General features: G+C 41.5%; 3 protein-coding genes and 2 pseudogenes across 9 annotated transcripts; 2 read left to right on the forward strand and 3 right to left on the reverse strand.

Annotated features, from left to right (window-relative positions):
• Positions 1 to 2,698: 2,698 nt before the first annotated feature.
• Positions 2,699 to 50,887, forward strand: ZNF570 (zinc finger protein 570). The gene is made up of 5 exons (XM_080644816.1): positions 2,699 to 2,730; positions 4,215 to 4,298; positions 7,241 to 7,367; positions 17,685 to 17,780; positions 48,466 to 50,887. The coding sequence occupies exons 2-5, from the start codon at positions 4,266 to 4,268 to the stop codon at positions 49,794 to 49,796; spliced, it is 1,587 nt and encodes a 528-aa protein (XP_080500942.1). The 5' UTR covers positions 2,699 to 2,730; positions 4,215 to 4,265; the 3' UTR covers positions 49,797 to 50,887.
• A 61,665-nt stretch (positions 50,888 to 112,552) lies between these two features.
• Positions 112,553 to 231,701, reverse strand: ZNF571 (zinc finger protein 571). 5 transcript variants are annotated; one of them, XM_080644809.1, is made up of 5 exons: positions 231,551 to 231,701; positions 199,670 to 199,758; positions 179,159 to 179,285; positions 117,265 to 117,310; positions 112,553 to 116,244 (listed from the first exon to the last, which is right to left on the reverse strand). In XM_080644809.1, the coding sequence occupies exon 5, from the start codon at positions 116,165 to 116,167 to the stop codon at positions 114,329 to 114,331; it is 1,839 nt and encodes a 612-aa protein (XP_080500935.1). In that variant the 5' UTR covers positions 116,168 to 116,244; positions 117,265 to 117,310; positions 179,159 to 179,285; positions 199,670 to 199,758; positions 231,551 to 231,701; the 3' UTR covers positions 112,553 to 114,328. The 5 variants fall into 5 exon arrangements, with proteins under 5 accessions (XP_080500935.1, XP_080500933.1, XP_080500937.1 ...); XM_080644807.1 differs by lacking the exon at positions 117,265 to 117,310 and having other exon boundaries at positions 231,551 to 231,691; XM_080644811.1 differs by lacking the exon at positions 199,670 to 199,758 and having other exon boundaries at positions 112,559 to 116,244; positions 231,551 to 231,647.
• LOC308235661 (ATP-dependent DNA/RNA helicase DHX36-like) lies at positions 180,127 to 183,128 on the forward strand (annotated as a pseudogene). The gene has a single exon. The product of its transcript is annotated as an ATP-dependent DNA/RNA helicase DHX36-like (transcript).
• A 24,452-nt stretch (positions 231,702 to 256,153) lies between the features above and the next one.
• Positions 256,154 to 257,390, reverse strand: LOC308236382 (heterogeneous nuclear ribonucleoprotein A1-like; annotated as a pseudogene). Its single transcript has one exon. The product of its transcript is annotated as a heterogeneous nuclear ribonucleoprotein A1-like (transcript).
• Positions 257,391 to 266,022: 8,632 nt separating this feature from the next.
• Positions 266,023 to 277,856, reverse strand: WDR87 (WD repeat domain 87; the record flags this gene model as incomplete). The annotated part of the gene is made up of 6 exons (XM_080645206.1): positions 266,023 to 267,945; positions 267,994 to 271,493; positions 271,801 to 272,072; positions 272,478 to 275,347; positions 275,766 to 275,933; positions 277,785 to 277,856. 6 exons carry the CDS (start codon positions 277,854 to 277,856, stop codon positions 266,023 to 266,025), a joined length of 8,805 nt encoding a protein of 2,934 aa, XP_080501332.1.
• Positions 277,857 to 288,358: the final 10,502 nt, after the last annotated feature.

Below are 288,358 nucleotides of genomic sequence, written 5' to 3' on the forward strand. Positions count from 1 at the left end.
GACACTCAGTGCCTCTTAATTGGGATGTTCAAATCATTTATATTTGATATGTTGAGTAATATAAACCTTGCTTCCTGTAATTTGTTTCTCATTTGTTATTTGTTCACTTCTCTTTCCAATTGAATATTTTTATGATTTTATTTTATCTCCCTTGTTAGATTATTAACTATAACCTTTTGTTAATTTAGTGGTTGCTTTAGGGCTTTGAATTTGAGTATTTCATTTATCACAGTATTTGTTCAAGTGACATTATATTACTTCACATAGGATATAAGAACTTACAATAGTTTATTTCCATTTACTTCTCCTCTCCTGGCCTTTCTGCTATTTTGTTTTTTTCATACAATTTGCTTCCATATGTGATATATCCTAACAATAGATTTCCAGGTGCTAATTTTGTATAAAAAATAAAAAATAAAAAAAGTCTTACATGTTTACCCTATAGTTCCTGTCTCTGGTACTCTTCATTCTTTTCTATGGATTGAGATTTCTATTTGTTATCCAATTACACATATATTAATATGCCTCTTGAGGTTGCACTTCCACTCATTAATAGTCTATTTGCAAATTATTAGTTTGTTTTCTCTGTGTCTGTCTGAGCACCTCAAAGAGCATCAGGCACACTGTGGGTGCTTTCTTATCAGATGCCACCGGGAAGAAGTCCACACACAGACAGACATCTATTCACCTAACCTCATGGTCTCTCACACACCATCACATCACACTCCTGCTCCACTCTCAACCAGTATGTCTGTTTCTATTACAGCAGATTCTCAAATCTCAAACACATTATCACATGGTCACAGAAACACAGCATGCTCACCTCAACACATAGAGTTTTATATAGTTTCTTTCATAGAAACACACACATACACACACAATGACAGAATCAAAGGTTCATGCACCAACTCACAAAATCACAGTCTGGTGACAGAAACTCGTGGGTAGACAATCATATATAATAATTCTATATAATAAAGAGGTAATATGCAAATTGACCCTCACACAAGATGGCTACCCCCATGTGGTCAAAGATGGCTGCCACAAGATGGCCGGCAGGGGAGGGTAGCTGTGGGCAACCAGGCCTGCAGGGGAGGGCAGTTGGGGGTGACCAAGCCTGCAGGGGAGGGAGGGCAGTTGGGGTGGACCAGGCCTGCAGGGGAGGGCAGTTAGGGGTGACCAGGCCAGCTGGGAAGGACAGTTGGGGGCAACCAGGCCTGCAGGGAAGGGCAGTTGGGGGTGACCAGGTCAACAGGGGAGGACAGTTGGGGGGCACCAGGCCTGCAGGGGAGGGCAGTTGGGAGCAACCAGGCCTGCAGGGGAAGGCAGTTCGGGGCGACTGGGCCAGCAGGGGAGGGCAGTTTGGGGTAATCAGGCTGGCAGGGGAGAGTTAGGCGTCGATCAGGCTTGCAGGGGAGTGGTTAGGGGCAATCAGGCTGGCAGGCAGGCAGGCGGTTGGGAGCCAGCAATCCTGGATTGTGAGAGGGATGTCCGACTGCCAGTTTAGGCCCTATCCCACAGGGGCAGTCGGACATCCCCCGAGGGGTTCCAGATTGGAGAGGGTGCAGGCTGGGCTGAGGGACACCTCCTCCCCCCAGTACACGAATTTGGTGCACCCAGCCTCTAGTAAACAAATAAAAAACTTAAAATAGAAACACTATTGTTCTAAGGGGGTATACAGTTAGTTACATTAAGGAGTCATGAAGTGCCAGGGGAGAGCTGTGATCAGGTAACGCCTCTTTAGAAATGTGACATTTTTATCTGAATGTAGGGAGTAAGGGAAATTTGAAGATACCTGGCAGAAGGCCCATGTAAGAAGAGGGGTCACATTCACTCGCATCGTCACTAAATCACAAATAGCAGAACCATATGCAAACGGTTATGCTTTCTACTCTCGCCGCCCCCGCCCCTCGCCCCCCATCTGCAAGGTAAGTTGTTCCCTGAACTAGAATCCCCTAGGGACTGGGAAGACGTATAATACGCTTGCACACTCTAGTCCCTGCGCTTCCCGCCCCCCCCCCCCCCGCCCCGCCCCACACACACACCTACTTTTGGGGGGTTCCCTTACGGAATTCTAGGAACTCTCCCTTTTCCCACTTTGTGTAAACGCGTGCACTAGAGCCAGCCCACACAAACCCCCTTCGGCTAATCTTGGGCTCTAAATTCTTCAGCCGGTGTTGCTAAGGGTTGGGGACCTGGCTCCCGCGCACTTTAGTCTTAGGCCATCTAGTGTGAAATTTGGCTCAGTCCCTGTTGCGTACCCAGGCCCAGAGCTAAGAGGAATAGGGACTTTGGGGCTTCTTTTGGGAGATTTGGAAGAGGCCCGCGTGGGAGGACCTGGGGGTGGCATTTGGAACCCTAAGTGCGGCGCAGTTGGACTCCGCGGCGTCTGCTGCGGGCTTTTTCCTGGTCTGGACTACATTTCCCAGTGGACACCGCGTGCATTAGTCGGTGGCCTCTTTGTCCCTTCTTTCCGGGGCCGCAGGGGCTGGGTTCCATCAGGCACTCAAGGCTGTAGGTGGGCCCTAATAGAAATTGCCGGAGCCTTGGGGGCGAGGACGTTCAGTTCTGCAGGTAGGGAGTGGGCTGAGGAGTGGCCTGTGAGTCATCGGGCCGTGGGGTCCGGGCTCCTCCGTGTGACATGGTAGTTGCTATGGTGCCGTGTGAGACTGTCACTCGATGTGCGGCACACATCGTATTTGTGTGACTGTGGGTGCGAGTAAGTCCGAGGTTAGTGTCACGGAGAGTGAGACTGTGAGCAAGGGTGGAGAGTGTTCTCTGCCCCTCGTTCCCATACCCTCGGCTCCGTGAGGGCTGTGAGCGAGACCACGGGTTGTAACACCCTAGTATTTGAGGTTGGGGGCATGGGAGAGAGGGCGGAGACTGTGTCCATACCCGTGGCCTCTGACTGTGATGTCTGTAAAATGGTGGTCGACGCTGTCGTTTTTTAAGAATCAGTGAGTATTTGTGGAGGTTGAGACTGTGTGCCACCACTGATCTATTGAAGAGGACTGTGGAGTCAGGAAGATCTTTAGTTGATCTTGGTGTTGTTATTTATTAGTTGTGTTGTCTTTTATAAATGATTATATTACTCGGAGTTTTTATTTATAAAGTCTAGAAAATCTATTGTTAAAAAAATAAATTAGGAAGTGATTTAGGCATGGATTAAATGGTTATGCAAATAAATCCCCAGGTATCCATTATGTTCCTCTCTCTCTTTAAATTTAAATTTAAATTCTTTATTGTTCAAAGTATTACATATGTCTCCTTTTCCCCTCCATTGACCTCTCCCCAGCCGCTCCCACCCTTCCCCCCGCCCCCCCAGCACGTGCCCTCACCCCCCTTTTGTCTGTGTCCATTGGTTAGGCTTATATGCATGCATATAAGTCCTTTGGTTGATCTCTCCCCCTGACCCCCACACTCCCCTACCTTCCCTCTGAGGTTTGACGGTCTGATCGATGCTTCTCTATCTCTGGGTCTGTTTTTGTTCATCAGTTTATGTTGTTCATCATATTCCACAAGTGAGTGAGATCATGTGATATCTATCTTTCTCTGACCTGCTTATTTCCCTTAGCATAATGCTCTCCAGATCCATTCATGCTGTTGCAAATGGTAGGAGTTCCTTCCTTTTTACTGCAGCATAGTATTCTATTGTGTAGATGTACCACAGTTTTCTAATCCATTCATCTGCTGATGGGCGCTTAGGCTGTTTCCAAGTCTTAGCTATGGTGAATTGTGCTGCTATGAACATAAGGGTGCATATATCCTTTCTGATTGGTGTTTCTAGTTTCTTGGGATATATTCCTAGAAGTGGGGTCACTGGGTCAAATGGGAGTTCCATTTTTAATTTTTTGAGGACCTTCCATACTGCTTTCCACAGTGGCTGCATGTGCTCCTCTCTTAAAAATATATATATTTTTTTATTGATTTCAGAGAGGAAGGAAGGGGGAGAGAGAGAAACATCAATGATGAGAGAATCATCGATTGGCTGCCCTCTGCATGCCCCATACCAGGTATCCAGCCCACAATCTAGGCATGTGCCCTGACCCTGAATCAAACTGTGATTTCCTGGTTCATAGGTTCATGCTTAACCACTGAGCCATGCTAGCAGGAGCTCCTCTCTTTATAGGAAGAGAGAAGCAGCAAACCTTTAGGCTGGTGATTCTGGATGCTGCAAGAAAACCTAGTTTCTCATGTTCTCTTTTCCATCTTAGTCATCTAAGAACACTGCCATTTTCCAACAGAAGAGCCAAGAAAAGGATAGAATGGCAGTTGACCTTCTTAAAACCGTGTACCAGGTGAGTTGGTGTTTTTTCCTGAAATATTTTTCTGCTGTTTGAAACAAGCAAACCTTAATTTTTCTTCTGCTGAAGGTTTTTCTGTGTAATCAATTACGTTACTTCTTAAAACTCTCCAATGGATTCTCACCCATTCAGGATAAATGCTGAAGTATTTCCCTTGGCTAACAAGGCCCTACATAATCTGGCCCTCTGACTTCATCTAATTTTTCTCACCCTGTCTATAACTTACTTGATTCCAGTGACACTAGCTTCCTTGTAGTGAGTTGGATATATTCTTAACTCATGGCCTTACACTTGCTATTCCCTCTGCCTGGAATGCTGTTCCCTCAGATACAGACCAACTTCTTTATTCTAGTCTCTGCCCAAACATTCATTCAACAAATTTTTAATAAGCACCTATTAACTAAGAGGGTTTAGCCCTTGGTCCTCCTCTGTGCTCTGTCTATAGTCACTCTTTTGTTGATCTTATCCTGTCTCACAGCTTTAAATACCATTTATATGCCAATAATTTCCAAACTGTATACCAGACCTCTTTCCTATAATCAAGACTTGTATATCCAACTACTTACTCAGTATCTTCATTTTTTTATATACTAGATACCTCAAACTCAGACATCTCAACTGAGTGAAATGAGCCTTTGGATGTTTTAGAGTAGTGGTTGCCAACCTTTTGGACCTCACGGACCACCGGTTGCGGACCACCGGTTGGTGACTGCTGTTTTAGAGCACAGGAATTAATGATCTGATTCTCATTTTAATAGGATCAATCTCACTGGTACTAAACCTAATGTGACAAAGATAGAGGCTGGGAAACTCTTACATATTCCTTATTTCAAGTGCTGAAGCTAGAAGCCTTCCACTTTCAAAAGATATCTAGAATCTGACCACCTTTTTTAATATATTTCATTGATATTTTACAGAGAAGAAGGGAGAGGGATAGAGAGTTAGAAACATCAATCAGCTGCCTCCTGCACACCCCCTACTGAGGATGTGCCTGCAACCAAGGTACATGCTCTTGACCAGAATCGAACCTGGGACCCTTGAATCCATAGGCCGACGCTCTATCCACTGAGCCAGACCGGTTAGGCCTGACCACTTTTTAATACCAACACTTTCTTGTTCCTGGTCAAATCATCATCTCTCAACTAGATCATTGCTATACTCTCCTAACTTACTCTCTTCTAGTCTGTTCTCAACAGAACAACTGAAGTGATCCGGTTATATTATGTCATTCCTCTTCATGGTGGGGATAGAAATAATTGAAAGTATAGACAACTTTATAAAATAGTTTAGCTGTAAGCAAAAAAAGAGAAATGGGTGGTGATTGAAGGAGAAACTGGTGGACAAAGTTTTTTAAAGATGAGTATATATCTTAGGCTGATGTTGATTCCATAGAAATGGAAACTTGAAGGTATGCAGGGATGAAGAGCAGTGAAAACATGGCAAGGTCAATGATCTGTAGGATCTGTTGGGGTGAGAGATTATCCTAATTGGGATACCATAGAGCACAAGTTAGAATATAGAAGATGGGAAGTCAGAGTTGAAGAGTTGAGATTATGGAGGGTTTGGTAATGACAAGGTCTGGGGCATTATGATGGAAGCTTGATTTTAGAAGTGTGGAGAACAACATTATTGAAGGAGAGGGGGTTGGAGAACTGAGAGGCCAGGCTGTTGTGAGGATTATTTTATGGATATTGAAATGACCAAAGATTATAACAGGAATAGCATTGGGAAGAGTGACAGTGAGCCATATGTTCAAGGAATGACAGAAACTTGGTATCTACCAGGAATTGGTAGATAACTGAAATGAGGGATAGTGTGATTGATATAGTCTGACTTCATGAGGCATAAAACTAGGTGTCTTTCTGTTGCATAAATAACAAATAAAATGATTCATATGTTTGTAATTCCATTGCTTCATGTTATCAGCAGTGCCTGGACCAGAACAGCTATCAGTTTCAAAACAGGCATAGGACAAAAAATTATTCATTTCTGTAGATTCTTTTAAATTTTGAAAATGATTTTATAATCATTCAAAGTGTGTATACATTGTTTTGGGATATCCTGTATTTATATAAACTAAAAAAGACATTTTTGAAAGCATATATACAATATGAACCAAACTCTTAACAGGAATGTTTCTGCAACATATGAGATATGTTATTGACAGAACAGAGAGGGCAAAATTCACAAACTACTTCATATAATTAAGAATAAAAGTTTTTGTAAAAAATATATATATTTTACACACACACACACACACACACACACACACACTGTATGTTAATTTCATCAGCAAGTGGTCACATTATAGAAATCTGGAATCCAACTGAATCACAGCATGACTTGCAAGTTTATAAGAACTTTGCCCAACCTATTTAGGCAGAAGTAGTATTATGAGTGGAACACCTATTCTTTTACATAAAATTTAAGGTTCTCTTGATTGAAGTATTGAATTTTAATGTGGTCTACCACATTTTTTAGAGATATAGTAAATACTTTCTGGTCCCACTTTTAATCCTCTTACAGGTTCTTGAACTTTTCAAACCATTCATTTATTAATTCTGTTTATTCAGTGCATGTTTGAATACCTCACCTGTGCCAGATACTGTTCTATACCTGGGAATATAGCAGTGGCTGAAACAAAAACATGTTTTGCCCTCCTGGAGCTTATATTTTAGTGAAGGTGGGGGACAGACAATAAATAACAAAAAAATTAAGTGCCATTGAGAAAAATAGGGTTTGTGAATAGAGAACTAGGGCATGAGCATTGATATTTTTATACAGAATGATCTGAGAAGTGCAAAAGCCCTGAAGGGGATCATGCTTTACATATTTAAGGTTGTAATATCAGGGAGACCCCATTGTGGCTGGGCAAAATGAATGAGTTAAATGTGGTAAGAGATGAGGTTATTTTACTTTCACTTATTTCACTTCAGGAGTTGGTGACCTTTGGGGATGTGGCTGTAGACTTCTCCAAAGAGGAGTGGGATTGTCTAAATTCTTCTCAAAGGCATCTGTACAGTAATGTGATGTTGGAGAACTACAGGATCTTGGTATCACTGGGTAAGAATTAAGCTTCTCTTCATAAGGGGCTCTTTGCTACCACCATTATGATTTTTTTCTTTTTTTTAAATTTCTTTATTGATTAAGGTATTACATATGTGTCCTCATCCCTCCATTAACCCCCCAGCCCCGCCCCCCCACTCATGCCCTCACCTCCCTGGTGTTCGTGTCCATTGGTTAGGCTTATATGCATGCATACAAGTCCTTTGGTTGATCTCTCCCCCTTACACCCACACTCCCCTACCTTCCCTCTGAGGTTTGACAGTCTGATCGATGCTTCTCTGTCTCTGGATCTCTTTTTGTTCATCAGTTTATGTTGAAACATTTATGTTGAAACTCATTTATTCCATAAATGAGTGAGATCATGTGATATTTATCTTTGACTGGCTTATTTCACTTAGCATAATGCTATCCAGTTCCATCCATGCTGTTGCAAATAGTAAGAATTCCTTCTTTTTTACTGCAGCCTAGTATTCTATTGTGTAGATGTACCACAGTTTTTTAATCCACTCATCTGCTGATGGGCACTTAGGCTGTTTCCAAATCTTAGCTATGGTGAATTGTGCTGCTATGAACATAGGGGTGCATATATCCTTTCTGATTGGTATTTCTAGCTTCTTGGGGTATATTCCACAAAGTGGGATCGCAGGGTCAAATGGGAGTTCCATTTTTAGTTTTTTGAAGAAACTCCATACTGTTCTCCACAGTGGCTGCACCAGTCTGCATTCCCACCAACAGTGCACGAGGGTTCCTTTTTCTCCACATCCTCTCCAGCACTTGTCATTTGTTGATTTGTTGATGACAGCCATTCTGACAGGTGGGAGAAGGTACCGCATTGTCGTTTTGATTTTCATCTCTCGGATAATTAGTGACTTTGAGCATGTTTTCATATGTCTCTTGGCCTTCCTTCTGTCTTCTTTCAAAAAGATTCTATTTAGGTCTGTTGCCCATTTTTTGGTTTGATTGTTTATCTTCCTTTTGTTAAGTTGTATGAGTTGCCTGTAAATGTTGGAGATTAAACCCTTATTGGTGGTAACATTGGCAAATATGTTCTCCCATACAGTGGGCTTTCTTGTTGTTTTGTTGATGGTTTCTTTTGCTGTGCAGAAGCTTTTTATTTTGATGTAGTCCCATTTGTTTATTTTCTCTTTAGTTTCCATTGCCCTACGAGCAACATCAGTGAAGAAATTGCTTCGGCATATGTCTGAGATTTCCCTGCCTATGGATTCCTCTAGTATTTTTATGGTTTCCCATCTTATGTTTAAGTCCTGTATCCATTTTGAGTTTATTTTTGTGTATGGTGTAAGTTGGTGATCTAGTTTCATTTTTTTGCATGTATCTGTCCAATTTTCCCAACACCATTTATTGAAGAAACTGTCTTGACTCCATTTTATGTTCATGCCTCCTTTGTCAAATATTAATTAGGCATAGTGGTTTGGGTCGATTTCTGGGTTCTCTATTCTATTCCATTGATCGATATGTCTGTTCTTGTGCCGGTACCAGGCTGTTTTAAGAACAGTGGCTTTGTAATATAGCTTGATATCCAGTATTGAGATTCCCACCTACTTTGTTCTTCTTTCTCAGGATTGCTGTGGCTATTCGGGGTCTTTTTTTATTCCAGATGAATTTTTGGAAAGTTCATTCTAGGTCTGTGATATATGCCGTTGGTATTTTAATGGGAATTGCATTGAATCTATAGCTTGCTTTGGGTAGTATAGACATTTTAATGATGTTGAGTCTACCAATCCACAAACATGTATGTTCTTCCATCTGTTTATGTCTTCCTCTATCTCTTTTTTCATTGACCTTTTTTTTTTTTTTTTTTTTGCATATAGGTCTTTTATCTCCTTAGTTAAGTTTATTCCTAGGTATCTTAATTTTTTTGGTGTGATGGTAAATGGGATTGCTGTTTTAGTCTCTCTTTCTGTAAGTTCACTACTGCTGTAAAGAAATGCCATAGATTTCTTAGCATTAATTTTGTATGCTGCTACATTGCCGAATTCATTTATTAAGTCTAATAATTTTTTGATGGAGTCTTTAGGGTTTTCTATGTACAGTATCATGTCATCTGCAAATAAGGACAGTTTTACTTCTTCTTTTCCAATTTGGATGCCTTTTATTTCTTCTTCTTGTCTGATAGCAATGGCTAGTACTTCCAGTACTATGTCGAACAGGAGTGGCGAGAGTGGGCATCCCAGTCTTGTTCCTGTTCTTAGGGGAAATGGTTTTAGTTTTTTTTGTGTGTTTTTTTTTTTCTAAAATATATTTTATTGATTTTCTACAGAGAGGAAGGGAGAGGGATAGAGAGTTAGAAACATCAATGAGAGGGATACATCGATCAGCTGCCTCCTGCACACTCCCTACTGGGTATGTGCCCGCAACCAAGGTACATGCCCTTGACCCGAATCTAACCTGGGACCCTTGAGTCTGCAGGCCGACGCTCCATCCACTGAGCTAAACCGGTTAAGGCGAAATGGTTTTAGTTTTTTGTCCATTGAGTATGATGTTGGTTGTGGGTTTGTCATATATAGCTTTTATGATGTTGAGATATGATCCTTCTATTTCCACCTTGCTGTGAGTTTTTATTAAGAAGGGGTGTTGGATTTTGTCAAATGCTTTTTCTGTGTCAATTGATATGACTATGTGATTTTTATCTCTCAATTTGTTTATGTGATGTATCACGTTTATTGATTTGTGGACATTGTACCATCCTTGCATCCCCGGGATGAATCCTACTTGGTCATGGTGTATGATCTTTCTGATGTATTGCTGGATCTGATTTGTTAGAATTTTGTTGAGGATTTTGGCATCTATGTTCATGAGGGATATTGGCCTATAATTCTCTTTCATTGGTTTTGGTATTAGGGTAATGCTGGCTTCATAGAATGAGCTTGTAAGTGTTCCTTCCTCTTGAATTTTTTGGAATAATCTGAGGAGGTTAGGTTTGAGTTCTTCCTTAAGTGTTTGGTATAACTGCCCTGTGAAGCCATCTGACGCAGCTTTTGTTTGCTGGGAGCTTTTTGATGACTGCTTCAATTTCTCCATAGTTATCAGCCTATTCAGATTTTTAGAATCTTTCTGATTGAGTTTTGGAAGGTTGTATTTTTCTAGGAATATGTCCATTTCCTCCAGGTTGTCTAGTTTCTTGGAATAGAGTTGTTCATAGTATTTTTTTTTAACAACCCTTTGTATTTCTGTGGGATCTGTTGTTATTTCGCCTCTCTCATTTCTGATTTTGTTTGAGTCCTCTCTCTTTGCTTCTTGGTGAGCCTGGCTAGAGGTTCATCAATCTTGTTTATCCTTTCAAAGAACCAGCTCTTGGTTTCATTGATCCTTTGTATTGTTTTTTTGGTCTCTATGCCATTTATTTCTGCTCTGATCTTTATTATCTCCTTCCTTCTCACTCTGGGCTTTTCTTTTTGCTCTCTTTCTGATTCTTTGAGTTGTAGCGTTAGATGATTTATTACCATTTTTTCTTGTGTTTTGCGATAGGCCTGTAGAGCTATAAACTTCCCTCTCAGGACTGCTTTCATTGTGTCCCATAGGTTTTGGATTGTTGTGTTTTTATTGTCATTAGTTTACAGGATGTTTTTAATTTCCTCTTTGATCTCATTGGTAATCCAATCTTTATTTAATAGCATGCTATTCAGCTTCCAAGTGTTTAAATTTTTGGATTGTTTTTGTTATAGTTTATTTCTAATATTATGCCATTTTGGTCTGAGAAGATGCTTGGTATGATTTCAATCTTTGAATTTGGGGAGACTTTGCTTGTGACCCAATATGTGGTCTATTTTTGAAAATGTCCCATGCGCACTTGAGAAGAACGTATATTCCGTGGCTTTAGGGTGAAATGTTCTGAAGATGTCAGTTAAGTCCATCTGATCTAGTGAGTTACTTAGGATTGCTGTTTCTTTGCTGATTTTCTGTCTATTAGATTTATCCAATGATGTCAGTGGTGTATTAACGTCCCCTACTATGTTTGTATTGTTGTAGATCTCTCCCTTGAAATCTTCCAGGAGTTTTTTTATGTATCTGGGTGCTCCTGCATTGGGTGCATAAAAGGTTATCCTGTTTTTGTACTGATCCCTTTAATATTATGAAGTGGCCTTCTTTATCTCTTGTTAGGCCTTCACTTTGAGGTCTATTTTGTCAGATATAAGTATTGCTACCCCAGCTTCTTTTCATTTCCATTTGCCTGAAAGATATTTTTCCATCCCTTCACTTTCAGTTTGTGTGAGTCCCTTGTTCTGAGGTGGGTCTCTTGTAGACAGCATATATTTGGGTCATGTTTTTTTATCCATTCAGCCACTCAGTGTCTTTTGAATGGAGCATTTAGTCCGTTTACATTTAAAGTTATTACTGAAAGGTACTTGTTTGTAGTCATTTCTATTTTTGTGCCTGTGTTCCTTCTCACCTTTTGGTTTCTTCTTTTTACAGCATTCCCTTTAGCATTTCTTGCACTGCTGGCTTGGTGGTGATAAACTCCCTTAGCCTTTTTTTGTCTGAGAAGCTCCTGAATTCCCCTTTGATTTTGATTGATAGTCTTGCTGGATAGAGTATTCTTGGATTCAGTCCTTTGCTTTGCAACACTTTGTATAGATCCTTCCATTCCTTTCTAGCTTGATGTGTTTCTATTGAGAAATCATTTAATAATCTGATAGGGGATCCTTTGTAGGTAACTCTCTATCTCTCTCTTTCAGCCTTTAAGATTCTCTCTATGTCGTTAATATTTCCCATTGAAATTATGACGTGTCTTGATGTGAGTCTTTTGGATTGATCTTGCTTGGGACTCTCTGTACTTTTTATTTTTTAAAATAAATCTTTATTGTTCAGATTATTACAGTTGTTCCTCTTTCCCCCCCCCCCCCATAGCTCCCCTCCACCCGGTTCCCACCCAACCCCATGCCCTTACCCCCCCGCCAACTGTCCTCATCCATAGGTCTATGATTTTTGTCCAGTCTCTTCCAGCAACCCTCACACCGCTTTCCCCCCGAGGATTGTCAGTCCACTCCCTTTCTATGCCACTGATTCTATTATATTCACCAGTTTATTCTGTTCATCAGATTTTTTTATTCACTTGATTTTTAGATTCACTTGTTGATAGATATGTATTTGTTGTTCATAATTTTTATGTTTATTTTTTTCTTCTTCTTCCTCTCTTAAAGAATACCTTTCAGCATTTCATATAATACTGGTTTGGTGGTGATGAACTCCTTTAGCTTTTTCTTATCTGTGAAGCTCTTTATCTGACCATCAATTCAGAATGATAGCTTTGCTGGGTAGAATAATCTTGGTTGTAGCTTCTTGCTATTCATCATTTTGAAAATTTCTTGCCACTCCCTTCTGGCCTGCATAGTTTCTGTTGAGAAATCAGCTGACAATCGTATGGGTACTCCCTTGTAGGTAACTAACTTTTTCTCTTGCTGCTTTTAATATTCTCTCTTTGTCTTTTGCTCTTGGCATTTTAATTATGATGTGTCTTGGTGTGGTCCTCTTTGGATTCCTTTTGTTTGAGGTTCTCTGTGCTACCTGGACTTGTAAGTCTATTTCTTTCTCCAGGTGGGGGAGTTTTCTGTCATTATTTCTTCAAATAGGTCTTCAATATCTTGCTCTCTCTCTTCTTCTGGCACCACCATAATTCGGATGTTGGTACTCTTGAAGTTGTCCCAGAGGCTCCTTACACTATCTTCATATTTTTGGATTCTTTTTTCTTTTTGCTTTTCCAGTTGGTGTTTTTTGCATCTTTGTATTTCAAATCTTTCACTTGATTCTTGTGATCCTCTAGTCTGCTGTTGGATCTCTGTATATTATTTTTTATATCAGTCAGTGTATGCTTAATTTCTAGTTGGTCCTTTTTCATATCCTCGAGGGTCTCACTAAATTTAACGGCCTTTTCTATGAAATACTTGAGTAACGTTATAACCGTGGTTTTGAACTCTATATCCAGTAGTTTGCTTTCCTCCATTTCTTTTATTTGTGACCTGTTTCTTTGTCTCCGCATTTTGGCAGCTTCCCTGAGTTGATAGAGTGGCTTTGTGTGCTAGGTGTCCTATAGGGCCCAGTGGCACAGCCTCCCCAGTTACCTGAGGTGGACACCCTTGGTGCACCCCTTTGTGGGCTGTGTGCACAGTCTTGTTGTAGTTAAGCCTTGATTGTTGTTGGTATCACTGGGAGGAATTGACCTCCAGGCCAATTGGCTGTGAGGATCAGTTGTGTCTATGATGGGAGAACTTCTGTGCTGAAGACACACTTATGGGGCAAGACTTGCTTCAGTGGGGCTTTGGTGCTCACTGAGTCTGTCCCCTAATTGTGTCCTTTAAGGATCTGAGGAGTTGTAATCTGGATGGTCCCACTCTGACCACTGGGTACACTGGCTCTTGGATCTCCAAGGAGGTGCTAATTTAGCCTCTGCCTGAGGCCACTCAGCAGGAGCTATGGAGAGATCTTCAGATTCCTCTTCTTTGTTTGGGTTTTGGAGGTGCCTAGATGAGGCCCAGCTGTGAAGCAATGCAAGCTGCTGTGGGGTCTTGGGCCTTCTTTTGCATGTTCTGGGTCTCTCTGACTCAGCTGCAGTTTGTTAGGTAAGTTTAGATTTCAAAGGACCAGGCCATTCATATGCAAAAGCCTCTGCGCACAGCTTGTGGGGGGGCGGGGTCTCACAGTGGTTCAAACAGCAATGGCTTCCTGTCAGCCTTGCCCTAAGTGGCTCCCGGGTCTCAGTATTCCTTGTAATCGCTGCAAGCACCTTTGTGAGAAAGCCGCTCTCACGTTCCACCCGCTGCCAGACAGTCCAGTTTCTCCCCGTATGAGTCTGGGTCCCCAGAGTCTCATCCGGAACTGGATTTCAGAGCAGTCGGAAGCTTGTGTCTCCGTCCCGATTGAACAAGATAGCTGCCTACTCAGTTAACAGCCCTTTCCGCATGCGTCCGCCTTTGTACCTCTGCACTTTACTTCCACAGCTGCTTTTCTCTTTCCTTTTAGTTGTAGAATTTCCACTCAGCCAGCCTTCCTGTGGTTCTGGATGATCTCCGTTTTGTCTTTTAGTTGTAGTTTTGAAGTGGTTGTGCGAGGCAGCAAGTTCAGGTGTTTACCTATGCTGCCATCTTGGTTTCTCAGGACTCTCTATACTTGTGTAACTTTTTTCTTCCCCATATCTGGGAAGCTTTCTGTCATTATTTCTTCAAATAGGTTTTCTAATCCTTGCTGCTCTTCTTGTCCTTCTGGCAGCCCTATTATATGTATGTTACTTCATTTCATGTTTTTCCAAAGCTCCCTTAAGCTCTCCTCCTGCTTATTAATTTTTTTCTCCAGTTGCTGTTCAGAATGAGCTTATTTCTCTACCTTATTCTCTAACTCACTAATTTGGTCCTCTGCTTCTTCTAGTCTACTGTTGAAACTTTCCATGGTGTTTTTGATTGTAGCTATATCATTTTTCATTTCTTTCTGCTTCTTGGATAGGTTGTTGATTTTCTCATTTATCTGATGTATGAATTGCACTACCATTACTTTGAATTCTTTTTTGGTCATGTTGCATGCTTCAATTTTACTGATTTCCTTTCTTGGCGACTCCTCATTTTTTTTCCTCTGGGGATTGTTTCGTCTCCCCATTCTGACTATCACCAGAAGGTTCAAACTTTGGGTTGCATGGACCTGGGCTGTGTGCAGTGGGAGCTTTGCACCACCCAATTGTCACTGAAGTGCTCCAACACTAAGACGTGTGGCTGCCATGGGTTGGTGGGAACCAGGCTCTCCCAGGTTCAGTCTTACCAGCGCTCAGTGTGGTCTAGTGTGTGCACCTAGAATCAGGGGTCCCGCCTGCACCACGCTGTTGGCGTGTGCTAAAAATCGGAGTCCCCTAGCGCGTGCCAGGAGTCAGAGTTCCTCTGTGTCTGCACCAAGAATCGAGTATCAGAGTCTCTGTTGCTTCGTGCAACCTCTCACTGAGAGTCAGGGTTCCTGTGTGTGCATGCACCTAGAATTGGAGTCACTGGCTCTTAGTATGAATGTGCTGTGAGTCAGGGATCCCAGGTGCACACTATAAGAAACAGAGTCAAGTCAGTGGTGCTCAATGCTGCCTCCCACCCGGAGAATCGGGGTCCTGGTCAGCTTGCACAGTAGCACTGTGTCGGCCAGAGGTCTGCTCTTATGCTGTGGAAAACAGACTTCCGTGTGCGCTTGCCCAGAATCGAAGTTAGGTGGCACTGCCACCCTGCTTGGGCTTTGGGTTTGGTCACCCAATTGCGTTGCAAGGAGCAGATTCACAGGCTCTGTGCGTGCACAGGCTCAAATTTCTGTAGCGGCACTACGCCCGTATCATTTACTATGGTTCTGCCCACGAGCCTGTGGGGAGGGGGATAGGCTCCTTGACTCACAGAAATCTGCGGCCGCGATGTCTGGATTCTTGTTGTCTGTTGGTTTGCAGCTGTGGTCACAGGTCTTTGTCCCCAGTGGCTGCAGGGTCCTGGTTTGCATCTGATACCAGACTGGGTGGTACTGAGGCCAGGATCCTAGTCTCAAGCAGCTCTGTTTCTCAAGATAGCGTGGTCTCTGTGCCTGCACTGGCCGCCCAGAAGTGTCCGTGTTGTGCACGGGTCTCCGCTGTCTAAGATTGCCCGGTTTGGCAGCCCCTTGGAAGACCTGCAGAATCTAACTGTCCCTAGCTCATACACACACACACCACACAAGTCCACACACTCCTCTATTGCTCCCTCACTCTCTCACACTCTCTCCTTCCCTACCTTCCTGCCAGTCACCATCTTCCAGCACTTTTCCATTATGATTTTTTGGATAGCATCTGCAGTGCTTGGTTGAATGTGTGATGCTTGTACCAAATAATCTATATATATAAAGAGCCAGGGTCATAACATCCACAACAACCAGAGGCTCGACTGAAGGCCAGGCTATGCACACAGCAGGCGAGCGGGCTGAACTGCTGACCTCTCAGAGAGAGAGAGAGGCAGGACTGATCAGCAACAGCAGTGGCTGCTGGCAAGGCCCAGAGAGAAGCAGGGTGATCAGACCCTGCTTCTCTCTTCGGGCCTCGCCAGCAGCCAAGCCTCTCTATCTCTCCCAGAGGTCAGCAGTTCAGCCCACTGGCTAGCAGCCTGGGGCGGCTGCTGATTAATTCCGCCTGTATGATCAGGCCCGGAGATAGTCCCAGAGATGCTGACTGGCATAAAAAACAACCAATCAGAACCAAATCTGGGTGAAGTGCAAGGAGCCAATGGCTGTCTAGGAGGTGGAGCTTTTGACGCTGACTGGCATAGGAACTGACCAATCAGAACCAAATCTGGGTCAACTGTGAAGGCAGAACCTACGGTGGGGACTGAGGAGGGGTTTTTAAGGGCAACAGCTGTTTGGTGTAAGGTGTAAGAAAGTGATTCAATTTTTTAATGACCAGTTGGCAGTATAGTGCATATGGCTGGCTATCAGTTCAGATATAGGGATTATGTGTTTTTGTCCACCAGAGCATCTCCTCCTGTTGAAAAAGGCTCCCCCCCCCCCCACCATTTAAGCAATCCTATCCTATATAATCTATACCAATAAAAGGGTAATATGTTAATTAGACCGGGTCAACCGCCATCTTCCAGACGTCCGATTTCCTCTGGACAAAGCCATGGTGGTGGAGGCAGAGGCAGTTAGGGATGATCAGGCCAGCAGGGGAGGGCATTTGGGGGTGAGATCAGGCTGTCAGGGAAGGGCAGTTGGGAGTGAGATCAGGCCGGCCCGGGAGGGCAGTTAGGGACAATCAGGCAGGCAGAGGCAATTAGAAGTGATCAGGCAGGCAGAGAGGTTAGGGGCGAACAGGAAGGCAGGGGGCAAGGTAGGGTCGATCAGGCCAGCAGGGGGGCAAGGTAGGGGCGATCAGGCCAGAAGGGGGGCAAGGTAGGGGCGAACAGTCCGGCAGGCAGATTGGGTTAGGGACGATCACGCAGGCAGGCAGAGGGGTTCAGGGTGATCAGGCAGGGAGGCAGGCAAGTGGTTAGGAGCCAGTCATCCCAGATTGTGAGAGGGATGTTCGACTGCCAGTTTAGGCCCTATCCCACAGGCAGTCAGACATCCCCCGAGGGGTCCCAGATTGAAGAGGGTGCAGGCCGGGCTGAAGAACACCCCCTCTGTGCACAAATTTCATGCACCGGGCCTCTAGTGATTTAATATTTGTGGAGTTGGCATGGACAGGTCTATTATTAACCTATGTTGGAAGCTTCATTTTCCCTATGCTTTGAATACATGTCTCTTCCCTGATGAACAAAAGATTGGATGTGAGTCTGGGATATCGATAGCATGACCAAATTCTGTTTTTATTTATATACGCAGGACTTTGTTTCTCTAAGCCAAGTGTGATATTATTGTTGGAACAAGGAAAAGAGCCCTGGATGGTGAAGAAACAGCTGGCAAAAGACTTGTGCTCAGGTGGGTGAAGAAGAATTAGCAGGCAAAACCTTTGCAGGGTACAGCTCTTCTTGTGTCACCCCTTCACTTTTCTTTGTTGGCATGTTCTCAAATGCTCTAGGTCTCAGTAGAAGTTCAGGGTCTTTTAGGGTGTTCTCCCAATTTGTTATTCATAACTGTCTCTCCTTTAACATTTTGCCCCCATCTTTCTGATAACTCACTTATCTATTCTCTGAGTCCAGTTTCTTCCCAGTTTCATAAGCCTCTCTCAGTCTTTTAAAAAATATTTCCCTAATCTGATAGTATTAGAATAAAAAAACTATAAACCTACTTCTTAATATAAGAATTAGAAAATTGTCAGTGCCATTTTAGGCCCTTAAAGGCCTCTGCCCAATGATATACCACTTCATACCCGTGGTTCATTCTTACCCCTCATTGGAGAATCAATTTTGCTGATAATTTACTAGAGGCCCAGTGCACGAAATTTGTGCATGGGGGGAGGGGGAGGTGTGTGTGTCCCTCAGCCCAGCCTGCACTTTCCAATCTGGGACCCCTCGAGGGCAGTCGGACATCCCTCTCACAATCCAGGACTGCTGGCTCCTAATGGCTCACCTACCTGCCTGCCTGATTGCCCCTAACCACTTCTGCCTGCCAGCCTGATCAACCCCTAACCACTCCCCTGCTGGCCCGATAGCCCCTAACTGCACTCCCCTGCCAGCCTGGTCACCCCTAACTGCCCTCCCTTGCCAGCCTGGTCGCCCCTAACTGCCCTCCCTTGCAGGCCTGGGCCCCCCCCCCCAACTGTCTTCCCCTGCCTTATAACTCCCAACTGCCCTCCCCTGCAGGCCTGATTGTGTCCACAAGGGGGTGGCCATCTTTGACTACATGGGGGCAGCCATCTTGTGTGCTGGAGTGATGGTCAATTTGCATATTATCTCTTTATTATATAGGATTGGTTTTTCTTTATAGTTGTATCATATATCCCTATTTTCAACTTTTTATGCACAGAATTGTGTATGTAATTCTGACTTTTTAAAACTCAAAATTGTATTGAGATTCATCCTGCTGATTTTAGTTTCTGTGGTTCACTGAATATTTTTTTCTTCTGAAATGTAATGTTTTCCATTTAAATTTGGTCCATTTAAGGTCATTGGAATTGTTTCAATTTTATGTTAGTGCTATGAACCTTATTAAATGTGACTTCTAGTACACATATGCTGGAGTTCATTTAGAGAATACAGCCAGGAATTTACTAGATAATGCTATTTTACTTTCTAAAGTATTTGTACTAATTTATATTTCTAACACTTGTGTGTGAGATTGGTTCCACACTTGGAATAGACAAATAAAATTTTTTTTTGCTAACCTTCTGAGTATAAAATATTATTTCTTTATATTTGTAATCTGAATTCTCTTGATTATTAAAGAAATTGAGCATATTTTTATATTTATAATGGCCATTTGGATTTCCTTTATAGTCTTTGGCCCATTTTTAGGAAGGTCGTTACTTATACATATATTTGTAGTTTATATTTTTGATATTTTGTTTTAAGAAACCTTTCTATATTCCAAAATCATATAGATACTCTCAAATTGTGTTCTAAAGATTTTCCTTTTATATTTAGGGCCATAATATAATTGAACTTGATTTTTGAGATTGAAGTAAATTTAATTTTAGTACTTATGGAAAAGCAGGTGTCATAGATATTTATTAAATAAATGAGCCATCTTTGCTCATTGTTCTGAATGTTATATACTATATCAGATTATAGTATATTTATGGTTCTGATTTTTTTCAAACTATAAGAGAACATTTATTTGGAATATAAGAGATAGAAGAAGTAATTTGTAGAAGAAATGGGCTTATAAAACAAGTTATAGAGGTAAAGGAAGGGCCCTTGGAGCTTAGGAGTGAGGAAGGTAATAGTGAGAAGAGGTGTGGCAGGAAGGGAAAGGCACAGGCTTGCTCCAGGAGGGAGAGCCTAGGGTCTAATTTTGAGCTCTATTCCATCAATCTCTGTTTCTTATGCCCAGCCTATTTTTAATTAAAATACTTTATTATAACACTGAATATCTGTTAGGGCAGGTATCTATGTCTTACGTTCTTTCGAATCTTTTATTTGCCCTTTGGCCATCCAAATAAAGTTTAGGGTCAGCTTGTCAATTTCTACCAGAAAACAACAGAGCTATTGGCTTTTGATTTGTTCATTTGTTTATTTTATATACCAACTAGAGGCCCGGTGCATGAAATTCGTGCACTAGGGAGGGTGTCCCTCAGCCTAGCCTGCACCCTCTCCAATCTGGGACATCCCTCTCACAATCCAGGACCGCTGGCTCCTAACCGCTCACCTGCCTGCCTGATTGCCCCCTAACTGCTCCCTTGCTGGCCTGATTGACACCTTACTGCTCCTCTGCCGGCCTGATTGCCCCCAACTACCCTCCTCTGCTGGCCTGATCACCCCCAAGGCTTTTATTAATATAGTTATGACCCTTCACAGAAAATTTTACTAACCCTGCTTTACAATAAGGGCTTGACTATTGAATCATTGGGACCAGACACCAAGATTTCCTTTCTTTGAATAGTGGAGGGAATAATTATCTTGTCTTTAAGTTGCCCTAAAATTAAAATGAGATAATGACTTAGAGAAGTATAAAAGCACCATATAAAGACAACTGTCTTTTCCATGTACTGAAAAGACAATAAAGTGGTAAAATGAAAAACACTATTTTTATTCTCCCCCTTTATTCCTTTACAGCTTTTATTTAAACTTTGAAATTTATAAAAATTTCACTCCAATTTTCATTCAATATTATTTTGTATGGTTTCAGGTTTTATATTAGTTATAGAATAGTGGTTAGACAATCATATACTTTACAAAGTGTTCCCCGATATTTCCAGTACCCACCTGGCAACATACCATCATTACAACACTATTGACTATACTCCCTATTTAAGTGACAATGGGTTTACAGGTTCCTTCCAGTCTTTCTTTTGTGTTGTTTGCCTTTCCTTTTCTTTCTCACTTCTTCCCTCATTTTCCTTATATAGTATCTCAATTGGCCATCAAAGCTCAGTGAAGGCACTGGGACACACTTAATCCATTTTACAGACCAGGAAACTGAGGCCAATTCCAGTTGGCTGTGGAACTTGACTCAGTGCACAGGGAGCCCTCAGAGCCATGCTCTCTGTCCTTCCTAAGGGACAGCTGCTGGGCAAACAGAACAAACCTTCCTGTCAGGCTTCCAAGCCTCCTCGTTCTCAAGCACCTCTTCATTGCAGACGCTCCACATTCTTTCCTCTCCCCCGCCCCCTGCTCCCATTCTTTACTGCCCCCACTTCTCAGGAGCAGGTGGAAGGCTTCACACTCACCGCCTAGACATGCTCTGCCTTGGGGCAGGGCAGCACGGGCTTGCTTTTGGGTCAAGGCGGGAGCAGGAGTCGCTGCCTCTGAAGTGCAAAGGCCCCCTGGGTGAGGCCGATTAGCACTGGGAGCATCTCTGAATCACATAAGTCAGTCCGGTACCCTGCAGTGCGGCACCCCTCCACTGAGGTGGCACTGCCCCTCAACCCCCGCCTCAGGGCTGTGGGTCCTTGCCCCTCCCCCTGGACATCCTTCCATGCCCCTTGATCCCTGGCCGGGCCCACCCGCGTCTTAGGGCCACTGCCTGCAGGTCCCCTGCCCTAGCCCGAGCCTCCTCTGGTGCACCCTACCTCGCCAGGTTTTTGCCTTTGATCTATGGCATTGGTATCAGCACACTCCTAGCAAGCCTGGTACCCAGAGGGGCACAGGGTCAGTTCTTTGCCCAGAAAGTTAGAGGTTGCAGTAGCATTTGCAGATGTCGCCTAGAGCCTGCTGGCGAAGGCAGCGCCTGTGTGGGGTGTCCTCATAGAGGAATGGTGAGGCGCTGCTCAGGGCCCCTTGAAAAGCCCACCTCCTGGCCAGCCACTTTGCCAAAGCTGTGGCACTCGCCCTGGAGCCGCCCCTCAGGCAGCCCCGCAGTCACGTTTACGGGCCCCACTGGAGTGGCTAAGCAGGCTCAGCCTCGCCTTGCCGGGACAGTGATGTTCCTGGGGCCCCATGGGAGTGGCTAGGTGGGCCCACTGCCCCTCCCAGGGCCTGCGATGGACCCGGACCCCGTGGGTGGAGTCTGGCGCTGCCCTACCAGCATCCCCCGGCCCACGATGGACCTGGACCCCCAGGGGCGGGCCATGGCGCTGCCTGCCCCTCCTGCATATGCAAATTTACCTGCAATCTTTGATGGGTTAATTTGCATACTCACTCCTGATTGGCTGGTGGGCATAGCGGAGGCACAGTCAATTTGCATGTTTCTCTTTTATTAATGTAGATTTTTTTTCTTTGTAAATATGATTTATCTCCATTTATTTAGGTTTTAAAATTAATCCTCACCTGTGGATATTTTTTCCATTACTTTCTAGAGAGAGTGGAAGGGAGGGTAGAGGAGGAGAGAGAAAGATTAAGACTTCAACGACTGAGAGAGACACATCAATTGGTTGCCTCCCGCTTGTGCCCCTACCAGGGCTGGGAAACTTGCAACTAAGGTATGTGCCCTTGACTAGGGCATGTGCCCTTTGGTCTGCAGGCAGATGCTCTAACCACTGAGTCCAACTGGCCAGGTGTCGTTCAATATGTTTTATAATTTTCTCCTTAAAAGCCTTGCACATCTTCTGTTAGATAAATTCCTAGGCATGTTGATTTTGTTACTATGTTAAATGTTGTCTATATTTTCTTTTTGTTGTTTGTATGTAAAAATGAAGTTAAGTTGTATGCATTGACTTTATATCCAGCAAGGTTTCTAAGCTGTCCTGCTAATAATAATACATTTTAGATTTGTTTGGATTTTATTCTGTGAGTAGGTAAATCTGTGAATAATGGCAATTTCTTCATTTTAAATTTTTATGCCCTTAATTTCTTTTTGTTGTTGTTAACCTGTCTTCAATATTCAGTATGGTATGAACTGAAGTAGTGATAGCAGGTATACTAGTACTTGCCAACTTCTGGTATCAATGAGAATGCTTTAATGTTTTGTATTAACCTGATGTTTATAGGTTTTTAGCAAATACCCTTTCAATTCTACTTACTAAAATTTTGAATTTTAAGGCATGTTTTTCAGTTTTTCATGTGTTAATGTGGTAAATTACGTATTACATTTTTCAATGTTGAACCAACCTTGTATTCCTGATACAAACCCATTTTTATATCTTTTCTGTTCACTGTTAGTTGCTATTCAGCAATATTATCTTTAGGTTTTTTACATCTATGTGTATTGCTGAGGTTGTTCTTCAATTTTCCCTTCACATACTCTTGTCATAGTTTGGATTTAAGATTGCCCTAGTCTCATAAAATTTGTCTGTGAGTATTCCTCTTTTTCTTCCTTACAAGAATTTGTGTAAATCATTGTGTTTTCAAAGTTTGGTAGAACTTTTCTCATCTTGACCTGTGATGTGTGTGTGTGTGTGTGTGTGTGTGTGTGTGTGTGTACATAATTGAAATTGATAATTCAGTTTCTGTTTTGTTCTAAGATTCTATGTTTTCTGTTTCTCCTATAGTCATGGAGTTATGGTATTTTTTCTAAGAACTTATACTTTTCATGTAAATTTTTAATTTATTAGGTAAAGTTGTCTATTATTTTCTAAAGTTGGTAGCATATGTATTTATGGCTTATTTTTCCTTCCAAAAATGGAGACAAATCTTTACAGGAAGTTATCAATTTATATTTTTTCTTTCTCTTTTTTAATTTAACGTTATTGTTGAAAATATGACAGATCCCCATTTTCCCCCATTGACTCCCTCCCCAGGACTTCACCACACTATTAGTTGTGTCCATGTGTTATGCATATCCTATATAATAAAAGCCTAATATGATAAGTGCCTGGTCACCAAAGTGTAATATGCTAATTATATGCTAAGGCCACTCAACCGCTCCCTATGATGTGCACTAACCACCAGTGGCAGACAGTCAATCTGTCAACCAGTCGCCATGATGCACATTGACCATCATGGGGCAGATGCTCCGACCGGTAGGTTAGCTTGCTGCTGGGGTCTGGCCGATTGGGACTGAGCAAGATGGGCAGGAAATGCCCTGGAGCCCTCCTGCAGTCTCTCTCCAACTGGCCAACCTCCCACGTCCTTCTCCAGCCCCAATTGTGCACTGGTGGGGTCCCTCAGCCTTGCCTGAGCCCTCTCACAATCCAGGACCCCTCGGGGGATGTCAGAGAGTCGGTTTTGGCCTGATCCCACAGGCCAGGCCGAGGGACCCCACTGGTTCATGAATTCATGCACTGGGCCTCTAGTATGCATATAAGTTCTTTGGTTAATCTCTTCCCGCCCCCCGCCCCCCACACCCACCTCATTCCCTCTGGTATACATCAGTCTATTGCATACTTCAATGTCTCTGGCTCTATTTTGTTTGTCCGTTTATTTTGTTCATTAGATTCCACACATAAGTGAGATCATGTGATACTTGTCTTTCTCTGAATAGCTTATTTCACTTAGTATAATACTCTCTTCGTTCATGTTGTTTCTAAGGGTAAGACATTCTTTTTTTTTTTTTTTTTTTTTTTTAATATAGCTACACAGTATTTCATTGTGTAAATGCACCACAGTTTTTTTTATCCATTCATCTACTGGTGGGCAATTGGGCTGTTTCCAGATCTTAGCTATTGTAAATGTTGCTGTTATGAACATAGGGGTTCACATATTCTTTCTGATTAGTGTTTCTGGCTTCTTAGGACATATACCTAGAAGTGGGATCACTGGGTCAAATGGCAGTTCCATATTTAATTTTGAGGAAACCACATACTGTTTTCCATAGTGGTTGTACCAGTCTGCATTCCTATCAATAGTGTACTAGGGTCCCTTTCTTTCCATATCCTCATCAGCATTTGTTTATTTATTGATAATAACCATTCTGGAAGGTGTGATATGGTAGTTTTAATTTGCATCTCTCTGATGATTAGTGACATTGAACATTTTTCCATGTGTCTCCTGGCCACTTGTATGTCCTCTTTGGAGACGTGTCTATTCAGGTAGTCTTCCCATTTTTTATTTGGATTTTTTGTGTTCCTATTGTTGAGTTGTAAATAGTAGTACATATGTCTCCTTTTTTGTTCCCCATTGACATTTCCCTGGTCTCCCTTACCCCCTGGCACATGCCCTCACCACCTCTCCCAGTGTCCTGTGACCATTGATTATGCTTATATGCATGCATACAAGTCCATTGGTTGATCTCTTACCCCCGCTCCAATACTCCCCAACCTTCCCACTGTAATTTGACAGTCTGTTCAATGTTTCTCTGCCTCCGTACCTATCTTTTTGTTCATCAGGTTATAATGTGCTTTATTATCCATAAATGAGTGAGATCATGTGGAATTTTTCTTTCACTGCCTGGCTTATTTCACTTAGCATAATGCTCTTCAGTTCCATCCATGCTGCTGCAAATGGTAAGAATTCCTTCTTTTTTATAGCAGTGTAGTATTCCATTGTGTAGATGTACCATAGTTTTCTAATCCACTCATCTGCTGATGGGCATTTAGGCTGTTTCCAAATCTTAGCAATTGTAAATTGTGCTGCTATGAACATAGATAGGGGTGCATATATCCTTTCTGATTGGTGTTTCTGTTTTCTTGGGATATATTCCTAGAAGTGGTATTACTGGGACAAATGGCAGCTCTATTTTTAAATTTTTGAGGAAACGCCATACTGTTTTCCACAATGGCTGTACCAGTCTGCATTCCCACAAACAGTAAAGGAGAGTTCCTTTTTCTCTCCATCCTCTCCAGCACTTGTCATTTGTTGATTTGTTGATGATAGCCATTCTGAGAGGTGTGAGATGGTACCTCATTGTTGTTTTGATTTGCATCTCTCAGATGATTAGTGACTTTGAGCATGTTTTCATGTGTCTCTTGGCTTTCTGAATGTCTTCTTTTGAAAAGTGTATATTTAGGTCTTTTGCCCATTTTGTGATTGGGTTATCTTCCTTTTGTTAAGTTGTATGAGTTCTCTGTAAATATTGGAGATTAAACCCTTATCGGAGATAACATTAGCAAATATGTTCTCCCATGCAATGGGCTTTCTTGTTGTTTTGTTGATGGTTTCTCTTGCTGTGCAGAAGCTTTTTATTTTGATGTAGTCCCATTTGTTTATTTTCTCCTTAGTCTCTCTTGCCCTAGGATCTGTGTCTGTAAAGATATTGTTACGACGTATGTCTGAAATTTTGCTGCCTATGGAGTCTTGTAGGATTTTTATGGTTTCCCGTCTTACATTCATGTCCTTTAGCCATTTTGAGTTTGTTTTTGTATATGGTGTAAGTTGGGGGTCTAGTTTCATTTTTTTTTTTTGCATGTATCTGACCAAATTTCCCAGCACCATTTATTGATTTGCGGATATTGTACCATCCTTGCATCCCCAGTATAAATCCCACTTGGTCATGGTGTATGACCTTTCTAATGTATTGCTGAATCCGATTTGCTAGAATTTTGTTGAGGATTTTAGCATCTATGTTCATCAAGGATATTGGCCTGTAGTTCTCTTTTTTTGTGGTGTCTTTATCTGGTTTTGAGATTAGAGTAATGCTGGCTTCATAGAAAGAGCTTGGAAGTGTGCCTTCCTCTTGAATTTTTTGGAATAGTCTGAGGAGGATAGGTTTTAGTTCTTCTTTAAATGCTTGGTAGAACTCCCCTGTAAAGCCGTCTGGACCAGGGCTTTTGTTTGCTGGAAGATTTTTTTATCGCTGTTTCAATTTCTTCGGTAGTTATCGGCCTATTCAGGTTTTTTCATTCTCCTTGGTTGAGTTTTGGGAGCTTGTATTTTTCTAAAAATATGTCCATTTCATCTAGGTTGTCCATTTTGTTGGAATAGAGTTGTTCATAGTATTTTTTCATAATCGTTTGTATTTCTGTGTGATCAGTTGTTATTTCTCTTCTTTCTTTTCTGATTTTGTTTATTTGGGTCCTCTCTCTTTGCTTCTTAGTGAGCCTGGCAAGAGGTTCACCAATCTTATTTTTCCTTTCAAAGAATCAGCTCTTGGTTTTGTTGATCTTATGTATTATTTTTGTTTGTTTGTTTTGTTTTATGGTCTCTATGTCGTTTATCTCTGCTCTGATCTTTATTATTTCCTTCCTTCTGCTTACACTGGGCTTTTCTTCTTTTTTTATTTTTTATTTTTAAATATATTTTATTGATATTTTACAGAGAGGAAGGAAGAGGAATAGAGAGTTAGAAACATCGATGAGAGAGAAACATCGATCAGCTGCCTCCTGCACACCTCCTACTGGGGATGTGCCCGCAACCAAGGTACATGCCCTTGACTGGAATCGAACCCGGGACCCTTCAGTCCGCAGGCCGATGCTCTATCTCCTGAGCCAAACCGGTTTTGGCCACTGGGCTTTTCTTGTTGCTCTCTTTTTAACTCTTTGAGTTGTAGGGTTAGGTAATATATAACCATTGTTTCTTGTTTTTTGTGGTAGGCTTGTAGAGCTATGAACTTCCCTCTCAAGACTGCTTTCATTGTGTCCCATAGATTTTGGGTTGTTGTGTTTTCATTGTCGTTTGTTGCAATGATGCTTTTTATTCTGTCATCTCTCTGGTAACCCAGTCATTGTTTAATAGCATGCTGTTTAGTCTCCATGTGTTTGATTTCTTTTGATTGTTTTTATTGTAGTTGGTTTCTAGTTTATGCCATTGTGATCTGAGATGATGCTTGATATGATTTCTATCTTCTTGAATTTGAAGAGACTTTGCCTGTACCCCAATATATGGTCTATCTTTGAAAATTACCCATGTGCACTTGAGAAGAATGTATATTCTGTGGCTTTGGGGTGAAATGTTCTGAAGATGTCAATTAATTCCATCTGGTCTAGTGAGTCATTTAGGATTGATGTTTCTTTGATTTTTTGTTTAGAGGATTTGTCCAATGGTCATAGTGGAGTGTTAAAATCCCCTACTATGACTGTATTACTGTCAATCTCTCCCTTGATATCCTCCAGAAGTTTTTTAATGTATTTGGGTGCTCCGGTATTGGGTGTGTATATGTCTACCAGTGTTATTTCTTCTTGTTGGATTTCTTCCTTTAGTATTATGAAATAGCCTTCCTTATCTCTTGTTATGTCCTTTACTTTGAGATCTAATTTGTCAGATATAAGTATTGCTACCCCAGCTTTTTTTTCATTTCCATTCGCCTGAAAAACCTTTTCCCATCCCTTCACCATCAGTCTCTGGGAGTTCTTTTTTCTGACGTGGGTTTCTTGTAGACCCCAGATATATGGTTCATGTTTTCTTATCCACTCAGCTACCCTATGTACTTTAATTGGGGCATTTAATCCATTCACATTTAAAGTTATTATTGATAGGTACTAGTTTGTCGCCATTTTTATTCTTTACAACTGTGTTCCTTCTTCACTTCCTATTTCTTTTTTTTACAGCAGACCCTTTATCATTTACTACATTGCTTGTTTGGTGGTGATAAACTCCCTTAGTCCGTTTTTGTCTGTGAAGCTCCTGATTTCACCCTTGATTTTGATTGATAGCCTAGCTGGGTATAGTATTCTTGGATTCAGACCCTTCCTTTGCATGACTTTTTATATTTAATTCCATTTCCTTTTGGCCTGATGTATTTCTGTTGAGAAATCAGTCACTAGTTTGATGGGGGATCCTTTGTAGATAACTTTCTGTCTCTTTCTGGCCACTTTTAATATTCTTACTTTGTCGTTGGTGTTTGCCAATTTAATTATAATGTGCCTTGGCGTCAGTCTTTTAGGGCCCATTTTGTTTGGGACTCTGTGAGCTTCTTGGATTTGTGTGAGTTTTTTCATTCCTATATCAGGGAAGTTTTCTGTCATTATTTCTTCAAACAGGTTTTCTATTTCTTGCTCAGTTTCCTCTCCTTCTGGCACCCCTATTATGCAGCTGTTGTTTCATTTCGTGTTGTCCCTATAGGCTCTCCTCCTGCTCTGCTTGAGTATTTTTCTACCTTGTCTTCTAGTTCACTGATGCAGTCCTCTGCTTCTTCTAGTCTACTGTTGATGCTTTCTATTGAGTTCTTTATAGCAGCGATGTCATTTTTCATTTCTTCTTGGTTCTTCTTCATTTCCTCTTGGTTCTTACACATATTGTTGAATTTGTCTTCCATTCTTTTCAGTGACCTTATGACCATTTCTCTGAATTCTTTCTCTGTCATATTGCTTGCCTCCATTTGATTTACTTCCTTTTCGGGTGTTGCCTCCTTTTCTTTCATAAGTGGGCTGTTTCTTTGTCTCCCCATGATCTCTCTTCTCCGATTACCTGGTTATGTAGTTCTCTCTCTCCTGTGTTGATTTAAAGGCACAAAATACAACACAACAAGGCACAACACACATGGCCCTGAACACCAATGTATTCATGATACTAATAACCCCAAATAAAGGTGGCCACCAGAGAAAAGAGAATTAGAGGATAAGAAAAAAAAGGAGTGCTAAAATGATATTGAGAAAAGGGGGAAGTAAGAGAGAAAAGAAGGGGAATAAAAAAGAGAAAGGAAACTATTTATATAGGGGGGAAACTCCAATGGAACAACCACTAATTCCAAAAAATGCAAACAACAAACACCCAGAGATGAATGCAAACTACAGACAACAACTAATAATAAGCGAGGAGAGGGAAAACAGAGCAAAAATCAAACAAAAAAAAAAGAGTAATCTCACCAATAAGCACAACAATAACCAATCTAATCGACTATCAAGCAAACAACAATAGGACAGAGAAAGCAAGACAAAATAAAACAAAAAAATAGAACAAAAAAACAATACAGACAGAAAAACAATAACAACAGCAAAAAACAGACACACAAAAAAAGGCAGAGAGAAATAATATTTTGGATAGTGAAGCAAGAGGAGAGAGAGGTGTTAATGGATTTAGAGCAGGGGATCAGGAATTAGATATATAAACAGGGTGAATTTTTAATGGGGTAAAAAGTAGGAATAGGGAAAATCTAAAGCAGGAATAGGGTAAGAAAAACAGGACAACAAAAGGACAAAAGTGAGGAAGAGAGTCTTGGCATAAAGGTAAAGTTGAGATAGAGTAAAATGATGCTAAAGGAAAAATTAAAATAAAATGTAGAACACTAATCCCAAAATAAAATAAAATAAAGAGAAAATAAAATGACACATTTTAGAGAAAAAAAGGTAAAATAGTAGTAGTAATAATACTGATTAAAAATAAAAGTATAATAATTAAAAAGGTAAAATCAAGTGAGGAAAAATGATATAAAATTTAGTTTCTTAAGTAAAAGATGAAAAAATAAAAATGTGCAGTAGTGAGGTCATTCACTTCCTCTACTGTTCTGTTGGGTACACTTGTTTCCTGTCTGGTAGTCAGGACAGTATTGAAGTTTCCTGAGTTCCACTGCTCCTCTGTGTGGTAAACCACAGTCCTGATTTTCCAGCAGGTAGTATTTCTTTGTTTCTTAGACTTCTTTATTTGTATTTACACAAGAGTCAATTTGTGATTCAACCCCTGGATGGCAGTGTTTCTGGATTGACCTCCGGAGCTATAAGTCCTCTCTAGCCCATATTTAGATTTTGTTTTCCCTGTCCCACTTAATACTGGTTTGGGAGTATAGACTGCCCAGAGCTGGTTCTCTGATCATTACTCCCCGCTCTGATCCACAGGTTTCACAAAAACTACTTTCCCTTCTAGTATGTGAGAGTGTCCCCAATTGGGTGATCCTATTTACTGGGCTTAGCAATCAAAAGCAAGGATTTAAAGAGAGAGAGAAAAAGAGCCAGAGTAAGTGCACAAACTTGCAACTTTTATCCTCTGGCGCTGCCTGCAATTCTGTGCAGTGGTTTTTCCTCTAGCTCTAAGCAGCCAGCACACTGTTAAAATTTTTAGGCTTCCCTTTTGAGCCCAGTTCAGCTATGGGTTGCTTTTTAGAGTTCCCTTCTGTTACCAGCCCTGTGGATCCCCTTCCACATTGGCAGATCATGCTAGCCCCAAAGGGTGTGGAATTTGGGAGGCATAGACTTCCCTGGAACCTCTAGCTCCCATTGTGCGCATTTCTCTCTCCTGCCTGTATCACAGACCTCACCTTTTTCTAGTCGAAATCTGAGCTTTCTGTGAGAAGGTGCAGAGCTCCTATGAGCCCATGTATTTGCGCTGCTTGGGGTTTGGTGTTCCTGGGTTCACAGCTGTTCCCTGGGTGTTGTTGTAGATTCCCAGGATTTTTAAACTTTTGATAACAGCCACTCTCCCCTTCAAGATGACGTGGTTTCTGTATCAGAGCTGGTTGCTCTGGGAGGTATTTCAGCAGCAGTGGAGGCTGCCCAGTCAGTGGAACCCGGTTTGCAATCCCCAACAATCCCTTGGAGTATAGTTTTCCCTCAACACACAAATATACACTCCCCATTTGACCACACACTCTCCTTTCATTCTCTCACTCACACTATTGCTGCCCCTCCTTTTTTTTCAATTTGCATGGAATTTTTTCCATCCCTTCACTTTCATCCTGTGGGAGTCTTTTGTTCATTGGTTGGTATCTTGTAGAGAGCGTATATATGGGTCATGTTTTCTTATCCATTCAGTCACCCTATATCTTTTGATTGGAGCATTTGATCCACTTACATTTATGTTTATTATTGACTAGAGGCCCGGTGCCCAAAATTCATGCACTGGGGGTGGGTGGGACTCCCTCAGCCCAGCCTTTGCCCTCTCGCAGTCTGGGACCCCTCGCTCCTTACTGCCTGCCTGCTCGCTGCTCCTTACCGCTCAGCTTGCTGCTCCTTAGAGCTACTGTGGAGGCAGGAGAGGCTCCCACCACCGCTACTGTGCTCGCCAGCTGTGAGACCGGCTTCTGGCTGAGCAGCACTCCCCCTGTGAGAGCACACTGACCACCAGGGGGCAGCTCCTGTGTTAGGTGTCTGCCCCTTGGTGGTCCATGCATATCATAGTGACTGGTCATTCTGCCATTCGGTCAATTTGCATATTAGGCTTTTATTATATAGGATAGGTACTATTTTTCTTTGTTTTAATGTTCTTTTTCTCTCTGTTTCTTCTTAAAGCAGTCTCTTTAGCTTTTCTTGCTATGCTGATTTCATGGTACTGAACTCATTTAACCCTTTTTGTGGTTTTTCTGAGAAGCTGTTAATTTTACCTTCAATTTTGAATGGTAGCCTTGTTGGGAAGAGCAGTCTTGGATGCAGGTTATTGCTTTTAGTTACTTTAAATACTTAATGCCATTCCCTTATGGCATGAAGTGTTTCTATTGAGAAATCAGCAGACAGTCTAATGGGATCTCCTTTAAAGGTAACATTCTGTCTCTCTCCCTTGCTGCCTTTAAGATTATTTCTTTATCTTTAACATTTGCCATTTTAATTATGATGTGTCTTGGAATGGGTTTCTTTGGGTTCATCTTTATAGGGACATTCTGTGCTTCCTGGACTTGTGTGACTTTTTTCTTTACCAGGTTAGGGAAGTTTTCTGTCATTATTTCTTCAAACAGGTTCTCTATACGCTGCTCGCTTTCTTCTCCTTCTGAAACCTATATGATGTGTATGTTGTCCAAGAGTTCCCTTAAACTATCCTCATTCTTTTTTATTCTTTTTTCTTCTTATTGGTCTGACTGGGTGGTGTTGTTTCTTTCTACCTTGTCTTTCAAATTGCTGATTTGATCCTCCACTTTGTCCAGCCTGATTTTTATTTCTTTGAAGGTAATCTTGATGCTAGATATGGTATTCTTCATTTCTGACTGATTTTTATTTATGGTTATTATGTTCTCTTTCATGATGATGTAGTTCACACTGAGTTTCTTGTAGTTCCCATGAAGATTCTTGTAGTTCTCACTAAGTTCCTTGAGCATCCTTATATCCATTACTCTGAACTCTATGTCTGATAAACACCTTGCTTCCACTTCACTTCATTCTTTTTCTGAAGAATTTTTCTTTTCCTTCATTTGGGGATTATTAGTTTGTATACCCATTTTAGCTGTCTCTTTGTGTTTGCTTATATGTCTTAGATACTAGGGCTATGACTCCCACACTTCATGGGTGGCCTTATGGAGTATGTGTTCTGTAGGATGCAGTGGTGCAGTCTCCTTGCTCTCCTGAGCTTGCTGCACTTGGAATGTCCCTTGTGTAGGTTATGTGGACCCTTCTGTTGTAATTGGGTCTTGATTGCTGTTTGCCCATTTGTGAGTGGGGTCAACTTTTAGGCTGGCTGCCTTAGGTTCAACCTGACCACTGTGAGCAAGCTCCTCTGCAGGTGCAGTCTTGAAGTGTCTTGCTAGGCTCAGTGGCACAATTTTCCTGATCCCTATGCTCCACACTTAGGAATGTTTTTCTGTGGATTATGTATACCCTCTATTGTCATTGTGTCTTGATGTATGCTCTTGAATCTTTCATGGGTGGAATTAACCCTTCAAGCTGGGTGGCAATAAGGATGAACCTCGATCAGGATGTATGAGATGTTGTTCAGGGCCTGCTCTCAAGGCAGAATTGTTTATAGAAGAGTCTGGTACCTTCTGGATTATTCCTTTGTATGTGTCATTTGTGTGGCTGATGGGGTCACACTCTGGTGTTGTCTGAAGCCCACCATTGGTTGCGTTGGTTCTGGTTCTACTTGGGTGGGTTTGAGTTGCAGCTCACTTTCAGAAGTTGTGCATAATGGTTTGGGGCTACATGTCTGGAGCTTCTACACTGTTCACTACTTGTGTCTGCATTTACTGGACCTGGCAGTGCATGGAAGGGGCCAATCTGTGTAGACTGGTTGTGTTCCTGGAGCTCTGAACTGGGGTCACATCTATAAAAGACCAAGGTACCCTATTGATGTTGCCTGGAATTCCCCCAGAGTCTTACACAGGAAGACTGTAGAGTGGGCCCAAGCTGACCATGCCCCACTGACCCATCCACAGGGCTCAGACTGGGTGTGTCAGGGTGACTAGGTTGGGCACACAGAGTTAATGGCTCCCCTTGCTTGAGGCAGCATGGTCTGGTACTCAATGGAGAGAATGTGGCCCCTATTCCCAAGCAATACCATACAGACTCCACCTGAGTCTCCAACTCTATCTTCCCCAGGAAGAGTGCACCACAGGTTTAGTTTTGGTGTAGTCTGCTGTCCTCACTGCAGGAGAAAGTTCAACAGGACAGGATAGATTCACTGGGACTTAGTGAAATAGATGGAGAAAGCCTTCTTTTGGGGATGGCACCAACTGTGCCACGGGAAGGGGGTGATATGCATTCCTTTTAGTTTTGTAGCCATTCCTGCTCAAGCCCTGGACTAGAACCTCTAAGGTAGGTAAGCTCTGAATGTCCTAGCTCTGAGTAGAGCTTCCTTCTCCCTCAAAACTGAGCCTACCTGTATGGGACCAGCTGGGCTTTCCCTGCTCTCTTTCCCCCTGCAGGACTTGCAGGAACAGATCAGGGCAGCCTTCCACTTAGGATGACACCAGCCCTTTTGAGGAGAGAGAGCTGCAGCACACTATCAAAGAGCCTAATGGAGGGCTCTGAGTAGGTTGCATCAAATGTCCCAATTCTGAATTGTGCCCCATTCTCTCTGCAGATATGAGTTTAGCAGGATGGGGCCAGCAGTATTTGGGAGTGCAAATCCAGTCTATCCTTGCTTGACCAGCTTGGCTCAGTGGTTGAGTATCAACCTATGAACCAGGAGGCCACAGTTCATTTCCCAATCAGGGCATATACCAAGATTGCAGGCTTGATCCCCAGTGGGGCTGTACAAGAGGCAACCGATCAATGATTCTCTCTCATCATTGATGTTTCTATCTCTGTCTCCCTCTTCCTTCCTCTCTGAAATCAATAAAAATATTTTTTAAATGGGAAATAATCCAATCCATCCATTGATTGGGGTGGCACCAGTCCTTGGCCCTTGGGAGTGGAGGTAGCTGCTTGCCTTCTAGCTTGGCATCACCCCATCAGAAACCTTGCAGGGAGGTTCTGAGGAGGCTGTGCGCCAGATGTCCCAGTTCTGAGTTGTGCCCCATTTGCCCTGCAAGGCTGCACCAGCAGGAAGGTACCAGAGGGGCTTGGAGGAAAAGATCAAAGCTGCTCCCTCTGCTTGGGGTTGTGCCAGCTCTTGGGATGAGAAAGATGCTTGCCCCTTTTCTACCTCTGCAGTGCTCTGACAGATGTTTGAGGGTGTCACATCAAACATCCAAGCTCTGAGTTGTGCTGTAAGAATAGACATGCTGGACCCTGGGAGATGGCAACTCAGGGCTCAGGACCAGGACCATAAAAAACAAACTATCTTTCAGATTTCCATAGCTATGCCACCCAGATCTTCTCTTTATGGCTTCTGTATGCCCTGAGTCTCCTTCCCTCTACAAGAGCCATGGGTGAGTGCCCAAGGGTGATTCTGATTGTTAGCCCTTAAAGAGATTATCTGGGATTCAAACAGACTCCCTCCTCTTTCCAGTGGACAAAGTCCCTGCTGCCAAATACTATGCAGACTTTTCTTGTTCTGATCTGCGGACCCCTCTGTGGAAGCTTTTGCAGCTTCAATATTTCTCCAGCTTCACCACCACTGCTCCTGCCTGGGTGCAGGGACCAGTCCTCTCTGGGTCTTCACCCTTCTTACCAGTCTCAGTGTAGCTTAATTTTTTCAGTCCTTTGTTGTAATACTCCTGTTCAGGTGTCCTTCTATTGTTTATTCAGGTTGATTATTCTAAATTTTAGCTGTTATTCAGGGTTGTTGCTGGGAGGAGGTGTGTATTGCTTTCATGTACTCCACTTTCAAGTACAACCAACCACTTTGGAATAGATCTGGAAACACTACTTATTGGAGATTCCCAACTTCCACTATTTTCATTAATCAATTATTAGATATTACCCCTCTATTCATCATGTGGCTATTCATCTGCTCAGAGTAAAAGCCAAATTCTTTAGGATGCCTGTAATGCCTAACTAATCTGCTTATCCTTTACCTCCTATCTTCTACTACTCCCTCACACTGACTTTCTTGTTATTCCTGAAATATACCCAATATACTTCTAATTTTAGGATATTTCTTCAGCCAGATATCTAAGTAACGTTCTCTATCTAATTAATGTCTTCACTTCCTTCAAATACTTGTTAAATGTTAACTTAATAATTCCTAAATTTGACATCACCAACGGTCCTGAACTGTCCTACCTGCTTTTTCTCCTGTAGCACTTGGTATCTTCTAATTTACAATAAAATTTACTTAATTACACTTGCTTTCTGTCTCCCCAAGAAAATAAGGCCCATGAAGGTAAGGATCTTTGCTTTGTTTACTATGATATCAAAAGCTTTTAGGACAGTACCTGTCACAATGTTAAGTGAATTCCTTAAAAGAAGTAACTATAAGAAGTAATTATAAGTTATTTCAGTACCTGTATTCATATACTAGAGGCCCGGTGCACAAAATTTGTGCATGGAGTGGGGGTTCCCTCAGCCCAGCCTGCACCCTCTCCAATCGGACATCCCTTTTGCAATCTGGGACCACTGGCTCCTAAACTGCTCACTGGCCTGCCTGCCTGATCGCCCCTAACCCCTCTGCCTGCCTGCCTGACTGCCCCTAACCACCTCTGCCTGCCTGCCTGATTGCCCCTAACTGCTCCCCTGCTGGCCTGATTACTCCTAACTGCCTCTGCCTCACCCTGCACCCGGGACATGGGCTTCCCTCCCTCTGGCCAGCCATAAGCACCTAGGACCCGGGCCGGCTTCACCCAGGTCAGCCGCAGCAACAGGGGACCGTGAGCGGGCGACTTTTCCCAGGCTGCAGCTGCTGGTGCCCGGGACCACAGGGCAGGTGGCTTGTTCCTCTCCTGGGCCAGAGGCACAGGCACAGTTGCTGGCACCCAGGACCCTGGAGCGGGTGGCTTGTCCCTCTCCCGGGCTACAGCCTGGCTAGTCCCCATTCCTCTCTCCCCAGTGTTGAGTGTCTGAGCTGTTATGGCATGATGGCATGAGGGCGTGATGACTATTTGCATATTAGCCCTTTATTATATAGGATTTTAACTTGTCAGGGTCTGTCTTCAAGTGGATATTATACCACTTCACATCTTGCATAGAAACTTCACTGTAACAAAATTTCATTTTTACTGGGCAATCTTTGTGCTATTGTTGTCATGTATTTTACTTTCACAGATGTTATAAAACTGACATTACATTATTATTTGTTTAAATAGTTAATTATCTTTAGATATATTTAAATAATAAGAAACTTCTATTATATCTTTTCCTATGCATTTACTGTCTTTGGTGTTTTTCATTTCTTGGTATAGATCACTATTTGTATCTGGCAAAATTTTATTTCTGCTTGCAGGACTTCTTTTAACATTTCTTACACTACAAATCTGCTGGTGATAAAAAAAAAGTTCAATCTTTGATACATGAAAAATATATTTTAACTATTTTAAAAAATATTTCCACTCAGTCTAGAATTATAAATTGAGAGGATTTCCCCCCTTGTGAGTACTTTAATGATGTTGCTCTACTATCTCTTCCCTTATACTGTTTCTGATGAGAAATCTTTTGTAATCCTTATGTTTATTCCTGTGTATAGTGTGTCTCTTTTCTTCTGACTACTTAAAAGATTTTTCTTTTCTTTTTTAAAATTTAATAAATCTTTATTGTTCAGATTATTGCAATTGTTCCCCTTTTTTCCCCCATAGCTCCCTTCCACCCAGTTCCCACCCCACCCTCTGCCCTTATCCACCCCCTCCACTGTCCTCATCCATAGGTGTACGATTTCTGTCCATCCTCTTCCCACACCCCCCACACCCCTTTCCCCTGAGAATTGTCAGTCCACTCACTCTCTGTGCCCCTGATTCTATTGTATTCACCAGTTTATTCTGTTCATCAGATTTTTTTATTCACTTGATTTTTAGATTCACTTGTTGATAGATATGTATTTGTTGTTCATACTATTTATCTTTACCCTTTTCTTCTTCTTCCTCTTCTTAAAGAATACCTTTCAGCATTTCATATAATACTGGTTTGGTGGTGATGAACTCCTTTAGCTTTTTCTTATCTGTGAAGCTCTTTATCTGCCCTTCAATTCTGAATGATAGCTTTGCTGGGTAGAGTAATCTTGGTTGTAGGTTCTTGCTCCTCATCACTTTGAATATTTCTTGCCATTCCCATCTGGCCTGCATAGTTTTTGTTGAGAAATCAGCTGACAGTCGTATGGGTGCTCCCTTGTAGGTAGCTATCTGTTTTTGTCTTGCTGCTTTTAATATTCTCTCTTTGTCTTTTGCTCTTGGCATTTTAGTTATGATGTGTCTTGGTGTGGTCCTCTTTGGATTCCTTTTGTTTGGGGTTCTGTGCGCTTCCTGGACTTGTAAGTCTATTTCTTTCACCAGGTGGGGAAAATATTCAGTCATTATTCCTTCAAATAGGTCTTCAATATCTTGCTCTCTCTCTTCTTCTGGCACCCCCATAATTCGGATGTTGGTATGCTTGAAGTTGTCCCAGAGGCTCTTACACTATCTTCATATTTTTGGATTCTTTTTTCTTTTTGCTTTTCCGGTTGAGTGTTTTTTGCTTCTTTGTATTTCAAATCTTTGACTTGATTCTTGCGATCCTCTAGGGTGCTGTTAGATCTCTGTATAATATTTTTTATTTCAGTCAGGGTATGCTTAATTTCTAGTTGGTCCTTTTTCATATCCTCAAGGGTCTCGCTAAATTTATCGGCCTTTTCTAGGAAATTCTTGAGTAACGTTATAACCGTGGTTTTGAACTCTATATCCAGTCGTTTGCTTTTCTCCATTTCTTTCATTTGTGACCTGTTTCTTTGTGTCCACATTTTTACTACTTCCCTGTGTTGATAGCATGGCTTTGTGTGCTAGGTGTCCTATAGGGCCCAGTGGCTCAGCCTCCCCAGTTACCTGAGGTGGACATGCTTGGTGCACCCCTTTGTGGGCTGTGTGCACAGTCTTGTTGTAGTTAAGCCTTGATTGTTGTTGGTATCACTGGGAGGAATTGACCTCCAGGCCAATTGGCTGTGAGGATCAGCTGTGTCTATGCTGGGAGAACTTCTGTGCTGGAGACACCCTTATGAGACAAGACTTGCAAAAGCCTCTGTGCTCAGCTTGGATGGGGCGGAGTCTCAGGGCAGAGCAGACAGCATTGGTTTCCTGTCAGCCCTGCCCTAATAGGCCCCTGTGTCTCAGTGTCCTGTGGTAATCGCTGCAAGCACCTCTGAGAGAAAGCCGCCCTCAGGTTCTGCCCGCTGCCAGACAGTCCAATTTCTCCCCGAATGAGTCTGGGTCCCCAGAGTCTCACCGAGAACTGGAGTTCAGTGCAGTCGGAGCTTTTCTCTCCCTCCTGCTTGACAAAGCCAGCCGCGTACTCAGTTGCCCACCCTTTCCTTGCGAGCGCCTCAGTACCTCTGCCTTCTGCAGGTCCTCTGAGTCTCAGTGTGCTTTTCTCTTTCCTGACAGTCCAGTTTCACCCCGTATGAGTCTGGGTCCCCAGAGTCTCGCCTGGAACTGGAGTTCGGCGCAGTTGGGAGGTTTTGTATCCCTCCCACTTGAGAAAGCCAGCCGTGCACTCAGTTGCCAGTTCTCTCTGCATGCGCGTCTCAGTAACTCTGCCTCCTGCAGCTCCTCTGAGTCTTGGTGTGCTTTTCTCTTTCCTTCTAGTTGTAGAATTTCCACTCAGCCTTCCTTCCTGTGGTTCTGGATGATGTCCGTTTTGTCTTTTAGTTGTAGTTTTGAAATTGTTGTGCGAGGCAGCAGTTTAGATGTTTCTCTATGCCACCATCTTGGTTTCTCTCAAAAGATTTTTCTTTTCATCATTGGTGTTGAGCAATGTGATTTTATGTGTCTTGATGTAGCTTTCTTTATGTCCTGTGCTTGCTATTCTCTGAGCTTCTTTGATCTGTGGGTTTATATTTTTTACTATATTCTGCTAAATTTGGAAATTTTTGAATCATTCTTTCTTCAGATGATTATACATATACAATTTTGGGTCTCTAGAGGGAGCTGGGGAGGAAGTGGAGTGGACCAAACTGTAGGGTAAGGACTTCGCCAGGCAATTGAGTGTGGGGACGGCCTGCAGGGCCATCCCTGCAGTGGCCAGTTAATGACCAGCTTCCTGAGACTGGCTCATTCCTGGGCTGGGGGATTTCATGCATCTGCTCTGTGCTGCCCAGCAGTGCAGTGCCTGTCCGGGTTGTGGGAAGCTTATGGGGAAGGCACGGCCTAGGGAGTTGGAGCCTTGATCCTGCGCAGTCACCAGGTCTGGGCATTGGGAATGAGGCCAGTTCTCTGCACCCTGAGTTGCTCCACTGTTGCTTCCCCGGAGCAGTCATGGTGCCTTCTTCCATCACAGTCCCCTAAGTTCGCAGCGATGGAGGTGTGCTGTCATAGGTTTGGGTGAACGGAACATGGAAGACCCATGGGTTATAGCAGGTGCCAGTTGCTGGCTGGTCGTGTAGGTTTGCGTGAAGTGCTCACAGTCACAGCTTTGGAAGCCTCTTTCTTAGTTTCTCAGAGAACTCGATGATGAGGAAATGCAGGTCTTGTCCTGTGTTGCGGTTTCCCTGGGAAACCTCGCTGTTGGGGGTGTTAGAGGGGTTGGCCGGGAGCACCTGTAGCAGGGAGACACTCTTCTCCCATAACCTTTTCGCAGGCAGACTGGTCGCCGGATGCCTGAGAACTGCTCAGCAGATCCCTGCTGTTCCACAGAGTTCTCTGAGCAACCGTCCATCTTCTACAGGAAGAAAGGTGTGTGCTTGTGCACAGTCACTGCCCTGTCCCGAGCCAGCGGGGGCACCCTAGCCCCAGACGTGTTCTGCTGGGTTCACAGAGGTCGGACAATCATTGTCCAGAATTCCCTTGTTTAACAAAGAAAATTAAGTTCCCAGTGAGCCCCCTGGTTAGAAAGGGAGGGGATTGGAGAGAGGAGGAGGACCCAAGCTGCCTCCTCTCTGCCTGCTGGAAGGCGCGAAGCCTGAGGCATGACCTCCAGCCCGCTCACCTGCCCCGGGAGGCTGCTTCCAGAGAGACCGTGAAGGCCGGGCTCTGCTCCTGTGTCCTGGTGGGTCTGAAAATCAGGAGGCAGAGACGTGCTCTCACCTGGGCCTCCGGGAAGCAGCTTCCTGGTTTCTGGCAGAGACGGTGGCCCTGGGGTCTGACCACTCCTATATGGTTGGAACTGCTTGTAGGAGCCACCGGTGCAGGTGCACCCCTTGGAGGCAGATACAGTGGGTAAATCATTAGACCTCATTGCCCGGGTGATGATGCCAGCATCCCGCCCCACACCCAGCCGCTTGTTGCCTGCGCACATGTGCACTGCCCACAGGCCTGGCATCTTTGTCAGGTTAATTTGCATACTCACTCCTGATTGGCTGTGGGCATTGCGAATGTACGGTCAATTGGCATATTTGCCTATTGCCAGTAAGATGTATGAATTCACAACAGTCCAACCATCTTCATAATTTCTTCTTCTTTAAATTATCATTTTCACCCTAGCTGGTTTGGCTCAATGGATAGAATGTCGTCCCAAGGACTGAAGAGGCACAGGTTTGATTCTGGTCAAGGTCATGTACCTTGGTTGCAGACTCTATCTCAGCCCCAGTCTGTGCATGTACAGGAGGCAACCAATCGATGTGTCTCTCTCACATCGATGTTTCTGTCTCTGTGTCTCTCCCCCTCCCTTCCACTCTCTCTAAAAATCAATGGAAAAATATCCTCAGGTGTGTTTTAACAGCAAAAAAAAATATTTTTCAATTACAGCTGATATGCAATATCATATTAATTTCAGGTATAAAATCTATTAAATTAGACATTTACTATATACCTTATGAAGTGATCACCACAATAAGTCTAATACCCATATGACACCATACATAGTTGTTACAAAATTATTGACTATATTCCCTATGCTGTATTTGATATTTTTATAACTATTTTTATTTTTTACCCTTACTTGAGGAAACATATAAAAAACAGTATTGCTAAAAGCAATGTCAGAAAGTTTACCACCTATGTATTTTTCTAGGATTTTTATGATTTCAAGTCTTACATTTATGTCTTTAATCCATTTTGAGTTCATTTTTATATATTGCAAAGAAGGTGTTCTTGTTTTATGTTTTGCATATATCTGTCCAGTTTTCCCAATACCAATTATTAAAGAGACTATCTTTACCACATTGTATATTATTGCCTCTTTTTTTTTTACCTTTTTTACTGTTTAAAATATTACGTGTAGTACTACATATATCTCCTTTTTTTCACCATTGACCTTCCCCAAGTCTCCTCTACCCCCTGTCACATGCCCCCATCTCACACCCCCCCCCCCAGTGTCTTGTGTCCATTTGTTGTGCTTATATACATGCATACAAGTCCTTTGGTTGATCTCTTTCCCCCACTCCCCAATACTCCCCTGCCTTCCTGCTGTAATTTGATAGTCTGTTCAGTACTTTACTGCCTCTGTATCTATGTTTTTGTTCATCAGGTTATAATGTTCTTTATTTTCCATAAATGAGTGAGATCATTTGGTATTTTTCTTTCATTGCCTGCCTTATTTCACTTAACATAATGCTCTCCAGGTCCATCCATGCTGCTGCAAATGGTAAGAATTCCTTCTTTTTTATAGCGGCGTAGTATTCCATTGTGTAGATGTACCATAGTTTTCTAATCCACTCATCTGCTAATGGGCATTTAGGCTGTTTCCAAATCTTAGCTATGGTGAATTGTGCTGCTATGAACATAGGGGAGCATATATCCTTTCTGATTGGTGTTTCTGATTTCTTGGGATATATTCCTAGAAGAGGGATTACTGGGTCAAATGGGAGTTCCATTTTTAGTTTTTTGAGGAAACTCCATATGTTCTCCACAGTGGCTGCACCAGTCTGAATTCCCACCAGCAGTGCACAAGGGTTCCTTTTTCTCTGCATCCTCGCCAGCACTTGTCGTTTGTTGACTTGTTCATGATTACTATTCTGACAGGTGTGAGATGGTACCTCATTGTCATTTTGATTTGCATCTCTTGGATAATTAGTGACTTTGAGCATGTTTTCATATGTCTCTAGGCCTTCCTTCTGTCTTCTTTTGAAAAGATTCTATTTAGGTCCATTGCCCATTTTTTTTTTATTGGATCATTTATCTTCCCTTTATTAAGTTATATAAGTTTCCTGTAGATGTTGGAGATTAAACCTTTATCAGTGATAACATTTGCAAATATGTTCTCCCATACAGTAGGCATTCTTGTTGTTTTGTTGATGGTTTCTTTTGCTGTAAAAAAGCTTTTTATTTTAATGTAGTCCCATTTGTTTATTTTCTTTTTATTTCCATTGCCCTAGGAGCAGTATTGGTGAAGAAATTGCTTCGGCATATGTCTGAGATTTCCCTGCCTGTGGATTCCTCTATTATTTTTAAGGTTTCCATCTCATGTTTAAGTCTTTTATCCATTTTGAGTTTATTTTTGTGTATGGTGTAAGTTGGTGGTCTAGTTTCATTTTTTTTTACATATATCTGTCCAATTACCCAACACCATTTATTGAAGAGACTGTCTTGACTCCATTGTATGTTCATGCCTCCTTTGTCAAATATTAATTGGGCATAGTGGTTTGGGTGGATTTCTGGGTTCTCTATTCTATTCTATTGATCTATGTGTCTGTTCTTGTGCCAGTACCAGGCTGTTTTGAGAACAGTGGCTTTGTAATACAGCTTGAAATCTGGTATTGAGATCCCACCTACTTTGTTCTTCTTTCTCAGGATTGCTGAGGATATTCGGGGTCTTTTTTTATTCCAGGTGAGTTTTTGGAGAGTTTGTTCTAGGTCTGCGAAATATGCCATTGGTATTTTAATGGGGATTGCATTGAATCTATAGATTGCTTTGGGTAGTATGGACATTTTAATGATGTTGATTCTACATATCCATGAAAATGGTATGTTCTTCCATTTGTTCATGTCTTCCTCTATCTTTTTTTCAGTGTCCTGTAGTTTTCCATGTATAGCTCTTTTACCTCCTTAGTTAAGTTTATTCCTAGATATCTTAATTTTTTTGGTGCGATGGCAAATGGGATTGCTTTTTTAGTCTCTCTTTCTGTAAGTTCTCTATTGGTGTATATAAATGCCATAGATTTCTTGGCGTTAAATTTGTATCCTGCTACATTGCCGAATTCATTTATTAAGTCTGTTAGTTTTTTGATAGAGTCTTTCGGGTTTTTTATGTACAATATCATGAAATCTGCAAATAAGGACAGCTTTACTTCTTCTTTTCCAATTTGGATGCCTTTTATTTCTTCTTCTTGTCTAATTGCAATGGCTAGTACTTCCAGTACTATGTCGAACAGGAGTGGTGAGAGTGGGCATCCCTGTCTTGTTCCTGTTCTTACAGGAAATGGTTTCAGTTTTTGCCCATTGAGTATGATGTTAGCTGTGGGTTTATCATATATGGCTTTTATTATGTTGAGGTATGATCCTTCTATTCCCACCTTGAGAGTTTTTATCAAGAAAGGGTGTTGGATTTTGTCAAATGCATTTTCTGCATCAATTGATATGACTATGTGATTTTTATCTCTCAATTTGTTTATGTGATGTATCACGTTTATTGATTTGCGGATATTGTACCATCCTTGCATCCCTGGGATAAATCCTACTTGATCATGGTGTATGATCTTTCTGATGTACTGCTGGATACAATTTGCTAGAATTTTGTTGAGGATTTTGGCATCTATGTTCATGAGGGATATTGGCCTGTAATTCTCTTTCATTGTGTTGTCTTTATCTGGTTTTGGTATTAGGGTGATGCTGGCTTCATAGAATGAGCTTTGATGTGTTCCTTCCTCTTGAAATTTTTGGAATATTCTGAGGAGGATAGGTTTTAGTTCTTCCTTGAATGATTGGTAAAACTCCCCTGTAAAGCCGTCTGTCCCCGGGCTTAAGTTTGGTGGAAGCTTTTTGATGACTGCTTCAATTTCTTCCATAGTATTGGCCTATTATGATGTTTAGATTCTTCCTGATTGAGTTTTGGAAGATTGTATTTTTCTAGGAATATGTCCATTTTCTCCAGGTTGTCCAGTTTGTTGTAATAGTATTTTTTAACAATCCTTTGTATTTCAGTGGGGTCTGTTATTATTTGTCCTCTTTCATTACTGATTTTGTTTATTTGGGTCCTCTCTCTTTGCTTCTTGGTGAGCCTGGCTAGAGGTTCATCAATCTTGTTTATCCTTTCAAAGAACCAGTTCTTGGTTTTGTTGATCTTTTGTATAGTTTTTTGTTGTTTTTTGTTGTTGTTGTTGTTGTTTGTTTGTTTTTTTTTGGTCTCTATGTCGTTTATCTCCACTCTGATCTTTATTATTTCATTCCTTCTGCTTACACTGGGCTTTTCTTGTTGCTTTCTTTCTAACTATTTGAGTTGGAAAGTTAGGTAATTTATTACCATTGTTTCTTGTTTTTTGGAGTAGACTTGTAGAGCTATGAACTTCCCTCTCAAGACTGCTTTAGTTGTGTCCCATAGATTTTGGATTGTTGTGTTTTCATTGTTGTTTTTTGCAATGATGTGTTTTATTTCTTCTTTGGTCTCTCTCGTAACCCAGTCATTGTTTAATAGCATGCTCTTTAGTCCCCATGTGTTTGATTTCTTTGGATTGTTTTTATTGTAGTTGATTTCCAGTTTTATGCCACTGTGATCTGAGAAGATGCTTGATATCATTTCTATCTTCCTGAATTTGAAGAGCATGCCTGTGACCCAATATATGGTCTATCTTTGAAAATGACCCATGTGCACTTGAAAAGAATGTATATTCTGTGGCTTTGGGGTGAAATGTTCTGAATATGTCAATTAATTCCATCTGGTCTAGTGAGTCATTTAGGATTTATGTTTCTTTGCTGATTTTTTGTTTAGACGATTTGTCCAATGGTGATAGTGGGGTATTAAAGTCTCCTACTATGATTGTATTGCTGTCAATCTCTCCCTTGATATCCTCTAGGAGATTTTTTATGTATTTGGGCGCTCCTGTATTGGGTGCATATATGTTTACCAAAGTTATTTCTTCTTGTTAGATTGCTCCATTTAGTATTATGAAGTGGCCTTCCTTATCTCTTGTTATGTCCTTCACTTTGAGATCTAATTTGTCAGATAGAAGTATTGCTACCCCAGCTTTTTTTTCATTTCCATTCACCTGAAAAACCTTTTGTGTGTCTTTTTTCCTGAGGTGGGTTTCTTGCAGACAACAGATATATGGGTCATGTTTTTTTACCCATTCTGCTACCCCATGTCTTTTGAATGGGGCATTTAATACATTTACATTTAATGTTATTATTGATAGGTACTTGTTTGTTGCTATTTTTATTCTTTACTCCTATGTTCCTTCTTCGCTTTTTATTTATTTTTTTTTACAGAAGACCCTTTAGCATTTCTTGCATTGCTGGTTTGGTGGTAATAAACTCCCTTTTTTGTCTGTGAAGCTCCTGATTTCACCCTTGATTTTGATTGATAGTCTTGCTGGGTACAGTATTCTTGGATTCACACCCTTCCTTTGCATGACTTTGTATATTTCATTCCATTCCCTTCCGGCCTGATGAGTTTCTGTTGAGAATTCTGTTGCTAGTCTGATGGGGGTTCCTTTGTATGTAACTTTCTGTCCATCTCTGGCTGCTTTTAAGATTCTTACTTCGTCATTGGTGTTTTCCAATTTAATTATAATGTGCCTTGGCATCGGTCTTTTGGGGTTCATTTTGCTTGGGACTCTGTGAGCTTCTTGGATTTGTGTGGGTTTTTTCTTCCCTATATCAGGGAAGTTTTCTGTCATTATTTCTTCAAACAGGTTTTCTATTCCTTGCTCAGTTTCCTCTCTTTCTGGAACCCCTATTATGCGGATATTGTTTTGTTTTGTGTTGTCCCAAAGTTCCCTTAGGCTCTCCTCCTCCTTTTTAATTTTTTTTTCTAGAAGCTGCTCTACTTGTGTATTTTTTCCCACCTTGTCTTCTAGCTCACTGATGTGGTCCTCTGCTTCTTCTAGTCTACTTTTGATGCTTTCTATTGAGTTCTTTACAGCAGCGATGTAATTTTTCATTTCTTCTTGGTTCTTCATCCTTTCCTCTTGGTTCTTACACATATTGTTGAATTTTTCTTCCATTCTTTTCATCCACCTTATGACCATTTCTCTGAATGCTTTCTCTGACAGGTTGCTTGCCTCCATTTCGTTTACTTTCTTTTCTGGTGAGACCTGCTTTTCTTTCATATGTGGGCTGTTTCTTTGTCTCCCCATGATCTCTCTTCTCTTGGTGCCTGTTTATGTAGTTCTCTCTCTCCTTATCCCAGGCGAAATCTGACCTTTCTGTGATGGAGTGTATAGCTCCTCTGAATCCGTTTGCTTGTGCCAATTGAGGACCGGTGTTCTCGGGTTCGCAGCTGTTCAGGGTGGTGCTGTAGTTGTAGATTCCCTAGGCTTTTCAGGGGTCCGATAACATCCACTTTCCCCTTCAAGATGGTGTGGTCTCCGCAACCGAGCCTGTCGCTCCGGGAAGTAACCCAGCATCAGTGGGGGCTACCCTGTCAGGGACCCCCGTCCAGCAGTCCCCCACAGTCTTCTGCGGTATAGCTGTCCCTCAACTCACCAACAAACATTCACCGTGTGACCACACACTCTCCCTTCATTTTCTCACACACTATCTTGCAGTCTGCCTTCCCATCGGCAGCCATCTTCTAGCCTCCCTGCCTCTTTTGTTAATTGACCATATAGGCATGGGTTTATTTCTGGGCTCTATTATGTTTCATTGATCTTTGTGTCTTTTTTTATACCAATTCAGTCTGTTCTGATTACTAACACCTTGTAGTATAGCTTGAAGTCAAGTAGCATGACACTGCCAACTTTGTTCTTTCTCAAGATTGCTATGGCTATTCAGGGTCTTTTGTGGTTTTGTGTACATTTTAGGATTATCTGTTCTAGTTATGTGAAAAATTCCATTGGTATTTTTGATAGGGATTTCATTGAGTATGTGAATTACTTTGGGTACTAACCATGCTTTTTTTTTTTTTAATCCATGATCATAGTATATCTTTTTAGTTACTTGTATCTTAATTTCTTACGCTTTTTCAAGTATAGTTTTTTTTACTTCCTTGTTTAAATTGTATTCCTAAATATTTTATTCATTTTGATGTAATTGTAAATTGGATTGTTTTCTTAATTTCCTTTTCTGATATTTAATTAATGGTATATAAAAATGCAACTCATTTCTGATATTAATTTGTATCCTGCTACTTTGCTGAATTTATTAGTTCTAAAAAAATTTTTTGTGTGTAGAAGCAAATGGTAACAGCTTTACTTCTTTCCAATTTAGATACCTTTCACTTTTTTTCTTGACTGATTGCTGTGGCTAGATCTTGCAATACTATGTTTAATAAAAATGGTGAAAGTGGGGATCTTGTCTTGTTCTTGATCTTAAAGAAAAAGTTTTCAGCTTGTTACCATTGAGTGTGAGCTTAGCTGTGGGTTTTTGATATGTAGTCTTTATATTGACGTAGTCCCACTTTATTGAGTTTTTATTCTATATTTCTCCTTGAGTTGAGATTTACCTGCTAATTTTTCTATAATTCTAAACAATCCTCCCAAAGTTTCTATATAACCTATTTTTAGTTTTTATTTCTCCACACTTTAGAACTATGAAAGCCAGTGTTCTGGTTGGTTTTATTTGCTATTAAACTCACATAGTATACTTTATGTACTTTCCTTGAAGTACCTCCTGGTACATAAAGAGGAAACATGTTTTTCTTATTATTTTTCAGGTTGGGAATCTGTGTGTGAGAGTGAAGAATTAACCCCAAAGCAGGACATTTGTGAAGCACAGTCATCCCAGAAGATAAAAGTAAAATTTAAAAGCTGCGGTCTTGAGTACTCCAATTTGAGAGAAGAATGGAAGTGTGAGGGCCATTCTGAGAGGCAACTAGTGAATCAGAAGTCATATTTCAAAGAAGAGACCATTATTAATGAAGGAGCCCTTGTTTATGAAAGAGGACAAGAATATAACAAATCTTGGCAAAGTTTCCATCTGAACACACTGCTTCATACACAACAGATAGCTTCAAAAGAGGAGAAAGTACATAAATATGACACACATAAGAAAAGCTTTAAAAATAACTTAATGATTATTAAACTCAAGAATATCTATACACAGAAGAAACTTTTGAAATGTAATGACTGCGAAAAAGTTTTCAGCCAAAGTTCATCCCTTATTCTTCATCAAAGAATTCATACTGGAGAGAAACCCTATAAATGTGTAGATTGTGGGAAAGCCTTTAGCCAGAGATCAAATCTTGTTCAACATCAAAGAATTCATACTGGAGAGAAACCCTATGAATGTAAGGAATGCAGGAAAGCATTCAGTCAGAATGCACACCTTGTTCAACATCTGAGAGTTCATACTGGAGAAAAACCTTATGAATGTAAGGTGTGTAGAAAAGCCTTCAGCCAGTTTGCCTATCTTGCTCAACATCAGAGAGTTCATACTGGAGAGAAACCCTATGAATGTATTGAATGTGGGAAAGCATTTAGTAATAGATCATCCATTGCTCAACACCAGAGAGTTCATACTGGTGAGAAACCTTATGAATGTAATGTGTGTGCGAAAGCATTTAGCCTTCGTGCATACCTTACTGTACATCAGAGGATACATACTGGAGAGAGACCCTATGAATGTAAGGAATGTGGGAAGGCCTTCAGTCAGAATTCACACCTTGCTCAACATCAGAGAATTCATACTGGAGAAAAACCTTATAAATGTCACGAATGTAGTAAAGCATTCAGCCAGATTGCCTACCTTGCTCAACATCAAAGAATTCATACTGGAGAGAAACCCTATGAATGTATTAAATGTGGGAAGGCTTTTAGCAATGATTCATCCCTTACCCAACATCAGAGAGTTCATACTGGAGAGAAACCTTATGAATGTAATGTCTGTGGAAAGGCTTTTAGTTACTGTGGATCCCTTGCCCAACATCAGAGAATTCATACTGGAGAGAGACCCTATGAATGTATGGAATGCAAGAAAACTTTTAGACAGCATGCACATCTTGCTCATCATCAGAGAATCCATCTTGGTTTGTCAATTACCACCTAATTCTGTCAATCACCAAGTCCTATAGATCTATTATAAATATTTCAGGAATTTATACATTTTTCTCTATCTTTAATGATACCCTAGTCCATTTCACCTGGATCACTGTTGTAGCTTTTCCAACAGGCTTTCCTGTATCAATTTTGGTTGCCTTAAATTTATTTCTCACCATGCACCCAAAATTATATTTTTGAATACATACATTACTGCCTCTAATTAAAATTTTTTGGCTTATTATTCTTAAGCTAACATCCACAGTCTTTAAAATTGTCAATGAGGTACTTTATTATCTGGTTCTTATGTACCTCTCAGCCTTATTTTATTTTACTTTTCCTCTCTGGGCACTAAGCACTTCCCAGGATGGAAAGCTTAGAGTCTAGAAAATTATAGCTCTACCGCTACTGTGCGATTGTGTGGCTTTGAGTAATTTGCTTGACTTACCTAAACCTCAGGGTTGTTTGTTTTTTTTAATTTTTAAAATAAGGATAAAAAAGGATACTGTATTTTAGAAATGTATTAAATAGTGTATGTTGTAAATTGATACATATTAAGTAAGAATTTTGCATGTAAAGTACTTCATACATTAAATATAGCCCACATTCAATAAATGATAGCTAATATTTATGCATCAGGCATTGTTCTACATAGTTAACATATATTAACTCACCCCTCATATCTGAAACAAGTAGAACATCCCTAGAAAGCAACAGGTCAGAATTGGGAAACCTAAAAATTTTAGAACACAAGTGAAGCCTTCATACTCTAGGTGAGAAATCAATAGATACACACACAAGTAGTAAAAATATAACACATAACCAGTTTTAGGGAGTTTCCAGAGAGAATGAATTGGATAAATTTAATTAAAATAAAATAAGGATTTACTGAGAATACAGAGCTTACATTTAGGTAAAGAAAAGAATAGAGGATCACAACTCCAAGCAATAATAAAACAAAATCCATAAACCTAGAAATTCATACTGTCCCATAAAAAGGTACCAGGCCCAGGTAGTTGTATGGTTGAATCTAATTAATTTCAAAGCTTTAAACTTTGATGCTGTAGTAAACAAGCATAATATTTAGAAGTATTTTTATCCAGCAATTATAAAATCAAATTTAAAAGAGGACTTAGAGACAAAAACCATATACATATATAAAGGTATATGTATGTGTGTGTGTGTGTGTGTGTGTGTGTATATATATATATGTGTGTGTGTATATATATGTATATGTATATATATATGTATATGTATGTATTTCATTCATTCAGTGAATATTGAGTAGCTACTATTTGCTAGGTACTTTCACTATTATAGGCATGAGGAGACAATGAAGATCAAAACAAAGACCATGTTCACATAGAGTAAAATTCCAGAGGCTGGAAGTGTTAGTACTTAAATATAAGCATAGATTTCCACACTCAGAAGGTGGGAGAATAATGATTGAGAAGTACTATATAGTTTAGACTGAAGAGACTGAATATAACAAAGTTACCAGTTTTTCCTACTTCACAAATTCACTACATTTTAAACTAAAATTTATGAACAGGTATTTTTTCCATTTATTTTCACAACTTAATTCTGAAATTCATCTATTTTGTATGAATTATAAAGAATAGGAAGAAAATTCTTGAGTTTGATCTGTTTGTAGAAATGTTGCATATGATAAAAATGGTTCACACCAGTAAAGAAAGAATACATTCTGGGATCTATATATATAAAGAGCCAGGGTTCGTAAAGACCAAAGGCTCGATCTAATACCACAAGTCAGTGCTGGATTGCTGTGGCGGTCCAGCACTGACTACAGCCAGTGCCGGGGAAGTGACCCAGCACTGACTGCAGATGGGACTGCAGATTAGGCCTGGAGAGAAGCCTGCAGAGAGAGAGGCAGGGTCTGATCTGCAGCCTCAGTGGCAGCTGTTGATCAGCCGTTGCCTCTCTCTTTTTCTCCAAGCTTCACCAGCAGCCACATCTCTGTTTCTCTCTGGGCCTCCACAGGGCTGCTGATCAGCCCCGCCTCTTTGATCAAGCCCAGAGATAGGCCCCGAGATGCTGATTGGCATAGAAACCGACCAATCAGAACCAAATCTGGGTGAACTACAAAGGCAAAACCTAAGGTGGGGGCTGAGGAGGGGTTTTAAGGGCAACAGCAGTTTGGTGTAAGGCAGCCATGGGCAAACTACAGCCCGCGGGCCGGATACGGCCCATTCGGCTGTTCTATCCGGCCCGCGGAGCCGAAAGACTGGAGGGTTCTCTTGCTCTCCCATCCGCTCCTTTACTTTGAATTTATATTACTTCACACAAACACTCCATCCATGCTTTTGTTCCAACCCTCCGGTCCAGTTTAAGAACCCATTGTGGCCTTCGAGTCAAAAAGTTTGCCCACCCCTGGTGTAAGGTGTAAGAAATCAGTTCAATTTTTTAATGACCGCTTTGGCAGGATAGTGCATATGGCTGGCTATCATTTTAGATAATGGGATTATGTGCTTTTGTCTGCCAAGAGCATCTCGTGCTGAAAAAGACTTTTCTCCCCCATTTAAGCAATCATATCCTATATAATCTATACTAATAAAAGGGTAATATGCTAATTAGTTCTGGTCAACTGGTCATCTTCTGGACATCTGACTTCCTTCCGGACAAAGCCATGGTAGTGAGGTCTGAGGCAGAGGCAATTAGGGGTGATCAGGCCAGGAGGGGAGAGGAGTTGGCGAGATCACGCCAGCAGGGGAGGGCAGTTGGGGTGAGATCAGGCCGGCAGGGGAGGGCCGTTAGGGGATATCAGGCAGGCAGAGGCAGCTAGGGGCAATCATGCAGGCAGGCAGAAAGGTTAGGGGTGATCCAGCAGGCAGATAGAGGGGTTAGGGGCAATCAGGCAGGCAGGCAGGTGAGCACTTGGAAGCCAGCAGTCCCAGATTGCAGTTGGACATCCCCCAAGGGGTCCCCAATTGGAGAGGGTACAGAATGGGATGAGGGAACTCCCTCTCCCCGTGCACAAATTTCATGCACTGAGCCACTAGTAGTATTATGATTGACTATATGCATCACTAGTGGTAAGGGAAAAGTAAAACTACAATGAACTATTTCAAGATCATCACATTAGCAACAGCATTACATTCCTAATGATTAAAAATATGTACAACATTGGAATGTGAATACAGTGTATTTGGAAGTAATTTAGAATAATTAGGCAATATCTAATAAATTTGAGGATGTGGATATTCTGACCCAGAAAATCCACTTAAATCTCTACAGCAAGCATGTCAAACTCAAAGGCTAACATGGGCCAAATAAACAAGGTTTAAGTTTATGTGGGCCATAAAAAAACAAAAGCTTCAATTTTCATAGAAACATAGGTTTATTTCAATAGAGACATGCTGAATACAAAGGGCTGAAATAAATGAGTAATTGTTAACATAAAATAATAGAAGATTTTAATTAAAATATTTTATTAATATTAATATTTTATTTAATTTTTTTGAACATTAACTTACCAGACACCTAATAACTGCACAAGTTAATAAATGTAATGCAAATAAACCTATTTTTCTTGTTATCTGAAAGCAAAATATTTCTTGTTGCACACACCAAACAAGTCAGTACAAGACTAATGGCATGGCAATCAGCTGCTAAAATATTCGCTGCTAGTATTAGTGGGGAGAAATGGTGCGCCTGCATGTAAGGTGATTAAGGGAAATGAATGCAACACGATTATAGGAATTGGTCATTAGTGAACTTTGTAGTTCATTATTAATAACTAGAGGCCCAGTGCACGAAATTTGTGCACAGGGGCGGAGGTGTCCCTTAGCCCAACCTGCACCCTCTTCAATCTGGGACCTCTCAAGGGATGTCTGACTGGATCGGGCCTAAACAGGCAGTCGGACATCCCTCTCACAATCCAGGACTGCTGGCTCCCAACTACTCACCTGCCTGCCTTCCTGATTGCCCCTAACTGCTTCTGCCTGCCAGCCTGATCAGCCCCTAACCACTCCCCTGCCAGCCTGATTGATGCCTAACTGCTCCCGTGCCAGCCTGTTTGCCCCTAACTGCCCTCCCCTGCAGGCCTGGTCACCCTTAACTGCCCTCCCCTGCAGGCCTGGTCCTTCCCAACTGCCCTCCCTTGCTGGCCATCTTGTGGTGGCCATCTTGTGTCCACATGGGGGCAGGATCTTTGACCACATGAGGGCAGCCATCTTGTGTGTTGGAGTGATGGTCAATCTGCATATTACTCTTTTATTAGATAGGATAGAGGTCTGGTGCACAGGTCGGGGCCAGCGGTTTGCCCTGAATGGTGTCCTGGATCTGGGTGGGGGTTCCCTTGGGGTGTGGGGCGGCCTGGGCAAGGGGCCTGTGGTAGTTTGCAGGCCAGCCATGCCCCCCGGCGACCCACGTGGAGGCCCTGGTATCTGGGATTTATTTATCTTCTCCAATTGAAACTTTGTAGCCTGGAGCGGAGCCAAGCCTTCTGCTCGCTTCGTGGCAGCAGCCATTTCTGTTGGGATTTATTTATCTTCTATAATTGAAACTTTGTAGCCTGGAGTGGAGGCCTGGGCCTGCCAGGGTGTGCGGAAAGCTTGGCTTCCTCCATTTCCGGGAAAACCCAAGCCTCCCTCCTGCTATCTGTGGCCACAGCCATCTTGGTTGGGTTTATTTTCATATTTGCTCCTGATTGGCTGGAGGGCGTGGCTTGTGGGCATGGCTTGTGGGTATAGTGGAGGTACGGTCAATTTGCATATTACTCTTTTATTAGATAGATAATGTATAGCAGGACATTGTAAAAATTAAATTACAAATTTTTTACTAAAATGTTTCTTTTTTTTATTCTTTTTTATTTTTTTATTTTTTTAAATAAATCTTTATTCAGATTATTACAATTGTTTCTCCTTTTTCCCCCCCATAGCTCCCCTTGACCCGGTTCCCACCCCACCTTCTGCCCTTACCTCCCCCCCCCCCACTGTCCTCATCCATAGGTGTATGATTTTTGTCCAGTCTCTTCCTGAACCCCCCATACCCCTTTCCCCCTGAGAATTATCAGTCCACTCCCTTTCTATGCCCCTGATTCTATTATATTCACCAGATTATTCTGTTCCTCAGGTTTTTAATTCACTTGATTTTTAGGTTCACTTGTTGATAGATATGTATTTGTTATTCATAATTTTTATCTTTACTTTTTTCTTCTTCCTCTTCTGTAAGACTACCTTTCAGCATTTCATATAATTCTGGTTTGGTGATGAACTCCTTTAGCTTTTTCTTATCTGTGAAGCTCTTTATCTGCCCTTCAATTCTGAATGATAGCTTTGCTGGGTAGAGTAATCTTGGTTGTAGGTTCTTGCTCCTCATCACTTTGAAAATTTCTTGCCACTCCCGTCTGGCCTGCTAGTTTCTGTTGAGAAATCAGCTGACAGTCGTATGGGTGCTCCCTTGTAGGTAGCTATCTGTTTTTCTCTTGCTGCTTTTAAGATTCTCTCTTTGTCTTTTGCTCTTGGCATTTTAATTATGATGTGTCTTGGTGTGGTCCTCTTTGGATTCCTTTTGTTTGGGGTTCTGTGTCCTTCCTGGACTTGTAAGTCTATTTCTTTCACCAGGTGGGGGAAGTTTTCGGTCATTATTTCTTCAAATAGGTTTTCAGTATCTTGCTCTCTCTCTTCTTCTGGCACCCCCATAATTCTGATGTTGGTACACTTGAAGTTGTCCCAGAGGCTTCTTACACTATCTTCAACTTTTTGGATTTTTTTTTTTCTTTTTGCTTTTTCGGTAGAGTGTTTTTTCTTCTGTGTATTTCAATTCTTTGACTTGATTCTTGTGTTCCTCTAGTCTTTTGTTGGGTCTCTGTATAATATATTTTATTTCAGTCAGTGTATGTTTAATTTCTAGTTGGTCCTTTTTCATTTCCTCGAGGGTCTCGTTATATTTATCAGCCTTTTCTAGGATATTCTTGAAAAGCCTTATAACCTTGTTTTTGAATTCTATATCCAGTCCTTTGTTTTCCTCCATTTCTTTCATTTGTGATCTGTTTCTTTGACGCCGCATTTCACTGCTTTTCTGAGTTGGTAGGGTAGATTTGTGTGCTAGGTTTCCTATATGGCCCAGTGGGTCGGCCTCCCCAGTTAACCTGCGGTGGATACTCTTGTTGCACCCCTTTGTTGACTGTGTGTACAGCCTTGTTGTAGTTAAGTCTTGATTTTTGTTGGTATCACTGGGAGGAATTGACCTCCAGGCCAGTTGGTTGTGAGGATCAGCTGTGTCTACACTGGGAGAAGTTCAGTGCTGGAGACAGCCTTATAGGATTAGACTTGCCAAATTGCAAAAGCCTCTGTGATCAGCTTGGATGGGGTGGAGTCTCAGGGCGGAGCAGACAGTCTTGGCTTCCAGTCAGCCTTGCCCTAGTGCGCGCGCGCCTCCACACCTCTGCCTTCCCCAGCTCCCGAGTCTCCGCCCGAGAGTCCAGATTCCCCCCACAAGAGCGTGGGTTTCCAGGGGCTCACCTGGAACTGGGGTTCAGTGCAGTCAGGAGCTTCTGACTCCCTTCTGCTAGGGAAAGCCTGTGGCAACCTCCGCAGCCTTTGTGCACACTGGCACGCGCACCTCCAGACCCCTGCCCGCCGGGGCTCCCCCGGGTCTCCCCTGGGTCTCCGAGTCTGCGGGTGCCTTTCTCTCTACCTGACAGTCCAGACTCCCCCTGTATGAGCCTGGGTCCATGGGGTTTTGCCCGGGACTGGGGTTCAGTGCAGTCAGAACTGTGGTTCACTGCAGTCGGGGGCTTCCTTCCCCCTTCCACCAGAGAAAGTCAGCCAGGCTCTCAGCCGCCCTTCCTCTCTGCGCGCACAAAGACCCTTTGTTGTACCTCCAATTCTCCGTGAGCTTTTCTCTTTCCTTCTAGTTGTAGAATTTCCCCTCAGCCAGCTTTCCTGTGGTTCTGGATGGTGTCCGTTCTGTCTTTTAGTTGTAGTTTTGAAATTGTTGTGCAAGGCAGCAGTTTAGGTGCTTACCTATGCCGCCATCTTGGTTTCTCCCCTAAAATGTTTCTTACATACCATTATATTGGCTCGGCCCCAAAAATATTCATGTGGGCCACATGCGGCCCGCAGGCCACAAGTTTGACATGCTTGTTCTACAGAATCTGTCCTCAGGTGTTCAGGGAAATGTACTTGAAAAATCCATTTCAGCATTGCTTGTGAAAATGGAAGTTGAAAGTAATAAAATAACCCAAGTTAAAGTGAATGAACTTATACTTCTATCAACATGTACAAATCTGAAAAACAATGAAATTGAATCGGAGCATTTTGTATAGCATGGTACCACTTATTTATGTAATGTGCAAATCAACACTATTTTTTCCAGTGCTAAATACCATATAGAAATAGTGTAATAGCATTTATGGAAATTATCATCGAATTCAACACAGTGGTGACCTCTGGGGAGGGTGAATAATGATATTAAGGAAAGGATGCAAATAATAATTTCTTCAAAATATAAGCAAGTATGACTAATTATAATTTGATAAACCTGGTCATGGGTTTATAGATAGGTTTTTACTCTCTGTACCTTTTGTATATTTAAACTATTTCATAATAAAAATATTTAAATTATGTTTGCTTTTTTCAATTATTTACTTGCTAAACCCCAGGTTTGCAGATGGTGTTCCCATTGATATTCACCTTCTCTTTAGAAAGAAGCTCATATATAATTGACTTCCATATGCATTCACTATTAACAATTTATTGACTATCCTATAATTTTGAGAGTGACTATATTTTTACACTGAGCATTTTATAGCCTACTTATTACATGATTTCTCCATCATCCTCCCCTCCCCCAACTTTCTTGAAGTATGACTGACAAAATTGGATGTATTTAAGGTATACAACATGATGTTTTCATTTATACATTGTGAAATGTTTACCACAATCAGTCCATCACTTCATAGTTACTATTGTGTGTGTGTAGTGAGAACACTGGAGAGCTACTCTTTTAGCAAATTTAAAGTATACAATACATTATCATTAACCATGCTGTACATTATGTATTCACATTTACTCATTTTGTATCTGAAAGTTTGTACCCTTTGATCAATATCTCCCCTTTATCCACCCCTAACCTGTTGGAAACTACCATTCTCTACTCTTTACTGAGTTCAATTTTCTTTTCTTTCTTTCTTTTTAAAGAGTAAATGTAAGTGAGATTATGTGGTATTTGTCTTTCTGTCTCACTTATTTTACTTAGCATAATATCCGTCAGGTTCATCCATGTTGTTGAAAATGACAGGATTTCCTCTTTTTTAAGGCTGAATAATATTCCATAGTGTGTGTGTACACACACAATTTTTTTTATCTATAGACATGGAGGTTGTTACATTTCCTTTGTTTTTTATTTCATTTTCTTTGCATTTATACTCAGAAATAGGATTGCTGGACCATATGGCAGTTCTGTTCTTAATTTTTTAGGAACCTTTATACTGTTTTTCATAATGGATGTACCAATTTACATTTCCACCAACAGTGTAAAAGGTTTCCATTTCTTCACATCCTCTTCAATGCTTTTTATCTTTTGACATTTTAAAAATAACTATCCTAATAGGGGCAAAGTGATAACTCTTTGACATATTTGTGATTTTGGTTTACATTTCTCTGATAATTAATGATGTTGAGCATCTTTTAACATACTTGTAGGCCATTTGTCTTCTTTTGTAAAATGTCTATTCAGGCCCTTTGCCCATTTTAAATTAGTTTTTTTTATTGAGTTGTAATAGTTTCTTATATAATTTGGATATTAAGTCCTTATCCGACTAATGACTTTCAAGTATTTTCTCCCATTTCATAGGTTGCCTTTTTATTTCTTATTGATTCACTTGCTATGCAGCAGTATTTTATTTGGATGTAGTCCTAATTATTTATTTTTGCTTCTGATGCCTGTTTATGGAGCCAAATAAAAAAAAATTATTGTCAAGACAAATGTCAGGGAACATTTCCCAGTTTTCCTATATGAGTTTCATGGTTTTAGGCCTTACATTTAAATCTTTACTATATTTTGCATTACTTTTCATGTAAGATAAGGGTCTAATTTCATTCTCTTGCATGTGGATATCTAGTTCCCAGCACCATTTATTGAAAATACTGGCCTTTCACCATCACTTGTTCTTGGTTCCTTTGTCAAAAATTAGTTGACTATATATGTGAAAATTGATCCATAATCACTCATTCTTTTTTACTTTTTTTATTCTTTATTGATTAAAGTATTACATATGTCTTCTTTTTCCCCCACTGATCTCTCCCCGGACACTCCCATCCCCCAACACATGCCCTCAGCCCTCTAGCGTCTGTGTGTCCATTGGTTATGCTTATATGCATGCATACAAGTCCTTTAGTTGACCTTTTACTCCCTCCCCGCCCCCAACCCACCTGGCTGTCCTTCAGAGGTTTGATGATATGTTTGATGCTTTGTTGTCTGGGGATCTATTTTTGTTCATTATTTTATGTTGTTCATTATATTCCACAAATGAGTGAGATCCTGTGATATTTATCTTTCTCTAACTGGCTTATTTCACTTAGCATAATGCTCTCCATGTCCATTCATGCTGTTGCAAATGGTTAGAGTTTCTTTATTGTTTTTACAGCAGCATAGTATTCGATTGTGTAAACGTACCACAGTTTTTTAATCCACCCATCTGTTGATGGGCACTTAGGCTGTTTCCAAATCTTAGCTACTAGAGGCCCGGTGCACGATATTCTGCACTCGGGGGTGAGTGTTCCTCAGCCTGGCCTGCATCCTCTCACAGTCCAGGAGCCCTCAGGGGATGTCCAACTGACAGCTTAGGCCCGCTCTCCATGGGGAGCAGACCTAAGCTGTCAGTCGAACATTCTTAGTGCTGCCATAGAGGCGGGAGAGGCACCCGCCACCACACAGGCTTCTGTCTGAGCAGTGCTCCCGCTGTGGGAGCGCACTGACCACCAGGAGACAGCTCCTGTGTTGAGCATCTGCCCCCTGGTGGTCAGTGCATGTCATAGTGACCGGTCATTCTGCTGTTTGGTCGATTTGCATACTAGCCTTTTATTATATAGGATATAGTGCTGCTATGAACATAGAGGTGCATATATCCTTTCTAATCCGTGTTTCTGATTTCTTAGGATATATTCCGAGAATTCAGTTTACTGGGTCAAATGGGAGTTCCATTTTTAGTTTTTTGAGGAAACTCCATACTGTTCTCCACAGTGGCTGCACCAGTCTGCATTCCCACCAGCAGTGCACAAGGGGTCCTTTTTCTCCCCATCCTCATCAGCACTTGTCATTTGTTGATTTGTTGACAATAGCCATTCTGACAGGTATGAGATGGTACCTCATTGTCATTTTGATTTACATCTCTCAGATGATTATTGACTTTGAGCATGTTTTAATATGTCCTGGCCTTCTGTATGTCCACTTTTGAAAAGTGTCTGTTTAGGTCCATTGCCCATTTTTTTATTGTATTGTTCATCTTCCTTTTGTTAAGTTGTATTAGTTCCCTTTAAATTTTGGAGATTAAACCCTTATCAGAGATAACATTGGCAAATATGTTCTCTCATGCAGGGGGCTTTCTTGTTGTTTTGTTGATGGTTTCTTTTGCTGTGTAGATGCTTTTCATTTGGATGTAGTCCCATTTGTTTATTTTCTCCTTAGTTTCCATTGACCTAGGAGCTGTATCAGTTAAGATATTGCTATAACATATGTCTGCTATTTTGCTGCCTATGAACTCTTCTAAGATTTTTATGGTTTCCCGTCTCACATTTAAGTCCTTTCCGTTTTGAGTTTATTCTTGTGTACATTGTAAATTGGTGGTCTAGTTTCTTTCTTTTTTCTTTTCTTTCTTTTTTTTTTTTTTTTTTTTTTTTTTTTTTTTTTTTTTTTGCATGTATCTGTTCAATTTTCCCAACACCATTTATTGAAAACACTGTCATAATTCCATTCTGTGTTCTTGCTTCCTTTGTCAAATATTATTTGAGCATAATGGCTTGGGACTACTTCTGGGTTCTTTGTTCTGTTCCATTGCTCTATATGTCTGTTCTTGTGCCAGTATCAGGGAGTTTTGAGAACAAGGGCTTTGTAATATAGCTTGATATCTGATATTGTGATCCCTCCAACTTTGTTCTTCTTTCTCAGGATTGCTGTGGCTATTCAGGGTCTTTTTTTTTTCCATATGAATTTTTGAAGAGTTTGTCCTATATCTATGAACTATTCCATTGGTATTTCAATGGGGATTGCATTGAATCTATAGATTGCTTTGGGTAGTATGGATATTTTAATGATGCTGATTCTACCAATCCATGACCTGTAGTTCTCTGTTTACAAGTTTTTTTTTTATTTCAATGGTAAATGGGATTGTTTTTTTTTTTAATTTCTCATTCTGTGAGTTCATTATGTGTATAAAAAAAAAAGCCATAGATTTCAGGTTGTTTATTTTGTATCCTGCTACATTACCAAATTCATTTATTAAGTCTAGTACTTTCTTGATGGAGTCTTTAGGGTTTTCTATGTACAATACCATGTCATCTGCTAATAACAACAGTTTTACTTCTTCTTTTCCAATTTGGATGCCTTTTATTTCTTCTTCTTGTCTAATTGCTATGGCTAGCACTTCCAGTACTATGTCAAACAGGAGTGGTGAGAGTGGGTATCCCTGTTTTGTTGCTGTTCTTAGGGGAAATGGATTTAGTTTTTGCCCATTGAGTATGATGTTGGCTGTAGGTTTGTCATATATGCCTTTTATTATATTGAGTTATCATCGCTCTATTCCCACTTGGCGAGAGTTTTTATCAAGAAAGGGTGATGGATTTTGTCAAATGCTTTTTCTGCTTCAATTGATAATTTGTTTAAATTATGTATTAGGTTTATTGATTTGCGGATATTGTACCATCCTTGCATCCCCAGAATAAATCCCAGTTGGTCTTGGTGTATGATCTTTTTAATGTAATGCTGGGTCCAATTTGCTAGGATTTTGTTGAGGATTTTAGCATCTATGTTCATCAGAGATATTGGCCTGTAGTTCTCTTTCTTTGTGGTGTCTCTCTGGTTTTGGGGTTAGGGTAATGCTGGCTTCATAGAAGGAACTTGGAAGTGTTCCTTACTCTTGAATTTTTTGGAATAATCTGAGGAGGATAAGTTTTTGTTCTTCTTTGAATGTTTGGTAAAACTCCCCTGTACAACTATCTGGCCCAGGGCTTTTGTTTGATGGAAATTTTTTGATTACTGCTTCAATTTCCTTCATAATAATTGGCCTATTCAGATATTTTTTATTCTTCCTAATTGAGTTTTGGAAGGTTGTATTTTTCTAGTAATATGTACATTTCTTCTAGGTTGACAAGTTTATTGGAATAGAGTTGTTCATTGTATTTTTTTTTTAACAATCCTTTGTATTTCTGTCAGGTCTGTTGTTATTTCACCTCTTTCATTTCTGATTTTTTTATTAGGGTCCCCTCTCTTTGCTTCTTGGAGAGCCTGGCTAGAGGTTCATCAATCTTATTTATCCTTTCAAAGAACCAGCTCTTGGTTTCATTGATCTTTGGTCATTTTTTTTGTCTCTATGTAATTTGTTTGCAATCTGATCTTAATTATTTTCTTCCTTCTGCTCACTCTGGATTTTTCTTGTTGCTCTTTTTCTAATTCTTTAAGTTGTAGAGTTAGATAATTTATTACCAGTTTTTCTTTACTTTCTTTTTTTTTTTTTTAAGTAGACCTGTAATGCTATAAAGTTCCTTTTCAGGACTGCTTTCACTGTGTCCCATAGATTTTGGATTGTTATGTTTTCATTGTCATTTGTTTCCAGGATATATTTAATTTCTTCTTTGATCTCTTCGGTAAGATATCATTGTTTAATAACATGCTATTTAGCCTCCAAGTGTTTGAATTTTTTATTGTTTTTATTGTAGTTCATTTCTAATATTATGTCATTGTGATCTGAGAAGATGCTTGATATGATTTCTATCTTCTTGAATTTGAAGAGACTTTGCCTATGTCCCAATATGTGGTCTATCTTTGACTATGTCCCATGTGCTCTTGAGAAGAATGTATATTCTGTATCTTTGGGGTGAAATGTTCTGAAGATGTTAAGTCCATCTGATGCAGTGAGTTGTTTAGGACTACTGTTTCTTTGATGACTTTTTGTCTGCAGGATTTATCCAGTGATGTCAATGGGGTATTAAAGTCTCCTACTATGACTGTATTGCTGTTGATCTCTCCCTTGATATCTTCCAGGAGTTTTCTTATGTTTTTGAGTGCTCCTGCATTGGATGCTTATATGTTTACCAGTTATTTCTTCTTGTTGTATCGATCCCTTTAGTATTATGAAGTGGCTTTCCTTATCACTTATTATGGCCTTCACTTTGCGGTCTATTTTGTCAGATATAGGTATTGGAACCCCAGCTTTTTTAAAAAAAAAAATTTCCATTTGCCTGAAAAATATTTTTCCATCCTTTTACTTTCATTATGTGTGAATCCCTTGTTGGTGGGTCTCTTATAGACAGCTTATATATGGGTCATGTTTTCTTATCCATTCAGCCACTCTATATCTTTTGATTGGAGCATATAGTCCATTTATGTTTAAGGTTATTATTGATAGGTACTTGTTTGTAGCCATTTTTATTCTTTGTGCCTGTATTCCTTCTTGCCTTTCTATTTCTTTTCTTTACAACCATCCCTTTAGCATTTCTTGTATTGCTGGTTTGGTAGTGATAAACTCCCTTAGCATTTCTTTTGTCTGTGAAGCCCCTGATTTCCCCTGTAATTTTGAATGATGGCCTTGCTGGATAGAGTATTCTTGGATTCAGTCACTTGCTTCGCATCACTTTGTATACTTTATTCCATTCCCTTCTGGCCTTATGTGTTTCTGTTGAGAAATAATTTGATAATATACTGGGAGATCCTTTGTAGGTAACTCTGTTTCTCTCTTGCAGCCTTACAATTCTCTCTTTGTCATTAATGTTTGCCATGTAATTACAACATGTCTTGGTGTGGGTCTTTTGGGTTCATCTTGTTTGAGACTCTCTGTGTTTATGTGACTTTGCCCCCCCAAAATCAGGGAAGTTTTCTGTCATTATTTCTTCAGATAAGTTTTCTATTTCTTGTTCCTCCTCTTGTCCTTCTGGCACCCCTATTATACATATGGTACTTCATTTCATTTTGTTCAAAGCTCCCCATCTGCTTTCTATTCCCCCACCCCAATATCTGTTCAGATTGGGTGTGTTTCTCTGCCCTATTTTCTAACTCATTAATTTGGTCCTCCACTTCTTCTAGTCTACTGTTGAAACCTTCCATTGTGTTTTTTTATTGTAGCTATACCAGTCTTTATTTGTTCTTGATTCTTACATAAGTTGTTGATTTTCTCATCCAGCTTGCTCTGAATTCTTTTTTTTTTTTTTTTTGCATGCCTCCATTTCCTTTAGTTCCTTTCTGGCGATTCTTCCTTTTCTTTTCCTTGGGGGGTTGTTTCTTTGTCTCCCCATTTTTGCTGTCTCTTTCTGGCTCTGGGCACCCTGCTTGTGGTTTGAGAGGTTGGTGACCCTATAAGGGCAATGGTCTGGAAATTGTTAGCCCAGAGGCTAGGCCTTGAGTCTCATGCCTTTATTGTCTCTGCTCTGAGTTGTATCCCCTTCCCCCATTGATATTATCCCTCAGTTGTCTGCTTCAGATCCTTGGGGTGGTGGGAATGTGTTCACAGTTCCTCTAATGTGCAACTACCTGTGATGACCCAGAGCCCTCAGGCATGCAGTTCGCTGTGCAGCCTGGCACCCATGGCAGGGTAGCACCCTAGGTCCCACTGGCAGCACACTTGTGCAGTGTGGTCCTGTGGCCCCTGGCTGGGTACATTGGCTTGCTTCAGGTTCCCCATAAGTGCTTTCCTATGGCCTGGAGTGAGGTGTGCTGGGTTGCTCTGGGTTGCACTGGCAGCATGTCCTGGTGCTGGGGGTGGAGTGGGTGCCAAGTGGCTTTGAGTCAGGCTAGCAGCACAGTTCTGTGGTCCAGGGTGGGAGTGGAGCACAGGGTTCCCCTGGTTTACACTCACTGTGGGGTCTTGGAGCTGGATTCTAGGACACTGGGTCCCAGCATGCTGGTGAGGAGGCCTGGTGCAGGAGTTCACTCTGGTTGTGTGCACTCCCTGTAGACATCTGGGAGCTTGCCAGTAGGTACTGTGCCACTCACTGCCAGGGCCTGATGGTGGTTCCACATGGGATATGGCTGGCAAGCGGCATTCTCTAGGCATCCTCTGCCCTTCCATATTGAAAATTGTCTCCTCAGTTGTGTCTAATTTCTTAATTCAAGGTGGATGTCCTCCAATTTAGTTGCTTTCCTGGCCTGGGCCTAGGAGGAAATGCATGACACTGCTGCCTATTTGGCTGCCATTTTTCTCCCCCTCTACTCTTTTTTAAATTGGATTGTTTGCCTTTTTAGTGTTGATTAGTATGAGTTCTTTATACATTTTTATGTTAATCCATTATCAATATTTGACTTTATATTATCCTATCTAATAAAGATGTAATATGCAAATTGACCATCACTTCGCAACAAAGATGGCGGCACCCATAGCTAGTAAGAAGGGAATATGCAACTTGACACAACAAAGATGGTGTTCCACCCCGCCCTGGCTGCTCTGGGCCTCTAGGCAGTGCAGGAAGGCAGAAGGCGGCTCCAGGCCAGAGCGAATGTGGAAGGGGGCTCCGGGCCAGAGCAAAGGTGGAAGGCAGCAGCCAAAACGAAGGCCTGGGTCCTTGGTGCTGGCAGCCAGGGGAAGAAAGGCCTATTCTTACACAAACCTTCATGCATTGGGCCTCTATTATATTATATTTATATGTAACATAATATATTGATAATATACATTATATTTTATATTAACCCATTATCAATATTTTATATTAACCCAGTATCATCGGTGAATGTTTTTTCATTCAATATATTGTCTTTTTGTTTTTTTTGAAACTTTTCTTTGCTGTGTAAATCTTTTCATTTGATGTACAAGTCTTTTCATTTGATGTACTTTCATTAGTTGCTTTTTGTTGTTGTTGTTAGTTTCCATTGGCTGAAGAGATATAAGAAAAATATTGCTAAGAGAAATGTCAGAGATTATACTTCTATGTTTTCTTTTCTTTTCTTTTCTTTTCTTTTCTTTATGGTTTCGAGTCTTACATTTAAGTCTTTAATCCATTTTGACCTTATTCTTGTATATAGTGTAAGAAAGTGGTCATTTTTGCATGAATCTAAACACAATTTATTGAATATATTGTCTTTATCCTGTTTTATGTTCTTGTCACCTTTGGTAAATATTAATTGGCCATATAGGTGTGGGTTTATTTCTGTACTCTCTATTATGTTCCATTGATTTGCATGTCTGTTTTTAATGCCAGTATCATGCTGTTTTGATTACTATGACTATATAATATATTTTGATATTAAGTAACATGACACCTCTAATAGGTTTCATATATGTTCTAGTTTGATGAAATACATCATTGGTGTTTTTATAAAAATTGCATTGAATCTATAGATTGCTTTGAGTATTATGGACACTTAATAATGTTGCTTCATCTTATCCATAAGCACAGTATATATTTCCATTTATTTGTATCTCTTTCCATTTTTTCCTAACATATCTTACAGTTTTTCTAGTATAGGTCTTTTATCGTTTTGTTTTAAATTATTCTTACATATTTTGATGCAATTGTAAATGAGATTATTTACTTTCCCTTTCTTATATTTCATTATTGGTGTATAAAAATGCAGCAAGTGATGTCAGAGGGATGGCAGCACAAGAGGTCCCTTTGGTCTCTCTCCTTGAAGTTACAACAATTTGAACACCTATAAATCATCAAAAGATTTCCTGCTCAACACACAAACACATCTGACAGTACAGCCATTCATTGAAACATTTGAAGGTGGGTAAGTGGAAGTAAACTGGAGTGGAAGGAAGGGAGAAGAACTGAGACAGTGCCACATATACAGCCTGAAGCTCATTGCATGTCTTGGAAGGGGGAAGGAATCAGTTTGCTGCTGTCACTTTCTTTAGCTGCAGGAGCAGAGAGATACAGGGAGCACTCCTCCAGCTGAACCCAGTGACTTGGAGAGGGACAAAGCACAGAGGTGTGGCAATGTTTGCCTGGTAATCGCAATTGCCAGGAAAAAAAAACAACAACACAGAGTCTGGCTGCTTCCCCTTATCTTCCCAGAGTTCTCCTCTACTCACTCTCCTGGGGCTAGCAGAAAGCCCCAGAAGAAGCTGTAGTGGTGAGTGTTGGGTTGCAGAGCAAATTATATGCAAATCCAACAACTGGAACCACAGAAACATTATTTTCCCTGAGTAACAGGTGCACTCTATGGCTAATACCAGTGATGGGTGGAGATATAGACTTCTGAAGTAAGCCAGTCAATATTACTGGCAAAGCAAAGCCACGAAGGCACCAGACAACCTCTCTCAGCCCACCACACCCCCACCCATAGTGGCTATATTGTCAGCAGACACTGACTGCAAAGTACAGTGCTGAGATTTCACACATTTGGAACCACCTCTCCTATAACATTTTCCCATGGTGTTGGTGTCCTGAGACGGTTGCAGAGTTATCAGAGATAAGACACCCAGCTCCCCAGGAAATACAGGACATTTTTCTCTGCCTTGTAAAGATTGGAAAAGCCAAAGTGGTACAAGATAAATGAAAGAACTTGTGCTTCAGTGCCACCTATTGGAAAACAATGAATAGACTTCTTATCAATCTACTAGAAAAGTGACACTCATACATACATAGATTAAAGAGATTGAAACTTTAAAAATGAATCAAATAGAAATTTTGGAGATAAGAAATGCAGTAAAAGAAATAATGAATGAGCTAGCAAGTATAGGAAATAGAGGCAACCAAATGAAAGAATTAGTAAGATTGGGATTCTAAGAAGGCTGCATAGTAACTGGAAGCTGTGTCTACTTGCTCCCAGCTATGTATCAGATGTGCAACTAAATTATAGAGCAATCAGCTTGAAAAACAAATTGATATATACCTGATCTGAAATATTATAACCAAGGAGCACAGAAGAAGACACATAGAAACTGGTAAAGGGGCAGAGCTTGGAAATGGAGAGCAGGGATAGCTGAGAAGCTTGAGGGATATCAAGTTGCATAACTCCCTCCCCCTAGGATCAAGGGGCCTCAAACTCATGCAGGAACCCCCAACCAAGAGCAACCAAGATTGGAGGCGGAGCCTGCATAGCACTGGGTGATGGGAATCAGTGGAGATTCTCTCTGCCTGGGAGAAACAGACCACATCATTCCAGAGAAGGAGCACACTCCCATTGTTGTAGTAGCAGCCTGGATAATTTGCTCTGATCACTGACAGCTGGAGAGGGCATGCTGTTGCACTCCGGTCTTGTGGGGGGGTCTGCTGGCTACACTTAACAATGATTTTGAGAGGCCTGCTGTTATGTGGAAAGGCTTTGGACAGAAACCCAGTCAGTGACTACACTGTGTGGCTTGGTGGAAGGAAACATCTTTTCCACACTGAGTGTACAGTTAGAGCCCTCTCCTCACCTGTCGAAATGGTTGTCCTGCCTTGTCCTGCTGGGTTTGGCAGAACAGGAGAATGGTGCATGACTGGAACCTTTGGCCGATACAGCTGGGTTTGATGGCACAGTGAAGACACAATTTTGGTCCATCCTGCCAAGTTAGGAGCCAGAGTGAGGCTAGGAATTTTGGTCTTGCCTTACTGAAACCAGCCATGCAGAGAGATCAGAATGCCACACAGGGCTGATTTTTGCTCTACCCACCCCTCCCCACCCTGCTGTTTGGTTTGATGGTGTAGGGGCTGCTGTGAAGCTGCAAACTGTGTCTCCCAGGGACAATTCCATGTGGGAGCCACATGAGAGAATGCTGGGCTCTGTGACTGCATTGTGGGGAAGGGGATCTGAACTCCCCTGTGAGTTCAGACCAGGGGTGGGCAAACTTTTTGACTCGAGGGCCACAATGGGTTCTTAAACTGGACCAGAGGGCCGGAACAAAAGCATGGATGGAGTGTTTGTGTGAACTAATATAAATTCAAAGTAAACATCATTACATAAAAGGGTACGGTCTTTTTTTTTATTTCAATAGTTTTATTCATTTCAAACATTTTAACAAGAAGAATGTAAACACTAATTATTATAATTTGAAACTTCAAAAAATGGAGGAATCATAGCACAATAACATACCTTATATTGAAGATGGCAAAGGCAAAATAAAATTGCCTAACAAAGGAAAGGTACAAAAGCCTTTCAAATTAAACTTAAATATAATAAAATAATTTAAAACTAAAACAAATAGAAAAGAACAAAATGTGTAAACTGTAAATTAAACATTTTCTTTAGTGCAACTTCCAAATTATGCCCGGGACGTAGATGTAGATGGCAATGTAGACTGGGTTGAAAGGTTTTTGGTCTTTAAAACATCAACTTCAGTGGGAACAGTGTTGTTGGTCTCCTTTTTAGCTAATGCTCTGATACTGTGCTCTCCAGGGGCGTGTCTCCCTACATCACCACGAAAACGTGTCTACGCATTCCCAGGGTGATGTCGGGGACGCATCCACAGGCATTACAAGGAGCCTCTGGAAGATTGAGAGGTTGTTCCTTCTACTGAATGGGCGGATATAAATCCGCCCACTCAGAAGAAGGAGCTTCGGCCGTGTTTCCCGACGTTGCCATATTAACACTGCTGCTGGTGAAGGAGCAGAGGGGAGAGCAAGAGAACCCTCTGCTCTTTCGGCTCCACGGGCCGGATAGAACAGCCGAACGGGCCGGATCCAGCCCGTGGGCCATAGTTTGCCCACGGCTGGTTCAGACCATAGTGCTCTAAGAAGAATAGAAAGTACCTACCCACCCTCCTACTGGTTACAGGCACCACTCCCAATCAGAGACTGTTTAGATTAGCCTTTCCAAGTACTGGAAACCCCTGGAAACTGCAGTTCTATTGGGGGAAGGGAAAATGACTCAGGAGAGACATTTAAATTGTGACACCCTCTGAGGCTATTGTATTAGACCAGGTGAAAGTGCTTAGCTCACTCCTGAAGACTAAGCCAGCATCACCCCCAATGGGAGACTCTTTTGATCTATCCCCTTGAACCCAAGAGATAGTGGTCTATCCCCTTGAGCTGACCACTCCTACAGAAGAGATGGCTGACTATACCCAACCTGAACCTATAGCGAGGCTCAGCTGGGGGAACTGAAGTTAGAGACACTGGCAGAGACAGGGGTTTGGCTTTAATGCAGAGACTAATTTCCCCTTATTGAGTGCAACCTCAGGAGTAGGCAGAGTAGGTGACAAGTGGAGGTGGCAGAGAGCCTCAGTCCTATTACAGATCTACCCCCAGCTCTAAGCAGGATGAAACCAACCCTTTTACCCAGATTAGCCCCTCTCACACACATGCAGGTCTAGTAGATGCAGACACAGTGACTAACAGCAACCTGCACCTGAAACCCACCCAGTGGACTTAGAACCAACACAACCAGGGGCGGGCTTTAAACCACAGCAGAACTCATCTCAACTAGCCACACAATCACTAAAAGGCAGAATACAGCAGGCACCAGACCCTGCTGGGAACAGCCTCATCTCCAGGGGATAGCCCCTGCACAGCATCTCATTCACACAGATATTTACCCCAATAGTCACCCAGTCTGAATGGTTTACTCTAACCACAAAAGGGCCAACAGCAATCAAGCAATCAAGCATCAACTACCACAGGGGGTCCACATAACCCATAAGACACATTCTTGGAACACATAGTACAGGTGACCTGAAAGACTGTACTACTGAGCTAATCAAAACACCCTGAGACTGCACCTAGATGGCAGCATGCATGCTGTGTTCATGGTTGAGCCTCAAGTCAGTAAGCCTGAGGATAGATCCACCCACAAATGGGCTAACAGCAATCAAGACCCAATTACAACAGGAGGGCCCACATAATCCACACAAGGGACATTCCTAGAAAATCCAGCTCAGGCGATCTAGAAGACTGCACCACTGGGGCCCACAAGACACCTACTACATAAGGCCAATACATGAAGACAGGGAGTCATAGCACTTCTATCTAATATATAAAAACAAACACAAAGGGACATCAAAAAATGGGGAGACAAAGAAACAGGCCTCAAATCAAAGAACAGGAGGAACTTCCAGAAAAAGAGCTAAATGAAATGTAGCCAAGCAAATAATCAGATACAGAATTCAAATTAATGGTTTATAAGGACCCTCAAAACAGATACTGCGAACTACAACAGCATAAAGAAGGACATAGAAATCATAAAAACGAACCAGTCAGAAAGGACATCAAGAATACAGTGGAAGGAATAAAAGTTAGATGAAGCAGAGGATCAAATAAGCAATTTGGAAGACAAGGTAGAAAAAACACACTGAATCAGGGCTGCAAAGAGAAAAAAAATGATTAAAAATCATGAGAATAGCTTAAGAGAACTTTGGGACAACATGAAATGTAACAGCATCCACATCATAGGGGTGCCAGAAGGAGAAGAAAGTGAGCAAGAGACAGAAAACTTATTAAGAAATAATGGCAGAAAACTTCCCTAACCTGATAAAGGAAAAAGTCACACAAGTTTAGAAAGCACACAGAGTCAAAATCAAGATGAACCCAAAGAGACCCACACTAAGACACTTCCTAGAAAAAGAAAAGGGTAAAAATGTTCGTTACCACCAAACCAGCACTGCAAGAAATGTTAAAGGGTCTGCTTTAAGAAGAAAAGAGAGATAGATGAACTTTATATATGCTGTTTACAAAAGACACACCTCAGAACAGTGGTTCTCAACCTTTCTAATGCTGCGACCCTTTAATACAGTTCCTCATGTTGTGGTGACCCCCAACCATAAAATTATTTTAGCTGCTACTTCATAACTGTAATTTTGCTACTGTTAATGAATCGTAATGTAAATATCTGTGTTTTCCGATGGTCTTAGGGGACACTGCTAGCGGTTCTCAACCTGTGGGTCCTGACCCACAGGTTGAGAACTGCTGCTGTAGAGCCTAAGACAAAATATTTACAAAGATTGAAAGTGAAGGGATGGAGAAAACTAGTCCATGAAAATGAAAACAAAGCTGTGGTAGCAATAATTATAGCTAACAAAATAGACTTCAAAACAAAGGACATAAAAGATACAAAAAAGGTCACTACTTAATACAAAAGAGATCAATCAAAAAGGACATAACTGTTGTAAACATATATGCACTCAATATAGGAGAACTAAATATATATATTAAAAAAAACTTTTGGTGGAGAGCAATAGAGTCATATTAGGGTACTTTAACACCCCACTGTCATCAATGGACAGGCCTTCCAAACACACACACAAAAAATCAACCTTAAATGAGACTCTAGATTAGATGGATTTAACTGATATTTATAGAACATTTCATCCCAAAGCAGCAGAATATACATTCCCTGCTAGTGCACATGGAACATTCTCAAAGATAGATGACATGTTAGGACACAAAATAAGTCTTAACAAATTCAAGAAGATTGATATCAAGCATCTTCTGGAATCAAAATGGCATTAAAGTAGAAATTGACTACTAAAAAAAACTAAAAAAATTCAAACACATGGAGGTTAAATAGCATGTGATTAAACAATTAATGGGTAATTAGTGAGATCAAAAAAGAAATAAAAAATTACCTAGAAACAAATGAAAATGAACACACAAAACCCAAAATTTTGGGGACACAGCAAAAGAAGTTCTGTGATGAAAGTTCATAGTATTATGCTAGTAGGCCTACCTCAAGAAACAAGAAAAATCTCAAATAAAAAATCTACCTATGCACCTAAAAGAATTACAAAAAGAACAGAAAAAAAAAAGCCCAGAATAAATAGAAGGAGGGGGGGGGTGATAGAGATCAAAATGGAAATAAATGACATAGAGACTAAAGAAACAATACAAAAGATCAATGAAACAAAGAGCTGGTTCTTTAAAAAGATAAACAAGCCCTGACTGGTTTGGTTAAGTGGCTGGTTAGAGCATTGGCCTGCGGACAAAAGGGCCATGGGTTTGATTCCAACTCAAGGGTACATACCTGGGTGGCAGGTTCACTCCCCACCCCAAGTGGGGGGAGGGTAGGCATGCATGAGGCAACCAGTCGATGTGTCTCTCATCTCTCTCTCTCTCTCTCTCTCTCTCTCTCTCTCTTTCTCTCTCTCTCTCTCTCTCCCCTCCCTCTCTCCCTTCCACTCTGAAAAAGCAATGGAAAAAATATCCCTTGGCGATGATTAACAACAAAGATAAAACAAAATTGATAAACCTTTAACCAGATTCATCTGAGAATAACAAGAGAAAGCACAAATAAATAAAATCAGAAATGAAAGAGAAGTAACAACTGACATCACAGAAATGCAAACAATTATAAAAGAATACTTTGAACCACAAATTGGACAACCTGAGTAAAATGGGCAAATTTCTAGAAATATACAATATGGACAAATTCCTAGAAACATACAATCTTCCAAAACTCAATCAGAAAGAATCAGAAAACCCAACAGACTGATAACTACTAATAAAATTAAAGCATCAATAAAAGACTCCCAGTAAACAAAAGTCCTGGAACAGATGGCTTCATGGGCAAATTTTAGCACACATTCAAAGAGGAAGTAAAACCTATTCTCCTCAAATTATTAAAAAAAAATCTAGAAGAAGGTACACTTTTAAACTCTTTCTATGAGGCAACTTATATCCTAATTCCAAAATCAGATAAAGATGCTACAAAGAAAGAAAATTATAGGCCAATATCCCTGATGAATATAGATACTAAAATCCTCAACAAAATATTAGCAAATTGAATCCAACAATATATTAAAAACACCATTCACCATAATCCTGTGGGATTTATTCTAAGAATGCATGTTTGGCACAATATTTGAAAATAAATATAAATATGATACATCACATAAATAAAATAAAAGATAAAAACACATGATCTTCCTGGCTAGCATGGCTCAGTGGTTGAGCATCAACCTATGAACCAGGAGGTCACGATTCAATTCCCAGTCAGGGCACATGCCTGGGTTGCAGACTTTATCCCCAGTGTGGGGCATGCAGGAGGCAGCCTATCAGTGATTCTTTCTCATCATTTATGTTTCTATCTCTCTCTCTCCCTTCCTCTCTGAAATCAATAAATATATATTTTTTAAAAATCACATGATCATATCAATAGATGCAGAAAAACATTCAATAAAATCCAATACCTGTTTATGAAAAAAACAACTCTCTGCAAAGTGGGAATAGAGGGACCATACCTCAACATAATAAAGAAAAGGCCACACATGAAAACCCTATAGCCAACATCGTATTCAATGAACAAAAACTAAAAGCATTTTCCTTAAGAGCAGGAACAAGACAGGAATATCAGCTTTCACCACTTTTATTCAACATAGTACTGGAAATCCTAACCACAGTGATCAAACAAGAAGAAGAAATTATAATCATCCAAATTGGAAAGGAGGAAGTAAAACTCATTATTTGCATATGACATGATATTGTATAGAGAAAACCCTAAAGATTCCACAAAAAAACTACTAGAGCTAATAAGTTATATTGGCAAGGGAGCAGGATGCAAAATTAATATCCAGATATGGGTGGCATTTTTATACACCAATAATGAACTGTCAGAAGTAGAAACTGGCAAACAATCCAATTTACTATTGCAACAAAAAAGGTACCTAGAAATAAATTTAACCAAGGAGGTAAAAGGCCTTCACATAGGTAATTATAGGAGAGTGAATAAAATTAACAAGTGAGATACAAATGAAAGGAAGCATATACTGTGGTTCATGGATTGGAAGAATTAACATCATTAAAATGCCCACACTACCCAAAGAAACCTGTAGATTCACACAATTCCTATTGAAATACAAATGGCATATTTCACAGATCTAGATTAAATATTCTAAAAATATATATGGAACCAAAAAGACCACGAATAGCCTCAGCAGCCTTGAGAAAGAAGAACAGAGTTGGAGGTATCACAATAGTGGATATCAAACTATACTACAAGGCCATTGTAATCAATACAGCTTGGTACTGGCACAAGAACAGACATATAGATCAATGGAACAGAACAGAGAGCCTAAAAAATCAACCCATGTCTCTATGGTCAATTAATATTTTACAAAGGAAGCAAGGACATACAATGGAATGAAGTCAGACACTTAAATAAATTGTCTGGAAAACTGGACAGGTACATGTAAAAAATGAAACTAGACCACCAACTTACACAATAATCCATAATAGAGATAAAATGTATAAAAGACATAAATATAAGTCATGAAACTATAAGTATCCTAGAATAAAACATAGGCAGTATAATCTCAGATATCTCATGTAGCAATATCTTCACTGATATATCTCCTAGAGCAAGAAAAACAAAGAAAAAAAATGTGACTACATCAAACTATATGTTTCTGTACAGCAAACGAAACTATCAACAAAATGAAAGGGAACCCACTGTATGGGAGAACATATTTCCCAATAATACATCTGATAAGGCATTAATTTCCAAAATATATAAAGAACTTATACAACTCAACACCATAAAAACAAAAAATACAACTTAAAATGGGCAATGGACCTGAATAGACACTCCTCCAAAGAGGACATACAGATGGCCAATAGACATATGAAAAAATGTTCAACATCACTAATCATCAGAAAGATGCAAATTAAAACTACAATGAGATATCATTTCACACCTGCCAGAATGGCTACCATCAATAAATCAACAAACAACAAGTGCTGGTGATGATGTGGAGAAAAGGGAACTCTAGTTCACTGCTAGTAGGAATGCAGACTGGTGGAGCCATTATGGAAAAATAGTATAGAGTTTACTCAAAAAATTAAAAATGGAACTGCTGTTTGACCCAGTGATCCCACTTTTGGTAATATATCCTAAGAATCCCAAAACACCAATAAGAAAAAATATATGCATCTCTATGTTCATAGTAGTGCTATTTACATTAGCCAACATCTGCAAACAGCCCAAGTGCCCATCAGTAGATGAGTGGATAAAAAAAAAAGCTGTGGTACATTTGCACTATGGAATACTACATGGCTGTAAAAGAAGGAACTCTTACCCTTTGCGACAGCATGGATGGACCTGGAGAGTATTATGATAAGTAAAATAAGGCAGACAGAGATACCATATGATCTCACTTATATATGAAAATTAATTAACAAAATAAACTGATGAACAAAATACAGCTAGAAGAATCAATACATGGAACAGACTGACAGCCATCAGAGGGGAGGGGGATTGGTGGGACCGGATGAATTAAGGTGAAGAGATTAGTCAAAGAACATATATGCATAGCACCGGACACAGACAAGAGGGTGGTGATGGCCATAGAAAGGGGGTGGAACTAGGTGGAGGGGAATAAAGAGGGGGAGATTGGGGGCATCTGTAATAGTGTCAAAATTAATAATAAAAATACATGTAGTAAAACCCCAAACAGTAAATGATAAAATAAAGAAGAATTGGAGATATCAAGGATTCAAATCTAGAAATAATGCAAATGGAAGGAGAGATTTGACAGGAGGTGGGGCGGAGAGGAATAAAAGAACTCTACAAGAACCGTCTAACTCCATCAGAAAGATTAATATAAGAATAACAGGCATACAGAAGAAAAATAGAGGGATAAGGCAACAGAGAGCCTATTTCAAACAAAGAGTTGATGGCAACTTCCCAAACCTATGGAAAGAGCTAGATTCAAATCCAATAAACAAACAGAACATCTTGTTATCTAAATTCAAAAAGGTCTTCTCCAAAGCACATTGCATTAAAATTTTCAAAATTAATGACAAAAAGAATTTTCAAGGCAGCCATGGAAGACACTAACCTATAAAGGAAATCCCATTAGATCAGTATCAGATTTCTCAGCAAAACCCTACAAGATAATAAAGAGTGGAATCAAATATTCAAATTACTAAAACAAAGAAATTATCAGTCAAAAATAATATATTCAGCAAAGTTATTCTTTAGATTTGAAAAAGAAATAAAGGCTTTTTCAGACACACTGAAGCAGAAGGAATTTACCACTTTCTTACAGGAAATACTCAAGGGAGTTAGTCTACATGAAACAAAGGACAAAGGGACACAAAACTACCAGTAAGACCACCAATAGGCAAACAGAAGTGGAATATTACAACTCTTCTTTAGAATAGGGTACTATTAACTTAAATATTATATAGAGGTTAAAGAAATTAAAAACATTTTAAAAGAGAGAAGATAAGACAATAGCTACTTAAATTTGAAATTAAAATCACAAGCATAAATTGGGGTAATTTGTGACAAGAAAAACAAAAAGAGATTAGTTAAAAGTCTGAATTTGCAAAAGGAAATGGGATTAAGGTGCATCCAGAAGGAAAAGAAAAACTTACTGTGTGTATGAAACTTTCTTTTGCATAAACCTAATGGTGCACAGAAAACAACAACAGACTCACATAGCTTTAAAAAAGAAGAAATAAGAAAAAAATATGAAATACTACCTAATACAACAGACAGAAACACAAAAGAAACAATAGAGACACAGAGCTACAAAACAAGAGAGAGAGAGGGAGAGAGGAAGGAAGGAAGAAAGGAAGAAAGGAAGAAAGGAAGAAAGGAAGAAAGGAAGAAAGAAAGAAAGAAAGAAAAAAAGAAAGAAAGAAAGAAAGAAAGAAAGAAAGAAAGAAAGAAAGGGAAGAAAGAAAGAAAGAAAGAAAGAAAGAAAGAAAGAAAGAAAGAAAGAAAGAAAGAAAGAAAGAAAGAAAGAAAAGGAAGGAAGGAAGGAAGGAAGGAAGGAAGGAAGGAAGGAAGGAAGGAAGGAAGAAAAGGAAGAAAAAGAAAGAAAGAAAGAAAGAAAGAAAGAAAGAAAGAAAGAAAGAAAGAAAGAAAGAAAAGGAAGGAAGGAAGGAAGGAAGGAAGGAAGGAAGGAAGGAAGGAAGGAAGGAAGAAAGAAAGAAAAGGAAGAGAAAGAAAGAAAGAAAGAAAGAAAGAAAGAAAGAAAGAAAGAAGAGAAGTTTCATACCTGCAAAGACAAATATAGACTCAAAGTGAAAGAATGGGAAATTATCCTAAAGCAAATTTAATCCAGAGAAAAGCAGATCTAGACATATATCTGACAAAATAGATTTCAAGATGAAAAAGGTAACAAGAGACAAAGGTGTACATTTTATAATGATAAAGGGGACACCACATCCAGAAAACATACCACTTCTCAATGAGGGCACATCCTATCTAATAAAGAGGGAATGTGCTAATTGACCTTCACACCCTCACAAAGATGGTAGCCCCCAGAGCCAATAAAGAGGAAATATGCTAATTGACTGCCATGCCCTCAAAGATGGTGGCGCCCAAAGCCACAAGATGGCAGCGCCCAGTCCCCTCAGCCCCGCCGGGGCAGCAGGCGTGCAGCACAGTTGGGCCCACCCCTAGGGGGGTCCGGCCACTCTGTGCTTCTGCCTCTAGAGTCCCCCAGTCCCCTCAGCCCCCCAGCCAGCCAGGGCCAGCCCAAGGCGCAGGCAAGCCTCAAATGGCGGCTGCCCAGCCACCCAGGGCTGCTTGAGGCTCAGGTAATCAGGGCCAGTTGAGGCCTGTGCTGCAGGCAGTCGCAGCAGCAGAGGTGTGATGGGGGCATCACCTTCCACTGATCGCTGGGTCACCTCCTGACCCTGAGGACTCCTGGACTATGAGAGGGGGCAGACCGGGCTGAGGGACCCCCCTCCAGTGCATGAATTTTCATGCACCAGGCCTCTAGTCATATATATAAAGCAGCTACTAGCAAAATTAAAGGGAGAAATTAACAAACAAACAAAATCATAGTATGGGACCTAAATACCCTATTTACAGGTATGAATAGATAATCTAAACAGAAAATGAATCAACTACAATAAAAATAATCAAACACTTGGAGGTTAAAAAGCATGTCATTAAAAATGATTATGTTACCAAAGAGATCAAAGAAATTAAAAACATCCTGGAAACAAATGACAATGAAAACACAACATTCCAAAATCTATGGGACACAGAAGACTGAGTGGATGGCGACAGGCAGGAAGGTAGGGAGGGAGAGTGTGTGAAAGAGTGAGGGAGTGATAGAGCAGTGTGTGGACCTGAGTGGGTGTGTGTGTGAGTGAAATAGGGGCAGTTAGACCCTGCAGGTCCTCCAAGGGGCTGCCAATCCAGACAGTCTTAGACGGCAAAACCCCGCTGCCACCACAAACACTCTGGGGAGAACACGGGCGGCACAGAGACCACGCCATCTTGAAAACCAGAACTGCTTGAGACTAGGATCATAGCCTCGCCATCACCAAGTCTGGTCTTGGTAGCAAACTGGGACCTTACAGCTGCTCTGGTAGAAGACCCATGACCGCAGCTGCAGACACCAAGACTCCAGGCACCCCACCTGCAGATTTCTGTAAGTCACAAAGCCAATCCCCCTCCCCCACTGCCCCTACGGCAGCGGATAGGAACTGCCAGACCCTGGCTGCACAATAGGGCTTTCTGCACACACACAGCAGTGGCAGCTTTACCCGACTTTAAGCCTTGGTGTCCGACATGGGAAGTTTGTTTCCTGTAAGCAGGCTCCACGCCAAGGCAGGGAGACTGCTGAATTTGACCCTAAGTGCACATCTTTGGGGAGATTGTTTGCTGCAACCAGATCCTGCGCCCACGCAGGGCAGGGAAACAGCACTGAATTTGAGCCTGGACGTGCGAACTAGGGGAAGTTTGTTTCCCACGAACAGGCTCTGCGCCAAGGCAGGGAGACTGCTGAATTTGACCCTAGGTGCACATCCTTGGGTAGACTGTTTTCTGTGACCAGATCCTGCGCCCATGCAGGGCAGGGAGACAGCGCTGAATTTGAGCCTGGATGCGCGAAATAGGGAAATTTGTCTCCCAAAACTAGGCTCCACACCCAGCCAGGGAGACCATGCTGAATTTGACCCTAAGCGTGCATCCTTGGGGAGACTGTTTTCTGCGACCAGATTCCATGCCCACACAGGGCAGGGAGACAGCGCTGAATAAGAACCTGGATGTGCAAACTAGGGGAATTTGTTTCCTGCAACTAGGCTCCGTGCCCAGGCAGGAAGGCTGTGCCGAATTTGAGCATAGGTGCGCAACCTTGGGGAGATTGTTTTCCGCAACCAGATCCTGCACCCATGCAGGGAGACAGCACTGAATTTGAGCCTGGGGGTGAAAACCCGGGGAGTTTGTTTCCCATGACCAGACCCTGCACCCTAGCAGAGGGGCTGCACTGAATTTGAACCGGGATGTGCGAACCCAGAGAGTTTGTTTCCCTCACCCAGGCTCCACACCCAGGCAGGGAGGATGTGCTGAATTTGAGCCGAGGTACACAAACTTGGAGAGATTGTTTTCCTCGACCATATCCCACACCCATGCAGGGAGACAGCACTGAATTTCAGCCTGGGGATGAGAACCTGGGGAGTTTGTTTCCCAAGACCAGACCCTGCACCCAAGCAGGGAGGCTGCGCTGAATTTGAACCTGCACGTGAGAACTCGGGGAGTTTGTTTTCCAAGTCCAGACCCCATGCACATACAAGGGGGCAGTGCTGAATTTGAGTCTGGGTGCATGGACACAGGGAGTTTGTTCCATAGAGTGCACACCCGTGGGAACAGACCCCACACCCACACTGAGTGGCAGTGCCACCTGACTTTGATTCAGAGCAAGCGCACACTGAAGGCTGTTTTCCACAGGGCAAGAGGGAACCTGCTGCCAACACAGTGCAACTGTGCAACCCGGTCTCCCAAGCAGATTGGGGACCCTGAATCTCCACACAAGAGGCAGCAATGAGCACCAGTGACTAGGCTCTGTTTCTCATTGCATGTACCTCGGATCCCTGATTCCCAGTACATTCACACTAAGAGCCAGTGACTCCCATTCTTGGTGCATGCACACACAGGGAACCTGATTCTCAGTGTGTGGTAGCACCAAGCTACAGAGACTCTGATACTCGATTCTCGGCATGGACAGAGGGACCATCTGACTCCTGACACGCACTAGGGGACTTTGATTTTTGGCACACCTCAGCAGGTTCTCTGTTTCAACGTGATGCAGGCAGGGCCCCGGAATCTAGGTGCAGACACAAGGCCACATTAAGCATCTGTGACTCTAACCTGGGGCGAGCGAGGCTCCCACGATCCCATAGCAGCTGCATGTCGTGGTGTCAGACCTCTTCAGTGGCACTTGGGGGGTGCAAAAGTCCCACTGCACACTGCCCAGCCCCCCCCCCAACTCTACATTTGAACCCTCTGGTGATAGTCAGAATGGGGAGACAATGAAACAATCCCCAGAGGAATGAAAAGGAAGAATCGCCAAGAAAGGAAATAAGTGAAATGGAAGCATGCAACATGACAGAAAAAGAATTCAAAGTAATGGTCATACAGTTCATGCACCAAATGGAAGAGAAAATCAACAACCTATGAAAAAATCAAGAAGAAATAAAAATGATAGAGCTACAATCAAAAACACCATGGAAGGCTTCAACAGTATACTGGAAGAAGCAGAAGACTGAATTAGTGAATTAGAAGATAAAGTACAAAAACAAGCCCAATCTGAACAGCAACTAGAGAAAAAAATTAAAAAGCAGGAGGAGAGCCTAAGGGAGCTGTGGGACAATGCAAAACAAAATAACATACATATAATAGGGCTGCCAGAAGTACAAGATGAGAAGCAAGGATTAGAAAATTTATTTGAAGAAATAATGACAGAAAACTTCCCTGATACGGGGAAGAAAAAAGTTACACAAGTACAGAGAGTGCCAAGCAAGATGAATCCCAAAAGACCCACACCAAAACACACCATAATTACAATGGCAAATGTTAATGACAAAGAGAGAATCTTAAAGGCCGCAAAGAGAGACAGAGCGTTACCTACAAAGGATCCCCCATCGGATTATCAAATGATTTCTCAACAGAAACACATCAAGCTAGAAGGGAATGAAAGGACATATACAAAGTGATGCAAAGCAAGGGTCTGAATCCAAGAATACTCTGTCCAGCAAGACTATCAATTAAAATTGGAGGGGAAATCACAGCTTCGCAGACAAAAAAAAAAAAAGGCTAAGGGAGTTTATCACTACCAAGCCAGCAATGCAAGAAATGCTAAAGGGAATTCTGTAAAAAGAAGAAATAAAAAGGTAAGAAGAAACACAGGCTAAAAAATAATAATGGCTACAAACAAGTACCTTTCAATAACAACTTTAAACATAAATGGACTAAATGCTTCAATCAAAAGACATCGAGTGGCTGAATGGATAAAAAAAACAACATGACCCATACATATGCTGTCTACAAGAGACCCACCTCAAAACAAGGGACTCACACAGACTGAAAGTGAAGGGATAGAAAAATATCTTTCAGGAAAATGGATATGAAAAAAAAGCTGGGGTAGCAATACTTATTTCAGACAAAATAGACCTCAAAGTGAAGGCCATAACAAGAGATAAGGAAGGCCACTTCATAATACTAAAGGGATTGATACAACAAGAGAATATAAACCTGGTAAACATATATGCACCCAACGCAGGAGCACCCAAATACATAAAATCTCCTGGACTATATCAAGGGAGAGATCGACAATAAAACAATAATGATAGGGGACTTTAATATACCACTGACTTCACTGGATAAATCCTCTAGACAAAAAAATCAGCAAAGAAACAGCATTCCCAAATGATTCACTAGATCAGATGGACTTAACTGACATCTTCAGAACATTTCACCCCTAAGCTGCAGAATATATGTTCTACTCAAGTGCACATGAGATATTTTCAAAAATAGACCACATATTAGGTCACAAGCAAATTCTCCCCAAATTCAAAAAGATTGAAATCATACCAAGCATCTTCTCAGACCACAATGGCACCATATTAGAAATAAACTACAATAAAAACAATCCAAAACACTCAAACACTTGGAAGTTGAATAGCATGTTATTAAATATTGATTGGGTCACCAATTGGATCAAAGAAGAAATTAAAAACATCCTGTAAACTAGTGACAATAAAAACAAAACAAGCCAAAACTTATGGGACACAATGAAAGCAGTCCAGAGAGGGGAGTTTATGGCTCCACAGGCCTACCTCAAAAAACAAGAAAAAAATGGTAATAAATAATCTAAATCTACAACTCAAAGAATTAGAAAGAGAGCAACAAGAAAAGCCCAGTGAGCAGAAGGGAGGAGATAATAAAGATTAGAGCAGAAATAAATGCCATAGAGACCAAAAAACAATACAAAAGATCAATGAAACCAAGAACTGGTTCTTTGAAAGGATATACAAGATTGATGAACCTCTAGCCAGGCTCACCAAGAAGCAAAGAGAGAGGACCCAAATAAACAAAATCAGAAATGATAGAGGCAAAATAACAACAGATGCCACAGAAATACAAAGCATTGTTAAAATATACTATGAACTACTCTATTCCAACAAACTAGACAACCTGGAGGAAATGGACATATTCCTAGAAAAATACAACCTTCCAAAAGTCAATCAGGAAGAATCTAAAAATCTCAATAGGCTGATAACTATGGAAGAAATTGAAGCAGTCATCAAAAAGCTTCCAGCAAACAAAAGCCCAGGGACAGATGGCTTTACAGGGGAGTTTTACCAAACATTCAAGGAAGAACTAAAACCTATCCTCCTCAGACTATTCAAAAAAATTCAAGAGGAAGGACCATGTCCAAGTTCATTTTATGAAGCCAGCATCACCCTAATATCAAAACCAGATAAAGACAACACAATGAAAGAGAATTACAGGCCAATATCCCTCATGAACATAGATGCCAAAGCCTCAACAAAATTCTAGCAAATCGGATCCAGCAGTACATCAGAAAGATCATACACTATGACCAAGTAGGATTTATCCCAGGGATGCAAGGATGGTACAATATCCGCAAATCAATAAATGTGATACATCACATAAACAAATTGAGAGATAAAAATCACATAGTCATATCAATTGATGCAGAAAAAGCATTTGACAAAATCCAACACCCTTTCTTGATAAAAACTCTCAGCAAGGTGGGAATAGAAGGACCATACCTCAACATAATAAAAGCCATATATGTTAAACCTACAGCCAACATCATACTCAATGGGCACATCTAAAACCATTTCCCCTAAGAACAGGAACAAGACAGGGATGCACACTCTCACCACTCCTGTTCAGCATAGTACTGGAAGTACTAGCCATTGCTATCAGACAAGAAGAAGAAATAAAAGGCATCCAATGCCCTACCCGGTTTGGCTCAGTGGATAGAGCGTCGGCCTGCGGACTGAAAGGTCCCAGGTTCGATTCCGGTCAAGGGCATGTACCTTGGTTGCGGGCACATCCCCAGTAGGGGCTGTGCAGGAGGCAGCTGATCGATGTTTCTCTCGCATCGATGTTTCTAACCTTCTATCCCTCTCCCTTCCTCTCTGTGAAAAATCAATAAAATATATTAAAAAAAAAAAAAGGCATCCAAATTGGAAAAGAAGAAGTAAAACTGTCCTTATTAGCAAATGACATGATACTGTACATAGAAAACCCTAAAGACTCCATCAAAAAAATATTAGACTTAATAAAAAATTGGGCAATGTAGCAGGATACAAAATTAACGCCAAGAAATCTATAGCATTTCTATATATCAATAGTGAATTTACAGAAAGAGAGACTAAAAAAGCAATCCCATTTGCCATCACACCAAAAAAATTAAGATACCTAGGAATAAACTTAACTAAGAAGGTAAAAGACCTATATGCAAAAAAAAAAAAAAAACAATAAAAAAAAAAACAGGACACTGAAAAAAGAGATAGAGGAAGACATAAACAAATGAAAGAACATACCGTGCTCATGGATTGGTAGAATCAACATCATCAAAATGTCCATACTACCCAAAGCAATCTATAGGTTCAATGCAATCCCCATTAAAATACCAACAGCATATTTCACAGACCTAGAACAAACTCTCCAAAAATTCATCTGGAATAAAAAAGACCCCCAATAGCCACAGCAATCCTGAGAAAGAAGAACAAATTAGGTGGGATCTCAATACCAGATATCAAGCTGTATTACAAAGCCACTGCTCTTAAAACAGCCTGGTACTGGCACAAGAACAGACATATCGATCAATGGAATAGAATAGAGAACCCAGAAATCAACCCAAACCACTATGCTCAATTAATATTTGACAACGGAGGCATGAACATACAATGGAGTCAAGACAGTCTCTTCAATAATAGTGTTGGGAAAATTGGACAGATACATGCAAAAAAAAACAAAAAAACAAAAAAAACAAAAAACAAAAAACAAAAACAAATGAAACTAAACCATCAACTTGCACCATACACAAAAATAAACTCAAAATGGATAAAAGACTTAAACATAAGACGGGAAACCATAAAAATACTAGAGGAATCCACAGGCAGGGAAATCTCAGACATATGCCCAAGGAACTTCTTCACTGATACTGCTCCTAAGGCAATGGAAACTAAAGAGAAAATAAACAAATAGGACGGCATCAAAATAAAAAAGCTTTTGCACAGCAAAATAAACCATCAACAAAACAACAAGAAAGCCCACTGTATGGGAGAATATATTTGCCAGTGTTATCACCGATAAGGGTTTAATCTCCAACATTTACAGGGAACTCATACAGCTTAACAAAAGGAAGATAAACAATCCAGTTAAAAAATAGGCAACGGACCTAAATAGAATCTTTTCAAAAGAAGACAGAAGGAAGGCCAAGAAACATATGAAAACATGCTCAAAGTCACTAATTATCTGAGAGATGCAAATCGAAATGACAATGCGGTACCATCTCACACCTGTCAGAATGGCTATTATCAACAAATCAACAAACGACAAGTGTTGGCAAGGATGCGGAGAAAAAGGAATCCTCATGCACTGCTGGTGGGAATGCAGACTGGTGCAGCCACTGTGGAGAACAGTATGGAGTTTCCTCAAAAAACTAAAAATGGAACTCCCATTTGACCCAGTGATCTCATTTCTAGGAATATATCCCAAGAAGCTAGAAACATCAATCTGAAAGGATATATGCACCCCTATGTTCATAGCAGCACAATTTACCGTAGCTAAGATTTGGAAACAGCCTAAGTGCCCATCAGCAGATGAGTGGATTAAAAAACTGTGGTACCTCTTCACAATGGAATACTATGTTGCGCTAAAAAAGAACAAATTCCTACCATTTGCAACAACATGGATGGAACTGGAGAGCATTATGCTAAGTGAAATAAGTCAGTCAGAGAAAGATAAATATCACATGATCTCACTCATCTATGGGAAATAATAAACGACATAAACTGATGAACAAAAACAGACCTGGAGACAGGGAAGCATCGATCAGACTGTCAAACCTCAGAGGGAAGGTAGGGGAGGGTGGGGGTAAGGGGGAGAGATCAACCAAAGGACTTGTATGCATGCATATAAGCCTATCCAGTGTTCACAGACAACAGGGGTGTGTAGTCATGAGTGGGGGGGGGTGTTGGGAAGGTAATGGGGGAATGAGGACAAATATGTAATACCTTAATCAATAAAGAAATTTTAAAAAATCTATGGGACACAGTGAAAGCAGTACTGCGAGGGAAGTTCATAGCATTACAGGCCTACCTAAAAAAAACAAACAAGAAAAACTGGTAATAAATTATCTAATCTACAACTTAAAGAATTAGAAAGAGAGCAATGATATAGGAAGATGACTGCCGACAGGAAGGCAGGTTGCAAGATAGTGTGTGAGTGAGAGAACGAAAGGAGAATGTTTGGGCATATGGGGAATGTCTATTTGGAGTGAGGGATAACTATATTCCAAGGGACTGTTGGGGACTGCCGAACCGGGTTCCCCTGATCAGGCAGCCTCCACTGCTGCTGAAATCTCTCCTGGAGCGACCAGCTCTGCCACAGAGACCACACCATCTTGAAGGGGAGAGTGCCTAGCCTTACCTTCAATAGGGAAGAATCAGATACCTCCCAGGACCCTACAACCAAAACACCCAGAGACCAGCAGCGAACCCACAAACACTGGGTCTCAAGCAGCACAAATACACAGACTCAGACAAGCTCTGCACCTTTTCACGGAAAGGTCAGATTTCGCCCAGAGAAAGGTGAGGTCTGTGATCCAGGCTGAAGGGAGAAACACGCACGGCAGGATCTAGAGGCTCAGAGGAAGTCTGTGTTCCACAAAATCCGCAGACGTTGGGGCCAGCGTAGTCCACAAATGTAGAAGAGGGTCCACAGGGATGCTGACAGAAGGGAACTCTAGAAATCAACCCATAGCTGCGCTGGGCACAAAAAGGCAACCTGAAACTTTATCAGTAAACTGACTGCACTGTGCCAAGGGAAAAAGACATGCACAGAGATGTGAGCAGAGTTGCACACAGTGCCGGGGTGAAAAAGTCACAAGTTTGCGCACTTACTCTGGCTCTTTTTTGTTCTCTTTAAATCCTTGCTTTTGATTACTAAGCCCAGTACATAGGATCACCCAATAAAAAACACTCTCAGAGACTGCAGGGGAAAGTTCTTTTTGTGGAATCTGGGGATCAGAGCAGGGAGAAACAATCAGAAAACCAGCTCTGGGGCAGTCCCATTCCCCCAAACCAGTATTAAGTGCAGCAGGGAAAACAAATTCTAAATAATGGGTAGAGAGGACTTATAGCCCTGGATGTCAATACAGAAACACTGCCACCCAGGGGTTGAATCACAGACTGCCTCTTGAGTAAATACAACCACAGGCAGGCTGAGTAACAAAGAAATACTGCCTGCTTGAAAACAAGATTGTGGCTTATGACACAGAGGAGCTGTGGGATGCAGGGAACTTCAATACTGTCCTGACTACCTGATAAGAAAAAGGCATGCCAAACAGAACAGTACAGGAAGTGAATGACCTTCACTACTGTACATTTTTATTTTTTATCTTTTACTTAAGAAACTAAATTTTTTCTCACTTGATTTTACCATTTTAATTATTATACTTTTATTTTTAATCAGTATTATTGCTACTAGGGTTTTACCTTTTTTTAAAGTTTCATTTTATTTTCTCTTTATTTTATTTTATTTTATTCTATTTTATTTTGGGATTAGTGTTATACATTCTATTTTCATTTTTTCTTTAGCATCATTTTACTCTATATCATCTTTACCTTTATGCCAACACTCTCTTCTTCATTTTTCCTTTTTAATGTCCTGTTTCTCTTACCCTATTCCTGCTTTAGATTTCTTCTATTCCTTCTTTTTACCCCCTGTTAAAAATTCATCCTATTTATATATCTATTTTCCGATCCTCTGCTTCAGTTCCATACGAACTTCTCTCTTCTCTTTCTTCACTATCCAATATTTTTCTCTTTTTCCTTTTTTTTGTTTTTGTTGTTGTTTTTATTTGTGTTCTTTGTTTTATTTTGTTTTGCCCTTCTTTGTCTCTGTCCTATTGTTCTTGTTAGTTTGATTGTTGATTAGATTGTTTTGTTTGTTTGTTTGTTTGTGAGATTGTTTCTCTCTCTCTTTTTTTTGCTTCTGTTTCTTCTCTCCTCGCTTGCTATTAGTTATTGTTTGTAGTTTGCATTCATATGTGGTTGTTAATTGTTAGCATTTTTTTAGTAGTAGTTGTTCTATTGGAGTTTTCTCCCCATATAAATAGTTTTCCCCTTCTTTTTTAGCCTCTTTTTTTTCCTCTCTTACTTTTTTTTCCTTTTCTCAATATCATTTTTGCACTCTTTTTTTATACCCTAATTCTCTTTTCTCTGATGGTCACCTTTATTTGGGTTTATTAGTACCATGAATACATTTGTGTTCAGTACCGTGTGCATTGTGCCTTGTTGTGTTGTATTTTGTGCCTTTAAGTCAATGCAAGAGAGAGAGAGAGAGCTACATAACCAGACACCCGGAGAGAAGAGATCATGGGGAGACAAAGAAACAGCCCACATACGAAAGAAAAAGAGGCATCACCAGAAAAGGAAGCAAACAAAATGGAGGCAAGCAATATGTCAGAGAAAGAATTAAGAGAAATGGTCATAAGGTCATTGATAAGGTTGGAAGACAAATCCAACAATATGTGTAAGAAAAAAGAGGAAATGAAGAAGAACCAAGAAGAAATGAAAAATGACATCACTGCAATAAAGAACTCAATAGAAAGCATCAACAGTAGACTAGAAAAAGCATAGGACCGCATCAGTGAGCTAGAAAACAAGGTAGAAAAAAATACCCAAGCAGAACAGCATCTAGAAAAAAAGCTTAAAAAACAATAGGAGAGCCTAAGGGAACTTTGGGACAACATGAAACAAAATATCATCCACATAATAGGGGTGCCAAAAGGAGAAGAAACTGAGCAAGGAATAGAAAACCTGTTTGAAGAAATAATGACAGAAAACTTCCCTGATATAGGGAAGAAAAACTCACACAAATCCAAGAAGCCCACAGAGTCCCAAACAAAATGAACCCCCAAAGACCAATGCCAAGGCACATTATAATTAAACTAGAGGCCTGGTGCACAAATTCGTGCATGGGTGGGGTGCGGCTGGCCGGCCAGTGGGGAGGGGCCACGGGCAGTTGGCTGGCTGGCCCCGCCCCTGATCGGGGTGGAAGGGGGCCAATCAGGGGCGGGGCTGGCCAGGGGGAGGGGCTATGGGCAGTTGGCCAGCTGACACCACCCTCAATCAGGGTAGGGGAGGCCAATCAGGGGCAGTTGGCCAGCCAGCCCCGCCCCCTGGCTGAACTCCTGGTTGAACTCCTGGTTGAGGGGACAATTTGCACATTAGCCTTTTATTATATAGGATTGGCAAACACCAATGACAAAGTAAGAATCTTAAAAGTGGCCAAAGAGAGACAGAAAGTAACCTACAAAGGATCCCCCATCAGACTAGAGACTGATTTCTCAACAGAAACACATCAGGCCAGAAGGAAATGGAATGAAATATACAAAGTCATGCAAAAGAAGGGTCTGAATCCAAGGATACTGTACCCAGCAAGGCTATCAATCAAAATTTATGGTGAAATCAGGAACTTCACAGACAAAAAAGGTTAAAGGAATTTATCACCACCAAACCAGCAATGTAAGAAATGCTAAAGGGTTTGCTATAAAAAGAAGAAATAGGAAGTGAAGAAGGAATACCGGCATAAAGATTAAAAATGGCGACAAACAAGTACCTATCAATAATATCTTTTTTTATTAATTTCTTTATTGATTAAGGTATCACATATTTGTCCTCATCCCCCCATTCCCATCCCAAACCCCTCCCCATGCATGCCCCCACCCCCTGTTGTCCATGACCACTGGTTAAGCTTATATGCATGCATACAAGTCCTTTGGTTGATCTCTCCCCCTTACCCCCACCCTCCCCTACCTTCCCTCTGAGGTTTGACAGTCTGATCGATGCTTCCCTGTCTCCAGGTCTGTTTTTGTTCATCAGTTTATGTTGTTCATTATTTCCCCTAGATGAGTGAGATCATGTGATACTAGAAATACAATTATAATAACCGAAAATGAGACAAGCAATAATGGTTATGCTGAGAGGTAAATGAATCAGTCTGTAGTGAGTTTCTTTCTAGGCCAACAGTTCTTTTGAGTCCCAATTTCAATGTCAAACAGTTCCTTTTGTGTACATGTCAGCAATGATATTTCAGTTCTGGATGGTGGACAAATGGTGGTAATGCAGATCCGACCCTCTCTGGTTTGGTCCTGGGCAACCTGCCATGACGCACAGCTGCTGACTGCTAGTATGGCAAGGCGTCGTAAGCGTCTTCCATCTCTGGACTGTTTCTCTTCTGTCTTCATGGCTGGAGCAGTCCTGTCAATTCCTCTCTGTTGCAGGAATCCACATGGTCTTGGAGTTGTTTTCTGAAAATATACAAACATATTCTCGACCAAAAGTTAATAAAGGAATCTTTTCTATAAATTTGACTTGGGATCCTTTTTCATTTTTTTTGCCCAAACGATTTTCCTTTGGCTTGTTTTGACACCATGTGTGTTTTTCATGGGTGTCTTGCTGTTAGCATTAAAAATGAAAGTTAATTTTCTAAAGTAAAAATTTTCTAGATGTAATTTACTTACAGGATATATTTCCTTCCATGATATTCTTCTATTATCCCCCCTTTTTTGATTTAAATATTAGGAGGCTTTTGGAAATTTTATAATGTAGTCTTGATAGCTTTTAAATTTTATTTTTTTTGCACTAAAATATAACTGCTTTAGGTTCATTACATGTTATGCAATTTTACCATGAGATGAACTACCTATAAAAATTTTAGTTAACACTTTAGGAACAGCTTTTTGTCCAGTATCATTAATTTCTCTAGAATATTCGCTTATTTCACTTAGCCAATTTAAATTAGTCTGAGAACTTGACTACTATTTTACTGTCAAATTTAATATTCTAACAAGAATCTTATTTTACCTTGTAAATATTAGTGGAAAGGATTATTTGCCTTCTTGAGTAGGCCCTGAGCATTCCTGGTGCTAGGTTGGATTTAGATATCAAAAACCCACTTCCCCACACCATGGGTACAAGACAACTCAAACAAGTCTTGTTGCAGTGAGAGGGCAGCTGCTGTCGGCCAAGTCTCTGTCTGTTACCTGGGTCCCAATTTGAGCTGGGCATGGGAAGTGAAGCAGCCGTGGGGGCAGGAGACCTCCCTCAGAAGGGGTGAGGGTTCAGGCCCCTGCAAAGTTGGGGGGGGTGAGGGTCTGTGCCCCACCTCTGTTGACCCCCAAGTTCTCTCCTGATGGCCCCTCTGTGACTGTTCCTGTCTTAGGTTGTTCCTTCCCTGAGGAATCTTACCCGTCTCTGGCTAACCAGCCATCCTCCGGGCCAAGCAGGGTGATGTGAGGTTCAGTTCTGTCTCCTTGGTAGCCTATGCCCCTGTGGCCTCCACGCCCAGCACCTGCCTTTGGATCCCCTCACCTGCTGGCCGGGCCCTGGCACTAATCACATACCTTGGGGAACCCAGGTTTCTTCTCCAGGGAGGGCCCAGCTCACACCACTGAGCGAGAGACAGATCCATGGTTCCAGCCACCACGAGGCTTCAACCTCAGCATGAACAGAAAGCACAGGCAACAGCTGTGGGCAATTGGATTGTGAGAAGAGGGTCCCTCTTGGCCAAAAGGGCAAGAGGGGCCAATATAGAATGCTCAGGTGCCTTCCCAGGGGGCCCTCTACACAGTGGAAGGGATTAAATCCTTTCATGCCCTTTTTAAATTGCTGCCAGACATTCAAAGAATTAGTTTGTAAGTTTGTTTGGGATAATTGTACATTATGCTGTTGTAATTCTAAAATATCAAGAGATGTGTTACCTTTGTCTCCAAGCACCAAAAAGATGATTTTTTATTGATTCCCAAGGGTGCGAGGTACTATTATAGGTAATGGGGGTAAATAGCATTGTGTATGTGAGCTGTTGCAAATTCGTACCTGCTATCAGTATAAATTGTTACTGATTTGTCTTTTGCCCACTGGAGAGCCTGAATAAGGGCAATTAATTAGGCCTTTTTGTGCTGACGTCCCGTGGGTGAGTGCCTGAGACCAGATGGTTCGGTCTAAGCCCCTTATCTCATAAAAGTACAGGTGTAAAGACTTAGTTACATCTCATAGTGCCAGTTGGCCCATCATCCTTGCTCTGCTTATGTCTGCCTTACTGCCTAATATATTACCTAAAGTATCCTGGCTCTGAATTTTTTCAGGGAAAATTGATGTCGGTGGGCTCCTCTGGCTACTTCCATGCTGAAGAGGGGCAGAGTTTTCTTTCAGAGTCAAGAGATCCTTGCTGTCTGTCAAAGGGACAATGAGGCCTGGGCACAGAAGGAGGTGGGCTTGTGACCTGGCGGAGACAAACTGTATTATAAAATTTAGTATTATTGCATGATTAGAATAGCAAGAGTTATAACAAATGGTCTGGCAGAAGGAAAAGAAAACATTTTAGTGCTAATAACTTCTATTGAAATATAATTTTTCTCCTTAAAATTACCCCTCTGTTTATTAAAAAAGCCAAATCAAGACTAATTTATCTATTGTATTTAATTTGGCCTGATTGTTTGCATAAACATAACAAGAATAGTAACTGACCACCTTTGCCAGAATTTCATGATTGAATCTTAGTGTGTCCCCGTAGGGCCAGGAAGCCAAGCCATCAGGCCTGCCTGCAGTATCTGCTGAGTTAGGTGAATTCCTCACCTGCAACAACTCCACCCGGCCCGTGCCCTAGGCTTTAAGGTCCATCTCAGTAGCCCTCCTACTCCTTGCGGCCTAGAATGCATGTGGGTTCTGCAGGGACGCAGAGGCGCCCTTATTGCTTCCCTTCTACTCTGACCAACCGCCAGTGATGGTAGGGTGTGGGCCTGATGCTCCAGTGCCATCTATTTTCAGGGCTATCAAGCAGGATACCAGGCTTTCTCCGTGGCACTGTCATTGGCTTCAAGTCTTCAGAGTTCAGACAGGACTCTTTAAAACATGATACTTCAGTCAAAGTTTTTGGTCAATAAAACCACTATTGGAAACCGGTGTTATTGAATTTATGCAAATAAATGCATTGCCATGATTCATTTATTAAGTATTGCCAAATTTTGGAGTAATTCTATAAGGAGAAAAATGTACTGTCCTGCTTTAAGATCTTCTGATTTTCCTTATCCATTTGGGCACCTGCCCTTTTGGCAGCTAGGTACCCTTCACTTCTTTTGGGATTCAACCCTATATAACCCTCTTCCAGAACAGCTAACATAGGGCCATAACAATGATGCTTAGTGTGGGGAAACTGGACATTTGCCAGTTATTCCCAAAGGTTACTGAAGCCTGTAGACCTACATAGGTCTATAGTAATTGGTGGCAGCTATATTCAGATCTGTAAGAGAATCAAAGGTTAATATAACATATTGACATAATGAAATACAATATTGCCACTGTGGCCATGTTAGGCAGCCAAATTTTATGCTACTAAACATGACACATGGTAGGGCTATATAAACATTTCAAGAAGGTGACTAAAGTCCATTTTGACCTTCCTATACAAAGCAAAATTGTCCTTGTCTCTCTGGAGTCATGTCCATGAAGGCATTATCTAAGTCCATTATACAGTTTTCTGCAGGCCACTGTCAGGGCTGTGCATGGCGGCCGGTTCTTCTTTCTAGCCACAAAGACAGTCTGTCTAATTTCCCTAAAATGCATTCTGGCACGGGAGAAAGTTGTTTGCTGCACACAGGCAGCTTAACCCCTATACAACCAGGCTTGCACCTCTGCCCAGAAAACTGCAGTCTAGGAGTTCAACATGCAGCGGCAGGTCCTCCCAACCCAATGGGGTTTCGGCCAGTCCCTCATTCAGACTCCTCCTCTCTAGGAGGTCTGAAAGTCCTGAAGGCTCTCCGGTCTATAGAGAGTGCCTTTCCTTTACCCTTTCCTGTTAACCCTGTTATAGAGCCTTGCCATCCCTTTGGTTCTAAGCAGTAAGCTAAACTCAGCCTGGGCTGCAGGGAGAGATGAGTTTGTACATTGCAAAGCACTCCTGCAGTGGTGGGTTGGGCTTCAGGCCCTACTATGCCACCTGTCCTCCTTCCTGGCAGCGACTGCAGCCTCTCCTGCGGTCCCTTGTAGGAATGTGGCATCTAGCCCCTCCCCCACCAGGTGTCCTGGCCCACCCCTTGGTCTAAGAGGTTAACTCTCTCCACTTCTTCGGGAGAGTTTAAAGTCCTGAGCCCTCCAATTTAAAGGAGTGTCTTTTCTCCCATTAACGCCTTGCAGTACCAGAAGCTGCTGCTGAAGTCTTAACCCCTTCAATATATTTGCAACCAGGAAACTTTTACTAGCTCTATTGCCGGCTGCTTTCACAGATTCCAGGGCCCATTGTTTGTCATTTCTGTTTTTAACCAGTAAGTCAAATGTTTAAGTTTTTTATTGTGTGTTGTAAAACACTCATAATTCATTGGGCAGCAGCTCGGGTGTCAGGTCACTGCCTGGCATCCCCCACTTTCTCGCTGCTGCTGCTTCTTTTGGTGACTGCAGGTGACTCAGGCATCTAGCCCTCCGCCTTTCACCTGGCTCTCAGTGGCTGAGTCTTTGGTCTGCCTAGCAACCAGCTTTAAATAACCAGGGCGGCTGCAGACTTCAGCTCCATCTCTCCTCCACTTGGCTCCTGGGAGTTTAGTTTTGTTTTTTCCCAAGTCACACCTGCCCCTGTTCTGACTGCTTTTTTTCCTCTTGCTACTAAAACCTTACTCTGTTTTTTATTACAAATATAATTTTCACAGATTTTTATATTTTTAAATTAGCCTTTAAGCCTTTTTTCTATATCCTTTAAAAATGCATAATTATGCCTTAGACCAGTGGACGGCAAACTCATTAGTCAACAGAGCGGCAAACCACAGCTCGCGAGCCAGTTTGCCGACCACTGCCTTAGACCTTCTATTAAGTATTTTTACTTTTCTTTTTTTTTTAAATGTATTAGAATTCCTTATTTTTAGAAACCTTAATCCTTCAATGATTACCAAAAAGTAAACAGTCAGCATTTCTTAGATTAATATTCATGAATACACTTTAAATATACTTTTGCTTTTAAGAAAATGTACTTTAATAACCTTGAGATTTGGTCTTCACTATAGAATTATTATTTTTTTCTCTTTACTCTAAGCCCCTAGGATCTCAAATCCTCCTCCTTACTACTTCTGATCTCTCTGACCATCCCCCGGTTCCCTAGCCTAGGGCTTCTCTATCTCAGCAGGCTAAGAGTCTACTACCCTATCTCACACCCACTCCAGAGCAGTTTTTGGCTCTCTTCCTCCCCTACTCCAGCACTAGCCTTAAAATGCCCCCTTTGGGAGATTGCTGGCACCAAATCTGGCTTCATGCCCAGGGCCATGCAGATAACCTCCACTGGTGGCCTCCCCTCTAGTCAGAGCAGGTGCTGTCCCTGACAGAGACCCACTGTAAATCTATCAGGAAGGGCAGGCAGGTCTTAGGTCTTGGGACCACATGATTTTCTGCTTGCTAGAAGGGCTGAAAAAAGCAGCTCACAAAGCAGTTAATTATGATAAATCTGGCAGTTTTTTTCTCTCGCCTGACATAGGCCATGAGACGCTGTAATAATTTTAACCCAACAAGCCTTAGCAGGGGAGAAAAGGGTAGTGGTCTAGCCTTTGTTTAAACTTTTTTGGGGTTGTAACCTTTACAAATTTATAACTTTAAATTAATCCTAAAATTCCAAAATTTTAACCTAACAAAGCAAAATCACAAATCAGGGAAGAGCAAACCAAAGCCCCTACTACACAAACATAGACAGAAATTTTATAAGTTAAGTGGACCGATTCCCTTCCTGACAGAGAGCAAAAGACTCTGAGAAAAATAAATCTCAGCAGCTGCTAGAGACTTTTGCAGTTTGTCACAGTGTTCAGCCTTAAATAAATCAAACATTTTCACCAGACGAGTCAACAGAGGTACAGAATAGATCAAAGTAGCTTTTGCTTTTATGCAGGCTCTTACACTTACATTTATATACCAGTCAATGAACAGATGCCTAGACAGACAAACATCCACACTCACACTTTTTCAGCAGACAAGCACTCTTGGGAGTTAAGCAGATAATTGAAACACTGCCCAACTCCCCCAATGGACATGGGGGCACTCCTGGCTCCCATACCCCAAAACAATATTCTCGACTAACGTCTCGGTGAGACCCTACCGGAGAAGTTAGGACTGCGTTCAGTCCTCCCCTCAGTAGCAAGATGACTAGTCCCAAGGAAACAAAAAGTGAACTCAAAATTCCTTAATCGAATTTGAATTCCCTTACCTCCAGAGGCTTTTTCTGATGACTCCAAAAGAATCCAGGGGCATGTCAGGTGTCCCTTGTCTGGCTGTCACAACCACTGAGAAGTATCTCTGGGGCCCTGGAACTTCATCATGTGCTACCTTCCCTCCTAGAGATTCTCAGGGCTTGGCATCCAGGCAGGGGAGGCCATCTGTCCCAGGTGTCTGAGACCAGGTGCTGGTAGGCACCTGTATCTTATCTCATGGGGGTCTCCAAATGTTGTGTTGTCAATCAGCAATCTAGATACAAGATGCCTTAACAAGCCAATTAATTAGGAGTCGTTTATTGTGCGCAGGTTCAGAGCAAAATACCTCTGTCAAATTCTGAACAAACACAGGAAGGAGTATTCCCTTTTTATATCCTTCTAGGTCTTTGTGTAAGTTATTTTTACAGACAGCTTGTACATATCATATGTACATATCATATCTAACAAACACCTGTCATATCTATACAGACAACTTGTAACCTTGAGTACATATCATATCTATACAGACACCAGTAACCTTGATTATCATATCTATACAGACACCTGGCATCAGTATCAGCGTATCAGCCCCTTATGTTAGATGGCTAGCTTGCAAGGTCAGACAGTTAAGTTTATCTTTTCTATTATTCAAGCTAAAAAACAAAGTTATATTTTACAGAATAAGAGATTATCTAAAAATAACAGAGTTGAACTACAGAATAAGAGACTAAGAATAACATAGTAGTTCAAACAACAGTTTCAAACAGTTTTCCAAAGGAGGCACCACCGTGCTTTACCAGCAGGGTCTTGGGCCTGCCAAGATCCTGCTTTGGGTGTTCCTTTATTTTTTGTCTCGTTGGATTGAGTTCTGGTATCATCTGAGGCCCACAATTCATTGTGATAATCCTGGGCCCTTTTGGTTCCTTTTGGATGGGTTTCAGATGTAGGTTGCTATTAGACATTGTGCGTAATTACTCTTGGGATGCTTGTGTGTAGTTACCACTCTCTTCATGGTTTGTGTCTACATCTGCTAGACCTGTGTTCAATCTGTGTAAATGGGTTGGCTTCTTTTAGCTTAGAGCAGCAGGAAGGTCTGTGGTCAGACTGAGGCTCCCTGATGTCCACTTCCACCTCTCAGCTACTCTGCCGCCCCCCCCCCTCCATCAGTGCCATCTGAAGAGAGTCTTTAGGATGGAACCAGGCTAGCCTTGCTCAGGCTAGTGGCCCTCTGTTTAGAGATTACATAGTCAGGCATTCAACATTGGGTAAAGAGTCTCTGCTTCAAAGCCAAATTCCTCAATCCCTACCAGAGATTCCAACTCATTTCCCCTAAGGTGGTCTGTGGCAGGTTCAGGTTGGGTACAGTCTGCAATCTTCCCTGGAGAACCAGTTTCAGCTGCCTGGGTCTCAGGAGGATTGATCAAGAGTATCAGGTTGAGAATGTTGCCAGCTCATCCTATAAGAGGAGGCTAAGCACTTCCTTATGGTCTTAGACAATAGCCTCTGAGGGCCTCATACTTGGAATGTCTTTCTCTGAGTTGCTCTCCTGCCCCATCCCCTTAACTGTACCCAGCAGAGCTATCTGGGACTTCACAGAGCTGAACCATACAGCTTCCTGCTTGGAGGGTGATGTTCACAGCCTGCAGGAGTGGGAGATGGGCTCTACCTCTCCTTCCAGGGGCTACCTGGCTGAACTCACCAGGAGCTTGGATCAGCCTACCCACAGTGCAGTCACAAAACTCAGCACTAACTCATCTATCTCCCTGATAGAAGCCTTCTCAAGGGACACAGCCCAAAAATCCCTTCTCTGCACAGAACCAGCATCCTCACACCACAGGTCCAAGTAGGAGATATTACAGAATCAGCCCCACACAGGATTTCAATCTATCCATGAGGCTGGTCTCAGCAAAGTGGGGGCTGAAATTCCAAGATTCTTTCATGCTTCAAACTCTACACAATGCAAGCCAAAAATCTCCAACCTTTCTTAATGTTCTGTGCTGCTAATCCCACAGGATGGGATTCCAACCCCACACTTGAGGCGGGAGAATCCTTTTCCCTTGCCAAACAATTTAGTTACTAACTGTGGCTCTGGACAATGCCTTTATAGAAAGTAGAGGGTCCCTCAAAGTCACTGGTGGGTGCAGCCCACAGGCTCCTTTGCTGGACCCAAACACCACAGCACCACCACCTTTCCAGCACTAACAGTAGGAGCAACCCCTCACTGGGAAGATACAATGCAAGTCTTCCAAATTCCCTTGGTTCCTTTTGTTCAATGTTACACAGGCTCTTCTCCCAGTCTCTGTGTTCTGGGTCTGGGATCCCTGCATGGGGTTAAGATGCTGCACTCTCAAGAGGAGGGAGCTTTGCAGTCCATATCACTTGACCTCTCAGCTGCGCACCTGCTCCAGGGGGGGCTCCCCATTTCTGTGACTCCTCTCCTCTTACCAAACTTTATGTTGTTTCTTCAGTGCTCCTTAGATATAATGTGCCCAATTAGCTACACTACTCTTGTTTTTTCATGTTGATTGTTCAGTATTTTAGCTGTAAGTCTGGTCCTTGGCTGGGAGCACAGGTACACAGCCTCCAGTTACTCTGTAGGCATCTTACCTCCTGTAACTTGTATCTTTTTTTAAAAGTTATTTACTTGTTGAATTGAGTTAAACAATGTTTGCTACATTTTGGTACCAGATATGATATGCACTAGGCAAAGAGAAATGAAAGATATGGGTTAGTTCTAAAGTATATCATAGTCTAAAAAATAATGAAGCTAGTTAGAAATGTGAAGCAAATATTCTTAAAATTCTAGCATACTATTGGTTTTCATTTATTTCTCCATTCATTTTGGAGGGCAATGACTTTACTGTTCAAAAATTAAAAAGAAACCCAAAGAGAGAACAGCATTTCCAAACCTCAAGCAGTAACATGGGTCAAAGATTTTATATTCAGCCACTTTCCCTCTAGTACAAGGCTATATAAAAGTATTTTTGCAATATGTGTAAACACCCAGTCTTTTTTAAGGAATCTGTTGGAGGGCAAACTTTATCCAATTAAGTTTACTGGGAAAATTTTAGTAAAACAATAGGTTAGCATTTAATATATTTAATTATATAAATTCGGTGTATACTTTACCCAGTTTTCTAAAAATTAACATCTTACAAAATTCTCATGAAATATCAACCAGGATATTGACATTGATGCAATCCACCGACATTACCAGGTGTACCAGTTAATAATGCGGATTTTATAATAAAAGAAAACACAATAATTTCAAGAGAAACATCAAAAGTACTTTATTCAAAGTAATGTCCATCACTAGCTACACATTTCCCCCATCTTTCAGGTAATTTGTGGATACCGTCGCAATAGAACTTTTCTTGTTTTGAGACAAACCATTCAGAGATCCAATTTTCCACTTCTTTGTATGTTTTGAAGTGCTGCTCAGAAAGTGTATGTGTCATTGATCAGAACAAGTGGTAATCTGACGGAGCAAGGTGTGGTGAATTCAGCGGTGGGTTAATACTTCCCAGGCAAGATCTTTTAATGTGTCTTTAACTGCTTTTGAAGTGTGTGATGGTGCGTTATCATGAAGCAAAATTACTTGGCCATGTCTTCTGGCACATTCTGGTCATTTCATGATCAAAGCGTGGTTCAAAGAACGTTCTTTGTCTTTCACATTGAAATCATCACTTTTAAAGCATTTAAACCAGCATTTACAAGTATCTTGAAATGGAGCGTGTTCACCATAAGCTTCCCGAAGTATACGATAACTTTCAGCAGCACTTTTCTTCAAAATAAAGTAATGAAATAAAACTTCCCGTAAATGTTCTCTTTTGGGCACAAAATTCAACATTTTTAAGCATAAAAATGTCTATGATGTTAACACCTTCAGAAAATTTGACATGTGAAGTTTTGAAGCTTATTGTCAATACAACAAAGTAGCATATATATCAAATTGCATATATATCAACATATGTGTAACTCCCATCAATTGAAAAAAAATCTGCATTATTAACCAGTACACCTAGTATTTACATTTTCCTAGTTTTACTTGTACTTGTGTGTATGTGTTTGTGTTTAGTTCTAAAAATTTTTTATCATGTTTAGGTTTGTGTACCCACCAACTTATATACAGAATTCCATCACAATAATCCCTTGTTTCCCTTTTATAACCAAATGCATCCTGTTCTTTTATCCCCCCATCCTTAAGCCATGACACCTACTAATGTTTTCTATCTTCCTATAATTTTGACATTTTAAGTATGTTAGATAAATGGAATCATACATTATGTAACCTATTGAGATTGGCTTTTTTTTTTTCTAAGCATAACTCCCTGGAAATTCATCCAAGGTGTTGTATCAATAGTTCATGCTTTAAAAAAATTAATTGCTATTAGTGCCTGGTATAGATGTACCACTGTTTGTTTAATCATTTACCTGCTAAAGGACATCTGGGTTGCTTTCATTTTGGGGCTATTTTAAATAAAACTGCTATGAATGTCTGTGTACTTTCTATTTTATTCAGTTCAATACTTTTTATTTCCCTTGAGAGTTCCTCTTTGATCTATAAATTGTTTAGAAGTTTAATTTCCAATTGTTTGTTTTTCCTGTTGGTATTGCTTTCATTGATTCCATTATGGCCAGAGAACTTACTCTCTATAATTTAGGTTATTTTAATTTGTTGATATTTCAGACCCAGTATATAGCCTTATCTTGGTAAATGTTCTATGAGTGCCTAAAAGAATGTGTATTCTGTTGTTAGTGGATGGTCTACTCTGTAAATAATATATTTAATTATAGATATGACTTTAAAAAGTTTAACACCCTGTATATACTAAGTCATTGGATATGTGGATTTTTAAAATTAATAAGTACTATCCATCTCTTTAAAGAAGTTATGGTTGTTCGAGAAAAGATGGCAACTGGCAAGAAGGTAGGGAGGGAGAGTGTGTGAGAGAGTGAGGGAGCAATAGAGGAGTGTGTGGACGTGTGTGGGTGTGTGTGTGAGTGAAATAGGAGCAGTTAGATGCTGCAGGCCTTCCAAGGGGCTGTCAATCTGGGCAGTCTTAGACGGCAAAACCCCGCTGCCACCACAAACACTCTGGGGAGGACACTGGCGGCACAGAGACCACGCCATCTTGAAGAACAGAACTGCTTGAGACTAGGATCCTAGCCTTGGCACCACCCAGGCTGGTCTCAGTAGCAAACCAGGACCCTACAGCAACTCAGGTAAAAGACCTGCAACCACAGCTGCAGACCCAGGGACACCAAGACTCCAGGCACCCTGCAGCAGATTTCTGAGAGTAACAAAGCCAATCCCCCTCCCCGCCAGCCCTGCGACAGTGGCATAGGAACTTCCAGACCCTGTCTGCACAATCAGCTTTCTGCACACACAGCAGCAGCAGCAGATCTACCTGAATTTGAGCCATAGTGTGCGGATACGGGAAGTTTGTTTCCCGTGACCAGGCTCCCTGCCCAGGCAGGGAGGATGTGCTGAGTTTGAGCATAGGTGCACGACCTTGGGGAGACTGTTTTCCACGATCAGATCATGCCTCCTTTGTCAAATATTAATTGCGCATAGTGGTTTAGGTCGATATCTGGATTCTCTATTCTATTCCATTGGTATATATGTCTGTTCTTGTGCCAGTACCAGGCTGTTTTGAGAACAGTGGCTTTGTAATACAGCTTGAAATCTGGTATTGAGATCCCTCCTACTTTATTCTTCTTTCTCAGGATTGCTGTGGCTATTCGGGCCTTTTTTTATTCCAGATGAATTTTTGGAGAGTTCTTTCTAGGTCTGTGAAATATGCCGTTGGTATTTTGATGGGGAGTGCATTGAATCTATAGATTGCATTGGGTAGTATGGACATTTTGATGATGTTGATTCTACCAATCCATGAACATGATATGTACTTCCATCTGTTTATGTCTTCCTCTATCTCTTTTTTCAGTGTCCTGTAGTTTTCCATGTATAGGTCTTTTACCTCCTTGGTTAAGTTTATTCCCAGGTATCTTAATATTTTTGGTGTGATGGTAAATGGGATTGCTTTTTTAGTCTCTCTTTCTGTAAGTTCACTATAGGTGTATAGAAATGCCATAGATTTTGTGGTATTAATTTTGTATCCTGCTACATTGCCCAATTAATTTATTAAGTCTGTTAGTTTTTTGATGGAGTTTTTCGGGTTTTTTATGTACAATATCATATCATCTGAAAATAAGGACAGCTTTACTTCTTCTTTTCCAATTTGGATGCTTTTCATTTCTTCTTCTTGTATGATCGCAATGGCTAATACTTCCAGTACTATGTCAAACAGGAGTGGTGAGAGTGGGCATCCCTGTCCTATTCCTGTTCTTAGGGGAAATGGTTTTAGTTTTTGCCCATTGAGTATGATGTTAGCTGTGGGTTTATCATATATAGCTTTTATTATGTTGAGGTATTCCCACCTTGAGAGAGTTTTTATCCAGAAAGGGTGTTGGATTTTGTCAAATGCTTTTTCTGCATCAATTGATATGACTATGTGATTTTTATCTCTCAATTTGTTTATGTGATGTATCACGTTTATTGATTTGCGGATATTGTACCATCCTTGCATTCCTGGGATAAATCCTACTTGGTCATGGTGTATGATCTTTCTGATGTACTGCTGGATCCGATTTGCTAGAATTTTGTTGAGGATTTTGGCATCTACATTCATGAGGGATATTGGCCTGTAATTCTCTTTCATTGTGTTGTCTTTATCTGGTTTTGGTATTAGGGTGATGCTGGCTTCATAGAATGAGCTTGGAAGTGTTTCTTCATCTTGAATTTTTTGGAATAGTCTGTGGAGGATAGGTTTTAGTTCTTCCTTGAATGTTTGGTAAAACTCCCCTGTAAAGCAATCTGTCCCTCGGTTTTTGTTTGCCAGAAGTTTTTTGATGACTGCTTCAATTTCTTCCATAGTTACTGGCATATTGAGCTGTTTAGATTCTCCCTGATTGAGTTTTGGAAGGTTATATTTTTCTAGGAATATGTCCATTTCCTCCAGGTTGTCCAGTTTGTTAGAATAGAGTTGTTCATAGTATTTTTTAACAATCCTTTGTATTTCGGCTGGATCTGTTATTTCACCTCTTTCATTTCTGATTTTGTTTATTTGGGCCCTCTCTCTTTGCTTCTTGGTGAGCCTGGCTAGAGGTTCATCAATCTTGTTTATCCTTTCAAAGAACCAGCTCTTGGTTTTGTTGATCTTTTGTATTGTTTCTTTGGTCTCTATGTCGTTTATCTCCACTCTGATCTTTATTATTTCTTCTTTCTGCTCACACTGGGCTTTTCTTGTTGCTCTTTTTCTAACTCTTTGAGTTGTAGGGTTAGGTAATTTATTACCATTGTTTCTTGTTTTTTGCAGTATGCGTGTAGAGCTATGAACTTCCCTCTCAAGAATGCTTTCGCTGTGTCCCATAGATTTTGGATTGTTGTGTTTTCATTGTCATTTGTTGCCATGATGTTTTTTATTTCTACCTTGATCTCTCTGGTAACCCAGTCATTGTTTAATAGCATGCTGTTTAGTCTCCATGTGTTTGATTTCTTTGGATTGTTTTTATTGTAGTTGATTTCCAGTGTTATGCCACTGTGGTCTGAGAAGATGCTTGATATGATTTCTATCTTCTTGAATTTGAAGAGATTTTGCCTATGTCCCAACATATGGTCTATCTTTGAAAATTACCCATGTGCACTTGAGAAGAATGTATATTCTGTGGCTTTGGGGTGAAATGTTCTGAAGATGTCAATTAATTCCATCTGGTCTAGTGAGTCATTTAAGATTGATGTTTCTTTGCTGATTTTTTGTTTAGAGGATTTGTCCAATGGTGATAGTGGGGTATTAAAGTTCCCTACTATGATTGTATTGCTGTCGATCTCTCCCTTGATATCCTCCAGGAGTTTTTTTATGTATTTGGGTGCTCCTGTATTGGGTGCGTGTATGTTTACCAGAGTTATTTCTTCTTCTTGGATTGCTCCTTTTAGTATTATGAAGTGGCCTTCCTTATCTCTTGTTATGTCCTTCACTTTGAGATCTAATTTGTCAGATATAAGTATTGCTACCCCAGCTTTTTTTTCATTTCCATTCGCCTGGAAAACCTTTTTCCATCCCTTCACCCTCAGTCTGTGTGCGTCTTTTTTTCTGAGATGGGTTTCTTGTAGACTGCCGATATATGGGTCTTGTTTTCTTATCCAATCCGTTACCCTATGTCTTTTGATTGGGGCATTTAATCCATTTACATTTAAAGTTATTATTGATAGGTACTTATTTGTCGCCATTTTTATTCTTTACCCCTGTGTTCCTTCTTCGCTTCCTATTTCTTTTTTTTTTTATAGCAGACCCTTTAGCATTTCTTGCATTGCTGGTTTGGTGGTAATAAATTCCCTTAGTCCTTTTTTGTCTGTGAAGCTCCTGATTTCACCTTCAATTTTGATTGATAGCCTTGCTGGGTACAGTATTCTTGGATTCAGACCCTTCCTTTGCATGACTTTGTATATTTCATTCCATTCCCTTCTGGCCTGATGAGTTTCTGTTGAGAATTCAGTTGCTAGTCTGATGGGGGTTCCTTTGTATGTAACTATCTGTCTCTCTCTCTGGCCGATTTTAAGATTCTTACTTTGTCATTGATGTTTGCCAGTTTAATTATAATATGCCTTGGCGTCGGTCTTTTGGGGTTCATTTTACTTGGGACTCTATGAGCTTCTTGAATTTGTGCCTCACTAACTCTTGATATTTGCTAACTTTATTTTTTCTAACAGATATATCTGTGAGATGGCATCTCAATGTAGTTCTGGTTCACATTTTGCTAATTACTAATGAGGATCAACAACTTTGCTTATGTTTATTGGCAATTTATGCTTTCTCTCCTGTGTACTACCTGTACATGCATTTCATTATTTTTCAATTAACTTGAGTTTTTTACTGAAGGGAGCCTATATTTTCAAGGTATTTATTCATTGTTTGTGCCAATTATCAGTTCATTGCCTCACAACTCCAAATGCAACTTTCAGCTCTGCTGTAATGAACTAACTTCTAAGCATTTTCTTCTTTACAGTAAGTATAATGTTTATTTTTTCAATAGGTTTTTCTTACTGGTCCTGATGTGGTATTTTGCATTTTCTTTGTCCTCCTATGTGGTTGTCTAGTAGTGTGGGTATATAAGAACTTTCAGTGCTACTCTGCACAATCATTGTAATCTCTTGGCAATTCTGCAGCTCAGCCAAGGCCAACTTCTTTCCCAACACAGACCATGTAAACTGTAGTCCTTGGGCTACAGTGGCCTCTGATTCTTCCTAGGTGCCTGCCCACTTGCTGTGGCTTACCTATAGCCTTCATGGTTTTCCATGGTCCTCTCAATGTGGATACTGTGTTCTCCAAGCCCTGCACCTCAAGTCTACCAGATGCAACTCTTTTTTTTTTTCAGATGCAACTAAATTGTGTCCTAAAAGTTTGTTTTCTACTTGCTAAATGACTGTAGATTAGCTCTGCCCCAGGAAACCCACCAAAATTCTTTATAATATAGTGGGGCTGAAATGACACCTTCTATGACCTTAGAAATGGAATGCACCTTTAAAATTTATCCTTCCTTGGAAACTTTCCCTTAGATTTTCAATACTCTTCAGAGTTCTGTTACATCTTACTAGTGGCCCGGTGCACAATATTCATGCTTGGGGGGGTCCCTCAGCTCAGCCTGCACCCTCTCCAATCTGGGACATCCCTCACGCAATCCAGAATTGATGGCTCCTAACCGCTCACCTGCCTGCCTGCCTGATTGCCCCTAACCACTCTGCCTGCTGGCCGGCTTGCCCCCAACTGCCCCCCGCCACTAGCCATCTCATCCCCAACTGCCTGCCCTGCTGGCCTGATTTCCCTCAACTACCCCCCCCCCCACCAGCCTGCTCGCCCCCAACTGCCCACCCTGCCAGCCTGATTGCCTCCAACTGCCCTCCCCTCCTGGCCTGATTGCCCCTAACCATCTCTGCCTTGGCTCTGCCACCATGGCTTTGTCCAGAAGGACATCTGGAAGGTCTCTCTCTGTCTAATTAGCATATTACCCTTTTATTAGTATACTCTTTTCCATAGATTAATATTTATTTACAAGCCTCAGCCGGCCCTGGTTACCTGAGCCTCGGGAAGCCCTGAGTGGCTGGGAAGCTGCCATTCAAGGCTTGCTGTGCCTCGGGCTGGCCCTGGGTGGCTGGGCAGCTGCCATGCAAGGCTTGCCTGCACCTCAGGCCGGCCCTAGGTGGCTGGGGGGCTGAGGAGACTAGGGGACTCCAGAGGCAGGTGCGCAGAGCAGCTGGGCCTGCCTGGGTGTGGGCTCGGCCTTGCCGCATGCCTGCCACCCCAGCGGGGCTGAGGGGACTGGGTGCCGCCATCTTGTGGCTGTGGGAGCTGCCATCTTTGAGAGTGTGGCAGTCAATTAGCATATTCCCTCCTTATTGGCTGTGGATGCTGCCATCTTTGAGGGCGGGTCAGTCAATTAGCATATTCCCCCCTTATTGGCTGTGGGCACCGCTGTCTTTTGCAACGGCATGAGGGTCAATTAGCATATTCCCTCTTTATTAGATAGGATATTCCATCTTTGTCCCAAACTGGAAGTAAAATATATTATTTAATAGCAAATTAAATATTTACATCTATATATATATAAAACCCTAATATGCAAATAGACCGAACAGTGGAACAACCGAACCATCAGTCACTATGACATGTGCTGACCACCAGGGGGTGCATGCAGAACATGGCAGGCAGGCATTGGCAGCAGGCAGCAGAGCACAGAACATGGCGGGCATCGGTCGTGGTGGGATGGTGGAGCAGGTGAGCAGGGGCGCCAGACCAAGGCAGGGCACTGTTCGCTGTCATCAGGGCAAGCCTCTGGTGTACTGAAAATTCTTTGCTCCTGCACCATGGTCCCGCCACTGATGTTTTGGACAAGACCAAATGTCCTGCAAGGAGTCACAGACCCACAAGGGAGAATGAAAAATTAGGTACACAGCTTGGTAGATACATGCCCAGAGAAAAATTGGAATTCCAGCAGTCTGCCAAAACTATAGTACATCAATAAAAATAATACATATACTAGCTATAACTAAAACATATACCATCATAAAATTGAGGACACTTTATGTATGAAAGGTTCCCTGTGACAGAATATATTTTCCCAAATTGCCCTCCAAAATATATTCCACCTCATATGCTCTACTTCAAATATGACACTTTCCCACTATGATATAACTGCCTAAATCAGTGGTTGCCAACCTTTCGGACTTCACAGTACACCAGTTGGCAACCGCTGCTCCAAAGGTTTTCTTAAACCAGCGGTCACCAACCTTTCTGACCTCACAGTCCGCCAGTGGTCCACAGACTACCAGTTGGTGACCACTGGCCTAAACCAATAAGGAAAGACAGGAATGAGATTACATGACTTTAAAGCTAGATAAGGAAACATCTTTATGGCACACTGTAGTTTACAAAAGTGGCCAGAATATATCCCACCCCACAGTCTCCTCTTACAATGTGGACATTTCATTGAGCTGAGACTGCCTCAATCAAAGGAGTAGAGCATGAGTGATATGTAATTTCTGAGACTAAATCATAAAAAGTTCCTGCAGGCATATAGATCAATAGAACAGAACAGAGACCCCAGAAATCAACCCACATCAATATGGTCAATTAATATTTGACAAAGGAGGCAAAAGGATACAATGGAGTAAAAAACAGTCTCTTCAATAAATGGTGTTGGGAAAATTGGATGGGTATATGCAAAAAAAAATGATACTAAAGCCCCAAAATACGCCATACACAGAAATAAACATGAAATGGATAAAAGACTTAAATTTAATTAAACCATAAACATCCTAGAACAAAACATAGGCAGTAAAATCTCAGATACTTCACTTAGCAATATTTTTGCTGCTGTATCTTCTAGGGCAAGAGAAACAAAGGGAAAAAAAATAAATAAATGGGACTACCTCAAAATAAAAAGCTTCTTCACAGTAAAAAAAAAAAAAAAAAAAAAAAATCCACAAAATGAAAAAAGGAACCACTAAATGGGAGAACATATTTGCTAATGATACATTTGATAAGGGGTTAATTTCCAAAATATATAAAGAACTTATACAACTCAACACCAGGAAGATAAACAACTCAATTAAAAAATAGGCAAAGGACCTGAATAGACACTCCTCCAAAGAGGACATACAGATGGTCAAGAGACATATGAAAAGATGTTCAACCTCACTAATCATCAGAAAAATGCAACTTAAAACCTCAATGAGGTATCACCTTACACCTGCCAGAATGGCTATCATCAATAAATCAATCAACAGACAAGTGCTGGTGAGGACGTGGAGAAAAGGGAATCTTAGTGTACTGTTGGTGAGAATGCAGACTGGTTCAGAGCCACTATGGGAAAAGTGAGGAGTTTCCTCAAAAAAAAACTAATAATGGAACTGCCTTTTGACCCAGTGATCTCTGATCAGGGAATATATCCTAAGAATCCCAAAATACCAATCAGAAAGAATATATGCACCCCTATGTTCATAGTAGCACTTTTTATAAGAGCCAAGATCTAGAAACAACCCACTTACCCATAAATAGATGGGTGGGTTAAAATTATATGATACCTTCACACAGTGGAATACCATGAGGCTGTAAACACAGAAATGACTCTTACCCTTTGTGACATCATGGACCTAGAGATTATTATGCTAAGTGAAATAAGCCAGTCAGAGAAAGACATACCATATGCTCTCACTTATATGTATAATCTAATGAGTAAATTGAAGAACAAAATAAAATCACAGGCATGGATACATGGAACAGACTGACAGATGTCAGAGGAGAGGGGCATGGGGGGAATGAAAGTGAAGAACCCTGGCCAATGTCACTCAGTGGTTAGAGCACTGCCCACACACTGAAGGGTCTCGAGTTCGATTCCTGGCCAAGGACACATATATGGAGTGCATGCAAGGAGGCAACCAATGTGTCTCTCTCACATCAATGTTTCTCTCACTCCCGCTCTCCCCTCCCTCACCCTCCCATTTGAAAAGCAAAGGGGAAAATAGCCTCAGGTGAGTATTAATTTTAAAAAGCAAAGAGATTAGCCAAAGAATATATATACATAGGCCATGGACACAGACAACAGTGTGGTAAAGGCCAAAGGGGGTTGGGGGCTGTGTAGAGGTGGGCAAAGGGGAAAAAATGGGGACATCTGTAATAGTGTCAAGAATCAATCAATAAATCTGCATTTCCACATTGTTCTTTGGGACACACTAGAGCCACATGAAAATATCACATGTAGATATTTTGCATAATGACCCTATTTGAGGTTCAGTTGACAGCCAGAATCAATTACCAGAGAAGTGAGTTTTTAGGTTATCCCAGTCTTTAGCTATCAACTAACTCCTAGCTTTCAAGTCACCCCATCTGATACTGTATGACTCAGGAATGAGATTTTGCTGCCAAGCCCTGTCTAAATTTTTGTTGATGTGTGAGCTAAATAAGTGATCACTGTATTTTAAATCAAGTTTGGGTTATTGTTATGCAGCAACAGAAACTTGAAAGATTGCCAAAATATGTAAGTGAAAAAGCAAGGCATATTTTAAAAACAGAATATACCATTTACGTATTTTAAAAAAGCAAATGGAAAGACTACATTCTAGATATGGATATGGATATGCTTTCATAACATATATTGTTCCATATATATCCTTGGGAAAATTACATAAATGGATCATTTCCTGATGGATTTGTACCACAGCCTGAGAACTGTTTGGTAGACGTGAGTCATAGGCTGTTGCAGGGTTTCATTAGCAGTACATTTCCCTCAAAAACTTAATAGGCTTTCAAATGACTTGCTGCTGTTTAACTATAATGCCAAATATCTTGTATAAACAGTTTTAAGCTTGATGATTCTTTTTGCTTACCTAGCACCTTTGCTCTTTCATTTTACTAGCCCTTTAATGCTCCCAGGCAATCATACTGTACATCCCTAGACCATTAAATATCTCTCACTCTAATAACTATTTCATATCTTTTATTTGAAGCCCCAAATCTCTCAACCCCCATAACTTTCATCTATGTTTGCTTACCACTTCATATCACTTAAGGAATCAGAGAAACATTTTGCAAGATTTCTTCCACCTCATGTACTCATTTCCCAGCACCTGCACCCCATATTCTGCCATCTTATTGCCAGGAATAAACTTTCCATATTATCTAAAGCTAATCCTTCATCCACTAAATCGTAACCTGTGTGAGGTCATTCCTCCAGTGACTCTTCCTTCTTTGTCTGGGATCATTTTTCCTTTCTAGTGGATTATGCCAACCAGAGTACAGAATTGCTTTTACATCTCCCATCCTTAAAACATTCTCCTATTCCTATTGCTCCTAATTATAAACCTATCTCTCTACATCCTTTAGCAGCAAAATGCCTCTAAGTAGTTATCTCTATGCATGGTCATCAGTTTTCAGTCTTTATCTTTTACTTCTACTACTCCAAAGCAAGCAAACAAACGCACAAACAAAATACCCTTGTTCTTCTCAAGGTCAACAAAAGCTTCACTATAGCTAAATCCAACAGCCAGTTCATAAGCTTCCTATTATATAGGAAAATAGCCTCAGGTGAGTATTAATCTGAAAACAGTATCTGATAGCATTGATCATCCTTCCTTTGATTCACTTTCATTTGGCTTCTGTGGCCCTACACTATTAGTTGTCCTTACATCTCACTGATCCTGTTTTTTTTTTTTAAATAATTTTATTGATTTTTTACAGAGAGGAAGGGGGAGGGATAGAGAGTTAGAAACATCGATGAGAGAGAAACATCAATCAGCTGCCTCTTGCATACTCCCTACTAGGGATGTGTCTGCAACCAAGGTACATGCTCTTGACCAGAATCGAACCTGGGACCCTTCAGTCCGTAGGCCAACGCTCTATCCACTGAGCCAAACCAGGTAGGGCTCACTGATCCTGCTTTGATGGTCTTTTATCCTTGAACTCTCAAGGTGGACCAGTCCTCTATGTTCTTTTCTCTTCACACTCAGGTCCTTAATGATCTTCTCCTGCCTCATGATTTTAAACAACTATAGGTAATAATTAGCAAATTAATATAATCTCTAGAATAGCACAAGTTAGAACATCCAAGTGTTTACTCAATATTGTTATTTTGTGTCAAAAAGACATGCCAAAATCAGTATGTCTACAATTGTACTTCCAATCGCCCCCCACAAACCTGATGGAACTGTACCTTTCCCCATCTCAGCTGATGAGAACATCTTTCCAGTTACTTGAGCCCTACACTTTTGGGTCAGTACCCTGGACTTTTTTCTCTTACACCTGACATCTGACCCCTAAACAAATTTTGCTTGCTCCATCATATTTACCATATATCTAGAATACAACCACTTCTCACCATTGTTGCCACTCTGGTCTGAGCCACTATCATCATTTATCTGAATTAATGCCATAACCTCTACTCATAGCCACTTAGACTTTAAAAATTTTAAACACAACAGCAATATGTCAGATCATGTCCTCTGCTCAAAATACAAAATGACTTACAAGGTATAGTCATTATCTTTCTTACCTCCTTTATCAATCACCCATCAGCACAAACCTTTACAATATCTCCACTGGTGTTCCTCAAACACACCAGCAATGTAAGGGCCTTTGCTCTTTTTCCTCTGCCTAGAATGCACCTTCCCTTAGATGATTTACTCCTTCACCCTTCAAATCGTGACTCAAATATTTCCTTCTCCATGGTTTACCCTTATCATTCTATTTCATATCGCAGCCTAAATTATATCCCCCTCCAGTCCTTTTGAAAATTTCCCCCCATAACATGTATGTTCTAACATACTCTACAATGTATTATTCTATATTCTCCTGCTAGAATTGTTCACTGATATATACCAAATACCTAAAAGAGTAGCTGAAATATTAAGTACTTAATAAATAAGAACATTGGGAAAGCATTTTAAATTATTTTTTTCTTTTGCTAACAGATTCACTGCGTTTACAAGGATTAGCAATGGTCTCATTTCTTGTTTAGGCTGCCACTTTAAATCATTGTAAGAGGCTTCAGTTAAAGAGTTTGGCATTTTGAATCCCACAAGGATCAAAGTTTTAAAATTTACCACCAATCTGGATTGAGCACCTACATCTCTCAACAAAGCAATATCGTTTTCAATCTCTGAAAGCACCCTCTGTATCTAACTCTCCACTAAATTTCTTTCACAGGACATTACCAAATGCAGAAAGAAGCATCCAATACCCACATTCTGAATCACTCCTATTATTTTCCCTAACATCATAATCTTAGTTGGTACAAGATATGCCTTGTGAGATAAAGTGGGAGTCTGACCAAATGTCTTGTGTATAAAAACAATCTTCAGTTTTCTAGTCTGAGATAGGTAGATCCTCATTCTCCACAGCCCTAAAGCAGTGCCACATTTGAGATTTCCTTACCCACGGGACTCCCATCCAGATATAAAATTTTATATCCTTAATAATTTTATCAACAAGAAAATAACAATAGCATCAATAAATAAGTTTATTTTCATTTCTATATAAAGAAATACAGGAATCAGGAAGACCAAAGTTGTTGTGGCTGTTGTATAAGATCAGCAGAGGTGTATATTTTGTTTTTCCTGCTCCACCATCCTTAATACCCATTCTCAAAGTTCCCATAAAACTGCCAGCACTGAAGATTAAATGTCCATATTATAGACAGAGGAAAAATAGAGGGGGGAAAAAAAGGTTAAATGTCCTAATCATACAAAATATCTTTTCCACTTTGATCAGCAAGGGAAGCTTACATAGGTTTTCAATCAAGAATACAGTTACTAAAAAAGGGAAATGGATATTGGGCAGAAAAAACAGCAGTCTCTGACAGACTCATTTTTTCATTGCAAAATAGTCTATAATGTCAGTTTTTATTTTCAGGTTAATTAAAAACTGTAAACCCAAGTTTTTAAAAAGTTCCCAGTAGAAAGATTTATTATGATTACCCATTTCTAAATAATATTCTTGAATTGTGGTCAGAAATAGTAGAAAATATGAGTTTTTGGACTTTGTTACAATTCACTTAAAACCTCGTCAACAATCCACTCTTTACCCCACAGTGGTGTTTTTTTTTTATACAGTATGAATTTCCTCGTGTAGCATATTGGATGAAATCTAAATAAAAGCTTGCTCACATTTATTATAGCATACAGTGCTCCCCATTCAAATAATTGGGGTTAAGTGTTAAATGGAATATTTCTCAATATTCATTATACTCATAAGTGTCCTCCTCTCATGCAAATTATCTAACACTATAAATAATAACAGCTAATATTTGTGCTATGCTATGTTCAAGGCACTGTTCTAAAAGCTTTACATGTAACAACTCACATAATACTTTCAAGAATTTGATAAGGAAGGTATTATTAGGTTTTCTTACAAATGATTAAAGTAAAGGTTATCATAACAAATGTCACAAAGGAAAGCAACTGATAGGGTCAAGATAACGTTTAAAAAGACATGTAATGGCTGAAGGCCTTCCAATATTTACTACATTACTGTTGATTAAAATTCACTAAATTTTAATCAGTTTCTGGTAATAAATTTTTCTACATGGATTACATTATCACTATCTTTCCCCAAATAAATTCACTGATGCAGTTTTATGAGGCAAGTGTACTCCCATATTCACATTTTAAGAATTCTTTGATTGTAATGGATTAATGACCACAGAAGTCTCTCTTTATTAATCACAGAGATTCAAATAATTCATATATAAACTTGTGAGCTATGAGTCAAGTCTGTTCCACATTCCTTATATTTAAAAGATTTCTCATTGATATGAATTCTCTGATGTTGAGTTAGTTGTGAACCACGAGTAAAGGCCTTCCCACATTCCTTACATTGATATGGTTTCTCACCAGTATGAATTCTCTGATGTCGAGAAAGGTGTGAGCTCTGAGTAAAGGCTTTTCTACATTCTTTGCATTCATAGGGCTTCTCACCAGTATGAATTCTTTGATGTAGAGTAAGTTGAGAACCATGACTAAAGGCTTTCCCACATTCCTTGCATTCATAGGGTTTTTCTCCAGTGTGAATTCGCTGATGTTGAGTAAGTTGTGAACCACGAATAAAGGCCTTCCCACATTCCTTACACTGATAAGGTTTCTCACCTGTATGAATTCTCTGATGCTGTATAAGTAGTAAGCCACGAGCAAAGGCCTTTCCACACTCATTACATACATAAGGCTTCTCACCAGTATGAAGTCTCTGATGTTGAGAAAGATGTGAACTCTGAGTAAAGGCCATTCTACATTCTTTACATTCATAAGGTTTCTCACCAGTATGAATTCTCTGATGTTGAGTAAGCTGTGAACCACGAATAAAAGACTTCCCACATTCCTTACATTCATAGGGTTTCTCACCAGTGTGAATTCTCTCATGTTGAGTAAGTTCTGAGCCACGACTAAAGGTCTTTCCACATTCTTTACATTCATAGGGTTTCTCACCAGTATGAATCCTCTGATGCCGAGTAAGTAGTGAGCCTCTATTAAAGGCTTTTCCACATTCATTACATTGATAGGGTTTCTCACCAGTATGAATCCTCTGATGTTGAGTAAGTTGTGAGCCATGATTAAACGTCTTTCCACATTCCTTACATTCATAGGGCTTCTCATTGGTATGAATTCTCCGGTGTTGAGTAAGTTGTGAACCACGGATAAAGGCCTTCCCACACTGTTCACATTTATAGGGTTTTTCACCAGTATGAATCCTCTGATGTTGCATAAGTAATGAGCCACGAATAAAGGCCTTCCCACATTCTTTACATCCATATGGCTTTTCCCCATTATGAATTTTCTGATGTTGAGAAAGCTGTGAGCCACAAATAAAAGCTTTCCCACATTCCTTACATTCATAGGGTTTTTCACCAGAATGGATTCTCTTATGTAGAATAAGTTGTGAGAGCTGAGTAAAGACCTTTCTACATTCTTTACATTCATAGAGTTTCTCACCAGTATGAAGTCTCTGGTGCAGTGTAAGTTGTGAGTTCTGAGTAAAGGCCTTCCCACATTCTTTACATTCATAAGGTTTTTCTCCAGTATGGACTTTTTGATGTCGGGTTAGTTGTGAACTACGAATAAAAGCTTTCCCACATTGTTCACATTTATATGGTTTTTCACCAGTATGAATTCTGTAATGTAAAATCAGTTGTGAGCTCTGAGTAAAGGCCTTCCCACATTCCTTGCATGTATACGGTTTCTCACCAGTATGAAGTCTCTGATGAATACTGAGCTGTGAATCACGACTAAAGGCCTTCAAACATTGCTTACATTCATAGGGTTTTTCACCAGTATGAATACTCTGATGTTGAGTTAGGTGTGAGGCTCGTCTAAAGGCCTTCCCACATTCCTTACATTTATAGGGCTTCTCAGAATTACATGTGGGATATTGAGATAAGTAAGTATGCTGATTGAAAATAGACATTTTTTCATATATAATCTTTCCTTGCCTGAAATATTCCCTCTGATTTTCCAATGTGCCTCTGACTTCCAAATAATCTCTAGAAATAGACTTCTTAAGATCATAGTTTTGAGGCCAGTCATTCATTTCCCATTGAAATAATTCTGTTTTATAAGTTTCTTCTTTTGGAGTTAAGTAGTTATTTGCACATCTTGATGACAAATCTGAAAGATTAAAAAAATAATAATTTTGGTTGTCATTTTAGAAGAAGTAGAATTTCCATAGTAAAAAAGACTACATAGTAAAATATACAGTATATCACTAAGTGAAAAAAGCCAGACCCCAAGGCTACATATTTCAATTATATTTACATGACATCCTGGAAAAGATAAAACTTTAGGGATGGAAATATGCCAAGTTTCCATAGGCTGGTGAGGGGTGAGAGGTTGACAACAAAGGGAAAGCATAAGAGAATTTGAGAGTGTAATGGCACTGCTGTTTACTATGACTGCGACAGTGGATACACTTTATATGTAGATGGTACATCAGATTTCCTGAAGAACACCAATTAATGTTGAATAAAACATGACAAACAATCTTCTAAAATATGCCAAGCTTAGAGGAAAATAAAGAAGATCCACAGTGGCCACGATTAAGTAAGAACCAGAAACTAGAATGCTAAACATCCTTAAAAATCATAGCTACTCTCAGAACATTTACTCTCTTCAACTGCCTATCTAAAATGATCTTTTAAAAAAATCCAAGAGACAAGGCTTTGGACCAAAAGTAGGTCAGAGATTAGAAAAAAATTCACAATATTGGAACCAGCCAAAGCCTGCAGTTCACATGAATGAAAAAAATAATACTCTGGCCTCAAAAGAAAATCACAAGAAAAATCACTACGTAGTCTTGGCATTTTAAGAAATTAGACTTTTACTATGAGATGAGGAGCCACTGGAAGATTATAAGATGCAGCATGACAAGTTCTGACATCTGTTTAAAAAGGAATCATTCTGTTTTGTTTTTTTTCAAACTAAAAAAATAACAGATAATAAGAAAGTACAAAGGCTTGGTGATGGAAGTTAGGAAGCTATAGCAATAATCCACATGGCTCAGACAAGATGATTATGGAGAAAAGTGTGGATCATTGGATTCTGAATATACTTTGAAGGTATAATGAAGATTTTATGATGGACTGAACATGTAATATGACAAAGAGAAGTCAAGGAAAATAAGTATTTCACCTGAGCATCTGGAGCAATGAAAGTTCCATTTACAAAGAAGTTCTCACTGTAACAGGAACAGATTTGGGAGAGAGTATCAAGAGTTTGGTTTTGAACTATTTAATATCATAATGATGTGGAATAAACAAGTATATGCATATGTATATGTTCTGAGAAAATATTTGGATTAGAAATGTAAATTTGGGAGTATCAGCAAATAAATGACATTTCCTTTTTTAAAAAAAAATTCTTGTTAATCCTAACCTAAAGGTATTTTTTCCATTGCTTTTCAGAAAGAGTGAAAGGGAGGGAGGGAGAGGGAAGGTAGAGAGTGAGACAGAAACATTAACATGAGAGAGATACATTGACTGACTGCCTCCAGCATATGCCCTGACTGGGGGTGGGGAACAAACTCCCAACCCAGGGACATGCCCTTGACTGGGAATCAAACTCACAACCCTTTAATGCATGGGCTGACATTCTAACCACTAAACAACACTGGCAAGGGCAACAAATAGATGACATTTAAAACTATGGGATTTAATGAGGTTGAGGCTTTGAATACAGAAAAGAAAGGAAGAGAAGTTTGAGGATTAAACCCTGAGGCATTTCAACATTTAGTGATCATGTAGTTAAAAAAACAAAACAGCAAATGAGACAAAGAAGGAGCAGCCAATGAGAAAGGAGAAAAATCAGGAAAGGGTGGAATCCCAGAAGTCAAGTAAACAAGTGTTTTGGTTTTGAGGAATGATCAAATGTGTCAAATAGTGAGAGAGGAAGTACATGGTGGTCTCTAATTTAATGGCTTTAACAATATGGAGGTTACTAGTGATCTTCACAAGAGTGTTTTTGTGGAGTAATTAATGGGAGCAAGTTCTGACTGAAAAATCAAACATAGGGAACATGGAAAAGGCGTTTGAGAGGTTTTGTTGTAAAGAGTAGCAAAGAGGAGTGATATCAGCATCATGGCTGAGTGAGCAGACTCCTTGGTTACTCCCCTTAAATTTACAAGTCAGACAACTATAATTTTACAAAGGATCCCCTATTGAACAAAGAAACAAGCCTGAAAGATCCACAAATCAGTACCTCTGAAGGTGGGTATATTGGAATGAGTAGGTGAGGTGGAATGGGAAAAAGAACAGGGACAGTGTACACAGATGCAGTTTGGTACCCACCACAGCTCCAGTGAGTGTGGTACAGTGGAGATGTCAGGCTGTGGCTCTCACACTATGGCCTGGAACACAGAGGGACAAAAGCACCCTCAGGAAAAAAAGAAGACATCTCCTGTCTCCCCCCCCCCCACCCCCGTTACTACAGAAGCCAGGAGAGGTGGCTGAGAAGTTTAAACAGCACAGTGGTGCCAACAGGGTAATAGTTATTGTTGGTAGAGGAACAGAGCCACAAAATCAGCAACTTGCCTCCCTTGCTCCACCCATCATGGCAGAGCCCGAAAGAGAAAACTGATAAACCCCAAACAATAAAGGGGTGCCAACAGCCATTGCTGGAAGAGAAAAAGAGTCCTGATTTGGGTACTTACATTCCTTGCCCAAAAAATCCTGGCAAAGACCGCTACAGACAGCGAGACACCTCCAAAAACACAGTAGGGACAATGGCCATTATAAAAAAGGAGGAAGTTCTGTGAGCTCACAAAACCATTTCTTTACCATCCCCCACATTCCTCCACCACAGTGATACCCTGTAATTGAGACAAACCTGTCAAAGAGGGGACACCCACCATCCTAGTGGATGCTCAGCATTTTCTGTAACCAAAGTGATTGTCACTCCAATGTAATCCCAAAGGCACAAAGAGTGTAGATGATAGAGAACAAAAATCTATGCTAGAACACCATCTACTAGAAAACAAAAGAAGTACCCTACCTATCAACCTGCTGAAATGTACAGAGTAAAACAATTTCTATACAAGAAAAGAGTTCACTACCTCAAATGTGCAGGCAGAGAAACAATCTATTAAGTACCCTGAACAAAAGGTAACATGGGAGCCAAAACCGAAAAGTCTTCAGAAATCAAACTCTAAGTCATGGAAGACTGTCATTTAATAATAGATAATTCAAGAATGCAGCTATGGGATATCGAAGATGGCTGCTGACAGGAAGGCAGACTGCAAGATGATGCGTGAGTGAGAGAAAGAAAGGAGAGTGTGTGGTTGCACAGGGAGTGTTTGTGAGTGGAGGAATAGCTATACACCAAGGGACTGTTGGGGATTGCCAGACAGGGTACCCCTACCTGGCAGCCTCCACTGCTGCTGAAATCCCTCCTGGAGCAACCGGCTCTGACGTGGAGACTGTGCCATCTTGAAAGGGAGAGTGGCTGTTATCAGAAGTCTAAAGTGTAAAAATCCCAGGAATCTACAACAACAACACCCAGGGAACAGCTGCGAACCCAGGAACACCAGACACCAAGCAACGCGAGTACACGGACTCTGAGAAGCTCTGCACCTTCTCACGGAAAGGTCAGATTTCGCCTAGGAAAAGGTGAGGTCTATGATCCAGGCAGGATAGTGAAACATGAAAAATGGGAGCTAGAGGATCTGGGGAAGTCTGCACCCCCCAAAAATCCGCGGCCATTGGGGCTAGCGTGATCTGCGAATGTGGAAGGGGATCCGCAGGGCTGCTAACAGAAGGGAACTCTAAAAAGCAACCCATAGCTGAACTGGATGCAAAAGGGCAGCTGAAAAAGTTTAACAGTGTGCCAGCAGCTTAGAGGCAGGGGGAAAAAAGACTGCACAGACTTGCACGAAACGTCAAGGGTAAAAGTTGCGCACTGACTCTGGCTCTTTTTTCATTTTCTTTTTTCTCTTTAAATCCTTGCTTTTGATTACTAAGCCCAGAACATAGGATCACCCAATTAGGGACACTCTAAGAGACTGCAGGGGAAAGTTGTTTTGGTGGAATCTGGGGATCAGAGCAGGGAGAAACAATCAGAAAACCAGCTCTGGGGCAGTCCCATTCCCCCAACCAGTATTAAGTGCAGCAGGGAAAACAAATTCTAAATACTGGGTAGAGAGGACTTATAGCCCTGGATGTCAATACAGAAACACTGCCACCCAGGGGTTGAATCACAGATGCCTCTTGGGTAAATACAACCACAGGCAGGCTGAGTAACAAAGAAATACTGCCTGCTTGAAAACAAGATTGTGGTTTATGACAGAGGAGCTGTGGGATGCAGGGAACTTCAATACTGTCCTACCTGATAGGAAAAAGGCATGCCAAACAGAACAGTACAGGAAGTGAATGACCTTCACCACTGCACATTTTTATTTTTTATCTTTTACTTAAGAAACTAAATTTTTTTTCACTTGATTTTACCATTTTAATTATTATATTTTTATTTTTAATCAGTATTATAACTACTAGTATTGTACCTTTATTTAAAGTTACATTTTATTTTCTCTTTATTTTATTTTATTTTGGGATTAGTGTTATACATACTATTTTCATTTTTTCTTTAGCATCATTTTACTCTATATCAACTTTACCTTTATGCCAACATTCTCTTCTTCACTTTTCCCTTTTAATGTCCTGTTTCTCTTACCCTATTCCTGCTTTAGATTTTCTCTATTCCTTCTTTTTACCCCCTGTAAAAATTCATCCTACTTATATATCTAACTAGAGGCCTGGTGCATGAAATTCGTGCATGGGGGAGGGGAGTGTCCCTCAGCCCAGCCTGCACCCTCTCCAATCTAGGACCCCTCAAGGGATGTCGGGTGGGATCGGGCCTAAACGGGCAGTCGGACATCCCTCTCACAATCCAGGACTCTGGCTCCCAACTACTCGCCTGCCTGCCTTCCTGATTGCCCTAACAGCTTCTGCCTGCCAGCCTGATCACCCCCTAACCACTCCCCTGCCAGCATGATTGATGCCTAACTGCTCCCCAGCCAGGCTGTTTTCCCCTAACTGGCCTCCCCTGCAGGTCTGGTCACCCCTAACTCCCCTCCCCTGCAGGCCTGGTCTCCCCTGCAGGCCTGGTCCACCACCAACTGCCCTCCCCTGCAGGCCTGGTCACCCCTAACTGCCCTCCCCTGAAGGCCTGGTCCCCCTAACTGCTCTCCCCTGCAGGCCTGGGTCCCTCCCAATTGCCTTTCCCTGCAGGCCTGGTCGCCCCCAACTTCCCTCCTCTGCCGGCTTCGTCACCCCTAACAGCCCTCCCCTGTGGGCTTGATCACCCCCAACTGCCCTCCCTTGCAGGACTGGTCCCTCCCAACTGCCCTCCCCTGCTGGCCTGATCGCCCACAACTGCCCTCCCTTGGAGACCTGGTCTCTCCCAACTGCCCTCCCTTGCTGGCCATCTTGTAGCGGCCATCTTGTGTCCACATGGGGGCAGGATCTTTGACCACATGGGGGCAGCCATCTTGTGTGTTGGAGTGATGGTCAATCTGCATATTACTCTTTTATTAGATAGGATAGAGGCCTGGTGCATGGGTGGGGGCCAGCTGGTTTGCCCTGAAGGGTGTCCCGGATCAGGGTGGGGGTTCCCTTGGGGCATGGGGTGGCCTGGGTGAGGGGCCTGTGGTGGTTTGCAGGCTGGCCACGCCCCCTAGCGACCCAAGCGGAGGCCCTGGTATCTGGGGTTTATTTATCTTCTACAATTGAAACTTTGTAGCCTGGAGCGGAGCCAAGCCTTCTTCTTCCTCTGTGGCGGCAGCCATTTCTATTAGGATTTATGTATCTTCTATAATTGAAACTTTGTAGCCTTAAGTGGAGGCCTGGGCTGGCCAGGGTGTGTGGAAAGCTTGGCTTCCTCCATCACCGGAGGCAACCCTAGCCTCCTGCTCTTTCCAGCTCCATGGCTGCCGCCATTTCTGTTTGGGTTTATGTATCTTCTATCACTGAAACTTTGTAGCCTTGAGTGGAGGCCTAGGCCGGCAAGGGCAGGCGGAAAGCTTGGCTTCCTCCATTGCCAGGGAAACCCAAGCCTCCCTCCTGCTCTCTGTGGCCGTAGCCATCTTGGTTGGGTTTATTTGCATATTCGCTCCTGATTGACTTGTGGGTGTGGCTTGTGGGTGTAGTGGCGTGATGGTTAATTTGCATATTACTCTTTTATTATATAGGATTTCCTATCCCCTGCTTCAATTCCATACGCACTTCTCTCTTCTCTTTCTTCACTATCCAATTTTTTTCTCTTTTCCCTTTTTTGTTTTTGTTGTTTTTTTTATTTGTGTTCTTTGTTTTATTTTGTTTTGCCCTTCTTTCTCTCGTCCTATTGTTCTTGTTACTTTGATTGTTGATTAGATTGGTTTTTTTGCTTGTTTGTTTGTGAGATTGTTTCTCTTTCTTTTTTTTGCTTCTGTTTCTTCTCTCCTCACTTGCTACTAGTTATCGTTTTAGTTTGTATTCATCTCAAGGTATTTGTTGCTTGCATTTTTTGGGATTAATGGATGTTTCTATTGAAGTTTTCTCCCCATATTAGTAGTTTTTCCCCCTCTTCTTTTTTATTCTCTTTCTTTTCTCTCTTACTTTTTTTCCCTTTTCTCAATTTCATCTTTGCACTCCTTTCTTCTCCTACTTCTTCTTTCTTCCTTATTCCCTAATTCTCTTTTCTCTGGTGGTCACCTTTATTTGAGCTTATCAGTATCGTGAATACATTTGTGTTCAGTGCCTTGTGCATTGTGCTTTGTTGTGTTGTATTTTGTATCTTTAAACCAACACAGGAGAGAGAGAACTACATAACCAGACACCCAGAGAAAAGAGATCATGGGAAGACAAAGAAAAAGCCCGCATATGAAAGAAAAGGAAGCATCCCCAGAAAAGGAAGTAAATAAAATGGAGGTAAGCTATATGTCAGAGAAAAAATTCAGAGAAATGGTCATAAGGTCACTGAAAAGAATGGAAGACAAATTCAACAATATGTGTAAGAACCAAGAGGAAATGAAGAACCAAGAAGAAATGAAAAATGACATCGCAGCTATAAAGAACTCAATAGACAGCATCAACAGTAGACTAGAAGAATCAGAGGACCACATCAGTGAGCTAGAAGACCAAGTAGGAAAACATATGCAACCAGAGCAGCATCTAGAAAAAATATTACAAAACAGGAGGAGAACCTAAGGGACCTTTGGGACAACACGAAATGAAACAACATCCGCATAATAGGGGTGCCAGACGGAGACGAAACTGAGCAAGGAATACAAAACCTGTTTAAAGAAATAATGACAGAAAACTTCCCTGATATAGGGAAGAAGAAACTCAAACAAATCTAAGAAGCTCACAAAGTCCCAAAGTGAACCCCAAAAGACCAACTCCAAGGCACATTATAATTAAACTAGAGGCCCAGTGAACATAATTCTTGCACTCGGGTGGGGTCGAGGGTGGTTCCCTCAGCCCGATCTGCGCCCTCTTGCAGTTCAGGAGCTGCTGTGGATGTGGGAGAGGGTCCCGTCACCACAGCTGTGCTTGTCAGCTGTGATCCCAGCTTCACACACTGACCATGAGGGGGCAACTCCTGTGTTGAGCATCTGCCCCTTGAAGGTCAGTGCATGTCATAACAAACAGTTGTTCCACTGTTCAGTCAATTTGCATATTAACCTTTTATTATATAGAGTTGGCAAACACCAATGACTAAGTAAGAATCTTAAAAGCAGCCAGAGAGAGAGAGAAAGTTACCTACAAAGGATCCCCCATCAGACTAGTGACTGATTTCTCAACAGAAACACATCAGGCCAGAAGGGAAAGGAATAAAATATACAAAGTCGTGCAAAGGAAGGGTCTGAATCCAAGGATACTGTACCCAGCAAGGCAATCAATCAAAATCGAAGGTGAAATCAGGAGTTTCAGAGACAAAAAAGGACTAAGGGAGTTTATTAACACCAAACCAGCAATGCAAGAAATGCCACAGAGTCTGCTGTAAAAAGAAGAAATAGGAAAGGAAGAAGGAACACAGGGGTAAAGAATAAAAATGGCAACAAACAAGTACCTATCAATAATAACTTTAAATGTAAATGGATTAAATGCCCCAATCAAAAGACATAGGGTAAGTGAGTGGATAAGAAAACATGACCCATATATATATATATCTGCTGTCTACAGGAAACCCATCTCAGAAAAAAAGACACACACAGACTGATGGTGAAGGGATGGAAAAAGGTTTTTTAGGCGAATGGAAATGAAAAAAAAAAGCTAGGGTAGCAATACTTATATCTGACAAATTAGATCTCAAAGTAAAGGCCATAAAAAGAGATAAGGAAGGCCACTTCATAATACTAAAGGGAACAATCCAACAAGAAGAAATAACTCTGGTAAACACATACGCACCCAATACCGGAGCACCCAAATACATAAAAAAACTTCTGGAGGATATCAAGGCAGAGAATGACAGCAATATAATCATAGTAGGGGTCTTTAATACCCCACTATCACTATTGGACAAATCCTCTAAACAAACAATTAGCAAAGAAACATCCATCCTAAATGACTCACTAGACTAGATGGAATTAATTGACATCTTCAGAACATTTCACCCCAAAGCCACAGAATATACATTCTTCTCAAGTACACATGGGTCATTTTCATAGATAGACCATATATTGGGTCACAGGCAAAGTCTCTTCAAATTCAAGAAGATAGAAATCATATCAAGTATCTTCTCAGATTACAATGGCATAACACTGGAAATCAACTACAATAAAAACAATCCAAAAAAATCAAACACCTGTAGGCTGAATAGCATGCTATTAAATAATGACTGGGTTACCAGAGAGGTCAAAGAAGAAATAAAAAACATCATGGCAACAAATGACAATGAAAACACAACAATCCAAAATCTATGGGACACAGTGAAACCAGTCTTGAGAGGGAAGTTCATAGCTCTACAAGCCTACAGCAAAAAAAAAACACAAGAAACAATGGTAATAAATTACCTAACCCTACAACTCAAAGTTAGAAAGAGAGCAACAAGAAAAGTCCAGTGTGATCAGTAGGAATGAAATAATAATGATCAGAGTGAAGATAAATGACATAGAGACCAAAAAAAAATACAAAAGATAAACAAAACCAAGAGCTGGTTATTTGAAAGGATAAACAAGATTGATAACCTCTAGCCAGGCTCACCAAGAAGCAAAGAGAGAGGGCCCAAATAAACAAAATCAGAAATGAAAGGAAAAATAACAACAGATGCCACATAAATACAAAGGATTGTTAAAAAATACTATGAACAACTCAATTCCAAAAAACTGGACAACATGGAGGAAATGGACATATTCCTAGAAAACCACAACATTCCAAAACTCAATCAGGAAGAATCTAAACATCTTAATAGGCCAATAACAATGAAAGAAATTGAAGCAGTAGTCAAAAAGCTTCCAGCAAACAAAAAGCCCGGGGTCAGATGGCTTCACAGGAGAGTTTTACCAAACATTAAGGAAGAAATAAAACCTATCCTCTTCAGACTATTCCAAAAAATTCAAGAGGAAGGAACATGTCCAAGCTCATTCTATGAAGCTAGCATCACCCTAATTCCAAAAACAGTTAAAAACAACACAATGAAAGAGAAATATAGGCCAATATCCCTCATGAATGTAGATGCCAAAATGCTCAACAAAATTATAGCAAATCGGATCCAGCCCTACATCAGAAATAACATGCACCATGACCAAGTAGGATTTATCCCAGGAATGCAAGGATGGTACAATATCTGCAAATAAATAAACGTGATATATCACATAAACAAAATGAAAGATAAAAATCACATAGTCATATCAATTGATGCAGAAAAGCATTTGACAAAATTCAACACTCTTTCTTGATAAAAACTCTCAGCAAGGTGGAAATAGAAGGATCATACCTCAACATAATAACAGCCATATATGACAAACCCACAGCCAACTTCATACTCAATGGGCAAAAATTAAAACCATTTCCCCTAAGAACAGGAACAGGACAGGGATGCCCACTCTTAGCACTCCTGTTCAACATAGTACGGGAAGTATTAGCCATTGTGATTAGACAAGAAGAAAAAATAAAAGGCATCCATAATGGAAAAGAAGTAAAACTGTCGTTATTTGCAGATGACATGATATTGTACAAGAAAAATCCTAAAGACTCCATCAAAAAATGATTAGAGTTAATAAATGAATTCAGCAATGTAGCAAGATACAAAATTAACGCCAAGAAATCTATGGCATTTCTATACACCAATAATGAACTTACAGAAAGAGAGACTGAAAAAGCAATCCCATTTACCACCGCACCAAAAAAATTAAAATACCTAGGAATAAACTTAACTAAGGAGGTAAAAGACCTATATGCAGAAAACTACAGTACACTGAAAAAAGTGATAGGGGAAGACATGAACAAATGGAAGAACATACCATGTTCATGGATTGGTAGAATCAACATCATCAAAATGTCCATACTACCCAAAGCAATCTATAGATTCAATGCACTCCCCATTAAAATACCAACGGCATATTTCACAGATCTAAAAAGAACTCTCCAAAAATTCATCTGGAATAAAAAAAGACCCCCAATAGCCACAGCAATCCCGAGAAAGAAGAACAAAGTAGGTGGGATCTCAATAACAGATTTCAAGCTGTATTACAAAGCCACTGTTCTCAAAACAGCCTGGTAATGGCACAAGAACAGATATATAGATCAATGCAATAGAATAGAGAACCCAGAAATCGACCCAAACCACTATGCTCAATTAATATTTGACAAATGAGGCATGAACATACAATGGAGTCAAGACAGTCTCTTCAATAAATGGTGTTGGGAAAACTGGACAGATGCATGCAAAAAAATGAAACTAGACCACCAACTTGCACTGTACACAAAAATAAACTCAAAATGAATAAAGGACTAGAGGAATCCACAGGCAGCGAAATCTCAGACATAGGTCGAAGCTCCTAGGGCAATGGAAACTAAAGAGAAAATAAACAAATAGGACTACATCAAAATAAAAAGCTTTGCACAACAAAAGAAACCATCAACAAAACAACAAGAAAGCCCAGTGTATGGGAGAACATATTTGCAAATGTTATTAATGATAAAGGTTTAATCTCCAACATTTCCAGGGAACTCATACAACTTAACAAAAGGAAGATAAACAATCCAATCAAAAAATGGGCAATGGACCTAAATAGAAACTTTTCAAAAGAAGACAGAAGGAAGGCCAAGAGGCATATGAAAACATGCTCAAAGTCACTAATTATCCGAGAGATGCAAATCAAAACGACAATGCGGTACCATCTCACACCTGTCAGAATGGCTATCATCAACAAATCAACAAACAACAAGTGCTGGCGAGGATGCGGAGAAAAAAACAACCCTCGTGCACTGCTGGTGGGAATGCAGACTGGTGCAGCCACTGGAGAACAGTATGGCGTTTCCTTAAAAAACTGAAAATGGAACTCCCATTTGACCCAGTAATCCCACTCCTAGGAATATATCCTAAGAAACTAGAAACACTAATCAGAAAGGATATATACACCCCTATGTTCATAGCAGCACAATTCACCATAGCTAAGATTTAGAATCAGCCTAAGTGCCCATCAGCAGATGAGTGGATTAGAAAACTATGGTACCTCTACACAATGGAATACTATGCTGTGGTAAAAAAGATGGAATTATTACCATTTGCAGCAGCATGGATGGATCTGGAGAGCATTATGTTAAGTGAAATAAGCCAGTCAATGAAAGAAAAATACCACATGATCTCACCCATTTATGGAAAATAAAGAACATTATAACCTGATGAACAAAAAGATAGATACAGGGGCAGTACAGCATCGAACAGACTGTCAAATTACAATGGGAAGGCTAGGAAGAGTTGGGGAGGGGGGGGAAGAGATCAACCAAAGGATTTGTATGCATGCATATAAGCACAACCAATGGACACAACACACTGGGGTGGGGGGGATGAGGGCATGCGACAGGGGGGTAGGGGAGGCTGGGGGAAGGTCAATTGTGAAAAATAAGGGAGATATTTGTACTACTATATGTAATACTTTTAACAATAAAAAAAAGTGAAAGAAAAAAAAATGAAATTAGACCACCAACTTACACCGAATACAAAAATAAACTCAAAATAGATAAAGAACTTAAACATACGAGAGGAAACCATAAAAATACTAGAGCAGTGGTCGGCAAATTGCGGCTTGCGAGCCACATGCGGCTCTTGAGCCGCAATTTGCTGCTCTGTTGACTAATGAGTTTGCCAACTACTGGGATAGGGGCTTAATCACAAGGAACAACAACAGCCTGTAATTATTGGAATCGAGAGTCTATGTCAATGGTCGGCAAACTCATTAGTCAACAGAGCGACAAACCACAGCTCGCGAGCCACATGGGCCAGAGTTTGCCGACCACTGTACTAGAGGATTCCACAGGCAGTGAAATCTCAGACATATGTCGAAGCAATTTCTTCACTGATGTCGCTCCTAGGGCAATGGAAACTAAAGAGAAAATAAACAAATGGTACTACATCAAAATAAAAAACTTTTGCACAGCAAAAAAAACCAATGTTATCACCGATAAAAGTTTAATCTCCAACATTTACAGGGAACTCATACAACAGGTAAATGATCCAATAAAAAAATGGGCAACAAACCTAAATAGATACTTTTTGAAAGAAGACAGAAGGAAGGCCAAGAGACATATGAAAACATGCTCAAAGTCACAAATTATCTGAGAGATGCAAATCAAAACGGCAAAGTGGTACCATCCCACACCTGTCAGAAAGGCTATCATCAACAAATCAACAAACAACAAGTGCTGGCGAGGATGCGGAGAAAAAGGAACCCTCGTGCACTGCTGGTGGGAATGCAGACTGGTGCAGCCATTGTGGAGAACAGTATGGAGTTTCCTCAGAAAACTAAAAATGGAACTCCCATTTGACCCAGTGATCCCACTTCTAGGAATATATCCCAAGAAACTAGAAACATCAATCAGAAAGGATATATGCACCACTATGTTCATAGCAGCACAATATACAATAGTTAAGTAAGGAAACAGCCTAAATGCCCATCAGCAGATGAGTTGGATTAGAAAACTATGGTACATCTACACAATGGAATACTACGCTGCTTAAAAAAAGATGGAATTCTTACCATTTGAAGCAGCATGGATGGAACTGGAGAGCATTATGTTAAGTGAAATAAGCCAGGCAATGAAAGGAAAATACCACATGATCTCATTTATGAAAAATAAAGAACATTATAACCTGATGAATAAAAAGTTAGATACAGAGGCAGAGAAGCATCAAACAGACTGTCAAACAACAGCGGGAAGGCTGGGGAGTGTTGGAGAGTGGGGGGAAGAGATCAACCAAAGGACTTGTATGCATGCATATAAGCACACCTAATGGACACAAGACACTTGGTGGGGGGGAATGAGCGCATGTGCCAGGGGGTAGGGAAGGCTGGGGGAAGGTTAATGGGGGGGAAAAGGAGATATAAGTACCACTATTTGTAATACTTTAAATAAAATAAAATTTAAAAAATAAAATTTCATTTTTCAATTACAAAAATAAATTGCAGCTATGAAGAAACTCAATGTGACACAAGAAGACTCAAAAAGGCAGTTTAATGAGCTCAGGAATAAAATTAGTGAACAAAACAAGTACTTTACCAAAGACACTGAAACTATAAAAAAGAACCAAACAGAAATTCCGGCACTGAGGAATGTATTGGAAACAGAGCAAACAAGATAAAAGTGAGAATTAGCAAGCTCAAAGATAGAAATCTAGAAATGTCCAAGGAAGAAGAGAGAGAACTAGGAGTCTGAAAAGTAAAAAATCAATGAGAACTATCTGACTATATTAGAGAGAGTAACATTAGGTTATAACAAATGAAGATTTTGATAATGGGTATAACAAAAGAAGAGTGGGAGAATAAAACAGAGATCCTTCTCAAAGAAACAATTGATGAGAAATCCCAAGCCTATGGGAAGAACTGGACTTTAAACTAGAGGACGCTAATAGAACACCTAACTATCTACACTAATAAAAGAGAAACATGCAAATTACCGTCACTCCACTACGCTACCAGCCAATCAGAGTGAGTATGCAAATTAACCTGAAAACATGGCGGCAGCCCCGCCCTCCTCCCCCTCCGAGCCTGTGGGAGTCGGAAAAGTCGAGCGCCAGTGCCTGAGGCTGGCTGCAGCCAGGGAGACCAAGAAGCCGCCTGCCCCATGATCCCAGGCCACAGCCAGCAGCAGAAGCCTCACGTCCACCTGCCCCATGTCCTGGGGGAGATGGAGAAACTGGGCCCCAGCGCCTGAGGCTGGGTGAAGCCAGGGAGACGAAGTAGCCGCCTGCCCCATGATCCCAGGCCACAGCCAGCTAGAGAAGTCACCCACACTGCATCCCAGGGAAGATGGAGAAGCCGTCCGCCTGCGGTCCAGGTGCCAGCACCTGCAGCTGGCTACAGCCTGGTAAACAGAGAAGCCACCCACCCCAGTCCCGGGTACCAGTATCTGCGGCTGGATGTGGCCCGGGAGACAGAGAAGTCGCCCACCCCGCGGTCCCGGGTGCCAGCACTTGCGGCTTCAGCCCAGGCAAAGCCACCTGCCCACCATCACCTGCAGCTGCAGCCGGCCTGGGCGCCTATGGCTGACCAGAGGGAGGGAAGCCCGGATCTCGGGTGCCTGTGGTCGGCTGGAGGAGGGAATCCTGGGTCCCAGATGCAGGGTCGTGGCAGAGGTGGTTAGGGGCAATCAAGCCAGCAGGGGAGCAGTCAGGGACAATCAGGCTGGCAGGCAGAAGAAGTTAGGGGCAATCAGGCAGGCAGGCGAGTGGTTAGGAGCCAGCAGTTCTGAATTGTGAGAGGGATGTCCGACTGCCGGTTATCCCCTGAGGGGTCCCAGATTGGAGAGGGTGCAGGCCAGGCTGAGGAACACCCTTCCCCGCCCACCCCCCGCCCCCATGCATGAATTTCGTACACTGGGCCACTAGTATCAACATAAATAGAACTTCTCCAAGACACATTCAAATTGTTAGAAATTAATGACAAATAATTCTCAAGTAGCGAGGGAAAAAAAGACTGTAACCTACAAAGGAAAGCCCATTAAAGTACCATCAGATTTTTCAATATAAGCAGTGCAAACCAGGAGAGAATCAAAGGAAATATTCAAAATACTGAAAAAGCATCCAGCAAGGATAATAGATCTAACAAAGTTACCCTTTAGATATGAAGGAGAAATAAATGCTTTCACAGGCAAGCAAAAGCTAATAGAATTTACCACCACAAGATCAGAATTATAAGAAATTCTGAAAGGAACTCTTCTACCAAAAACACAAAGACAGGAAAACAAAAACAAAATGCTGAATAAGACAACTAACATACAGAAGCAGGAAATTGCAACTCTACTTCAAAATGGGATATTAAACACTTAATTATAACATAAAGACTAAAGGGGAAAGGGGGACATTAAAAATAACTATAACTATTGCAATGTGGTAACAAATGCACAACATAAAAATGAGTAATTTGTGACAACAAAACCATAAAAGAAGAGGAAGGTAAAACAGCTATAGTAAGTTCTCATATATCAATAGCAACCCTAAATGTCCTATGTAGATGGACTCAAGTTACCAATCAAATAAAACCAGAGTAGTGGGATGGATTAAAAACAAGAAACCACTATACGTTGCATGCAGAAGATTCATCTCAGCTCCAAAGGCAAAGATGGACTCTAAGTGAAGGGATGGAAGATATTGCAAGCTAACGGAATCAAAAGCAATGTAGCAGTCCTTATATCAGATAAAATAGATTTCAATAAAGGGGACATTCACCAAGAAGATATAACGCTTATCAATATATATGGACCCAAACTGAAAGCACCAACATACATAAAAGAAATCGTACATAACAAAAAAATAATTATAGTAGGGGAACTAAATACACACTTACAGAAATGGATAGATCATTCTGACAGAAACTCAAAACAATGATCTTAAATGACACATTAGATTACATGCAACTAATTGATATTTATAGAATTTTCCATCCCCAACTGACAGAATACACATTCCTCTCAAGTGGACATGAAACATTATCAAGGGTAGACCACCTGTTGAGGCATAAAACTAGTCTGAATAAATTCAAGTAGTCTGAAATCATACCAAGTATATTTTCCAGCCACAATGCAATAAAATTGGATATTAATTACAAGAGGAAAGATGGAAAGACTACAAATGTGTAGAGATTAAACAATGTGCTCCTGAACAATGACTGGGTCAAAGAAGAAATAGGAGATTAAAAATACAGAGATAAAAATGAAAATATAACATACCAATTTTTGTGATGCAGCAAAAGTAATACTGAGGGAAGTTTATAGCATTAAAGGCCTACCTCGAGAAAGGAGAGAACTCTAAAATAATCTAACATTACACCTTTAAAAACTATAAAACGAACAAATTAAGCCTAAATTCAGCAAAAGAAAATAATAAAGATCAAAGCAGAAATGAAATAGGAAACAAAAGAAAAATATTAATAAAACTAAGCGCTGATTTGTTGAAAAGATAAACAAAATTGGCATACCTCCAGCTAGACTCACTAAAGACTTAAATAAATAAAATCAGAAATGATAGCTAAGTTACAATAAACACCACAGAAATACAAGGAACTGCACAAGAATATTATGAAAGGTTATATATCACCAAATTCAACAACCTAGAAAAAAAAAACAGACAAATTCTTAGAAATATACAACATTCTGAGACTGAATCATGAAGAATGTGAAAAGCTAAATAGACGAATCACTAGTAGGAAATTGAAATAGTAATCACCACCCCCCCCCCCAAAAAAAAAGTCCAGACTTCACTCGTCAATTCTATCAAAACTCAAAGAATATTTAATACCAATCCTTCTCAACCTCTTGCAAAAAAAAAAAAATGAAGAAGAGGGAATATTTCCTAACTCATAGTAATCACCACCACCCCCCCCCCAAAAAAAAGTCCAGGCTTCACTCGTCAATTCTATCAAAACTCAAAGAATATTTAATACCAATCCTTCTCAACCTCTTGCAAAAAAAAAAAAAAATGAGGAAGAGGGAATATTTCCTAACTCATTTTATAAGGCCAACATTACCCTTGACACCAAAACAAGGTAAGGACTCCACACTCACAAATAAATTACATGGCAATATCTCTGATGAGCACAGATGCAAAAATCCTAAACAAAATACTAGCACATTGAAAACAAAAATACATTAAAAGGATCATACATTATGATCAAGAGGGTTTCATTCTAGGATTCAAGAAATGGCTCACCAACCTTAAATCAAAGTATGCATTAAAAAATAAAAGATGAAAATGATATAATCATATCAATAGATGAAGAAAACACATTTGACAAGATACAACATCCCTTTATGACTAAAATTCTCAATAAAATGGGTATAGAAAAAAAGTTAACTTGCCCAGTCAGAGTGGCTCAGTGGTTGAGCGTCAGTCTATGAACCAAGAAGTCACAGTTTAATTCCCAGTCAGGGCAAATGCCCAGGTTGTGGGCTTGATTCCCAGTGGGAGGGATGCAGGAGGCAGCCTGTCAATGATTCTCTCTCATCATTGATGTTTCTATATCTCTCTCCCTCTCCCTGCCTCTCTGAAATTTTTTTTAAAAAGGTATTAAGTTATCTCAATATAATAAAGGCCATTTTTGACAAACCCTCAGCTAACATACTCAATGATGAAAAACTAAAAGCATTTCCTCTAAGATCAGGAACAAGACAAAGATGTCAACTCTCACCAGTGTTATTCAGCATAGTACTGGGAGTCCTAGCAAGAGCAATTAGAAATAAAAGGCATCTAAATTTGGAACAATAAAGTTAAACTGCCACTATTTGCAGATGATATGATTCTATGCACTGAAAACACTAAAGACTCCACACACACACACAAAAAAAAAACACAACTTAAAACCAATAAATAAATACAGTAAGATATAAAATCAAGGTATAAAATCTCTTATGTTTCTATATACTAACAATGAAATATCAGAAAGAGAAATTAAGAAAACAACTCCATTTAAAATTGGAACAAAAAATATATAAATACCTCAGAATAACTGTAACAAAGGCCATAAAGGACCAGTGCACTCAAAACTATTATATATTGTTGAAAGAAATCAAAGAAAACACATACACAAAAATAGGATATTCTGTGTTCATTGACTAGAACATTGGTAAGATGGTGCTTTTAATTAAAGCAATACAGAATTAATGCAATCCCAGTCGCATTTTTCATAAAAATAGAAAAAATATCCTCAAATTTATATGAAACTACAAATGACCCTGATTAGTGAAAGCAATGTTGAAAAAAAAGAAAAAAGCTGAAGGTTTCACACTCACTGATTTCAAACTATCCTACAAAGTCACAGTAATCAAAAACAGTGCTTGTATTGGCAGAAAAATAGGCTACAGAGCAATGGAACAGAATTGAGAGTCCAAAAATAAACCCATATGTAAATAGGCAACTAAATGTTGAGCAATGGAACAGAATTGAGAGTCCAAAAATAAACCCACATGTAAATAGGCAACTAAATACAATGAAAAAGAAAGACTCTTTCCAGTGTGAAAACTGGAAAACCATATACAAAAGAATTAAACTAAATTGCTCTGTATCACCATACACAAAAATTAATGCAAAAGGGACTTGAATATAAGAACTGAAACAATAAAATACATATCTAGAAAAAAAACACAGGCACTAAACTTATAGACCTTAGTCTCAGAGGGATTTTTGTAAAGTTGACCCCAAAGTCAAGGCAAGTACAAGAAAAAAAAAATGAATGGAACCATATCAAACTAAAAATCTTCTGCACAGCAAAAGAAACCATCAACAAAATTAAAAGACAACCAACTGAATAGGAGAAGATATTTGCAATAATATCTCCAATAAGGGGCTAATATCCAAAATATATAAAGAACTCACAACTCAGCAACAACAACAACAAAATTCAGTTAAGAAATGGAAAAAAACCTGGACAAACATTTTCCCCAAGAAGACATATAGATGGCCAACAGGTTTATGAGAAGATGCTCAACATCACTAATTACAAGGAAAATGCAAATCAAAATCATAAAGAGATATCACTGCACACCTCTTATAACAGCTATTATCAATAAGACAAGAAATAAGTAGTGTTGGAGAGAATTTTGAGAAAACAGAGCCATTGACATTCCAGTTGGGAATCCTATATAATAAAGAGGTGATATGCAAATTGACCCTCATGCCCTCGCACAAGATGGCCATCCTCATATGGTCAAAGATGGCGGCCCCATGTGGTCAAAGATGGCTGCCACAAGATGGCTGGAAGGAGAGGGTAGTTCAGGCCAGCAGGGGAGGGCAGTTGGGGGCAACCAGACCTGCAGGGGAGGGCAGTTAGGGGCAACCAGGCCAGCAGGAAAGGGCAGTTAGGGGCGACCGGGCTGGCAGGGGAGGGCAGTTAGGGGTGACCAGGCCAGCAGGGGAGGGCAGTTAGGGGTGACTGGGCCAGCAGGGGAGGGCAGTTGGGGGCTTCCATGCCTGCAGGGGAGGGCAGTTTTGGAAGGGGGGGAACCAGGTCTGCAGGGGAGGGCAGTTGGGGGAGACTGGGCCAGCAGGGGAGGGCAGTTGGTGGCAATCAGGCTGGCAAGGGAATGGTTAGGGGGTGATCAGGCTGGCAGGCTGGTGAGCGGTTGGGAGCCAGCAGTCCTGGATTGTGAGAAGGATGTCCGACTGCCAGTTTAGGCCCAATCCCTCATCCCCTAAGGGGTCCCAGATTGGAGAGGGTGCAGGTTGGGCTGAGGAACACCTCCCCACCCCGTGCACAAATTTCGTGCACTGGGCCTCTAGTATAAAGATATTATGGTGAAGGTACTACAGAAAACTGTATGGAGGTTCCTCATTAAATTAAGAATAGAGGTACCATATGACCCACCAATCCTTCTTATGGATATCTACATGAAAAATTTGAGAACACTTATTTGTCAAGATATACGTATTCCTAATTTCATGGCAGAATTATTTACAAAGGCCAATACATAGGGGGGAAAAAGTGTCCTTCGATGGATGAATGGATAAAGATGTGGTACTTAACTATAAGAAAAAATGATGTATTGCTATTTGCAGCAACATGAATGCATCTTGAAAGTATTATGCTAAGTGAAATAAGTCAGATGGAAAAGGACAAGAACCATAAGATTTCACTCCTATGTGGGATATAAAACAAAAAGCAACAAATAAAAAAACAAAATAAGTTCATATATACAGACTGCAGAATGATGGTTACCTGGGGGAAGGGAAGTAGGAGGAGGACAAAGAGTGTATAGGGGGTCAAATAAATGGTGACCAAAAAAAACTTGATTATGGTTCCTGAGCACACAATAGAATATACAGATGTCATATCATAAAGTTGTAAACCTAGAGACAGCTGATTAAGATGGCAATAGGTAAACTCTGCTCCCCTTCTCCCATGACAACATCAAATTATAACTAAACTACAGGCCTGGTGCACAAAAATTTGTGCACTCAGGGGGCAGGGGCCGGTCCTTCACCCCAGCCTGCGCCCTCTAGCAGTCTGGGACCCCTTGGTGGATGTCTGACTGACGGCTTAGGCCCGATCCCCAGGGGATCGGGCCTAAGCTGGCAATCAGACATCCCTCTGGTAGCCCAGGAGCCCTAGGGGCTGACTAACAGCTTAGTCGGACATCCTTAGCACTGCCGCGGAGGCAGAATAGGCTCCCACCACCAGCGCTGCGCTGGCCAGCCATGAGCCAGCTTCTGGCTGAGCAGCACTCCCCCTGTGGAAGCACACTGACCACCAGGGGGAAGCTCCTGCATTGAGCATTTGCGCCCTGGTGGTCAGTGTGCATCATAACGACTGGTTGTTCCCAGTCTTTCAGCCATTAGGGTCAATTTGCATATTACCCTTTTATTATATAGGATTATAGAATAACCATCATTGAGAATCACCAGAAGATTAGTTGAACAGAATTCCTATAACTAGAAATATAAAGAAGAAGCCAAATGCAGACTGATAGGAGGGGTGGAGATGCAAAACAGGCAGGACCCATACCCATGGTGTGTCAATTAAAAATCAGGAAGGATATCGCAGCTATGAAGGTCCACCCTGAAGAGGAAGGAGTCCCAGGCCTATACCTGGCTCCCCAGCCTACGGAACCAGAGCAGGGAAGAGAAGTCCCCATAACATTTAGCTGTGAAGAATGTTGTGGATTGCATCAAAGAAAGACTGAGGGTGCAGGAGAACAAGGCAAAGTTCTAAAAGGGACTGTGCACAGACTCACTTACTCAGGAATTCACTAGATCTAAGGTCGAGGGCAGGGGTAGCAGCTCAAAAAGCCCCAGAGACATACAGGGAGTATAAAAATTCACTAACTTCAGGGAGAGGGATGGAGAGGTAGGAGCTGGGGCAACTCTCTCTGTGGATAAGTGCTGGCAGGCATCACTGTTTGTTGGTTGAGCCTTCCCCAACCCAGCCAGCCCAGTGCAGGAAGGTGGGAGTCAAATCTATGCTTTCCATTAACTTGCCTAAAACCATCCACACTGCCCTGGTGATTTCCTGAGACTCTGGTTCACCCAACTTGCTCTCCTGGCCTGAGCCTCTTCAAGGAGCTCCTTCACATAAGCAGCCTATCTTGGATCATGCTCCAAACTCTCCCAAAATCTCTAAAGTCCACAAACCCCAAACAAGCAGCTGCCAACTTTGGCATACCTTTTATTTCTTGCTAAGTAGCCCCAGGCTCTCAGAAGCAGCAACTGGCCTGAACTTGCATTGTAACTCCCAACAGGTGGCCCCAAGCCTGTCATAAGCAGTTGCCAGTCTTGACATGGACTGTAGGTTCAAATAAGCGGCCACAAATAAAACACAAATGTTGGCTGGGCTCAGCTCACATCATGGTTCCCACAAAATGATCTGAAGCCCAGCACAAGTGGTAGCTGCCATTGGCCTACACAGAAGTCTCTCCCAAAAGGCTCCAAATTCCACACCTAGAAGCCTGCTTCAGACCATACCATAGCACCACCCAACCAGTTCCACTAACAACACACCTGAAAGGCAAATTTGGCTAGCACTAGAGCCCCAGTAAAGCAACTACCACTACGTGGGGTCTGCCACCACACAACAACCCTCACAAGACGCCCAACAACAACAAGAGGGCACAAACAGCCCTCACAGTGGACACCCATGGAGTACCTGGCTCTGGCAAGAGGGAGACTACCACTGGGCCCCACAGGACACCATCTACATATGGCCATTCTGTCAAGATGAGGAGACATAATAGATCCACCTAATACATAGAAACAAACATATGGTTTCAGTCAAAATGTGGATATAAAGGATCTTGTCCCAAATGAATGAATAAGACAAAACTTAAAAAAAAAAAAAATGAAATGAGACAAGCAATCTGTAAAATACATAGTTCAAAACAGGTTATAAGAACACTCAATGAAATTAAGAAAAGAATAGATCAACACAGTGAAGACTTCAACAAGGAGATAAAACATAAAGAAGGGGATAAAGAGGCTGGGTGGTTCAGTTGCTTGGAGGGTCATCCCATATACCAAAAGGTTGTGGGTCTGACCCCTGGTCAGGGCATATATGAGAGGCAACTGATTGATGTTTCTCTCTCACATAAATGTTTCTCTCCCTCTCTCCTTTCCCCTCTCTCAAAAAAAATCAATAAAAAAATAAAAAACATGTCCTCAGGTGCAGATTAAAAGAAAGAAAATGAAAATAGAAAACACAGAAAAGAATGAGTCAGAAATAAAGAATGCAATAACTAAAATGAAGACTATATTAGAAACTATCAATGGCTGAAAAGATGAAGCAAAGGATTAAATCATAAACCTTGAAGACAAAGTAGTGGAAAACACACAATTGAAACAGCAAAAAGAAAAAGTAATTTTAAAAAATGAGAATAGTTTAAGAGACCTCTGGGACAACATAAAGTGCACCGACATCATAGGGGCACAAGAAAGAGAAAACAGAAAGGGATTAAAAACTATTTGTAGAAATAATAACTGAAAACTTTCCTAACCTGGCTAATAAAACAGGCATACAACTCCAGAAAACATAGAGAGGCCTACACAAAATGAACCCAAAGAGGTCCACACCAAAACACGTCACAATTAAAATGTCAAAGGTACAAAGAGAGACTATAAAAAGTAGCAAGAGAAAAGCATTTAGTTGCCTACAAGAAAGCTCCCATATGACTGTCAGCTGGTTTCTCATAAAAAACTTTGCAAGCCAGAAGGAACTGGCATGAAATATTCAAAGTGATGAAAAGCTTGGACCTACAACCAAGATTACTCTACCCAGCAAGGATATAATTTTAATTGAAGAAGAATGAGTTTCCCATACAAGAAAAAGCTAAAGGAGATCATCAACAGTAAACCAGCATTACAAGAAATGTTAGAGATTTCTGTAAGAATAAAAGATTTAAAAATATGAATAAGAAAATATAGGAAAGAAAAGAATTCTCACTGACAAAGCTAAAAACTTAGTAAAAATAGTATATCAACCAATGATAAAGCTAATACAAAGGTTAAAGGACAAAAATAGAAAGATAATGTGTAACTACAACAATAAACAAAAGGATGCACACAAAAACACAAACAAAAGAAGTAAAAAATAATTACAAAAACAGAACAAGGAGAGCAACAGTAAAAATTGAAGTGATTACAGAGTATGTTCAAACTTAAGTGACCATCAACTTAAAATAGACTGCTATAAAAATAGCTTGGTATATGTAAAACACATGGTAACCACAAACCAAAAATCTATGAGAGATATACAAAAAATAAAGAGAAAGAAATACAAATATAACACTATAGAACTTCATCAACATACAAGAAAAGAAAACAAGAGAAAAGAAACAAAGAAGTACAATACAATCAGAATACAATTTTAAAACTGCAATAATTACATACCTATTGATAATTACTTTAAATGTAAATGGAGTTATATTCCAGTCAAAAGATAGGATGGCTTAATGGATAAAAAAACAACACACATACTAATTTAGTCTACAAGAGACACAAAACAAATCAAAAGACACACACAGACTGTAAGTAAATGAATGGAAAAAATATGCAAATGGAAATGAAAGACAGGTGGATGAGCCATAATTATGTCACACAAAATAGACTAAAACAAAGACTGTTAAAGGAGACAAAGTAGGGCATTTCATAATGATAAAGGGATCAATCCAAGAAGAGGATATAACCCTTGTATACATCTACTCACCCAACATAGAAGCACCTAAATATATAAAGCAAATATTAATGGACATAAATGAAGAGATTGACAGTAATACAGTCATACTAGGGAACTTTAACATCCCCATTGACATCAATGAATAGATCATTCAGATACAAGAATATCAACCAGGATACAGTGGCCTTAAATGGCACCTTAGTCCAGGTGGATTTAATTGATAGTTTTAGTACATTTCACCCCAAAGCAGCAGAATATACAATCTTTTAAAACACACACGGGACATCCTCCAGGATCAACCAGATATTAGGCCACAAAACAACAGTCTTTAAATTTAAAAAGATTCAAATCATATCATATATCTTCCTCAAAGACAATAATAAAGAACTACATATTAATTAAAAGAAAAAACTGAAAAACACACATATGTGGAGGCTAAATGACATGCTACTAAACAATAAACAAGTTAACAACAAGATCAAGAAAAAAGTCCAAAGATAGCTCCAGAGAAATGAAAATAAAAACACAACAAACACAAATATATGGGACAGATGCATCATAGTTCTAAGAGAAAAAATTATAGCAATATAGGCATACATCAAAAAACAAGAAAATTTTCAAATAAACAATCTAACCTAACACTACAGGAACTAAAGAATAAGAATAAATAAAGGTCAAAGTAGTAGAAGAATCCTATCTAATAAAGAGGGAATATGCAAATTAACCATCACTTTGCGACAAAGATGGCAACGCCCATAGCGGCCAGGCGGGATGCTGGCATCATCACCTGAGCAAGAAGGTAGATGGTTTGCCCGCTGTATCTGCCTCCCAGGGGCGTGCCTGCATCGGCGGCTCCTACAAGTGGTTCCAACCACTGAGGAGCAGTCAGACCCCAAGGCCAACGTCTCTGCCGAGAACCAGGAGGTCGCTACCCCAGACCCAGGTGAGAGCACAGCTCTGCCTCCTGCTTTTCAGACCTACCAGGACACAGCAGCAGAGTCCGGCCTTCACAGTATCTCTGGAAGCAGCCTCCCAAGGCAGGTGAGCGGGCTGAAGGTCATGCCTCGGGCTCCGTACCATCCGTTGGGCAGGGAAGAGGCAGCTGGGCTCCTCCTCCTCTCCCCAATCACCTCCCTTTCTAACCAGGGACCTCACTGGGAACTTAAAGACAATAATAAAGGTTGTTAAACAAGGGAATTCTGGACAACAATTGTCCGACCTCTGTGAACCCAGCGGAAGAATACGTCTGGGACCGGGCAGTGACTATGCACAAGCACACACCTTTCTTCCTGCAGAAGATGGACGGCTGCTCAGAGAAATCTGTGGAACAGCAGGGATCTGCTGAGCAGTTCCAGGCATCTGGCGACTAGTCTGCCTGTGAAAAGGTTACGGGAGAAGGGTGTCTCTCTGCCACAGGTGCTCCCAGCCAACCCCTCTGACACCCCCAATGGCGAGGTTTCCCACGGAAACCGCAACACAGGATGAGACCTGCATTTCCTCTCCATCGAGCTTTCTGAGAAACTAAGAAAGAGGCTTCCAAAGCTGTGACTGTGAACACTTCACGCAAACCCACACGACCGCCTCCCCAGCCAGCACCCGGCGCCTACTATCACCCATGGGTCTTCCATGTTCCATTCACCCAAACCTATGACAGCACACCTCCATCTCTGCAAGCTTAGGGAACCATAATGGAAGAAGGCACCATGAGTGCTCCGGGGACGCAACAGTGGAGCGACTCAGGGTGCAGAGAACTGGCCGCATTCCCAATGCCCAGATCTGGTTACTGCGCGGGATCAAGGCTCCAACTTCCTAGGCCGTGCCTTCCCTGTAAGCTATGCACAGCCCCGACAGGCAATGCACTGCTGGGCAGCATGGAGCAGATGCATGAAACCCCCCAGCCCAGGCACAAGCAAGTCTCAGGCAGCTGGTCATGAACTGGCCACTTCAGGGATGGCCCTGCTGGCCTTTCCCACACTCAATTGCCTGGCGAGGTCCTGACCCTACAGTTTGGTTCACTCCTCTTCTTCCCCAGCCCCCTCTAGAGACCCAAACTTGTATATATATAATCATCTGAAGAAAGAGCGATTCAAAAATTTCCAAATTTAGCAAAATATAGTAAAATATATAAACCCACAGATCAAAGAAGCTCAGAGAATAGCAAGAACAGGACATAAAGAAAGCTATATCAAGACACATAAAATCACATTGCTCAACACCAATGATGAAAAGAAAAATCTTTTCAGTAGTCAGAAGAAAAGAGACACACTACACACAGGAATAAACATGAGGATTACAAAAGATTTCTCATCAGAAACAGTGTAAGGAAGAAGATAGTAGAGCAACATCATTAAAGTACTCACAAGGCGGGGAGCGCAGAAATCCTCTCAATTTATAATTCTAGACTGAGTGGAAATATTTTTAAAAAATAGTTAAAATATATTTTTCATGTATAAAAGATTGAACTTTTTTTTATCACCAGCAGATTTGTAGTGTAAGAAATGTTAAAAGAAGTCCTACAAGCAGAAATAAAATTTTGCCAGATACAAATAATCTATGCCAAGAAATGGAAAACACCAAAGACAGTAAATGCATAGGAAAAGATATAATAGAAGCTTCTTATTATTTAAATATATCTAAAGATAATTATTTAAACAAATAATAATGTAATGTCAGTTTTATAACATCTGTGAAAGTAAAATACATGACAACAATAGCACAAATATTGAAAAATGAAAAATGAAATTTTGTTACAGTGAAGTTTCTATACAAGATGTGAAGTGGTATAATATCCACTTGAAGACAGACCGTGACAAGTTAAAATCCTATATAATAAAGAGATAATATGCAAATAGTTGTCACACCCTCATGCCATCATGCCATAACAGCTCAGACACTCAACACTGGGGAGAGAGGAATGGAGACTAGCCAGGCTGTGGCCTGGGAGAGAGACAAGCCACCCGCTCCAGGGTCTTGGGTGCCAGCAGCTGCACATGCACCTCTGGCCCAGGAGAGGGACAAGCCGCACGCTCTGTGGTCCCGGGTGCCTGCAGCTGTAGCCTGGGAAAAGCTGCCCACCCACGGTCCCCTGTGGCTGCAGTCAGCCTGTGTGAAGCCGACCCGGGTACCAGGTGCCTGTGGCTGGCCAGAGGGAGGGAAGCCTGGGTCCCGGGTGCAGGGCAAGGCAGAGGCAGTTAGGGGCAATCAGGCAGGCAGGCCGGTGAATGGTTAGGAGCCAGCAGTCCCAGATTGCAAGAGGCAGGTCCTACTACCCGTTTAGTCGGACATTCCTGAAAGTGCCCCCAATGGGATAGAGTGCAGGCTGGGCTGAGGGAACCCCCGCTCCGTGCATGAATTTCATGCACCGGGCCACTAGTCCTATATAATAAAAGAGTAATATGCAATTTGACCATACCTCCGCTACACCCACAAGCCACGCCCACCAGCCAATCGGGAGCAAGTATGCAAATTAACCCAACCAAGATGGCTGCAGCCAAGGAGAGAGCAGGAGGCTTGGGTTGCCCCCGGCAATGGAGGAAGCCAAGCTTTCCGCCTGCCTGGCCTGCCTTGGCCTCTGCTTAAGGCTACAAAGTTTCAATTATAGAAGATAAATAAATCCCAACAAAAATGGCTGCAGCCACGAAGCGAGCAGGAGGCTTGGCTCCACTCAAGGCTACAAAGTTTCAATTATAGAAGATAAATAAATCCCAGATACCAGGACCTCCGATTGGTTCGCCGGGGGTCATGACCGGCCTGCAAACCACCACAGGACCCTCGCCCAGGCCGCCCCACACCCCAAGGGAACCCCACCCTGATCCAGGACACCCTTCAGGGCAAACCAGCTGGTCCCCACCTGTGCACCAGGCCTCTATCCTATCTAATAAAAGGATAATATGCAAATTGACCATCACTCCAACACACAAGATGGCTGCCCCCATGTGGTCAAAGATGGCTGCCCCCATGTGGTCAAAGATGACTGCCCCCATGTGGACACAAGATGGCCACCACAAGATGGCCAGCAGGGGAGGGCAGTTAGGAGGGACCAGGCCTGCAAGGGAGGGCAGTTGGGGGCAATCAAGCCTGCAGGGGAGGGCATTTAGGGGTGACCAGGCTGGCAGAGGAGGGAAGTTGGGGGCGACTGGGCCTGCAGGGAAGGTCAGTTGGGGGGGGGACCCAGGCCTGCAGGGGAGAGCAGTTGGGGGGTACCAGGCCTGCAGGGGAGGGCAGTTAGGGGCAAACAGGCTGGCAGGGGAGTGGTTAGGGGGTGATCAGGCTGGCAGGCAGAAGCGGTTAGGGGCAATCAGGAAGGCAGGCAGGCGAGCAGTTGGGAGCCAGCAGTCCTGGATTGTGAGAGGGATGTCCAACTGCCCATTTAGGATCAGGCCTAAACGGGCAGTCGGACATCACTCGAGGGGTCCCAGATTGGAGAGGGTGCAGCTTGGGCTGAGAGACACACACCCCTGTGCACAAATTTTGTGCACCGGGCCTCTAGTCTATATAATAAAAGCCTAAGTGACCATTATGGCAGAACAACCAGAACGACCAGTCACTATGATGCGCAGTGACCACCAGGGGGCAGACACTCAATGCAGGAGCTACCCCTGGTGGTCAGTGTGCTCCCACAGCGGGGTCCTGCTCAGCCAGAAGCCGAGTTCATGGCTGGCAAGCGCAGCGGAGGTGGCAGGATCCTCTTCTGCTTCCATGGCAGCGCTAAGGAGCAGTGAGCCAAGCAGTAAGGAGCAGCAAGCAGGCGGGTGGTAAGGAGCAAGGGGTCCCGGACTGCGAGGAGAAAGAAAACTAATACCTGGGAGAATTAGAGGGAAACTACAAAAAAAAAAAAAAAAAAAAAAAAAAAAGGCAGAGAACATCTTAAAAGCAGTCAAAAGAAAATAAGCAGGCAGACATCCCCCGAGGGGTGCTGGACTGCGAGAGGGCGCATGCCAGGCTGAGAGATCCCCCTCCCCTGCCCCTGTGCACAAATTTTGTGCACCGGGCCTCTAATGGAAATAATAAAGATCAGAGTGGAAATTTAAAAAATGGTTTAAAACCACAATAGAAAAAATCAATGACACCAAGAGCTGGTTGAACAAAAAGGTAAATAAAATTGATGAACCTTTAATCAGATTCATAGAAAAATAAAAATGTAAAGAGGGCTCAAATAAATAAACTATGAAAGAGAAGTAACAACTGAAACCACAGAAATACAGATGACTATAAGTAAATACTATGTACAATTACATGCCAACAAACTGAACAACCAGGAAGGAATGGATAAGTTCCCAGAAACATGCAAGCTTCCAAGGCTGAAGCACAAAGAAACAGAAAATCTGAATAGACCAATAATTACTACAAAGTCAAATCAGCAATGAAAAAAAAATCCCAACAAACAAAAGTCCTGTACCAAATGGCTTCAAAGGCAAATTTTACAAAACATTAAAAAAATTAACACCCATCTTTCTCTAACTACTCCAAAAAATTGAAGAGGTAAGGCTCCCAAGCTAATATTTTTTAAATAGTCTTCTATTTTTTAAAAAAAACTTCACCCAAGGGATATGATTATTGATGAGAGAGAGAGAGAGAGAGAGAGAGAGAGAGAGAGAGAGAGAGAGAGAGATAGCAGTGTGAGAAACATCAAATGGTGCCTCCTGTATGCACCCCAACTGCGGATTGAACCCACAATCTAGGTATGGACCCAGTGACCAGGATGACACTCCAACCGAGCCACTCAGCCAGGACTCCCAAGCTAATTTTATGAGGCTAGCTAGCACCACCCTAATTTCAAAACCAGACAAAGATAAAAAAAAAAAAAATTTATAAGCCAACATGCTCAATGAACAGTGATGCAAAAATCCTCAAAAAAAGTAGCAAATAAAATTCAGCAAAACATCAAAAATACCTTGCACCGTGACCAAATGGGATGTATTCCTGGAATGCAAAGTTGGTCCAATATTTGCAAATCAATACACACATACACAAAACGAAAAATAAAAATCATATAGTCATATCAAAGGATGCAAAAAAGTATGCATTTGACAAAAGCCAGAACCCATTTATGATAAAAATTCTTAGCAAAGTGGGAACAAAGTTAACATACCTCCATATCTTAACATAATAAAGGGCATACAGAACAAACACAGCTAACATCATACTCAATGGTGATAAGTTAAAACCATTTTCCTTACAATCAGGCACAAGACAAGGATGTTTACGTTCACATCACCACCTCTTTTTGTAAGTCTGAGCCACAAGCAATAAAACAAAAAAAAGAAATAAAATGTATCCAAATATGAAAAGAAGTTAAACTGTCATTATTTACACACAAAATGATAATATATAGAGAGAACACTAAAGAGTTCAAACACAAAAACTACTATGAGAACTGATAAATACAATAAAGTAGCAGATTAAATATTCAGAAATTGGTGGCATTTTTATACACCAATAATGAATTATAAGAAAGGCAATCTAAAAAAAAATAATTTACTGTTGCTTCTAAAAACAAAAACAAAAAACAAAACCAAAACACCCCCTAGGAATACATCTAACCAAGAAGATAAAAGACATATACTTAGAAAATTATAAGACACTAAAGAAAGAAATTTAAGAAGATACAAATTGAAGCATGCATGGCACTCATGGAATTAGCATCATTAAAATGTCCATACTACTCAAAGCAATCTGTAAATTCAAAGCAATCTCTATCAAAATACCAATGGCATTTTTCAGAGAAGTAAAACAAATAATCCTAACACTTATATGGAACAAAAGACCCCAAATAGCCAAAGAAATATTGAGAAAGGAGAACAAAGTTGAAAGTATCACACCACCTAATATCAAACTACACTATAATATGATAGTAATTAAAACAGCATTGTAGCCAAACAGCCAGTTTGGCTCAGTGGATAAAGGGTCAGTCCATGGACTGAAGGGTCCCGGTTCCAGCCAAGGGCCCGGACCTCAGTTGCAGGGTCAATCCCTGGCCCTGGTCGGGGCTCCTGCAGGAGGCAACCAATCGGTGTGTCTTTCTCACATAGATGATTCTTTATCTGTCTTCCCCTCTCCCTTCCACTCTCTTTTAAAATCAATGGAAAAATATCCTCAAATGAGGATTAACAAAACAAACAAAAAACAGCATTGTACTGGTATAAAAACTGACACATAGATCAATGGAACAAAAATAAACCCATGCCTATCAAATTAACTTATGACAAAAAATGCAAGAATACACAGTGGTAAAAGACAGTCTAACAAGTGGTACTGAAAAAACTGGACAGACACATGCAAAATATAAAACTAGACCACCTTCTGACACCAAAAATAAAGTCAAAATAGATTGAAGACTTAAATGTAAAATCTGAAAGCATAAAACTCCTAGAAGAAAATAAGCAATATTGTTTGTCTCCTCAGGCAAATGAATAAATAAACAAATAAGAGTACATCAAACTAAAAAGGTTTTGCACAGTGAAGCAAACAATAAAATGAAAAGAAAATCCACTGTGTGAGAGAACATATTTGCCAATGATACATCTTATAAGGGGTTAATATCCAAAATATATAAAGTACTCATACAAATCAACAAAAGAAAAAGAAAACAAACAAAAAAAATCAAAAAATGGGCAGAGGACCCGAGTAGACATTTCTCCAAAAGGACATATAGATGGCCAACAGACATATGAAAAGATGCTCAAAATCACTAGTCAACAGAGAAACACAAACTAAAACCACAATGAGGGATTCTAAGATGGCTGCAAAATAGCCAAAAGCTGAGCCACATGCTCCCAGACCCAAAACAGATTTATAGCTAAATCACAAAGCAATCAACTTGAAAACTAATTGAAAGCTAGTTGATCTGGAATATTATAATCAAGGAGAACAGAAGAAGCCACATAGAGACTGGAAAGAAGGGCAGAGATGTGGAAAAGGATAGCCCCATGCATGCAGGTGCAGTGGCAGCTGAGAAGCCTGAGGGATATTGTGGCTGTAGAACTCCCACCCTATAGGAGCGAAGGGTCTCAACCCATGCAGAGATGCCCAACCCAGAGCAACAGAGACAAGGAGAGGAGACCATGTCTGATCTGGCGGTGGGGATCAGTGGAAATCCAGTGCACCTGGGAGACTTGGACATCACCCTCCAGGAAGAACATGCATGTAGTGGCAGCACTAGCTAGAGTGCTCATGGTCTGTCTGGCCTCCGTCCTGGCAAGGCCATGCTGCCATCCTTAGCTCCTAGAGAGAAGTCTACTGGCTACACCCAAAAGTGACTTTAAGGGGCCCTACATTTTCTGGATGGGCTTTTGGTGCAGACACAGAGGGTGTATACTAGTAAACTGTGTGGCCTGAGAAGAGTACAGGTTGCCCACATCTCTAGAACACAGATAGTGCCCTCTTCCCATCTGTTGAGCCACATGGCCTTTCCTATCCTGCTGGGTTTGGCAGTGTAGGGGAAATGTGCAGGGCTGGAACTTTCAACCCCATCCTGCTGAGCTGGGCAGTAGAGGGGAGCTGTGCCCAGCTTGGAACTTCAGCCAGATCCTGCTGGATTTGAAGTCCCTGCAGAGTTGGGAGTTTCAGGCCCATCCTGCTTAATTCAGCGGTAGGAAGGGGCTGGAGAACTATGCAGAACTGGAATTTTCTAACTGTGTCTCCTGGGGAGGTTTCTGTCTGGGAGACAGACTGGCAAGTGCTGGGCTGTGTGGCTACATTGCAAGGAGGCAAATCCAAGCACGTATTACCATGGGAAAGGGAAGAAGTCCCTGCTCCCCTTCTACAAGCTAGCGGGCACGACCCCCAACAGAAGACTGTCAGGGGTGGGCAAACTTTTTGACTCGAGGGCCACAATGGGTTCTTAAACTGGACTGGAGGGCCGGAAGAAAAGCATGGATAGAGTGTTTGTGTGAACTAATATAAATTCAAAGTAAAGGAGCGGAGGGGAGAGCAAGAGAACCAGATAGAACAGCCGGATCCGGCCCGCGGGCCGTAGTTTGTCCACGGCTGGTTTAGATCATCCCTGACAAATCCTGGATATCTCCCATTGGGTGCAGTTCTATGAAGGAAAGTGGGTCTCAAAGTGTGAAACTCTTAGAGGCTATTGTCTGGGACTGTGACAAGGTGTTTAGCACTCTCCTGTGGGCTGGGATGGCATCATCCCCAACAGGAGAATCTTTTGATCTATCCTCCTGAAACTAGGGAAGGTGAGCCTGCTCCTACAGAGGGAATGGCTGGCTGTTCCCAAGCTGAACCTACAGCGAGGCCCCATAAGGCAAATTAGAGTTGGAGACTCTTGCAGAAACTGAGAGGTTTAGCTTTGAAGCAGGGGCTACTTTCCCCTCATTTAGTGTCTCTAAATAGGGGAACACCACCCCGCCAGCAGGCGAGGGGATCCCAAGGCAGGTGCTGGGCGTGGAGGCCATGGGGGCATAGGCCACCAAGGAAACAGAACTGAACCTCACATCACCCTGCTTGGCCCCGGAGGATGGCTGGTTAGCCAGAGACGGGTAAGATTCCTAAGAGAAGGAACAACCTAAGACAGGAACAGTCGCAGAGGGGCCATCAGGAGAGAACCTGGGGGTCAACAGAGGTGGGGCACAGACCCTCACCCTCCCAACTTTGCAGGGGCCTGAACCCTCACCCCTTCTGAGGGAGGTCTCCTGCCCCACGGCTGCTTCACTTCCCATGCCCAGCTCAAATCGGGACCCAGGTAACAGACAGAGACTTGGCCGACAGCAGCTGCCCTCTCACTGCAACAACTTGTTTGAGTTGTCTTGTACCCATGGTGTGGGGAAGTGGGTTTTTGATAACTAAATCCAGCTTAGCACCAGGAATGCTCAGGGCCTACTCAAGAAGGCAAATAATCCTTCCCACTAATATTTACAGGGTAAAATAAGATTGTTGATAGAGTATTAAATTTGACAGTAAAATGGTAGTCAAGTTCTCAGACTAATTTAAATTGGCTAATTGAAATAAGCAAATATTCTAGAAAAATTAATGGTACTGGACAAAAAGCTGTTCCTAAAGTGGTAACTAAAATTTTTATTGGTAGTTCATCTCATGGTAAAATTGCATAACATGTAATGAACCTAAAGCAGCTATATTTTAGTGCAAAAAATTAACATTTAAAAGCTATCAAGACTACATTATAAAATTTCCAAAAGCCTCCTAGTATTTAAATAAAAAAGGTGGGGACAGTAGAAGAATATCATGTAAGGAAAAATATCCTGTAAGTAAATTACATCTAGAAAATTTTTACTTTAGAAAATTAACTTTCATTTGTAATGCTAACAGCAAGATACCCATGAAAAACACACATGGTGTCAAAACAAGCCAAAGGAAAATCGTTTGGGCAAAAAAATGAAAAAGGATCCCAAGTCAAATTTATAGAAAAGATTCCTTTATTAACTTTTGGTCGAGAATATGTTTGTATATTTTCAGAAAACAACTCCAAGACCATGTGGATTCCTGCAACAGAGAGGAATTGCTCCAGCCATGAAGACAGAAGAGAAACAGTCCAGAGATGGAAGACGCTGACGATGCCTTGCCATACTAGCAGTCAGCAGCTGTGCGTCACAGCAGGTTGCCCAGGACCAAACCAGAGAGGGTCGGACCTGCATTACCACCATTTGTCCACCATCCAGAACTGAAATATCATTGCTTAACATGTACACATAAGGAACTGTTTGACATTGAAATTGGGACTCAAAAGAACTGTTGGCCCAGAAAGAAACTCACTACAGACTGATTCATTTACCTCTCAGCATAACCATTATTGCTTGTGCCATTTTCGGTTCTTATAAGTGTATTTCTAGTATCACATGATCTCATCCATCTAGGGGAAATAATGAACAACACAAACTGATGAACAAAAACAGACCTGGAGACAGTGAAGCATCGATCAGACTGTCAAACCTCAGGGAAGGTAGGGGAGGGTGGGGGCAAGGGAGAGAAATCAACCGAAGGACTTGTATGCATGCATATAAGCCTAACCAGTGGTCACGGACGACAGGGCGGTGGGGGCATGCGTGGGGAAGGGTTCGGGAGGGGAATGGGGGGATGAGCACAAATATGTGATACCTTAATCAATAAAGAAATTTTTTAAAAAATTAAAAATAAATAAAATAATAATAAATAAATAAATAGGGGAACACCAGCCCTATCTCAGCTAGCCTGAACTCATCCTACAGTCTCTCTTCAGAAGGGTCTGAAGGAACACAAGGCAACCTCAAGGGTAGGCAAAGTAGCTGACAGATGGAGGCAAAACTCAGAAAACCTTGGTCCTTTAACATATCCTGACATTGAGAAGTCTTTTCCATATGTTTTCTAACTATTTTGTCAAGTTTACTGCTATTTTGCAGTGAATTCCTTGTGGTTTCTTACACTGTGCTATAGGTTGTTTATTACTCTATTTAAGGGATTTCCCAGCATTGTACAGACACCTTTCTGATGTTAAGAAGCGATATACACTTGTCTTCCAACTATTTCTTACAGTTTGCTGCTACTTTTCAGTGAATTCTACTTGTTTCAAAGACTGATTTAGTATGCTTATTGCTCTATTTCAAGGATTTCCCCGCATTGTAAAAAACCCTTTCTATACTCTTTCCTCACATGGAGAAGTCATTTCCTCGTGCTTCTAAATATTTTGTCCATTTTACTACTGCTTTTCAGTGAATTCCTAGTGGTTTCTTATACTGTGCTTTAGGGTGCTTACTACTCCATTTAAGGGATTTACCTGCATTGTACAAACACCTTTCTACACTCTTTTCTGAAGTTGAAAAGCGATATACACTTGTCTTCCAACTATTTCTTCCAGTGTACTGCTACTTTTCAGTGAATTCTAGTGGTTTCAAAGACTGGTTTAGTATGCTTATTGCTCTATTTCAAGAATTTCCCGCGTTGTACAAAACCCTTTCCATACTATATCCTGACATTGAGAAGTCTTTTCCATATGTTTTCTAACTATTTTGTCCAATTTGCTGCTATTTTCCAGTGAATTCCTAGTGGTTTCTTGCACTGTCCTATAAGTGGCTTACTGCTCTATTTAAGGGATTTCCCCAAATTGTACAAACACCTTTCTACACTCTTCTCTGAAGTTGAGAAGCCATATTCTCTTGTCCTCCAACTATTTCTTACAGTTTGCTGCAACTTTTCATTGAATTCTAGTGGTTTCAAAGACTAGTTTAGAATGTTTATTGCTCTATTTCAGGAATTTCCCCACAGTGTGCATACCCAATTTCTGTACTCTTTCCTTCCATTAATAAGTCATTTCCACATGTTTTCTAAATATTTTGTCCAGTTTACTGGTGCTTTTCAGTGAATTCCTAGTGGTTTCTTATACTTTGCTATAGGGTGCTTACTGCTCTATTTAAGGGATTTGCCCACATTCTACAAACACCTTTCTACACTCTTCTCCGGAGGTGAGAAGCCATATACACTTGTCTCCCAACTATTTTTTACAGTTTAATGCTACTTTACAGTGAATTCTAGTGGTTTCAAAAATTGGTTTATAGTGTGCTTATTGCTCTATTTCAAGGATTTCACACATTGTACCAAATCCTTCCTATACTATATCCTGACATTGAGAAGTCTTTTCCATATGTTTTCTAACTATTTTGTCAAGTTTACTGCTATTTTCCAGTGAATTCCTAGTGGTTTCTTGCACTGTGCTATAGGTTGTTTATTACTCTATTTAAGGGATTTCCCAGCATTGTACAAACAACTTTCTGATGTTAAGAAGCAATTTACACTTGTCTTCCAACTATTTCTTACAGTTTAGTGCTACTTTTCAGTGAATTCTAGTGGTTTCAAAGACTGGTTTAGTGTGCTTATAGCTCTATTTCAAGGATTTCCCCGAATTGTACAAAACCCTTTCTATACTCTTTGTTCTCACATTGAGAACACAGTTCCTCATGTTTCTAAATATTTTGTCCAGTTTACTGGAAGAAGATACTGTGTTCATGAATTGGTAGAATCAATAACATTAAAATGTCTATACTACCCAAAGCCATCTATATATTCAATGCACTCCCCATCAAAATACCAACAGCATATTTCAAAGACATAGAAGAAACTTTCCAAAAATTCATCTGGAATAAAAAAAGACCCCGAAAAGCTACAGCAATCTTGAGAAAGAAGAACAAAGTTGGAGGGATCACAATACCAGATATCAAGCTACATTAAAAGCCACTGTTCTCAAAACTGCCTGGTACTGGCACAAGAACAAACATATAGACCAATAGAACAGAACAGAGAACCCCAGAAATAGTCCCAAGCCAGTATGCTCAATTAATATTTAACAAAGGAGGGAAGAGCATACGATGGAGTCAAGACAGTCTCTTCAATAAATGGTGCTGGGAAAACTGGACAGATACATGCAAAAAAAAAAAAGAAAAAGAAACTAGACCACCAACTTACACCATACACAAAAATAAACTCAAAATGAATAAAGGACTTAAATGTGAGACGGGAAACAATAAAAACCTTGGAAGAATCCATAAGCAGTAAAATAACAGACATTATGTTATAGCAATATCTTTACCAATACAGCTCCTAGGACAATGGAAACTAAGGAGAAAATAAACAAATAGGACTACATCAAAATTAAAAGCTTCTGCACAGCAAAAGAAACCATCAACAAAACAGCAAGAAAGCACACTGCATGGAAGAACATATTTGCCAATTTTATCTCTAATAAGGATTTAATCTCCAAAATTTATAGGGAACTCATACAACTTAACAAAAGGAAGATAAACAATCCAATCAAAAAATGGGCAAAGAACCTAAATAGACACTTTTCAAAAGAGGACATACAGAAGGCCAAGAGACATATGAAAACATGCTCAAAGTCACTAATTATCTGAGAGCTGCAAATCAAAAAGACAATGGGTTACCATCTCACACCTGTCAGAAAGGCTATCATCAACAAATCAACAAATGATAAGTGCTGGAGAGGATGTGAAGAGAAAGGAACCCTCGTGCACTGCTGGTGAGAATGCAGACTGGTGCAGCCACTGTGGAAATCAGCATGGCATTTCCTCAAAAAATTAAAAATAGGACTCCCATTTGACCCAGTAATCCCTCTTCTAGGAATATATCCCAAGAAAACAGAAACACCAATCAGAAAGGATATATGAACCCCTATGTTCATAGCAGCACAATTTACAATAACTAAGATTTGGAAACAGCCTAAGTGCCCATCAGCAGATGAGTGGATTAGAAAACTGTGGTACAGCTACACAATGGAATCCTATGCTACTGTAAAAAAAGAAGGAATTCTTAACATTTTCAACAGCATGGATGGAACTGGGCAGCATTATGCTAAGCTAAATAACCCAGTCAAAGAATGATAAATATCACATGATCTCACTCATTTGTGGAATATAATGAACAACATAAACTGATTAATAAAAATAGTACCAGAGACCTAGAAGCATCAAATAGACTGTCCAACCTATGAGGGAAGGTGGGGGGAGGGAGCAAGGGGGAGTCGTTAAAGAGATCAACCAAATGACGTGTATGCATGCATATGAGCATAACCAATGGACACAGATCATAGCGGGGTGAAGGCATGTGCTGGTGGGTGGGAGCAGCCGGGGAGAGATTAATAGGGGAAAAGGAGAGTCATGTAATACTTGAAACACTAAAAAATTTAAATTAAAATAATAAATGAATTAATTAATTAAAAAAAAGAATAAACTCAAAATTGATAAAAGACTTAAATGTAAGTCATAAAACCATAAAAATCCTAGAAGAAACCATAGGCAGCAAAATCTCAGACATCTCTCATAGCAATATGCTTACAAATACATCTCCTGAGGCAAAGGAAACTAAGGAGAAAGTAAACAAATGGGACTATCCTATATAATAGAGGTAATATGCAAATTGACCATCACTCCAACACACAAGATGGCTGCCCCCATGTGGTCAAAGATGGCCACCCCCATGAGGACACAAGATAGCCACCACAAGATGGCTGGCAGGGGAGGGCAGTTGTGGGCAATCAGGCCTGTAAGGGAGGGCAGTTAGATGTGACCGGGCCGGCAGAGGAGGGCAGTTGGGTGGTGAGCAGGCCTGCAGGGGAGGACAGTTGGGGGGGACCCAGGCCTGCAAAGGAGGGCTGTTGGGGGGGACCAGTCCTGCAGGGGAGGGCAGTTGGGGTGATCAGGCTGGAAAGGAGGGTAGTTAGGGGTGATCGGACCAACAGGGGAAGACAGTTAGGGGTGACCAGGTTGGCAAGGAGGGCAGTTAGGGGTGATGGACCAGCAGGGGTTGGAATTTGGGGGCAACCAGGCCTGCAGGGGAGGACAGTTAGGGGCAACCAGGCTGGCAGGGGAGGGCAGTTAGGGGCAGTCAGGCTGGCAGGGGAGCAGTTAGGCATTGATCAGGCTGGCAGGGGAGTTGTTAGGGGGTGACCAGGCTGGCAGGCAGGCGAGCAGTTGGGAGCCAGCAGTCCTGGATTGTGAAAGAGATGTCCAACTGCCCATTTAGGCCCGATCCCACCGGACATCCCTTGAGGGGTCCCAGATTGGAGAGGGTTCAGGCTGGGCTGAGGGACACACACACACCCCCATGCATGAATTTCGTGCACCGGGCCTCTAGTATAAAAAAAAATCTTCTTTACAGCAAAAGAAACCATCAACAAAACAGAAAGGAAGCCCACTGTATGGGAGGATATATTTGGCAATAATAAATCTGATAAATATTTAATATCCAAAGTATATAAGGAACTCTACAACTTAACAAAAGGAAGACAAACAATCCAATTAAAAAATAGACAAAGAACCTAAATAGACACTTCTCCAAAGTGGACATATAGGTGGCCAACAGACATATGAAAAAATCCTCAAAGTCACTGATCATCAGAGAGATGCAAATTAAAATGACAATGAGGTATTCCCTCACACTTGTCAGAATGGCTACCATCAACAAATCAACATATGACAAGTGCTGGTGAGGATGTGGAAAAAAGAGGACGCTAGTACACTGCTGGTGGGAATGCTGCCATTATGGAAAAGAGCATGGAGTTTCCTCAAAAAATTAAATATGGATCTGCCATTTGACCAAGCAATCCCACTTCTAGGCATATATCCTAAGTAACCCGAAGCACCAATCATAAATAATATATGTACCCCTATGTTCATAGCAGCACAATTTACAATAGCTAAGATCTGGAAACAACCCAAGTTCCCATAAGTAAATTAGTGGATAAGAAAGCTGTGGTACATTTATACCATGGAATACTATGCAGCAGTAGAAAAGAAGAATCTCTTACCCTTTGAGTCAGCATGGAGGGACCTGGAGAGTATCATGCTAAGTAAAATAAGTCAGTCAGAGAAAGACAAGTATCAGATGATCTCACTCATATGTGGAACCTAAGTAACAAAATAAGCTAATGAACTGAGTGGATCCAGAGATAAGGAAGCACGGAATAGAGTGTGGAATCTTCGAGGGAAGGTGGGGGAGGAGGTGGGTGGGAGATAATCAATCAAAGACCTTGTATACATATACTAGTATGCATAACCCATGGACACAGATAATAGGGTGCTAAAGACCTGGGCGGGGGCCAGGCTGGAGAGTGTCAATGGGGAAAAAGGGAGGGGCCTTTCAACAATAAAAATTTATTTTTTAAAAAAAAAGAAAGAAAAAAGATAAACATCATGCTCCTAGGAAGAAGGTTTAAAAAAAAGAAAAAAGAGCCCTGATCGGTTTGGCTCAGTGGATAGAGCGTTGGCCTGCGGACTGAAGGGTCCTCGGTTCGATTCCAGTCAAGGGCATGTACCTTGGTTGTGGGCACATCCCCAGTAGGAGGTGTGCAGGAGGCAGCTGATCGATGTTTCTCTCTCATCGAAGTTTCTAACTCTCTATCTCTCTCCCTTCCTCTCTGTAAAAAATCAATAAAATATATTTTTTTTAAAAAGAAAATAGGTTGTTCTTTTTCAGAAAACTCTCAAGCTGGGAAAGTTATTTCTGGTGCTGAATCATCCTGGCAGCATACTAAATGGGATGATACAGGCAAAATGAAGTTGCCTTCTTTTGCAATTATTCTCAGTGATCAGAAATATTGGGAGTGGGGAGTGAGCAGAGAGGACCAGAGAAGACACAGAGTAAAGGTGATGACAAGGCGGTGACAATGACCCAGGCAAAGCTGAAGCACTGGAAGGAGAGGAAGGCCTCAGCCACCTCTTCTACAAGTTATGGGCACCACCCCTAACACAAATCTCTTGAAACCATCCTAACTGGGAACAGATACCTTTCAGAGCCTAGTTCTGTGGGAGGAGAGAAAGGTGCCCAGAACAAATATGTTAAAAGGGCGAACTCCAAGCAGACCAAGCCTCTACTTGGGATCCACACTGCAGGTCTTCAGCCAGGCTGCCCTGGGACAGGCACAGAAAGCAACTCACATTGGCCTGGACCAGAGAACTGAACAAGAGACCCAGGACCCACACACCAAAGGGCCAGATATAACAGCACCAAAGTAAAATCCAGCAAGCTCCACAAATAGCAGACCCAAAGGTTTTGTTTGTCTGTTTGGTTGGTTGGTTTTATGTTTTTGTGTGTGTTTTCTTTTTTCTTTTTATTTTTTTGTCTTTTGTTTAGTTTGGATTTTCTGTCTCTTCTTTTTCCTTATATTCTCTAATTGTCATCTATTTTAGTCTCTTTTTTTTTTCCTTTCCCCACTCCCACTCCCTAGGACAAGCCCCCACCGTCTCAGTGTCTGTGTCCATTGGTTTTGCTAAATGCATGCATACAAGTTCTTTCGTTGATCTCTAACCCTTTCCCCTCCCTTCTCTCTGAGGTTGGACGGTTTGTTCAGTGTTTTCTTGTCTCTGGATCTATTTTTGTTCATCAGTTTATGTTGTTCATTATATACCACACTAGAGGCCCGGTGCATGAAATTTGTGCACGGGGATGTGTGTTCCTCAGCCCAGCCTGCACCCTCTCCAATCTGGGACCCCACAGGGATCGGACTTAAACAGGCAGTCGAACATCCCTCTCACAATCCAGGACTGCTGGCTCCCAAATGCTCACCTGCCTGCCTTCCTGATTGCCCCTAACCGCTTCTGCCTGCCAGCCTGATCACCCCCCTAACCACTCCCCTGCCAGCCTGATTGATGCCTAACTGTTCCCCTGCCAGCCTGTTTTCCCCTAACTGCCCTCCCCTGCAGGCCTGGTCACCCCTAACTGCCCTCCCCTGCAGTCCTGGGTCCCTCCCAACTGCCTTTCCCTGTAGGCCTGGTTGCCCCCAACTTCCGTCCTCTGCCGGCTTGGCCACCCCTAACTGCCCTCCCCTGCAGGCTTGATCGCCCCCAACTGCCCTCCCTTGCAGGCCTGGTCCCTCCCAACTGCCTTCCCCTGCAGGCCTGATCACCCCCAACTGCCCTCCCTTGCAGGCCTGGACCCTCCCAACTGCCCTCCCCTGCTGGCCATCTTGTGGCGGCCATCTTGTGTCCACATGGGGGCAGGATCTTTGACCACATGGGGGCAGCCATCTTGTGTGTTGGAGTGATGGTCAATCTGCATATTACTCTTTTATTAGATAGGATAGAGGCCTGGTGCATGGGTGGGGGCCAGCTGGTTTGCCCTGAAGGGTGTCCTGGATCTGGGTGAGGGTTCCCTTGAGGCGTGGGGCGGCCTGGGCGAGGGGCCTGTGGTGGTTTGCAGGCCGGCCACGCCCCCTGGCAACCCAAGCGGAGGCCCTGTTATCTGGGGTTTATTTATCTTCTACAATTGAAACTTTGTAGCCTGGAGCAGAGCCAAGCCTTCTTCTTCCTCTGTGGCAGCAGCCATTTCTATTGGGATTTATGTATCTTCTATAATTGAAACTTTGTAGCCTTAAGCGAGGCCTGGGCCGGCCAGGGCTGCAGAAGCTTGGCTTCCTCCATTGCCGGGGGCAACCCTAGCCTCTTGCTCTTTCCAGCTCCATGGCTGCCGCCATTTCTGTTTGGATTTATGTATCTTCTATCACTGAAACTTTGTAGCCTTGAGTGGAAGCCTGGGCCAGCAAGGGCAGGCGGAAAGCTTGGCTTCCTCCATTGCCGGGGAAACCCAAGCCTCCCTCCTGCTCTCTATGGCTGTAGCCATCTTGGTTGGGTTTATTTGCATATTTGCTCCTGATTGGCTGGTGGGCATGGCTTGTGGGTGTAGCAGAGTGGTGGTTAATTTGCATATTACTCTTTTATTAGATAGGATATGAGTGAGATCATGTGATATTTATGTTTCTCCTACTGGCTTATTTCGCTCTGTTTTTATGCCTGCTTTCAGTCATATTTACACAGGCATCTATTTCTGACATGGGCTCTAGGTGGGGGTGTTGCTGTATTAGTTTCCAGGACTAAATGTCCTCTCTACTCAGTCCCTGAGGGTATTCAGAATCCTTGTTCCCCAGCCGAACTCAAGGCTGGGTGTGGCTGTTCAGGGTTGGAGGGACCGGTTGTCCCCGAGCTGGCTTCCTGGTCGCCTCTCACTATTTTGCTCCCCAGCTTCCACAAAACCACCTTCTCCTGCACCGCAGTCTTGGTGTTTGTAACTGAAATCCTGTGCACTGGGTTTAGCAAGTAGATGCAAGGAAAATATAAAGACAGAGCAACTGCGCTGCTGCGCATCTCTCTCCACACGGCACTGCACAGCCAGTGCAGAACTTCAGGCTGCCTTTCTGGGCGCAGCTTCCCACAGCTATGGATTAAGATCTAGAGTCTCCAGCTGCCAGCAGCACTGTGGACCCCCTTACACAGTCAAGTATTATATGTGTCCCCAAGGGATGCAGACTTGGTGCAGCGCAGTTTCCTTCTGACCCTCTAGTCCCAATTGCACAAGTTTCTCTCCAGCCCAGTTCCCCAATCCTACTGTTCTCCAGGCATCCTGCATCCTTTAGGGCCATGGATTGTCTCACCAGCTGTGTTTAATATGACAATTCCAGGTGGATGTTATTCTATTCAGCTGTTTCTTCTATCTGCTCCATGAGAAGGCACAGGACATGTCCACCTATTTGGCCACCATTTTGTCTCCCCCTTGGATAAACTTTTTTGGAGCCCGTGGCCAGAGAAGCTGGAGTCTCGATGTTTGTGGGTTTGCAGCTGAGGCAGCAAGTCCCTGACCGGTGTGGCTGTAGAGTCCCGGGTGGTGTCCAAGGTCTCCTCTAGTGGAGGTGAAGCTAGGCTGCTCTCCCCTTCAAGCTGGCGTGGTCTCTGCAGCAAAGTTGGCTGCCCTGGGAGAGATTGCAGTGGTAGCAGAGGCTGCCTGGCTAGGGGAGCCTCGTCTGTCAGTTCCCAAAAGTCCTGCAGAATATAACTGTCCCTCACTCACACACACACACCACATCCACACACTCCCCTTTTGCTCCCTCACTCACTCACACTCTCCCCCTCTCTGCCATCCTGTCGGCCACCATCTTGGATCTTCTTAATTCTTATTTTTAATTAACCTTTTTATTCTTTAGTTTTACTATTCTATTTAGTATTATTACTTTTTAAAATTATTATTATTCATTATTTTCAACTTTTTTTATAATTACCCTATTTCTGGTCTCTTCCTTCTTGCTTTCATATTCTCTTTTCTATTTATTTTAGTTGCAGGTTTTTCCCCACTCTCTTCTAATTCTAGTATTGTGCCTTCTCGTCTTCTTTTTTTTTAAATGTCTGGGTTTTTTTTCATAGTTGTTTTTTAGTCTTATTATTGAAGATAGTGTTTTTATTAGTGTTTGTGTTTTTTTGTTTGTTTGTTTTTGTGGGATTTTTTGTTTGTTTTCTTTTTTTCTTTGTGTCCTTTTAGGTTTGGTCTGGTTTTGTCTTCTTCTGTTCTGTCAGCACCTATACAACAACTGGCATGATGTGGTCAGGGCTGAGACACACAGTCAACAAGACTGAGGGCTGAGCATAACCACAAAGGGAACAACAGCAACCAAGACTCAAACTCAACGGGAGAACTCACATAACCCACAAAAGAGTCACTCCTAGAGCACAGCTCAGAAGATCAAGAAAACTACACCCCTGGTTCCCACAAGAAGGCCACCGCACCAAGAATAGGAGGCACAGCAGTCTTCTCCAACACACAAAAACAAACACAAAAAAATAGAAAAAATGTGGAAACAAAGAAACAGGCCCCAAATGAAAAAGCAGGAGGAATCTCCAGAAAAAGAGCTAAATGAAATGAAAAAAAGCAATTTATCAGATATACTAGTAGAGTTCAGAGTAATGGTTATAAGGATGCTCAATTTAGTGAAAATTATAAGCAATATAATGAAAACTATAAAGAAGTTAGTGAAAACTATATCAACATGAAAACATTTATAGAAAGCATGAATTAAAACCAATCAGAAATGAATAATGACATGATTGAAATAAAGAATACGCTGAAAGGAATCAACAATAGATTAGAAGAAGGTGAGGACAAAATCAACAAAATAGAAAACAAGGTAGAAAAAAATCACCCAAGCAGAGCAGCAATAAGAACAAAAAATTAGCCCTAGCTTGTTTGGCTCAGTGGATAGAGCATCAGCCTGTGGACTGAAGGGTCCCAGGTTTGATTCCAGTCAAGGGGACATACCTTGGTTGCAGGCTCGATCCTCAGCACTGGTGTGAGGAGGCAACCAGTCAATGTGTCTCTCTCACATCAATGATTCTCTCCCTCTGTCTCCCCCTTCCTTCCACTCTCTCCAAAATTCAAAAGAAGAGTATCCTCAAGTACTTTTAACAAAAATTAAAAGGCAGGAGGGGAGTTTAAGGGAACTTTGGGACAACATGAAATGTAACAAAATCTGTATCATGGAGGTACCGGAAGGAGAAGAATCTGAACGAGGAACAGATAATCTGTTTGAAGAAATAATGACAGAAAACTTCCCTAACAAGATGAAGAGAAAAGTCACACAGGTTCAGGAAGCACAGAGTCACAATTAAGGTGATCTCAAAAAAAAAGACCCATACCTAGACACATTATAATTAAAATGTTAAAGAAAAAGAAAGAATCTTAAAGGCAGCAAGAGAGGGACAGAATGTTACCCACAAGGGAGCTCCCATTATATTGTCATCTGATTTCTCAATAGAAAAACTTAGAACAGAAGAGAGTGGCAAGAAGTATACAAGGTAATAAAAAGCAAGGGACTTAATCCAAGACTACTCTATCCAGCAAGGCAATCATTCAAAATTGTAGGTGAAATAAGGAGCTCCCAAGACAAAAAAAAAAAAAAAAAAAGGCTAAAATAGTTTATTACAACCAAACCAGCACTGCAAGAAATGCTAAAGGGAAAGGAAGAAGAAAGAAGAAGAAAGAAGAAAGAAGAAAGAAGAAAGAAGAAAGAAGAAAGAAGAAAGAAGAAAGAAGAAAGAAGAAGAAGAAGAAGAAGAAGAAGAAGAAGAAGAAGAGAAGGAGGAGGAGGAGGAGGAGGAGGAGGAGGAGGAGGAGGAGAAGAAGAAGAAGAAGAAGGAGGAGGCGGAGGAGGAGGAGGAGGAGGAGGAGGAGGAGGAGGAGGAGAAGAAGAAGAAGAAGAAGAAGAAGAAGAAGAAGAAGAAGAAAGAAAGAAAGAAAGAAAGAAAGAAAGAAAGAAAGAAAGAAAGAAAGAGAAAGAAAGAAAGAAAGAAAGAAAGAAAGAAAGAAAGAAAGAAAGAAAGAAAGAAAGAAGAAGAGGAGGAAGAGGAAGAGGAAGAGGAAGAAGAAGAAAGAAGAAGAAGAAGAAGAAGAAGAAGAAGAAGAAGAAGAAGAAGAAGAGGAAGAAGAAGAAGAGGAAGAAGAAGAAGAAGAAGAAGAAGAAGAAGAAGAAGAAGAAGAAGAAGAAGAAGAAGAAGAAGAAGAAGAAGAAGAAGAAGAAGAAGAAGAAGAAGAAGAAGAAGAAGAAGAAGAAGAAGGGGGGCAAAAAATAAGTACCTATCAGAAAAAAGAACAGGGTACTGATAGGAGAAAAATGGTGGCAGAGTAAGGGGAAGCTGCACTGACACTCTTCCAGGACCAAACAAATTGAAAGACAAAGATCACATGCTCATATCACTAGATGTATAAAAAAGAATTCCACAAAATCCAACACCCATTTTTTTAAATATATTTTATTGATTTTTTTACAGAGAGGATGGGAGAGGAATAGAGAGTTAGAAATAGCGATGAGAGAGAAACATCGATCAGCTGCCTCCTGCACACTCCCTACTGGGTATGTGCCCGCAACCAAGGTACATGCCTTTGACCAGAATCGAACCTGGGACCCGTCTGCAGGCCGATGCTCTATCCACTGAGCCAAACCGGTTAGGGCCAACACCCATTTTTTATAAAATCTCTCAGCAATGTGAGAATATAGGGTTTGGTTCATACCTCAACATAAAAAGGCCATATATGACAATCCTACAGGCAACATCATAATCAATAGAAAAAATTAAAATCATTTCCCCTAAGAACAGGAATAAGACAGGTATATCTGCTTTCATCAGTTTCATTCAACATAGTACTGGAAGTCCTAGCCACACAATCAGATAAGAATAAAAAGTAAGAGGCATCAAAATGAGGATGCAGAACTGTCATTATTCACAGATGACATGATATTGTACACAGAAAACCCTAAAGACTCCACCAAGAAATTACTACGTTTAATAAATAAATCCTTCAGTGTAGCAGCATAGAAAATTATCACGCTGAAATCGATGGAATTTTTACACACCAATAATGATCTCTAGAAAAGAAAATATGAAAAAAAAACTATTTCAACCCAAAAATTAAGATATTTAGGAATATAACCAAGGAGGTAAAAGACCTGTATTTGGAAAACTACAGAACGTTGAAAAAAGAGATAGAAGAAGATATAAACAACTCAAGGAATACTGTGTTCATAGATTGGTAGAATTAACATCATTAAAATGTCCATATTATCCAAAGCAATCTATAGATTCAATACAATCCCTATTAAAATACCAACAGCGTATTTCACAGATCTATAACAAATATTCCAAAAATTTACATGGAACCAAAAAGAACCACGAATAGCTGCAGCAATCTTGAGAAAGAACAGAATTAGAGGAGAACCAAGATGGTGGCGTAGGTAAAGACAGACTTGCCACCTCCCAAAACCTCATCAAAATTATAACTGAAATACAAAAGAGAACAGCATGAAATCAGGCTGAATGGAAGTCCTACAACTAGAGAAGTGAAGAAGAAGAAAGCCCACTGAGACAAGTCGGAGGGGTGGAGGCACAGAACAGGCTGTTCTGATATTCATGTGGGCTGTTTTTTTAATCAGGAGGGATATCTTGGCTTTAGAGCCCCTGCATGAGGAGCAAGGCATCCCAGCTCCACACCAAAACCCCAGGCCAGGGTTCCAGAGCTGAGAAGTCTTTGGGATGTAAAAACAAGTGGGGATTGTGGCTGAGTGACTTGGGCTGCTGTAGTCCCAAGTATTCCTCTTAAAAGTCCAGCACATAAAATTATTCAGACTCGATCACTCTGAGTTCCAGAGCCAGGCGGTTTTGGGGGACCCAAGGACATATGGGGAGGAACTGGTTTGTCTGACATCAGGGCAGGAACTTGGGGTCAGCTTTCTCTCAGATTGGGGGGGGGGTGTCCTTGCAGGGGTCGTTGTTTCTGTGCTGGGACCACCCCCTGTCGCAGAGCTGACTGGTAACCATATCTGAGTTTCCATCAGCCTGGCTCACACTGCTCACTTTGCCCCAGTGATTCCCTGAGACCCTGCCCCATCTAATTGTCAGCCTTATACAAGATGTTTGCAGTAGCTTTTGCATATGAATGACCTGACTTGGCTCAGACTTCACACTGCTAAAATCTCTCAAACAGCAGCAGATGATGTCATCATGCCCCAAGCCTATCAATAAAAGGCCCAAGACTTGGCACTAGTACCAGCCTGCCATGCTTCAGAGCTGGGTCTCGCCTGGCCACTTCACAAGGCCAATACAAGTAGCAGCCATCTGCAGACCTCTCTGTAACTCCTGCTGGGTGGGCCCCAAGAAATGGCTGACTTTACACCTCCCAGGAGACCCCAGAGCGAGTGTACCCAGTGGACAACTTCAGACCATACCAGATTACAACTCTACACATCCACAAGAAACACACTAAAGGTGCAGACTCAGCACTAAAGCCCCACTTAAGCAAGCCCTGCTCCATAGGGGTGTCTACTGCACAGCTGCTCTTCCAATATAGTCACAACTGGTCCTCACAGCCAATTGGCCTGGAGGTCAATACCTCCCAATGACACAAACAGCAATCAAGGTCCAACTACAATAAGACTGTGCACACAGCCCACACAGGGGTGCACCTAGAATGCTTAGCTCAGGTGACTAGGGGAAGCTGAGCCACTGGGCCCTACAGGACACCTAATACACAAGGCCACTCTACCAATTCCAGGATGCAGAGCAGCTCTACCTAATACATAGAAACAAACACAGGGAAGCAGCCAAATTGGGAGGACAAAGACATATGTCACAAATGAAAGAAATGGAAGCACATAAACTACTGAATAGAGAGTTAAAAACGATGGTTATATGATTACTCAAGGATCTTAATGAGAGCTTCAGGAGACTCAAAATGAGCTTCACAGTATTTAGTGAGACTTTCAAGGATCATAGTGAGAATGTCAAAGACATGAAAAGTGACGAGTCAGAAATTAAGCATACACTAACTAAAATAGTGACTAATTTACAGGATTCAACAGTAGAGGATTCTGAGAATCAAATCAATGATTTGGAATATGAGGAAGCAAAAAACACCCAATCAGAAGAGCCAAAAGAAAAAAAGAATTCAAAAATATGAAGATAATGTGAGGAGCCTCTGGGACAACTTTAAGCATACCAACATTTGCATTTGGGGTTGCCAGGGGGAGATGAGAGAGAGTAAGAGAGTGAAACCTATTTGAAGAAATAATGACAGAAAACTTCCCCTACATGAAAGAAATAGACTTACAAGTCCAAGAAGCACAGAGGGTCCCAAACAAGAGGCCCACACCAAAACACATCATAATTAAATGGCATATGTTAAAGACAAAGAAAGAATCTTAAAAGCAGTAAGAGAAAAGTTAGTTACCTAAAAGGAAGCTCCCATAAGGTTGTCAGCTGATTTCTTGCCAGAAGGGACTGGCAAGAAATATTCAAAATGATGAATAGCAAGGACCTGCAACCAAGATTACTCTACCCAGCAAAGCTATCATTTAGAATTCAAGGTCAGATAAAGAGCTTCACAGACAAGAAAAAGCTAAAGGAGTTAATCACCACCAAACCAGTATTACGTTAAATGTTCTAAGGTATTCTTTAAGAAAAGGAAGAAGAAGATAAAAAATATGAACATTAAAATGGCAATATATACATATCTATCAACAATTGAATCTATAAAGCAAAATAAATGAACAAGAAATCTAAAGAACAAAATAAACTGGTGAATAAAATAGCATTAGAGGCATGGAAACACTGAACAGACTGACTAATCTCAGAGGGAAGCAGGGAGGCGGGGTAGAAGGAGATTAGACAAAGATCTTATATGCATACTAGAGGCCCAGTGTATGAAATTCGTGCATGTGTAAGGTCCCTAGGCCTGGCTGGCGATCATGGCTGATTGGGGCCTGCCTTCCCCAGGCTACCAGCTGCTGGCCAAGGCCTTCCTTCATTTCATGCCGCCCCCTAGTGCTCAGCACACGTCACAGTGAGCAGTTGAACTCCCGGTCGGTCAACCACCCTAGGCGACAATTTCCATATAGACTTTTATTATATAGGACATGCATTACCTATGGACACAGGCAACAGGGTGGTGAAGGCCTGGGGTGGGGCAGGGACTGGGTGGAGGGGGTCAATGGGGAAAAAAAGGGGGACATCTGTAATATCCTCAACAATAAAGATTTAAAAAAAGAAGAACAGAGAAACCAAGATGGCGGCATAGGTAAACACCTGATCTTGCCACCTCACACAACAACTTGAAAACTACAACTAAAAGATAAAACAGACATTATCCAGAACCACAGAAAGGCTGGCTAAGTGGAAATTCTACAACTAGAAGGGAAGAGAAAAGCACACTGAGACTCAGAGGAGCTGCGGAAGTAAAGTACAGAGGTATGGAGGTGCATGGGGAGAGGGCTGGCAACTGAGTACGTGGCTGGCTTTTTCAATCCGTAGAGAGACACAAGCTCCCAACTGCTCTAAACTCCAGTTCCGGGCGAGACTCTGGGGACCCAGACTCATATGGGGAGAAACTGGACTGTCTGGCAGCGGGCAGAACTCAAGGGCGGCTTTCTCTCAGAGGTGCTTGCAGCAATTACCAAGGAACACTGAGACCTGGGGGCCTCTTAGGGCAGGGCTGATGGTCAGCCATGGCTGTTTGCTCCACCCTGAGACCCCGCCCCACCCAAGCTGTGCGCAGAGGCTTTTGCACATGAATGGCCTGGTCCTTTGAAATCTAAACTTACCTAACAAATGGCAGCTGAGTCAGTGAGACCCAGAATATCCAAAAGAAGGCCGAAGGCCCCACAGCAGCTTGCATTGCTTCACAGCTGGGCCTCATCTGGGCACCTCCAAAACCCAAACAAAGAAGAGGAATCTGCAGATCTCTCCTAGCTCCTGCTTGATGGCCTCAGGCAGAGGCTAAATTAGCACCTCCTTGGAGATCCAAAAGGCCGTATACCTAGGGATCATAGTAGGACCATCCAGGTTACAACTCCTCAGATCCATAAGGGACACACTCAAGGGGCAGACTCAGTGAGCACAAAAGCCCTACTGAAGCAAGTCTTGCCTCCTAAGGGTGTCTCCAGCACAGAAGTTCTCCCATCGTAGACACAGCTGATCATCACAGCCAGTTGGCCTGAGGGCCAATTCCTCCCAGTGATACCAGCAACAATCAAGACTTAACTACAACAAGACTGTGCACACAGCCAACAAAGGGGTGCACCAAGAGTTTCCACCTCAGGTAACTGGGGAGGCTGAGCCACTGGGTTCTATAGGACACCTAGCACACAAAGCCACTCTATCAACTCAGGGAAGCAGCCAAAATGCGGAGACAAAGAAACAGGTCACAACTGAAAGAAATGGAGGAAAGCAAACGACTGGATATAGAGTTCAAAACCACAGTTATAAGGTTTTTCAAGAATATTCTAGAAAAGGCCGATAAATTTAGTGAGACCCTCGAGGATATGAAAAGGAACAACTAGAAATTAAGCATACACTGACTAAAATAAAAAAATAATATACAGAGTTCCAACAGCAGACCTAGAGGATCGCAAGAATCAAGTCAAAGATTTGAAATACAAAGAAGCAAAAAACACCCAACCGGAAAAGCAAAAAGAAAAAAGAATCCAAAAATATGAAGATAGTGTAAGGAGCCTCTGGGACAACTTCAAGCGTACCAACATCAGAATTATGGGGGTGCCAGAAGAAGAGAGAGAGCAAGATACTGAAAACCTACTTGAAGAAATAATGACCGAAAACTTCCCCCACCTGGAGAAAGAAATAGACTTACAAGTCCAGGAAGCGCAGAGAACCCCAAACAAAAGGAATCCAAAGAGGACCACACCAAGACACATCATAATTAATATGCCAAGGGCAAAAGACAAAGAGAGAATATTAAAAGCAGCAAGAGAAAAACAGTTAGTTACCTACAAGGGAGCACCCATACAACGGTCAGCTGATTTCTCAACAAAAACTATGCAGGCCAGACAGGAGTGTCAAGAAATATTCAAAGTGATAAATAGCAAGAACCTACAACCAAGATTACTCTACCCAGCAAAGCTATCATTCAGAACTGAAGGGCAGATAAAGAGCTTCACAGACAAGAAAAAGCTAAAGGAGTTCATCACCACCAAACCAGTATTATATGAAATGCTGAAAGTTATTCTTTAAGAAGAGGAAGAAGAAGAAAAAGGTAAAGATAAAAATTATGAACAACAAATACATATCTATCAACAAGTGAATCTAAAAATCAAGTGAATAACAAGTCTGATGAACAGAATAAACTGGTGAATATAATAGAATCAGGGGCATAGAAAGGGAGTGGATTGACAATTCTTGGGGGAAAGGGGTGGGGGGTGCAGGAAGAGACTGGACAAAAATCGTACACCTATGGATGAGGACAGTGGGAGGTGGGGGGTAAGGGCAGAGGGTGGGGCGGGAACCGGGTGGAGGGGAGCTATGGGGGGAAAAAGAGGAACAATTGTAATAATCTGAACAATAAAGATTTATTAAAAAAAAAAAAAAAGAAGAACAAAGTTGGAGGAAATCACAATACAGTATACTAAGCTACACTACAAAGCCACAGTAATCAAAACAGCCTGGTACGGGTACATGAACAGGCATATAGATCAATGGAACAGAACAGAGAAGCCAGAAATCACCCAAGTCAATATGCTCAATTAATATTTGACAAAGGAAGCAACAGCGTACAATGGAGTAAAGATAATCTCTTCAATAAATGGTGTTGGGAAAATTAGGTACATACAGAAAAAGAATAAGAAATAAAAGAAACTAGATGACCAAGTTACACCATACATAAAAATAAACTCAAAATGGTTAAAGGCTTCAATGTAAACTGTGAAATCATAAAAATCCTGGAGGAAAACAGAGGCAGGAAAACCTCAGACATCTCAGGTAGCAGAATTTTCACCAATATGTCTCCTATGGTAAGAGAAACAAAGGAAAAAATAAACAAATGGGACTACACCAAAATAAAAAGCTTCTGCACAGCAAAAGAAACTAACATCGAAATGAAAAGACAACCCACTATATGGGAGAAAATATTTGCCAATGATACATCTGATAAGGGCTTAATTTCCAAAATATATAAAATACTCCATACAACTCAATAAAAGGAACACAAACAATCCAATTAAAGGATAGGCAGAGGAGCTAAATAGACACTTCTCCAAAGAGGATATACAAATGGCCAAGAGACAAGTAAAAAATGCTCAATGTTACTAATCATTAGAGAGACGCAAATTAAAACTACAATGAGGTATCACCTCACACTACCAGAACAGTAACCATCAATAACTCAACAAACAACAATGCTGGAGAGTATGTGGGAAAAAAGGAACCCTAGTACACTCCTAGTGGGAATGCAGACTGGTACAACCACTATGGAAAACAGTGTGGAGTTTTCTCAAAATAGTAAAAATGGAACTGCCATTTGACCCAGTGATACCCCTTCTAGGAATGTATCCCCAGAATCCTGAAACATCATTAGAAGAACATATGCACCCCTATGGAGAAGGATCTGGAAACAACCAAGTGCCCATCTTTAGATGAATGGATAAAGTTGTGACACATTTACACAATGGAATACTATGCAGCTGTAAAAAGAAGGGTATCTTACCCTTTGAGACAACATGGAGTGATCTGGCGAGTATTGGGCTAAGTCAGTGGTTGGCAAACTGCGGCTCGCGAGCCACATGTGGCTCTTTGGCCCCTTGAGTGTGGCTCTTCCACAAAATACCACATGCGGGCACGCACGTACAGTGCGATTGAAACTTCGTGGCCCATGCGCAGAAGTCGGTTTTGGGCTCTCAAAAGAAATTTCAATCATTGTACTGTTGATATTTGGCTCTGTTGACTAATGAGTTTGCCGACCACTGGGCTAAGTGAAATAAGCCACTCAGAGAAACACAAATTACACATGATCTGACTTATATGTGGAATCTAATGAACAAAATAAACTGACACACACAATAGATCCAGAGTAATGGAAGTATGCAACAGACTAGCGATTCTCAAAGGGAAGGGCAGGGTGTGGGGTGGGAAGAGATCAACCAAAGAACTTATATGCATACTAGTGGCCCAGTGCACAAAATTGGTGCCTCCCCTGCTGGTCTGCTCAACCCCAACTGCCCCCCACTGCCAGCCTGCTCACCCCCAACTACCCCCTGCCAGTCTGCTCACCCACAACTGCTCGCCCCCAACTGCCCCCCCAGATGGCCTGCTCGCTCCCAACTGTCCCCCCACAGCCGGCCTGCTCGCCCCCAACTGCCCCCCTGCAGGGCTGCTCACCTCCAACTTACCCCCCCTGCCGGCCTGCTCACCCCCAACTACTCCTCCCTGCCGGCCTGCTCAACCCCAACAGCCCCCCCCCCTGCCAGCCTGCTCACCCCCAGAAATGCCCCCCCCCCCGCAGCCTGCTTGCTCTCAACTGCCCCCCACTGCCGGCCTGATCGCCCCCAACTGCCCCCCACTTCCGGCCTGCTCGCCCCCAACTGCTGCCCCTGCCAACCTGATCACCCCCAACTGCTCTCACCTCCTGGCCTGATCTCCCCTAACCGCCTCTGCCTTGGCCCTGCCACCATGGCTTTGTCCAGAAGGATGTCTGGAAGGTCTCCTGGTCTAATTAACATATTATCCTTTTATTAGTATAAATATGCATAACTCATAGACACAGACAGTAGTGTGCTGAAGACTTGGGGAGGTGGCAGGAGTGGGGAGGAGAGGGTCAATGCGGGGAATGAGGGAGACATCTGTAATATTTTCAACAATAATATAAATTTTAAAAATTTTTTTAAAAAGAAAGTAAAGAAGATCCAGAGGAGGCACAATGACACGAGAACCAGAAGCTAGAGTTAAGCATACTGTGAAGTCACAGAACTCAGAGTATTTCCTGACTTAAAGTGCCTTAAAATGTGTATGTTAATAGTCTGAAAAAATATCCAGGAGACAAACTTTTGGGCCTACAAATGGTCATGGATTAGCAATGAACCCCTTCACAAAATCAGGACTATCCAAGGCTTATATTTCAAAGAGGGAAAAAGTCCATGTGACCTCAAAAGAAAATTACAAGTTATATTTCATTCTTAGCCTAGACTCTCTAAAGAAAAAAATGCTATAGATAATTCATCAGTACAAAGGAGCCCTCATGTGTGCGAGAAACTGAAGAATCAGATCTGTTCCCCAGAAATTGCCATTGTTGAATTTATATACAATAATAAAAGCATAATATGCTAATTAGACCAGATGTCCTTCAAGACGAAGCCAGGGCTGCGAGGGAAGCCTGGGTCCCGGGTGCCGGGTGCCGGGTGCCTGCTGGCGGCCTAGATTAAAGGCCACCATAAGTCCAGACTAACAGAGCATAAATTCAAGTCTTGAAAGCTGATCTGCAGGCAATTTAACTGTCTTCCAAGTAAAGCTTCTCTTTAAGAAAAGAAAAATTTTAGACACTTAGCAATTACAGGGAAGAAGCAGGAAAGTGGGAATCAAAATCAGGAAATATAAATCCTATCTAATAAAAGAGTAATATGCAAATTAACCATCACCCCCACTACACCCACAAGCCATGCCCACCAGCCAATCAGGAGCGAGTATGCAAATTAACCCAACCAAGATGGCTGTGGCCACAGAGTGAGCAGGAGGCTTGGGTTTCCCAGGCAATGGAGGAAGCCAAGCTTTCCAGACACCCTGGCAGGCCCAGGCCTCCACTCAAGGCTACAAAGTTTCAATTATAGAAGATAAATAAATCCCAGATACCAGGGCCTCCGCTTGGGTCGCCAGGGGGCATGGTCGGCCTGCAAACCACCACAGGCCCCTCGTCCAGGGCGCCCATGCTCCAAGGAGACCCCCACCCTGATCCGGGACACCCTTCAGGGCAAACCAGCTGGCCCCTACCTGTGCACCAGGCCTCTATCCTATCTAATAAAACAGTAATATGCAAATTGAGCATCACTCCAACACACAAGATGGCTGCCCCCCATGTGGACACAAGATGGTCACCACAAATGGCCAGCAGGTGAGGGCAGTTGGGAGGGAACCAAGCCTGCAGGGGAGAGCAGTTGGGGGTGGACCAGGCCTGCAGGGGAGGGCAGTGAGGGGTGACCAGGCCTGCAGGGGAGGGCAGTGAGGGGTGACCAGGCCTACAGGGGAGGGCAGTTAGAGGCAAATAGGCTGGCAGGGGAGCAGTTAGGCATCAATCAGTCTGGCAGGGGAGTGGTTAGGGGGTGATCAGGCTGGCAGGCAGAAGCGGTTAGGGGCAATCAGGAAGGCATGCAGGCGAGCAGTTGGGAGCCAGCAGTCCTGGATTGTGAGAGGGATGTCTGCCTGCCTGTTTAGGCCTGATCCAGGATCGGGCCTAAACGGGCAGGCGGACATCCCTCGAGGGGTCCCAAATTGGAGAGGGTGCAGGCTGGGCTGAGGGACACACACCCCCGTGCACGAATTTCGTGCACCGGGCCTCTAGTAGACTAATAAAAAAACAATAATGATGGAAAGCAGAAAAGAATTTTAGACAGCTATTATAAATATGTTGAGGAACTTAAAGGAAAGCATGAACATAATAAGAAAATAGATAGAAGATATAGAAAAGAGCAAAGTGTGCCCTAGCTGGTTTGGCTCAGTGGATAGAGCGTCAGCCCGTAGACTTAAGGGTCCCAGGTTTGTCTCCAGTCAAAGGCATATGTCTGGGTTGCAGGCTTGATCCCCAGTGGGGGGCATTCAGGCGCAGTCAATCAATGATTCTCTCTCATTATTGATGCTTCTATCTCTCTTTCCTTCTCCCTTTCTCTCTGAAATAAATAAAAATATATATAAAATTTTAAAAAAAGAAAAGAGCAAAGTGGATCTTCTAGAAATAAAAGATCCTATATAATAAAAGGCTAATATGCAAATTGACCAAAAGGCAGAACAACCGGTCTCTATGATGCGTACTGACCACCAGGGGCAGATGCTCAATGCAGAAGCAGCCCCCTGGTGGTCAGTGTGCTCCCACAGGGGGAACGCTGTTCAGACAGAAGCCCTGAGCCAGGCTCATGGCTGGTGTGCACAGCAGCAGTGGCCGGAGCCTCTCCTGCCTCCACGGCAGCGCTAAATATGTCCAACTGACAGCTTAGGCCTGGGGGAAGTGGGCCTAAGCCATCAGTCAGACATCCCCTGAGGGTTCCCGGACTGCAAGAGGGCACAGGCCAGGCTAAGGGACCCCCCCACCCCCGCCCAGTGCACAAATTTCATGCTCCAGTATATAACATAAATGCTTAAAATGTATAAAAATAGAAAATCAAAACAATGAGAAAGAGACTACATAGACATTTTTCAAAAGTAAGATCTAAGATCTAGGGCAGGAGGAAAGTATTAAACTTCTAGAAATAAAACAATATAATCAATTATATTAAAATTTTAGAGAAATAAATCTTAAAAGCAGCCAGAGAGAAATTACAGATTACTTACAAAAGGAACAACAATGAGACAGATGTCAGATTTCTCATGAGCAACAATAGAAGCCAGAAGACAGTGGAATAATATTGTCAGAGTGCTGAGTTAAATCACCAAGCAACAATTGAATGTGAAACAAAGTTATTTTGGAACAACAACAAAAATAAAAACCAAGAGCATTTAGTAACAACAGCCATTGCCTAATATATTTCATGTTAAATAATATGATCCCAGTAGGAAGGTATGATGGAAGAAAAATAGTATGCAAATAGTATCTAAAAGCAAACATTGTCATTACAAAATAAAAATAATGCCCATTTTGGGGGTTAAATAGAAAACAGAAAAAATACCACACAATACTAGCAAATTAGATGAGAAAGACTGATCAAAGTTAAAGCATCTAAGATCTTTTATACTGTCCTGTGAGAAAGGACACATTAGCTTTCGTTAAGTATGAATTCGTTAAGTGACAAACAATAATGATAATGATTTAAAAACCAACAGTTAGAAATATTCCCAAAATATTTAAATTCACCAGAAATAATAGGCATATGTTATTCAATTTTTTAATCCATAAATTGGCCAAGCTTTTTAAGTGATATTATCTAATGTTGGTAAAAGTGTAGAAAAAGAGTAAAATCCTATATTGCTAGTACATCTCAAAAAGAATTTTATGACAGTGAGATATATAGCTGGCAGTGAGATGTCAATCTCTTATAGGATCTCAACTCACTGCCACAACAGCCACTACTTTATTTCAAGGTAGATAGATACAGCCCTTCATATCTTTATTTTTTACCTTGTTGGCCTTGAAATCCTAGGGATGATAGTGGTACATATAGTTTATTCCAAGATAAACTCTGTAAAGCAGTATGCACACTAAATATTATATATGGATTGAAAAACTACATTGGAATATTAATTAAGACATTTAAAATACAATAAAATATTTAATTTTCATAACTATTTTTTCAAATACCATTACAATTAATAAAAATGACAAAATTGCATTTGTATTGAGAATGAAGTACATGTAATAAAAAATTAAAGATAATCACTGAAAATACATACTGTATGTCTTCCACACTTAATAAGGGCAACATTGAATTAAAGGAACAAAACTAATCTGTATTCATCCTGATTAATGAAAAAGATTTGAAAAGCAACAAAGGAATATTAAAAGAGTAATCAAAAAACATAAAATAGGAGAGACATAAATCCAATCATATTACCAATAACAATAAACGAAGTGAACCTTCAAATTAAAAAAAAATATTCTCAGATAATATCATTGTTATCAAATATGTCTAAACATATGAACAATCTAAAGAGCTTCAGCCCTAGCCGGTAGCTCAGTGGATGGAGCATCAGCCCACAGACTGAAGTGTCCTAGGTTCAGTTCCAGTCAAGGGCACATACCTCTGTTTGCAGGCTTGTTCCTGGCCCCTGGTCAGGGTGCATGCGTGAGGCAACCAATCAATGTGCCTCTCTCACATCAATGTTTCTCTCTCTCTCTCTCTGTCTCTCCCCCTCCTTTCCACTCTCTCTAAAAATCAATGGAAAAGTATCCTTGAATGAGGATTTAAAAAATAAAATATTTTTTAAAAAAGAACTTTGAAAATTATATCTATGTCCAATGCCTAGAGAGACTGTGTTTTAATTGGACTGGGGTATGCCCTGAGTTCTGGAGTTTTTAAAAGGACCAAAGCTACTTCTAAAGTACATACAAGTTTGAAAATCATTTTCATATTTTTTTCAAAGTGATTATGCCAATTGATAATACCATCAGTAAGGCATAAAGCAATTAAGATATATATAATTCACTTGCCTACATTTCATTCATCTAAAGTGTACATTCAATAGTTTTTAGTATAGTCACAGAGTTGTGCAACAATCACCACAATGTAATTTTATAACATTTGTATCAACTTGGAAAGAAACCCATGCCTATTAGCAGTCCTTCCCAGTGTCCCCACTCTTATTCCCTAGTCCATCCCCACCTCCCAGTATTGGACAACCACTAATCTACTTTCTCTCTATATAGGTCTGTCTATTGTGGACATTTCATATAAATGGAATTATACATTATGTAGGCTTTGTGTCTGGCTTCTTTCACTGAACATTTTTTCAGACTGTGGTATGTATCAGAACTTCATTCCTTTAATGAATAAATAATATTAAATTGTATTCATTCATTCATTTGCTGGTGGACATTTGGGGGGGTTTCCACTATTTTACTATTGTGAATAATGAAGTATACAGCACTTCTGCCTCCAAAAGTTGTGAAGACTGAGTTCTTTATTTTTTGCCAATCTAGGGTATCCTATCTAATAAAAGAGTAATATGCAAATTGACCATCACACCAAGATACAAGATGGCCAACGCCATGTGGTCAAAGATGGCTGCCCCCAAGTGGACACAAGATGGCCACCACAAGATGGCCACCACAAGATGGCCTGCAGTGTAGGGCAGTTGTGGAAAGTTAGGGGGGACCAGGCCAGCAGAGGAGGGCAGTTGGGAGTGACCAGGCTGGCAGAGGAGGGCAGTTGGGGGAGACCAGGCCAGCAAGCGAAGGGTAGTTGGGGGGGATCCAGGCCTGCAGGGGAGGACAGTTGGGGGGGACCAGGACTGCAGGGTTGGGCAGTTGGGGGGTACCAGGCCTGCAGGGGAGGGCAGTTGTGGGAGATCAGGCCAACAGGAAGGGCAGTTAGGAGTGACCGGGCCAGCAGAGGAGGGCAGTTGGAGACCAGGCCAGCAGGGGAGGTCAGTTGGGGGGGACCAGGCCTGCAGGGGAGGGCAGTTGGGGGGAACCAGGCCAGCAGGGGAGGGCAGTTGGGAGAGACCAGGCCTGCAGAGGAGGGCAGTTGGGGGGGCCAGGCCTGCAGGGGAGAGCAGTTGGGGGGACCAGGCCTGCAGGGGAGGGCAGTTGAGGGGGGGACAAGGCCTGCAGGGGAGGACAGTTGGGGAGGGATCCAGGCCTGCAGGGGACGGCAGTTGGGAGGGACCAGGCCTGCAGGGGAGGGCAGTTGTGGGGGACCAGGCCAGCAGGGAGGGCAGTTAGGGGTGACCGGGCCAGCAGAGGAGGGCAGTTCGGGGAGACCAGGCCAGCAGGGGAGGGCAGTTGGTGGGGACCAGGCCTGTGGGGAGGGCAGTTGGGGGGGGGACAAGGCCTGCAGCGGAGTACAATTGGGGGGGACCCAGGCCTATAGGGGAGGGCAGTTGGGGGGGGGGACAAGGCCTGCAGGGAAGGGCAGTTGGGGGGGACCAGGCCAGCAGGGAGGGCAGTTAGGGGTGACCGGGCCAGCAGAGGAGGGCAGTTGGGGGGGGACCAGGCCTGCAGGTGAGGGCAGTTGGTGGGGACCAGGCCTGTGGGGAGGGCAGTTGGCAGGGGACAAGGCCTTTAGCGGAGTACAACTGGGGGGGACCCAGGCCTGCAGGGGAGAGCAATTGGGGGTGACCAGGCCTGCAGGGGAGGGCAGTTGGGGAGGACCAGGCCTTCAGGGAAGGGTAGTTGGGGGTGACCAGGCCGGCAGGGGAGGGCAGTTGGGGACAATTGGGCTGGCAGGGGAGCAGTTAGGTGTTGATCAGGCTGGCAGGGGAGTGGTTAGGGGGTGATCAGGCTGACAGGCCGAAGCGGTTAGGGGCAATCAGGCAGGCAGGCAAGCAAGCGTTTGGGAGCCAGCAATCCTGGATTGTGAGAGGGATGTCTGACTGCCCTTTTAGGCCCAATCCCACGGGCAGTCAGACATCCCTCAAGGGGTCCCAGATTGGAGAGAGTGCAGGCTGGGCGGGACACACAGACCCACTGCACAAATTTCGTGCAGCGGGTCTCCAGTTTTATAATAAAAAGTGTTTCTAGCATACTCATTCAATGTGAAATACAAAGTTCTTAAAATGTAATATTCAACTACAAAACACAAGTGAGAATGTGTTTGTTGCAATAGATTGGGTACACTTGAATTGTTAGTGTAATGCATTGATCCATCCTATCCTATATAATAAAAGGGTAATATGCAAATTGTCCCCTCAACCAGAGTTCCACCAGAGTTCAACCAAGGGGCAGGGCCAGCCTGCCAACCACCCGAGGCCCCTCTCCCCGGCCGGGGCCAGCCTGCCAACTGCCCACAACCCCTCCCATTGGCTGGCCCTGCCCCTGATCGCCCCACCCCCACCCCGATCAGGGGCAGGGCCAGCCAGCCAACCTCCCGCATCCCTTTCCCCCAGCCCACCTGGCCTGATTGGCCCCGATCAGGGTAGGCCGGCCAGACCCCATCAGTGCACGAAGTCCTGCACTGGGCCTCTAGTCACTATATAAATAATATAAGCTCTTCTGTTGTAAAAAAACACTAATGTTTATTTCTGCATCTATTTTTTTTTTAAATATTTAAGCTCCTTTAGCAGATCTAAATTGTAACAACAAATAGCAAAAGTGTCCCAGAATTCAAATTTAGCCCCTTGATCATTAGGAAGATAGGAAGGAAGACAGAAAGTAGATAGGTAATTATATTTTAAAGATAAATGTGCCCTATATGAAACTATCTATGTCTGCCTCTAGTAATTTAAAACCATTCATTTGAGAATAAGAAGAAATTCAGTTAATTACTTAAGAACAACCTTGAAATAACATCATATAAGGAGTGATTTCAAAGATAGATCCTAAAATACTATGGCATATTCTTACCTAGTGACACCAAGTTACTATAATTCTCCAACATCACATCTCTGTACAAATCCTTTTGAGCAAAGTCCAGGCATTCCCACTCTTCTTGAGAGAAGTCAATGGCAACATCCCTGAACATCACCAATCTCTGAAACAACAAACATAATACTAGGAGTGGATATAAAGAAAATAAACTCAAAATTGATAAAGGACTTAAAGGTAAGATGGGAAACCATAAAAATCTTAGAAGAAGCCATAGGCAGCAAAATAGCAGACATTTGTCGTAGCAATATATTTAACAATACAGCTCCTAGGACAATGGAAACGAAGGAGAAAATAAACAAATGGGACTACATCAAAATAAAAAGCTTCTGCACAGCAAAAGAAACCATCAACAAAACAACAAGAAAGCCCACTGCATGGGAGAACATATTTGCCAATGTTATCTCCGATAAGGGTTTAATCTCCAACATTTACAGGGAACTCATACAACTTAACAAAAGGAAGATAAACAATCCAATCAAAAAATGGGCAAATGACCTAAATAGACACTTTTCGAAAGAGGTCATTCAAAAAGCCAAGAGATATATTAAAACATTCTCAAAGTCACTAATCATCTGAGAGATGCAAATCAAAACCTCACACCTGTCAGAATGGCTATCATTAACAAATCAATAAACAAGTGCTGGAGAGGATGTGGAGAAAAAGGAACCCTCGTGCACTGCTGGTGGGAATGCAGACTGGTGCAGCCATTGTGGAAAACAGTATGGTGTTTCCTCAAAAATTTAAATATGGAACTGCCATTTGACCCAGTAATCCCACTTCTAGGAACATATCCCAAGAAAACAGAAACACCAATCAGAAAGGATATATGCACCCCTATGTTCATAGCAGCACAATTTACAATAGCTAAGATTTGGAAACAGCTTAAATGCCCATCAGCAGATGAGAGGATTAGAAAACTGTGGTACAGGTAGTCCACTGGGACAATGAGCTATGACTACCATCAGAGCTGGGGCCGCGATGGTGGAGGCCGTGAGGGTGGGCCCCGCGGCTCCGGCGGGGGCTATGGAGGAAGCCACGGAGGGGGTCATGGGGGGAATCGAGGCTCCGGAGGCGGCGGTGGAGGGGGTGGGCGAGGAGGCCGAGGCCGAGGCCGACATCCCGGGCACCTGAAAGGCCGCTAAATCAGCTTGTGGTACGCGAAGAAACAGGGGCAGAAGAACAAGGAAGCCGAGAGGCAGGAGAGAGCCGTAGTACATACGGATGAACATCGAGAAGAACAAATTGTACAGCTACCACATTCTATCCAAGCTAAGAGTGACCAAGATTCAGAAGCACAGATATCCTGGTTTGCTCCTGAAGATCATGGGTATGGTTCTGAAGCTCCTGCTGAGAACAAACCAAACTCAGAGAAGAAATTGGAGGATTGGGGGGAAAAAAATGATAAATCAAGAAAAGAAGACATTTAGAATCAGGGACTGAGATTCTGAGTATCTCTTGCAAGAAAATGAACCAGCTATAAACTTAGACCAACAGTTACTGGAAGATTTACAAAAGAAAAAAACTGACCTTCGGTATATTGAAATGCAGCATTTCAGGGAAAAGCTGCCTTCATTTGGAATGCAAAGGAATTGGTAAATATGATCGATAATCATCAGGTGACAGTAATAAGTGGTGAAACTGGTTGTGGAAAAACCACTCAAGTTACTCAGTTCATTTTGGATAATTACATCGAAAGAGGAAAAGGAGCTGCATGCAGGATAGTTTGTACTCAGCCAAGAAGAATTAGTGCCATTTCCGTTATAGAGAGAGTGGCTGCAGAAAGGGCAGAAACTTGTGGCAATGGTAATAGCACTGGATACCAAATTCGTCTCCAGAGCCGGTTGCCAAGGAAACAGGGTTCTATCTTATACTGTACAACAGGAATCATCCTTCAGTGGCTTCAGTCAGACCCACATTTGTCCAGTGTTAGTCATATTGTGCTTGATGAAATCCATGACAGAAACCTGCAGTCAGATGTTTTAATGACTGTAATTAAAGACCTTCTCAATTATCGACCTGACCTGAAAGTAATATTGATGAGTGCAACATTGAATGCTGAGAAATTCTCAGAATATTTTGGTAACTGTCCAATGATACACATACCTGGTTTCACTTTTCCAGATGTGGAGTATCTTTTGGAAGATATAATTGAAAAAATAAGATATGTTCCAGAACAAAAAGAACACAGATCCCAGTTTAAGAGGGGTTTCATGCAAGGGCATGTAAATAGACAAGAGAAAGAAGAAAGTCTGCAGGTACTGTAGATGTTTTAGAAATGATGGATGATGATAAAGTTGATCTGAATTTTATTGCTGTCCTTATTCGCTACATTGTTTTGGAAGAAGAGGATGGTGCAATATTGGTCTTTCTACCAGGCTGGGACAATATCAGCACTTTACATGATCTCTTGATGTCACAAGTGATGTTTAAATCAGACAAGTTTCTTATTATACCTTTACATTCACTGATTCCTACAGTTAACCAGACACAGGTGTTTAAAAGAACTCCTCCTGGTGTTCGGGAAAATAGTAATTGCTACCAGCAATTACATTGCGGAGACTAGCATTACCATAGATGATGTAGTTTATGTGGTAGATGGAGGAAAAATAAAGAAAACACACTTTAATACACAGAACAACATCAGTACTATGTCTGCTGAGTGGGTTAGTAAAGCTAATGACAAGCACTAGAAAGGAGCTGGACGAGTTCAGCCTGGTCATTGCTAGCATCTGTATAATGGTCTTAGAGCAAGCCTTCTAGATGACTATCAACTGCCAGAAATCTTGAGAACTCCTTTGGAAGAACTTTGTTTACAAATAAAGATCTTAAGGCTAGGCAGAATTGCTCATTTTCTGAGTAGGTTAATGGACCCACCATCAAATGAAGCAGTGTCACTCTCCATAAAACACCTGATGGAACTGAATGCTTTAGATAAAAAGAAGAATTGACACCTCTTGGGAGTCCACTTAGCACGATTACCAGTTGAGCCACACATTCAAAAAATGATTCTTTTTGGGGCTCTGTTTTGTTGCTTAGATCCAGTCCTCACCATTGCTGCTAGTCTCAGCATCAAGGATCCCTTTGTCATTCCATTGGGGAAAGAAAAGGTTGCAGACGCAAGAAGAAAGGAATTGGCAAAGGATTCTAAAAGTGACCACCTGACAGTTGTGAATGCATTTGAGGGCTGGGAAGAAGCTAGACGACATGGTTTCAGATACGAAAAAGACTATTGCTGGGAATAGTTTCTGTCTTCAAGCACACTGCAGATGCTGCATAACATGAAAGGGCAGTTTGCTGAGCATCTTCTTGGAGCTGGATTTGTAAGCAGTAGAAGTCCTAAAGATCCAAAATCCAATATAAATTCAGATAATGAGAAGATAAAGCAGTCATCTGTGCTGGTCTATATCCCAAAGTTGCTAAAATCCGACCAAATTTGGGTTAAAAAAAGAAAAATGGTGAAAGTTTACACAAAAACTGATGGACTAGTTTCTATTCATCCTAAATCCATTAATGTGGAGCAAACAGTTTCACTACAATTGGCTTCTCTATCACCTGAAGATGAGAACCAGTAGTATATACTTGTATGACTGCACAGAAGTTTCCCCATACTGTCTCCTGTTCTTTGGAGGTGATATTTCCATCCAGAAGGATAATGATCAGGAAACTATTGCTGTAAATGAATGGATTGTCTTTCAGTCTCCAGCAAGAATTGCCCATCTGGTTAAGGAATTAAGAAAGGAACTAGATACCCTTCTGCAAGAGAAGATCGAAAGCCCCCATCCTGTTGATTGGAAGGACACTAAATCCAGAGACTGTGCCGTGCTCTCAGCTATTACAGACCTGATCAAAACACAGGAAAAAGCAATTCCCAGGAACTTTCCGCCACGACTCCAGGATGGATGTTGCAGCTGACAACTTTTCTGTGGTGGTTGGAAAAGCCAATTTGATAGCCATCTTCCATCATAGTTTAATGCTTGGCTAAATGCCAAACCCTGGGACATGAATAATTTTCATGTGTAAGGTAGAAACCTTCAGTAGATAGTAAAGACTTGCTGTGCATGAGTTCGCAATGTTATCTGTAGCTATTATAAATATTCCATAAAAACGATGTGTTCTCTGATCATATACTCTGTGAGGTCAGACACTTTGGAATTATTCCTCTTATAAATAGTGTTGTACCACTTGAGAAAGTCCTTTCTCTGTTATGAAAAAAAAAATTTTTTCTGCCCATAATGACTGAGTATAGAACTGGTAAAAATAGAATGCTTACCCAAAAGGCAGTGTCAAGTAGGAATTTGAACACAGCCACATTTTTTAAATGAAACTTCTATCAGAAGTTCATTTGTTCCAATAAAACCCGTATTTAATAAAATGTACAATGTGTAAATCTCTGCTACCCTTTTGGCTTGGTTTCTACCTCTCCCTTTGTTTATTTGATTTTTTTAAATCTTTTTAGAATATATTAATTCCTCTTTTACATCACCTTGTGCAGCATAAAGTAGCAATTGAGAGCATGGGTGTGGAGTCTGACCCTAAGTTAAAATTTCAGCTGTCACTTCGATTCTGTTTCCTTATCTGTAAAATACAGGTTACGTTGTGAGGTTTGAATATGTTAATGCACATAAAGTACATAGACTAGTGTCTGGCATGTAGAGTATGCTCACTAAATCTTAGGTATTATTTGTCCCTGAAATATATTTTTATCATAGTCCATTATATTACACTTTTTTTCATACTCTGAGTGCTAGTTTAGCCTCTCAGCCAGTGGACATTAGTGTGACATGTACTGTATGTTTTTAGCCCTATCCAGTTGTGAGAAATACTGGTTATTATCCAACAGCCATCCTATCCCTCCCTCTTACTTGCTTGTTCAAGCATTCCCTCTCTGTGCAGCCTTGTGCCCAAGGATGTTGGACCCTTCATGGTCTTATTCCCCTTTTAAGTAACTGATAAGGCATGACTACCATGGCCAATGAAAACAGATCTGCCAGGGGCATAGGAGAAAGATTTCCCCCACTGAATGAGAACTGCTGCAGTCATTTTATGGTCACAAGGTTGGCTCACTGGGACAGGGGTGAAAATCATCAGTCCTTGATAACGCTAGTGAGCCGCTGAATTATCCAAACCGCCTTCCCTACTCATGGATGCAATAAATCTTTCATTGAAACACAAACTATTCATCATCAAGCATTGTTAGCTGAGCGTTGTTTTTACCATTTGTTTTGTGATTTAATCGTTTGACCCATATGTCTGATAAAAGGTATGAAAGTGGTGGTACTGGACATACTGCAAATAGAAACATCAAGAACCTCCTACTGTACTTGAAATAAAAGCTACAAATCTTACTGTGCCTTCCAGTAAATACAAAGAAACCAAAGGAAGATTATCTTACAATGCCTGGGATTTCCCGATAATGCCATGATGATCTATTAACAGCATTGGTTCAGGGACTGCTCCATTTCTGGGAGTGAGTGTCAACCTACCATTGCCTTCCAAGGTTTTGAATATCCCGTGTGTCCTAAGTCCATTCTCTTGGCTAGTCTCCCAAAAGTGACCTGTCGGTCACTGTTCTTATATTGAGTCACGTCACAAGATTGTAGCACCTTAGTTTTGCCCCTAAACTCAAGATGACCATTAGGTCCTGTTCTAAAGAATGACTTTTTGCTTTTATACACAGTTGGCCAAAATGGTCTTGACAGAAAGCATTTTTTAAAATCTGTAAAACAAGATTACTAGTTAGTTGGTTTCCATGTTTGCGAACCAATATTTGGTCTCCAAATAAATAGAAAAAAATGTTCCTGAAGAATTGTTTTAATAGATGAGCTACTGGAGGAAATTAAGCAGTTCCCACCCCCAATTTATGTCTTCTCTACAGCTGGTCAGGATGGAAATTCTAATTTAAGGTGCTATTTTTGCTCTCTTTCTTTTGTTTACAAAATAGGGTGTTACTGAATTGAAAATGTATTCCAGGTCCCAGAACTATTTCCTTGGTAGTTTTAAAGAACAAGGCATTAAATTAAGATGAAAATGTATTTGCCTCACTATTCTGAGTGATACCGAGGATAACTCTTGAACAAATAACCCTGAAACAGAAAATTACAAAATAACAAGGTGTAAACCAATCACTGAATAACCATTAAAAATTTCTTTAAAAAGTGGGTCCATGTGACACCTTCCTAATTCATTAACTAGGACAAAAGCTCTACATACCAGTGGTTTTCAACCATTTTCATCTCATGGCACACATAAACATTATTAAAATTCTGCAGCACACCAAAAAGTACATTTTTTGCCGATTCGACAAAAAAAAAACAAAAAACATGATTTTGATTTATTCACACTGGACAGCTATTGTTGTGTTGGCTATTGTCATTTTGACAGTCTTAAGGGAAAAGAAGTCAGTAACCCTGACTAAATCATCAGGTAATGCATGCTTTTAAAATTCTTGCTGCATACTGGTTGATAATTGCTGATTTATACTGATAATTACAAATGATTTTCTCTTACTGCATTTTTAAAACAAAGTCCACCCTAAGTTACAAATTCCTTTCGAAGGAATTTAATACCCTCTCACCCAAAGTAAATGGCAATTTTCCTTCCACTTTTTAGCTCTGAGTTTGTGTATATTTATTTTTAAGTAATTGTGATTATGTAGTAGAATCATATTTTATAATATATTGTTTTTAAATGGCATTTTTATTATGATTTTAAAACAATATATATCATTGTAGACTTTAGAAATTAAACAAGCATTTTACCCATTTTTATATATTCACATCTTTTTTAAGCTTTAAGGTATTATTTTATATATAATAAAATTAGCCAACTTAAGTGTGTAAATCCGTGGATTTTGTCAAATGTATGAAATCATGTATTTGCTACCACCAGAAGCTTGATAAAAAACATTCCCATCACCTAAAAATTTACTTTGTTGCCCTGTCCGGGTGGCTCAAGCTGGTTGTAGCATCGTCCCATACACCGAAGATGGCAGGTTCGATTTCTGGTAAGGGTGCATGCAGGAGATAGCAGATTGATATTTCTCTCTTACATCGATGTTTCTCTCTCTATCCCCTCCCCTCTCTAAGATCAATTTAAAAAACATATCCTTGGGTGAGGATTTTTTTAAAAAATATTTCCCTTGTTCTCCTTTATCAATCTCCTGCCCCCCACTTTCCATTGGCAACCATTGATCTGCTTTGGTCACTAATGTTTTTACCTTTTCCAGAATTTCAAATAAATGGAATTATATGTAGTCTTTTGTGTTTGGCTTCTTTCCCTAAACAATGGTTTAGAGATTATTTACATTGCATGTATCAATAGTTAGCTTCTTTTTTATTAATAGTTTGCATTGTATGGTTATACCAGTTTGTTTATAAACTCACTTGTTGATGGACCTTTGAGTTTTTTGCTGTTTTTTTTGCTGTTATAAATAAAGCTTCTATGAACATGTGTATGCAAAAAAAAAAGAAAAGAAAGAAAGAAAAGGAAACTGTGGTACAGCCCTGACTGGTTTGGCTCAGTGGATAAGAGCGTCGGCCTGTGGACTGAAGGGTCCCGGGATCGATTTCGGTTAAGAGCATGTACCTTGGTTGCAGGCACATCCCCAGTGTGTAAGAGTCAGCTGATCAATGTTTCTCTCTCATCAATGTTTCTAACTCTCTATCCCTCTCCCTTCCTCTGTGTAAAAAAAATCAATAAAATATATATTTTTTTAAAAACTGTGGTACATCTGAGCAATGGAATACTACGCTGCTATAAAAAAGAATGAATTCTTACCATTTGCAACAGCATGGATGGAACTGGAGAGCATTACGCTAAGTGAAATAAGCCAGTCAGTGAAAGAAAAATACCACATGCTCTCACTCATTTATGGATAATAAAGAACATTATAAACTGTAGGGAGTGGCTATAGAGTTAAGCCTTGGACTGACCTGTTGGCAGAGCCACAAACAAGTCCCAGCTTAGAGGGCACAGCCCTCTTAGCATAATTAAGCTTGACATTATGACGCCCCCTAGATCCTATCTGGGTAGCTAATGGGCTGTGGGAGGTACAGCAAGTGCTGCCAAAACAAGTGAAACTCACAAGAACATTGTAACTATGGTGACCACTACCTCTGGCTATAAAATAAAGGCTCAGCTTGCCATCTGGATCTTTCTCTGTGGCCTTAGCCAGGCACAGGAGATCCACCTAGACCAGGGGTGGGCAAACTTTTTGACTCGAGGGCCACAATGGGTTCTTAAACTGGACCGGAGGGCCGGAACAAAAGCATGGATGGAGTGTTTGTGTGAACTAATATAAATTCAAAGTAAAGGAGCGGAGGGGAGAGCAAGAGAACCGGATAGAACAGCCGGATCTGGCCCGCGGGCCATAGTTTGCCCAAGGCTGACCTAGACCCAGCTTATTTTCTTTGTCTGTCTTTTCTTCAATCCTTCACCACCCTCCCTCAGGCTCACCAAACCCTTGGCTGAGCTAGCCCGGCACAATAAACTGATGAACAAAAACAGATACAGAGGCAGAGAAGCATCGAACAGACTGTCAAATGACAGCGGGAAGGCTGGGGAGGGTTGTGGGGGAGATAAGAGATCAACCAAAGGACTTATATTCATGCATATAAGCATAACCAATGGATGCAAGACACTGGGAGGGGGGTAAGGACATGTGCCGGGGGGTAGGGGAGTCTAGAGGATGGTCAATTGTGGAGAAAAAAAAAGAAGACATATGTACTACTATTTGTAATACTTTAAACAATAACAAAAGATAAATAAATAAATAAAAATAAAAATATACCCCCACACACACACAAAAAAAGAAAATGTATTTTCAATGGAGGGGGAGATGATGCAGAGCTCTTAACCATAGAGATAACAGAACAAACATGCTAGGAAGTATCTCACATGGATGACACTACAAAAATTTGCTTCTGAAGTGACAACATGTTCCTTTTTATTCCTGTTGCTGTAGCCATTTCCTGAATATAGAACAACTCATTATACACATAGTCTGGGAATTAATGAAGTTAAATAAGTAAAATTAATTTTAAAATGCAATGTCCCGAAAACTGAACTTTGCAAATGGCGGCGGAATAGACAGACGTGTTCCGAGCCTTGTCCCGGAGCAGAAAGAAAGAACAGCTGAGGGTCGCACAAGGAGTGTTTGTTGGCTGGTTGGGAGACAGCTGAATTCCAGAAGGAGGTGGGGGACTGCTGAACGGGGTTCCCCTGACCTGGCAGCACCAACTGTGGCTGGGTCCCCTCCCGGAGCTGCGGGGTTGGACGCGGAGTCTGCGCCATCTTGATCCGGAAAGTGGAGCTTATCTGAAGCCTGAGAATCCACAACTGCGGCACCCCAGGAACAGCTGCGAGCCCCAGAACAACGATCCCCAACTGGCGCAAGCACACGGGTTCAGAGGAGCTCTACACTCCACCACGGAAAGGTCAGATTTCGCCTGGGATAAGGTGAGGTCTCTGGTCCCGGCGGGAGAGAGGAACGCGCGTTTTGCGGGAGCTGGAGGACCAGGGAAGTCTGTGCCTAGAAAAATCCGTGGCTGTAGGGGCTGGCGTGATCTGTGATTGTGGAAAGGGGTCCTCAGAGCTGCTAAGAGAAGGGCACTCTAAAAAGCAACCCATTTTGATCTGAAGTGCAGGGACACCCTAAGAATTTCAGTCAGTCCAGACTTACGCGCAGCCCCTGCGTTCCCTGGGTGCCTGGGCTTACGCGAGTCCCGGAGTTCGCACAACTGGGCTTTTTCCTCTTGAAATTCTTGCTTCTGATTACTAAGCCCAATACATAGGATCACCCAGTTGGGGACACCCTGGGAGACTGCAAGGGAAGGTTGTTTTTCTGGAACCTGGGGATCGGAGCGGGGAGTGACCATCAGAGAGTCAGCTCTGAGGCAGACCACTCCCACAGGCCGGTGGCGAGTGCCACAGGGAAAGAAGGCTCTAACACTGCCTAGAGAGGCCATAGATAGACCCGGAAGTTAATCCAGAAACACTGCCACCCAGGGGCTGAATCACAAATCGACTCTTGTGTAATCAAAAATAAAGGAATACGAGAAATTAAGACACACCGCCTGCTTAAAATCAGGACTGGCTTACAACACCGAAGAGCAGTGGATCGCAGGGAACTGCAATACTGTCTGGACTGAGAAACAGGCGTGCCAAACAGAAAAACAGAGGAAGTGAATGACCTTCACTACTTCACATTTTATTTTTACCTTTTATTTTTTTATTTTTTTAATTTTTTTTATATTTTCATTTTTTGCATCTTTTAATCAAGAAACTTTTTTTTTCTTTTTTCATCACTTGATTTTACCTTTTTAATGATTACATTTTTATTTTCAATACGTATTATTACTACTGCTATTTTATCTTTTTTTTTTTTTTTAAAGTGTCATTTTATTTTCTCTTCATTTTATTTTGGGATTAGGGTTCTACATTCTATTTTTATCTTTCCTTTAACATCGTTTTACTCTATCTCAACTCTACCTTTAGGCCATCACTCTCTTCCTAACCTCCCCCTTTTCAGTGTCCTGTTTATCTTACCCTTTTACTGCTTTAGATTTTCCCTATTCTTTCTGTTTACCCCTTGTTAAAATTTCACCCTACTTACATATCTAATCTCCAATCCTCTGCTCCAAGTCCACATACACCTCCCCCTTCGCTGTCTGAGCTATCCATAAACTTGTCCTTCTCTCTGTCCTTTTGTTGTTGTTTGCTTGAATGTAGATTATATCCAATTTTTATGCTTTTTTGTGAGATTGTTTTGCTTATTCTTCTTTTGTTTATTTTTTTGTTTGTTTTGTGCTTCAGCTTTCCCTTGCCTCACTCCATATTAGTTGGTGTGGTAGTTTGTACTAATCCCCGGGCACTTGTTGCTGGCATTTGCTGGGATTAGTGATTGTTCTATTGGAGTTTTATCCCCAATATAAATAGTCTGTTCCCCTTTCTCTCTTAGTCACTTTCTTGTCTCTCTTACTTTTTTTTTTTTCTCTTTACTTTCCCTTTTCCCAATTTCATTTTCACACTCCTTTTTTCTTTTTTTCTTTCTTTCTTTCTTTTTTCCTCTTCTTCTTTCACCTAATTTGCCTTTCTCTGGTGGTCACCTTTATTGGAGGTTATTAATATCGTGAATACATTCCTGTTCAGTGCCTTGTGAGTTGTACCTGGTAGTGCTGTATTTTGTGCCTTTAAATCAACCCAGGAGAGAGAGAACTACATAACCAGACACCCAGAGAAGAGAGACCATGGGGAGACAAAGAAGCAGCCCGCATATGAAAGAAAAGCAGGCATCACCAGAAAAGGAAGTAAACGAAATGGAGGCAAGCAACCTTCCAGAAAAAGAATTCAGAGAAATGGTCATAAGGTGGCTGAAAAGAATGGAAGACAAATTCGACAATATGAGCAAGAACCAAGAGGAAATGAAGAAGAACCAAGAAGAAATGAAAAATGACATCGCTGCTGTAAAGAACTCAATAGAAAGCATCAAGAGTAGACTAGAAGAAGCAGAGGACCGCATCAGTGAGCTAGAAGACAAGATGGAAAAAAATGCCCAAGAAAAGCAACTTCTAGAAAAAAAAATTAAAAGGCAGGAGAGTCTAAGGGAACTTTGGGACAACACGAAACAAAACAACATCCGCATAATAGGGGTTCCAGAAGGAAAGGAAGCTGAGCAAGGAATAGAAAACCTCTTTGAAGAAATAATGACAGAAAATTTCCCAGATATAGGGAAGAAAAAACACACACAAATCCAAGAAGCTCACAGAGTCCCAAGCAAAATGAACCCCAAAAGACCGACGCCAAGGCACATTATAATTAAATTGGCAAACACCAACGACAAAGTAAGAATCTTAAAAGCAGCAAGAGAGAGACAGAAAGTTACATACAAAGGAACCCCCATCAGACTAGCAACTGATTTCTCAACAGAAACTCATCAGGCCAGAAGGGAATGGAATGAAATATACAAAGTCATGCAAAGGAAGGGGCTGAATCCAAGAATACTGTACCCAGCAAGGCTGTCAATCAAAATTGAAGGTGAAATCAGGAGCTTCACAGACAAAAAAGGACTAAGGGAATTTATTACCACCAAACCAGCAATGCAAGAAATGCTAAAGGGTCTGCTGTAAAAAAAAAAAAAAAAAAAAAAAAAAAAAAAAAAAAAAAAGAAAGAAAGAAACAGGAAGCAAAGAAGTAACACAGGGGTAAAGAATAGGAATGACGACAAATAAGTACCTATCAATAATAACTTTAAATGTAAATGGATTAAATGCCCCAATCAAAAGACATAGGGTAACGGATTGGATAAGAAAACACGACCCATATATCTGCTGTCTACAAGAAACCCACCTCAGAAAAAAAGACGCACACAGACTGAGGGTGAAGGGATGGAAAAAGGTTTTCCAGGCAAATGGAACTGAAAAAAAAGCTGGGGTAGCAATACTTATTTCTGACAAATTAGATCTCAAACTGAAGGACATAACAAGAGATAAGGAAGGCCATTTCATAATACTAAAGGGAGCAATCCAACAAGAAGAAATAACTCTGGTAAACATATATGCACCCAATACAGGAGCACCCAAATACATAAAAAAACTCCTGGAGGATATCAAGGGAGAGATTGACAGCAATACAATCATAGTAGGAGACTTTAATACCCCACTATCACCATTGGACAAATCCTCTAAACAAAACATCAGCAAAGAAACATCAATCCTAAATGACTCACTAGACCAGATGGAATTAATTGACATCTTCAGAACATTTCACCCCAAAGCCACAGAATATACATTCTTCTCAAGTGCACATGGGTCATTTTCAAAGATAGACCATATGTTGGGACATAGGCAAAGTCTCTTCAAATTCAAGAAGATAGAAATCATATCAAGCATCTTCTCAGACCACAGTGGCATAAAACTGGAAATCAACTACAATAAAAACAACCCAAAGAAATCAAACACATGGAGACTAAACAGCATGCTATTAAACCATGACTGGGTTACCAGAGAGATCAAAGAAGAAATAAAAAACATCATGACAACAAATGACAATGAAAACACTACAATCCAAAATCTATGGGACACAGCGAAAGCAGTCCTGAGAGGGAAGTTCATAGCTCTACAAGCCTACTGCAAAAAACAAGAAACAGGGGTAATAAATTACCTAACCCAACAATTCAAAGAGTTAGAAAAAGAGCAACAAGAAAAGCCCAGTGTAAGCAGAAGGAAGGAAATAATAAAGATCAGAGCACAGATAAACGACATAGAGACCAAAGAAACAATACAAAAAATCAACAAAACCAAGAGCTGGTTCTTTGAAAGGATAAACAAGATTGATGAACCTCTAGCCAGGCTCACCAAGAAGCAAAGAGAGAGGACCCAAATAAACAAGATCAGAAATGAAAGAGGTGAAATAACAACAGATCCCGCCGAAATACAAAGGATTGTTAAAAAATACTACGAACAACTCTATTCCAACAAACTGGACAACCTGGAGGAAATGGACATATTCCTAGAAAAATATAACCTTCCAAAACTCAATCAGGAAGAATCTAAACAGCTCAACATGCCAGTAACTATGGAAGAAATTGAAGCAGTCATCAAAGAGCTTCCGGCAAACAAAAGCCCAGGGCCAGACGGCTTCACAGGAGAGTTCTACCAAACATTCAAGGAAGAACTAAAACCTATCCTCCTCAGACTATTCCAAAAAATTCAAGAGGAAGGAACACTTCCAAGCTCCTTCTATGAAGCCAGCATCACCCTAATACCAAAACCAGATAAAGACAACACAATGAAGGAGAATTACAGGCCAATATCTCTCATGAATGTAGATGCCAAAATCCTCAATAAAATTCTAGCAAATAGGATCCAGCAGTACATCAGAAAGATCATACACCATGACCAAGTAGGATTTATCCCAGGAATGCAAGGATGGTTCAATATCCGCAAATCAATAAATGTGATACATCACATAAACAAATTGAGAGATAAAAATCACATAGTCATATCAATTGATGCAGAAAAAGCATTTGACAAAATCCAACACCCTTTCTTGATAAAAACTCTCAACAAGGTGGGAATAGAAGGATCATACCTCAACATAATAAAAGCTATATATGATAAACCCACAGCTAACATTATACTCAATGGGCAAAAACTAAAACCATTTCCCCTAAGAACAGGAACAAGACAGGGATGCCAACTCTCACCACTCCTGTTTGACATAGTACTGGAAGTATTAGCCACTGCAATTAGACAAGAAGAAGAAATAAAAGGCATCCAAATTGGAAAAGAAGAAGTAAAGCTGTCCTTATTTGCAGATGACATGATATTGTACATAAAAAACCCGAAAGACTCCATCAAAAAACTAACAGACTTAATAAATGAATTCGGCAATGTAGCAGGATACAAAATTAACGCCAAGAAATCTATGGCATTTCTATACACCAACAATGAACTTACAGAAAGAGAGACTAAAAAAGCAATCCCATTTTCCATCGCACCAAAAAAATTAAGATACTTAGGAATAAACCTAACCAAGGAGGTAAAAGACCTATATGCGGAAAACTACAGGACACTGAAAAAAGAGATAGAGGAAGATGTAAACAGATGGAAGAACATACCATGTTCATGGATTGGTAGAATCAACATCATTAAAATGTCCATACTACCCAAAGCAATCTATAGATTCAATGCACTCCCCATTAAAATACCAACGGCGTATTTCACAGATCTAGAAAGAACTCTCCAAAAATTCACCTGGAATAAAAAAAGACCCCGAATAGCCACAGCAATCCTGAGAAAGAAGAATAAAGTAGGAGGGATCTCAATACCAGATTTCAAGCTGTATTACAAAGCCACTGTCCTCAAAACAGCCTGGTACTGGCACAAGAACAGACATATAGATCAATGGAACAGAATAGAGAATCCAGATATCGACCCAAACCAATATGCGCATTTAATATTTGACAAAGGAGGCATGAGCATACAATGGAGTCAAGACAGTCTCTTTAATAAATGGTGTTGGGAAAATTGGACAGATACATGCAAAAAAATGAAACTAGATCACCAACTTACACCATACACAAAAATAAACTCAAAATGGGTACAGGACTTAAATATAAGACGGGAAACCATAAAAATACTAGAGGAATCCACAGGCAGCAAAATCTCAGACATATGCCAAAAGAACTTTTTCAGTGATACTGCCCCTAGGGCAATGGAAGCCAAACAGAAAATAAACAAATGGGACTACATCAAAATAAAAAGCTTTTGCACAGCAAAAGAAACCATCAACAAAACAACAAGAAACCCCACTGTATGGGAGAACATATTTGCAAATGGTATCACTGATAAAGGTTTAATTTCCAACATCTACAGGCAGCTTATACAACTTAATAAAAGGAAGATAAAGGATCCAATAAAAAAATGGGCAACGGACCTAAATAGAATCTTTTCGAAAGAAGACAGAAGGAAGGCCAAGAGACACATGAAAACATGCTCAAAGTCACTAATTATCTGAGAGATGCAAATCAAAACAACAATGCGATACCATCTCACACCTGTCAGAATGGCTATCATCAACAAATCAACAAACGACAAGTGTTGGCGAGGATGCGGAGAAAAAGGAACCCTCGTGCACTGCTGGTGGGAATGCAGACTGGTGCAGCCACTGTGGAGAACAGTATGGAGTTTCCTCAAAAAACTGAAAATGGAACTCCCATTTGACCCAGTAATCCCACTCCTAGGAATATATCCTAAGAAACCAGAAACACCAATCAGAAAGGATATATGCACCCCTATGTTCATAGCAGCACAATTTACAATAGCTAAGATTTGGAAACAGCCTAGGTGCCCATCAGCAGATGACTGGATCAGAAAACTATGGTACATCTACACAATGGAATACTATGCTGCCGTAAAAAAGAAGGAATTACTACCATTTGTAGGCACTTGGACGGAATTAGAGAACATTATGCTAAGTGAAATAAGCCAGTCAATGAAAGAAAAATACCACATGATCCCACTCATTTGGGGATAATGAAAAACATTATAAACTGATGAACAAAAAGATAGTTACAGAGGCAGTAAAGCATCAAACAGACTGTCAAATTACAGGGGTAAGGTTAGGGAGAGGTGGGGGAAATAAGAGATCAACTGAAGGACTTATATGCATGTATATAAGAGTAACCAACGGATGCAAAACATTGGGGGGTGAGGGCATGTATGGGAGTGGGGTGGGGGTGGGGGGCAATGGTAAGATATGTACACATATAATACCTTAATAAAAATTTGAAAAGAAAAAAAATAAAAATAAAATGCAATGTCCCAATTAAATGAAATAGCATACAGAAGCACCCTGTACAATCTGTATCTTGTATATCCTACCTGCTCAATAAATGAAAGTTTTCCTTTTTATTTATTATTTAAGAAATAAGAGTCCCTGACACCCTGCCCAACCAATTTGCAGGGCCATTTAAGCCACTTCCAGTGGCTTTCCTATAAAAATGGCCTGTCTTGGCTCATGCTGTGGACTTTCCTATATTCGCTCAAACATTCACAGCCCCAAACAAGCAGCATCTGACCTCAACATGCCAGGTACCTCTTGCTAAGTGGTCCCAGACCTGGCACTAGCACCAGCCAAACTTGGTTCACACCTTGGTTTTTCCCAGGCATCTCCAAGTAATTTAAAACCATTCATATGAGAATAAATTACTACCTCTAGTAATTTAAATCCATTCATTTGAGAATAAGAAGAAATTCAGTCAATTACTTAAAAACAACCTTGAAATAACATCATATAAGGCACCTCCTAGCACAAGTAGCACCCATCTGCAGATCACTTTGTAGCTCATGCCAAGTAGCCCTGGGCAAGGCACAGGTAGCAGCTAACCTTGGTCTGAACCTTCCAAAAAGCTCCAGAGCCAGTGTGTGGCCAGCTTCATACTAAACTGGAGTACCACCCAACCACCTCCATGAGCAACACACTCCACGGGCAGACTTGGTGGGCACCAGAGCCCCACTGAGGCAAGTTTTACTCTGTGGGGTCAGCCTCTGCACTGTAGTTCCTCCACTGTAGTCATGGCTGGTCAATCCCTCCCTCTGATATACCAACAACAATCAAGGAAGATACACATAGCCCACACACAGGGTATGTATAAACTGCCCAGCTCAGATGACAGGAGAGGCTACCCACTGAGCTGTAGAGAATACCTACTACATAAAGCCATCCTACTAAGACTTGGAGATATAGCAGATCTACCAAATATACAGAAACAAACATAGAAAGGCAGCCAAAATGGTGAGACAAAGAAACATGTCCCAAATGGAAAAACAGGAGACATCTCCAGAAAAAGAAATGAAATGAAGGATATCAAATTACCAGATACAGACTTCAAAACAACAATTATAAGAATACTTGAGGAACTTAGTGAGAACTTCAACAGCATTTTAAAAATCCACACCTGAAGACCATAAAAAAAGAACCATTCAGAAATGCAGAACACACTAACTAAAATGAGGAATACACTAGAAAGAATCAACATCAGATTAGATGAAGCAGAGGATCAAATCAGCGATTTGGAAGTCAAGGTAGCAGGAAACACCCAATTAGTGTAGCAAAAAAAAAAAAAAAAAGGATAGTTTAAGGAAACTCTGACACAACAATATTAAGCATACCATCATTCATATCAAAAGGGTAGTAGAAGGAGAAGAGAGAGATTAAGGAATTGAAAACATGCTTTTAAAATAATGACTGAAAACTTTCCTAATCTGGTGAAGAAAAAAGACACTCAAGTCCAAGAAGCACAGTGAGTCCCAAACAAGATGAACCCAAAGAAGCCCACACCAAGACACCTCATAATTAAAATGCCCAAGGTTAAAGACAAAGAGAGAATCTTTTTTTTTTAAATATATTTTATTGATTTTTTACAGAGAGGAAGGGAGAGGGATAGAGAGCTAGAAACATCGATGGGAGAGAAACATCAATCAGCTGCCTCCTGCATACCCCCCACTGGGGATGTGCCCGCAACCAAGGTACATGCCCTTGACCGGAATCGAACCCGGGACCCCTCAGTCCGCAGGCCGACGCTCTATCCACTGAGCCAAACCGGTTAGGGCCAAAGAGAGAATCTTAAAAGTAGTAAGAGAAAAATATTAGTTACCTAAAAGGAAGCTCCCATAAGGCTGTCAACAGAAACTTTGCAGGCTAGAAGATTAGCATAAAATATTTAAAGTGATGAAAAACAAGAACCTATAACCAAGATTACTCTACCCAGAAAAGCTATCACTTACAATCAAAGGACAAAGAGCTTCTGAGATAACAAAATGTTAAAGCATTCATCACCACCAAACCAGTATTACAAGAAACACCAAAGGGGGGAGGAAGAGGAGGAGGAGGAGGAGGAGGAGGAGGAGGAGGAGGAGGAGGAGGAGGAGGAGGAGGAGGAGGAAGAGGAGGAGGAGGGGAAAAAGAAATAAAAAGATAAAAAATATGAGTAATAAAATGGCAATAAATATATATCTATGAATAATTACTTTAAAAGCAAATGGATTAAATGCTCTAATCAAAAGACATAGGGTGGCTAAATGGATAAAATAACAAGACCCTTACATATGCTGTCCACAAGAGGCTCACTTAAAATCAAAAGACACAAACAGACCAAAAGTAAAGGGATAGAAGATATTTCATGAAAATGGAAAAAAACAAAAACAAAAAAAGCTGGTGTAACAATACTTATATTGGTCAAAATAGACTTTAAAATATAGGTTATAACAAGACAAAGAAGCACCCAGCAATTCCACTTATTGGTATTTATTCAAAATAACCCAAAACACTAATTCAAAAATATATATGTATCTACATGCTCATTGCAGCATTATTTACAACAGCCAAGATATGGAAGCAACCTAAGTGTCCATCAATAGGGGTGAATGAATAAAGAAAAAGTGGTACATATATACAATGGGATATGACTCAATTATAAAAAAAAGAATGAAATCTTGCCATCTGCAATAACATGAATAGACATAAAGAGTTTTGTGCTGAGTGAAAGAAGTCAGACATAGAAAGAAAAATTTCATATGATTTCTAAAAAACAAAATAAATGAACAAGCAGAATAGAAATAGACTCAAAGATTCAGAGAACATTTTGACAGTTGACAGATGGAAGGGGAATTAAGAGCATGGGTGAAAAAGATGAAAGGACTAAAAGTAAAATATAACATAGGGAATGTAGTCAAAATTTGTCATAACTATGTATGGTGTCATATGGGTACTAGTTTTATCAGGATGAGCAATGCCTAAAAGGTATGTTGTACACCTGAAACTAATATAATATTACATATCAACTGTAATTGAAAAATAAAAAATGTACTAAAATATAAATAAGAAAAGTAATTGGGTAAATGTTTCTGTAAAATCTTATATCTATCATAAAATACTATTTGCAAAAAAAATGAAGAAATTTTAAAATCAAGTTTGTTGTTATATCAGAATATTGCATCATAAGCATTTTCCTTGTTACTAATAATTTAGTAAGTATTTTTAATAGGCTGCAGAATTGCTCCAAATAATCAATATATCTTGACTTAATGACATGTATATTTGAACATTGTATGTTATATAAAAATCTCATAAGCATTTCTTGTTTTGGGGAGTTTGTAATTCTCAACAGCTTTTGCATATGAATGATGATCTTTCTTGTTATTATTAATCAAGATGATGAACATATTGAACATGACTTTTTCTTGTCTTAAGCAACATAAAGGTAGAAAATATTAATTCAAACTTACACATTCAAGATTAACACACAATATTGAATCTCAAAATCATCTATGTTATTGGTATCAATTATGGATTTCCAGGGAAGATCCATGATCTCTCTGTATTCACTCCTTAATCATAAAGCTCACAAAGCCTGGGCTTTTGCAATTTATGGAGACTGAGCAGTGTCAAAACCAACTCCTACCTTGCTTAACTGGGAAATTTAGGTCTAAAGAGTAGATCAAAGTTTTCTCATGTGTGGTACCATTTAACATTCTTCTCTATCTTATAAAATCAGGAAATTTTCTTTTGCTGTATCACTCAGTAATTCTAGTTAAAGATGTTCAATGGATTAGTAAATAAGGATATGAATATAGGTTAGATTAGAAAGACATACTTAAAGACGACACTATCTATAATAATAAAAGCATAATATGCTAATTAGACCGTATGGCCGAACAGCAACACCGATGCCTGTCCAGACGACTTTCCAGATGAAGCCGGGGCTGCGAGGGCCGAGGTAGCTACCACGGATGTGAGGGCCGAGCCCCTTGCACAGATTTTGTGCATCGGGCCTCTAGTCATTTATAAGAATGGAATAACCTGGGGAGCATATTCCTGAGTGGGGTCAGTTAGGAAGGAAGTTTCAGAAATACGGAATGCAAATATGCACATACTATGTAAAAACAAAACCAAAGAAAAACATGAAAGGAGAAAACACCAAGTTACCTGAGCCATGATTTTTATGGCTGTATGAAATGATTAATCCTCTCCTGGATTCCTATCTTGGAGAAGCACAGCATCTGGAAAAGGCAGTGCTGGAGAGGAGAAAATAGAACCATGAGACTATGCCTTTCACAAAGCTCCAAATGAGTTATGTTAGAATTACCTTTGTTGCTCTCCTCTTCCTGTCACTTGCTCCCATTCCCAAAATACACACTAAGCAGGAGGATACAGGTGGTGGTTCATACCTCTGTCAAACTCAGTGCTCTCTATATTAAAAAAATATATATTTATAAAAAACTACTCTACCATTCCCGAAATAAAACTTATGGATAACAACACATTTACACATTATGCCAAAAATGAATAATGACCAACTGTTATATTTCAGTATAATAATGATCACACACAACTACAGAAGGCACAAATAATTAAGTGCTTATAACTAAATAAAATGAACAAATTTAGATTTGTAAGATGATAATATTCAACTAAGTATTGTTGACATATTTTTATTTATGTTAACCATTTTGAAAAAAAGCGATATAGCCAAAACTGGTTTGGCTCAGTGGATAGAGTGTCGGCCTGTGGACTGAAGGGTCCCGGGTTCGATTCCGGTCAAGGGCATGTACCTTGGTTGCGGGCACATCCCCAGTGGGAGGTGTGCAGGAGGCAGCTGATCGATGTTTCTCTCTCATCGATGTTTCTAACTCTCTATCCCTCTCCCTTCCTCTCTTTAAAATATCAATAAAATATATTTTAAAAAAAGAAAAAAAGCGATATATGTATATTAAATATGTGCGTATACAAGTAAGTGTGTAGAATAAATGAAATTTATTATCTACAAATTAAGGCTTCTATAAGTGTGTGCTATTCACAAGTCAAATCTCACAAGTGGTGTTACCATTAGTGCTGAGACTTTTTAAAGTTGTTTTTAAACATCTCAGTAAATTTCTGAATAAAACCAAGTTTACATGATAAAACTTTCTCAAACAAACCAGCATTCCTGATTAAGCAATAATACTAAAGTAGATAAATCTAGGTATTTGACAAACATGCTCTATGCAAGAGGTTCTAGATCAGCCATGGGCAAACTACGGCCCGCAGGCTGGATCCGGCCCGTTCGGCTGTTCTATCCGGCCCGCGGAGCCGAAAGAGCAGAGGGTTCTCTTGCTCTCCCCTCCGCTCCTTCACCAGCAGCAGTGTTAACATGGCAACGTCGGGAAACACGGCCGAAGCTCCTTCTTCTGAGTGGGCGGATTTATATCCGCCCATTCAGTAGAAGGAACAACCTCTCAATCTTCCAGAGGCTCCTTGCAATGCCCGCGGACTCGTCCCCCAACATCACCCTGGGAATTCATAGACACGTTATTGTGGTGATGTAGGGAGACACGCCCCTGGAGAGCACAGTATCAGAGCATTAGCTAAAAAGGAGACCAACAACACTGTTCCCACTGAAGTTGATGTTTTAAAGACCAAAAACCTTTCAACCCAGTCTACATTGCCATCTACATCTACGTCCCGGGCATAATTTGGAAGTTGCACTAAAGAAAATGTTTAATTTACATTTTGTTCTTTTCTATTTGTTTTAGTTTTAAATTATTTTATTATATTTAAGTTTAATTTGAAAGGCTTTTGTACCTTTCCTTTGTTAGGCAATTTTATTTTGCCTTTGCCATCTTCAATATAAGGTATGTTATTGTGCTATGATTCCTCCATTTTTTGAAGTTTCAAATTATAATAATTAGTGTTTACATTCTTCTTGTTAAAATGTTTGAAATGAATAAAACTATTGAAATAAAAAAAAAGACCGTACTCTTTTATGTAATGATGTTTACTTTGAATTTATATTAGTTCACACAAACACTCCATCCATGCTTTTGTTCCGGCCCTCCGGTCCAGTTTAAGAACCCATTGTGGCCCTCGAGTCAAAAAGTTTGCCCACCCCTGTTCTAGTATCAGAGCATTAGCTAAAAAGGAGACCAACAACACTGTTCCCACTAGATCCATATAATTATAAACTTATTTTTTTCCTCAGCTATGGTTTTTTGTTTGTTTTGTGTGTTTTTTTTGCAGGTGGGGGTTTTTTTGTTGTTATTGTTGGTTTGTTTCTTTAGGGGGTTTTTTTGCAGGTATTTTATTTTTTTTTAATAATTCTTTATTGTTGAAAGTATTACTTATGTCCCCATTCTTCCCCAATTGACCACCTCCAGCCCCCCGCCTGTCCCCCACCCCAGGCCTTCAGCATCCTACTGTCTATGTCCATGGGTTATGCATATATGCATACAAGGTCTTTGATTACCTCCCACCCACCCAACCATCCACCCTCACCTTCCCTCTGAGATTCCACACTGTTACATGCTTCAATGTGTCTGAATCCACTGTTCATCAGTTAATTTTGTTACTTAGATTCCACATATGAGTGCAACCATGTGATACTTGCCTTTCTCTGTCTTATTTCACTCAGCATGATACTCTCCAGGTCCCAACATATGGTCTCAAAGAGTAAGAGATTCTTCTTTTCTACTGCTGCATAGTATTCCATGGTATAAATGCACCACAGCTTTTTTTATCCACTAATCTACTGATGGGCACTTAGGCTGTTTCCAGATCTTAACTACTGTAAATAATGCCACTATGAACATAGGGGTGCATGTATTCTTTCTGATTGGTGTTTTGGGTTTCGTAGGATATATGCCTAGAAGTGGGATCACTGGGTCAACTGGCAGTTCCATATTTAATTTTTTGAGGAAACACTATACTGTTTTCCTGATCTACATTCCCACCAGTAGTGTACTAGGGTTCTTCTTTTCTCCACATCCTTGCCAGCATTTGTCATTTGGTGAAAGGTGTGAGGTGATACCTCATTGTCATTTTAATTGCATCTCTCTGACAATCAGTGACTGTGAGCATTTTTTCATGTTTCTTGGCCATCTGTATGTCCTCTTTGGAGAAGTGTCTATTTAGGTTCTTTGACCATTTGTTAATTGGATTGTTTGTCCTCCTTTTAAGTTGTATAAATTCCTTATATAATTTGGATATTAACCCTTTATCAGATATATCATTGCCAAATATGTTCTCCCAAAAGAGTGGACTCCCTTTTCAATTTGTTGTTTCTTTTGCTGTGCAGCTTTTAGTTTTGATGTAGTCCCATTTGTTTATTTTCTCTTTAGTTTCCACTGCCCTAGATGTATCTGTAAACATATTGCTATGCGAGATGTCTGAGATTTTGCTGCCTATTGTTTCTTCTAGGATTTTTATTGTTTCAAAGCATACATTTAAGTTTTTTATCCATTTTCAGTTTATTCTTGTGTATGGTGGAAGTTAGCGGTCTAGTTTCTTTTTTCTTTCTTTCTTTCTTTCTTTTTTTTTTTTTTTTGCATGTATCTGTCTAATTTTCCCAACACCATTTATTGAAGAGACTGTCTTGACTCCATTGTATGCTCTTGCCTCCTTTGTCAAATATTGAACATAATGGCTTGGGATGATTTCTGGTGTCTCTGTTCTGTTCCATTGATCTATATGCCTGTTCTTGTGCCAGTACCAGACTATTTTTATTACGTTGACTTTGTAGTATAACTTGAAATCTGGTATTGTGATTCTTCCCACTTTTTTTCTTTCTCAAGATTACTGCACCTATTCAGGTTCTTTTTTGATTCCACATAAATTTTAGGGAGTATTTGTTCTAGCTCTGTAAAATATGCTGTTGGAATTTTAATAGAAATTGCATTGAATCTGTAGATTGCCTTGGGTAGTATGGAAATTTTGATGAATTTGAGTCTATCAATCCATGAACACAGTATATTCTTCAACTTCTTTATATCTTCTTCTATCTTTTCAACATTCTGTAGTTTTCTGAATACAAGTCTTTTGCCTCCTTGGTTAAGTTCATTCCTAAATATCTTCATTTTTATTGTTGTTGTTGTTGCAATGATAAGTGGGATTGTTTGTTTAGTTTCTCTGAGAATTCATTTTTGGTGTATAAAAAAGCCATCAATTTTTGGGTGTTGATTTTGTATCCTGGTGCATTGCCAAATTCATTTATTAAATCTAGCAGTTTTTTGGTGGAGTCTTTAGGGTTTTCTATGTACAAAATCACATCATCTGCAAATAATGAGTTTTACTCCCTCCTTTAGAATTTGGATGCCTTCTGTTTCTTCTTCTTGTCCAATGGCTGTAGCTAGGACTCCCAGTACCATATTGAATAAGAGTGAAAAGAGTGGACATCCCTGTCTTGTTCCTGCTCTTAGCAGAAATGGTTTTAGTTTTTGCTCATTGAGCATAATGTTCACTGTAGGTTTATCATATATGACCTTTATCATGTTGAGATATGGTCCCTCTATTACCACTTCACTGAGAGTTTTTATCAAAAATAGGTGTTGGATTTTGTCAAGTGCTTTTTCTGCGTCTATTGACATGACCATGTGATTTTTGTCTTTCAATTTGTTTATGAGATGCATCACATTTATTGATTTGCAAATACTGTACGAGCCTTGCATCCCTGGAATAAATCCCACTTGGTTGGTGTATGATCTTTTTAATATATGGCTGCATCCGATTTACTAATATTCTGTTGAGGATTTTAGCATCTATGTTTATCAGGGATGTTGGCCTGTAATTCTCTTTCTTTGTAGTATTTTTATCTGGTTTTCAACTTAGGATAATGATGGCCTCATAAAAAGAGCTTGAAAGTGTACCTTCCTCTTGGATTTTTTTGGAATAGCTTGAGGAATATAGGTGTTAGTTCTCCTTTCAATGTTTGGTAAAACTCCCCTGTGAAGCCATCTGAACCTGGGCTTTTATGTGCTGGGATTTTTTTTAATAACTGCTTCTATTTCATCAGTTGTTATTGGCCTATTCAGGTTTTCTGATTCTTCCTGTTCAGTTTTGGGAGTTGATATTTTTCTAGGAATTTATCTATTTCATCCCCATTGTCAAGCTTGTTGGCATATAGTTGTTCATAGTATTTTCTTACAATTGTTTGTTTTTTCTGTGGTGTCAGTGATTACTTCTCTGCTTTCGTTTCTGATTTTATTTATTTGGATCTTCTCTTTGTTTCTCTTTGATGAGTCATGCACATGGAAAGAAAACGAAAGCTGGCATAGCAATACTCATGTCAGGCAAAATAGACTTCAAAACAAAGGCCATAACAAGAGACAAGGAAGGCCACTTCATAATACTAAAGGGAATGATTTAACAAGAAAATATAACCCTTGTAAACATATATGCACCCAATATAGGAGCATCCAAGTACACTAAAGAACCCTTGGTGAACATTAGGAGAGAGATTGACAACAATAGTCATAGTGGGGGACTTTATCACCCCACTGGCATCACTGCGAAGATATTCCAGACAAACTATTAACAAAGAAACAGAGGACTTAAAAGCACACTAGATCAGATGGATCTAACCAATATTTACAGAACATTTCACCCCAAAGCAACAGAATATGCATTCTTCTCAAGTGCACATGGAACATTCTTAAAGATAGACCACATGTTAGGGCACAAAAGAAGTCTATACAAATTCAAGAAGAATGATCTTCTCAGATATCTACACAACGGAATACTACGCTGCGGTAAAAAAGGAGTTCCTACCATTTGCAACAACATGGATGGAGATGGAGAGTATTATGTTAAGTGAAATAAGCAAGGCAGAGAAAGATAAGTATCACATGATCTCACTCATTTGTGGAATATAATGAACGGCATAAACTGATGAACAAGAACAAATCCAGAGACTGAGAAACGTCAAACCGCATGTCATACCACAGGGAAGGTAGGGAGGGTGGGGGTAAGGGGGAGAGATCAACCAAGGGACTTGTGTGCATGCATATGAGCCTAATCAATGGACACAGACAACAAGGGGGTGGGACATAAGTAGGGGGTGGGGGGTTATGGGGGAATAATTTGTGTTTTTGCCTCCCTGACAAAGTTTATATAAGGTTACAAAAAGAAATTGACAGCCAGTTTGAAATTTAATAGCCATGGCCTAGAGCAAAGAATATCCTTACATGATATTATTCTACAATGTCATTAAAATTTTAGATATTTTACAACAGCATATTGTACAATTATCCCAAACAAACTTACAAACTAATTCTTGGAATGTTTGGCAGCAATTTAAAAAAAAAAAAAAAAAGGAGATGAAAGGATATAATCCCTTTCAGAAGGAATTAAGGCGCTGGGAAGGCACTTGAGCATTCTATATTGGCCCCTCTTGCCTTTTGTGCCAAGAGGGACCCTCTTCTCACAATCCAATTGCCCTCAGCTGTTGCCTGAGCTTTCTGTTCATGCTGAGCTTGAAGCCTCGCGGTGGCTGGTACCATGAATCTGTCTCTCGCCCAATCGTGTGAGCTGGGCCCTCCCTGGAGAAGAAACCTGAGTTCCCCGAGATATGTGATCAGTGCTGAGGCCCCATCAGCAGGCCAGGGGATCCCAAGGCAGGTACTGGGCATGGAGGCCACGGGGGCATAGGCTACCAAGGAGACAGAACTGAACCTCACATCACCCTGCTTGGCCCCGGAGGATGACTGGTTAGCCAGAGACGGGTAAGATTCCTCAGGGAAGGAACAACCTAAGACAGGCACAGTCGCAGAGGGGCCATAAGGAGAGAACTTGGGGATCATCAGAGGTGGGGCACAGACCCTCACCCCCCCAACCTTGCAGGGGCCTGAACCCTCACCCCATCTGAGGGAGGTCTCCTGCCCCCATGGCTGCTTTGCTTCCCTCGCCCAGCTCAGATCGGGACACAGGTGACAGACAGGGACTTGGCCCAGCTCAGATTGGGACCCAGGTAACAGACCGAGACTTGGCTGCCCTATATCTAAATCCAGCCTAGCACCAGGAATGCTCAGGGCCTACTCAAGAATGCAAATAATCCTTTCCACTAATATTTACAGGGTAAACTAAGATTGTTGGTAGAGTATTAAATTTGACAGTAAAATAATAATCAAGTTTTCATATTAATTTAAATAGGCTAATTGAAATAAGTGAATATTCAAGAAAATTTAATTGTACTGGACAAAAAGCTGTTCCTAATGTGGTAACTAAAATTTCTACTGGTAGTTCATCTCATCGTAAAATTCCTGAACATGCAATGAAACTAAAGCAGTCATATTTCTGTCAAAAAATTAAAATTTAAAGTCATCAAGACTGCATTATAAAAGTTACAAAAGCCTCCATTAATCAAAAAAGGGGGGATAGAAGGGTAATATCATGTAAGGAAAAATATTCTATAAGTAAATTACATCTAGAAAACTTTTACTTTACAAAATTAGTTTTCATTTGTAATGCTAACAGCAAGACACCCATGAAAAACACACATGGTGTCTAAATAAGACAAAGGAAAATCGTTTGGGCAAAAATAAAAAGGATCCCAAATCAGTTATGCAGAAAAGATTCCTTTATTAACTTTTGGTCGAGAATATGTTTGCATATTTTCAGAAAACAACTCCAAGACCATGTGGATTCCTGCAACAGGGAGGAATTGACAGGTCAGCTCCAACCACGAAGACAAGAGGAAAAACAGTCCAGAGATGGAAGATGCTGACGACGCCTTGCCACGCTAGCAGTCAGCAGCTGTGCGACGCAGCAAGTTGCCTAGGACCAAACCAGAGAGGGTCGGACCTGCATTGCCACCATGTGCCCACCATCCAGATATCATTGCTAAAATGTACACTTAAGGAACTGTTTGACATTGAAACGGGGACTCAGAACTGTTGGACATGGAAATTGGGACTCAAACATTTTTTGTTATTATATGTTTATTTCTAGACTGCAGTGGCAAGATTTTTTAAAGGAATGAAATGGGGGGAAAAAATAGATACAGAGGCAAAGAAGCATTGAACAGACTGTCAAACTACAGCGGGAAGGCAGAGGAGGTTGCGGCGGGGGGGTGGGGGCTGTAAGAGATCAACTGAAGGACTTGTATGCATGCATATAAGCATAACCAATGGATAAAAAAACACTGGCGGGGGGGGGGCGGGTAAAGGCATGTACTGGGGGGAAGGGGAGGCCGGGGGAAGGTCAATGGGGGGGAGGGGGAAAAAGGAGAAATATGTACTACTATTTGTAATACTTCAAACAATTAAAAATAGATAAATAAATAAATAAATCAACTACAATAAAAAAAATTCAAAAACACTGAAATACATGAAGGCTAAACAATGAATGGGTTACCAATTAGATCAACAAGAAATTAAATACTTCTTGGAAACAAATGAAAATGAACACACAACCACCCAAGACCTATGGGACATGGCAAAAGCAGTCTTAAGAGTGAAGTTCATAGCACTACAGGCCTACCTCAAGAAATAAGAAAAAGAACTAATAAGCTATCTAATCCTAAAACTAAATGAATTAGAAAAAGAATAGCAAGAAAACCCTGGAGGAAGCAGAAGGAAGGAAATAATAAAGATCAGAGCAGAAATAAATGACATAGAGACGAAAAAAAAAAAAAGTACAAAAGATCAATAAATCCAAGGGCGGGTTTACTTTGAAAAGATAAAAAAGATCAATGAACCTCTAGCCAGAATCATCAAGAAACAAAAAGAGAGGACCCAAATAAATAAAAACAGAGATGAAAGAAGCAATATAACAACAGACACCACAGAAATACAAATACTATGAACAAATATATGCCAACACGCTGGACATTATAGATGGAATGGACAAATTCCCAGAAATATACAATCTTCCAAAACTCAATCAGAAAACATGAGGAGGTCAATAACAACTGATGAAATTGAAGCACTAAAAAAACTTCCAGCAAACAAAAGTCCTGGATTGGATGGATTTACAGGTGAATTTTACCAAAAATTCAAAGAAGAACTATCACTTACCCTGTTCAAACTGTTCCAAAAAATTCAAGAGGAAGGAACACTTGCAAGCTCTTATTTTTTGAGTTTTATTCTTTTTTAAAAAATAACTCTTGCCGAAACCGGTTTGGCTCAGTGGATAGAGCGTCGGCCTGCGGACTGAAAGGTCCCGGGTTCGATTCCAGTCAAGGGCATGTACCTTGGTTGCGGGCACATCCCCAGTGGGAGGTGTGCAGGAGGCAGCTGATCGATGTTTCTCTCTCATCGATGTTTCTGGCTCTCTATCCCTCTCCCTTCCTCTCTGTGAAATATCAATAAAATATATTTTTAAAAAAATAACTCTATTGTTCAGATTATTAGATGTTCCTCTTCCCCCCCTCATAGCTCCTCTCCACCCAATTCTCCCCCCCATGCCCTTACGCCCCACCACAGTCCTCATCCATAGGTGTAAGATTTTTCTCCAATCTCTTCCCGCACCCCCCACACCCCCTACCCCCCGAGAATTGTCAGTCCACTCCCTTTCTATGCCCCTGATTCTATTCACCAGTTTATTCTGTTCATCAGATTTTTTATTCACTTGATTTTTAGATTCACTTGTTGATACCTATGTATTTGTTGTCACTTTATTGTTCATAATTTTTATCTTTACCTTTTTCTTCTTCCTCTTCTTAAAGAATACCCTTCAGCATTTCATATAATCCTGGTTTGGTGGTGATTAACTCCTTTAGCTTTTTCTTGTCTGTGAAGCTCTTTATCTGACCTTCAATTCTGCATGATAGCTTTGCTGGGTAGAGTAATCTTGGTTGTAGGTTCTTGCTGTTCATCACTTTGAATATTTCTTGCCACTCCCTTCTGGCCTGCATAGTTTCTGTTGAGAAATCAGCTGACTATCATATGGGTGCTCCCTTGTAGGTAACTAACCATTTTTCTCTTGCTGCCTTCAAGATTCTCTCTTTGTCTTTTGCCCTTGGCATTTTAATTATGATGTGTCTTGGTGTGGTCCTCTTTGGATTCCTCTTGTTTGGGGTTCTGTGCGCTTCCTGGACTTGTAAGTCTATTTCTTTCACCAGGTAGGGGAAGTTTTCTGTCATAATTTCTTCAAATAGGTTTTCAGTATCTTGCTCTCTATCTTCTTCTGGCACCCCCATAATTCAGATGTTGGTACACTTGAAGTTGCCCCAGGGTTCCTTACACTATCTTCATACTTTTGGATTCTTTTTTCTTTTTGTTTTTCTGCTTGGGTGTTTTTTGCTTCCTCATATTTCAAATCTTTGGTTTGATTCTTGGGGTCCTTTAGTCTACTGTTGAATTTCTGTATATTATTCTTTATTTCAGACAGTGTATGCTTAATTACTGATTGGTCCTTTTCCATTTTTTTTTTTTTTTTTTTTGCATTCTCATTAAGATCCTTAAGCCAAAACCGGTTTGGCTCAGTGGATAGAGCGTCGGCCTGCGGACTGAGGGGTCCCAGGTTCGATTCCGGTTAAGGGCATGTGGCTTGGTTGCGGGCACATCCCCAGTGGGAGGTGTGCAGGAGGCAGCTGATCGATGTTTCTCTCTCATCGATGTTTCTATCTATCACTCTTCCTTCCTCTCTGTAAAAAATCAATAAAATATATTAAGATCCTTAAAGGTCTCACTAAGTTCCTCAGAGGTTTCTAGAAGATTCTTGAGTAACCTTATAACTGTGGTTCTGAACTCTATGTCATCCAGTAGTTTGTTTTCCTCCATTTCTTTCATTTGTGACATGTTTGTCTCTGCATTTTGGCTGCTTCCCTGTGTTGATAGAGTGGCTTTGTGTGGTAGGTGACCTATAGGGCCCAGTGGCTCAGCCTCCCCAATCACCTGAGGTGGACACTCTTGGTGCACCCCTTTGTGGGCTGTGTGCAGAGTCTTGTTGTAGTTAAACCTTGATTGCTGTTGGTACACTGGGAGGAATTGACCTCCAGGCCAATTGGCGGTGAGGACCTGCTGTGTCTATAATGGAAGAACTTCTGTGCTGGAGACACCCTTATGGGGCAGGACTTGCTTTGGTGGGGATTTGGTGCTCACTGAGTCTGCCTCTTGAGTTTATCACTTATGGATGTGAGGAGTTGAAATCTGGTATCATCTCACACTGACCACTGGGTACACTGGCTCCTGGATCTCCAAGGAGGTGCAAGTCAGCTTCTGCCTGAGGCCACCCAGCAGGAGCTACAGCAAGATCTGCAGATTTCTCCTCTTTGTTTGGGTTTTGGAAGTTTTGGAGCTGTCTGACCCAGCTGCAGCTTGTTAGGTTAAGCTGCAAAAAGGCAGGCTATTCATATGCAAAAGTCGTTGCACACAGCTTGAATGGGTTTGTAAATTGGGTGGGGTGGGGTCTCAGGGGATCACCAGGGTGTAGCAAACAGCGATGGCTGCCAGTCAGCCATCTCTGTGTCTCGGCTTCTCCACATCCCAGTGCAGTACATAATGATTCCTGCAAGCACCTCTGCAAGAAAGCCACCCTCACTTTCCAACCAGATGGCAGACAGTCCAATTTCTCCCCATAGGAGTCTGGGTCCCCAGAGTGTCGCCGGAAACTGAAGTTCAGAGCAATCGGGAGTTTGTATCTCCTTCCCGATTGAAGAAAACAGCACACCCAGTCGCCAGCCCGATTCGCATGCCTCCGTACCTCTGCTTTTCCACGCCTCTGCACATCCTACCCCATCTCAATGTGCTTTTTTCCTTTTCTTCTAGTTGTAGAACTTCTACTCAGCCAGCTTTCCCGTGGTTTTGGGTGATAGTCGTTTTGTCTTTTAGTTGTAGTTTTGGTGTGGTTGTGAGAGGCAGCACATACAGGTGTATACCTTATGCCACCATCTTGATTTCTCACCAAGCTCTTTTTATGAAGCCAGCATTATCCTAATTCAAAAACCAGATAAAGACTCAGAAAAGAAAGAAAATTACAGGTCAATATGCCTAATGAGCACAGTTGCTAAAATCCTCAACAAAATATTAGCAAATAGAATCCAGCAATACATTAAAAAGATCATACACAGAGACAAAATCGTGGTGGAATAGATAGACGTGTCCCAAGCCTTATCCTGGAGCAGATAGAACAAGCAACTAAATCAAATAACATTCACCCTGAATTGGCGAAGTAGACACAGCTGGTGAGACAATCCACAGCTGGGAAGGGCAGAGGACACCTGGAGAACGGTAAAATCAGGGACCTGGGCTGGAGAGAACTGTGAGACCTTCGCGCCCAGAGGGTCAGAGGGAAACCGCACAGCACTGAGGCCATGTCCCTTGGGACAGGCACAGCGTCATCTGACTGTGGAAAGTAGGTCCACAGGACTGCTGGTGGCAGAGGATTCTAGATCTGGGTCCACAGTCATGAGAGAAGGAAGCCCAGAAGGGCATTCTGGATGACTGCCCAGAGCGCACCATGCAGGGAGAAGAGGAGCTTGCATAGGCACAGCTCTTTCCCCTCTTTTTGGTCGTTGCTTTTGTTCACTGAACCCAGTTCATAGGACCTTTCAGACACAGACACTCACCCATGGCTGAGGTTTCAGGAGGAGGTGCGGGACTTGTGGAATCTGGGGATAGGCTGGGGAGAGAAGAGGGTCCGTGAGAGGTGGCTGTGGGTCTGACACTGAGTCATAACTGACATGCGCAACCTAGTTACCCATTTTCTCCTGAAGAGATAGCCCTCTCTGCAGTCTCAAGGCAACCAATACAGCCACACCTAGACTACACCCTGAGTGACACAAAGAATAATAATAAAAAAAATCTGAATAGTCCCTGAGAGTCCAGTTTCCTGTTGCTGGGAGAGGCCTTCGGTCCCAGCAACAGGAAACTAAGAAGCCACAGAGAGTACAGAAGAGTGGGATCTTAAACCAGCCAAAGAAACGACACTTCACTTTTTCATTTTTATTTTTATTTTATTTTATTTATTATTATTTTGTTATCTTTTTTCTTTATTTTCCTTTTTTGTTTATTTCTTTATTTTCTATTTCTTTTAGCATTATTTTTCCGTCATTCAATTTTATTTTTAATCCTATTTTAATCTATTTTTTAAATTTTATTATTATTATTATTTTCTTCTCTTTTTTTTTTCTTATCCACTCATCCTCTTTCTACTTCCTCTATAGTGAATTGAGGTTCTCCCCATATTCATCCAATTCTTAACCTTACTTTCTGTATATAAGATTCTGCCCCACCCTCTTTACTGGGTATTTGGTGTTTTTATGTTTTCGTTTACCTGTTTGTTCTCTGGTATTTTCTCCCCATATATATTTTTTTCTCTTTTTCTTCCTTTTTCTTCTTTTCCTTTTCTTTCATACCACTTTTTCTCTCTTCAATATCATTTGTGCTCTCTTTTCTCTTCCTAATTCTCTTTTCTCTGGTGGTCACTTATATTGGGGTTATCAGTGTCATGATTACATTCGTGTTTTGGTCCCTTTGTGTTGTGTCCTGTCAAGGTGAATTTTATCCTGATTAGCCAATGTGCTAGAGAGCAAGCCACATAACCAGGCACCCAGAGAGGAGATTCCATCTATGAACGGGTCAATAACACTCCAAACCCAACTACAGAGGCAGGAAAAAGGCGGCAGTGAGGGAGAGAGCATGAGTGAGGGAGGGAGCAAAAGAGGAGTGTGTGGTCATGTGGGGTGTGTTGGTGTGTGTGAGTTGGGCACAGTTAGATCCTGCAGGACCTTTGGGGGCAGGCTAACGGGGCTCACCTAACTAGGCAGCCTCTACTACCATTGCAAACAGTCCAGGAGTGGCTGGCTCATCCTCAGAGGCCTCACCTTTTTGAAGGGGAGAGCTGCTGTGACGGGGAGCCCAGCCTCATTTCCAACCAGGGTGCCCGCGGATAACACCGGGGACTCTACAGCCACCCGCGCTAGGGACCTGCTGCCTCAGCTGCAGTCCCACAGTCACTGAGACACCAGCCATCCCAGGCACAGGCTCCTGTGAGTTCCAAAGCATGCTCCCCTCTGACTGGCCCAACGCTTTAGCTCAGGGCCCTGCAACCATGTGAGCAGCAGCCACATGAGCAGCCAGCCCCAGGCCAAGGAGCGGCAGCCTCACACGGTGTGCCCCGTCCAAGGAGCAGCAGCTATGCGAGTGGCCCGCCCCCCATCCGAGGAGCAGCTGCCTTGAGCATAGCGATCCCCATTCGAGGAACAGCAGCCACATGAGCAGCCTGCCCCCATTAAAGGAGCAGCAGCCACACACAACCTGTACCCGTCCGAGGAGCAGCAGGCACGCAAGAAGCCTGCCCCCATCCAAGGAGCAGCAGCAGTGCAAATGGCCCACCTGTCTGAGGAGCAGCAGCCTCATGTGCAGTTCACCCCTGTCTGAGAAACGGCAGCCTCGTGAGCAGCCCACCCATGTCTGAGGAGCAGCATCCTTGCAAGCAGCCTGCCACCATCCAAGGAAAGCAACTGCACGAGCAGCCCACCCCTGTCTGAAGTGCAGCAGCTTGTGAGCAGCCCACCTCGGTACCAGGAGCAGCAGCTGCGTGCAGCCAACCCCCATCTGAAGAGCAGCAGCCTCGTGAGCAACCTGACCTCATCCGAGGAGCAGGAGCTGAACGAGCAGCCTCTCCCCACCAGCCAGAGGAGCCAACACTCCTGTGAACAGCGCCCACTAGAGGAGCCATTGCTAACTGAGTAGCAGACACTGCCACAACTGCCCTGGGAGCAGCCCCCACCCAGAAGCCACTTCCACCCAAGGAGCAACTCCTGCACGACTGGACACCTAGATCCTTCGGTGAAAGCAAAAATGGGTAGACAAAGAAACCATGAAAGGAAAGAAAAAGAGGAATTGCCAGAGAAGCAACAAAGTGAAACGCAGGCATGCAATATGTCAGAAAAAAGAATTCAGAATAAGGGTTATACAGTTCATAAACCTGATGGATGAAAAAAAACCAAAAACTTATGTTAAGAATCAAGAAGAAATAAAGAGTGATATAGCTGCAATAAATAACACCATGGAAAGTTTCAACAGTAGACTAGGAGAAGTGGAGGACCAACTTAGCGAATTAAAAGATAAGGAAGCAAAACACACCCAAACTGTACTGCAATTGGAGAAAAAAATTAAAAGAAAGAGAGCCTAAGGGAGCTTTGGGACAAAATGAAATGAGGCAACATATGAAAAATAGGGGTACCAGAATGACAGGAAGAGGAGTAAGGGTTATAAAACCTATTTGAAGATATAATGTCAGAAAACTTTCCAAATGTGGGGAAGAAAAAAGCCATACAAGCAAACAAGATGAACCCAAAAAGACCCACACCAAGACATGTCATAATTACAATGGCAAATGTTCAGGACAAAAAGAGAATCTTAAAGACTGCAAAAGAGAGTAAGAAAGTTATGTACAAGGACTTCCCATTAGATTATCAAATGATTTTTCAACAGAAACACATCAGGCCAGAAAAGAATGAAAGGAAATTTCAAAGTGATGCAAAGCAAGGGACTGAATCCAAGAATACTCTATCCAGCAAGGATATCATTCAAAATAGAAGAAGAAATAAGGAGCTTCACAGACAAAAAAAAAAAAAAAAGACTAAGGGAATTTGTCACTACCAAGCCAGCAATGCAAGAAAAGCTAAAGGAACTGGTGTAAAAAGAAGAAATACAAAGGGAAGAAGGAACACAGGCACAAAATAATAAAAATGGCTACAAATGAGTACCTATCAATAACAACTTTAAACATAAATGGATTAAATGCTCCAATCAAAAGACATCAAGTGGCTGAATATAAAAAAAAAAAAAAAAAAAAAAAAAACCATGACCCATATACTGTATATGCTTTCTAAAAGAGAACCACTTCAGAACAAGGGACTCACACAGAATGAAAGTAGAGATGAAAAATATCTTTCAGGCCAATGGAAATGAAAAGAAAAACTGGGGAAGCAACACTTATATCTCACAAAATAGACCTCAGAGTGAAGGCCATCAGAAGACATAACATAGGCCACTTCATAATAATAAAAGGATCGATACAAGAAGAGGATATAACCCTGATAAACACATATGCAACCAAATACATAAAAAACCTCCTGGAAGATATCAAGAGAGAGATCAACAACAATACAATCATAGTAAGGGGCTTTAATACCTCGCTGACATCACTGGATAAATACCCTAGACAAAAAAAATCAGCAAAAATAGCAATCCTAAATGACTCACTAGATCAGATGGACTTAATTGACATCTTCAGAACATTTCACCCCAAAGACATAGAATATACATTCTTCTCAATGGGACATGGGACATTTTCAAAGATAGCCCACATATTGGGTGACAGGAAAAGTCTCTCCAAATTCAAGAAGATTGAAATCATATCAAGCATCTTCTCAGACCACAATGGCATAATGTTAGAAATCAATTACAATAAAAACAATCCAAAAAATTCAAACACTTGGAAGCTGAATAGCATGCTACTAAACAATGATTGGGTTACCAAAGAGATCAAAGAAGAAATATAAAACATCCTGGAAAGGAATGACAATGAAAACACAACAATCCAATATCTATGGGACACATTAAAAGCAGTCCTTAGAGAGAAATTTATAGCTCTACAGGGCTACCTCAAAAAGTAAGAAAAAAATGGGAGTAAATCATCTAACTCTACAATTTGAAGAATTAGAAAGAGAGCAACAAGAAAAGCCCATAGTGAGAAGAAAGGAGATAATGAAGATCAGAGCAGAAATAAATGGCATAGAGTCTAAAAAAACAATACAAAAGATCAATAAAACCAAGAGCTGGTTCTTTGAAAGGATAAACAAGATTGATGAACCTCAAGCCAGGCACACCAAGAAGCAACGAGAGAGGAACCAAATAAACAAAATCTGAAATGAAAGAGGAGAAATAACAACGGACTCCACAGAAATACAACTCCATTCCAACAAACAAGACAACCTCGAGGAGATGGACATATTCATAGAAAAATACAACCTTCCAAAACTCGATCAGGAAGATTCAAAACATCTCAATAGGCCAATAACTATGGAAGAAATCAAAGCAGACATCAAAAACCTATCAGAAACAAAAAGCCCGGGGCCAGACAGCTTCACAGAGGAGTTTTACCAAACATTCAAGGAAAAACTAAAACCAATCCTCCTCAGACTAGACCAAAAAATTCAAGAGGAATGAACATTTCCAAGCTCATTCTATGAAGCCATCATTACCTTAATACCTAAACAACCTAAAGACAACACAATGAAAGAAAATTAAAGGCCAATATCCCTCATGAACATAGATGCCAAAATCCTCAACAAAATTCTAGCAAATTAGACCCAGCATTACATCAGAAAGATCATACACCATGATCAAGAAGGATTTATCCTGGGGATGCAAGGATGATACAATATCCGAAAATCAATAAATGTGATACATCACATAAACAAATTGAGAGATAAAAATCACATAGTCATATCAATTGATACAGAAAAAGCATTTGACAAAATCCAACTCCCTTTGATAAAAACTCTCAGCAAAATGGGAATAGAGGGATCATACCTCAACATAATAAAAGCCTTACATAACAAACCTACAGCCAACATCATATTCAATAGGCAAAAACTAAAACCATTTCATCTAAGAACAGGAATGAGACAGGGATGCCAAGTTTCACCACTCCTGTTCTACTTAGTTCTGGAAGTGCTAGCCATAGCAATTAGACAAGAAGAAGAAATAAAAGGTATCTAAAATGGAAAACAAGACGTAAAACTGTCATTATTTGCAGATGAAATGATACTGTACATAGAAAACCCTAAAGACTCCATCAAAAAATTATTAGACTTAATAAATGAATTCATCAATGGAGCATGATATAAAATTAAGGCCAAGAAATCTATGGCATATCTGTACACCAATAGTGAACTTAAAGAAAGAGAGATTTTTTAAAAAATCCCATTTACCATTGCACCAAATAAAATAATATATCTAGGAATAAACTTAACTAAGGAGGTAAAAGACCTATACTTGGAAAACTTCAGGACATTGAAAAAAGAGATAGAGGAAGACATAAACAAGTGGAAGAACATACTGTGTTCATGGATTGGTAGAATCAACATCATTAAAATGTGCATACTACCCAAAGCAATCTATAGATTCAATGCAATCCCCATTAAAATACCAATGGCATATTTCACAGACCTAGAAAGAACTCTCCAAGTATTCATCTGCAATAAAAAAAGACCCCAAATAGCTGCAGCAATCCTGAAAAAGCAGAACAAAGTAGGAGGGATCTCAATACCAGATTTCAAGGTGCATTACAAAGCCACTGTTCTCAAAACAGCCTGGTACTGGCACAAGAACAGACATATAGACCAATGGAATAGAATAGAGAACCCAGAAATCGACCCAAACCACTATGCCTAATTAATATTTGACAAAGGAGGCAAGAGCATACAATGGAGTCAAGACAGTCTCTTCAATAAATGGTGTTGGGAAAACTGGACAGATACATGCAAAAAAATGAAACTAGACCACCAACTTACACCGTACACAAAACTAAACTAAAAATGGATAAAAGACTTAAACATAAGACGGGAAACCATTAAAATACTAGAGGAATCCACAGGCACAAAATCTCAAACATATGCCAAATCAATTTCTTCACCAATACAGCTCCTAGGCCAATGGAAACTAAAGAGAAATTAAACAAATGGGACTACATGAAAATGAAAAGCTTTTACACAGCAAAAGATCCATCAACAAAACAACAAGAAAGCCCTCTGCATGGGTGAACATATTTGCCAATGTTATCTCCAATAAGGGTTTAATCTCCAACATTTACAGGGAACTCATACAACTTAACAAAATGAAGATAAACAACCCAATCAAAAAATAAGCAATGGACCTAAATAGATATTTGTCAAAAGAAGACATAAGGAAGGCCTAGAGACATATGAAAACATACTCAAAGTCCCTAATCATCTGAAAGATGCAAATCAAAATGACAATACAGTACCATCTCACACGTGTCAAAATAGCTATCATCAACAAAGGACAAGTACTGATGAGGATGTGCAGAAAAAGGAACCCTCGTGCACTGCTGGTGGGAATGCAGACTGGTGCAGCCACTGTGGAGAACAGTATAGAGTTTCCTCAAAAAATTAAAAATGGAACTCCCATTTGACCCAGTGATCCAGCTTCTAGGAATATATCCCAAGAAATCAGAAACACCAATCAAACAGGATATATGCTCCCCTATGTTCACAGCAGCACCATTCACCATAGCTAAGATTTGGAAACAGCCTAAATGCCCATCAGCAGATGAGTGGATTAGAAAACTGTGGTACATCTACACAATGGAATACTATGCTGCTGTAAAAAAGAAGGAATTCTTACCATTTGCAACAGCATGGATGAAACTGGAGAGCCTTATGCTAAGCGAAATAAGCCAGTCAGAGAAAGATTAATATCACTCATTTATGGAATATAATGAACAACATAAATAGATGAACAAAAACAGATCCAGAGACAGAGAAGCATCAATCAGACTGTCAAACCTCAGAGGGATGGTAGGGGAGGGTGGGGGTAAGGGTGAGAGATCAACCAAAGGACTTCTATGCATGCATATAAGCCTAACCAACGGACACAGACACCAGGAGAGTGAGGGCATGAGTGGGGGGAGGGCAATGGGACGATTAAAGCCACATATGCAATAATATCTATAAATGTGATACATCACATAAACAAGTTGAAAGATAAAACCACATAGTCATATCAATAGACGCAGAGAACACATTCGACAAAATACAGCACCTTTTTTTGATAAAAACTCTCAGTCAAGTGAGAATAGTAGAATCATACCTCAACATAATAAAGGCCATATATGACAAACCTACAGTCAACATAATACTCAATGGGCAAAAACTGTGTTTCCCTTAAGAACATTAACAAGACAGCGATGTCCACTTTCACCATTCTTTTTACTATTATTATTGTTTAAAGTATTACATATAGTAGTCCTCCCCCACCCCTATCGCATGCCCTCATCCCACCCCCCACACCCCCACAGTGTCTTGTGTCCATTGGCCGTGCTCATATGCATGCATACAAGTCCTTTGGTTGATGTCTTTCCCCCCACCACCTCCCCAACACTCCCCAGCCTTCCCACTGTAATTTGACAGTCTGTTCAGTGCTTTACTGCCTCTGTATCTATCGTTTTGTTCATCAGGTTATAATGTTCTTTATTTTCCATAAATGAGTGAGATCATGTGGTATTTTTCTTTCATTGCCTGGCTTATTTCGCTTAACATAATGCTCTCCAGGTCCATCCATGCTGCTGCAAATGGTAAGAATTCCTTGTTATATAGCAGCGTAGTATTCCATTGTGTAGATGTACCACAGTTTTCTAATCCACTCATCTGCTGATGGGCATTTAGGCTGTTTCCAAATCTTAGCTATTGTAAATTGTACTGCTATGAACATAGGGGAGCATATGTCCTTTCTGACTGGTGTTTCTGATTTCTTGGGATATATTCCTAGAAGTGGGATTACTGAGTCAAATGGGAGTTCCATTTTTAGTTTTTTGAGGAAACTCCAAACTGTTCTCCACAGTGGCTGCACCAGTCTGCATTCCCACCAGCAGTGCACAAGGATTCCTTTTTCTCCGCATCCTCACCAGCACTTGTCGTTTGTTGATTTGTTGATGATTGCCCTTCTGACAGGTGTGAGATGGTACCGCATTGTCGTTTTGATTTGCATCTCTCAGATAATTAGTGACTTTGAGCATATTTTCATATGTCTCTAGGCCTTCCTTCTGTCTTCTTTTGAAGTTTCTATTAAGGTCCGTTGCTCATTTTTTTATTGGATCATTTATTTTCCTTTTATTAAGTTGTATAAGTTCCCTGTAGATGTTAGAGATTTAACCTTCATCAGTGATAACATTTGCAAATACATTCTCCAATACAGTGGGTTTTCTTGTTGTTTTGTTGATGGATCTTTTGCTGTGCAAAAGCTTTTTATTTTGATGTAGTCCCATTTATTTTCTCATTAGCATCTATTGCCCTAGGAGCGGTATCGGTGAAGAAATTGCTTCGGCATATGTCTGAGATTTCTCTGCCTGTGGATTCCTCTAGTATTTTAATGGTTTCCCATCTTATGTTTAAGTCCTTTATCCATTTTTAGTTTATTTTTGTGTATGGTGTAAGTTGGTGATCTAGTTTCATTTTTTTGTATTTATCTGTCCAGTTTTCCCAACACCATTTATTGAAGAGACTGTCTTGACTCCATTGTATGCTCTTGCCTCCTTTGTCAAAAATTAATTGAGTGTAGTGGTTTGGGTTGATATCTGGGTTCTCTATTCTATTCCATTGGTCTATATGTCTGTTCTTGTGCCAGTACCAGGCTGTTTTGAGAACAGTGGCCTTGTAATACACCTTGAAATCTGGTATTGAGATCCCACCTATTTTGTTCTTCTTTCTCAGGATTGCGGTGGCTATTCGAGGTCTTTTTTTATTCCAGATGAATTTTTGGAGAGTTTTTTTTAGGTCTGTTGGTATTTTAATGGGGAGTGCATTGAATCTATAGATTTTTGGGGGTAGTATGGACATTTTAATGATGTTGATTCTACCAATCCATGTACATGGTATGTCCTACCAACTGTTTACGTCGTCCTCTATCTCTTTTTTCAGAGTCCTGTAGTTTTCCGCGTATAGGTCTTTTACCGCCTTAGTTAAGTTTATTCCTAGGTATCCTAATTTTTTTGGTGAAATGGTAAATGGGATCGCTTTTTTAGTCTCTCTTTCTGTAAGTTCACTGTTGGTGTATAGAAATGCCATAGATTTCTTGGCATTAATTTTGTATCCTGCTACCTTGCCAAATTCATTTATTAAGTCTAATAGTTTTTTGATGGAGTCTTTCGGGGTTTTTTATGTATAATATCATGTCATCTGAAAATAAGGACAGCTTTACTTCTTCTTTTCCAATTTGGATGCCTTTTATTTCTTCTTCTTGTCTAATTGCTATGGCTAGCACATCCAGTACTAAGTCAAACAGGAGTGGTGAGAGTGGGCATCCCTGACTTGTTCCTCTTCTTAGGGGAAATGGTTTTAGTTTTTGCCCATTGAGTATGATGTTGGCTGTGGGTTTATCATATATGGCTTTTATTATGTTGAGGTATGATCCTTCTATTCCCACTTTGCTGAGAGTTTTTATCAAAGGCTGTTGGATTTTGTCAAATGCTTTTTCTGCATCAATTGATATGACTATGTGATTTTTATCTCTCAATTTGTTTATGTGATGTATCACGTTTATTGATTTGCGGATATTGTACCATCCTTGCATTCCCGGGATAAATCCTACTTGGTCATGGTGTATGATCTTTCTGATGTACTGCTGGATACGATTTACTAGAATTTTGTTGAGGATTTTGGCATCTACATTCATGAGGGATATTGGCCTGTAATTCTCTTTCATTGTGTTATCTTTATCTGGTTTTGGTATTAGGGTGATGCTGGCTTCATAGAAGGAGCTTTGAAGTGTTCCCTCCTCTTGAATTTTTTGGAATAATCTGAGGAGGATAGGTTTTAGTTCTTCTTTCAATGTTTGGTAAAACTCTCCTGTGAAGACATCTAGCCCCGGGCTTTTGTTTGCTGGAAGCTTTTTGATGACTGCTTCAATTTCTTCCATAGTATTGACCTATTGAGATGTTTAGATTCTTCCTGATTGAGTTTCGGAAGGTTGTGTTTTTCTAGGAATATGTCCATTTCCTCCAGGTTGTCCAGTTTGTTGGAGTTGTTCATAGTATTTTTTAACAATCCTTTGTATTTTGGTGGGGTCCGTTGTTATTTCTCCTCTTTCATTTCTGATTTTGTTTATTTGGGTCCTCTCTCTTTGCTTCTTGGTGAGCCTGGCTAGAGGTTCATCAAACTTATTTATCCTTTCAAAAAACCATCTCTTGGTTTTGTTGATTTTTTTTTTTTTGGTCTCTATGTCTTTATCTCCGCTCTAATCTTTATTATTTCCTTCCTTCTGCTTACACTGGGCTTTTCTTGTTGCTCTCTTTCTAACTCTTTGAGTTGTATGGTTAGGTAATTTATTACCATTGTTTCTTGTTTTTTGCAGTAGGCTTGTAGAGCTATGAACTTCCCTCTCAGGACTGCTTTCGCTGAGTCCCATAGATTTTGGATTGTTGTGTTTTCATTGTCATTTGTTGCCATGATGTTTTTTTATTTCTTCTTTGATCTCTCTGGTAACCCAGTCATTGTTTAATAGCTTGCTATTTAGCCTCCATGTGTTTGATTTTGGGGGGGGGGTTGTTTTTATTCTAGTTGTTTTCCAGTTTTATGCCACTGTGATCTGAGAAGATGCTTGATATGATTTCTATCTTCTTGAATTTGAAGAGACTTTGCCTGTGACCCAATATATGGTCTATCTTTGAAAATGACCCATGTGCACTTGAGAAGAATGTATATTCTGTGGCTTTGGGGTGAAATGTTCTGAAGATGTTAATTAAGTCCATCTGGTCTAGTGAGTCATTTAGGATGGATGTTTCTTTGTTGATTTTTTTTGTTTAGAGGATTTGTCCAATGGTGATAGTGGGGTATTAAAGTCCCCTACTATGATTGTATTGCTGTCAAGCTCTCCCTTGATATCCTCCAGGAGTTTCTTTATATATTTGGGTGCTCCTATATTGGGTGCATATATGTTTACCAGAGTTATTTCTTCTTATTGGATTGCTCCCTTTAGTATTATGAAGTGGCCTTCCTTATCTCTTTTTATGTCCTTCACTTTGAGATCTAATTTGTCAGATATAAGTATTGCTACCCCAGCTTTTTTTTCATTTCCATTTACCTGAAAAAACTTTTTCCATCCCTTCACCCTCAGTCTGTGTGCATCACTTTCACCATTGTTATTCAACATAGTGTTGGAAGACCTAGCCACAGCAATCAGACAAGAAGAAAGATAAAAAGCATCCATATTGGAAAGGAAGAAGTAAAATTATCATTATTGGCAGATGACATGATATTGTACCCTAAAGACTCCATCAGGAAACCACTAAACTTAAAAAATTACTCCATCAGGAAACTACTAAATTTAAAAAATGAATTCAGAAAGGTAGCAGGTTACAAAAGCAACATCCACAAATGAATGGCATTTTTATACACCAATAATGAACTGTTAGAAGAAACTAAAAAAGCAATCCCATTTACCTTTGCAAAAAAAATAATAAGATACCTACTTGGAATAAATTTAACCAAGGAATTAAAAGACCTGTACTTGGAAAACTATAGGGCATTGAAAAAATAAATAGAGGAATACACAAACAATGGAAGCATATACCATGTTCTTGGATTGAAAGAATTAACATCATTAAAATGCCTGTACTACCCAAAGCAATCTACAGATTCAACACAGTCCCTAATGGCAGACCCAGCCAGCATGGCTCAGTGACCATGGACCAGGTCATAGTTCGATTCCCAGTCAGGCCATATGCCCAGGTTGCAGGCTCAATCCCAGTAGAGGGCGTGCAGGAGGCAGCCGATCAATTATTCTCTCTCATCATTGATGTTTCTATCTCCCTCTCTCTTCCTCTCTGAAATAAATAAAAATAAATTTAAAAAAATAAAATGAAATAAAAATAAAATACCAATGGCATACGTCACAGTTAGAACAAACACTCCAAAACTTTATATGGAACCAAAAAAAACCTTGAATAGCTGCAGCAATCTTGAGAAAGAAGAGGGGTCATAATAACAGATATCAAACTATACTACAAAGCCATTATAACCAAAACAGCCTGGTACTGGCATAAGAATAGGTATATAGACCAATGAATCAGAACAGAGACCCCAGAAATTGACCCACACCATTATGTTCAATTGATACTTGAGAAAGGAGGCAAGAACACACAATGGAGTAAAAACATCTCTTCAATAAATGATGTTGGGAAAACTGGACTGACACATGCAAAAAAAAAAAAAAAAATGAAACAAGACCGCCAACTTACACCATACACAAGAATAAACTCAAAAAGGAGAAAAGACTTAAATGTAAGGCATGAAATCATAAAAATCTTAGAAGAAAACATAGGCAGTAAAATCTCAGACATCTCACGCAGCAATACATTTACAGATACATCTCCTAGGAGAAAGAAAACTAAGGAGAAAGTAAACTAATGGGACTACATCAAAATTAAAAGCTTCTGCAGAGCAAAAGAAACCACCATCAAATTGAAAAGAGAACCCACTGAATGGGAGAACATATTTGCTAATGATACATCTGATAAGGGGTTAACATACAAAATATATAAAGTATTTATACAACTCAACAAAAAGAAGACAATCAATCCAATTAAAAAATGGGTAGCCCTAGCTGGTTTGGCTCAATAGATGGAGCGTTGGCCTGTGGACTGAAGGGTCCCGTATTCGATTTCGATCAAGGGCACATGCCTGGGTTGCGGGCTCAATCCCCAGTAGGGGGGCTTGCAGGAGGCAGCCAATCAATGGTTCTCTCTCGGCCTTGATGTTTCTATCTCTCTCTCCCTCTCCCTTCCTCTCTGAAATCAATAAAAATATCTTTAAAAAATATATATGGGCAGAAAACCTGAATAGACATTTCTCGAAAAAGGACATACAAATGGCCAAGAGACACACGAAAATATGCTCAAAGTCACTAATTATCAGAGAAATGCAAATTAAAACCACAATGAGATATCACCTCACACCTGTCAGAATGGCTATATCAAAATATCAACAAACAACAAGTGATGGCAAGGATGTGAAGTAAAGGGAACACTAGTTCACTGCTGGTGGGAATGCAGATTGGTGCAGCGCTATGGAAAACAGTATGGAGTTTCCTCAAAAAATTAAAAATGGAGCTTCTGTTTTACCCAGAGATCCCACTTCTGTGAATATATCCTAAAAATTCCAAAACACCAATCAGAAAGAATATACACAACCTTATGTTCATAGCAGCATTATTTACAACTAGAGGCCCAATGCACGAAATTCGTGCATGGGGGGGTGGGGTGTCCCTCAGCCCAGCCTGCACCCTCTCCAATCTGGGATCCCTCTCACAATCCAGGACTGCTGGCTCCCAACCACTCACCTGCCTGCCTGCCTGATTGCCCCTAACCACTTCTGCCTGCCAGCCTGATCACCCCCTAACCACTCCCCGGCCAGCCTGATCAACACCTAACTGCTCCCTTGCCAGCCCAATTGCCCCTAACTGCCCTCCCCTGCAGGCCTGGTTGCCCCCAACTGCCCTTCCCTGCTGGCCCGGTAACCCCTAACTGCCCTCACTTGCCAGCCTGGTTGCCCCTAACTGCCCTCCCCTGCTAGCCTGGTCCCCCCAACTACCCTCCCCTGCAGGCCTAGTTGCCCCTAAAGGTCCTCCCCTGCAGGCCTGATCCCCCCAACTGCCCTCCCCTGCAGGCCTGGGTCCCTCCCAACTGTCCTCCCCTGCAGGTCTGGTCGCCCCCAACTGACCTCCTCTGCCAGCCCAGTAACCACTAACTGCCCTCCCCTGCAGGCCTGATTGCCTCCAACTGCCCTCCCCTGCAGGGCTCGTTCCTCCCAACTGCCCTAACCTGCTGGCTTGATCACCCACAACTGCCCTCCCCTGCTGGCCTGATTGCCCACAACTGCCCTCCCCTGCCGGCCATCTTGTGGCAGCCATCTTGTGTCCACATGGGGACAGCCATCTTTGACCACATGGGGGCGACCATCTTGTGTGTTGGAGTTATGGTCAATTTGCATATTACTCTTTTATTAGATAGGATAGCTGAGATTTGGAAATAGTCAAAGTGCCCATCAATAGATGAATGGATAAAAAACAACTGTGGGACATTTACACTATGGAATGCTATGCAGCTGTAAAAATGAGGGTCCTCTCATCCTTTAGGGCAGCATGGATGGACCTGGAAAATATTATATTAAGTGAAATAAGCCAATCTGAGAACAACAAGTATCACATGATCTCATTTATTTATGGAATCTAATGAACAATATTAATTGACCAACAAAATAAGACCCCAAGCAGGGAGGCATGGATCAGACTGACATACCTCGATGTGGGGTTGGGGAGAAGTGAAGAGATAAACCAAAGTACTTATATACTTACTAGAGGCCCGGTGCATGAAATTCGTGCATGGAGGGAGGGTCCCTCAGCCCAGCCTGCACCCTCTCCAATCTGGGACCCCTTGGGGGATGTCTGACTGCCAGTTTAGGCCCAATCCTGGGATCAGGCCTAAACTGGCAGTCAGACATCCCACTGGCTCCTAATTGCTCACCTGCCTGCCTGCCTGGTCACCCCTAACTGCCCCCCTCTGCCATCCTGATTGGCCCTCACTGCCTCTGCGTGCCAGCCTGATCACTTCTAACTGCACCCCCTGCCAGCCTGGTCACCCCTAACTGCCCCCCACTGCCGGCCAGGTTGCCCCCAACTGCCCCCTCCCTGCCCACCTGGTCGCTCCTAACTGCCCCTCCCCACCAGCCTGGTCACCCTTTACTACCTCCCTGCTGACCTGGTCGCCCCCAACTGCACCCCCCCACACCAGCCTGGTCGCCTAATTGCCCCCAACTGCCCACCACTGCTGGCCTGTTCACCCCCAACTGCACCCCCCCACTGGCCTGGTCACCCCTAGCTGCCCCCCCCCTGCCAGCCTGGTTGCCCCCAACTGTCCCCCCTACTGGCCTGGTTGCCCCACACAGCCTGCTTGTTCAGACATTTGGTCGTCCCTCACTAACCCCCCTGCCGGCCTGGTTGCTCCTAACTGCCCCCCCCCCCCACTGCCAGCAAGGTCACCCCCAACTGCCCCCTCCCTGCCCACCTGGTCGCTCCTAACTGCCCCTCCCCATAAGCCTGGTCACCCCTTACTACCCCCCTGCCGACCTGGTCACCCCCAAATGCCCCCCTCTGCCGGCCTGGTCACCCCTCACTGCCCCCCTGCCAGCCTAATTGCCCCCAACTGCCCCCCCTGCTGGCCTGGTCACCCACAACTGCACCCCCCCCCCGCCAGCCTGGTCACCCCTAGCTGCCCCCCCGCCAGCCTGGTCACCTCTTACTGGCCCCCCTGTCAGGCTGGTCGCTCCAACTGTCCCCCCTGCTGGCCTGGTCGCCAACTGCCCCCCCTACTGGCCTGGCCGCCCCACGCAGCCTGCTGTTCAGTCATTTGGTCATCCCTCACTAACCCCCCTGCCGGCCTGGACGTAGGCAGCCATCTTGTGAGGGTGTGAGGGTCAATTTGCATATTACTTCTTTACTATATAGTATATGCATAGCCCATGGATACAGGCAATAGGGTAGTGAAGACCTGGGGTGGCGGGAATGGACTGGGAGGTGAGGGGGAAGGGAAGGGGAGACAGGGGAGATATCTGTGATATTATCAACAATAAAAAATATATATATTAAATGAAAAATTAAAGATTCAACTAAATGCTGCCAACAAGAAAGGCACATAGAAGCATGGAACAGACTGCTGAATCTCAGAGGTAAAGTGGGTAGGCAGCAGGGCGGGGAGGGGAGGAGAAGATTAATCAAAGAATTATATGCATACTAGTGGCCCAGTGCACAAAATTCGTGCACATTAAAAGGGGATTAATTAGAGGAAATAATTTAATATTGCTATTTGCCCTTTCTCTATAATAGAAGTGTCAGAGATTAAAGAAAATTAGTAAAATGTATATGAAAACCTTCCTCCTGTCAGAGACTGGGGCTCACCATGGAACCCAGAGTGAAGTCTCCGCCCACCCACATGCACCTCAAAATTGCGTGAGACCCAGACCCAGCCGGCCCCCCCCCACACTGAGCTAGATCCAGACCCGGCCAGTCCCACCCTTGTCAAGCCCTGCTGGGCAGGGGGCATAGCCTCAGGTCCCCTGGCCTGGCGCCAGGACGGCGGGGGGGGACACGGCCTGAGATCCCCTGTCAAGCCCCGCTGGGTGGGGGGGCATGGCCTGAGGTCCCCCGTCAAGCCCCGCCAGGTGGGGGGGGGCGCAGCCTCAGGTCCCCTGGCCCAGCACCAGGAGGGGGATGCAGCCTCAGGTGCCCCGTCAAGCCCCACTGGGCGGGGGCGTGGCCTGAGAGTTCCCCTGACCCAGCACTGGGGGTGCACCTTGAGGTCCCCCGTCAAGCCCCGCTGGGTGGGGGGCATGGCCTGAGGTCCCCTGTCAAGCCCAGCCAGGCAGGGGAGCCCAGCCTCAGGTCCCCTGGCCCAGTGCTGGGGTGGGGGGCATGGCCTGAGGTCCCCTGTCAAGCCCCACCGGGCAGTGGGTGCAGTCTGAGGTCCCCCGGCCTGGTGCCAGGGTGGCAGGAGCAGCCTGAGGTCCCCTAGCCCAGCACCAGGACGGGAAGTGCACCTTGAGGGCCCCCGTCAAGCCCCGCTGCGTGGGGGGGCGCAGCCTAAGGTCCCCTGTCAAGCCCTGCTGGGTGGGGGGTATGGCCTGAGGTCCCCCAGCCTGCCACTGGGGCAGGGGAAGCAGCCTGAGGTCCCCTAGCCCAGCCCCAGGATGGGAAGTGCACCTTGAGGTCCCCTGTCAAGCCCTGCCGGGTGGGGGGTGCGGCCTGAGGTCCCCTGTCAAGCCCTGCTGGGTGGGGGGCATGCCCTGAGGTCCCCTGTCAAGCCTTTCCAGGTGGGGGACATGGCCTGAGGTCCCCTGTCAAGCCCTGCCAGGCAGGGGGGTGCAGCCTCAGGTCCCCTGGCCCGGTACTGGGGCAGGGGGTGCGGCCTGAGGTCCCCCGGCGTGGTGCCGGGGCAGGGGGGCAAGACCTGAGGTCCCCATCAAGCCCTGCCATGTGGGGGGCACGGCCTGAGGTCCCCTGTCAAGCCCCACCGGGGCGGGGGAGGGCGTAGCCTCAGGTCCCTGCTGATTGCTCGTTAAGGCTCCTTAAGGGAACTTGGCCTCAGCTGTGGGTGCATCCATCTTTGTGACCGAGTGATGGTCAATTAGCATATTCCCTCTTTATTAGATAGGATATGCATGACCTGTGGACACAGACAATAGTGTGGTAAAGGCCTTGGGGGAGAGGGCAGAGGAAACAGAGACGGAGGAAATGGGTGCAGGGAGGGGAAAAGGGGACATCTGTAATACTTTCAAATAATAAATGTAATTTTTTTTAAAGAAATGCACTTTAACCATCAGAATACAAATAGGTTAAAAGTAAAAGGATAGAAAAAGACATACCATGTTAATACTAATGTAAAAAGCTGGAGTGGCTACATTAAATATCAAAGTAGAGGTTCCAAGCAAAGAATATTACTGGGATAAAGGATACTATTTCATAATGATTAAAGGGGCCAATCCACCATTAGGACATGTAATCTAAAATATTTATGTACCTAATAATAGGGCTTCAAAATAGATGAAGCAGAAATAGACAGATTTTTAACTGAAGGTAGAATAAATTACATAAGATTGGCAAGTGATAATTTTTAGCAGGTTCATTATATTTTTGTGTACATTTGAAAATTTTTAAATGTTAAAAAAAACGATGCTGCTATGTCAGAAATATGAATTTCAAATCCACTCTTCCTTAACTTAACGAATATTGGGAAGCATCTATCACAATTTACTGCTCATATTCCTTGCTCCCAATCTATAGAAAACTGCCTTGTCCCTGCATTATTTGAAAACGCTTAGCTAGGAAATTTCAAAAAGAAAAAGATTTCTATGTCCTGTAACAAACAGAGGGAGATCAGGAAACAGAGAAAATATCTACTCACCCTGGACTTTGCTTTTGAATGCATAACAGCCATTTTTTTTTTCCCTCCTCTGGCCCTACTCTCAAGAAAAGAAAATGGAATTATGAAATACGAGGCCCTTCTTAGGGCATATTCTAAATTAGAGCATAACTACCCTTATTTAACATGGAAGGCAGTCAAACAGTCCTCCACTTTCTGTATCAGAAAGAAGATCACAGCTGTCTTGGGCTAGAATTTATTTCTGGATTCAAAGTTGTCCCCTGGAAACAGACCCCTACAGGGGAGTGTAACAAGTTCTTAAGTGTGTGGCTTGCCTCATACAGCACACTCTCTGAAAGCATTTCCACTCCTGGAACCCCATTACATTTATAAGTGGCCTTTCTTTAAGCTGTTACCAGCTTTAAAATTCTCATCTCAAGACCTGTGTCTTAGAAAGAACTCATTCACAGGCTCAAATTTCTGACTTCTTGTCACTTCTTGCATCCAATACCCAAAGTGAGAAGGCACTGGAAAGCAGCAAGGAACCTACAACTGCAATCCCAGGATGAGGTAAGGCTACAGAATAAAGCAATCAATAGAGGCCATGTCTGAATGGGGGAAAGGGAGAGGGTCCTCACTGTGGCCAGAAGAGAAAGAAATCAAGTCATCAAGGAAGGACAAAGCCAGGTGGGACTCATGACCCATAGGCTAACTCTAGCCCAGAATGAACCCCAGAAATACCAAAACACAATTTTACCTCTGTACCCCCACTGAACTCTCATATGGGCACAGACTATAAAATATACAAATGATGACACAAAGGGACACAATCACATTTCCACAGCCACACAGCCAGTCACATTCACCATGTTAATACTACACTGTCAGACCACCTAGTCTTAACAAAATCTAAACATACACAGAGTATACACACAACCTCATTCAAGCACATCCAAGCACCCTGTCAGGGACACACAATGGCCCAAAACACCCTTTCACAGCAGCAATTCTACTCTTTTCACAATCTCGAAGACAACACGGCCACACAGTCATACAATCAGTCAGAAAAATACAACCAAGTACCAGGTCGAGGAAAAAGCAGTCACAAACACTAAACCACAGCAACATTTGTAACACCTCAAAGTCACAGGAAAACCCCAGTAATACACATGATACAATCACATCCACAACCTCCAAGTGACACAAGAACATCTAAACACTCTTTCACAACAGCACTGTCGCGCACCTCTAACAACACCAATCATAGCCGTATTATCAAACCGTCAGAGTCATAAACAACTCACACAAACACTTAAACACAAAACCACCGTCGCACACTCCCATTCACCTAGACAAGTCACCAACACGTCATGCTTGTCTCACAATACAAATCCACAAGAGGCCCGGCCACACACGAAATTTACACCGACGCTTCCTCGGAGCATTCCCGCCCACCTCGACGGAAGGTACAGTTCAGGATCGCCCTCGGGGTCCAGGGCGACTTCGGCTTCGCGGGTCCCACCAGAGCTGGCCCAAGCTCCTCCACAGATACAGCTCTCTCCCAAAGCGAGGGCCCCAAATCCCGCGAACAAACGGAAAGGAAGCCGCCTTAGGAAGCGGTGGCTCTGGGAAATGTAGTCCAACCACCGGAAGGCTGCGGCTGGCCGGCGAAGACGCTAGAAGACATAGCCACCTAGCGGCGCTCGCGGACCAGGCTGCCAGGACGCGCTGGCGCCCAGGGCCGCAAGGGGATTTCTGGGAGAGCCCACGGGTGCTTGGCACGCAGGCGCAGGCGTGGGGGCCAGCTGGGCAGGGTGAGGCCAACCAGAATCCCACACGACCAGAAGGTGGGAGGGGCCGGAGGGTCCAGTGCAGGGGAGGAGCTGGTGCGGGGCAGAGCGGGGCAGGGCGGGGCTGGGACCAGCCAGCAGGGGTCCTCAAACTTTTTAAACAGGGGGCCAGTTCACTGTCCCTCAGACCGTTGGAGGGCCGGACTATAGTTTTTAAAAAAAAACAATGAACACCTATGCGCACTGCGGCCCGGGACCAGTTGACTGCTAAGCAGGACAGGCAGCGGCACCGGGCTGGCCGGATAAATGTCCTCGGCGGGCCGCATGTGGCCCGCGGGCCGTAGTTTGAGGACCCCTGAGCCAGAGCCTCCGACCAGCAAGAGACCCTTTTTGTGCCTTGCCTGGCCCTTAGGTGTGTGATGTGTGTGAAACAACGCCAGATGTTGTCAGGCGCACTGAGTCCCTCGCAGCAGGGTTTATTTCTTCCCTTGTGTGATTCTAAATGCTGTTGGGTGTGGGGTGATCCCTACTTGAAGACACATGGTATTGGCATTTTTCATGACTGTGGGATTGCCTGACAGAGTAGGGACCTCTGCTATTGTGCCTTCTTTGTTTTGTGTCCATAATTGAGTGTGGTTGCGTGACTGACTGGGGTTTTTTTTTATGTAAAATGTGCTTTTCTTGTGCCTGTGTTTCAGTGTCTGTAGGAGTTCGACCAGAAAAAGAGCATTGTGTGACTGTGAAAAAACAATGGATGGTCAAGTTATTTATTCCTTGAACACTAATTTGATGATCTGGAAAAAGTTACCAGTTTATCTGGCAAATAAATTATTTTTTATCAGAGCAAATACATGTATTATGGGGAAGACTACAAAACTAACATCTTTTTTTAAAGAAAGTTTATTTCAAAACCAGTCACAGAGTAACTGTTTTTTCCTCTGCCACTGTCCCCCAAAATAGGCATCCATTATTTTTTACTATTAGGATGACATTGTTGGGAAAGGTTGAAAGGCCATGGACTAATTAAATAATATAAGTTTATACATAAGAAGAGTGAATTTTAGCAGAGTCCAGCATTCGATTTCCTGAATTCCAGGTCAAACCCTTCTCCCATCCTCTCTCTCTCTCTCTCTCTCTCTCTCTCTCTCTCTCTCTCTCTCTATATATATATATATATATATATATATATATATAATTTTTTAAATTATTGATTTCAGAGAGGAAGTCTCTATATATATGTATATATATAATTTTTTTAATTATTGATTTCAGAGAGGAAGGGAGAGGGATAGAGAGATAGAAACATCAGTGATGAGAGAGAATCATTGATTGGCTGCCCCCTGCATGCCTTCCACTGGGCATGGAACCTTCAACCAGGGCATTTGTCCTGACCGCAATCGAACACGTGACCTCCTGGTTCTAAGGCGGATGCTCAACCACTGAGCTACGCCAGCTGGGCAACTCTCCCCATTTTCTGATGAACAAACCTTGCCTCACAGAGAAAGGAACTTAAGTATGTATGATTTGTTGGTAACACTGAGCTTGTCTTCACTTTAAGATGTCATGGCCTTTTAAAAATATATAATCACAGGCTTTTTGAAATTCCAGCACAGAGAAGAGTTATAATTCCACCACTCCTCCAGGAGGAAAAATTTTAATAAAATTTGCTCTGACTTGTAGGACCCTATACCAAATACTTTGATCTCTTCCTAGTAAATATGACTGGAATAGCAAGTTTGGTGATGAGGATTGTTGAATGAATGAACAAGTGTACATGATTCAGTATAGCTATGTGAAATAAAGGTGGTTAAATTGCACTGAGTTAAGTGTGGGTAAAAGTGGAACAAGACTTTCGTTAGAGCATGAATGCGAGATTTATATTTGCATGTTTTTTTTTATAGGTTACACATTCTGGTTTCAAATTAGATGGCATACATTGATTTGAAACCACATCTAATTGATTCTGGGTTATTTCTTTTGGTTTCTAAATAGTTGTGATGACTGCTTGCAAGAAGAAGGAGGCTATTGTTTAAAAGTGGAAAACAGCCCTAGCCAGTTTGGCTTAGTGGATAGAGTGTTGGCCTGCGAACTGAAGGGTCCTGGGTTCAATTCCAATCAGTGGCATATGCCTGGGTTACGGGCTGGATCCCCAGTGGGAGCCGTGCAAGAGGCAGCCAATCAATGATTCTTCTCTTTCATCATTGATGTTTCTATATCTCTCTCCCTCTCCCTTCCTCTCTGAAATCAATAAAAATATATTAAAAGTGAAAAACAGGAATTTTTAACCTGAGATGAATAGCTTCCATATGGATGGTCTTTTTATTGTGACATTTTGTATGTGTAGATATGTGAAAAATTTTTTTAGAGAAAATATAGGCAGTTTTGTCAGAACCACAAAGAGATACTTTGACCCAAAGAAGTTAAGACTAATAGAAATACAGATTGCAGGAGCTGAGAACTTTTTTTCGCATACCGTATGACATATTTAATCTAAAAATATAGTATATATTTTATGAAGGTATACACCAAACTCTTGTCATTGTTATTCTTTGGAGCGAGAAGTGTCAGAGGTGACTTGAAACATTACTGATCATCTCTTTTTTGTCTTTAACAACAAAAACATCTTACTCATTTAATTTTAATTTTAAAAATTCAAAAGAAAGTGGATACTTTGAAGATTTGGAGCAAGAAAGTGAGCCACGGGACCTAAACTCTGTAGAAGCAGACAAAATCCAGAAAAACATGCCCCCTCACGAAGACTGCAGAGTGATAATTTTTTAGCCCTCAGGTAACTTCTTTATCAACTGTCAGTTTCAGATTTATGTCCTTGTGACCCATTTTGACCTTGCAGATCTTGAAGGATTAGTTATCTTTTTAGCCCAGCAACTGGATTCAGCACTGGTAGTGGCTGCCTGTGAACAGCATTGGTATGTTCTCTTTCCTGGTGTTATGCCCAGATTTCGTGATCCCCAAAGACCACCAGGGAGCCGAGTCCGATGCAAAAGCAAAGAGCCTTTTTAATCGAGCTAGCTCGAGCTCAGTCCCACACACACACACACCGGCGCAGCGGCGAGGTGGAGAGAGAGAGAGAGAGTCAGCCCCCAAACACGCTGATTTATAGGGGGCCTGGGAGAGGTAGGAGGGGTGAGGTAGTGTGGCCTCCGCTGATTGGTCGGGATCAGGTTGCACATGGGGGCAGGGCACGGCTTACCTTCCCCTTGCATTTCTATTGGCTAATTCAAAAGTGTGGGTTGGGCTCTTGGAGAGGTTCTAGGGCGGGAACCTGACTCCACGAGGTGGAAGATATGGAACAAAGGGAACATGGAGTCGGTCTCTCCCCGCCCTTTCATTCCCCCCTTGTCTTGAAACTTACAGGCCCAATCATGGGTCGGTTTGTATTTATACTGGACAACATTCCTGGGTCACGAGGGTACACCATCCCAAATTCCCTGCACTGATAAAATCGGAGTCCCCAAGTCTTCCCGGTGTCCCATCAAGTAGCCTTCCTTCCCCCTCCAGCATCAGGCAGGTCGAGCACGCCGTAGCTTGAGCTTGAGCGGGTTGCGTTGATCTCGATCGATGCTACTTTGGTGACGAAGTCTTCCCGGATCACAGATGGGTCCGCTGACCGGACGTGAGTGTGATGGACCCAGGTCGAGACTTGAGATCGGTGGGGGTCGTCAGCACCACAACGTAGGGACCCTTCCAACGTGGCTGAAGGGTCTCCCGGCGGTGTCTCTTGACGTAGACCCAGTCCCCGGGCTTATGCTGATGAGGAGTCGGGGCTGGGCCGGTCTCGTAGATAGCGCGGAGGCCAAATGTCCTCGTGCGCCCTCTGGAGCCCTCTCAAGGAAAGAAACAGTTCTTGACTTTCAAATTCTGTAAGAAATTCGGCTTTAAGGTTAGGGATAATAGAGGGTGGCCGGCCAAACATGATCTCATAAGGAGTAAAACCCAGGGTGTAGGGGGAGTTCCTAACCCGGTAAAGGGCATATGGAAGGAGAGCCACCCAGTCCCCGCCAGTCTCCATGGTCAATTTGGTAAGGGTCTCTTTTAGAGTTCTATTCATCCTTTCTACTTGCCCTGAGCTTTGGGGCCTATAAGCACAATGCAATTTCCAATTTGCCCCAATGGCCTTGGCCACTGCCTGCGTTACCTGCGAGACCAAAGCTGGTCCATTGTCTGACCCTATCTCAGCGGGAAAACCGTACCTGGGCAAGATGTCTTCCAGCATATACTGTCACCCCTTCTCCTCCTTTGCTTGGGGAAGCTTCCTAATGTGCTGTAACTCCTCCAGGGAATATCCTGGCTGAACTGGCGGAACTGGGTCTCCTGGGTCTGGGAGCTGTAAGGCCATGGTGGGGATCGGAGAAATGGCTACTGCCTTGGCCTCCTGGTCAGCCCTGCGATTTCCTCTTGCCACTGGGTCGTCAGCCTTCTGGTGTCCTTGGCAGTGTATGATGGCCAATTTGGCAGGGAGCCATAAGGCTGAGAGTAAGTCGAGTCCACCCCTCTGCTGTTAGTAGCCCTCTCTCTTGGTAGATTGCCCCATGAACATGAGCGGTGGCGAACGCATACCGGCTGTCTGTGTAGATGTTGAGCCGCTTTCCAGCTCCCAGTGTCAGGGCCTTGGTGAGGGCCACAAGCTCTGCTCTCTGGGCTGACATCTCGGAGGCAGAGCCTCTGCCCATACAGTGTCCGTTTCAGTGTCTACAGCTGCACCCGCATACCTGCTTCCGTCCCGTACGAAGCTGCTTCCATCTGTGAACCAGGTGACGTCTGCATCTGGAAGGGGCTGGTCGGTCAGGTCCTTCCGGAGCCCATTCACTTGCTCTAGGATTCCCAGGTCCTCATGCAGGCCTCATCGAAGATGGTGGGCGAGTTCTTGAACCCGAGGCAACCGAGTCCACGTCAGTTGTCCGCTGTAGCCCTCTATTGGAGAGGCTTTTTGGTGAAGCCGGTACTCATCCTCCAGCCTTATGGTCAGGACCTGGATGGGGTGGCCCTTGCCTTCAGTAACCTGAGGCCCCCCTTGTCTGAAAGTTATCTGAGCGCCGATCTTAGTGAGCAAGTCTCGTCCTAACAGTGGGTAAGGGCATTCTGGAATTACCATAAAAGAGTGGGATACCCAGCCCATCCCTAAATCCACCGTTCTTCGGGTAGTCCATGAATACTGGCTCATACCAGTTGCCCCTTGTACCCAAGACTTCTTATTTGTTAATTTTCCTTGAGGCGTACAGAGGACCGAGTGTTGCGCTCCGGTGTCGACAAGGAAGTCAATGGGGGTCCCCTCCACTTTAAGAGTTACCCTGGGCTCGGGGAGGGGATCCGAACCCCGACTCCCCTAATCACTCAGTTCATCTAGTTCCAGGACCTTCACTCGATCCGCTTCGCCTCCCTTTTTGCTGGCCCTTTTCGGACACTCTTGTTTCCAGTGCCCTATCTCCCTACAGTAAGCCCACTGATCTTTCTGCAGCTTCCGCCTCCCGCCCCGGGCGGTCCCCTTACCGTCCTCCTGGTTGCTGGCGAGTTGGCAGAGACGGCGGTTCCGTTCCTCGGAAGAGTCCGCGGTGGTGTCGAGCAGGATCTTAGCTAGGTCTCGGGTTTGTTTGCTGCTCGCAGCCGCCGCAGCGTGAGCCTGCCTTTCTTCCGGGGGCTCCCTGTTATTATACACCTTCTCGGTTACCTCCAGTAGGTCCTTTAAACTCTTCTCCCCCAGCCTATCTACTTTTTGCAGTTTCTTTTTAATATCCGCAGCCGATTGGTTTACAAAGCTTATGATCACAGCTGCCTTGTTTTCAGGAGCTTCTGGATCCATGGGGGTGTAGGTGCGGTATGCCTCCATGATCCATTCTAAAAAGACAGCTGGAGACTCATCCCTTTCCTGCTGAACATTCCCTACCTTGGCCAAATTAGTTGGCTTTCTAGCAGCCATTCGGAGACCCCCCATTAGAGTCTGGCGGTAGACCCGGAGCCTCTCCTTACCTTCTGCCATGTTGAAATCCCATTCAGGCCTAGTTAAGGGAAAAGAGACATCTATCTGGACCGGGTTGGTGGTTGGGTTCCCGTCCACGCCTGGAACCACTTTCCGGGCCTCATTGAGGATTCTTTCCCTCTCCTCAGTTGTGAACAGGACCTGTAAAAGCTGTTGGCAGTCGTCCCACGTGGGCTGGTGGGTGAAAAGGACAGAATCTAACAGATCAATAAGCCCTGCTGGCTTCTCAGAGAACTTAGGATTCTGAGCCTTCCAGTTGTAAAGGTCACTAGTGGCAAAAGGCCAATAGTGATGGGGTTGATTGCCATCTGCATCTGGGAGCCAACCGGAACCGTAGCCGCTCCCGGAACTCCGCTCCCCGTGGCGTCCGCTTCCCTTTGCATGGGAGGATCGCCCCCCTATGGACTCCTAGGGGGCTGATATGAGGGAGGAAAGATTAGTTCCTCTTCAGTTCCCCCCTGAAAGACAGGGTAGAGGGGAGCTGATGGCAGGGTGAGGGCCTTCTTCTTCTTCACCTTCTCCGTTTCCTGCAAAGCAAGTATGGGTTTCGGCTCCGGGGGGGGGGGGGGGGGGGGGGGGCACTGGGACAGAAAGGGCTTAAGCCAGGAGGGTGGCTCTTCCACAAGGTCCTGCCAAGTAATAATGTAAGGGAGTTGATCAGGATGTCCCTTCTTGGCCTGAGAGACGATGTCCCTCACCCGGTGGATGGTGGGGAGGTCGAAGGTCCCCTCCAGCGGCCACCCGACTAAAAGTCGGCCACTCTCTGGAACATAAAGTTTACCACCGGCCCTTCCGGACCTCTACACTGAGGTTGCTAGCTCTTCCCTTAACCTCTTTGAAATGATCAACCATAATGCTTAAAGGAGTGGTTTGAGTCTGTCCCATGATGTCTGTCAACAGAGTCCACAAAACAAAACAGAAAAACACAGACACAGACAAACAAAGGGCCCTTGAGACAAGCTTTCCAACGCGAGTCGTTGGAACAAAAACTGACAAAACCGAAAGTGCAGACGACGGCCTCACGCCGATCGGTGGGAGTGACCCACCTCGTCCCAGAGGTTCGAGGGGAATACACGTCCCTCGTGAGGGGAATACACATCCCTCCTGAAGGAGGATCGGGACGTCTCCCGATTCCTCCCGCCCGTGGTCCTCCGGTGCGTCCACCTAGACCGCTTCGGGCACTACCAGAGATTCAGAAATGAGCTCACACAAAAAAGAGACAAGGAACAGACAGACACCTACCGTGGCCAGTCAGACTCTCCGGATCGGGGGTCCCTTGAGGTTCTTGGGGATCCCGGGCAAGCCCCCAAATGTTATGCCCAGATTTCGTGATCCCCAAAGACCGCCAGGGAGCCGAGTCCGATGCAAAAGCAAAGAGCCTTTTTAATCGAGCTAGCTCGAGCTCAGTCCCACACACACACCCACCGGTGCAGCAGCGAGGTGGAGAGAGAGAGAGAGAGAGAGAGAGAGAGAGTCAGCTCCCAAACGCGCTGATTTATAGGGGGCCTGGGAGAGGTAGGAGGGGTGAGGTAGTGTGGCCTCCACTGATTGGTCGGGGTCAGGTTGCACATGGGGGCAGGGCGCAGCTTACCTTCCCCTTGCATTTCTATTGGCTAATTCAAAAGTGTGGGTTGGGCTCTTGGAGAGGTTCTAGGGCGGGAACCTGACTCCACGAGGTGGAAGATATGGAACAAAGGGAACATGGAGTCAGTCTCTCCCTGCCCTTTCACCTGGCACTGGATCATTTTCTTTCAGTCTTTGTTGATACTGCCAAATAGTTTTTACTTTCTTCCAAAAGATTGAATTTATACCAGTACATACTAGTCAAGCATTCAATTAGTGATTCTAGGAAAGTATTTGAGGCACTCTGGTCTTTTTAATTTTTCCCTAAGTTTTTATTTTGAAAAATTTTAAAGCTACAGGAAAACTAAAAGAATAGTGTAATGATGTATACTGTATATCCCTCATCTAGATTCACCAGTTTTTAAACATTTTGCACCATTTGCTTAATCTCTATTTACAACTATTTACATATATTTTGTTTGTTGCTCAATATTTATGAGTAAACGGCACATGTTATATACTTCACTACTAAATATTTTAACTTGCACCTCTAAGAATAAGGTTGTTCTCCTGCATAACCTCAATAATATCATAAATACACATAAGAAATTTAACATTGATTTGTAATGTCATCTGTTATATAACCTTATTTAAATTTCCCCAAATGTTCCCCAAAGGAACAATTCTGTATGTCTGTTTTAAAAATTGAACCACAGTTTAAATCAAAGTCATATATTGTACTGAATGGACTCATCTTTTTTTAAACATCAAACATTTATTTCTCTCAGTTCTAGAGGCTGGAAAGTCCAAGGTTGATTTGGTTAGTTCCAAGAGACTGATTTGATATAGGTAAGAGCCCCTTCCTGGTTTACAGATGGCTGCCAGGTCACTGTTTTCTCACATGGTGGAGAGAGGGTACTTATTTTTAGTTTCTTTAATATAGAGCGGTATTCCCCTGACCTGTTTTTGTGTTTCATAATGACATTTTTGAAGAATCTAGAATGTCATTTTGCAAAATGTCTAACATTCTGGATTTGTTTTGTCATGACTAAGTTAAGTTTAAATATATTTGGCAAGAATACTATGGGTGGTGCTGTGTTCTTATTTTATCATATCAAGGAACACATAATTTAAATTTGATCCATTATTGGTGATACTGAATTTGTGCACTTTGGTTTAAGTTGTATGTGCACCTGATTTCTCTATGGTAAAAGTTACCTTTTTTCTTTGTTAAGCATAACAAACTCCTTTTACCTAATTGCTTTAGCATCCATTAATGATCCTTGCCTAAATAAGTTATTAAATTAAGGGTCACAATGGTGATTTTTTTAATGTTATCATTCCTTCTTTATTATAAAAGAGCTTTACCTTTTTCCCCTTTTCCTTTTTTCCCCTCTGTTTCTCCCTTTGAGTTATTACTACTGCATAGATTATTTTTTTCCATGCAAAGTATTTTAATACAAGGAACAATGTATTTTAGCCCATTTATTATCATTTTTTGGATTGCTCAAATTGTCGCAAGTTTGCCCTCTCAAGCTAGCTCCTATATTCCCCTTTGTCTTTGAGCACTCCCTTACTTTTTAAAAAATATATCTTTATTGATTTCAGAGAGGAAGAAAGAGGGAGAGAGAAATAGAAACACCAATGATAAGAGAGAATAATTGATTGGCTGCCTTCTGCATGTCCCACACTGGGGATCGTGGCAACCAGGGCCTGTGCCCTGACCTGGAATCAACTGTGCGTGACCTCCTGGTTCATACGTCGGCACTCAACCGTGAACCTTGCCGGCTGGGCCTTACTTGACATAGATATTCCAGACATGTTATACATTCCCTGTCCCAGAACTGGTAAAATCTACTTTCTGAGGGAATTTTTGAGTTGATATTTTCAAATATATATCCTGAACAAAGACATCCGTAAGTAATTTGTGGCACCGATGCAATGGAATGTTATGCATCCAATAAACTTGGGCTTATTAAAATTAAAAAGTTTAAATGAACAAAAATGAATCTTAAAAATTTACTCAGTATTGCATCAATGACATCTATCCTTGACATTATTAATGTGAATGGCTGGATAGATAGTATTCCATTGTTTAGATTTACCAAAATTTAAGACATTCCTCTTTGATGAATATTATGTTGCCATTATTTACAATATAATAAATAATACTCCCCTGAACATTCTTGTGTCTTCACTTATGGGTACATGTCAGATTGTTACTTCTAAGAAATCAATAAAAATGAAGAGTTGGGTTAAAAATTAGGACATTTATCAGTTTAGTATAATATACAGGATACTGGGTATTTGCTTTGAGTATTTGAGACATACACAGAGATGAAAAGTTGTTTTTAGCCTAGTGAACAAGATAGAGCTGCACTAAAGTAACTCTGAGAACATATAAAAGTTATTACCAATTTATAAATTCATGTTCTAGAAGTTACAGGAGGAATATATTCTTGCCACAGGTACTATTGCTTCTCATGTCCAAAATCTAAAGAACCTAAGGGATCTCTTAATATAAATGAGTTTTGTGAAGTCAGCTTTACTTGCTGATTTTATTTTTATAATCTTATTAATTAAATGAAATTGAAGATGATTGAACAAGGTGACTTGATAGCAGTCCAGGATCATTTGGTCTAATTGGGCTGGTCAGAGGTAAAGTTAAATAGACTAGTACTGATTTAGTTCAAAAGGTTCAAATAATTTTCAGTAATTATTATCTGGATAGGAAATGAACACAACTGTATATTTCACAAAATAAAAAACTAATTCAAGTTTTGGGAAGTTACAATAAACTCCATTTAGTAAAAATACAGCAATTCTTTAAAAATTATCTGGAGTCTCTATTCCAGGGGTCCTCAAACTTTTTAAACAGGGGGCCAGTTCACTGTCCCTCAGACCGTTGGAGGGCCAGACTATAGTTTAAAAAAAAACTATGAACAAATTCCTATGCGCACTGCGGGCCCAGGACAAGTCGGCTGCTAAGCAGGACAGGCAGCGGCATGTGGCAGGCCGGATAAATGTCCTCTGCGGGCCGTATGTGGCCTGCGGGCCGTAGTTTGAGGACCCCTGCTCCTTCTCTTATTGTTTGAGAATGGCTTACATTTAACCAATGATAAAAATGTTACAAAAATATATACATTCTTGAGCATAATAAATAGTCACTATTGAAAATTTCAAAATTAAATGTAAGAAAAAGATAATTTTTAAAAATCACTGGTAATCTCACAACCAAGAAGAGTAATAAATATTTATGGCACTATATACTATTTTATATATACTATATACATATATAAATACTATATACTATTTTGTAATATGCTTTTTCCATTTTTTGAAACATAAAATGTTGCAGTACAGTTCATATGCTTTTCAAATATTCCTAATATTTAGAACAGATTATTTGTGTTTTGAAGTAATGATAGAATATATTTTGAATATTTATCACTAAGATGTTAACATCCTATCTAATAAAAGAGTAATATGCAAATTAACCATAACTCCGCTACATCCACAAGCCACGCCCACAAGCCAATCAGGACCGAATAAACCCAACCAAGATGGCTACTGCCACAGAGAGCAAGAGGGAGGCATGGGTTTCCCCAGCAATGGAGGAAGCCAAGCTTTCCACCTGCCCTTGCCGACCTAGGTCTCCACTCAAGGCTACAAAGTTTCAATGATAGAAGATACATAAAACCAAACAGAAACGGGGGCAGCCACGGAGCTGGAAAGAGCAGGAGGCTAGGGTTGCCCACGGCCGGCCCAGGCCTCCGCTTAAGGCTACAAAGTTTCTATTATAGAAGATACATAAACCCCAACAGAAATGGCTGCCACCATGGAGCAAGCAGAAGGCTTGGCTCCACTCCAGGCTACAAAGTTTCAATTGTAGAAGATAAATAAACCCCAGATACCAGGGCCTCTGCTTGGGTTGCCAGGGGGCGTGGCCGGCCTGCAAACCACCACAGGCCCCTTGCCCAGGCCGCTCCACACCCTAAGGGAACCCCCATCCTGATCCGGGACACCCTTCAGGGCAAACCAGCTGGCCCCCACCCATGCACCAGGCCTCTATCCTATCTAATAAAAGAGTAATATGCAGATTGACCATCACTGCAACACACAAGATGGCTGCCCCCATGTGGTCAAAGATCCTGCCCCCATGTGGACACAAGATGGCCGCCACAAGATGGCCAGCAGGGGAGGGCAGTTGGGAGGGACCAGGCCTGCAGGGGAAGGCAGTTAGGGGTGACCAGGCCTGCAGGGGAGGGCAGTTAGGGGGACCAGGCCTGAAGGGGAGGGCAGTTAGGGGCAAACAGGCTGGCAGGGGAGTGGTTAGGGGGTGATCAGGCTGGCAGGCAGAAGCGGTTAGGGGCAATCAGGAAGGCAGGCAGGCAAGCAGTTGGGAGCCAGCAGTCCTGGATTGTGAGAGGGATGTCCGACTGCCCCTTTAGGCCTGATCCCACCAGGATCGGGCTTAAACAGGCAGTCAGACATCCCTCCAGGGGTCCCAGATTGGAGAGGGTGCAGGCTGGGCTGAGGGACACACCCCCCAGTGCACGAATTTTGGCTCCAGGCCTCTAGTTTGTTAATATGGTGTATGTTTTTTTGGGACATATGGGGTGAGCAAAAGTAGGTTTACATTTGTGAGTACATGAAAAACAGAATTTACTATTGTATTATTATTTATTATTGTATTATTTTTTGTATTACAACTATAAATCTACTTTTGCCTACCCTAGTGTATATTAAAGATTACATGGTATCTATTGGTTATAATTTTTAACCATGCTACACCTGTTGGAATCCTGTAACATATTTGAATAGTTCCTTATTTATGATAGCATTCTCCTGGATCTTGACCCTGGCTTTGGGTGATTAAACATTTGTTATTGCATGGGCCAGGGACCTTCAAGACTTCTCCTAAGAGAAGCAGAGATAATTGAACTCAGAGGAATTTATCTACAGATTGTATGTTGGGAAACTAGAGAGATCTCATCTAGCTAGAGAAGGACATCTTCCCAAATTTTTAAATCTACCATCTGGAACACCTTGTTTCTTTACTTTGTGAATCTGAAACCTTGCTCCATGTTCTCAGAAAATGCTTAGAGCTTTTCAGAGCTATACAAAGACTACTCTGCTGGTAGATTTGTTTTTCCATATTTCACACCTTTCTCTAGCATTTCCTGGGATGGCCTTGCTTCCCTAATAACCATGGAAATGGGCCTTAATTATTGAACAGCCAGAGTCTGACCAATTCCTCATCTTTTACTATTATCCAAGATGGTTAGTTTTTAAGCTCATTATAATTTTCTTATTGGATCATGAGATAGACATGGTTAAGGAACAACTGACAAGAATATAGGTGGGTGAGGAGAAATCACCCAGTGTGAAACCCTTGCCTAATAAAGCCAAGTTTTCAAATAACAGAAATTATATTTTACAATATTATTTGAGAAGTTGCCTAGAGGTTCCATTGCAGTGCAATGATTGAGTTCATTTTGTATGACCTACCAAAATAATTTAACTCCTTTTAATTCATGGCTTTCAAAGATAGCCTCTATTAAATATTGAGTAGATAAAAAAGAATATTTATGAAGAATATGTAAGGTATAACAATTCACAATACAGCAAACACCTGTGTACCAACTACCTATTTTTTATTACTATTAAATTTGAAGCTCCCTAGATATCTAGATTCTTTCCCTTCACACATATCAATTATGCTGGATTTTGTGTTTATAATTCTGTTGCTTTGCTCTATAGTTTCAACTACTTACCCCAAAATATGTTGTTTATGCATATTTTTAATTTTATATAAATATTTTATGTAATTTTTACTTGCTTTTTTGTCTACATATGATCCTGAGATATAGCCATTTAGCTTTAATTCATTTTCACTGCTCTGTGATATTCTATTGCATGACTGTATCACAATTTTTCATCATTCTCTTAATAAAAATGTTTGAAAGTTTGATATTACTGTACTGTTACAAACATTCTTGTAGCCCTGGCCAGTGTTGCTCAGTTGGTTGGGCATCATCCCGTGCACCAAAAGGTTGCCAGTTCAATTCGAGATTAGGGTATATGCCCGGATTATGGGTTCGATCCCAGGTAGTGGGTGTGTAGGAGGCGGTCAGTCGATGTTTTGTTCTCACATCAATGTTTCTCTCCCTCTCTAAAAATCAATAAAAATATTTTTTAAATAACATTCTTATACATTTTTGCTGATGTGTTTGCAGAGGTTGCTCTAGGGCAGAGGCTGGCAAACTTTCTATAAAAGGACATAGAGGGAATAGGCTCTGTGCCATTGTAGCATGAAAGCAGCCGTGGGCCATATGTAACAGAATGGCTGTGTTCCATAACTTTATTTACAAAGGCAGGCAGTGGCAGGATTTAGCACATTGTTTTCCAACCTCTGTTTAGGCTACATATTAGCAATATGGTATCATTTAACATAGGGCATTTGGAGCATGCAAATATCTTCAACTTTACTAGAAAATGTGCAAGAATGTCCGAAGGTTTTCCAATTTATCCTCTTTACTAACATTTGAAATTGTGGAATTTTAAGTTTACGCAAATCTGGTAGATCAGTGGTCGGCAAACTGCGGCTCGCGAGCCACATGCAGCTCGTAAGCTGTGGTTTGCCGCTCTGTTGACTAATGAGTTTGCTGACCACTGGGATAGGGGCTTAATCACAAGGAACAACAACAGCCTGTAATTATTGGAATCGAGAGTCTAGGTCAGTGGTGGGCAAACTCATTAATCAACAGAGCGGCAAACCGCGGCTCGAGAGCCGCATGTGGCTCGCTAGCCACAGTTTGCCGACCACTGTGGTAGATGATTAGGAAATGGAATCTCATTTTTATTTTAATTTATACTTCCATGATTAAGATTGAGCTTTTTAAAAAATATATTTTTATTGATGTCAGAGAGGACGGGATAGGGGGAGAGAGATAGAAACATCAATGATGAGAGAGAATCAGTGATCAGCTGCCTTCTACACACTCCACACTGGGGATCAATCCAACAACCCAGGATTGTACCCTAATGGGGGATCGAACCATGACCTCCTGGTTCATAGGTCAACACTCAACCACTGAGCCACACTGGCTGGGCAGTTGAGCTTTTTTTAAAAAAATGTTTATTGGTCATTACTCTTCTGTGAAATGCCTATTAAAGTCCTGTACTAAAAATAATAATAAAGTTCTGTACTCATTTTCCTTGTCTGTTTATTGTTCACTAGAGTCCCAGTGCATGAAATTCATGCATGAGGGCGGGGGGAGGGTGTCCCTCAGCCCAGCCTGCACCCTCTCCAATCTGGGACCCCTCGAGGGATGTCCGACTGCCCGTTTAGGCCCAATCCAGTCAGACATCCCTCTCACAATCCAGAACTGCTGACTCCCAACCACTTGCCTGCCTGCCTGCCTGCCTCATTGCCCCTAACTGCCTCTGCCTGCTAGCCTGATCATCCCATAACCACTCCCCTGCCAGCCTGATCAATGCCTAACTGCTCCCCTGCCAGCCCAATTGCCCCTAACTGCCCTCCCCTGCCAGCATGGTCACCCCTAACTGTCCTTCCCTGCAGGCCTGGTCTCCCCCAACTGCCCTCCCCTGCAGACCTGGTTGCTCCCAACTGCCCTCCCCTGCAGGCCTGGTCCCCCCCCCAACTGCCCCCCCTGCAGACCTGGTTGCTTCCAACTGCCCTCCCCTGCAGGCCTGGGCCCCCCGCCCCGCAACTGTCCTCCCTTGCAGGCCTGGTTCCTCCCAACTGCCCTCCCCAACTGGCCTGATCACCCACAACTGCCCTACCCTGCTGGCCATCTTGTGGCGGCCATCTTGTGGCGGCCATCTTGTGTCCACATGGGGGCAGCCATCTTTGACCACATGGGGCGGCCATCTTGTGTGTTGGAGTGATGGTCAATTTGCATATTACCTCTTTATTATATAGGACTAGAGGCCCAGTGTACAAAATTTATGCACAGGTAGGATCCTTAGGCCTGGCCAGCAATCAGGGCCAATAGGGCCTTCCGGCTTCCAGCCAGGGCCTTCCTGCCAGCTGCTGGCCGGGGCCTACCTTCCCCAGCTGGGGCCTTTCTTCATTCCACGCCACCCTCTGGTGGTCAGCGCACATCATAGCAAGCAATAGAACTCCTGGTCCAAATCCTACAGGGGCACTTTAAGTGTTAGCCTTTTATATATATATAGATTATAGAACTTTATACAAATCATTTTTGATATCTTCTCTTAATCTATAGCTTACATTTTCATTTTCTAGGACTCTTTTAATAAATAGAAATTCTCTGTTTCAATATAAGATTTATAAATTTTTCTTTATGGTTTGTACTCTTTTGGGTTTTGTTTAAAAAAATCCTTTTAGCCCTGACTGGTTTTGCTCAGTGGATAGAGCATCAGCCTGTGGACTGAAGGGTCCTGGGTTTGATTCTGGTCAAGGGCATGTACCTTGGTTGTGGGCACATCCCCAGTAGGAGGTGTGCAGGATGCAGTTGATCCATGTTTCTCTCTCATCAGCATTTCTAACTCTCTATCCCTCTCCCTTCCTCTCTGTAAAAAAATCAATAAAATACATTTAAAGATAAATGAAAAATAAAAAATCCTTCTATATACCAAGGTATAAACTTAGTCTCCTATATTATATTTGTAAAGGTTGCCTTTTCTTTTATTTTCTTTATAAAGTTTCTTAGTATCAATCTTTTCTATAAGATAAAGAAGGGGTGTAATTTGTGTGTGTGTGTGTTTATGTGTGTGTAATATATATATATAGTGTTCAGTTTAGATTATAAACCTTCCATGTTTTCTGTTCTTTATAATATATGAAAATATCCATTGTTGTATATTAAATAATATTAGGCTATTTTATTGTGCACTTGATAAGGATGTTTATGATCATAACAGTCAGGACCTAGTTTTGGTGAGTTAGTCTACTATTCAGCAGCTTTTATCCTTCTCTCTGTACGAATTGCTAAATTAGTGAGTTGTGAGCTACAAAGATGTTCCCCTCAAGTCCCTTTTCTCCATTCTCTGAAAATGTTGAAGAATGGACTGGATTGATTGGAAACTTGTTACATTAGAGCCCATCTATTCATAGTGAAGTAATTTGACCAACACATTTCTATAGCTAACCCTTTTTCAAAGTTTCAGCAACCAAAATCAGCATTCATTATTTTATATATTTTAAGTAATTTATTATGAGTTCCTGGAAAAGATGCAGTTCGAATAGGGGGCGGGGCCGACTAGTCAACCACCTGTGGTCCCACCCCACGACCATCCCATCCCCTGATTGGGCCCCCAAACCCTGATTAGGAGCTGACCGGTGGGCCAACCGCCCTCGGCCACTCCCCATGGCCCGCCTGTCCCTGATCGGTTTCCCCCCCGCCATCAGGGGCAGGCAGGACGGCCAACCACCCATGGCCCCTAACCCTGGCTGACCCGGCCTTATTGGGGCGAGCCAGTCAGGCCCCACCCGTGCACGAATTCATGCACCAGGCCTCTAGTTTAAATATATTAGTCTCTTAAAACATGTAGAAAATGCACTTACAACTCTTACAGTAATACTAGCTTTTATAATTGCCTATGTCCTTAACCTTTATTATGTTCTTTATTTATATAGCTTTGTGTTTCTGTCAAGTGTCCTTTCAGGACTCCCTGAGCATTTATTCTATTTTATTTTTTTATTTAGTTCTTTTTTCCCCTGAGCATTTCTTACAGAGTAGGTATAGTAGTAATGAACTCCCTCAGCTTTTGTTTATCTGGGAATGTCTTAATTTCTTCTTCATTTTCAAATGACAGTTTTTGCTGGATATAGAATTCTGGGTTAATGATTCTTTTCTTTTAGCACTTTGGATATATCATCCCACTGCCTTTTTGTCTCCAGAGTTTCTGATGAGATATTAACTGATAATATTCTTATAGTGGCAAATTATCACTTATGGTGGTTCGCTTCTTACTGGTGCTTTTAAGTTTTTGTCTTTTTTGAAACTTTTATTATAATGTGTCTTGGTTTCAGTCTTTTTTAGTTCATCTTACTTGGAGTTAGTTGAACTTCTTGGATGTTTATAAATCACTTCTCAAATTTAGGAAGTTTTTAGTCATTACTTTTTCACATGTTCTCTTCTTTTTCTTACTTTACTTCTTTGTCTCTTTCTTTTTTAAGTCCTTTTCTCTCTCTCTTCTCCTTCTGGCATTCCCACAGTGCATATGCAGGTCTGCTTATTGGTGTCCCTTAGGTTCTGTTCACTTATTAAAGATATTTTTATTGATTTCAGAGTGGAAGGGAGAGGGGTGGAGAGATAGAAATATCTATGATGTGAGAAAATAATTTATTGGTTGCCTCCTCTATGCCACACACTGGGGATTGAGGCCACAACCTGGGCATATGCCCTGACCAGGAGTCGAACTGTGACCTCCTGGTTCATAGGTTGACACTCAACCACTGAACCACTCTAGCCAAGCTCACTTCAGTCATTTTTATTTCTTTTCCTCTGACTTGATCATTTCCATTGTCCTATCTTCATGTTTACTGTTTCTTTGGCTGCTCAAATCTGCATTTAAATCCCTCTAGTGAATTTTTTATTGAAGTTATTGTACTTTTCAGCATTTCTTCTTAGGTTTTCTCTGTATTGATGTTTCCATTATGTTCATACTTTTTTTTTTCCTTTCACTACATCTATTTAGTTCTTTAAGCTTAAGACAATTATTTTAATGTCTTTATCTATTATACCTACAATCAGGTCTTTTCATAGACAGTTTCTGTTGATTTGATTTTTTCCCCTTAGAGTGGTTTATACTTTCCTGTTTCTTCATATGCCCTTTTTTTGTTGTGTTGTTTGTGGATTTTTTTTTTAACACTGGACATTTGAACCTAGTAATTTGATAACACTGGAAATGAGACTCTCTTTCATCCCTGGTTTGCTGTTTTATTGTTTTATTTGTTTGTTTGTTTAATTTTTATAGGCTGTCTCTATGTCAAGGGTCAACCTGATGTGTAAACTTAGTCTTCTCAGGTCTTTCATGAGCCTTTCCCTGGAATGCATCACTTTTTAATCACTTTCTAATTTTTCCTGTATGCAGTTGTTTTTTTAAAACTTTATTGTTTAAGGTATTACAAATAGTAGTACATATGTCTCTTTTTTTCCCACACTGACCTCCCGCCGGCCTCCCCTACCCCCCAGCACTTGCCCTCATCCCTCCGCCCTCAGTGTCTTGAGTCTGTTGGTTGTGCTTATATGCATGCATACAAGTCCTTCAGTTGATCTCTTTTCCCCCGCCCGCAACCCTCCCGTACCTTCCTGCTGTAGTTTGATAGTCTGTTCGATGCTTCTTTGCCTCCGACTATTTTTGTTCAACAGTTTGTAATGTTCTTTATTATCCATAAATGAGTGAGATCATGTGGTATTTATTTTTCACTGACTGGCTTACTTTCCTTAGCATAATGCTCTCCAGATCCATCCATGCTGTTGCAAATGGTAAGAATTCCTTCTTTTTTCCAGCAGCATAGTATTCCATTGTGTAGATGTACCACAGTTTTCTAATCCACTCATCTGCTGATGGACATTTAGGCTGTTTCCAAATCTTAGCTATTGTAAATTGTGCTGCTATGAACATAGGTATGCATATATCCTTTCTGATTGGTGTTTCTGTTTTCTTGGGATATATTCTTAGAAGTGGTATTACTGGGTCAAATGGCAGTTCCATTTTTAATTTTTTGAGGAAATGCCATACTGATTTCCACAGTGGCTGCACCAGTTCTGCATTCCCACCAGCAGTGAAGAAGGGTTCCTTTTTATCCGCATCCTCTCCAGCACTTGTCATTTGTTGATTTGTTGATGATAGCTGTTCTGACAGGTGTAAGATGGTACCTCATTGTTGTTTTGATTTGCATCTCTCAGATGATTAGTGACTTTGAGCATGTTTTCATATGTCTCTTGGCTTTCTGAATGTCCTCTTTCAAAAAAGTGTCTATTTAGGTCCTTTGCCCATTTTTTGATTGGATTGTTTATCTTCCTTTTGTTAAGTTGTATGAGTTCCTTGTAAATGTTGGAGATTAAACCCTTATCAGAAATAACATTGGCAAATATGTTCTCCCATGCAGTGTACTTTCTTGCTGTTTTGTTGATGGTTTCTTTTGCTGTGCAAAAGCTTTTTATTTTGATGTAGTTCCATTTGTTTAGTTTCTCTTTAGTGGCCATTGCCCTAGGAGCTGTATCGCTAAAAATACTGCTACGACAAATGTCTGCTATTTTGTGGCTTCTTCTTAGATTTTTATGGTTTCCCATCTTACGTTTAAGTCCTTTATCCATTTTGAGTTTATTTTTGTGTATGGTATAAGTTGGTAGTTGAGTTTCTTTTTTTTGCAAGTATCTGTCCAGTTTTCACAACACCATTACTGAAGAGACTGTCTTGTCTCCGTTGTATGCTCTTGCCTCCTTTGTCAAATATTAATTGAGCATACTGGCTTGTGTCAATCTCTGGGTTCTCTGTTCTGTTCCACTGGTCTATATGTCTGTTCTTGTGTCAGTACCAGGCAGTTTTGAGAACAGTGACTTTGTAGTATAGCTTGATATATGATATTGTGATCCCTCCAACATTGTTCTTCTTTCTCAAGATTGCTGCAGCTATTCAGGGTCTTTTTTTATTACAGACGAATTTTCGGAGAGTTCTTTCTAGGTCTTTGAAGTATGCCATGGATATTTTAATGGGGATTGCATTGAATTTATAGATTGCTTTGAGTAGTATGGACATTTTAATGATGTTGATTCTACCAATCCATGAACATGGTATATCCTTCCATTTGTTCATGTCTTCCTCTATCTCCTTTATTTAGCGTCTTAAAATTTTCTGAGTATAGGTCCTCTGTCTCCTTGGTTAAGTTTATTCCTAGGTATCGTAATTTTTTGGTGCAATGGTAATGGGATTGCTTTTTTAATTTCTCTTTCTGTGAGTTCATTATTGGTATATAGAAAAGCCATAGACTTCTGAGTGTTAACTTTGTATCCTGCTACATTGCCAAATTCATTTATTAAGTCTAGTAGCTTTTTGATGGAGTCTTTGGGGTTTTCTATGTATAATATCATGTCATCTGAGAATATGGACAGTTTTACTTCTTCTTTTCCAATTTGGATGCCTTTTATTTCTTCTTCTTGTGTGATCACAATGGCTAGTACTTCCAGTACTATGTCAGAGAGGAGTGGAGAGAGTGGGCATCCCTGTCTTGTTCCTGTTCTTAGGGGAAATGGTTTTAGTTTTTGCCCATTGAATATGATGTTGGCTGTGGGTTTGTCATATATGGCTTTAATTATCATCCTTCTATTCCCACCTTGCTGAGAGTTTTTATCAAAAATAGGTGTTGGATTTTGTCAAATGCTTTTTCTGCATCAATGGATATGATTATATGGTTTGTATCTCTCAGTTTGTTTATGTGGTGTATCACATTTATTGATTTGCAGATGTTGTACCATCCTTGCATCCCCAGGATAAATCCCACCTAGTCATGGTGTATGATTTTCTAAGGTAATGCTGGATTTGATTTGCTAGAATTTTGTTAAGGATTTTGGCATCTATGTTCATGAGGAATATTGGCCTGTAATTCTCTTTGTATTGTCTTTATCTGGTTTTTGGATTAGGGTAATGCTTATCTGGTTTTGGGATTAGGGTAATGCTGGCTTCATAGAAAGAGCTTGGAAGTGCTCCTTCCTCTTGAATTTCTTTGAATAGTCTGAGGAATATAGGTTTTATATCTTCTTTGAATGTTTGAAAAAACTCCCCTGTGACATCGTCTGGTCTTAGGCTTTGGTTTGTTGGAAGATTTTTGATTACTGCTTCAATTTCCTCCATAGCTATTGGCCTATTCAGATTTTTTGTTCCTCTTGGTTGAGTTTTGGAAGGTCATATTTTTTTAAGGAATATGTCCATTTTTTCTAGGTTGACCTGTTTGTTGGAGTAGATTTGCTCATTGTATTTTTTTATGATTCTTCGTATTTCTGTGTGGTCTATTGTTATTTCACCTCTTTCATTTCTGATTTTGTTTATTTGAGTCCTCTCTCTTTGCTTTTTGGTGAGCCTGGCTAGAGGTTTATCAATCTTGTTTATTCTTTCAAAGAACCAGCTCTTGGTTTTGTTGATCTTTTGTATTTTTTTTTTTTTTGGTTTTTTTTTTTTTTTTTTTTTTTTTTTGGTCTCTATGTCATTTATTTCTGCTCTGACCTTTATTATTTCCTTCCTTCTGATCACACTGGGCTTTTCTTGTTGCTCTGTTTGTAATTCTTCAAGTTGCAGAGTTAGATGGTCTATTACCAGTTTTTCTTGTTTTTTGAGGTAGGCCTGTAATGCTATGAACTTCCCTCTCAGGACTGCTTTCACTGTGTCCCAAAGATTTTGGATTGTTGTGTTTTCATTCATTTGTTTCCAGGATGTGTTTTATTTCTTCTTTGATTTCTTTGGTAACCCATTCATTTTTTTTAAAATATATTTTATTGATATTTTACAGAGAGGAAGGGAGAGGGATAGAGAGCTAGAAACATCAATGAGAGAGAAACATTGATCAGCTGCCTCCTGCACACCTCCCACTGGGGATGTGCCCGCAACCAAGGTACATGCCCTTGACCGGAATCGAACCCGGGACCCTTCAGTCTGCAGGCCGACGCTCTATCCACTGAGCCAAACAGGTTTCAGCCATTTTTTAATAGTGTGCTATTCAGCCTCCAAGTGTTTGAATTTTTGTGATTGTTTTTACTGTAATTGATTTCTAATTTTATGCCATTGTGATCTGAGAAGATGCTTGATATGATTTCAATCCTTGGATTTGGAGAGACTTTGCCTGTGTCCCAATATGTGGTCTATCTTTGAAAATGTCCCATGTGTGCTTGAGAAGAATATATATTCTGTAGTTTTGGGGTGGATGTTCTAAAGATATCAATTAAGTCCATCTGATCTAGTGAGTCATTTATGGTTGATGTTTCTTTGCTAATTTTTCATCTAGAAGATTTATCCAGTGATTTAATGGGGTATTAAAGTCTCCTACTATGATTGTGTTGCTGTCAATCTCTCCCCTGATATGTTCCAGAAGTTGTTTTATGTATTTGGGTGCTCCTGCATTGGGTGCATAAATGTTTACCAGAGTTATATCTCTTATCAATCCCTTTAGAATTATGAAGTGGCCTTTCTTGTCTCTTGTTATGGTCTTCACTTTGAGGTCTATTTTGTCAGATATAAGTATTGCTACCCCAGCTTTTTTTTTCTTTTCCATTTGTCTGATAGATATTTTTCCATCCCTTCACTTTCAGTCTGTGTGAGTCCCTTGTTCTGAGGTGGGTCTCCTGTAGACAGCATATATATGGGTCATGTTTTCTTATCCATTCAGCCACTCGATGTCTTCTGATTGGAGCATTTAATCCATTTACGTTTAATGTTATTATTGATAGGTACTTGTTTGTAGCCATTTCTGTACTTTATGCCTGTGTTCCTTCCTCCCTTTCTATTTCTTCTTTTTACAGCATTCCCTTTAGCATTTCTTGCATTGCTGGCTTGGTAGTGATAAACTCCCTTAGCCTTTTTTTTTTTTTCTTCAAAGCTCCTGATTTCCCCTTCTATTTTGATTGATAGTCTTGCTGGATAGAGTATTCTTGGATTCAGTCCTTTGCTTTGCATCACTTTATATACCTCCTTCCATTCCCTTCTAGCTTGATTTGTTTCTGTTGAGAAATCATTTGATAATCTGATGGGGGATCCTTTGTAGGTAACTCTCTGTCTCTCTCTTGCAGCCTTTAAGATTCTCTCTTTGTCATTAGCATTTGCCATGGTAATTATGACGTGTCTTGCTGTGGGTCTTTTGGGATTCATCTTGCTTGGGACTCTCTATATTTGTATAAGTTTTTCTTCCCCAAATCCGGGAAGTTTTCCATCATTATTTCTTCAAATAGATTTTCTAATCCTTGCTGCTCCTCTTGTCCTTCTGGCAGCCCTATTATACATATGTTATTTCATTTTGTGTTGTCCCAAAGCTCCCTTAGGCTCTCCTCCTGCTTTTTAATTTTTTTTCTCTCCAGTTGCTGTTCAGATTGAGCTTGTTTATCTACCTTATCTTCTAACTCACTAATTCGGTCCTCTGCTTCTTCTAGTCTACTGTTGAAACCTTCCATGGTGTTTTTGATTGTAGCTATATCACTTTTTATTTCTTCCTGATTTTTTTCTTTTTTTAATTAAATCTTTATTGTTCAGATTATTACAGTTGTTTCTTTTATTCCCCCATAGTTCCCCTCCACCCAGTTCCCACCCCATCCCCTGCCCTTAACCCCTCCACCACTGTCCTCATCCATAGGTATAAGATCTGTCCAGTCTCTTCCCACACAACCCCACACCCCGTTCCCCCCAAGGATTGTCAGTCCACTACCTTTCTATGCCCCTGATTCTATTATATTCACCAGATTATTCTGTTCCTCAGATTTTTTATTCACTTGATTTTTAGATTAACTTGTTGATAGATATGTATTTGTTGTTCATAATTTTTATCTTTACCCTTTTCTTCTTCTTCCCCTTCTTAAAGAACACCTTTCAGCATTTCATATAATACTGGCTTGGCAGTGATGAACTCCTTTATTTTATTTTATTTTATTTTATTTTATTTTATTTTTTAAAAAGACATTTATTCAGCATCATGATCAGACTATTACATTTAGCAATCAACAGCATGGGTGCAAAAAAAAAAAATCTACATTAAAACCCTTGGTTGGAATGCTTTACACTTTCCACAGAACAGAAACTAAAATAACCTGTTATACAATTAGTCACAAATACAGTCCTCGAGGGTTTTTTTGCCCATTCACATGAATATTGTCTAACACATGTCTTCTTTGTAGCAGCTAGGCCCTGCCACCACTATGCTTGGCTGAGTTCACAAATCTGTTGTAACCTGTAGCTTCCCTGTCACTTCTCTGGCTCTCCTCTCCTGCTAAGCTTTGTTTCCTGGCAGTAATTAAAACCTTCTGCCACTGCCATAGCTACTGCTGCTGCTGGAACCACCATAGCCACCTTGGTTTCGTGGTTTGGCAAAGTATTGACCTCCACCACCATAAGGGCCAGAGCTTCTGCCTCCAAAGTTTCCTCCTTTCATAGGCCCAAAATTTGAAGATTGATTGTTGTAATTGCCAAAATCATTGTAGCTTCCACCACTTTCAAAATTGTTTTCATCATTACCAAACCATATAGCCATCCCCACTGCCACCATATCCACCACCGCCATGGCTGCCACCAAAGCCACCTCAACCACTGAAGTTTCCTCCACGACCAAAGTTGTTATTTCCACCAAAATCACCTCCACGACCACCTCCGAAGTTTCCAGAACCACTTCGACCTCTTTGGCTGGACAGAGCACTAGCCATCTCTTGCTGAGATAGGGCTTTCCTTACTTCACAGTTGTGGCCATTCACAGTATGGTATTTCTGAATGACAATCTTGTCTACAGAGTCATGGTCATCAAAAGTTACAAAAGCAAAGCCCCTCTTTTTGCCACTGCCTCGGTCAGTCATGATTTCAATCACTTCTATTTTCCCATACTGTTCAAAATAATCTCTTAGGTGATGTTCTCAGTGTCTTCTTTAATACCACCGACAAAAATCTTTTTCACAGTTAAGTGGGCACCAGGTCTTTGAGAATCTTCTCTTGAGACAGCCCTCTTTGGTTCCACAACTCTCCCATCCACCTTGTGTGGCCTTGCATTCATGGCTGCATCCACCTCCTCCACAGTGGCATAGGTGACAAACCCAAAGCCTCTGGAGCGCTTAGTGTTTGGATCTCTCATCATCACACAGTCCGTGAGCATTCCCCATTGCTCAAAATGGCTCCTCAGACTCCCATCGGTTGTTTCAAAGCTCAAACCTCCGATAAAGAGCTTCCACAGCTGCTCCGGCTCGTTGGGAGACTCAGACTTAGACATGATGACTGCAACAGGGGAAATTCCAATGATGCTTACTCCATGGCGTTCACCAGCAGAAAGGCTGATGAACTTTAGTTTTTTCTTATCTGTGAAGCTCTTTATCTGACCTTCAATTCTGAATGACAGTTTTGCTGGGTAGAGTAATCTTGGTTGTAGGTTCTTGCTATTTATCACTTTGAATATTTCTTGCCACTCCTGTCTGGCCTGCATAGTTTCTGTTGAGAAATCAACTGACAATCATATGGGTGCTCCCTTGTAGGTAACTGTTTTTCTCTTGCTGCTTTTAATACTCTCTCTTTGTCTTTTGCTCTTGGCATTTTAAGTATGATGTGTCTTAGTGTGGTCCTCTTTGGATTCCTCTTGTTTGGGGTTCTGTGTGCTTCCTGGACTTGTAAGTCTATTTCTTTCACCAGGTGGGGGAAGTTTTCAGTCATTATTTCTTCAAATAGGTTTTCAGTATCTTGCTCTCTCTCTTCTTCTGGCACCCCCATAATTCTGATGTTGGTATGCTTGAAGTTGTCCCAGAGACCCCTTACACTATCTTCATATTTTTGGATTCTTTTTTCTTTTTGCTTTTCCGGTTGGGTGTTTTTTGCTTCTTTGTATTTCAAATCTTTGACTTGATTCTTGTGTTCCTCTAGTCTGCTGTTGGATATCTGTATATTATTTTTTATTTCAGTCAGTGTATGCTTAATTTCTAGTTGGTCCTTTTTCATATCCTCGAGGGTCTCACTAAATTTATCAGCCTTTTCTAGAAAATTCTTGAAAAACCTTATAACCGTGGTTTTGAACTGTATTTCCAGTAGTTTGCTTTCCTCCATTTCTTATATTTGTGACCTGTTTCTTTGTCTCCACATTTTGGTTGTTTCCCTGAGTTGATAGAGTGGCTTTGTGTGCTAGGTGTCCTATAGGGCCCAGTGGCTCAGCCTCCCAAGTTACCTGATGTGGACACTCTTGGTGCACCCCTTTGTGAGCTGTGTGCACAGTCTTGTTGTAGTTAAGCCTTGATTGTTGTTGGTATTACTGGGAGGAATTGGCCTCCAGGCCAGTTGGCTGTGAGGATCAGCTGTGTCTACAATGGGAGAACTTCTGTGCTGGAGATACCCTTATGAGGCAAGACTTGCTTCAGTGGGGCTTTGGTGCTCACTGAGTCTGCCCCCTGAGTGTGTCCCTTATGGATCTGAGGAGCTGTAATCTGGATGGTCCCACTTTGACCACTGGGTACACTGGCTCTTGGATCTCCAAGGAGGTGCTAATTTAGCCTCTGCCTGAGGCCACCCAGCAGGAGCTACAGAGAGATCTGCAGATTCCTCTTTTTTGTTTGGGTTTTGGAGGTGCCCAGATGAGGCCCAGCTGTGAAGCAATGCAAGCTGCTGTGGGGCCTTGGGCCTTCTTTTGGATGTTCTGGGTCTCTCTGACTCAGCTGCAGTTTGTTAGGTAAGTTTAGATTTCAAAGGACCAGACCATTCATATGCAAAAGCCTCTGCGCACAGCTTGGATGGGGTGGGGTCTCAGGGCAGAGCAAACAGCAATGGCTTCCCATCAGCCCTGCCCTAAGAGGCCCCCAGGTCTCAGTGTCCCTTGGTAATCGCTGCAAGCACACCTCTGAGAGAAAGCCACCCTCACATTCCACCCGCTACCAGACAGTCCAGTTTCTCCCCATGTGAGTCTGGGTCCCCAGAGTCTCGCCCAGAACTGGAGTTCAGAGCAGTCGGGAGCTCGTGTCTCCCTGCGGATTGAAAAAGCCAGCTGCATACTCAGTTGCCAGCCCTTTCCATGCATGTGCGCCTCTGTACCTCTGCACTTCACTTCCGCAGCTCCTCTGAGTCTCAGTGTGCTTTTCCCTTCTAGTTGTAGAATTTCCACTTAGCCAGCCTTCCTGTGGTTCTGGATGATGTCCGTTTTATCTTTTAGTTGTAGTTTTGAAGTGGTTGTACGAGGCAGCAAGTTCAGGTGTTTACCTATGCCGCCATCTTGGTTTCTCTCTCTTCCTGATTTTTGCATAGGTTCTTGATTTTCTCATCCACCCGGTGTATGAACTGTACAACCATTACTCTGAATTATTTTTCTGTCATGTTGCATGCTTCCATTTCACTAATTTCCTTTCTTGGCGACTCCTCATTTTCTTCCCTCTGGGGATTGTGTCGTCTCCCAATTCTATCACCAGAAGGTTCAAATGTCAAGTTGAGTGGGCCGGGGGCATGTGAAATGGGAGCTTCGCACCACTCGAGTGTCACTGAAGAGCTCTGACACCAAGATGTGTGGCTGCCATGGGTTGGTGGGAGCCACGCTCGCCCACTATCAGAGTCACCGGTGCTCAGTGTGGGCTCATACGCGCACCTAGAATCAGGGACCCGACCTGCACCACACTGAAACAGAGATCCCACTGGCATGTGCCAAAAATCAGAGTCCCCTAGCATGTTCCAGGATTCAGAGTTCCCCTGTGCCCACACCAAGAATCAAGTATCAGAGTCTCTGTTGCTTGGTGTGGCCTCGCGCCAAGAATCAGGGTCCCTAAGTGCACATGCGCCAAGATTTGGAGTCACTGGCTCTTAGTGTGAATGCACTGGGAATCAGGGTTCCCAGGCACATGCGATGAGAAACTGAGTCAAGTCACTGATGTGAGCATCAGTGCTGCCTCTCACCCTCCCAGAGAATCAGGGTCCTGGTCATTTTGGGGGACCGGTTGCACAGTAGCACTGTGTCGGCAGGAAGTCCACTCCTGCACTGTGGAAAACAAACTTCCATGTGCGCTTGCCCAGAATTGAAGTCAGGTGGCACTGCTGCCCTGTGTGGGCCTGGAGTTTGGTCACCCAATTGCATTGCGGGGGAACAGATTTCCAGTGTCCACGCTCACCCAGGCTCAAATTCCTGTAGCTGCACTGTGGCCCATGTGAATGGCGGGTCTAGCAGTTCCTATGGCACTGCCATGAGTCTGCAGGGAGGGGTATGGGCTCTGTGACTCACAGAAATCTGCGGCTGGGATGTCTGGATTCTTGGTGTCTGTGGGTCTGCAGCTGTGGTCGCAGATCTCTGTCCCCAGTGGCTGCAGGGTCCCGGTTTGCATCTGAGACCAGACTGGGTGGTGCTGAGGCCAAGATCCTAGTCTCAAGCAGCTCTGTTTTTCAAGATGGCGTGGTCTCTGTGCCTGCACTGGCCACCCCCCGAGTATCCGCGGTGGCAGCGGGGCTCCGCCGTGTAAGACAGCCCGGTTTGGCCAAAACCGGTTTGGCTCAGTGGATAGAGCGTCGGCCTGTGGACTGAAGGGTCCCGAGTTCAATTCCGGTCAAGGGCATGTACCTTGGTTGCGGGCACATCCCCAGTGGGAGGTGTGCAGGAGGCAGCTGATCGATGTTTCTCTCTCATCGATGTTTCTAGCTCTCTATCCCTCTCCCTTCCTCTCTGTAAAATATCAATAAAATATATTTTTTTTAAAAAAAGACAGCCCGGTTTGGCAGCCCCTTGGAAGACCTGCAGGATCTAACTGTCTCTAGCTCATACACATGCACACCACACACGTCCACACACTCCTCTATCGCTCCCTCACCCTTTCACACTCTCTCCCTCCCTTCCTTCCTGCTGGTCGTCACCTTCAGACTGTGCAGCTGTTTTTTAATGGGATACTGTTTAGCACCTCATTCCAAAAACAGAGTGGTGGTGGGAAACAAAGGGCATCAGCCCTTTAAAGCCCCTGGAAGAAACTTCAACCAGAGCGGAACAGGCTTGAAACTATGGAGGAGGTATATTGTTTAATAGTTGTCCATCTCTTCATCTACACCTCTGTGCTCAGACACAATAGTTGGCAATGAGAGCACAGATATCTAATATTTGGAAGACAGAGTCCTTTATACCTATCCTGGCTCCTACAAGCTGTGTATAAGCTGCTCTGGGAACATATGCACAGCCACCTACCCCTGGATTGAGAATGGGGGATGGGTAGCTGCTACTGTGCTAAGAGCCGAAATTGATCAAAATTAACTACAATTTACCATCCAAGTCTTCCTCTGGAAGTTGCAAGCTTTCTATAGACTCCAGAGTTCCAACATAGTTACATCAGACAGATTCAGCCAATTCAATTGTCGAGGTAGGGAAACAGATTCCTGGTGCTTCTACTCTGCTGTCTTTCTAGAATCCTCCCCTGATATGCTTTCTTTTCCTGATACAGAAAGTAACAGGAAAAACAAACCAGAAAACATTGAAGCTGACTACCTATAAGAGTATGTTGAGCAAAATGGGATAGATGAAATATGGGAGGGAATGATATTTCTCTGAGTATACTTTTTGTGTACTGTTGACTTTTGAAAGCATGATAACATTATACATATTTAAGCAAAAATAAATTAGGAATTGGAAGGAGGGAATTCTATAACTGAAAGGAAAGTGACAGAAATGAAACTAATTGTATTTCAAATGAATAACATAACCCTAAAGAATGGAAGGATGAACTAATCCAAGTACCTTATGTGTACAGTATTTGGCAAATATGCTCAATCTTGGGCAGGGTTGGAGGTGTATATGGGGGGGAAATTGCAAACAAATCCTGAACTCTTTTTAATAAATTTGTATGTTATAATGGTATGGGAAAAGTGATTCTGAAACTATTTTATTTTATTTTTTTTTTCTTTTCAAATTTTTATTAAGGTATTATATGTGTACATATCTTACCAGATTCTGAAACTATTTTAAATGTATCATAGACTTGAGTAAAGAAGAAAGTGTGTTTATGGTATTGGGAGACAGGGTACTCACTATGGAAGAAAGGACATACAAATATGAAATCGGGACAGGCAACAATGACTCCTATGGGGATAGATTGAAATTAGAGGTATTGGTATGAATGCATGATCTCTAAAATATGTATATGTATGCATATAAGTGTGTTTATGTGTATACATATATATGCATATATGTTTGTGTGTATATCTGTATATATACATACATATATGTCCTAGCTGTGACTGCAGAAAGGGCCTCAGAGCAAAATCAGTCCAGTAGCAATGAGCACACTTAATGCCTCCTGGAGCTATCATAACAAACTATCACAAACCGGGGGGCTTAAAACAACAGAAATTTATTCGTTCACAATTCAGAATGCCAAAAGTCCAAAATCATGGTATTAGCAGGGTTGGTTCTTCTGGAGGCTCTGAGAGAGAACTTTCCCACGTGTCTCTACTAGCTTCTAGTGGTTGCTGGCAATCTTTAGCGTTACTTGGCTTGTAGCTGCATCACTACAACCTCCTTTATGTCTCCCTGTTCTAAACATTTGAGTGCTCAGGCTCAGTTCTCAGATCCAAGCCATCTAGGAATTTCTGTGTGCTGTCAGGATCATTTCCCAATCTCAATCTAGTGTCTTTATTCACTCACCTTAGTTGGTGCATGTAATATGCTCCCAAGAAATGTAAGATCCTTCTCCCTTGAGGTCTTACCCAAGGTCAACTCCCTATTACCTATTTCCTGATTCAAAGCAGTTGGTAGCTGTGTACAGTAGGGAAAGTCTCATATATTACCCAGAGCTCACATTCTGGGAGAAGGATAGGGGGCTGGAAACCATTTCTTATATCCTGGAGAGGTCTGAAGTATAACCATCCTTTCAAAAATTAGAAATCTAGAGCCCAGTGAGAAGTTACTGGTTGAAGATCATTCATCTACTGGCAATGTCTGAGCTAAAGCCCAGATAGATGTCTTTGTGCTCTCCTTAAGTGGTGATTTAACATGTTTGTGTTAAGGACTTCCTCAAGAACCTCATGAAAGCTGCAGACTTTTTCCCAGAGGGCGTTAAGGGTACTTAACACAATTCTTTTTCATCTAATTTCAGAAGCTTCATGGTCCCTTGAAGCACATCCATACCTCAGATTGCAAAATTCTATCAGAAAAACCCAAAATATGGAGAATCAGTCTTCAACAAATTAATGGTGGAAAAAAACTGGGGAGAGGGGAATATAAATGTTTAATATGTCTTAGGAAGTGTAACAATCAATATGTAGACCTTGTTTGAATTCTGATTCAAACTAAGTGTAAAAGAACATTTGGGGTGAAAACCAGGAAACTGTGCATAGAGTATTAGATGATATTAAGGAATTATTTTGTTAGATGTGAAAGTCATCATGTAAGAAAATTTTATTTTTTTAGAGTATCAGAGTATTTAGGGTTGAAAGATGATATCTAGGATCTTTAAAAATATTTCATCAAAGGAAAAAAATGAAGCAATTTTTGCAAGATGTTTATAATTAAATCTAGGTGATGTGATCTGGGGATTCATTATAATACTCTTGAACTTCTGTGATTGAAATTTTTCATAATAAAAAAAAAATACAAACAAGTCCTGCTCACTGCCATTTTGACAAAGATGGGGATTTCTAGGCTGTCACAGCCAGTACTCAGGTTTTGAGTACTCTGAAGAGCCTTTCTTAGACTTCCTGACTCTAGAACAGCCTTGGGCAAACTACGGCCCGCAGGCCGGATCCTTAAGAACCCATTGTGGCCCTCGAGTCAAAAAGTTTGCCCACCCCTGCTCTAGAACCACAATAGACTGTTTTGTCACTGTGGGGTTTTTGTTTCTGTTTTTTTATAATCCTCATCTAAGAATATATTTTTCCACTGATTTTTAGAGAGAATGGGAGGAAGGAGTGATTGAGTGAGTGAGTGAGTGAGTGAGTGAGTGAGTGAGAGAGAGAGATGTGAGAGGCACACATCAATTGATTGCTTCCCACATGTGCCCTGACCAGGGCTGGGGATCGAACCTACAACCCAGGTGCATGCCCTTGGCTGGGAATTGAACCCATGACCCTTTGGTGGGCGGACTGTCACTCTAACCACTTAGCCATACCAGCCAGGGTTCACTAATTTAATTTAATTTTTTACAAAGGACCCACTGCAAAATAAAGTAGATAGGTATTGCTATTCCCTTTCCTGGTCTTTCAGTGAATTCATCCATCTGATCTATGTTGTCAAATTCGTGGACATAGAGTTGTTCCTCATAGTCTTTATCCTTTTAACGTCTGTAGGGCCTGTAGTGATATGCCCTGTTTCATGCCTGACGTTTGTAATTTGTGCACTATTCTCTTTTTGACACAGACAAATAAATAGAGGCCAAAAAGGAGAAATAATTCAGGTTGAGAATACAGAGCCAGCTGGACCATGCTTACTTCTGCTGCCTTGTCCAGCTGTTAGGTCAGTCATTCCTTTTAAGGCTCCCTGCCACATGCTCATAGCTCTCATATACTCCATGTGGCCTAATATGTAGTCTGGAATGGAAGAGCCCAACTATATACCTAGGGCTGTCATTACCCTTGGCCTCCAAGGTGAACCCAACTTCTCAGAATGTTCTCTTTCACCACAAAATCAAACTCAGGTGGAAGAAGTAAAGTAAGAAGAGAGGTGAAATGGAAGTAGCAAATGGCACAGGTGGGCTACTTGCTAGAAGCTATTGGAAGACTCAGCTTAACTGGAAAGAGGCAGTTCTAAAATCTCCATAGTGGGGAGAGAAGATCAGGAAAGGAACATGATTACTGGCAGTGACAACTTCCTCCACTTTACTAGCCCTTTCCCTTAACTCTTGTCTCCTTAATTGCTAGAGGAAAGGATTATAAGTCCCTAGGCAACAGGGCAAGGAGAGGGAGCTATGTGAACTTTCACTTAATCTTCCAAATTCTAGCATCTTCCCCAAATCCTATGTCCAGGTATTGGAAAAGGAAATGAAAGGAGGAAAGAAAAGGCTTCCCTCCTTTTCTTTCTGCTTTAATCTCAAATGGCCTTTTCCTTAGTGCCATCCAGTAATGAAGTACTAGCTACAACTTGTTGAAGCTCTTTCCTTTACTCTGAGGGTCTCCTCAACATCTAACACACCTGCTGTTTTGGATTCAAGTCATCAGCATGCTATGATCAGGGAAATAGAACCTGCCTCCACTGTCTAACCCCCAAAACTAAGGGGAAAATGCTGGGTTTTCTGATTCAAAAATCAATTTTTTCTATTACATCAATGCCTCATATTAATGTAAAATTTACATTCATTTTTGTGCCAGGTGCTTTCCTTCCTATATAGTCTTTAGGTGAGGATGATGGGAGACAAGAAGGAAGAGGACAAGGACAGACTCTTCTGTCTGAAGGCCTCCAGAGGGTGAGCACCACTTGATTCTGTTTTTTTTTTTAATATATATATTTTAAAATTATTATTGATTTTAGAGAGAGAGGAAGGGAGAGGGAAAGAGAAAAAATTGATCGGCTTCCTCCTGCATGCTCCCTTCTGGGGATGGAGCCTGAAATCTGGGCATGTGCCCTGACTAAAAATCAAACTGTTGACCTTTCAGTGAATGGGACAATGCCCAACTAACTGATCACTGGCCAGGGCTTCTGGTAAGTTTTCTCGACTCTTTGGAGTATGTAAGTATCTGGTATCCATGGCTACATTTCTGGAAAAGCAACATTTGAAGAAAAGGGACATATCACAGAGCTTGTAGGATATGAGAACTTGATCTTTATTCCACATATAGAAGCTGGCTTCTGGAGCTGGGTAGGGAAAGGGCTTTGGCCTGGCCCTACCTCTGTATGGGTCCTAGGAATAAAGGTCTAGATCTGGTAGCAAGACCTTTCTCCAGGTGGGAATGAAAAGTCCTGATGTCCAGTCAGTCCCAAATTAGGGGGTAGGAGCCACAATGTGGGACAATTCATTGGTGAGGTGAATATCAGCTTGGGGCAGGCTCTTCCAGGCAAGTTCTAAAATGCCATAATGCGCAATGCCCATTGGAATCATGGTATGCACGTTGTTCTGTCCTGAGAGAGACACCACTTCCTGGAACTCTAGAGGACCTCTAGGGATGTGAGAGCGACCACAAAACAGGTGGTAGAACAATCGCTCCCCGGGAACCAGCTCCATGGCCTTTAGGGCCTCTTTGTAGATGATCTTATGGGATTGGGGTTCCTCTCTCAATAGCAGCTCTTGTAGCAATCTCTGGATTCCGGGCGACTTAAATTGGTACAGGTCCATGAGGTGGTAGAACTGTTCTGTCCAAGCAGCATTGTCTTCTGCATATCGCTCCTGCAACATCCGTAAAACATGGTAGAGTGCCACAAATGTCTCCCATAGAGGCATTTCTTCCTGTTTTTTAGAGCTGGGCTGTGTTGTCTTCTCCATCTTGGGCAATCTGGGAAACCTGCCTTTATCCTTAAAAGCCCATAAGTCCTTTTGAAACATCAGTGCTAGCATTTGTTTTTCTACAGAGGCATGGGCACCTGTGACAATGTCTCTTGTAGCAGGATAAACATGTTGCCTCTCCATCTCCTTAAGGGCACTGAATATCTGCTCTGCCCGTGCACTCCTATAAGGCTCTGCTAGAAGTTGCCTATTTATAGCCTTTGGGTCTGGAATCCTTTTGTTAGCTAATGAGGAAAAAGCCAACGGTTTTAGATGGCTTTCCTTTTCCTTCCTTTTTATAGGAGGGATCACTTTCAAGTATTTAGGACCCATGATCTTCTTACTGGGTTTTGAGATACATGTGCTTTGTGATTCCAGAACCTGCCTGTGACGGTAAATGATAGCTTCAAGTTTGGCTAGATGCATCCATTCTAAGGTTCCCTTTGAGATAAGGTCTTTGACAAGCTGACACAATCTGTGGAAACTATCTCTGGAAAGCTGTTTTCCTGCCTCTATCCGTTCTAGGACATGGTGGATCCACTCTATATCTGAGAGGCTTACATCTGCAAATATTTCCTCAGCTGGGATTTGGGGCACAGGTAATTGTACCTTAGTTTGTCCCATCAGAGATGGATGACGCTTCGAAAGCCACTGCCACCGATCCCCTAGTGGTTTGCCTTGGAGTTTCTGTTCTTTTTTGCTCTTCCTCAATATGTGGGATAAATATGGGGTCTTGAAATCTGGCTCTCGGGACTCCAAAACTGTATCCAAAACTTGTAGAGGAATGGGCTGATATTTCTTCAATAGCTCGCATTGCTTATCCATAAACTTTGTCTCTGGGAATATCCTGGGTGTCTCAAGTACTGCGGCCTTATCTATCCAGGATATTTGTTTCTTAGACTCTGGCACTGGTATAGTCTTTTCCCTCCCCAGAGCTATTGAGATCAGTTTCTTGGAAGGGATCTTTGGAATTTCCAGGTTTATATCCCTGCCTTTGACCTCAGGGATTCTTTTTCTAATAGAAGGGACTGTTTCTCTTCTTTCTAGATCCTTTTCTCTTTTTTCTTGTGACTTAAATAATTTTTCTTCTTTAAAGATCTCTTTTTCCTTGTCTATGTCTTCTTCCAATGAACTTCGCGCCTCTTCCTCTTCTTTCTCACTCAAACTTTCTAGCTCTTCCTTAATCATGCTTTCATCCTTCTCAAACACTTCTTCCTTCTCCTCCTCTGCTGCCACTGCTGCTGCCTTCTTCTTCTTCTTTTTCTTTGTCTTCTTCTTCTCCTCCTCTTCCTCCACCTCTTTTTTGTCCTCCATCTTCTTCTCTTCCTCCACCTCCTCTTCTTCTTCCTCCTCCTCTTCTTCTTCCTCCTCCTCTTCTTCTTCCTCCTCCTCCTCTTCTTCCTCCTCCTCTTCCACTTCTTCTTCCTCCTCCCTTTCATTATCCTCTTCCTTCTCCTTCTCCCTTTCATTATCCTCTTCCTTCTCCTCCTCCTCCTCCTCAGACAAACTCTCTCGCTCTACTTCATCTAACAGGCTTTCCATTTTTCCAGAAAAGCTCTCTTCACTTTCTACCTCATCCCCCTGACTGGGAAATTTTTCCTGTGGCATTTCAACTCTCTTTAGTGCTTTTTTCTTACTTTGCTTTTGTTTAAGAAATGTCATTTCTTCTTCTTCTTCTGTTGTTCCTGACTCCTCTTCTCCCTTCATGATATGTCTCTGTTGCCTGGACAGTCTGTTTTCCTCCTCAGTTATTTTTTGCTCTTTCTTTATCATTCTTCTCATTTCCTTGGCCAGTTTTCTCTGTTTCCTAGCCAGTTTCTCCTCATCTTTGGTCATCTCTGATTGTTCCTCAGAAATATCCAACTTTCTGGCATCAAGTTCTTTTTGTTCTTTGCTCAAAATTCTTTCCTGATCCAAGAATGACCTTGTTATCTGTGTCATCTGTGTTTCTTCCTGGGTTAGTACCCTTTCTTTTTTGATAAGGTTTTGAAATACATTTAAGATTGTTTTGCTCATTTTTGATAGTTTCTTGGAAATGTTTCCTTTAGTCAGCTTCGTTATTACTTTGGTTAGCTTCCTTTCTTCCTGGGCATAAACTCTTTCTCCTCTGGCAAATTCTAATTTTTCTTTGGCAATGTTACTTTGTTTTGTGGCCAATATCCTATCTTCATATGTCAGTATCTTCTCCTCTAGTGACAATTTCCTTTTAAGTAGTTCTAGTTCATTCTTATTCAGTTTCCTCTGTGTTGAGGTTTCTTGAATCTCTCCCTCTGAGAGAGTTTCCTTTTCTTCAGCCAGTCTCATCTTCTCCTGGGCCAGTTTCTTCATTTCCATGCCCAATGTCTTTTCTTTCTTAGTAATATCATCTTCTTTACTGAGCAGGTTCAGTTTTTGAAGTACTGCCCTCTTCTCCATAGTGAATTTCATTTTGTCCTGGGTTAGCTTATGCTGTTTCTCAGCCAGGTTTTCCTCTACTTGGGCCAGTTTTTTCTCTACGTCAGCCAGTTTCTCCCTCTTCTGGAAAATTTCCTCCTTTTCCTTCACCAGTGTCTCCTCTACCTGAAACAATTTTTCCTTGTACATGTCCAGTTTCTCCTTTACTTGCAGTAGTTTATTTTTGTTCTCGGAAAGGTTTTCTTTAAGCTGGTGCCAGTTCTCTTTCCTATGAATCAATCTTACCTTCTCCTGACCCAGCTTCTTCTTCTCCTGATCCAGAGTCTTCTTCCTCTGGGCTAGTATTTTCTTCTTATTTGCAAGTTCCACTTTGTTCTGGATCAAAATTTCCCTTTCCTGGGCCAGTTTTTCCTTATTCTCCATCAACTGCTCCCTTTTCTGGGCAAGCCTTTCTTCTTCCTCAGGCAGAAATTCTTTTTCCTCAGCCAGTTTAGTCTCTTCCTGGATCAGCAGCTCTTCTTCCTGGACCAGTTTTTTCTCTTCCATAGCCAGTTTATCCTCTTTCCAGGCCAGTGTCTTCTCCTCTTGAGCCAGTCTCTCCTCTTCCTTAGCTAATTCCTCCTCTTCCTGATTTAGTTGCTCTTCTTTCCAAGCCAGTTCCTCCTCTTCCCATGTCATCTCCTCCAATTCCTGGGCTAGTTCCTTTTCCTGCCATGCCATATCTTGCTCCTTCTGTACCACTTCCTCCATTTTAGGGACCAATATTGCTTTAACCTCAGCTAGCTTCCCTCCTTTCTTTGCTATTTTCTCTTCTTTGCCAGCCAGTTTCTCCAATTTTTTGGCCAGTTTCGTCCTATTCTGGGCCAATTTCTCTGCTCCCTGGCTTAGCCACACTGCTCTTTGGGCCAGTTTTTCCTCTTTCTGGACAAACTTCCTCTCTGCCTGGGCCATTTTCCTGTCTCTCTGAATCAGTTTCCCGTGATCTCTGGCCAGTTTCCTCTCTTCCTGAGCTAGTTTTCCCTCTTCTTGTGCCAGCTTCTCTTCTTCTTGTGCCAGCTTCCTCTCTTCTTGGGCTCGTTTTCTTTCAGCTCGGGTTCGTTTCCTCTCAACCTGGGCCTGTTTATATTCTTCCTGGATCTGTCTCTGCTCTTCTGTCAACAGCTCTTCTTCTTCTCCTCTTTCTCCTTCTTCTCCTTCTTCTTCCCCTTCTTCTCCTTCTTCTCCTTCTTCTGCTTCTTTTTCCCACTCCTGAGACAATTCTATCTCCAGGGTCAATTCCTCTTCATCCTTGAACTTTTGCTCCCTGGACCTGTCTGACATAGTTTCCCAGACATGTGCCCCCTCATCCCATCCCAGCTTCCTCTCTTCCCCAGCCAGGTTTTCCTCATCTATAGGTAGCTTCTCTTTGTCCTCTTGTGGTTTCTCCTCTTCCTCAAGAGTCTCCCTTTCCCAAGCTTTCTTCCATTCATCCCAGGATATCCTTGTATCACCATGAGCCTGTTTCCACTCATCCCAGGATTTTTTCCAATCCTGCAAAGACAGCTTCTTCTCATCTGTAACTGGTCTTACTTCTTGCTCAACCACTTTCTCCTCTAGTTTGGCCTTCTCTCCCACTTCCAGACTCACATCCCTCTCTCTTGTGGTCATTTTCTTCTCTTTTTTATCCACTTTTATTTCCTTCTGAACTACTTTCCTCTTTTGCACAGAGGGCTTCTTAGAGGATTTCTTATCTTCTTGTTTCAGTATTAGTTTCCCCTTGATTAGGTCACCTGGTTCTAAAAAAATAACTTTCTTTTTCTTCCCCTTTTTGGGAATCACCTGGATTTCCTGTAATTCCTGTATATCCCTTGCTTCCTTTTGTACTTGACCCTGCCCCTCTGGTATTTCTTTAGTGTCTCTGCTCACCATGTCCTCTCTAATTGCTCCTTCATGAATAAAAATTGGTTTCTCCTCTGGCCAAGCTACATCCCAGTCAAGGTCCTCAAGCAGAACTTCACTTTCTTTCTTCAGCAGGGGACAGATCTTCTCAAAGAGCTCCCAGCTGGGGCGCTTATCTGCCAGCACCTTCTGAGCCATGGTTACTAACTCAGTGTTTAGAGATTCCAACATTGTTGTTTGGGAACCAGATATCCTCAGGGTCATAAGACGACATAGATCATCTCGCCAGGATGAGCCATCTCCAGGGGTAGCCCTGTGTCCAGGAGCTCCAAAGGCACCCCGCCCTATGTCTTGCACCTTCTTCACAACTGGTTCTTCCTTTACATCAGACAGTGGTTCCTCAAATATAACTTCATCTTGTTTTGTCTTTTTTTTGTGCCTCTTTATGTATTTCTGAGCTGTTTTCTTGCCTCTTTTGTCTTGTATTTTCCTTAGCATCCTCAGGGTCATTGCAATATCCTTTGAGACATCTTTCTCTGGAGGCTGTTGTTCAGCATCTTTAGAAATTTTTAGTAAACTATAAATTGGAGAACTCGAATAGGTGGCTGTATCCTCCATCTCAATTGGTGCAACTTTACTCTGATCACTTTCACCTTCTAAGGGACTTGGCTCTGTGCCAATCTCTTTCAACTTCTTTTGGGCTGCAGAGAAAATCAGGAGATATAGATAAGAAAGTATGGGAGGCTTAAATAAAATATTTTCCAATATCTAGTATGAGCTAGGAGGACTTCTATAAAAGAAATAGCAATAGAGGGGGCTGAGGCCAGTGTTCCCACCCAGGCCTTGGAGTCTTCCCGAGTTTGGGTGGATTCTTTCTAGGAAGGTTCTCTGTGAAAAGATCTTTCCACTTATCTCTAGTCCTATCTGATACCTCTTGACCCACTTTAACCCTAAACTACATTGCCTCTTGGGGACTCTGAGGCATGAACTGGATCACCTCATACATACTATGCTTTCTTCCCCCTGCCCGGCCCCGTCTGTGGCCTTTGCTGGGCTTGATGACAACTTCAGATTCGTCCGGAATTACATCAGTTTCATCGAGAATGGTTATTGTTTTAGGACTCCTTGAGACATCTAAAGAAAAAAAAGGCTTTTCATCTCCATGTGACAAGGTCAGGTTTTCATTTAATCGCTGCTCCACTTGAGTATGAAGAATTTGGAGATCTGTGGCACGCATCCCCAGCAGATTGTCCAGGCTTTCTTCACCAATCATTTCCTGCCTGTGAAAGTTAAAAGAGAAGGAGCATGCTGAATTAGGGGCAAGAGAAAATGAAAAAGAACTAATGTGGAACAAGCAGGGGGTTTAGCAAAGTGGACAACAGAGACGGTGTATGTAAAGTTAAAGGATGGTCAAGAAGAAAGGAAATGTCTAGGAAGATAAATGGCAATTAATGGAGTGATCTGTAGGGAGGCTGCAGGAATAGAAGAAATGGAAAAAGGACTGAAGAGTCAGAGGGTTGTCAAAATAGTCTAGGAATGGGGAAAGATTGTGAACAAGGAAAAAGAACAGGAAAAGCCAAGGAACAGGGATGAAGAGATAGTGAGAGAATGAAAGGGGAAAACTGGGAAGGGAGAGAAGAAAATTAGAAGCTAGTAAAGAATTGAGGAAGGCACAAAGAACTTACTGCATCCCCTGGAAAGTATCTCGATTCTGGATCAAGTTTAAGAGTGAAGTCTTAGAGTGAATTCCAGTGTCAGCCATGAGGCTCAGTGCCTTATTCCTCACTCTTTGGTCCTTGTCCATTAACCCTTGGGCCAGAGCCATGGCAAAGAGATGAGTGATAATTCCTAGACGATTCAGCCCTTCCCAGGCTAGCTCTCGGATCAGTGGATTAGAATTGGTTGTATCATCCAGCAGACGATGGGCTGTTTCAGAGCGCAGGGGTGGAGACACTTGGTAAGAAGCAAAGATTTGCCCTAGTGCACTAACACAGTATTGGTACTTCAATGGAGGAGGAGCATAAATCATAATGTTGAGGATTGTCTCAATCAAGCTGTTAATAGCTACTTCATTCATCTTTTTTCCCAGCCAACTACGGTTTGTTGGGTCTGTAAGGACACTATAAGTTATATCCTTGGACATTCTCCTTTTTATGAAGTCTTCATCTTCCTTTTCCTGTGGTTGTTCTTTTATATCATGTATAGGTCTTACCTTACTGTGCCAGAAGAATTGTTGAGACTTGTCCCATTCCAACTTCCGAATGGGTGAATGCAGGTTGCACTGTAGGTATATTGGGCTGCCCTCTGGCCAAAGACGGGCACGAATCACTGAGTTAGGGATATAGCAATCAGGAGCAAAGGGCCATTTCCGCCCATAACCAAAGTAGCATTTCAGTATCTGATAAGGGTTGAGTCCATCCCAGGCAGTCAACTGTAGTTGGGGAGGAACCACATAATGGGGATAAGGTTTCCTCAAGCGTACAGCAGTGTCCTCCTTATTCAAGGAACCAGGTCTTGGGGTAGACAGTAATATGGAGCTTCCTTGCTCATCTTCTTCTATGACATGTGGCACAGTATGGTCAAAGGCAATGGCCCGCTTATTGACAAGTTTCTCCAGACCCACTAATACTTGTTGCCCTTGTCCAAGGTAGATATATTTGGGCACAAACATGGTCTCAAAGGAGAAGAAAAAGCTTGGTATGAAAGGCTTAGGGATTTCTAGCACATCATCTGTGATGCTCATAAAGGAAAGGCGAACCAACAGGGTTGGAGGAAGTAGTTTTAAACAGGATACCAGATAAAGACTCTGGTTGAAAGTCACAAGCAGGTCACCCCGGTCATTTGCAAAGCAGAGTGGACCAAAATGCAATGATGAGTCCAGCATGGCTACAAGTCTACCGTGAAAGTTCCATATTCGGACAGAGCCATCAATACTACCTGTGACAAAAAGACTCAAGGTCAGGCATACATCAAAGGACGTAATTGCACACTGGTGCAGAGGCAATGTCTCTATAAACTTTGCCTGTGTCTCAGAGGGCAGAAAATCATGGAATTTCCAGAGACGCAGGCAGTTAGTTTCTGTGATGGCACCCACAGACTTTGGCAAGAGTATCAGGTGTTTTAGGTGACAGCTGCTGAGAATGCTAGCTAGAGGACGCAGATGTACTCTGGTCCCATTAAGCACAGCTTCTGATAGGCGTATATAGTCATCCATTCCATAAGAACAAAGCAAAGAGTTTTCTCGACCACCTAAAAGCCCTCCAGGCAGTGTAGAGAGGGCCAATACAGCCCCAAAGTGCATGAATTTCTCTATTCGGGCACAGCTGTGCTGGGAAAGAACTCTTATCATACCACTCTGGTATCCAGAAAACATTAGTCCTTCTAGACCCCGACCCAGGTGGAAATGCCCATAAGCCATACATTGTACTGAGTCCTGAGAATTTGGTGAGGTGCATAAAAGATACTTGGCTGGGCAAGGGCAGCGGGTTGTGTCAAAGACCAGCACCTCTGAGCCCCCTGTTGCTACAAAGAGCTCCTCTTTATCTGGGTCATAGGCCCAATCCACAGCCTGGTCCAGGATTGAGAAGGGCCAGGTGAGAACCAGAAGATCCCCTGTTACTGGGGACACAAAGCGTAACAAGCCATCCTCAGTAGTGCATAGGATCCGGAACCAGTTATTACCACAGCGGACCCGACGAACCTGCTCTGGAGCAGAGCCACAAACATTGAAGAGGCTATAGAAGCAGGGCAGACGGCGCAAGGAGAAAGTATGGGCAGTTTGGCAGAAGAAAGTAATGTTATCAATAAATTGGAGTCGATACAATTCCTCGCCAAGTTCTAGTTGCCGCAGCAGATTCCCAGAAGTAAGGTTCCACTCCTTAATGAAACCTTCCTTACCAGCTGTTAGCAGGGTGTGGGCTTCTGGCCGGCTGCAGATACATATCACTGATGAGGAATGGGCCTTGAAACTGTGGAAAGAGTAGCTCTGACTGAGGTTCCATACCTGGATGTACCCATTCCTGTTTCCAGCATAGAGAAAGCCCTGATCAAAACAGGTGAAGCAGCAGGTGATAGATGAGCCACTAGTGGTAGAAGTGAACCTCTTCACTTCTCCTAGCTCACTCTGGCCCTGGCGCTCAAGTACCCTCACCACAGTCTCACACAGGGCTAGGAGGGAGCCATTGGGGCCATTCAATATGATGTCCTGGACAAGTTCATCACCAGGCATGGAAACCATGTGGGCGATTTGGAGGCCCCTGCCACTTTGCTCAATGGTCCAGGTGACCACTGCCCCCAGGATACCTGACAGAAGCATCTTCATTTCTGGGTCATAGCAGAGGCAGTTGATGTTAAAGCGGCAGGGCACTATACCAAGGGGTTTGAATGACCGAAAGTGGTCCCCAAAGAGCCGCAGAAGCAAGTCACCACAGTAGGCCACAAGGATATGAAAGGAACCTGTGTGTACCATACACTGGATGGGTGGCAATCGTTCAGTCATGGAGAATGTTCTCTTCTCAACCATGTCCTCGGTTTTGCTCTTCATCCATACTACAGCCTAAAAGAGAATAAGATGGAAAGTGCCTAGAAATTACAGTAGAAAAGGAAAGGTCAGAATATTCAGCTGTTTTTTCCTAATCTCATACCAAGGAGGAATTAGAGGATTCTAGAGTAATTTTACCCCCTGGTTATGGTGGTTGTAGAAGCAGGAAGCATAGGATTCTTTCCTTGACCTTGGCCTACTTTAGGGAAACCATAAAATCTATTTAATGTGAAGACTGTAATTTGAGAAAGTATGAGGGAGAATTCCTGATCCAGGTCACTTTTTTTAAAAAAATAAGAGTTTATTTAAGCCATTATGAGGACATATGTCTGGGAGCAAAATCTCGCATGCTCTCCAGGTCACTGGGTGAGGGCTTATATGGGCAAGGCCCCTGTAGGATGGGCTAAAAAGAAGAAAGAGTAGGCGGTTTTACCTGTATTTCTTTTGTGCTTGTCACCCATGAGAGAGAGGCAAAGAAGTCGGCATCACTGAAGTAATAGCATATAAGTGGCATATTTTGAGGATGGCGAGACTCTTTGAATAGGATCTCAGACCGGTCACTCAGCACAACTACGTCATTCTTTGGGTCATCTAAATTTTGCTGGGGAGAGGCATGGAATAAAGTAAGAGAGCAGGACACAAATGCACTAAATATATTCTCACTCAAGCTACAATTGAAGCAGTTCCAAAAGTCATGCCACACCCTCAAGGATCACTTGTGTTACACCCACACATGCACAACGTATCACTTGTGGACACCTACACTTAACAAGCATGTAATAAAACCCCCAACATGAGAGAACCAAACCTCTATAGGGCCTCTATGGGCAAATTTTATGGTATGAGCACAGGGGAAACTGATGTTCTTCTCAATATGAAGTTAACTATATTTATCCTCTAACATTCTCCCTTCTATCTAAAAGGTACATATGCCATGAAAGACACATTTAACACATTAATTAGGAAAGAGCACTGCCATATACCCACATACAATGTAACAGTGTCCCAAAAGGCAGTGCAGCTTTAAGTTACTAAGGCTTAGAAGTGCACTAAATAAGATTTCTAGGACACCCTACCTGGCCTTTAAATTTGACAAAGGATGATGATATATACAAAATATATTATCCCACAGTGACAGAGCATGTGCTATTCAACATGAAATTGGGATCCTTATACACAGAGTCAACTTTAGTAAAACTGAGTTTAGCAAATGTTTTCTCTAGTACCTTCTCCTTTCTCTTTTATTTATTACTAGAGGCCCGGTGCACGAAATTTGTGCACTTGGGGGGGAGTCCCTCAGCCCAGCCTGCGCCCTCTCGCAGTCCGGGAGCCCTCGGGGGATATCCGACTGCCGTGGAGGTGGAAGAGGCTCCCTCCACTGCCACTGCGCTTGCCAGCTATGAGCCCAGCTCAGGGCTTCTGGCTGAGTGATGCTCCTGCTGTGGGAGTGCACTGACCACCAGGGGACAGCTCCTGCATTGAGCGTCTGCCCCCTGATGGTCAGTACACATCTTTGCAACCGGTAGTTCCACCATTCGGTCAATTTGCATATTAGCCTTTTATTATATAGGATTATTATTTTGTTGTTAATCCTCACCTGAGGATAATTTTTCCATTGATTTTTAGAGAGAGTGGGAGGGAGGGGGGTAGACAGAGAGAAACATTGATGTGAGAGAGACACATCGATTGGTTGCCTCCCACACATGTCCTGAACTAAACTGAATTGAATTGTATGTGCCCTTTACCAGAATCGAACCCAAGACCCTTCAGTCCGTAAGTAGGTACCCCAGCCACTGAGCCAAAACAGTTAGGGCTCCTTTCTTTTTTAGAAAAATCTCTTTTCCCAGAGGGCTAGTTCCTCTGACAAACCTCCAAAGTGTTCACCTTCCACTATCAAAATGTCCTTGCAAGCCCTGGCTGGTGTGACTCAGTTGTTAAAGTGTTGTCCCATGCACTGAGGGGTTGGATTCCGGGCCCTGTTTGGTGTATGTGCAGGAGGCAACCAATTAATGTGTCTCTCTCACATCAAGTTTTCTCTCTCTCTCCCTTCCTCCCTCCCTTCCACTCTTTCTAAAAAGTCAATGAAAAAATACCCTTGGGGAGTATTAACAGCAACAGAGCACATACTAGGTTGCAGGTTTGATTTCCAGTTGGGGTGCATACACAAGGCAACTGATTGATGTTTCTCTCTCACATCGCTTCTCTCTCTCTCTCTCTCTCTCTCTGTCTCTCTCTCTCTCTCTCCCTCCCCCCCTCAGGTGAGGATTTAAAAAAAGTGTCTTTCCAAAAGGTCCCTAGACTCATTTGGAAATTGATGGTCCACTTCCTCCTAAGGTGACAATTGTCTTTATGGTCTCCTCTGCCTGCTTCCACGAATCTATGCTCTCAGAAGTGCTCATAACTATTAAGATAGACAGAGGCCAATAACGTTTATGTCCTACATATACATTACCTTGCTTTTAAGTATGTCACTTATGAGGTATTTAAAATCCTTCCACAGGGGAATGAGTCTGGGGGCAGACATCACCTTGATTATCCCTGGTCCTGCTCAAGACCATTCCTTAAAAACCTGTGGAAATCCAGAACATGCCAGCTTAGCCACTATACTTTTTGAGGAGCTAGGAATCAGAAGGCAAGATCCATGAACTCATGTTTATTGCACACTTTTTACATGAACTATATATAGGACATATTTTCTCATTTAACCCTCACTCAAGCCCAGTAAGGTAGGTATTATTTTATTTTATAGATAAGAAAACGGAGGTTTGGAGAGAGTACATCAAAGAGTTGAGGACTGAATCTTAATTATCATAACCCAGTGGGATTTATGGGTGAGGGAAGCAGAGAGGGGCTAGAAGGGAATACCATCCCAGGCAAATAATAATTCTTTGCTGCTGGTGGTGTGCTAAGAGAACATTTTGCATGGACTAGGAGTTCCCAAAGTTCCAAAAGGCAGAGGGTATGTATTAAAGTGCAGATCCCCAGGTCCTGCTCTGAACCTACTGAAACAGAACCTTGGAGGTGGGATTCAAGGACCTTCACCTGTAACAAGCTCCCTAGATGATTCCATGGACATTCAAGTCTGACTACTGAAATAGGAAACTGAGATGTTGGGTGCCTAGGACTAAGGGTTAGCCCACATAGCACAGCTGGAGAAAGGATCCAGCCATTTTTCCCAGGCTGTTGGAATCAAGTAGCTCCCTTACATATGAATCATCTGTTCATCATCCTATTCTGCACTCCCTTATCTTTGGCCTTCATGAAAACTAACCTGTACTTTTCCCAAATGGATTGTGAATAAATCCTACTTTTAACAAGCCCCCTTTGCCAGGAAGTCTCTCATTACTCTCCTGACAATAGGCTTGTTTTCCTCATTTGTAAAATGAAAATGCCAGTGTTGCCTATTTCACAGGATTGTTGCAAAGATCAAATAATTCTTGTGAATACTTTTTAAAGTATACTCTAAAACGACAAACAATTATGATTGCTGTTTTTAGGCTGGTTTGGTTTCAGACAAGTATTTCCTTCCAATCCATAATTTGTACTTTCCTCTTGCTCTGGAAACCTGAAGTAAGTTTATAGTTTGGCCAGAAGAGGGCAATGGAGGCCATCCTTGAGCCTGCCAGATGAAGAAAACATGAACCTTCAGTTTAAAGTGGTTCCCCAGAACCAAGATGGTACCAGGCTGAATGGAAGTCCTACAACTACAGAAGTACAGAAGAAAGCACTTTAAAACTGGTAGGAGGGGTGGAGGCGCAAAACAGGCTGATCTGATACCCATATGTGCTTCTTTTTAATTGGGAGGGAGATCATCTCTGCAGAGGCCACGCATGAGGAACAAGAGGTCCCAACCCTACACCAGACCCCCAGCCCTGGGTTTCAGAGAAGTCCCCTAACTTTGGGCTGGAAAAACTAGCGGGGATTGAGGCTGAGTACATTGGAGGCTGTTGGGACCCGTGTGTTCCTTTTAAAGGGCTGGTGCATGAACTTACTAGGACTTGATCCCTCTGAGCTCCAGGACCAGGAGGCTTTGGGGGACCCAGGGACATATGGGGAGGAACTGGATTGTCTGACATCAGGGCAGGAACTTGGGGGCAGCTTTCTCCCAGATAGGGGTCCTCATAGGGGACCTGTGCTGTCACAGAGTTGACTGGCAGCATATCTGAGTTTCCCTCAGCCTAGCTCACACTGTTCACTCCACCCTGGTGATTCCCTGAGACCCTGCCCCATCCAATTTGCAGCCCCACCCAAGCTGTTAGCAGCTGCTTTTCCATAGAGTAGGTGTGCCAGAAGAGGCAGAAAGGGAGGAAGGGATAGAGAACATGTTTGAAGAAATAATGGCAGAAACTTCCCTAACCTGGTAAAGGAAAAAGTCACACAAGTTCAGGAGAACAAAGAACTCCATGAAAGAAGAACCCAAATAGACCCACACACAGACACATCATAATTAAAATGCCAAAAATTAAGGACAAAGAGAGAATCTTAAAGGCAGCAAGAGAAAAGCAAACTGTTACGTACAAAGGAGTTCTCATAAGGCTGACACCTGATTTCTCATCAGAAACAATACAGGCCACAAGATTACTATATTGAGCAAGGCTATCATTCAAAAATAGTTGGTCAAACTTCCCAGACTCCCCCATCCCCCCCCCCCCCAAAAAAAGGCTAAAAGAGTACATCACCACCAATCCGGCATTACCATAAATGCTAAAGGGACTTCTGTAATGAGAAGAATAGAGAGAGAAACCTAGGCATACAGAATTAAAATGGCAATAAATAAGTTCCTATCAATAATAACCTTAAATGTAAATGGATTAAATGCTCCCATAAAAAGACATAGGGTAGCTGAATGGATACAAAAACATGACCCAACTATATGCTGTCTACAAGAGACCCACCTCACAAAAGACACACACAGGATGAGAGTGAAGGGATAGAAAAACAAATCCATTCCATGCAAATGGAAAAGAAAAAAAGCTGGAGTAGCAATACTCATATCCAACAAAATAGAATTCAAAATGAAGGCTATCACAAGAGACAACAAAGATCACTGCATAATACTACAGGGATCAATCTGACAAGAGGATATAACCCTGGTAAACATATATACACCCAATATAAGAACACCTAAATATAAAAAACAACATCTAGAGGACTTTAAGGGAGAGATCAACAGCAATACAGTCATAGGGGATTTAACACCCCGCTAATTTCACTGGATAGATCTTCCAGACAAAAACTTAACAAGGAAACAGAGACTCTAAAGGACACACTGAATCAGATGGATTTAATTGACATTTATAGAACACTTCACCCCAAAGCTGCAGAACATACATTCTTCTCAAGTGCACATGGATCATTCACAAAGATAGACCACATGTTAAGACACAAAACAAGTCTCTACAAGTTCAAAAAGATTGAAATCATATCAAGCATCATTTTCAAATCACATTGGAATTAAGTTAAAAATTAACTACAGTAAAAACACCCAAAAACATTCAAACACATGGAGGCTAAATAGCATGTTATTAAACAATGAATGGGTTACCAACAAGATCAAGATAAAAATAAAAAACTTCCTGGAAACAAATGAAAATGAACACACAACAACCCCAAATCTCTAGGACACAGCAAAAGCAGTCCTCAGAGGGAAGTTCATAAAACTACAGGCCTATGTCAACAAACAAGAAAAATAAACAATAAACTATTTCATTCTACATCTTAAAGAACTAGAAAGAGAACAATAAGAAAAGCCCAGTGTAAGTATAAGGAAGGAAATAATAAAGATTAGAGTAGTAATAAATGGCATAGAGACTAAATAAACAATGCAAAAAAATCAATAAAACCCAAGAGCTGGGTTTTTCAAAGGATAAACAAAATTGATGAACCATTAGCCAGATTCATCAAGAAACAGAGAGAGAAGACCCAAATAAAAAAAAAAATCAGAAATGAAGGAGAGAAATAACCACTAACACCACAGAAATACAAAGGATTTGAAGCAAATACTATGAATAACTATATGCCAACAAGCTGGAAAATGTGGATGAAATGGACAAATTCCTAGAAAAATACAATCTCCCAAAACTGAATCAGGAAGAATCAGAAATCCTGACTAGGATGATAACTACTGATGAATTTGAAGCAGTAATAAAAAAAACTCCCAGCAAACAAAAGCTGGGGTCTGGATGGTTTCACAGGGAAGTTTTACAAAACATTCAAAGAACTATCACCTATCCTCCTCAAATGATTCAAAAAAATTCAAGAGAAAGGAACACTTCCAAGCTCTTTTTTATGAAGCCAGCAATATCCTAATTCCAAAACCAGATAAAGACACTATAAAGAAAGAGAATTACAAGGCAATATGCTTGATGAACATAGATGCTAAAATCCTCAACAAAATATTAGCAAATCAGATCCAGCAATATATTAAAAAGATCATACATAACGACCAAGTGGGATTTACTCCAGGTATGCAAGGCTGGTACAATATTTGCAAATCAATAAACATGATACATCAAATAAACAAACTGAAAGACAAAAATCACATGATCATATCAATAGATGCAGAAAAAGCATTCGACAAAATCCAACACCCATTTTTAAAATATATATGTTTTTAAATATATTTTAATATATTTTAAAATATATATTTCAGAGAGAGGAATGGAGAGATAGAAACACCAATGATAGAGAATCATTGAATGGCTGCCGCCTGCACGCCCCCTGCTGGGGATCAAGCCCACAACCTGGACATGTGCTCTTCAGTCTGCAGGCTAACTCTCCATCCACCAAGGCAAACCTGCCAGGGCTCCAACACCCATTTTTGGTAAAAACTCTCAGCAAAGTGGGAATACAGGGAGCATATCTCAACGTGATAAAGGTCATATATGACAAACCTACAGTGAAAATCATACTCAATGGGCAAAAACTAAAACCATTTCCCCTAAGAACAGAAACAAGACAAGGATGTCCACTTTCACCACTCTTATTCAACATAATACTGGAATTCCTAGCCACAGCGATCAGACAAGAAGAAATAAAAAGCGTCCAAATTGGAAAGGAGGAAGTAAAACTCTCATTATTCACAGAAGACATGATGTTATACATAGAAAACCCTAAAGACTCCACCAAAAAAAGAAAAAATACTAGATTTAAAAATGAGTTTGGCAAAGTTGCAGAATACAAAATCAACACCCAAAAATCAATGGCTTTTTTATACACCGATAATGACCTCACAAAAAGAAAAACTAAACAATCAACCCCTTTACCATTGCAATAAAAAAATTAAGATACCTAGGAATAAACTTTACAAAGGTGGCAAAGAAATGTCCTCAGAACACTATACAACGTTGAAAAAAGAAATAGAAGAATATATAAACAAATGGAAGAATATACCGTGTTCATAGATTGGTAGAATCAATATCATTAAAATGTCCATACTACCCAAGGCAATCTACAGATTCAATGCGATCCCTATTAAAATACCAACAGCATATTTCACAGATCTAGAACAAATACTCCAAAAATTTATATGCAACCAAAGAAGACCCCAAATAGCTGCAACAATCTTGAGAAAGAACAAAGTTGGAGGAATCACAATACCAGATTTCAAGTTATACTACAAAGCCACCATAATCAAAACAGCCTGGTACTGGCACAAGAACGGGCATTTAGACCAATGGAACAGAATATAGAACCCAGAAATCGACCCAAGCCATTATGCTCAATTAATACTTGACAAAGGAGTCAAGAGCATACAATGGAGTCAAGAGAGTCTCTTCAATAGTAAATGGTGTTGGGAAGATTGGACTGATACATACAAAAAAAAAAAATGAAGCTAGACCACCAACTTATACCATACACAATAATAAACTCAAAATGGATAAAAGACTTAAACATAAGTTGGGAAACCAGAAAAATCCTAGAAGAAACCATAAGCAGCAAAATCTCAGACATCTCTCATAGCAATATGTTTATAGATACATCTCCTAAGGCAAAGGACATGAAGGAGAAAATAAACAAATGGGACTACATCAAAATAAAAAGCTTCTGCAGAGAGAGGATCCAAGATGGCGGCATAGGTAAACACCTAAACTGCTGCCTCGCACAACAATTTCAAAATTACAACTAAAAGACAAAAAGTCTATCACCCAGAACCATGGGAAAGCTGGCTGAGTGGAAGTTCTTAAACTAGAAGAAAAGAGCATTGAGATGTACACAAGCGCTGAAAAGCTGAGGTACACAGGCGCACCTATCGGGCTGGCGGCAGGGGACTGGGAGTGCTGCTTTTTTCAACCCGAAGGGAGACAAGCTCCCGATTACTCCGAACTCCAGTTTCTGGGGAGATGCGGGAGACCCAAACTCCTACAGGGAGAAGCTGGACTGTCTGCCATCGGGTCGGAAAGTGAGGGTGGCTTGCTTGCAGGGCTGTGCGCAGGAATAATTGTTTACTGCACTTGGGCATGGGACACGGGGATGCAGTTGGAGACACAGAGCCGGCTTACTGGCAGCCATCGCTGTTTGCCACACCCTAGCCTAGTGACGCCCTGAGACCCCACCCTGCACAACCTACAAACCCACCCAAGCTCCAAGCAGCGGCTTTAGCATATGAATGGCCTGCCCTATCGCAGCTTAACCTAGCAAACTTGCAGCCCGGGTCAGACAGCTCCAAAACCTCCAAACCCCAAGCAAAGAGGAGAAAAACTGTTGTTCTCGCTGTAGCGCCTGCTGGGTGGCCTCAGACAGTAGCTGACCTGCACCCCATTGGAGATCCAGAAGCCAGTGTACCTAGTGGTCAGTGTGAGACACCAGATTTCAACTCCTCACATCCATAAGTGACACATTCAAGAGACAGACTCAGTGAGCACCAAAGCCCCACTGAAACAAGTCCTGCACCATAAGCGTGTCTCCAGCGCAGCAGTTCTTCCATTATAGACACAGCAGGTCCTCACAGCCAATTGGCCTGGAGGTCAGTTCCTCCCAGTGTGCCAGCAACAATCAAGGCTTAACTACACCAAGACTTGGCACTCAGCCCACAAAGGGGTGTACCAAGAGCGTCCACCTCAGGTGATTGGGGAGGCTGAGCTACTGGCCCCTATAGGTCACCTACCACACAAAGCCACTCCATCAACACAGGGAAGCAGCAAAATGCAGAGACAAAGAAACATGTCACGAATGAAAGAAATGGAGGAAAGCAAACTACTGGACGACATAGAGTTCAGAACCACATTTATAAGGTTACTCAAGAATCTTCTAAAAACCGTCGAGAAACTTGATGAGACCTCCGAGGAGCTTAGTGAGACCTTCAAGGACCTTAATGAGAATGCCAAAAATATGGAAAAGGACCAGTCAGAAATTAAGCATACACTGTCTGAAATAAAGAATATACAGAAATTCAACTGTAGATCAAAAGACCCCAAGAATCAAACCAAAGATCTGAAATATGAGGAAACAAAAAACACCCAACCAGAAAAACAAAAAGAAAAAAGAATCCAAAAATGTGAAGATAGTGTAAGGAGCCTCTGGGACAACTTTAAGTGCACCAACATCCAAATTTTGGGGGTGCCAGAAGAAGGGAGAGAGCAAAATATTGAAAACCTATTAGAAGAAATAATGACAGAAAATTTTCCCTATCTGGTGAAAGAAATAGACTTATAAGTCCGGGAAGCACACAGAACCCCATACAAGAGGAATCCAAAGAGGACCACACCAAGACACATCATAATTAAAATGCCAAGGGCAAAAGAAAAAGAGAGAGTCTTGAAAGCAGCAAGAGAAAAACGTTTAGTTACCTACAAGGGAGTACCCATACGACTGTCAGCTGATTTCTCAACAGAAACTATGCAGGCCAGAAGGGAGTGGCAAGAAATATTCAAAGTATGAACAGCAAGAACCTACAACTAAGATTACCCAGCAAAGCTATCATTCAGAGTTGAAGGTCAGATAAAGAGCTTCACAGACAAGAAAAAGCTAAAGGAGTTCCTCACCACCAAACCAGGATTACATGAAATGCTGAAGGGTATTCTTTAAGAAGAGGAAGAAGAAGAAAAAGGTAAAGATAAAAATTATGAACAACAAAATGACATCAAATACATACCTACCAACAAGTGAATCTAAAAATCAAGTGAATAAAAAATCTGAAGAACAGAATGGACTGGTGAATATAATAGAATCAGGGACATAGAAAGGGAGTGGACTGACAATTCTCAGGGGGAAGGGGGTGTGAGGGGTGCAGGAAGAGACTGGACAAAAATCTTACACCTATGGATGAAGACAGTGGCGGGGGGTAAGGGCATGGGGTGGGGTGGGGAATCAGGTGGAGGGGAGCTATGGGGGGAAAAAAAGAGAAACACCTGTAATAATCTGAACAATAAAGATTTATTTTTAAAAAAAGCTTCTGCACAGCAAAATAAACCATCAACAAAATCAAAAGGGTACCCACTGTATGGGAAAACATATTTGGCAATGATACATCTGATAAAAGGTTAATATCCAAAATATATAACTAACACATACAACTTAACAAAAGGAAGATAAACAATCCAATTAAAAAACGGGCAGCCAAAACCGGTTTGGCTCAGTGGATAGAGCGTCAGCCTGCAGACTGAAGGGTCCCAGGTTAGATTCCGGTCAAGTGCATGTAACTTGGTTGCGGGCACATCCCCAGTAGGAGGTGTGCAAGAGGCAGCTGATCGATGTTTCTCTCTCATCGATGTTTCTGACTATCTATCCCTCTTCCTTCCTCTCTGTAAAAAATCAATAAAATATTAAAAAAAAAAAAAAAAAAACGGGCAAAGGACCTAAATAGACACTTCTCCAAAGTGGATATATAAATGGCCAAGAGACATATGAAAAAATGCTCAAAGTCACTGATCATCAGAAAGATGCAAATTAAAATGACAATGAGGTATCACCTCATATCTGTCAGAATGGCTACCGTTAACAAATTAACAAATGAAAAGTGCTGTCGAAAATGTGGAGAAAAGCCCTAGCTGGTTTGGCTCAGTGGATAGAGCGTCAGCCTGCGGACTGAAGGGTCCCAGGTTCAATTCCAATCCAGGGCATGTACCTTGGTTGTGGGCACATACCCAGTGGGGAGTGTGCAGGAGGCAGCTGATTGATGTTTCTAACTCTCTATCCCTCTGCCTTCCTCTCTGTAAAAAATCAATAAAATATATTTTTTAAAATGTGAAGAAAAGGGAACCCTAGTACACTGCTGGTGGGAATGCATAGTGATGCAGCCATTATGGAAAACAGTATGAAGTTTTCTCAAAAAATTAAATATGGAACTTCCATTTTACTCAGGGATCCCACTTCTAGGTATATATCCTAAGAAAGCCAAAGCACCAATCAGAAAAAACGTATGTACCTCTATGTTCACAGCAGCACAATTAACAATAACTAAGATCTGGAAACAGCTCAAGTACCCATCAGTGGATGAGTGGATAAAAAACCTGATGTAAATTTATATATGGAGTACTATGCGGCAGTAAAAAAGAAGAATCTCTTACCCTTTGAGACCACATGGAGGGATCTGGAGAGTGTCATGCTAAGTGAAATAAGTCAGTCAGAGAAAGACAAGTATCACATAATCTCACTCATATGTAGAATCTAAGTAACAAAATAAACTGATGAATGGAATGGATCCAGAGACAAGGAAGCATGGAACAGAGTATGGAATCTTGTAAGGTGGGGGATAGTGGGTGGGAGGGAGGTAACCAACCAAAAACCTTGTATGCATACTAGGTGTACCGGCTAATAATGGTGGATTTTATAATCAAAGAAAACACGATAATTTCAAGAGAAACATCAAAAGTACTTTATTCAAAGTAAGTCCATCGCTAGCTACACATTTCCCCCATCTTTCAGGTAATTTGTGGATACCGTCACAATAGAACTTTTCTTGTTTTGAGGCAAACCATTCAGAGACCCAATTTTCCACTTCTTTGTATGTTTTGAAGTGCTGCTCAGAAAGCGCATGTGCCATCGATTGGAACAAGTGGTAATCTGAAGGAGCAAGGTCTGGTGAATACAGCGGGTGGGTTAATACTTCCCAGGCAAGATCTTTTAATGTGTCTTTAACTGATTTTGAAGTGTGTGATGGTGCGTCATCATGAAGCAAAATTACTTGGCCGTGTCTTCTGGCACATTCTGGTCATTTCACGATCAAAGTGTGGTTCAAATTGATTATTTGTTGTTGGTAGCAATCAGTATTAACGGTTTCACCTGATTTTAGAAGCTCATAATACACCACACCTTCCCGATCCCACCAAATGCAGAGCATTGTCTTCTTTCTGAAGCCATTTGGCCTTGCAGTCGATGTTGATGGTTGACCTGGATCAACCCATGATTTTGTGCTTTGGGGATTCTCAAAATAAATCCACTTTTCATTGCCAGTCACAATTTGATGCAAAAAAGACTTTCATTCACGCTGTTGAAGCAACATTTTACAGCTGACTTTTTGGTTTTCTATTTGTCTTTCGTTCAGTTGATGTGGCACCCATTTTCCTTTCTTTAAAACCTTTCCCATTGCTTGTAAACGATTGGAAATTGTTTGCTGAGCAATGTTTAATCTTTCTGCAAGTTGTTTTTGAGTTTGACATGCATGTTCATCCAATAATGCTTGTAATTGTTGGTCTTCAAACTTTTTTGGTTGACCTGGACGTTCTATGTCTTTCACATTGAAATCATCACTTTTAAAGCGTTTAAACCAACATTCACAAGTATCTTGACATGGAGCTTCCCGAAGTATATGATAACTTTTTCTTCAAAATAAAGTAATGAATTAAAACTTCCCGCAAATGCTCCTTTTTTGGCATGAAATTTGACATTTTTAAGCATAAAAATATCTATGATGATAACATCTTCAGAAAATTTGACATATGAAGTTTTGAAGCTTGCTGTCAATACAACAAAATAGCATACATATCAAATCGCATATATATCAACATATGTGTAACTTCATCTATTAAAAAAATCCACATTATTAACTGGCACAACTAGTATATGCATGGACACAGATAATAGGGT

Source organism: Plecotus auritus, assembly GCF_963455305.1.
Source record: "Plecotus auritus genome assembly, chromosome: 10".
NCBI classification, from domain to species: domain Eukaryota; kingdom Metazoa; phylum Chordata; class Mammalia; order Chiroptera; family Vespertilionidae; genus Plecotus; species Plecotus auritus.

Bases quoted from the DNA above. Each gene is read 5' to 3' on its own strand.
- ZNF571 (XM_080644807.1), bottom strand. The intron at 116,245-179,158 runs GTAAGAATATGC...TTAATCTTTCAG, and splicing joins TAGTAACTTGGTGTCACTAG to ATTTGTCATCAAGATGTGCA.
- ZNF570 (XM_080644816.1), top strand. From the start codon at position 4,266: ATGGCAGTTGACCTTCTTAAAACCGTGTACCAG. The intron at 4,299-7,240 runs GTGAGTTGGTGT...ATTTCACTTCAG, and splicing joins TTCTTAAAACCGTGTACCAG to GAGTTGGTGACCTTTGGGGA. The intron at 7,368-17,684 runs GTAAGAATTAAG...TTATATACGCAG, and splicing joins CAGGATCTTGGTATCACTGG to GACTTTGTTTCTCTAAGCCA.